This window comes from Schistocerca piceifrons, unplaced genomic scaffold (assembly GCF_021461385.2).
Source record: "Schistocerca piceifrons isolate TAMUIC-IGC-003096 unplaced genomic scaffold, iqSchPice1.1 HiC_scaffold_866, whole genome shotgun sequence".
In the NCBI taxonomy this organism is placed as follows: Eukaryota; Metazoa; Arthropoda; class Insecta; order Orthoptera; family Acrididae; genus Schistocerca; species Schistocerca piceifrons.
Window position 1 is genome coordinate 216,350 of NW_025729131.1, and position 288,358 is coordinate 504,707.

Sequence of the window (288,358 nt, forward strand, 5' to 3'; positions counted from 1 at the left end):
GCAGCGCTGTATTCTGTCTGTTTACATATCTGTGTGTTTGAATACGCATGCCTATAGCAGTTTCTTGGCGCTTCAGCGTATTTAAGGTTTCGCTTATTTCAACGTATTTCCCGAAAAAAAGCACATATCCTAAGTGCCGGTTTCGGCGTACATCAGGCATAGGTTTTCAGACAAATTAAAGTGAAGAATTCAGGTTGTTTTCGTTACACATATATTTAGTAGTCCGTATCTTCTCGGGGAAATACAGATTTTAAGTTTTATCTTCTACTTATTTTCAAAACGCGTTAAGTCCGTGTCATACATGCTCGATTTCAGGCCTAATTTATCGAGTGTACAAGTACTGAGTTTTAACGTAACTATTTTAATACTGAACACATGCATTAATTTTCCATATAACTTTAGTGATTCTTCCGATCTGTAGTTGATAGAATATTACTGTTATTGTCTAGGTAAATTTTGAAAAAAAAATGTAAATAACTATGTGCGAGAAGTGTTTGAACCGCCATATAAAAGTTGGTTCTGGGTTGTATGCAGCTGTTGTGGCGGATGGTTACAATGTGGGCAATGTAATGGCATGGGGATAGGGAAAGCAAATAGGTCTCTTCCATGGTATTGCAAAATATGCTCAAGGGATAGGAAATAGCTGAACAGGAAGGGAAATTAGAGCCCTTAAGGCTGAGCTGGGTAGTGCTAGGGAGGAACCGATGAAGTTGAGGAGGGAGAAGGGTGAAAACAGGTGGGAAGTGATAGCAAGGAACAGGGGTGACAGAAAGAGAACAGTATCTGACAGTTTTATCAATATCACAGACAACAGATTTCTCTTGCTACCTCTGATAACTAAGGAAAACACTCAAGTAGAAGTAAGACTTTTACAAGGAAACCAACTGTTTCAAAAAAGGAGAAATTAGGCATAAGGTTCTGTTGTTAGGTAGTAACAATTGAAGAGGTATGAACCCAATCTTGCAGGAAAAATTAGGTACCAGGTACCAGATCACAAGTTTTTTCAAGTCCAGTGCATGTCTTAGCCAATTGATAGAGGATGTAAGACAACTGTACAATGGGTTTACAAAGCAGAATCATGTTGGGATAGAAAGTGGAGCAGGTAACAGTGCTGATAGGGATCGAGACTACAATATTGAGTGGGACCTGGTAAAAATAGCATCTGCAATGAACCACACAAATGTTGGCTTTGTTCCTACTTTCATGCAGTATGATTGGCCCCAACTGAACAGCTCTGTCAGGAGGGTCAATATGAAGCTAGATCAGCTGCTACAGGCTTTGTCAGGTATGGACTTGTTTCATGTTGATACTATTGGTAGGTGGGACTTCACAAGGTATGGCCTGGATCTCAGTAGGAAAGGGAAAGGTAAGTTGACCGAGATGATAGCAAAATCTTTAAGGAGGAAGGGGCACTGAAACTCATGGAGTACCTCTTTTTTAGGCTAACATCAATATCCGACGGTTCAACATTGAATGAAATTAAGCTTAATGAGAAGCTCAGAGAGGCAGGTACTGGAGATGTTAAAATATCATAAGATTTTCGTATAAGTTCAAATGGTTCAAATGGGTCTGAGCACTATGCGACTTAACTTCTGAGGTCATCAGTCGCCTAGAACTTAGAACTAATTAAACCTAACTAACCTAAGGACATCACACACATCCATGACCGAGGCAGGATTCGAACCTGTGACCGTAGCGGTCACGCGCTGCCAGACTGAAGCGCCTAGAACCGCACGGCCACACCGGCCGGCTTTTCGTATAAGTACAGTGAAAAATACAGTTAATATATTACAAGATTGTCATAAAAGTACAGTGAAAAATAATATTGGTATATTGCATCAGAATATCAAGGGATGGAAAAATAAAGTAGATGAGCTTCTTATTTGCTTAGAAGATTTAGATTTGGAAAGACATACTATGCCTGTTGGAACATCCCATACTCACAGACATGGAAAAGGTAAATGTCGGTGGATATAAGCTTTCAGCACATGTAAATAGAGACACTATGGAGAGAAGAGAAATTGCAATATATGTAAAAATTTATCATTCAATGAAAAGTTTAGAAACTAAAATAATTTGTGTATAGCGACACATAGAAGCATGTGCCTGCAAGCTTAAATTAAGTAACGGTACTTCTATAATTGTGGCTGTGCATAGGTCCCCATTGGGAAATTTTCAGCTGTTTCTGAAAAACTTGTATTCTTTATTGGGATATCGGTCAGACAGAGGGAAGAAAATTATCGTTTGTGGGAGATTTCAATGTAGATTTTCTGAAAGAGTCCTTCAATTTGATGATCATTTATTGATTTTCCTACATGGGTGCTACAGGCAAGCACCAATGTTTATATAGACCAAGATAAATTTAATCAAATAAAACCCTCTCCATATCAAGAACCATATTTCTGATAATGATGCACAGCTAGTTACAGTATAAGACATAGCTCCATATAGTATTGCAAAACAGTCCTCAAAAACACTGAATTAAATTAACAGTTTAACAATTGCAAACTTTAGGGAAAATTTGCAACGTTTAGAGTGGGATGAGGTGTACAGGGAACCTGATACTACTATAAAATTTAACCTATTTTATGATATCTTTCTTGAGAATATTGGGAAACAGTTTCCCTAAGAAAACAGTGAAACATAATTGTAAGAAACCATATAAAAACTGAGTCTTATTAAAGAGATATAAATCTTGCAAACAGAAAAGGGAATCGTATCTTATATTTAAAAGGAGTAAGGATCCATAAACAGTTGAACATTACAAAAACTACTGCAATGTATTAAGAAAAATTATTAAAAAGTCCAGAAGTATGTCCATTCTGTCTGACATTACCACATCTGACATTAAAATTAAAGCAATTTCGAATATTGTTAAAAGGAAACAGGACAACCGAGACCACAGAAAGACTGTTTTTCTATCATATTCAATGAAAAGTTTGTGAACATGAAATCAGAGGTAGAAAATGTATTCTATAATCCTTTTTTAAGTGTTGTGGAGAAAATACGATCCAACTGTTCATTAGAAAACGCAAGGTTGTGTATGGAGGAGGCAATACCTATGCAGTTTGATAAAAATGAAATTAAACCCACCTCTTCTACTAAAATGAGGGAAAAATATATTCATTCAAAAGTAAAAGCCCTCGTGGAATTGATGGTATTTCCAACAGAATACTAAAACCATGTTCTCAAAAGATAAGTATGATTCTCAGCCACATGTGTAGTAGCTAACTGAAACAGGATATTTTTCTGGAAGACTGAAATATACTATTTTTAAACAATTGTATTTGCAGTAGCGAGGAAGAGAGGGACATAGTTGATAGTGGCAGAACAATACTAACAAAAGAGTGAAGGAGACAGTGCCAGTGAGAAGGACTAAGAGAAGGAGAAAGTGGAAGTAGACGAGTGCCAGTGATAATGAGAGACCGAGTCTTTGACAATGGCAACAAGGAAAAGAGAGATAGTGACAGTGACAAGAGACAGCAGCAGTGGGAAGGAAAGAACGAGATAGTAGCAGTGAGAGAGAGCAAGGTGGAGACAGTGACACTGAGGGAGACAGTAGTAGTAGGACACAACGAAGGAGACTGTGGCTGTGAGAAAGGGGACATTGACAACTAGAGAGACACAAAGAGATAATGACAATGAGCTGGAGTGCATGAGTGAATGAGAATGGGCAACTGGGAGTGGATTGGCAGAAGATACTTAACCAGCGATGGACTAGTAGATGTGAGCGGGTTACAACTAGCGTGAATATGTAAGCATGCCAAAATGTTTAGCAAAATTCTTAAAGATTCTGAAGTAGGTAGGATTAGACAGGTGGTACTACAATTTTCAGTCAGAGTCTTTAAGCAGGAGCATATTCACCTTTTTTGTGCTCTGATAGGTGCGTATTTCCCGTGGTACGTTCTTACCTTATCCATCATCGAAATGGAAACGTGGAATTTGAATGAAGTGACAAACTCCACATTTTCACTTCTGCATTTCGAGCCAAATATTACAGTCAGTCGATAGAAGCATAAAAAAACCGAGACTAAACAAATGAAACTTTCACTCTGCAGGGGAGTGTACACTGATATGAAACTTCCTAAGAGATTAAAACTGTGTACCAGACCGAGACTCGGACTTCCGGCACAGTTTTAATCTGCCAGGAAGTTTCGTGATACTAAATAGTGTTCCACTGGGCGATATTGTAACACTTCTAGGCTCTTCAGTCCGGAACCGCGCTGCTGCTACGGTCGCAGGTTCGAATCCTGCCTCGGACATGGATGTGTATGATGTCCTTATGTTAGTTAGGTTTAAGTAGTTCTAAGTCTAGGGCACTGATGACCTCAGATGTTGAGTCCCATAATGCTCAAAGCCATTTGAACCATTTTTTTTTTGGTAATACTTCCCTGTCCAAAAATACCAGTTGTGGCACGGACTATTGGGACTAAATAATTAAAGGACTGCTTATAAACATCTTGCCTATGACGCAACACCACATAGATGCATTAACTTTGCACAAGACATTATGAATAAGACTAAAAATAGAGTTTCTTATGTTATTTAAAACTGGCTAATATGCCAAACTAAAACTAAACTCCTCCCGAACAGGCCATGAAGGCCCAACGGTACCGACCGACCGTTGTGTCATCCTCAGCACATAGCTGTCACTGGAGTATGCCAAACAGAAAGAAGGAAAGAACCCTCTGCATAATGTATGCGAAACAGACTTTCCCTCCAGGACCTCATTCTTTTCACGTTTTCTGTATAAATGACAATAGCACAGAATGACTAAACTGCTCTACAAAACTCCAATGTATTGGCGAACCTCGACAGACAAAATATAGAGCGAGTTCGTGTGATCCGATTGTGAAAGACGATGACGAAACTATAACAACGCGAATTTTTTACTTTCACTGACTTCCTAAGTACTTTCATCGTACAAAATAGACTTCAGAGACAGCATGCCAAATGTTTACTGCAAGATTACGGCGCGTTCGATCAGTGTACCCGAATCTGGCTTCAGGTTGTGAGCCACTGACGTGATGTAATAGAGGCCAGTCATGGTGCAGGCGCCTTTTATTCATGCCCATGTTTTCTCGTCCCCATGTTTTGACCCAGAACTAGTTAATACGAGTAACTGGGAATCGACTCTGTGTAAATCGATTGTTTTAGGAACATCTATAATAAAACCACGACAAAATTTGGATATATCAAGTGTGCCTAAAATTCAAAATGCGCCTGTATAGTGATTCCAATTCAGCACAGTAATTTTCACCTGCTGTAGAAGGAATATTAAGTCTCTGAAGTAGTATGTTAAAAAGTGGAGATATGTAATACATGTATCTGAAATTCCTTTAACGACACGTAGTATGTGACGTTTCGAAATAATACGAGTTTACTACAATGATGACACTGAAAACGTATGTTAAGAGTTACAAAATTAATAGAAGAAATTGCCTTACAAGATACAATTCGTGAGTTAAATATAAAAGTTGAAAAATATTTTTCAAAATATCTTAAATCAAATTCTTTTTATTTAAAGTGAATTTATGCATATGTATTTCTATTCCTATTTTCGTTGATGTTACTAAATGTCTTCTACAATCGCATTTCAAGTAGATGGGTTCGATTTGCTACCAGTTTATCTCTTAAAAACATCAACTGTGCAACTTCAACGTAAGGTATCAGTCTTCATAACGTAGCATCACTGACGTTCCATCTGGATATGTTACATTATTTATGGCACGACTTAACTGAAAGAAGGGACTGGTTGATAGGAAGTACCCTGACGCATCAAGAAATCTCCAGTTTGCTAAAAGAAGTAAGTGTGGGGGTCACAAATTGTACAGAGGGACCAAGACATGGATACTGGACACAACAAAGTTTCAAAAAGTGTTTGAAAACTAAGAAGTCACAAAAGGTTGTGAAGAAGTAGAAAGGTTTATTGTTAGATAGTTAACATGGTAGAGGTGTTAGCCAACTGTTGTAGGATGAACTAGGATCAGCTTACGAGTTCACAAGTTCTTTTAAACCTACTGCAAGTCTGGGTCATTTGACAGAGGACGTATGTTAACTTTGCAGAGACTTCACAAAGGAAGACAGAGTTGTAATAGTTGGTAGGGCAGGCAACAGCATAGACAGGGACCCTAATTATTCAATTGAGGTTGACCTGGTAAAGATAGCTTTAGCAACGAGACATACTGGTGTTGGGCTTGTATCTGTTCTGAGACACCAAGACAGGTCTCATATAAACTCTTCTGTTAGGAGACTCAATTTGAAGGTGGAATGGCTGCTTGGATCAGGTATATGGTCTCATATCAGTGTGGTTCCTGTTAACCCCACAGCAGTTGTCCCTCTGCCACACACCGTCAGGTGGCTTGCGGAGTATGGATGTAGATGTAGACCTTTCTAGGCAGGAAAGGGAAGGGAAAACTGTCGGGGCTAATACCAAATAACTTAAGATGCGAGGGGGGCACTACCACAGGTGGTAAAGTACCAGTAGTTTCATCTGACAGAATAGCAGTTTTATAGCGTAGGAAGGGCAGAAACGAAAGATGTTCAGAGACAGGCTGAAAATGAGATATACATTGATAAAACAGACAGCCAGATAGGACATTTTAATGTACACAATTCTTGGAGACAGTCGCTGTTTTAAACTAGAAATACTGAAAAATTGACAGAAAAACTAGGTTCATCCAAGTGTAATTCAATGAGCGCACAAAATCAGTTATCCTTATCGCATTAGAATATCCAAGGGCTAAAGGATAAGCTTAATGAGTTGCTTATTTGTGTTGAAGAATTAGAATTGAGCAAACCAGATTATATAATCTGCCTTTCTGAACATCATGTGACCACTTGTATAGATATGTTAAATGTTACAGGATTCAAGTAAGCTACTTACTTCTGTAGAGAAAATAGGGATAAAGGAGGAGTTTCCACATTTTTGAGAAACTGTTTTGATTTCAAGAATTTTCATATTAATAAATTTTGCTCAGAGCAGCACTTAGAAGCTTTTGCAACAGAAGTAGCAATACATAATGTCTTTTATAATAGTAAATATATACAGAGCATCTTTAGGAAACTTTAACCTCTTTACAAAAAATCTAGAAGCTCTGTTGTCCACATCTAACAGAAAAAACATGGAAATTGTTGTTGCTACTGACTTTAATGTGAATTTATTGATAAGCTATGTCAATGAGCAATTATTGTAATCAGTAACACTGTCTTTCAGTTTAATTCCTACTGTGAACTTTACAACTAGCATATGTAAATGCTCTGAGACTGTTATTGATAATATTTTTGTAGAAAAATCTAGGAAAAAAGTCATATCACAAAACCAATGTAAATTGGCTATCTGAACATGACGTACATCATCTTGTGTTAAATTTTGAAACTTGTCAAGATTAAAAATCTATTAAAAATGAGTGTAGGAGAGTAATAAATCAGTCAAAAATTGAGAAGTTTAGGAGATTGTTCAAAGACATGAACTGGATACAGGTTTACAATACTACTGATTCAAATGGAAAATACAAAGCATTATTAATAAAGTTACTTTCTCTTTTGAAAATTGTTTTCCCCTAAAGATAATGCAAATCAAACAGAACTCTAAAACTAAACCATGGATTACATAAGGAATAAATACATCATGTGGGATAAAAAGGAGACTGTATCTACTGTTTAGGAACAGCTTTGATGTTAGCAATGTAATGCATTACAAAGAATATTGCAAAATATTGAAGCAAGTAGTCCAGGAAACAAAACAGCTTTTTATGAGAAAAAGAGAATTACATCTGTCAATAAAATAAAAACTCTGAGATATAGTGAAGACAGAGATGTGTGGGGCCAGAAAGGGAAAGGAACAGATAGCTCTGAAAAGAAATGAAACATTGATAACAAGTGCATGTGGTGTTGCAAACCTCTTAAACAAGCACTTTTTTCTGTTGCTAAAAGCTTGCGTTTATCAGTTCTATGAACAGTGCAAGGAAGTATCTGAGATCAGTATTTAAAAATAACTTGTATAAAATAGAAATGACACTCATGTCTCCCAAAGAAGTAGCATTCATCATAAAATCCTTAAAATCTAAGTTTTCTAGAGGGTATGATATCATATCAACGAAGTTAAGCAAAGAGTGCTCATGTGATTTGAGGTCTATCTTAAGTTATTTGTGTAATCAAGTTCTTATCAGGGAAACATTTCCACACTGACTAAAATATGCTGAAGCTAAGCTTATTTACAAGAAGGGGGATAAAGAGATACCATGAAACTATCGTCCAATTTCACTTCGCCAGCTTTTTGAAAAATATTTGAAAAACTTGTGTTCAAGCGTCTCCTAAAGCATCTGATCTCAAGTAATATATTGTGCAAGCCACAGTTTTGGTTTCTTAAGAGTTCTGTTGTAGATAAAGCAATTTACACACACAGTGAAAATGTACTTAATTCATTAGATAATAAACTAGAGGCTACTGACATTTTCTGTGACCTATCAAAAGCCTTTGGCTGACCAAAGTAAATTAGAATATTATGGTGTCACTGGTAGTGCTTCGAAATGGTTTGAGTCTTATTTAAGTAACAGGAAAAAGGCTGTCGTTGCGCAGTCTTCATCTGATCTGAAGTTAATTACATGTGGTGTTTCTCAAGCTTCCATCTTGGACTCATTGTTTTTTCATGTGTACATTAATGACCTCTCGTCTTTTACATTGCAAGGTGCCAGGTTCGTTTTGTTTGCAGATGGTGCAAATATCGCTATACATAGCAAGTCAAGTACAGATTTTGAAATGGCTGGTAACAAAATTTTCACTGACATTACTAATTGGCTTAAAGTTAATTCACTGTCATTAAACTTAATAAATGATAATACAAAATGAAATGTAAAGAATCGATTTAATGTTGCGTTATCAACAGCAAAATCTTTTATGAAATGACCCATTACATGCACTTCAGAACCTGTAATAGATTTTCTTCCAGCATTTCTATAACATGTGAAGTCATGCAGATCGAAAAGATTGAAAGTGCTACATTTCTGGGATTACAACCTGATAATAAATTCAGGTGGGAAGGGCATACCACAGAGTAGCTGAAATGCCTAAGGAAGTCTGTATTTGCAGTGAGAATGATGTCGCATGTAGGAGATATAAATAAAAAACTTGCGTACTTTGCTTACTTTCATTCTATTATCTCATATGGGATATGGGAGAACTCATTAAACCGAGAAAAACTTTTCAGCGTGCAAAAGTATATAATATATATATAATATATAATTTGTGGTGCAAATTCAGGAACATCATGTAGAAACTTGTTCAAGAAACTTTGGGTTCTAACCACTGCTTCTCAATATACTTATTCTATAATAAAATTTGTTGCAAGTGACATATCTCTATTTCCAACCAATTGTCCAGTCACAGAATCAATATTAGGATAAGAACAATCTATATAAAGACCTAAAAGCACTTACCTTAGTCGAAAAAGGGGTCCAGTATTCAGGTACACACATTTTCAATAAATTGCCAGCAACCATTAAAAGAACAGAGTTTGAAAGACTTTTTCATAGGCAAGTCCTTCTATTTTATAGATGAATATCTTAACTGTGACTGTTAGACCAGTTTAAGTAAAAATGTCTGTTAGATTTCAGTTTTGATGTCAGTTGGACAACAGTCAAGATTAGGTATTTTGTTTATGATGAATTTATTAAAAGTGCATAACTATGTTTCATTCTGAGAGTGTATTAATTCTGTAAATATTAGCAGTCCCAGTTTACTGTAGTATATTCACCTATTTCGACATTCTCCTGAAAAATGATCAGGGTCTTGAGTATTATATTCAAATGTTTTATGTTTTCTATGTTATACTTTTTTGACATATTCCGCACCCACGAGAATCATCTTATATGTGGGTCTGTTAAACGCAAACTGAACACAATCTAATCTAATCCAACATAAACAGCTTAAAACATACGTTGGCTTCAGTAATTGTGCAGAGGCGGAGAGGATTGCACAGCAAAGACTAACATAGAGAGCTGCAGTAAACCAGCCTTCGGACTGAAGACTAGAACAACAACAACATTTTATTTTGCAGAAGTGCAACGTTTATAAAAACGAACTCTTTTTAAGCGGTAAAATCATTATCTGAACTACGATACATCGAAGAAATGTAAGGGATAGTTCAATGTCATCATATAAAACATATAATTTTTTAAAAAGTCTGTGAACTGTGATAGATAGAAATACATACTTTCTATTAATGATGAGAACGATTTTATGTATAGCAGTTATCTTTCATGCATTGAGTTTCACCATACATACATATAAGTATATGTTTATATAATTTTGTAAGCACTTCACACACTTATCACAAAAAATGTCCTTACCACCAAACAAATATCCATATCACCACAAAAATGTCTCTGATATCTAGCCTGTGTCAACACAACAGTTGTATTTCCTCACTGCCGTTCATAGCTAAGTAGCTTTCTGCCAATCTACAATCAGAAGGGCACAACCAAAAACACATGGTTTCAACAGTTACTTACCATTGGAGAGAGTATGAATGGAAAGCATAACACTGTGGATGTCCTATAGAATCTATTTATTTAGCTAATTGGTTTTGGCTTAGGAGGCCACCACAGACTAATACTGTAGAAGAACCAAAATTTTTTTCTCTTAATTTATGAATATTGTTCTGTTCAGCAGAAAGAGAATGATCGATTTAACATTGTAAACTCTGATCAGGCTAAACACCAGATTTAAGGCACTGTAAGGAGGCTTGATCAGTTGTTCACACGCTTGTCTGCCGTGTGTTTGTAGCATTACATGCTTGTCATTGTGTCTGACTGACAGTCCAGTCCAATGTGTTTATACACAGTGTGATTGTTATTAACGCTTAAAAACCACAGCAGCGATGTAGATGACGCTAAGACACATGGGGCCACAAACGTCAGGGAACACCCCAAAAGTTGATGACAAGTGTTGAACAAGAGATATCACCAGGTGACGTAGTCCACCCCTGTAGCTGAGTGGTTAACGCAACAGAATTTGAATCCTAAGGGCCAGGGTTCCATTCCCGGCTGGGTCGGAGATTTTCGCCTCTCAGAGACTGGGTGTTGTGTTGCCTTCATCATCATCATTTCATCCCCATCGACGTACAAGTCGCCGAAGCGGCGACAAATCGAGACTTGCACCCGGCAAACGGTCTACCCGACGGGAGGCCCTAGTCACACAACATTTAAATTTACCATGTGACGTATGCCGCCGCACGTGCAGCCGTTGGACTTGTCGATCCTTCCTTCATCGGTAGGGGCTGTGCATTTCATCACTCCGTTAGTCTACTCTGCTTTCGTTCTTGCATTATTAGATGATACGATAGTGCTCGCGGTACAAGACTACGATGAATCGGTTTACATTCACGAAAACAGAGCAGTCTAGCGGAGCGATGTGTAGCACTGCCCCCTGCCAGTGAGAGCAGGATCGATAAGACCAGCTGCTGCGAGGTACGTCACTTGGTGAAGTCACATGTTCAATATTTGTCGTCCACTTTTGTGGTTTTTCCCGAAATTTGCAGCCCCATGTGCCTGTAATTAAATTAGTTCTCTCAGGACCATATACGTCGCTTTGTGTGTATTTAAATGTTAATAAAAATCACCCTCTAGTATGCACTCTTCGTCACTGGCTCCGACCACGTGTTGCAGGCCACCCTTTGGGGCACAGTTGGCGGGAGCCTATGCTACAGGCTCCATGATGAGTCTGGGAGACACAGCTTTGCCGAACGCCTGTTGGAGCTCCCCTGCCGTCGTTACTGGGGTCGCGTCGCCTCCACGACGAGGCTGGCGGACACAGGTGGATGCAGTTGGCGACCACCTGTTGGAGCAGCGTCGTCGCCAGCTGGTGTTATTGCGGCCCCGCCGCCTCCATGACGAGGCTGGGAGACACGGGGGACGCGGCTTCCGCCTGGTAGCGCCGCCAGTGTCCGCTGCCCGTGGCGTCACGCGCAGGCTCGCAGGGCGTGTCCCGCACCACATCGTCTACCGCGCCAGTGAAAACGTGGTAGTTGTACTCCGTCGTGTTGATACGGCCCAGCAGCAGCACCGGGTACACATTCGTCAGGAACCACAGCTCGTTTCGAGAAGCATCCACCTTGCAACAGACACATCAAGACATTGTGTAGTTTATACAACGTATTTCCATGGGGTGTCCGAAAAGTCTTTCTCTGATTACATAATTTTTCTCTGTTTTAGGTTCGCAGTACGTAAGTAGTGGACGAGGCGCAGTGCCCAAGAAGCCATTTTAACCAATCAGGAGGTCAGTGTGTCCTGTGGTACCATGAGACACGATCACCAACCACAGTGCAGAGGCACTTCTAGACAACATTTGGAAGGAATCCACCTGATATCAAGAGCATTAAAGCCTTGAATGAGAAGTTCAAGAGCACAGGATCGGTTGCTGACCTTCTGAGGTCCGGTCGACCAAGAACCTCAGCAGACAGGGTGGAAGCTGTAAGGCAGTCTTTTCTGCGAAGTCCGAAGAAATCGGTGCGCAGGGCCTCACGTGAATATCAGATGCCAAAAAGGTCTCTCCATGACATTTTACACAAACGTGTATTGTTTCGTGCATACAAAGTGCAAATCGTTCAGGCCTTGTTGCCCAATGACAGTACACATCGATATGACTTTGCAGTCGAAATGCTATCACGTATTGAGGACGATGATGGTTATCTCAGATGAATTGCGTTTTCCGACGAAGCGACCATTTTTGTCAGTGGAGTAGTGAATCGTCATAATGTGCGCATTTGGGGTTCACAACCCCCTGGCGAGGTCATGGAGTGCACCAGAGGCAATCCAAAGGTGAACGTTTGGTGTGTGCTATTGCACGATCAAATTATCGGGCCATTGTTCTTCGCTGAGGCTACCATCAAATCTGCAGTGTATCTGGACATGTTTCAACCGTATGCTGTTCCTCAGCTGCTTAGGTATCAACCCGATGTCTTGTTTCAGCGAGACGGTGCATCGCCTCATTGGGGTCTGGACGTCCATGCCTATCTCAATATGGCCTTTCCTGGGCGATGGATTGGTCGTGATGGGCCAACGGTTTGGTCTCCACGCTCTCCTGACATAACCCCATTAGACTTCTTTTTATGGGGTTTCGTCAAGGACGAGGTCTACCGAACACGTTTACCAGATCTTGAAACCCTGCGGCAACGGATAACCACAGTCGTTGAATCGATCCCTCCAGTGATGTTGGCTAATGTGTGGACGGAAATTGAATATCGCGTATATGTGCTACGTGCTACCAAGGGTGCTCATGTGGAAGTTTACTGATGTGTGAAAAGAACTTTGATAGTTTGTGAAAAATTAGACACCAGTTTCATATTTGTATCTTACTTCTAGCCTGAGTTATCAATTTATGTGATCAGGGAAAGACTTTTCGGACACCCTGTATTTCACAAATTACGGAGTGTTTGAGGTACGGTGTCTTTCTCTGTAACTTACAAAATAATAAGTAAAATGAATATTTACTCTTCCTGCAGCGTTATGAACGTAGTTTATTTAGTTACTAGCAGAGAAAGCTGTCGTTGTCCAGGTATTTATTTATAGTTGTGGGTCCTCGCCCGTTCCACACAGCGTCTAGCCATGTGCTTAATGTTTATGGCGTCATATTTCCTGAAATATGCGAGGGTTGTTCGGAAAGTAAGGAACGATCAGTCGCGAAATGGAAACCACAGTGAAAATCAAAACTGTTTTCTTTGTACTTTTAGCTACACCTTCCAAGCACTTCTCTACATAGTCGCCGCTCCGACTTAGACATTTGTCGAAGCCTTATACAAAATTACCAACACCATCGTCATAGAAGGCAGCCGCCTGTGCTTTCCGATGATTCTCTACACTGGTCTATAGCGCGTAGCCTGCTCCCAAGTGTTCTCGATGATGATGATGATGTTTGGTTTGTGGGGCTCTCAACTGCGTGGTTATCAGCGCCCGTACAATTATCCAATCTTTGCTCAGTCCAATTTCGCCACTTTCCTGGACGATGATGAAATGATGAGGACAACACAAACACCCAGTCATCTCGAGGCAGGTGAAAATCCCTGACCCCGCCGGGAATCGAACCCGGGACCCCGTGCTCGGGAAGCGAGAACGCTACCGCGAGACCACGAGCGGCCAAGTGTTCTCTTCGTATCCAGCGTTTCATGTGAACAGAGATGATACTCAGGACGATCAATTAGGGCTGTGTTGTGAGTGATCGAACACATTCCACCGAAAATGCTGCAGGAGCGTCTTCACTGCCCCTGCAGAGTGCGGCTGAGAATTGCCATGAAGAAGGAAGTGTGTGGCAGTTGTGTTAGGTGGGATGCATTCATTAAGGCGAAGCCTCTCAGCGGGCCCTCCCACTTGGCGAGAGACATTGTTGTTCTAGGCACGTTTACTCGCTCACAGTGCGCTCGCAACTGGAAAGAGCGTCTTGATGCGATCAACGGACATGATAGAGACACTGCCCAAAAGGTCTGTGAAAAGCCTCGTCAGATTTTCGCAGTGGTTTTTATTTCGTGACCAATCGTTCCTCACTTTCCGAATAGCCCTCGTATGTCGTACACTGATATAATTTTGTAGGTATATTCAGCGACAGATGTGGATACTGTCTACGAAATTCGTTGCGAGTAGAGTGGGTAACAAAGAAGTAATAAATTTCAACGCCATGCATGATATGGCAGTTTTTTTACTGAAATTACAACTTCATGCACTAACAGAGGCAAAATAGAGAGCGATAAACTTTTTTTCTTTCATCATTTTGTGGCAGTTGTCAGCGAGTAAAAAGTTTGCAAAGGTTTGAAATTATGTGTAAAGTTTGTAGGAAGTAGCTAAGTCCTCTCACTCACAAGCACTCGGTGAATAAAGTCTGCAAATTCAGGCGCCGTGGGCTACGCTTCTTTTACCTCCCCACCCCCACTCCTTTGATAGTTGGGTGTTGCATGACAGTAAAGTAAATGCGTATGACAATGAATATATGTCCCAAGTTTGGTTGCAATCAGTCCACTGGTTTAAGAGGACATGGGGAAGGTACGTACCCAAACACACACACACACACACACACACACACACACACACACACATACACATACACACACACATACACACACCACCCACACACACACACACACACTTTTACTAAATCACACACATCCACTTTTATTGTATGTATCAATTTCCAGAGAGTTACAGCAACAAGCTATAATTTTTGAAATAGAACGTTATTTTTTCTATCGAGTAGCTGACATTTATAAAGCAACTGTGCACAAATCAGTTCTGTCAATCTTAGTCAGGAATCTAGAAATGTTGAAAGTTTTGGGTGTATTCTGTACATAAAGTTGCTGGTATAACGGAACGATTAGTGTGCTCGATGCAAAGTTTGAAGTCACCTGGGTTGGTTGGCTGGGTGACATAAACAGAAGTATTAACACCGAAGCGCCAAAGAAACTGATGTAGGCATGCACATTCAAATACAGATATATGTAAACAGGCAGAATACGGCGCTGTGGTCGGAAGCGCCTATATAAGACAACAAGTGTCTGGAGCAGTTGTCAGATCGGTTACTGCTGCTACAATGGCATGTTATCAAGATTTAAGTCCGTTCGATCGTGATGTTATAGTCGGCGCTTGAGCGATGGGACACAGAATCTCCGAGGTAGCGATAAAGTGGAGATTTCCCCATACGACCATTTCACGAGTGTACCGTGAATATCAGGAATCCGATAAAACATCAAATCTCCGACATCACTGGGCCTGGAAAAAGATCCTGCAACAATGGTACCAATGACAACTGAAGAGAATCGTTCAAGGTGACAGAAGAGCGATCCTTCCGCAAATTGCTGCAGATTTCAATACTGGGCCATCAACAAGTGTCAGCATGCGAACCATTCAACTAAACATCAACGATATGGGTTTTCGGATGCGAAGTCCTACTCGTGTACCATTGACTACTGCACGACACAAAGCTTTACGCCTCGCCTGGGCCCGTCAACACCGACATTGGGCTGTTGATGACTGGAAGCATGGTGTCTGGTCGGACGAGCCTCGTTTCAAATTGTATCGAGGGGATGGATATCTACTGGTATGGAGACAACCTCATGAATCCACGGACCCTGCATGTCAGCAGGGGGATCCTCAAGCTGGTGGAGGTTCTGTCGCTATGGTCGCAGGTTCGAATCCTGCCTCGGGCATGGATGTCCGTGATGTCCTTAGGTTAGTTAGGTTTAAGTAGTTCTAAGTCCTAGGGGACCGATGACCTCAGAAGTTAAGTCCCATAGTGCTCAGAGTCATTTGAACAAGTTTTGGAGGCTCTGTAAAGGTGTGTAAAGGTGTGGGACGTTTGCAATTGGAGTATAAAGGATCCCTGATACGTCTAGTAACGACTCTGATAGGTGACACGTATGCAAGCATCATGTCTGATCACCTGCATCCATTCAAGTCCATTGTGCATTCCGGCGGACTTGGGCAATTTTGCAGGACAATGCAGCACCCCACAGTCCAGAATTGCTGCAGAGTGGCTCCAGGAGCACGATTCTTACTTTAAAAATTTTAACTGGCCACCAAACTCCCAAAACATAAATATTACTGAGAATATCTAGGATGTCTTGCAACATGCTGTTCAGAAGATGTCTCCATCCCCTCGTGCTCTTACGGATATATGGACAGCCCTGCAGGATTCATGGTGTCAATTCCCTCCAGCACTACTGCAGACATTAGTTGAGTCCATGCCACGTCGTGTTGCGGCACTCTGCGTGCTCACGGGGGCCCTACAAGATATTAGGCAGGTGTGCCAGTTTCTTGGGCTCTTCAGGGTAGATATGCCACCAAAAAGAAATGTACTGGTGTCCGTGCAGGCCATTCCTGATATTGGCTGGTGTGTTTGTCCAACTACATACAGACAAGCGTCAGTTTGAAATTAAACCTTTTCCCACTATTCCACGTTGTAAGTAGACTGTCGCAGCTCCGCCAGTCTGGAACGCCCCACCTGCCTGAAGCAAAAGTTCCGTAACCCAACATGATCTTCCAATTAGATAGCAACCGTTTCCATGTTCAAAACATAAATCCTGTGTATAAAACTATACTTATTTCGAAACTAGTAATCGGAGTTTGACAAGTGAAATGTCATTGAGTTCGTCTCTTCTAGAACTACTACACTAGTAGCAGAGATGTGACCGTAGCGATCATGTTCAACGCACCTTTCACACACTGTGCTCGTTGGCAGACAAATGTAGGATTTGCTACACTGGCGAGGTATTCTGTACATTCCAGCCCTCCGGAATCACAGATCGTCCTTCGTCGAACCGAACCGAGGAAAGCACAAGACATCTTCTGACCACCTAAAAAGATTTTTCTCGGTTCGGAAAAAGACAATCTGGGATTGCGGAGGGCTGGAATCTATGGAATACGTCGCCATTGTGACAAAATCTACTTTGGTCAGACATAGAGCACATGCGTCAGAGGTGTGTTCAACATCATCGCCAAACTCGCCTTTCGCAGCCCAGTAAGTCAGCCATTCCCTAGCATTGTATCTCCACAGAATATTCCATGGATTATTCTGTCGCGGAAAGTTTGGCCTCGACTAGGTTCTTTTGGAATTCAGTTATTAAGGAATCGGTGGAAATAAGGTACGCGGAAAATCTTATTAATCATGATGTCGGCTTTCAACTGTATAAGTCTTGGGAGCCGGTGATTTCTTTAAGATCTGCATAAAGGAAAGATCTTATGACTAGACATGTCTCTCGAAAGCTAATTTTATTAACTTGACATCTGAATTTTAACTCCGCAAGCTCGCATTCCGACAGAGAGCTCACATGTAGTGTCACTATTTCGCCTGCTCCTGCGCGTCATAGATGCAGCAATATTGGTACGAAGTCAGCGACGTGATCCAGCGGTCACCAGTGCCAAATACTCCCCTGAAGATGGCTGAATGGTTGTCAGCCGAAATATCGTCGATGTCATACGGCTGGAATCCTGAAACTTCAAGGAAAAAGGAAGTAATCACTGTGTGATTTATCTGGAGAATGCTGGGGTGAGACGAAATTTGATAACTAAGGGAAGCAACGTTCGTGACTGTGTACTACGGAGAACTAGCTGAGGCACTATTGTGGAGCGGAAAGACTCACTTGGACAGCTTCCTGCGATGCTTCGTCTTGACAGTCTTCCGGAATCTCGTCAGGAGATTTCAGTGATATGCTCCTGTACGGAAAGCCTCTCACAAGCATAATCTGTTAGCACCACAGCATGACAGTTCCAAAGAACACTCAGCATCAACTTCTCCGACGATGGTTAGATCTTTGCCATTTTAGGTGGTGATGAATCCACATATTTCCACGGCTGGCATTTCTCCTGTCTCGGAATCATAGTAATACATTCGGCAGAGGTCCATGATGATCATAAATCTAAGGAAGTTATCTGTGCTGGCGTGACATAGCTGCACAACATTGCTGCTTCTGGCTCGGTTCCATGGACTTTGTGAATGGAATTGAGCAGTCAGTGAGGATTACCTAGTCCTGAGCATATGAAATAGAAGGACCACATATATCCACAGGTAATGGAATTGGCACATTTCAGACTATTATTAAGATACTGAGAAAGTACAATTTGTCTACGAAAAAGATAACTTACAAAGCTTCTAAATGACTTGATGAAATATTTTTGAAGTCGATGGGAGTACCTGGGGTCGCAAAATGAATAACCTATTGTGATAGACCAGACGTGTAATTTTCACATGATTTCGTAGAATCGTTCAGATGAATTTCGGGATAGATTTTTTTTTTTTTTTTTTTTTTTTTTTACAAGGATGCGGTCGATTTGCTTCCCCATCTTTGCCTAAATGAGTTACTCTCTTCCAAGGTTGTATACTGGTTTAGGTATGTTGATGTTTTGTGCTTATGGACATACCAGACAACTTCAAAAATTCCTCAAGTAGCTAAATGCTAAACACCACAGCAAAAAATTCGCAATGGATTTTTGAGATAAATGCATAAATCATTTAAAACTAACCATAGACATAGGTGATCATATTCATACTTTCAAGATTTATACGAAACCTGACACCACAGACAGTGTAATGCCTTCAATTCTTAACACATAGTGATCCATAAACATACTATCTTTCCCTCAATATACATCGCCTAACATCAACCCCCGATAATCAAAGACAACTTCCAAGTGGAATTAAATTCAGCCAGACAAATGCCTACCCTCCTACCTTAGTGGAGTCCATAATGCACAAAAAGCAGTAACAACAGGTACACTCTCTTCTTTACCCTGTTCTCGACCCACCACCTCATGGTTGCAATGAATGGTGCACAATCCCATGTTCAGGAAAAGCCTCACTGAATCTAGCCAGAAAGCCTAAATTCAGGAAATTTAAAACATTATTTTATATGAACAAAAGTGCTCTACACTTTTTACTCAATGATGAAGACAGCGCTCCATCCTTGGAAAAGAGTGGACTATACAAAATCACTTGTAATTGTGTCAAATTCTGTACAGGCCAGTCGGGCAGGCAATAAGCACCCTCTTGAAAGAACACCATAGAAGTTGGAAACTTAGAAAAGGAGACTTTATTTTTGCAGACCACCTGCATAAACGAGGCCGTAGTTAGAAGGTGCAGAATGAAGTGTACACCACATTCATAAAGGAAGGAAGATGAACTACCTTGATATAATGGAAATTAATAATCATATGTCCATCTGCTTCATTGTCAGTAGTCAATGACTATACATAGTTCCCTTACTCACCGCCCAACTGCAGATATTACTCATAATCCCATCCAGGCCATGTTGTAAATTACCCCCTTAATCACGTGCCCCATTGTTTCCTTTACCTCAGCACTATAATTTCTCTTATCCTTTAAAAAAGTCACTGTATAATCGCAGCGGCTTCGCTTACGTGCTTCAGCTCATTAGTATATATTATCTGCTTTTAATTTAGGGCTTCGTAAAGAAAAGATTATTTTGTTCAGCCACATCATTGGAACAAGTCACCAAAGATTAATGTTCAATTTATTTTCTCATAATACCAATTGTTATTTGTTATGTAGTTCATTAGTTGAAGTGTCACGTATTTTATCTTAGTTGAATAATCTTACGTCGCATTTGCAATGAAATAATTCCTCTCGTTTTACTCCTAGAGCTAACATTAACAGTTCTCTCGTACTCTGTTGATGCACTTGTTTAAAATCTTTGATCTTACAAAAAATTCACTGCACCACGTATTTATCTTTGTACTTGATGAAGGGGTAACAGTCGAAAACCGGTTTGTTAAATAAGTAGTAAATATTGTAGAATATTACATCGGCGTTGTGTGTGTTTTCATTCATAATCTCTTGCTATGTGTGTTATGATATCGACACTCTCTAAACATTAAATCTGTATTATTTAGGGCAAAACGAGTGCTCAGACGTTTATTTAGCTCATGTAACTACGTCACAAAAACACGGAAGAAATTTCAATAATGACAGCTAATATATCCAAAATGTTGTTAAAAATGTTAATTTTCTCGGAGTGATATCTAGAAACATTCCTACACACTCGTCACATGATTAAATTGAACGTAAAATTATGCTAATTGAAATTCACACAAACGTATTCAAGTTTCGTCCATGAATCAGGCACAAATCCACCACTGTACTTGTCGAACACGTTACTGACTTTACCCCTTCATATGCTTTAAGAGATATACACTAAGCATTCAAATTTTTATCTCTGACATATTTTCTTAGAAACAAATTAAAAAGAGTTCCAGTCTCCCGGTTCCCATGAAAATGTTCGGGAACGTTATTTGGTGCAAGCAAATTCTAGAACTGGAAATCCTCTCCCAAATGCTACGAACTGGAAAACCCTTTGTTCCACTCCGTGCCCTCTGGGTTTTGGATGAAATGAACTGAGCTTAATTACGATCCAAATCTCAAACAGCCCGCCCTCTCAATGAAGGGAAAAGTTTAAAATGTTTTTAACTGCATGGAAAAGAACGGGTCGTAGTAAGTACAACACACAAAAAATTAGTCATCCTCAGGAGACGTACCTCTATTACTGTGTAACACCATCTCTGGCCTTGATAAAGGTCTAAATTCGGCAAGTAAGAAGGACCGCAAGTTTTCTCAGTATGCCATATCCAGCTGAAGTTAAGCACTGACGTTTATATCCCGTAGAGGTACCAAACTGCGTGAATGTCGATCGTTACGAGGGCCGTTCAATAAGTTATGCAACACATTTTTTCGCAGATAACAGATAGCTGTCATAGAGTTTCTTTTGGATTAAAACCAGAGCATCGCAGATATTCATAGACGCTTTCAGGAGGTCTACGGAGACCTTGCAGTGAACAATAGCATGATGAGCCATTGGGCAAGGTGTGTGTCATCATCGCAACAAGGTCGCGCTAACCTGCCAGATCTCCTGCGTGCCGGCTGTGACTTTTCCAATTTTGGAACGTGCGGACAGTCTCACGTGAAGTGCTCGACGGATCATAATCAAACACCTAGTTTTTTAACTGGACGTCTCTGTTTGCGCTTCTGACGCACTCATTTTCCAGTTGTGGTACTGAGAGCTGTACGCCTGCTGGGTTTCTCGCCGCCTAACGGAAAACCATAAAGAGCATCGAAGGACCATCTGCGCAAAATTGATTGAACAATTACAAGGATGATGGTGATTGCTTTTTGTCGAACATCATAAATGATGAAACATGGGTTAATCACTTCAAACCGGAAACAAAACTGGAATCCATGAAGTGGTGTAATGTCACCTCTCCTTCGAAGAAAAAATTCGAAGCTACACCCTCAGCCGGTGAAGCCATGGCGACCGTCCTCTGGGGCTCTTGAGGGGTTATGCTGTTTGATACCATCCTTTATGGTGCAACGATCAAACTTGTAACGTATCGTGCTAGCCTCAGGAAATGGAAGGAACGACTTCAGCATGTTCGTCGCCACAAAAATGCAAATGAAGCTCTCATTCTCCATGACAACGCGAAGTCTCACAGAAGTTTGCGCACCCGAGAGGAGCTCACAGAACTTCATTGGAACGTTATACCTCACCCACCCAACAGCCCAATACTGGTACCTTCCAACTTCCATCTGTATGGACCACTAAAGGATGCACTCCACGGGCAGCAGTACGTGGATGATGGGGAGATTATTGATGAAGCATTGAACAGTAGGATGGTACCATGTGGGCATACGGCCCGTCCCAGTAAGGTGGCTTAAGGCCGTCACACTGAACGGAGGCTATGTTGAAAAATAGGGTTTTCTAGCGAAAAGAGTGGGTAATAATGCCTATTGGAAGCCTGGATAAAACCAACCTGATTTCAGAAAAAATGTGTTGCACTAGTTACTGAACGCTCCTTGTATATTTCACCCACTGAATCCAATCACGATTTCTCTGCGGGAGTAAGATCGGATGATTTAGTGGGCTACTCGAGGTGCAGATAATGACTTAAGTGTTTGCCAAACCTCAAAAGTTTATGTGCAGTCTGTGAACACGGCTGTTGTCATCTTGGAAGTGTCCACAGAGTCTCATCAGGGAGATGTAGAAGAAGAAACAACACTTGGTCACCGAGTATATTTAAATAAACATTGTGGTTCGTGTTCACTATAACCAGAATAAATGGGCAAAAGTCATGGTACGAACTCCTCTGACCGCCCCTCTCCCCACTCTGGAAAGCATCATAGAAACACCTCCAAAGTGAACCATGCCCCCCAGCAGGCTGTAGATTAAACGCTTCATTGGGCCATCTGTGCAGTTTGTTATTTGGATAGAGGCAACAAACTCGTCGGACCACGCGACACGCCTCCAGAAAGCTGCTGTCCAGGCTCTGTATTGTTTAGCCCAATGAAAACGTGCAGATGTGAGCAATTGGCTACTGCAAGTTATTCGACTTTAGATGTCCAATGTAAGCAGTTCTCGTCGCAAAGTTAGCTCGAAGACTGGTGGAGATGGACTTCCAATCACTGATAGCAGCAACACATGGTTGGTTTTGGACAGATTAACAATGAGAAGGAGTGACATTAATTTCCAGTACCTTTAGATTAGGAACTTTTTACAGCCATTGGTCTTACTCCACGTCACATGGCAGTGAGTTGTACACCATTCCTTGCAGATACTTTGGACCTTCCGTGCCAGTGCACTAACAAATCTGAAAATGTTATTAGCGGTGTGGTCATAGGGTTGTCCAAATATCACAAATCCTTGCTTCCATTCCATCGCGTTTTTATATTAACCCATCTCACGTACTAATTCCATACAACCGACTGGAACACGCACAACGCCTCAAGGGCCTGACATATTTTAGCAGTTGAGGTTCTGATGATCGCCTAGTATCATTAACAAAGAGCATTACAGACAAATTTCTAAGAGCTAGTCTCAATAAGTTACAGTATGTATAGTACAGTATAAACCATGTGCATAATAACTGGATAGAGTACAGAGGACATAATTATACAAGACATAACCACAGAACATAATAATACAACAAACTATAAATGCTAATATCCTCCTCAGGCATCTCAAAGAATTCTTTAATATTCATTTACTGGGAGCCCTTTCAATTTAGTTTTCTCCTGCCAGTTTTTTGTAGTAAGGAACTTAGCTTTGTAGAATTTTTTGCTTTTCATATAGGAGCCGTAATGTTTTCTCTCTGCTGTGTCCTTTGGGAACAGCATGAGCGTGTTTTCTCTGATTTCCTCGAGTTCTTCATAAAACCAGCAGCCTGTTACATTTCGGTGCACTTGGATATCTGACATTTGTTACTGGTGAAGAAGAATACCATAAATCTGTATATTTCTTCAAAAAAGTTATCAAAAGCCATTTCCGCTCCCCTTCCCTCAGTTGACAATTATATAAAAAGTCCCAATTTGCTGTCTGTAAACATAAACTCTTATGTACTCTTCCTTTTGCCCTCTTATGAGTAGCACTTTAGGTTCTTCGATTTTAATTGGTTGTCTCTTACAGAGTGTGAGCAGTAAAGGCTCGTCATCTGCCAGACCTCCTCCTGCAAGTCTGACTGTAGTGTCTTCCCTGTGTAAATTCACCATAATATCGTTTATGCAGGCATTCTTACATATAGCACAGTTATTTACTCAACATTGGTCCAATGATCTTAGCATATTCAGAAGTGTCCTTGTGACTTGTACCCCTGTGTTTACCATTTCTACGTTAAAATCACCACAGATAACTATTCTCGACTTAATCACCTAAACTTTTTATAACTATTGACACACATTTTTCAATAAAAAACTTACATATCCATCTATGGACCTATACACACTTTACGTGCCACAGTCATTACCTCCCTTTCCTGTACCAGTCGTGTATGGTTCGCGGGAAGAACGACTGCCGGAAAGCCTCCGTGCGCGCTCGAATCTCTCTAATTTTACATTCCTCCTCGGGAGGTATAAGTAGGGGGAATCAATATATGCGATACCTCATCCAGAAATGCACCCTCTCGATACCTGGACAGCAAGCTACACCGCGATGTGGAGCGCCTCTCTTGCAGAGTCTGCCACTTGAGTTTGCTAAACATCTCCGTAACGCTATCACGTTTACCAAATAACCCTGTGACGAAACGCGCCGCTCTTCTTTGGATCTTCTCTATCTCCTCTGCCAACCCGACTTGGTACGGATCCAACACTGATGAGCAATACTCAAGTATAGGTCGAACGAGTGTTTTGTAAGCCACCTCCTTTGTTGATGGACTACATTTTCTAAGGACTCTCCCAATGAATCTGAACCTGGCACCCGCCTTACCAACAGTTAATTTTATATGATCATTCCACTTCAAATCGATCCGTACGCATCTCCCAGATATTTTACAGAAGTAACTGCTACCAGTGTGTTCCGCTATCATATAATCATACAATAAAGGATCCTTATTTCTATGTATTCGCAATGCATTACATTTCTCTATGTTAAGGGTCAGTTGCCACTCCCTGCACCAAGTGCCTATCCGCTGCAGATCTTCCTGCATTTCGTTGCAATTTTCTAATGCTGCAACTTCTCTGTGTACCATAGCATCATCCGCGAAAAGCCGCATGGAACATCCGACACTATCTACTAGGTCATTTATATATATTGCGAAAAGCAATGGTCCCATAACACTCCCCAGTGGCACGTCAGAGGTTACTTTAACGTCTGTAGACGTCTCTCCATTGAGAACCACATGCTGTGTTCTGTTTGCAACCATTATGAGCAATATGTACATAAATGAATTTTGGAAAATTTTACTCCTTATTTGAAAAAAATTCCAGCCTCATCATTTTTTCTCTGTCTTCTACACATTATGTTTGCACCACAACATATCCTTGGGAACAAATATGTTTACTTGAATTTGGGTTCACCGGTGTTCTGATACACATAGAATATCGACGTGTTGAATGTTAGATAAACGCTGTAATTGTAAAAACATTATTTCTAATGCAACGTATGTTAATTAGTAGAAAAGTGAGTTGTCTGTGTCTATCTACTTTCCTCTGAGCTATTGGTCTCTATATTTGAACTGTTAGGCTCAGTTAATGTCTTTAATCCTGCAGTATTGTGACTATACGTGTTATGATTTCACATACCTGTTCTTCTGTTTGTTGAATCCCTTTGCTAAGCACTTTCTCTTGTGAAACAACCTCTGATCCCACCAACAACCCTGGCCCTTTGGTCGTGGTTTGTTTTTGCAAGTTGACTGCCATATACAGTCAGTTGGTATTCCCACTGCCTGAACTTGTGTTCTTGTTCTTCTTTCTACAACTTGTTCTGTCTCCTTATAAGATGTGTTCTTCTGTCATAACTGTTGCTGGATTACTTTCATTCGGTACTTCTTTTAACTTTTGCGTTGATCCCTTGAGTATGGTTTTTTATTGAGTAATTGTATAAATCACAGATATACTATTTGCTTTTAAAGATTCTGACGTTCTTCTTATGGGAGTTGTGCCTGTCACTGGTTTGACTGACTTTTATCTGCTTCAGTTCCACAGATATTTTGTAAACTTTCCTGTTCGATTTCAATGACTCATGGTCCCCAGTGGCCTTTAGTTCTTTGCCAGTTGCATTCACCCGTAGTCAATGTGCTGTATATAGCTCTTTTTTGTTAGATGTAACAATAAAGCTTGCATTGTGGGAGTCTTTCACAACTTTTCTAGTTTTCTGTTTGTGGAGCGGATTTCTTGATTTACACGACCATTTAGCCAAGTCATGACTATGTGGTACTCCAACAATAATCACATTTGTATTTTGTCATGTTGGCAAACATCATTAGCCCCTGCCCAAATAACTGCAAGGCCTTAGACAGCGATCGAATGTGAGCAGTGCGCGCTTTTGATGAGGTGACATATTTTGTTGTGAGCTTATGCGGAACTGTACCGTAGAGTGATTTCTGGAGGATAAATTCAAGCGTAATTGTAGAAGTACCTTAACGTCACTGGGATAGATGAATGAGGTACCGTCGTCCTCGGCGACGACACCTATGGTTTCTGCGTCCATGGGGAGCCCGGAGCGGGAGTTCCAGCAGGTGACGCGGTGGTTCAGCACCTCCATCATGAAGAGCACGCCTGTTCGCTCGTCCAGGAAGCTGCCTGTGGACTGGCCGTGGTTCCCGCGGCTGCCCACCAGCTGGAACGACCGGAACCATGAGGTGGTGCCAGCGGCAGTGCTGCCAACACAAACGGTGTGCCTCAAGATGTGGAAATTCGCAAAATGGACAGTACAGTAATGGCCAAGTTCTTTAAACGGAGAAAACTTGTGCATTGATCATGATGTTTGGTTTGTGGGGCGCTCAACTGCGCGGTCATCAGCGTCCGTACAAAGCCCCAATTTATTCACAGTCCAATTTGTTTCACAGTCCAATCTAGCCACTGTCACTAATGATGAGGATGATGATGAAATGATGAGGACAACGCAAACGCCCAGTCCCCAGGCAGAGAAAATCTCCAACCCGGCCGGTAATCGAGCCCGGGACCCAGTGATCTAGAGGTAGAACCGCTAGAAACTAGACCAAGAGCTATAGAGCATGTGCATTGAAGGACATTTGACACTTGTTCTTCGTATAAAAAGTAGGTCGACTACGATGGAGTTCCAGGTCACTCTTCACGTGAAAACCTGTGTCGACGTTTCACTTGAAGTTTCTTAGAAGTGGAGATCATGCTCCATGGATGGCTTGTATATGTACTGAGCGAAGTTGTACAGTGCTAAGGCGCTGGACTCATATGTGGGAGGTTGACCGTTCAGTCACCCTGCAATCTACATCTGCTTCCACGTGACCACTCTGAACTCACACGTAAATGCCTGACAAAGAGTTCATTGTGACCACTCTGCAACTCACATGTAAGTGCCTGGCAGAGAGTTCATTGTGACCACTCTGCAGCTCACATGCAAGTGCCTCGCACAGCTTTCATCGTGACCACTCTACAACTCACACGTAAGTGCCTAGCAGAGCTTTCATTCTGACCACTCTACAACTCACACTTGCCTGGCGGACTGTTCATTGTAACCCACTCTGCAACTCACACGTAAATGCCTGACAAAGAGTTCATTGTGACCACTCTGCAACTCACACGTAAGTGCCTCACAGAGCTTTCATTCTGACCACTCTACAACTCACACTTGCCTGGCGGACCATTCTTTGTGACCACTCTGCAACTCACACATAAGTGCCTGGCGGACCATTCATTGTGACCACTCTACAACTCACACTTGCCTGGCAGACCGTTCATTGTGACAACTCTGCAACTCACACATAAATGCCTCGCAGAGCGTTCATTGTGACCACTCTGCAACTCACACGTAAATGCCTGACAAAGAGTTCCTTGTGACCACTCTGCAACTCACACGTGAGTGCCTGGCAGAGCGTTCATTGTGACCACTCTGCAACTCACACGTAAGTGCCTCGCAGAGCTTTCATTCTGAGCACTCTACAACTCACACTAGCCTGGCGGACCGTTCATTGTGACCACTCCGCAACTCACACGTAAGTGCCTCGCAGAGCTTTCATTCTGACCACTCTACAACTCACACTTGCCTGGCAGACCATTCTTTGTGACCACTCTGCAACTCACACATAAGTGCCTGGCGGAACGTTCATTGTGACCACTCTACAACTCACACGTGCCTGGCAGAGCGTTCATTGCGACCACTCTGCAACTCACACATAAGTGCCTGGCAGAGAGTTCGTTGTGACCAGTCTGCAACTCACACATAAGTGCCTGGCATAGCGTTCATTGTGACCACTTTGCAACTCACATGTATGTGCCTCGCAGAGCTTTCATTGCGACCACTCTACAACTCACACATAAGTGCCTGGCAGAGAGTTCATTGTGACCACTCTGCAACTCACACATAAGTACCTGGCAGAGAGTTCATTGTGACCAGTCTGCAACCCTCACATAAGCACCTGGCAGAGAGTTCATTGTGACCACTCTGCAACCCACAATTAAGTGGCCGGCAGAGCGTTCATCGAACCACTTTCACTCTTTTTCTCCACCTTTCCACCCTCGACCAGCGCCTGGGAAAAACGCTCAAATCTTTCCGTGCAAGCTGTGATTTCTCTTATTTTACTAGAATGATCATTTCTCCCTATGTAGACAGATTTCGACAAAATAATTTCACTTTCGAGGAGAACGTAGGAGAGAAAAGTCTTGAAAAGATCTCGTTGCAACGCAGATCGCCTTTGTTTTAATAACTGACAACCTAACTCGCGATCACATCCGTTAAACTCACTTCCCTATTTCGCAATAATAGAAAACGAGCTGACCTTGTTTGAACTTTTCGGACGACCTCCATCAATCCTATCTGGTAAGGAACCTATATCGCGCAGCAGTACTCTAGCAGAGGGCGGACAAGCGTACTGTAGGCAGCCCTTTTAGTAGACTTATTACATCTTCTAAGTGTTCTGTTGCAACATTATCTGTGTGATCGTTCCAATGTAAGTTATTCGTAATTGCAACTCCAAAGTATTTAGCTGAATTGGCAAGTTTTAGATTTTTGTGATTTATAGTGTAACCGAAATTTAGCAGATTTCTTTTAGCACTCACACTTTTCATTATTCAAGGCCAATTGTCACTTTTCGTATCATACACATACATAGCCTAAATGATTTTGCAATTGGTTTTGATCCTCTGGTGACTTTACTAGACGGTAAATGGCAGCATCATCTGACGACCACCTAATATGGCTGCTCATATTGTCTCCTAAATCATTTATATAGATTAGGAACAGCAGAGGGGCCATAACAGTTCCTCAGAGATCGCCAAATATTTCTTGTGTTTTACTCCATGACTTTCCGTCAATTACTACGAACTGTGCCACTTGTGAGGGGCTGTATGAAAAGCTTGTAGGAAATCTAGAAATATGGAACCAATTTGAGATCCTCGGTCAATAGCACTCATCACTTAATAGTCTGCCTGAGCCTGAATATCCGAGACACAGTAGCTATCCGGTTCAGTGAGCAGTGCCTGATCAAGATCTGAAGCCTAGACGTACACTTTGTTGTGATACTGAAGAAAAACGTCAGCAGAATTTACAAAATTCGCGTTCTGTTCCGGTGCGTTACCATAGGGCCTGCAGAAATTTATCCGGGAAGGGGAAATCACTTCTGAAAGTATATGAAGATTCTGTAACGAATAAAAATACTACACATTCCTGGGGATGGTCGGGGGCGTGCCATGTGCCCCTTATTGTCTTCATTTGTGGACACCTATGTGCGTTAAGATCCAACTGCGACCAGAACACGGACTGTAGTGTCAGTAAAAATGAGGCCGGTGCCGCTTACGTAGCTTCCTTCAAGCACTTAGCCCGAATATCTGGATGGTTTATTCGTTCTTAGTTCGTTTCGGAATCTGACTCATCTTAATTTCTACTTGTCGGGTCATACGAAAAGTTACGTGTGCGGAACACCAGGCGAGAAATTGCTACCAGTAATTCGCGACATCCATCGAATATTGCATGATATGTTCAGACGGATACGACAGGATTTTTTGTTACGGCTGCACAGAAGTTGGATGACGCTACTTTGAACAACTGCTTTGTATGTAGCGCATATTACAGAAAATTAAAAGTGTTAGAAAAACGTGAATACTTGGATTTTTATCATCATTAGCCGGTCAAATGTAAATTAAAGATTTTTTCCGCATTTTCGCTAATAACTTTCTGTCCAGAGATTGGGAAATGATTTCCTCATCTCAAATTACACGTTAGTCCTCCTCCGTATTTGCAGTATATTCGTACCATCATACAGTCTGACGGGTATCTCATTAGTTCCACTGCCCTTTCCAGTACTAAGCGACTTCCTTTTTTTTTTTGTAATCTCGCGCTCATTTATTTTTGTACATATCGTTTTCACATGCGTGTTACCGTAAAAACGCTGCTATTTTCTTATGATATTCTGTAGTAGTATTTCACATTGGAGCCTACTTTTTCTTTCATTGGTCGTGTCGGTACCACCATGATAAAGAAGAATCTAGTCAGAGGACTGATTAATTTTGCAACTGTTTGCTTCATAGGGAGCCAGTCCGTTTAAATGAGGGGAGGAGAGGATCTCCACTTTGTGCGCTGTCAGTGGGAAAATTAATTACATAAAATTTCTGGTCTTAATCCTGACCGCATATGACAGCTGAAGACGTCCCTACTTGCAACGGTTTCTAAACTGATTAATTGACAAACTGAGAAGGTTGACATTAATTACAACACAAAAAAGTAGTCATTACAATATTTATGTATAAAAACCATGCGCTTTCACAATGCCGATAACAGCATTCACGAAAGATGGTTGGAGCTAAAACTTCACTGCAGAAAACCAGAAGTAAAATACTGACATTTAAAGGGAAATAAGAATTTGCTAGTAAATTATTAAACAAGTAGTGATTACAGAGTACCGGACAACGTGTCTTTACTCTAGAAGCCAAACTTAATCTCTACACTGCAGATACTGTAGAAGGAACGTTTTCGAGATAAACCAGAGAGATCATTGCATCCTTGAAAGTTCGGTTCAAGCGACAAAGTGGGAGGGTGGGGGCAGGGTGGTTGCGATGTCTTTTTACTATGTGGTGATGTTGAAGATGGCTCGCGGCGTCCTGCAGGCTGTTACAACTCTCCAACCGAAACAGTTGTTTGCGCCTTGTTAAAATGACGGAACTTTACCGGGGGCATCATTGCGCATCACTGTCCAAATTATAAGGAGCCAGATTTGATAACCATTGGCATCTTCCCAACGTGCAACGGCAAATGTCCGCACAAGGGGAATGGGGCAGAACAGGCTACGTAACGGAGTTTTATGACCTCAGAGTGACCGGTACTTAGTAAGCTACCGACGCCAAAAATTAGATATGCCAACTGCTGAAAAAGGTAGTGGCCATGCTCTACCTGCTGGACATAGAACGCTCATAATTCCTTCGTTCTTCGTTCCTCAGAGGTTTCCCATCCTGCCTAGAAGCCAACGGACGCAATCGAGGACATTTCCTGTATCAAAGTGCACCTCTGAAGGAGGAAGAACTCCTCAAATTTCTATCGGATTGTCACCATTTTGCAGAAACTGCTAAGTCTTCTCATGGTCATCATGCCATACATCAGAATCCGGGATACTGCTCTACAGTATGTAACGAATCTTGCTAGTGTTGTCTCTGTTGTTGGGGAAGTATGCGTGTGAAGTTACGAAGACGCCCAGTCAGTGAGGCTCCAGCTCTCGGCTGATACACATCCACAGAGCGGCAAGTTAAGTGTTTATCTTTTCCTGTCTTGTCCTCGTAGTATATTAAATTTCGTTCGAGTTTCCCTTGAAGAGGCGTAAAGCTCGCATTTTGTTAGTGTGAATTCAGGAAGTCTGTAGCGCAGTTTTCATTTCTTCTGAGTAACCAGATACATGGCTCATTAACGCAATAGCGTCCATTTGTAGCACATCAGGAGGTTAGCAAGTTTCATATCAAGGATTGTGTCTGCTTTTACAGTTTACTTTTTCAGTTAGTCTTGCTAGGATGGGTAGAATGTGTGCATACTGTGTGCGGACGCAGGAGGAGCTGGCCACAGTTCGCGAGCAGCTGAATGCCCTTCTGGCTATAATCAGTCACCTTCAGGCTGCTGCCTAGGGTTGTAGGTGTGGCAGAGAATCTGGTGCGTCGCATGGGACACCTCAGGTATCGCTTGTTTCGCCCATGGGTTCCGCTTCGGACACATCTCCTAGTCTACCCGACGCTGTGAAACCGTCCTCACTGCAGAGTAAGTGGCAGGTGGTAACGCGTTCGCGTTGCTCGAAGCGAAGGATCAATGTGGAGACTGGCCGTCTGGCATTGCCCATTCACCCAGTGAGTGGACAGGTGTCCGCTCCTTCAGAAGGGTGCGAGCATGCACACTGGGATGGGGTAGGGAGGTGGGGAGGTTTGCTAATTATCGGTAGCTCCAACGTCAAGTGCGCTATGGAGCCGTTAGGCAGATAGTGTTCAGGACTGAGAAGACAGCTAGCTTGCACTCGGTATGCTCGCCAGGAACCTCGAGATGTGGAGGCGGTCTTGCCTGCTGCTATCGAGCGTGCTGGGTGCAGTCGTCTTAAGTTGTGGCTCTTGTGAACACCAACGACGCTTGTCGCATGGGCTAGAGGCCGTCCACAGTTCATACGAGCGGCTGGTGGAAGTGGTGAAGGCTACTGGCCTCAAGCATGGGGTACAGGAAGAGCTCGCAATTTGCACCGTTGCTGCCACAGTTGATCAGGGTCCTTTGGTTTATAGACGAGTTGAGGGTCTTAATCAAAGGATTTGTGGTCTTGGTTGCAGATTCTAGACCAGCTTTATCGGTTCAGGGTTTGATAGGTCATGGTGCGCTACAAGAAGGAAGCAGCTACTCGGTTAGAAGGGTACTTGTGTTTTTTTTAGGCTAGGCAGTACTCTGAGGCACTCAGATGAACGCTCGCAAGTCAATACTCAGCAAGGGAAGTCACAACGCATTCAGAGTAGTGACACTTCGACTGTCAAAATTGTCGAAGTATTCGTAACGTATCTCCCGAATTCACTGTCCCGCAGGAATGTTGTCACTCTCAAATTATTCTGGGGACCGAGAGCTGGTTGAAACCCAAATGGAAAATTCTGAGACACTTAGCGAGTCATGGAATGTATATTGGAAAGACAGGTTAGAGGCTATATGAGGGGGAGCGTTCATTGCAGTTGAAAAAAAATACTGTCTCTTTTGAGGTAGAAGTCGAGTGTGAAAGTGTAGTTATCTGGTCGCTTATAACAGGTCTAGCTGAAACCAAGCTAAGTGTTGAATGTTTCTGCCGGCCAACCGATTCTGCTGTGGCAGGTCTAGAGTTATTCAAAGAATGTCTATGGTTAGTAGCGCGTAAATACCCAGATCATGCATTACTAGTTGGAAGCGACTTTAACCTGCCGTTTATAGACTGGGATGTCTATGGATTCATTGCACGGGTACAGACAGATCGTCATGCGAAATGCTTTTGAATACGTTTTCTGAAAATTGTCTTGAGCATCTAGTTCGACAGCCCGCACGCAATGGAAATAAACTTCGTAGCTACAAATAGAGTGGACCATATAGACAACGTCAATATAAAAATGGGGATTAGCGATCATGATGTCGTTATAGCAACTACGGTTATGAAAGTTAATAAATCTGTACAGAAGGCTAGGAGAGCGTTTCTACTAGAAAGAGCAGATGAAGAGTTGTTAGCATCTCACGTAGGCAGCGAACTGAGATCACTTGGTTCCAGTAAGATGCACGTAGAAATATTATGGACAAAGATTAAGCACATTGCAGATCGTGGTCTGGAGAATTATATGCGTAGTAAGTGGATGAAGGACGGAAAGGACCCACCATGGTTTAATAACGACAAGCAAACGTTAGTAGAGATGCGTGCGTCTTTGAAAAAATCAATGCGCGAAGCATACAACTGCAACCACCGTCACACCTTAGTAAAAGATCTGGTAGGGAAGCCAAGATAATTTTGGTCCTATGTAAAACCGCTAAGTGGGTCTAAGGCTTCCATCCAGGCACTTCTTGACCAGTCGGGTATGGCAGTTGCAGAAAGGAAAATTAAAGCGGAAGTTTTAAATTTAATGTTTAAGAATGCGTTCATGCACGAAAATCATACATAGACACACCGTCATTTGACCATCGAACAGACGCGTGTATGGACGACATAGCAATAAGCATCCCTGGCGTAGAGAAACAACTGCCGGCCGCTGTGGCCGAGCGGTTCTAGGCGCTTCAGTCCGGAACCACGCGGCTGCTACGGTCGCAGGTTCGAATCCTGTCTCGGGCATGGATGTGTGTGATGTCCTTAGAATAGTTAGGTTTAACTAGTTCTAAGTCTAGGGGACTAATGACCTCAGACATTAAGTCCCATAGTACTTAGATCCATTTGAACCATTTGAAGAGAAACAACAGAAGGAGTTGAAAACAAATAAGTCACCAGTTCCGGATGGAATACCAATTCGGCGTTTCCAAAAATATTCTACGGCACTGGCCCCTTACTTAGCTTGCATTTATAGCGAATCTCTCGCCCAGCTCAAAGTCCCAAGCGACTGGAAAAAAAGCGCAGGTGAATCCTGTGCATAAGGAGGTCAGATGAACGGACCCGTAAAATTACAGACCAACGTCTCTAACATCTGTTTACGGCAGAATCCTTGAATATATTCTCAATTCGTATGTAATAAATTTTCTTAAGGCTGAGAATTTTATGTCCACGAATCAGCATAGTTTTAGAAAGCACCACTTGTGAGAAACTCAGCTTGCCTTACTCTCACCTGATGTATTGCGAACTATGGATGAAGGGCAACAGACGGATTCCATATTTCCGGAAGGCGTTTGATACAGTGCCCAATTGCAAGTTGTTAATGAAGATAAGAGCATACTGAATAGGTTCACAGATGTGTGAGTGGCTCGAAGACTTGTTAAGCTATAGGATCCAGTACGTTGTCTTCGACGGCGAGTATTCATCAGCGACAAGAGTATCGTCAGGAGAGCCCCAGGGATGTGTGATAGGACCGCTATTATTCTCTTTATACAGAGTGGGACAAATAAAGGTGGCCCAGATAACAGTTCCATGGTACAAAGAAACACAACAGAGGAGAGGAAATACAGTATTAACCTGACTATAGACGATGTAGAAAATGACCACCATTATCTCTTAGCAGTTTTGGGGCCTGGTCAGTAAACTACTGAAGGGGTGTCGAAGGTGGACTGTTGGAATTTCTGCAGTCTCATCCAAAATGTTCTGTTGCAGTTCTTGAAGACTGTGAGGCTTGTTGCGATACACCTTAGACTTGAGGGATCCCCACACAGAGTAATCGCACACTGACAGATCAGGTGGCCTGGGTGGCCAGCTACGGCTGCAACCTGACTGATCCCTGCTAAAAACTCTATGAGGTGTGAAAAGTGTATAAATGTCGTCCAAGATCCGGCCGGCTGCATGGGCAGTTACTCCATTCTATTGGAAGTAACTGTAGGTCTTTTCCTCCTCCGTTAATGCTGCCACAAATAGTTTCAAAATGTTGTCAACGTAACGCGCCGAAGCGCTGATGAAAGAAGATGAGACCAATAATGCGGCTTGCAGCCACTGCACACCAAACCCTAAACTTCTGATCACATAGTGGTGTTTCGTGGAAGTTTTGCGGATTCTCCGCTGCACAGAACCTGTGATTCTGTGAGATGACATAACCACTCAGGTGAAACGAGGTTTCATCAGACATAAAGAACAGATCCATGTCCAAGCCATTCATTGTTATCTCAGTGAACAGTCACTAACAAAACTGGAGGCGCAGAGCAGCATCTGCTGGACTTAACGCATGAACACCAGGCACTCAGTAGGCGTCCGTGTGCAGGTCCAGGTGGAGTATTCGACTTTGTGTTCGACTGATCTGCCGGTCTCTTGCGACAGGCGTCGGGTTGATTTGGTAGGACACTGAAGCATGTTCTGATGAACGGCAGCCATAACACTTTTGTATGTCTCATTTTTAATATTCTGTATCTACATCTACATTGATTCTCCGCAAGCCAGCTTATGGCTACTAGTCATTATCTTTCCTTCTCGCAAATAGAACGAGGGAAAAACAACTGTCTATATGTCTCCGCACGAGCCCTAATTTATCGTATCTTATCTTCGTGGTCCCTACGCGAAATATGTTGGACGCAACAGAATAGTTCTGTAGTCAATGCGTTACTTTTGTGCTTGATATCATGTTAGATGGGTAGATCACATAACTAATGAGGAAGTATTGAAGAGGATTGGGGAGAAGAGAAGTTTGTGGCACAACTTGACTAGGAGCAGGACATATTCTGAGGCATCAAGGGCTCACCAATTTAGTATTGGAGGGCAGCGTGGAGGGTAAAAATCGTAGAGGGAGACCAAGAGATGAATAAACTAAGCAGATTCAGAAGGATGTAGGTTGCGGTAGGTACTGGGAGATGAAGAAGCTTGCACAGGATAGAGTAGCATGGAGAGCTGCATCAAACCAGTCTCAGGACTGAAGACCACAACAACAACAACATGTTACATTGCATACCCATCTCGCTGCCGCATTCCTGTCCTGCGCATTCTTCTCCGCAGCGGACAGTGTACACAATTCTTAAGTAGTTGCACTGGTACTTACCTGTTCCTGAGCCATCGAGACGAGACGGCAAATTCTCTGGAAGAGCAGAGAGCGTGGAAGAAGGCGGTGCGGTAGCCGTCGTCCTCGGGGTCGGGCGCGGAAAGCGCCACTGAGAAGATGCCATCGGCGAGCTGGTAGTTGAATCCCGCAATGTCGAAGTCGCCGTACAGCGGGTCCATGCGGAAGAAGTTGTGGCGCAGGCGGCGCGAGCTGCGGTCGGACAGGCTGAAGACGACCAGCGCCGAGGAGCCCAGGTCCGGCAGGTAGGCGAACGCCTCGCCGCAGTGGCCCGCCTCAACATCCACCGCGATACTGGCGAAGAACGACGTCGCGTCGAAGTCGTCTCTCCGCAGGTAGTACCTGTGGGCACAGGCAGCTGTTTTCAAATAGGCTGTCCTCAGTCGACATAGAAAAACTGTTGGCCTTGTTACATAGGAATTGGACATAAGTACGGAAAAACCATGAGAAATAGCCGCCCATTCACATCCCGACTGGTCGGTCGAACACGCCCCCCCCCCCCCCTCCCTCACCACCGACCATTACCCACGGCTGAGCGGGACGCCGACCGTCTGACTTTCTGTGGACTGACGGACTTTGGGATAGCAGGCAGTGATCAGGGCAAGCGGGTAGCGATCTGCCCGCAAACTGACGCACGCAGACTGAAACCTCCCCTTAGAAAAATTTATGAATGACTGAGCTGGTAAACCCCTTACGTTATTTGATTTTCAAACAGCTGAGCAAAACTGAACGTACTCAGACATTTCTCTGTTTACTTATTCTGATCATCACTAAACTGACACACAATATTTTTAGCGCAACGCAATCTGACTTTCAATAATCCCTACAAAAGAATGTCCGTGACTGACAATAACCTATACCTTTCATGAATCACTTACCTCACAAAAATCTTCGTTACTCGAACTACTGCAGTACAGCGAGCGCCAATACTGCCAGCTAAATAAAGGATTCTAACTACTGAAGGCACTAACTACTGATAGGCATAGTTAGCAAACGAAATATTTTGACAGAGAACAAACAATGTATTTACCTTAATAATGTTCAAAAGTCATCATATATACAGCAGTTCATGAAATCCAGTATTACAAATTTACTCTTTCTGATGGACACACGTCCAGATCGTCCGCTCTCAAAATTCCGCCATCTCTCTCCCCACATCCACCACTGCTGGCGGCTCACCTCCAACTGCGCAACGCTACGCGCTGTTCATATCCAACTGCCCAACACTACAATAGCGAATATTCCAACAATGCCAACCAGCCACAGACTGCACACAGCACAGCCAGTGATTTTCATACAGAACGCTACGTGACGTTACCAATATAAAAACCTAAACAGCCTACTTACAAGACCACGGACTCGACCACCGTAAAATCTCCCGTAGAAAGGCGAACGTGTCGGAGCGGTCCTATTCGACAGTAGTCGGCCTGTGTATGTGGACGTAGTGCATACTTGAACATGAATGCAGATGCTAGCCGAACCTCTAAGTTGTGCCTTTGTATTTGACATTGAACGACACCTGGGCAATGTCCTCCACACTTCGCAAGTGTCAGTCGTGTTAAGAACAGTTTTCTGTGTAGTTGTGAGTCCATTGTTTTGGAGCTTAGTGCATCTGAACACGGGAAAATTGTTGGTGCCGGTATGGTGGATGCTTCTATAACCAAAGTAGCTGAGGTGGTTGGTTTTTCGAAGAGGCACCGTACCCAAGATTTGTACCGCACACAGAGAAAGTAGAAAAACATCATCCTCTAAGTCACAAAGAGGACGAAAATATGTGCTGAGTGATCGTGACGGCCACTGAAGAGGATTATGATGAAAAATAAGAGAACGACAACCGCAAAACTCACTGCAGAAGAAGGGGAGCTCCATAATCTATGACCTGCAGGGCGAGCTGCAGTTCCAAAGCAACGCATCAGTGATGTAAATGATCGTAACGGTAAAACGTGGTGCCGAAGCCATAAAACCTGGACTGAGAGAACAATGAAAGAAAGTGATATGGTCGGTTGAAACTTGCTGCACAGTGGTTTCAGCTGTTGATCCAGACTGCATCCCAAGAGTGGACCACGGCAGAGGTTCGGTGATGATTTTGGCAGCCACGTCGTGGCGTTCCACGGGTCCCATGGTTACTCTGCAGCGTGGCATTACTGCCAGGGATTATGTGATAATTTTGCCTGATTAGGTCCATTCAATGGTACAATGTTTGCTACCAGTGGTGAGTCTGTGTTCCAAGATGACGGGGTGCTTGTTCACATGGTTCGCATTGTGCGGGACTCGTTTTGTGAACACGAGGATGAATTTTCGCATCTCCACTGTGCCCCACAGTCACCAGATCTACTTTGGAGAGAATGCTGCATGATAGCTATCTATTTCCGTCATCGACACCTGAACTTGTCACTACTTTTCAGGACAAATGATATAATGTTCCCTTGAAAACCATACAGGGCCCTTATTTGTCCATCCCGAAACGGCTGAAAGCTGTTTTGAATGCCAATGGTTTTCCTACGCCGTACTGGGGATAGTAATGTATCCACTTTCCAATATCCTCGTCGTAGAAAGCAGCTGCCTGTGCTTTTGGCCAGTTATCTTCACTGGTCTGCAGCTCGTTGTCTGTGGAAAAATTTTGTCTTCATAGCCAGCGGTTCTTGTAATCAGAGATGAGACTGAGGGGGAGCCAATTACGGACTGTATTGTGGGAGAACAAACTCTTCTCATCGGGAACGCTGCGGTAGCGTCTTCATTGCCCTGCCGCGTGCGGCCGAGAATTGGCATGAAGAAGGAACTGCTCGACAATTGCGTTATGTGGGTTGCATGGCACAGGCGAAATCTCTAACCAGGCCCTCATACTTGGCGGGAGACGCTATTCCCTACGCTTCTTTACGTGCTCAGTGTTCACTCAAAACTGAAAAGAGCGACCCGACACGATCGACGGGAATGCTAGAGACAGTGCCCAGCACATCTGTGCAAAGCTTTACCCGATTTTCCCTGTGGTTTCCATTTCGTGACCGATCGGAACTTACTTTCTGGACAACTCTGGTATATTGTATGTAAATCCATGTGGTGTTTGTAACATATAGCGTGTTTATGAGTGGCTGTCTAATGTTGTCCGTCCGCAGCTCGTGGTCGTGCGGTAGCGTTCTCGCTCCCCGCACCCGGGTTCGATTCCCGGCGGGGTCAGGGATTTTCTCTGCCTCGTGATGACTGGGTGTTGTGTGATGTCCTTCGGTTAGTTAGGTTTAAATAGTTCTAAGTTCTAGGGGACTGATGACCATAGATGTTAAGTCCCATAGTGTTCAGAGCCATTTTAATGTTGTCCCCTCAAAGGAATTCTCAAGGCTACAAATGATTAAAACGACCCTACAACTAGAGACCTCTATAAAACCAAGTATTATGTTGTGATTTGACTTCAGTATAGCAGATCAAACCAATAGTTCCTGTCGGGATGCTACTAGAACGAATCACAACTTGGATACCGTAAATGACTTATTCTCAAAAAACATAGAGAGTGCACAATGTCCGATTCTTCCCTAAATGTAATTTCGAGATTGGCAGAACATACGTCTGCTTTAGACCGCGTCCCAATTTATTAGACAGAAACAGAGTTGGCTAATATTGATTAGCGGTGACAAACAGAAGACTTACACTCTGACTGCCACTTTCAGAAAAAATTCAGTAGGCACGCAAATGGAACTCAGTACATTTACTGTGAGTGTTTCCCTATCCACCGAAACGAAGTCTGCATCTCACCTACTGAACAACAGACAGCAGTTGACTGCACCGACGGCGTGCTGGTCGGAGCGTTGGCCACTGTGCAGATGACGTATGTAGCTACGTGTAATTCTCTGCCTACACAGTGGACGCAGGATGCTGTTTACAAACTACCAGCGTTGAAATTACCTCAGTACAAGACAGAACGCAAGTCAAGAAACAGAAATTCGACTCAAGTATTGTCCTATAAAGAAGCACTTCATTGTTTGTGATATTCCACAGAGAAGTAAAGAATAGTCAATCGAGTAAACTGAATAATTCCGTTCACAGGAAAACGACTTCACGTGCTCCTTGTGGCGAAAATCAACAGTTACCAAAATCGAACTGCAAGATCCTGCTCTGTGGGTCTCGCCTGCGAAGTCTCTATGTCGATCCCTGGAGGGAAGTATCTTTGACCAATCTCCGCATGAAAGCGTGTCCACGCCATATTCCCGCTCGATCCCGGCCATGCGGCGTCTACTTTAGCGCTCAGGCAACGAATTACAGCAGCTTTTACGAAAACATTACCTCCAACTACATGGGTCACGAATTTGCCAGCTAATCGCCTAAAGTTCACACTCCTTTCAGGAGATTTTCTGGAAGTTTCCGTTTCCCATCCTACATCCTTAGCACTCCGCCACTCAGATACGCGTCTCTATTTTTCAGTGGGAAGTGTGCCCTTGGAAGTCAGCTTGTGACCATCGTTTGTGACGCCACGCATTCCTTTGCTCTAAAAAGGGTGTCTTTTTGCCTTGTTTCGCCCCCATCGCTATTTTGAATTATTTTTTTCAGCCCACTAGAGTGCAAACTTCTGCCATCACTGTCCCTATTATGGCGGTTCTGCGGCCTGTAGTCAGCCGCCTCCTCGGTCTGTTCTCTCTCGGAACAGTAAACGTCCGCCCCTGCAGAACACAGCTCTCCACCTGACCTGTCTTCAGCTGATAGCGGCTTTTGAGGAACGTGTTGTCCACATCGCCGTTTCTGTCAGCATTTAGTACTATGGAAATAGTAAGCAGCTGGTGCTAGCCAGTGTCAGTCAATGATATGATTAATAATCCGATTGTGCATCGTAAACAATGATCTAATATAAATACACTACTGGCCATTAAAATTGCTACACCATGAAGATGACGTTCTACAGACGCCAAATTTAACCGACAGCAAGAAGATGCTGTGATATGCAAATGATTAGCTTTTCAGAGCGTTCACACAAGGTTGGCGCCGGTGGCGACACCTAAAAAGTTTCCAACCGATTTCTGATACACAAACAGCAGTTGACCGGCGTTGCCTGGTGAAACGTTGTTGTGCTGCCACGTGTAAGGAGGACAAATGCGTACCATCACGTTTCCGACTTCGATAAAGGTCGGATTGTAGCCTATCGCGATTGCGGTTTATCGTATCGCGACATTGCTGCTCGCGTTGGTCGAGAACCAATGACTGTTAGCAGAATATGGAATCGATGTTTTCAGGAGGTTAATACGGAACGCCGTGCTGGATCCCAACGGCCTCGTATCACTAGCAGTCGAGATGACAGGCATCTTATCCGCATGGATGTAACGGATCGTGTAGCCACGTCTCGATCCCTGAGTCAACAGATAAGGACTTTCGCAAGAGAACAACCATCTGCACGAACAGTTCGACGACGTTTGCAGCAGCATGGACTATCAGCTCGGAGACCATGGCTGCGGTTACCCTTGACGCTGCATCTCAGACAGGAGCGCGTGCGATGGTGTACTCAACGACGAACCTGGGTGCACGAGTGGCAAAACGTCATTTTTTCTGATGAATCCAGGTTCTGTTTACAGCATCATGATGGTCGCATCAGTGTTTGGCGACATCGCAGTGAACGCACATTGGAAGCGTGTATTCGTCATCGCCATACTGACGTATCACCCGGCGTGATGGTATGGGGTGCCATTGGTTACACGTCTCGGTCACCTCTTGTTCGCATTGACGGCACTTTGAACAGTGGACATTACATTTCAGATGTGTTACGACCCGTGGCTCTACCCCTCATTCGATCCCTGCGAAAACCTACATTTCAGCAGGATAATGCACCACCACATGCTGCAGGTCCTGTACGGGCCTTTCTGGATACGGAAACTGTTCGACTGCTGCCCTGGCCAGCACATTCTCCAGATCTCTCACCAATTGAAAACGTCTGGTCAATGGTGGCCGAGCAACTGGCTCGTCACAATACGCCAGTCACTGCTCTTGATGAACTGTGGTATCGTGTTGAAGCTGCATGGGCAGCTGTTATTGTACACGCCATTCAAGCTCTGTTTGACTCAATGCCCAGGCGTATCAAGGCCGTTATTACGGCGAGAGGTGGTTGTTCTGGATACTGATTTCTCAGGATCTATGCACCCACATTTCTTGAAAATGTAATCACATTTCAGTTCTAGTATAATATATTTGTCCAATGAATACCCGCTTATCATCTGCATTTCTTCTTGGTGTAGCAATTTTAATGGCCAGTAGTGTATAAATTGAAAAGAGTTGACATAATACTATATGAATGGTGTAAAAATGTTACCGCTTTACAATTTTTAAAGCATTGGCTGAAGATGTGAGGGAGATGTTGTACCGTTGACTCCCCATTTCCGACCCATACGGGACGAGGGAAATGTAAGGTATTCCGATTCGAACCACCGGCGGATCGAAGCTTAATCGAAAACATGCATTTATACAAAACATATTTATGCCGTAAAACACCAGGAAATGAAGACAACAGAAGAGATTCTAGTCAATGAGCTGTCTGCATTAGATAATTACTTCAAAATCTGGAGACTCCAAGCCAGTGTGAGTAAAACAGAAGTGTGTTGCTTCCATCTAAATAACCGGTTGGCGAACGTAAAACTGGATGTAAGTTTCAGAGGCAGAATTCTTCGTCATATTGGAACCCAAAATATCTTGGTGTCATCCTGGATCGTACACTATGCTTCAAACAACACCTTCTTAACTTAGCTCAGAAGCTGAGGACTCGAAACAACATCCTCCATAAGCTACGCGGAACTACCTGGGGATCTTCAGCAACCACCCTGCGATTTTCAGCTCTGGGCTTGGTGTACTCAAGTGCTGAGTATTGTGCACCTGTTTGGATGAACAGTCATCATACAAGGCTTGTTGATACCCAGCTAAATACGACAATGCGCATATCATCTGGCGCAATCAGATCTACTCCAGTTTATTGGCTTCCACTGTTAACCAGTATAATGCCTCCCGCTTTACGCAGATGTACTGCCCTTATGAGAGAATTCCACAAGATCTCCAGGAATTCTAACCTACCTGTGCATAGCGACCTGCCACTTTTAAATCGCAAGAGACTGAAATCACGTCATCCAACTCTGTGCGATGCTGCTGCCATGGTTGTTAAGAATTTCAAATCTCTTGAAGAATGGAAAGGTCGGTGGGAAGCAGTGACAGATGTGCACCTGCATAATATCTTCTCTGGTGCTAAACTTCCAACTGGATTCGACCAGCCGGCCGGAGTGGCTGTGCGGTTCTAGGCGCTACAGTCTGGAACCGGGCGGCCGCTACGGTCGTAGGTTCGAATCCTGCCTCGGGCATGGATGTGTGAGATGTCCTTAGGTTAGTTAGGTTTAATTAGTTCTAAGTTCTAGGCGACTGATGACCTGAGAAGTTAAGTCGCATAGTGCTCAGAGCCATTTGAGCCATTTGATTCGACCTACCATGCAAGACCTGGACTACTCTCAACAGAATCCGTACCAGCCATGGGCGATGCAGGGATGCTCTCTTTAAGTGGAAGTAGCTGCCTGATCCAGCTTGTGACTGTGGGGCTCCATACCAGACTGAAACTTCCTGGCAGATTAAAACTGTGTGCTGGACCGAGACTCGAACTCGGGACCTTTGGCTTTCGCGGGCAAGTGCTCAACCAACTGAGCTACCCAAGCACGACTCACGCCTCGTCTTCACAGCTTCACTTCTGCCAGTACCTCTTCTCCTACCTTCGCAGGAGAGCTTCTGTAAAGTTTGGAAGGTAGGAGACGAGATACTGGCAGAAGTAAAGCTGTGAGTACCGGGCGTGAGTCGTGCTTCGGTAGCTCAGATGGTAGAGCACTTTCCCGCGAAAGGCAAAGGTCCCGAGTTCGAGTCTCGGTCCAGCACACAGTTTTAATCTGCCAGGAAGTTTCATATCAGCGCTCACTCCGCTGCAGAGTGAATATTTCATTCTGGATCCATACCAGACTGTTCACCACATTGTCAGTGAATGCAGGATCCGAGCCTATCACGGCGCCAAAGAGGACTTCCTGCTAGCAACTCCAGATGCAGTGCGCTGGATTGAAGGACTGGATATTCAGTTGTAAAGACAAACTTAAGTTTCTTGTGTGTCAATACGTACATATGTATAAGTAATTTAATTTCATGATATGTCTGTATTAGCTAAATAATAATAAATAGTATGCTGTAAATCACGACGAGAAGATATACCAGATACCAGCACGTTTCTGAGCGTGCTCGTACTACGTCGGGAACGTGGTTTTGCGTCTTCACGCTGAGCAATACGTTCCGCGCGACGGCCGCAGACAGGGTACCTGAGGAGGAGGGTGTCGGTGCGCAGGTCGTAGACGAGTAGCTGCGGCCGGGTGAGGCGGACGAGCGCGCCCTGCCCCAGGTCGGCGGTGCCGGCGTCCATCACCCACAGCCGGTCGCACGCGTCCGCCCTGACGCGGTAGGCGGACGTGATGCGCGCTGGCTCGCCCTCGGCGCGCTCGCCACCCTTCAGCCGCTGCGTCTCCCAGTCCGGGTACGGCGACAGCGGCGGCGACCGTGGCGACGCAGGCGCCCTCTCCTCCCCTGCAAAGTGGCCAGCACTCACTCTCTCACCACTTTATACGGAAACATCACGGTTAAACCTCTGAACATAAGGTGGTTACGAGGGTCACTCCAAAAGAAAAGCACACAATTATTTTTTTAAATCCATCTTTTATATATGTTGAGAGCGTATGGGTGCTATTCTGTCATTCTGCGCAACGGATTAATCTGTGATGTACCCTTTACCCTGTGGCTCCTGCAAGATGCAATTTCCACCCCCACACTACTACAGAAGTCAGACAGACGCTCCTAACGTTCTAAAGAGAAATGCCTGAAAAACTTTAAGCAATAAATATCTTCTGGAGTCCTCCACTGTAAGGAAATGACACAAAAAATTCACAAAACTTCTTACGTAACTAGTGGGATACTTGGGTACTGGAGTAGTGCTAGTTAGTGTAAGAAAAACATGAAACTAACGAAAACTATTATTTATTTTGCGAAAATTCTGAGAAATCGCAATGGCACTTTTATTTATGAACTGAACAAATTATTTCCGGGTTCTTTTCGGAATGTGAAGTTACCTTTTAAGGATAGGATTCGCTAATGAAATTTCTATACATAGTTTAAGACTGTTATTGACTTGGCAGAATGGCTGAGAGCCACACCTACTCAACCTGAATAATTATCCGTTAGAATGTTGCTAGGTACGGTCGAGGCTGTCGTGTGTGAAATGCAGTGAAGTGTACTGTTGTGGAGGAAATATGGGGCTGTAGCATACAATACTGTAAGCTGCGTTGACTGCTGTCTGCGCTGCTCGCTGCTGACAAGTAAGATAACTCTCGTTCTATCTAGATTGACCTTCGCCAATCAAACTCTCCCTACGCCTTGTTGAAGTCGAGGACTCCTAATCGCCACTAGTCTAACTATTGGCGTGGTACACCGGTCAGATAACCAGTCCACCGTAATGCCATTCAAAATTCGCTCGCAGGCGTTTAACTATAACTCTGTCCGTTCACACCACACAATAAGTGTGGTGGCCAACACAGTGAACAACGCTTAATCGCAAGGACTCAATAATTCGCTCTCAACAGAGGTGCTTTCCCAGTGAAGTACTGAGGAGAGACTTGTTCCTCGCTCTCTGAGTACACGTACGAGCGCGCACGCTCTCGTTACGTGTTCTAGCTCCAAGAGCGACAACGGAACGGCCCCTCTCCACGCCAGACGTGAAGGGGTATATCTTTCAGTCTCTTCCATTACTCCTTCAGCTCAAGGCGTCAGGAATATCGTCTGCCAATCAGCATTGCTCTTCTAAAACGGGAGAATGACGTTTCGTTTAAGGCGACCAATCCAGAAATCTGTAGCTTTGGTGTTTGCTGTCTCCCTGTGAAAATCCCTGAAACTGTGGTTTATATTTCTAAAGAATGCATAGGCTGGGCGCTTCCACACAATGTAGTGGAATTTGCTTTTAAGCCGAACACGGGGTGTTCTTGCTTTCACTTGGGCAAACGCTGTCTGCTCTATGGGTGGTCACCGGACAACATAGATGGCCTGAGTCGTCCTTTGATGGGACCAGCCCCCCGGCGTGTGGTTTGCGTCTCCCGAAGTAAAAGCCCCTGCGACCGTCGTGTCTTGAATGTGTGTGTACACCAGCTTTGAGTATTTCAATCTCGGAGCGCATTTGCGATTTACTAATTATTTGCATGTCGTTTACATGAATTCATGCAACATTGACTTTATCTTATCGAGTTTGGGTTCGAATGAAGCGTCTTGATGTGCGGAATATGATTTTGAGGGCGGAATATGTAAGCAATGAATGTCAGGATACCACGACGTCTTACAATGTTTGAAAGTTTTACAGTGTGTAGATACATCCTTTAGGAACAATATTTTCATTTCTCAACATAATTTACATTCCTCTCAACTGCCTTATGCCACCTTGGAACCAGCGCCTGTATACCCGACTGGTAAAATTCTGGACCAACCTGTTGTAGCCACTGTTTGGCAGTGTGCACATGGGAGTTATCATCTTCAAATCTTGTTCCACGAAGAGTCTTTCAGTTTCCCAAAAAGGTAATACGTCAGATGGAGCCAGGCCAGGACTGTAAGGCGGGTGTTTAGTGTTGTCCATCTGAGTTTTATGATCGCTTCCATGGTTTTTTGACTGACATGTGGCCGTGCACTGTCGTGCAACAGCAAAACATCCTGCTATTGCCGATGTGGTCGAACACTACTCAGTCGAGCGTGACGTTTCTTCAGTGTCGTCACATATGCATCAGAATTTATGGTGGCTCCACTTGGCATGATGTCCACAAGCAAGAGTCCTTCGGAATCGAAAAACACCGTAGCCATAACTTTTGCAGCAGAAGGTGTGGTTTTGAATTTTTTTTTCTTGGGTGAATTTGCATGATGCCACTCCATTGATTGCCTCTTCGTCTCTAGTGAAAAATGATGGAGCCATGTTTCATCACCTGTCACAATTCTTCCAAGAAATTCCTCTCCCCCATTCTCGTACTGTTCCAAAAGTCCACTGCATACAGTTTTTCTTGTTTCTTTTTGAGCCACTGTCAACATCCTGGGAACCCACCTGGCACAAACTTTTTTTAACGCCAACATTTTCAGTATTCTGCAAACACTTCCTTCCCCTATCCCAACGTAGCGCGACAATTCGTTCACTGTGACGCGTCTGTTAGCAGTCACCAATTCCTTAACTCTCTGCACATTGTCTGGAGTGTGTGCAGTACGAGGCCTGCCGCTGCGAGGACAATCCTGAATATTGCCGTGCCAGTTTTCATCACGTGACCTGGTTGCCCACCGACTAACTGTACTGCAATCGACAGCGGCATCTCCATACACCTCCTTCAACCTCTTGTGGATGTTTCCCACTGTCTCGTTTGTGATGGCGCCACCCACGGGAACAGGTTGAACTAAGCTTGAAAACAAGCGAGAAGGATCTATCTACACACTGTAAAACTTTCGCACATGCAGAATGAAAACTGTATTTTAACAAAATAGTGTGCATTCTTTTGCAGTGACCCTCGTAGTACTACTGCACATTTTCTACATGGACAACTGCAAAACGCAAACAATATTAAAGGGTGAAACATCTAGGCAGATTTAAACTGTTTGCCGGACTGAGACTAGAACTTTGGACCGTTCCCTTTCTCGGCCAAATGCTCTTACCGACTGAGCTATCCAAGCACAGCCTTACTACCACCACTAACTCATCTCCTACACTCCAAACTTCACAGAAGTTCACTGTAAAATAGCAAACAATCCCAGACTGTGGGCAAGCCATATCTCCACAATATCCTTTCTTCTAGAAGTGCTAGTCCCGCCAGGCAAGCGGAAGAGCTTCTCTGAAGTGAGGAAGCTTGAAGATGAGGTACTGGCGAAAGTAACGCTGAGAGGTCGGGTACTGCATGGATAGTTCGGTAGGCAGAGCACTTGCCCACGAAAGTCAAAGACTCAGGTTCAACTCCCGGTCCGGGATGCAGCTTTGATTCTACCAGGTGCAGTATATCGATTCAGCCAAAACACGATGTATTATAACTTTACTGACTCTACAAATACGACAAAGACAATGGCGCCGGCCGCTGTGATCGAGTGGTTCTAGGCGCTTCAGTCCGAAACCACGCTGCTGCTACAGTCGCAGGTTCTAACCCTGCCTCGGGCATGGATGTGTGTAATGTCCGTAGGTTAGTTAAGTTTCAGTAGTTCTAAGTCTAGCGGACTGATGACCTCAGATGTTATGTCCCATAGTGATTAGAGCCATCTGAACCATTTTGATAATGTCTTTCACAGAAAAGAATCCAGTTTGATTCCAAATAATAATAATAAATGATAAAATTTTACAAAAAGTTTCCCACTTCAATTGTCCAGGGTGTGATATAAGTTTTAACTATGAAAAAAGACATTCAGGAGACGGTTGATAAATACCAAGCTATATCTGGAACACTTAGAAGAACTTAGGGGAAGGTAACAAGACAGGAAACACGAATGAAATTTTATGAAGTTATAGTTGTACCTACTCCTGTGCATGGTTCCAAATCACGGCAGTAACAAAAAAGAAAAATCACGAGCCGTGGGATAACTCCTAATATTGCGTCGGACCTCCTTTTTCTCGACGTACTGCAGCATCTCGATGTGGCAGGGTCTCAAAAATTCATTGGATGCCCCCTGCAGAAATATTTACACATACTATAGTCGTCCATAATTGCGAAAGTGTTACCGGTGCAGGATTTTGTGCACGAACTAACCTCTCGATTATCTCTCGCAAATGTTTGATGGGATTTTTGTCGGGCGATCTGGATGGTCATAGCATTTCCTCAGATTGCCCAGAACGATCTTCAAACCAGTTCCGAACAATTGTGGTCCACTTACTTGGCACACTGTCATCTATGGTTCAAATGGCTCTGAGCACTATGCGACTTAACTTCTGAGGTCATCAGTCGCCTAGAACTTAGAGCTAATTAAACCTAACTAACCTAAGGACATCACACACATCCATGCCCGAGACAGGATTCGAACCTGCGACCATAGCTGTCACTCGGTTCCAGACTGTAGCGCCTAGAACCGCACCACCACTCCGGCCGGCTGTCATCTATCAGAAATTCCATAGCTGTTTGGGTCATGAAGTCCATCAATGGCTGCAAATGACCATTGATAAGTTCAGTTGGAGCAGAAGACCTAGACCATTCCACGTAAAACAGTTCCTTCTTGACAACTTGGGTCAATGGCTTGGTGGGGTCTGCACCACACTCCAACCCTACCATCAGTTCTTACCAAATTAAATCGGGACTCATGTGACCAGGCCACCGTTTTCCAGTCGTCTAGGATCTAACCGATATCGTTACGTGCCCAAGAGAGGCGTTGCAGGCGATGTCGTGCTGCTAGAAAAGGCACTTGCGTCGGTTGTATGCTACCATAGCCTATTAACGCCAAATTTCAACGCACTGTCCTCACGGATACATTCTTCGTACGTCCCACATTGATTTCTGCGATTATTTCCCACAGTGTCGCTTGTCTCTTAGCACAGACATCTCTACCCAAATGCCGCTGTTCTCAGTTTTTAATTGAAGGCCGTTGGTCACTGCATTGCCCCTCGTGAGAAGTAATGCCTGAAATTTCGTATTCTCGGCACACACTTTACACTGTAGATCTCGGAATATTGAATTCCCTAACAATTTCCGAGATGGAATGCCCCATGCGTCTTGCTCCGACTACCATTCCGCGTTCAAAGTCTATTAATTCCCGCAGCCACAATCACATAGGAAACCTTTCCACATGAATCACTCGAGTCCGTCAATGCAATGTCCTCTTTACACCCATTGTACGCGATACATCGCCATCTGGATATCTGCATATCGCTATCTCATTACTTTTTTCACCTCAATGCAAAATCAAATAGAAGGACGATGTTCCTAGAATGATAGAAAATGGAATGCGAAAACAGATAGTGAATTATCGGCTGGCTGCAAAGTGAGAACTGGGTAGACAATCGATAGCAGATGGATGGATGGATGACGGAGACCGGAGCAGGTGACTACAGCACCTAATCCTTGAAAGGAGATGATGACGATGAAGTTTCAAATCAGTGCATATCCCATTGCAGAGTGAAAAATTCATTCTGAATACTAAGAGGTATTTATAAAGAGGTATCATATATCCATGCGGGAGGCGCTATTCAAAACTAGAAGAAAGGATCCGGTAATGATATGTTCGGAACACAATACCTATTGTGATACGGAGCAGTTTGCTCTTTTCTGTTGCATAGAAGTAGATATTATAGACAGTGCTGCTTGGGGTTGCCACACATCCTGACAGATCCTTCCGCCCTTTTTTGCACAGAATCACCCATTGTTCCAAGAACACCTGCATCCATTGTACCGTGTCGTGTACAGTGGTTACGCGCTCCTGTAACTGCAGCACATTGTCTATGCGTTGCGCATACACCAATGTCCTCACAGCTAGAAATCCAGCGGATTCAGGTCAGGTAAAAGGGAAACCCATATAGACGATAATCGTCGTCTTTCTGCATGGGTATCGCTGTACAATAGCGCTGGTAATTCATTGCACAGATATCGGCGACAAGGGACCGACATTAGGCCGTGTGGTGAAGTGTGTGGCCCTCTGCTTCTGCCAGCGACGATTCCTGCCCGTGCGTCGCTACTGAACCGATCCAATTGCCTGACCTCCATGATTAGTCGAGGACTTGTATCTGCTCACACTTGCATACTACAGTGTCATAATATGCTACGCATATACCGATTACTAGACACTAATCTTTACAAGTAAAACGGCCCATATCTCAACAGGTATTGGTTTCCGGATAGACACAATGTGATCAAAGACATCCGGACACCCCCAGAAACATACGTTTTTCATATTAGGTGTATTGTGCTGCCACCTATTGCCCTGTACTCCATATCAGTGCCATCAGTAGTCATTAAACATGGCGAGAGAGCAGAACGGGGCGCTCCGCGGAACTCACGGACTTCGAATGTAGTCAGGTTTTTGGGTGTCACTTGTGTTATACGTCTGTACCCGAGATTTCCTCACTCCAAAACATCCCTAGGTCCACTGTTTCCAATGTGGTAGTGAAGTGGAAACGTGAAGGGACACGTACAGCACAAAAGAGTACATTCAGACCTCGTCTGTTGACTGACAGAGACAGGCGACAGTTGAAAAGGGTCGTAATGTGTAATAGACAAACATCTATCCAGACCATCACACAGAAATTCCAAACTGCATCAGGATCCACTGCAAGTACTATGACAGTTAGGCGGGAGGTGAGGAAACTTGGATTTCATAGTCGAGCGGCTGCTCATAAGCCATACATCACGCCGTTAAATGCAAAACGACGCCTCGCTTAGTGTAAGGAGCGTAAACGTTGGACTATTGAACAGTAGAAAAACGTTGTGTGGAGTGAGAAAACACGGTGCACAATGTGGCGATCCGATGGCAAGGTGTGGGTATGGCGAATGCCCGGTGAACGTCATCTGCCAGTGTGTGTAGTGCCAACAGTAAAATTCGGAGGTGGTGGTGTTATGGTGTGGTCGTGTTTTTCATGGCGGGGGCTTGCACCTCTTGTTTTGCGTGGCACTATCATAGCGCAGGCCTACATTGATGTTTAAAGCACCTTCTTGCTTCCCGCTGTTGAAGATCAATTCGGGGATGGCAACTGCATTTTTCAACACAATCGAGCACCTGTTCCTAGTGCACGGTCGTTGGCGGAGTGGCTACAAGACAATAACATTCCTGTAATGGACTGGCCTGCAGAGAGTCCTGACCTGAATCCTAAAGAACGCCTCTGGGATGTTTTGGAACGCCAACTTCGTGCCAGGCCTCACCGACCAACATCAGTATAGCACTCCATGAAGAATGGGCTGCCATATCCCAAGAAAGCATCCAGCACCTGATTGAACGTATGCCTAGGAGAGTGGAAGCTGTCATCAATGGTAAGAGTGGGCCAACACCATATTGAATTCCAGCATTACCGATGGAGGGCGCTACGAACTTGCAAGTCATTTTCAGTCAGTCTTCTAGTTTTGACCCACACTGTCTCCTGTAGGATATGTGAGACTTTTTTTAAAGCCCTGTACGAGATGTGTACGGTATGGCAAGCGGTTGTGGGGAAGAGCAAGTTATGAAAGCTGATAATTAAAAATAAATGACGAATACTAAGAATAATGAAGTGGGTTGTCAAAAAGAAAACGTGCAGGATTTTTTAAAGAATTGTGATTATTTCAGTATACAATGTAAGGCTTATATTCGGTGAAATGTTCAAGATATGGGAATGAGGTTTATATCAAACGATAATAGGCAGAGGGGGTAAGTAGTACTCTTGTATCAATCGATATTTTGAAGCAAGTACCCTTTTGTTTAAAAAAAAAAAAACGCAGCGAATCACGTTTTTAATGAACGCTATTGAAAAGAAGATATAACCCTCTTTAATTTTGAAGATTATAATTTTGGCAAAAGTACCCGAGATATGTGTGAAAACTGAAGGGGAGTGCGACCAGAGTCGGCTATTGTATTTTAAACATTGTAAAATAGCGGTCTCATGCCAGTTTCCATCATACTATCAAATCTTTCGATCGTTTCCTTTTCTCACAAAAGCTATTCACTTAAAAATGTGTTCATTGACACATTTGAAATACTTTTCTAAGCTCCACATACACTATATATTAGTATATACTGTAGTTTCATTTCAAGGAGTGTAGCTGACCGTCTTGTGTAAAATATGCTAAGACGAAACATACTTTGTCTCTGTAGCGTTGGCCTATCTTGTTGGACGACGAAGCAAGGCATGAGAGCTCCACTTGATGATATTTCAACCCCAATAGCAGATTTTGGTCGCCTTGTATTTCATCTTAACCACATTTCGCTGAGCAATTTAGAGAAATCACGGAAAACCGAAATCTAGATGCTGGATGTGGAATCGAACCTCCGTCCTCCCATATGCGAATCCCGTGTGCCACCTCACTCGGTAAGACGCAGATGTCACTGAGGCGATACTGTATGTGATATGCTACGTCACGCGCGTGGCGCAATGCTTATCCTTACGACATTCGGGTTGCCACGGGAGCGATACCAAGCAACAAGACACAGCAGTTGGCGATAGCTTCGTGTGCGGCGCATTGCTACCAGTCTCTTCTTGAACAGTTTCCATGTATTTGACGTATCTATTCGAGCTATGGCTCTCCTTACAGCGTTAAAGCAATTTTATATGCTAGCTACATTTGTTATGCAACATTTTATGGTCCAAATTTGATCAGATGTAAACTGGAGGGTGACTACATTTCTTATTGCAAGGTTTTCAAAATATGTGCTGTGTTTTACTTAATTTAGAATTATCAACAAATATGAGCTGTAGGAAAAGAGAACCAGTTCATTATCAAACTCTGTTATCAGAATTCAGATGCCAAAGAATCTAACTTTTTTTCGAATAATTCCCTCAGAATGGAAATATTGCATCTCGAAGAGCAAATGTGAATCCCAAAACAGTAGTTCCTTAAGTTTTTACGCGAGAAGTAAACTTTTACATAGAAAATAACTACAGAGACGGTTGTACCGTTGCTTCATCCACATAAAACTATTTTGAACCACATCAGATGACTTGAAGTTTCTATCCTCCTGTATCATACGATGCAGTTGCGCGGAGAAACTTACACTCCGTTTCGCTCTGGGCCATACGCTGAGAACTGTATTGATGTTACATCGCTGTCGTCCCAGTGTGAACCAGTTACGGTAACTACGATGTAAATGCTTGGAAAAATACCAATAATTTTCATAAACATTATACAGCTGTTACTAAGAAATGTGAACTCTAAGTAGCATCAAAATTGTGGGAAATTAGGCGTGTTTCTTGCTGAACATCTTGATTTATATTAATCACATTAGTTCTGGCGCTGAGCTTTTTGTATTACAATTTTTTGTGAAGATCAGTTAAATACATTTTTATGTACAGGCCCCACACTTGGAATCTGTGCACTGAAGAACTGACTTACTTAGACGCTTGAAACCGTAGGTACACAAAAACAACATATCTATCTTAAAAGCTGACTACAATCATGTCGTTTCAACCACAAGTTTTTATTATAGAAATATTTACATCTGGTAATCCAAACTAAGGTTACTCTTTGTAATTAATCAGTATGTAGTTTCCTTCATGTTGATAGCACGGTTAATGTTTGTAGTCCACTTTCCTCCAAATAGTGCCTTTAGTTCAAATAGGTATTTTGTGCATAGAATAAACATACCACGAAATTTAACTCTCGAGAAATTCAGTTCAAAGTTATGTTTGACCTATGACTGACCTTTGTTGTCTCTAATATATTCCAGTTGCCCAATTTTCATGGTTTACATGTTCCTCATCTTATCTATTTCTTGTTTCTCCTCGTGATTCTGGCATCTTCATTTGCCTCAAGGACTCACTTCTCAGCTTCGGTCACTCTCAACTGGTAAGAATGATTATCTTATATTAAGCGCAGAATATATTCCTGGCAATTGTAGAACTTCACGCCTCCTAACTGCCCCACATTAAAATGAATTACAGGCATATAACTCTGACAATAGGAACTCGAACTACAGGAAAGTCTGTAAGAGAAACAACGCTCGAAAGCCAAATATATACAAGGCAAACATAAGAACATCGCAAAGCGTATCTTCTAATAGTAGTGTTAGCTTGCAAAAGAACTGTATAGTATACGCTTCTCGAGCAAGAATCTAATGATGACATTGAAGTGTGAAAGCAGCTGAAACAAGGTCTTTAAATTCATTTTTAAAAAACTTCCTCGTGTCCATTTCAATAATTTTAACCACCATTTCGTTCAAAAAGCTCTAAATATCAATTTAAGATGAAAAATAAAATATCGATTTTTTTGAAGTTACCAAGGGGGAAGGAACACAGGGTGACGAATGAAAATATTGCTCAAATTTAGGGCTTTTTTTTTTCCTCCGTAGTGGAATGTAGTTGACAAATGGGGTTTGATGCAATGAGTAAAGCATAAGTTGAACTTTCTATTGGTATTTTTATTGAAAAATATTAATATCTTCACTGTGTAATTAGGAGTTTCCCATCGCAGCTCTGAAATGAGTAGATCGACGGTTGTCGCTATAACGTGAAATTAACATATCACCCTGATACTTACAGATGCAATTTTAATTCATCGTAGGACTTTGCAAACAAAAAAACGAAAAAAACGAAATTATAGAAATTTCAGTATGAGCATAGAAAATCGGCTGCGGTGAACTGAAGAGAATTGTCTGCTTTAATAGAGACCAAAAATGATTAAAATCGGATGAAAACTGTAGCGAGGGCAATGACAAACATTCCGGAAAACGTGATTTTGATAAAAACGCGTTCACAGTTTGACCTGGATTTATCATATAAAATGGGACAAAACTTGAAGCTCATGGGATATTATCGATGCCTGATCCATGATAACTATCGCCCCTACTAGTGAATGGCCGCTTTCTGCTCCTTTGACCTGACAAGCCCTCATTTTCGTCCTCAAGGCGCCTTTCGTCACTGAGATCATCGCCACTGGCGTCTCTATCTTCATAGAATCGGCGCATTTCATTGCCGATTTTGATCTGAAGGGCATTTGCCACGTGAATTAAGGCAGTATGGTCCACACTGAATAGACATTCGGCCAAAATTGAAACAATGTTGACAGTTTTGCTTCGGCTGGATGTTATGTTTGGAGCGTATGTCTAAATGAGACCACTGAAACTTTAGTTCACATTTTGCGTAAAACTGCCAAAACAACGCTCCATCAAATCAGGTTTACTCAGATCGGTATAAATAGGGGTGATAGCATCGACAACGACTTGTAGCAATGGCGTTTTGTGTTTATAACTTACCAGTTCACCGGTTGCTTTAGCGCGCTGCCAGATGCACGAGGATTGCTCGCAAGCAGGACAGAAGGAATGTTGACGAATATAATCCGATAAATTTTTGTGAAGTAGTGTGTCATATTCTCAGCAGAGTCGAAATTATCACGAATATTTTCCATAATACTGAGCGTCTACCAGGGGCCGTGCAATCTCGGCTTCAAACGCTCATAGAATTGTTACTTTTTGAAATCCTCTCATAATATTTTGGGGAATACTTCCTCAATGTATGCATGGTGATCCATTGATCGTGACCAGGCCAAATATCTCACGAAATAAGCGTCAAACGTAAAAACTACAAAGAACGAAACTTGTCTAGCTTGAAGGGGGAAACCAGATGGCGCTGTGGTTGGCCCGCTAGATGGCGCTGCCACAGGCCAAACGTATATCAGCTGCATTTATTTAAATAGGAACCCCCATTTTTTATTACATATTCGTGTAGTACGTAAAGAAATATGAATGTTTTAGTTGGACCACTTTTTTCGCTTTGTGATAGATGGCGCTGTAATAGTCACAATCATATGGCTCACGAATGTCGACGAACAATTGGTAACAGGTAGGGTTTTAAATTAAAATTATTTCGGTTGTTCCAATGTGATGCATGTAACTTTGTCAACTTATCAATTCTGAGAACGCATGCTGTTACAGCGTGATTGCCTGTAAATATCACATTAATGCAATAAATGCTCAAAATGATGTCTATCAGCCTCAGTTGCATTTGGCAATACGTGTAACGACATTCCTCTCAACAGCGAGTAGTTCGCCTTCCGTAATGGTCGCACATGCATTGACAATGCGCTGACGCATGTTGTCAGGCGTTGTCGGTGGATCACGATGGCAAATATCCTTTAACGTTCCCCACAGATCCGGTGAACGTGCGGGCCATGGTATTGTGTTTCGACGACCGATCCACCTGTCATGAAATGGCTATTCAATACCACTTCAACATCACGTGAGCTACATGCCGGACATCCATTATGTTGGAAGTACATCGCTATTCTGTCATGCAGTGAAATATCTTGTAGTAACTTCGGTAGAACATTACGTAGGAAATCAGCATACATTGCACCATTTAGATTGCCATCGATAAAATGGGGTCCAATTATCCTTCCTTCCACAATGCCGCACCATACATTATCCCGCCAAGGTCGCTGATGTTGCACTTGTCGCAGCCATCGTGGATTTTCGGTTGCGCAATAGTGCATATTATGCCTGTTTACGTTACCGCTGTTGGTGAATGACGCTTCGTCGCTAAGTAGAACGCGTGCAAAAAATCTGTCATGGTCCCGTAATTTCTCTTGTGCCCAGTGGCAAAACAATACACGGCGTTCTAAGTCGTCGCCATGCAATTCCTGGTGCATAGAAATATGGTACGGATGCAATCGATGTTGATGTAGCATTCTCAACACCGACGTTTGTGAGATTCGCGATTCTCGCGCAATTTGTCTGCTACTGATGTGCGGATTAGCCGCGACAGCAGCTAAAACACCTACATGGGCATCATCATTTGTTGCAGGTCGTGTTTGACGTTTCGCATGTGGCTGAACACTTCCTGTTTCCTTAAATAACGTAACTATCCGACGAACGGTCCGGACACTCGAATGATGGCGTCCAGGATATCGAGCAGCATACATAGCACACGCCCGTTGGGCATTTTGATCACTACACGATATCGACCTTGCTGCGATTGGTAAACGGTCCATTTTAACACGCGTAATGCATCACGAAGCAACTACCGTCCGAACTGGCGGAATGTTACGTGATACCATGTACTTATACGTTTGTGACTATTACAGCGCCATGTATCACAAAGCGAAAAAAAGTGGTCCAACTAAAACATTCACATTTCTTTACGTACTACACGCATATGTAATAAAAAATGGGGGTCCCTATTTAAAAAAACGCAGTTGATATCCGTTTGACCAATGGCAGCGCCATCTAGCGGGCCAACCATAGCACCATCTGGTTTCCCCCTTCAAGTTAGACGAGTTTCGTTCTTTGTAGTTTTCTCGTTTGATGCTTATTTCGAGAGATATTTGGCCTGGTCACTATCAATGGACCACCCTGTATACATTCGACTTACGTAATAAAACATTTTCGTGAAGTTTCGACCGTCACCACGTCGATCCGCCTTTAATCGTGTCAGTTGTGTTCCTGTGGTCTCTACCAATGCGGGTTGCTTCTGCGTCATATCGCGAGTAGCATCGCATATCGTTTCACCCTTGACCATCGTCTCTCCTGGACTGCCATCTCCAGACAATCCAAGCCAAGGGACGCTCCCGACTCCGTCTCCTCAAGCTCTTTTCTGGCCGCACGTGGGGTCTGGACCCCTCCACCATCCTCCACACCTATAAATCCCTTATCCGCCCTATTCTGTGCTACGCTCATCCCGCCTGGATCTCCGCCCCTCCTACCTCTTTTCAAATCCCTTCAAATCCTAGAACGCCAAGCGCTCCGCCTCACCTATCCCACGCGGATCCTCTATGACCTTATTCCGTTCCCGCACCTCCTTCTTTTCCTCGAACGGATACGGATCCTCTACACCTCCTGCAAACTTAATCCCCATCACCCGCTTGTCTCTCCCATCCTCTCCCAACCCCGTCCGCTGCCGCGCCTTCATTCCCACATCCCACCTGCTCTCCATCTCTCCACTCTCCATACCCTCGCCCAAGGTGGCTTCCAGCAACTCCCCCTCCCTGATGATGCCCTCATCCCCCCCCCCATCTATCCCTCCTCCCAACTTTGATCCTCCTCTTCTCCACCCTGTGTTTTTCTCCTGAGGGCACCCTCTCTCCTTTCTCTCCCTTCCTCCCTCCCTCCTCCCCTGGGCTTCCCCAACCCCCCCTACCTTCTCTCCTCCCCCTCCCTTCTCCACTGCCACTGGCATCTACACACTCCCCTCTCCCTCCTCCCCCCTCCCACCTCCCCCTTCTTTCCCTATTTGGCAGGTCCCCGGACACGTATAGTGAACTTTGGCGCGCCGGAGATCATCGCCTAGTGTTTGTATGTGTGTGTGTGTGTGTGTGTGTGTCGTCGTATTCGTGTTCAAGTGTTCCAGTGTTACTCGTTTGTGCTCCAACGTTCGCGTGTGCCATCTGTCCTCACTGTGCGTGCCCACATGTCTGAACATTTTTATTTTGGACTCTGCGCCCGTAAACGGCTCCGTGTGTTTTACTTTTGTATGTCTACGTTTGTATGTCGACCCTGTCTGTTCCGTGCTTGTCTTCTTTTGTCTCATTAGTTTTCTCTGTGGCCTAAAAGTGGCGTAATGTGCCGCTGCTGGCCTTCCTGTATCAGGTGTGAAATTACCAATAAAGAAAAAAAAACGCGAAACTTCCTGGCAGATTAAAACTGTTTGCCGGACCGAGACTCGAACTCGGGACCTTTGCCTCTCGCGGGCAAGTGCTCTGGCAACTGAGCTACCCAAGCACGACTCACGCCCCGTCCTCACAGCTTTACTTCTGCCAGTACTTCGCCTCCTACGTTCCAAACCTTACAGAAGCTGTGAGGACGGGGCGTGAGTCGTGCTTAGGTAGCTCAGTTGGTATAGCATTTGCCTGCGAAAGGCAAAGGTCCCGAGTTCGAGTCTCGGTCCGGCACACAGTTTTAATCTGCCAGGAAATTTCATATCAGCGAGCACTCCGCTGGTGAGTGAAAATCTCATTCTAAAGAAAAAAAAAAGCGTATCGTATTGCCTCAGTGAGAACCGCACCAAAGAGTTTTCGAAAGACATAAGAAAGTACGAGGGGGGACCCAAAAGAAACCGGATTCCGAGGGCGCTGCCACTCGTAAACGTAGTGCAGAGTTCTCACGCTAGATGGTGTTAGTAGAGACCTTCATGAAACAGCTGTGCAGATGGCGTCAGTGTAGAGCTGAACGTGGAAGTGTGGTATTGTGTTTCTCTGACTGTTGGCGGGTTATCTCTGTGATGTCGTTATGGCAATTTTAAAAGAACAAAGAGTGGGTGTGAAATTTGTTTCCTGCTTAAAAAAACTGCAACGGAGACACACCAAATGCTTCAGGAAGCTTCCAGAAGGACTCAATGAGCCGCACACAGGTTTTCGAGTGGTTTGGGTGCTTTAAACGTGGTGAGATGTGTGTTGAAGACCAAGCTCGTTCTCGACGCCCTTCAACATTGCGAAATGAGGAAAACATTGAAAAGGTCCGCCAAAAGATCGACCAAATTTCAGCAGAGACAGGAATCGGTTGGAGTTCGTGCCAGCGGATTTTGAGTTAGGATTTGCACATGAGACGTGTTGGTGCTAAATTTGTTCCGCGCCTTCTCACACAGGAGCAAAAAACCATCCGCATGAATGTGTGTCAGGACTTGAAAACAGAGATTGCGCGTGATCCAAACTTCTTGAACAAAGTCATTACAGGGGATGAGAGTTGGTGTTACGGGTATGACCCAGAAACCAAGCAAGCGTCAAGCCAGTGGAGGACTCCCAACTCTCCCAGACCAAAAAAAAGCAAGGCAAGTGAGGTCAAATGTGAAGACGATGATCATTGTCTTTTTTGATGTTCGTGGAATTGTGCATCGGGAATTCGTACCCCCTGGCCAGACTGTTAACCAGCACTTTTACTTGGATGTTTTAAGGCGTCGGCGAGAGGATGTGAGGAGGAAACGCCCGGAACTTTGGCGATCAGGTGACTGGTTTCTGCATCACGACAACGCTCCAGCACACACGGCCTTACGAGTGACCCACTATTTGGCATCTCAGAGGTGGTCTGTCGTTCCCCACGCTCCGTATTCGCCGGACCTAGCCGCGTGTGACTTTTTCCTATTTCCACGAATGAAAAAAACGCTAAAAGGGGAGCGTTATGACGATGTGGAGGTGGTAAAAACAGCTTCGCAAAGGGCGCTGGACAATATCAAAGAGTTCCAAACATGCTTCCAACAGTGGGAAAATACTTGACAAGTGCATCGCATGTAATGGAGAGTATTTTGAATGTGATTGAAGTAATTTTGTAAAAAGGTTCATCAATAAATTTCTTATGACAACAATCCGATTTCTTTTGGGTCCCCTCTCGTATAACCGTGCAATAACGTGTTTCAGTTAAGACATCGACAGCAGTAAAACCCTGTAGGTGAGTGGGGGGCAGCGGAGGTGCCACTCACTGTGTACGGTGACGTATCCCAGCGTGGCGGGCACGCCGGCCTTGCGGCGCGGCACGGTCAGGAAGAGGCGGTCGCGCCACACCTCGAGGCCGTGCGGCAGGTTGGTGTGCGGCGTGTAGCCGGCCCGCAAGGCGTCGGCGGCGGCCGGCTGCTCGGGCCACGTCCAGCTGACCGCCTGCCACGAGAACGCCTTGCGCACGCCCTTGGTGGACGAGGCCCGCGCCTGCGGCGTCACCGTCGCCAGCAGCACCGCCGCCGACGTCAGCAGCGTCGCCGCCGTCGTCAGCAGCGCCGACGTCGTCATGGCGCTCCGCGTCTGCGCCCAAACGTCCACGTCAGTACCTTTGTTAAAAGTCCTGGGAACACACTGCATCTCAGGAAGCTGCTACGGATGCGAGGAAAGCTTCACTGCAAATACGAACGTAGCCAAAGCCTCGTGGGCAAACAAAAATTTAACGAAGCCAAACTTAGCGTAACGAGAGTACCACGAAGAGTTATGCTCTACCAAAACTATAGTTCGGTATTGTTGGTAAATTATGAGGTGCATTCAAGTTCTAAGGCCTCCGATTTTTTCTCTAATTTACTACTCACCCGAAATCGATGAAACTGGCGTTACTTCTCGACGTAATCGCCCTGCAGACGTACACATTTTTCACAACGCTGACGCCATGATTCCATGGCAGCAGCGAAGGCTTCTTTAGGAGTCTGTTTTGACCACTGGAAAATCGCTGAGTCAATAGCAGCACGGCTGGTGAATGTGCGGCCACGGAGAGTGTCTTTCATTGTTGGAAAAAGCCAAAAGTCACTAGGAGCCAGGTCAGGTGAGTAGGGAGCATGAGGAATCACTTGAAAGTTGTTATCACGAAGTAACTGTTGCGTAACGTTAGCTCGATGTGCGGGTGCGTTGTCTTGGTGAAACAGCACACGCGCAGTCCTTCCCGGACGATTTTGTTGCAGTGCAGGAAGGAATTTATTCTTCAAAACATTTTCGTAGGATGCACCTGTTACCGTAGTGCCCTTTGGAACGCAATGGGTAAGGATTACGCCCTGGCTGTCCCAGAAAATGGACACCATCATTTTTTCAGCACTGGCGGTTACCCGAAATTTTTTTGGTGGCGGTGAATCTGTGTGCTTCCATTGAGCTGACTGGCGCTTTGTTTCTGGATTGAAAAATGGCATCCACGTCTCATCCATTGTCACAACCGACGAAAAGAAAGTCCCATTCATGCTGTCGTTGCGCGTCAACATTGCTTGGCAACATGCCACACGGGCAGCCATGTGGTCGTCCGTCAGCATTCGTGGCACCCACCTGGATGACACTTTTCGCATTTTCAGGTCGTCTTGCAGGATTGTGTGCACAGAACCCACAGGAATGCCAACTCTGGAGGCGATCTGTTCAACAGTCATTCGGCGATCCCCCAATACAATTCTCTCCACTTTCTCGATCATGTCGTAAGACCGGCTTGTGCGAGTCCGAGGTTGTTTCGGTTTGTTGTCGCACGATGTTCTGCCTTCATTAAACTGCCGCACCCACGAACGCACTTTCGACACATCCATAACTCCATCACCACATGTCTCCTTCAACTGTCGATGAATTTCAATTGGTTTCACACCAGTAAGGTAGTATCGACATATGATACCACAGGATTAGTAGGGATAGAAACATATCACATTCTGAAGGACGACAGTTCAAACCCATATCCGGCCATACTGATTTAGGATTTCTGTGATTTCCCTAAATTGTTTCAGGCAAGCGCCAGGATGGTTCCCTAATACGATGGGACCAATGACCTCGCTCTTTGGTCTCTACACCCAAATTAACCAAGCAACCAAAGAATTATAAATGAATGTGGAAGAGATAAAATGGGAGCCGACGACATCTTTCTTTTCTTTTGTTTGTTTGGCACATAGTTAGAACCACACATCATTCACTGTTAGTCCACTCTGTATTTTATATCCTTACAGAAAGTATGTTGCATTTTATATGAAGTAAAAATTAAGCGATGGCGTAACTCATGAGCTTTTATACAACCAAAGGAGTTACTTTTGATGCAAGGACAGTCTACAAATAAAATCATAAATATATGCCTATATAACTTTTCTTGTCAATTTGTACTCAGAACGTTCTTAATCATTATCAAATGCAAAGGGTTTTCTGTTATTACTGATAAATGCGAAAATTGTTCATGACTAACAGAAAAATGTTTTGTGTAAGTTCGACAAGGTGTTCAAGTTAGATTTGATAAATTTTTGCTTTGCGGTCTTTTTTTAAAATTTTGTTCAGAAAAATTGGTTAGTGCAGTTTTCCCAGGTTCGAGCACGGACTATCTGTTTTAGTGTATGTGGTAACTGGCGTTGGTTTTTTAAAAATATATCCGAACATAAAGTGCTCCCCATATTTTCAGGTTTTTTTGGAGTACAAAGACAGAATTACTTCAATTAAAGATCTTTGCAGCCGGCCGCAGTGGCCGAGCGGTTATAGGCGCTTCAGTCCGGAACTGGGCGACTGCTACGGTCGCAGTTTCGAATCCTGTCTCGGGCATGGATGTGTGTGATGTCCTTAGGGTGGTTAGTTTTAAGTAGTTCTAAGTTCTAGGGGACTGATGACCTCAGATGTTAAGTCGCATAGTGCTCAGAGCCATTTGAACCATTTTGAAAGATCTTGGCCTCCCTGTTAGAAGAAATTGTAGCCTTTTTGTTTGACTCAAAGTTGTCGCCTGGACTTTAGAAGGGACGCGAGCACGCACTGCGTACATTAGTTCTTCTCAAATCTCGCAGAAACCATTTCCCGTACTTAACACGGACGTCTTCAAAAATGGTTGAAATGGCTCTGAGCACTATGGCACTTAACTGCTGAGGTCATCAGTCCCCTAGAACTTAGAACTACTTAAACCTAACCAACCCAAGGACATCACACACATCCATGCCCGAAGCAGGATTCGAGCCTGCGACCGTAGGGGTCGCGCGGTTCCAGACTATAGCGCCTAGAACCGCTCGACCGCACCGGCCGGCAACGGACGGCTTCCTCTGAAGGAACAGATACGAATAAACTCCTGGAAAGGGGAAACGTATTAGCTACAAAGTAAAGTTTGCATCAGCTGTTGCGCTGCAATAGTCGACTTCCGGAATGTTTTATCAGACATCCGTTGGTTGAATCGCACTCTGATTCTGCTTACGTCGCAACCGTATCAGTTTCCTCCTCAGTATCGTTTTGTAACAGCGTACTATTGCGCGTGTGTGTCGGTTTACTGGTCGTGCTGCAACAGCGCAAGACAAGGTCTGTTGATTCGACTACATTAAGTAAGTAAAAACGTGATTTGATACGCTGATCCACCTGAAGACGAGGACATAAGCCGCCTAAAGGCGTCATGTGGATAAATGAAAAGTGAAACAGGTAACAGTTTCAACTTATCTTCTATGTCATAAACAGACGCAGTTCCCAAACTCGATCCACCAAGGACGGCGTAAGTGCATTCGTTACCACTGGGTGAAATTTATTGCAGAACTCATGAAATTTCCCTGCTCTCTCGTACCTGTTTCATGAAATGTCGAGTCTTCAACCGATTTTGTTTGGCTCTACTTTCGTTTGTAGGTGGTCAGTATTTCAGCTGGCTAGTTGTGGTACCTTTTGACGCCTCTCTGGCATCTGTCGATGTCCACCGTTTTCGTCTTGATCGTTGTTTCATCCCTCTCGTTCTACACAGATGCCTAGTTAATTGCCAACCGTACAACTGTTCCCCTATTAGCTCAGTGGATTTAAACTACATAAATTTACACGAAAATTTGGAAAAGATGAAACATATATGTGGGTTTTTAGACACATTTAAAAAGATGGAAAGATGGTCGATTTATAAAAGCGTTCACTTCTTCTCCGTTTTTAAATTTAAAAAGTTATTATAAAAATAAAACGTATAATGCAGTAACGAAGGTCATCTTCAAAGGAAGCACCGTATATTCACGGGAAATTTGAGGACTTGCTATGGAAATGTTTTACGAGAGGGAAAAATGAGCTACAGTTGGGTCGTAGCATGGGAGTATAAGCAGAGGGATTCAGTGAGTTTTAAATGAAGAGACAGCCAGTCTGCTCCCTGCCGCCGTTGGATAAGCAGCTGCCAGCAGCAAGTCGTATACTCTTAGCTCACTTATTTGTTACATAGTTTAATTCTTAATTTATTTGAGTGTTTTTGGTACTTGCATTGTTTAATTCATAAATTTCTGGCGTATTATAGTATTTGAGAGTTGTAGAATCGCGTTTTAGTATCTGAATAGTGTAACATCGCGTAGTCTCCTTCCGCCGCCGAGCAGTGTGTCAGCAGCATTACTGCATTTACTAGGCAATCCTGTATTTTAATAACCGTTTAACTTTTGTGTCGAATTGTTTGTGCTCTCTGTAGATTAGTTCAAATGGTTCAAATGGCTCTGAGCACTATGGGACTTAACTGCTGAGGTCATCAGTCCCCTAGAACTTAGAACTACTTAAACCCAACTAACCTAAGGACATCACACACATCCATGCCCGAGGTGGGATTCGAACCTGCGACCGTAGCGGTCGCGCGGTTCCAGACTGAAGCGCCTAGAACCGCTCGGCCACACTGGCTGGCTGTAGATTAGATCAGACGTTCTTTGCACAACAGTTTTTAGCATGGATAGGGACTGCAACTGCTATGTTCGGATGCAGGCTGAGTTGGTATCCCTTCGCTCCCAGCTTCAGGCAGTGTTGGCTTCGGTCACACAGCTTGAGGCTGTTGCCAATGGGCATCCCCCGATCGGACTATGGCTGTGGCTGCCCGGGATACTGCCCACATTGAGGCTGACCCCCCACCTGTGGTAGAGTGGGAGGTCGTCTCGAAGTGTGGCAGGGGGCGAAAGACATTCCAGAGGGCTGAACGGAAGGCCTCTCGAACCGGTTTCAGGCTCTGTCTCAGGCTCATACTGGTCTTCGGCCGGACAGGGCTGCTAGTCCTGTTCCAGAGGTTGCCCCTCAGTCTGCAAGATCCGGGCGGTCGCAGAGGGTGGGCTTACTGGTAGTTGGGAGCTCCAACGTCAGGCGCGTAATTGGGCCCCTTAGGGATATGGCAGCAAGAGAGGGGAAGAAAACCAATGTGCACTCCGTGTGCATACCGGGGGGAGTCATTCCAGATGTGGAAAGGGTCCTTCCGGATGCCATGAAGGGTACAGGGTGCACCCACCTGCAGCTGGTCGCTCATGTCAGCACCAATGATGTGTGTCGCTATGGATCGGAGGAAATCCTCTCTGGCTTCCGGCGGCTATCTGATTTGGTGAAGACTGACAGTCTCGCTAGCGGGATGAAAGCAGAGCTCACCATCTGCAGCATCGTCGACAGGACTGACTGTAGACCTTTGGTACAGAGCCGAGTGGAGGGTCTGAATCAGAGGCTGAGACGGTTCTGCGACCGTACGGGCTGCAGATTCCTCAACTTGCGCCATAGGGTGGTGGGGTTTCGGGTTGCGCTGGATGGGTCAGGAGTCCACTACACGCAGCAAGCGGCTACACGGGTAGCAGGGGTTGTGTGGCGTGGACTGGGCGGTTTTTTAGGTTAGATGGCCTCGGGCAAGTACAGAAAGGGCAACAGCCTCAAAGGGTGTGGGGCAAAGTCAGGACATGCGGGGACCAAGCAGCAATCGGTATTGTAATTGTAAACTGTCGAAGCTGCATTGGTAAAGTACCGGAACTTCAAGCGCTGATAGAAAATCGTTATAGGTACAGAAAGCTGGCTGAAGCCAGAGATAAATTGTGCCGAAATTTTTACAAAGGCACAGACGGTGTTTAGAAAGGATAGATTGGATGCAACCGGTGGTGGCGTGTTTCTTGCTGTTAGTAGTAGTTTATCGTGTAGTGAAGTAGAAGTGGATACTTCCTGTGAATTATTATGGGTGGAGGTTACACTCAACAACCGAGCTAGGTTAATAATTGGCTCCTTTTACCGACCTCCCGACTCAGCAGCATTAGTGGCAGAACAACTGAGAGAAATTTGGAATACATTTCACATAAATTTTCTCAGCATGTTATAGTATTAGGTGGAGATTTCAATTTACCAGATATAGACTGGGACGGTCAGATGTTTAGGACGGGAAGTAGAGACAGAGCATCGAGTGACATTATACTGAGTGCACTATCCGAAAATTCCCTCGAGAAATTAAACAGAGAACCGACTCGTGGAGATAGCATCTTGGACCTACTGATAACAAACAGACCCGAACTCTTCGACTCTGTAAGTGCAGAACAGGGAATCAGTGATCATAAGGCCGTTGCAGCATCCCTGAATATGGAAGTTAATAGGAATATAAAAAAAGGGAGGGAGGTGTATCTGTTTAGTAAGAGTAATAGAAGGCAGATTTCAGACTACCTAACAGATCAAAACGAAAATTTCTGTTCCGACGCTGACAATGTTGAGTGTTAATGGAAAAAGTTCAAGGCAATCGTAAAATGCGTTTTAGGCAGGTACGTGCCGAGTAAAACCGTGAGGGACGGGAAAAACCCACCGTGGTTCAACAACAAAGTTAGGAAACTACTGCGAAAGCAAAGAGAGCTTCACTGCAAGTTTAAACGGAGCCAAAACCTCTCAGACAAACAGAAGCTAAACGATGTCAAAGTTAACGTAAGGAGGGCTATGCGTGAAGCGTTCAGTGAATTCGAAAGTAAAATTCTATGTACCGACTTGACAGAAAATCCTAGGAAGTTCTGGTCTTACGTTAAATCAGTAAGTGGCTCGAAACAGCATATCCAGACACTCCGGGATGATGATGGCATTGAAACAGAGGATGATACGCGTAAAGCTGAAATACTAAACACCTTTTTCCAAAGCTGTTTCACAGAGGAAGACCGCACTGCAGTTCCTTCTCTAAATCCTCGCACAAACGAAAAAATGGCTGACATCGAAATAAGGGTCCAAGGAATAGAAAAGCAACTGGAATCACTCACCAGAGGAAAGTCCACTGGACCTGACGGGATACCAGTTCGATTCTACACAGAGTCCGTGAAAGAACTTGCCCCCCTTCTAACAGCCGTGTACCGCAAGTCTCTAGAGGAACGGAAGGTTCCAAATGATTGGAAAAGAGCACAGGTAGTCCCAGTCTTCAAGAAGGGTCGTCGAGCAGATGCGCAAAACTATAGACCTATATCTCTGACGCCGATCTGTTGTAGAATTTTAGGACATGTTTTTTGCTCGCGTATCATGTCGTTTCTGGAAACCCAGAATCTACTGTGTAGGAGTCAACTTGAATTCCGGAAACAGCGATCGTGTGAGACCCAACTCGCTTTATTTGTTCATGAGACCCAGAAAATGTTAGATACAGGTTCCCAGGTAGATGCTATTTTCCTTGACTTCCGGAAGGCGTTCGATACAGTTCCGCACTGTCGACTGATAAACAAAGTAAGAGCCTACGGAATATCAGACCAGCTGTGTGGCTGGATTGAAGAGTTTCTAGCAAACAGAACACAGCATGTTGTTATCAATGGAGAGACGTCTACAGACGTTAAAGTAACCTCTGGCGTGCCACAGGGGAGTGTTATGGGACCATTGCTTGTCACAATATATATAAATGACCTAGTAGATAGTGTCGGAAGTTCCATGCGGCTTTTCGCGGATGATGCTGTAGTATACAGAGAAGCTGCAGCATTAGAAGATTGTAGCGAAATGCAGGAAGATCTGCAACTGATAGGCACTTGGTGCAGGGAGTGGCAACTGATCCTTAACATAGACAAATGTAATGTATTGTGAATACATAGAAAGAAGGATTCTTTATTGTATGATTATATGACAGCGGAACAAACATTTATAGCAGTTACTTCTGTAAAATATGTGGCAGTATGCGTACGGAACGATTTGAAATGGAATGATCATATAAAATTAATTGTTGGTAAGGCGGGTGCCAGGTTGAGATTCATTGGGAGAGTCCTTAGAAAATGTAGTCCATCAACAAAGGAGGTGGCTTACAAAACACTCGTTCGACCTATACTTGAGTATTGCTCATCAGTGTGGGATCCGTACCAGCTCGGGTTGACGGAGGAGATAGAGAAGATCCAAAGAAGAGCGTCGCGTTTCGTCAGAGCGTTATTTGGTAACCGTGATAGCGTTACGCAGATGTCTAGCAAACTCAAGTGACAGACTCTGCAAGAGAGGCGCTCTGAATCGCGGTGTAGCTTGATGGCCAGGTTTCGAGAGGGTGCGTTTCTGGATGAGGTATCAAATATATTGCTTCTCCCTACTTATACCTCCCGAGGAGATCACGAATGTAAAATTAGAGAGATTCGAGCGCGCACGGAGGCTTTCCGACAGTCGTTCTTCCCGGAATCCATACGCGACTGGAACAGAAAAGGGAGGTAATGACAGTGGCGCTTAAAGTGCCCTCCGCCACACACCGTTGGGTGGCTTGCGGAGTATAAATGTATATGTAGATGTAGATGTAGGCAAGAGTGGATGGATGGTAAGGGAGCGGAGTGGTAAATCAAATAGGGGACTGGGATGTGATCTGAGTATGAAGAGGAAATAAAATAGAGAAACATGGAAGGAGTTAGACCTGATATGAGGTGGGGTGGGAAAGGGGAAGAGTGAGAACTGATAGGCTTCATTACTTATGAGATTTAGGAGAGGGTCTGCGCTGAAGGAGGTTTGGCCAGTGTAGGGGAAAAGAAGCGAGACGAGTTTGAGCGTGAGGAGGGGTGGGAATTTGATAAGGAAGGTAATGTGGGGGGCAAAGCGAAAAGATTGAAACTGCATGATTTGGAGGGAATACCATACCATGAATCTACGGCTTCAGCACTGTTTCAGATGACCGTCAGTCGGTTCAAGGGTTTTTAGAGGTAGGGGACGGTGAAAGGCTGCAGTCGCCGTACCCAACTAATTAGTGCTTTTAAATTTAGTCTATTGCACGCTTTGTGTTGGATGGTTTATTAAACTGGTTACCATGTTATCTTGTGGTTGATCATCGAGGTATTTTTCAGTGTTATTAGCATGGATAGGACGGTTCTAAACAGTTAACCTTAGGTCTTGTAGGAAAGAACTGCAGGTGGTTCATGCAACACTAATTGCTCGCTGTTTGGAAGAACTAACCTTGAGGAGCTTAGAAGGGTACGTTACGAAGGAACAGAAGGGTCTGCTGAGATAGATGGAGGGTTGGGTAAAGGGCTAGAAAAGCAGTATCATTAGCATACTAAAGAAGGATCCTCCTACCTGGTACTGACTTGTTGGCTGCTGCTAGTGCACTGAGTTCCTGGTGCTGATGTCGGGTCTCAGTACGACTGGGAGCCAATGCAAAACTGATTTCCGTGAGGGTCTTCAGTTTTGCTGTAATCGGCCCATTTGTCGAAAAATTTTACCTAGTCCGTCACGATCTTATGGTAAAAAGTACAGGATTCAGGCTGTTTTGAGTTCAGAATCCCTTTAAACAAGGTTGACTTGTCGGAATATTTATCACCTCTTTCGCAATGCACTTCCAGAGGGACGAACCCAACGATATAAACTTGATGCTCTAGAACATCAAAGGATGTCCTCTTCTAAGACAATTCTCTGCTACTGCACTTTCATCCAGCTGGTCCTGACGTGTATGACGATGGTCTGAAAGCACGCTACACATTTAATCAAAATACGACAGTCTGTATTGATGAGGTACGCCGTATACGATCATATCTTACGACCGAGTTTGCATTTGACCAGACCCAGCAAGTTCCTCAGTATCATTGTTTGTAACCATACCATGCTGATGCGTCCTGTGATCTAGAGGTAGCGCCTTAGACGTCGTCGGTCTTGGATTAGAAGCCAGCCATTGCTTAAATTTTGAATAAATATCGTTAGCAGTGACGAGCGAAGACTTCTGCCATAGGGAGTCGTACTTCTTCTGCCAACGCCCTTGTTAAAGAGGGCAGACGGGTGGATAGAGATTTCGATCACCTTCGTGTCCCTCGGATGGAAAACTACCCATAAAAGGAGGAAGAATCAGCTATCATCGTCGGCAGGAGGATGCAGAAGGTCACGGTAATCACTACGTTAAAGACACACAATCTATATACATAGGTCATGTGGCCTGTAAATGTAAAAGTGTCAAGATGATTGGCAAAAGATTTCGGATTAATCCCCATTCGGAACTTCCGGAGGGGACTACCAAAGAGGAGGTGACCATGAGAAAATGACTGAATGACCCCAGAAAGGGTAATATTCTGCCAGTCGGAGCGTGGAGTGTCAGTAGTCGGAATGTCGTAGCGAAGTCAGAACTAGAGAAAGGGTTATGCTAAGGGTCAGCTTAGATAATAGTGGGCGTTAGCGAAATGAAATGGAAAGAAAACAATGATTTCTGGTCAGACGAACCTAGGGTAGTACCAACAGTAACAATAAAATGATAATATTGGAGTAGGATTTCTCATGAACAGGAAGGAAGGGCAGAAAGGGAGTCACTACGAGCGATTCAGTAAAAGGATTATTTCCTTCATGATCTTCACTGAACCAAAGCCAGCAACAATAGTACAGGTTTCATGCCCACGTTACAAGCAGAGTATGAAGGTATAGAGAAAATGTATGAGGCTACTAAACTATAATTCAATATGGAAATAGAAATGGAATTCTATTAAGCACATGTGGTCGGAAGGCTGTAGTGGGGCAAGGAATAGAAGACAGTTACCGAAGACTATTGTCTCTGTAACAGGAACTAGAGAGGAAAGATATTAATTGAGTTCTGCAATAAATTTCAGATAGTAACAGCGAATAAACTGTTCAAAATTACAAGAAGAGAAGGTACACTTGGAAAAGACCCGGAGACACTGGAAGATTCCAGGCGAATTATATCATGGTCAGAGATTCCGAAGTCAGGTATTGGACAAGGCTTACGTAAGAGGCAGATAGCAATTTAATAATGACGACGAGCACGATGATGCTTAAGGCTGATGAATCAATGCGGGATTCTGTAGCAGTGAAGAATGACCTGCTTTTGAAGTTGTTTAGGGCTGTAGATACTGCTTTAATGAATACCATGTAGGGAGTTCAGTTGAAGAAGAATGGACATCTCTAAAAAGAGCAGTCACTTGAGCTGGACAAACTACTTCGTAGGCAGAAGGAAGGAAACTGTGAAGAAACCTTAGGTAACAAAACAAACAACGAGGAGTAGCAGAGATCGGATAAGTGAGAAGTTTAACAACAAAATTGGGGATAACGAAGTAGGAAAGTGAAGCAATTTTGTACCTTGGAAGCTAAATAACATATGACGAATGAAGCAAGAAAGACACAAAAAGTAGACTGGGACAGACGAGAGGGCAAAAGAAGCCTCTTAGTACCAAACATCGGCCTTAATTTGAGGAAGTAATTTCAGAAAATGTAAGTTTGGAACACAGAATTATATGGTATGAACCACGGACTACACGAAAACAGGAAATAAAAGAATCAATGCTTTCCAGACGTGGTACTGCAGTAGGATGTTGAGAATTAGATGAACTGATGAGTTGATAAATGAATATCTCTGATGAATCTGCGGGGAGAAAAACACGATGAAAGCATTTACAAGAAGAGTGGGCAGGACAATAGGATGTGTGACCTCAGCGAATAACATCCACAGCACTGGAGCTGTAGGGGGTAAAAACTGTAGGGAACATAGAGATTGGAATGTTCTCAACAAATAGTTGAGGATGTAGGATGCAAGCGCTACTCTGGGATGAAGAGGTTGACACAGGAGCGGCATGGGTGGCGGGCTGCATCAAAACAGTCAGAAGACTGTTGAGTAACCATATCTACCGGCCAACATCTTTGTCAGGCAAACGGACGTTCGTTGGGGAATATAGTTTTAATGATGTGGGATTTTCATTTCAATGTGTGTGGCTTTTCATCTGTATTCAGTTTAAGTGAATCAGTTTAAGTGAATCAGAGCTAGATTAGTTGAGTTAACATGGAGCAGTAATCGATGTCAAATTTGATAAAATAGCTGATAATCAAATGATGAATAGAATAAAATTAACTGACACTACATGTGATGATAAGGTGATTAGGAGTTATTAAAGAAGTAGTACTATGATCAATAGTGAGTGAAATATTTATTAGTGTGTGAGTAATAAGAAACGTTAATCTCTCATTATGTTCTCCTAACTTAAATTTTGCGTGCGTAATGGGAGTGATCAAATCGAGACGTTCAAATAATTTACGGGAATGCAGCCGGGTTGCGCCGTCGACAACCGCTCAACAGGAGAACACTCTGTCGTTTTCAATGCAAAACTACAGCAAGTAAGCGCTGCGCAAGCGAATTTAAAACCTCGATTTTCAGAGAAACTCCGGGAAAATAAAACACACACACACACACACACACACACACACACACACACACACTGTAAACACTAGCGCCATCACAAACCATAGATGACCGTCGTCAGAAATATCGACAGTGAAATTAATAATCAGGAGGTGAAATAGTACAACCCCTGTCCCATCCGCCCCCGGTAGCTGAGTGGTCTGCGCGACAGAATATCAATCCTAGGGGACTGGGTTCGGGTAGCTGAGTTGCCTGCGCGACAGAATGTCAATCCTAAGGGACTGGGTTCGATTCCCGGCTGGGTCGGAGATTTTCTCCGTTCAGGGACTGGCTGTTGTGTTGTCCTAACCACCATCATCTCATCCCCACCGGCGCTCAAGTTGCCGAAGTGACGTCCAACTGAAAGACTTGCACCCGGCGAACGGTTAACCCGACGGGAGGCCCTAGTCACACGACCCCTGTTGCACTTTTTTTTCTGACAAGGCGAGAGCAGGATCCCATGTACAATCTGAACAAAAACAATTGTCTCTATTTATAAGGTTACTTGCTAATTAAATTTCAACATCTTACTTAATAATGCTATGCAAGTAGCTGGAAGTGCATCTCAGAATCTCCATGTCATGTTCCTTAGGGTGATTGGTGACAAGACAATGTTACTGGTATAGGCAACGTATTCAAATACAGAGGTATGCAAACAGGCAGAATACGGCTCTGTGGTCGGCAACGCCTATAGAAGACAGCAAGTGTCTGGCGCAGTTGTTAGATCGGTTACTGCTGCTACAATTGCAGGCTATCAAGATTTAAGTCATTTTGAACCTGGTGTTATAGTCGATGCACGAGCGATGGGACACAGCATCTACGAGTTAGCGATTAAATGGGGTTTTTCCCGTACGACTATTTCACGAGTGTACCGTGAATATTATGAATCCGGTAAAACATCAGATCTCTGCGGCCTGAAAAAGATCCTGCAAGAACGGGACCAACGACGAGTGAAGAAAATCGTTCTACGTGACAAAAGTGCTATACGCCATACTCTTCATACTATCCCACAGAAAATAGTCGAGAGATGTCAGATCTAGCGATCGTGCTGGCTGTGGAGCTGGTCCACCTCAACCAACCCATCGATTTGCATATGCAACGTTGAGGTGATGCCGCACATCGATTCAAAGTCTACTGGAACTCCATCTACATCACCATTCAAATATTTAGTGTCGCTACATATAATAGGTTAGGCGAAACGTCTCTAATAAATGTGAGATCAATCGGTCCTGTTAGTCTCTTTGGTAGTAGATATGGGCCACCAGTCATCCAGTTCCAGATGTTAATACCGACTCTGTGTTGCTGATTTTAAATCACCTGAGCATGCGGATTTTCATCCTCTCATAGAAGCATGTTGTGGCAGTTTAATATACCGTCTCTAGTACACATACATTCATCCGTGAATAGCACCAAACTCGCGAGTTGGTGGTTGGAGTATGCACTGTTGTAATTACCACAGTGCAAACTGTACTTGACGTGGGTCTTCCGTAACGCCTGGACATCCTGCTCATGGTATGGATGGAACCGCTGCTCATGGACAATATGCCGCACGGTACTTTTACCTGTGCGTAGCTCCTGTGCCACCGAGTGGTGGTGGCTGGATCCTCTTCGTACATTATCAGCACACCCTACTCCACCTGTAGTGTTCGAGCCGAGCGTGGACGATCTGAATGATGTTTCGGCACTTACCAGACACTATACTGGGGATAGAATTCACAAGTACCAAGTACAAAGTGCTACTGTTCAGTCCCGCGACAGGCCATTCTGATTTAGGTTTTCCGTGATTTCCCCAAATCGCTCCAGGCAAATGCCGGAATGGTTCCTTTGAAAGGGCACGGCCGGCTTCCTTCCCCGTCCTTCCCTAATCCGATGAGAGCGATGACCTCGCAGTTTGGTCTCTTACCCCAAAACAACCGAACCAACAAAGAGCTACTGCTTTAGTGTAAAATGGACACGCTTTACGCAGAAAATACCTACTTGCAACTTTACGGCTCCTCTGAGACGTCTCTCGATGGCCGAGGAAGTGGAATGATGTCGGGTACGCCTGCTTGGAAAACGTTCCGCAGACAATCTTGCAGCAGCTATCCCATTGCAGTCCACTTTGCTGCATGCGAGCACCATATCGGTCATTTCCGCAGCTGTGTACTGGTACAATCTGCACTGCTGTCAAGACTGGTTTGCAGCAGGACGCTGTAACATCCACGCCTACATCTTACTCAGAATCATATTCGCGATAGCGTTGTGCGTGAAGTGCGAATGAACATCATCACGATATTAATTAAACGGACTTCATCGATAGTAAAATAATAAATAATTATTGTCAATGGCGTAATTTAATATTCTGTAAGAAATTATATCTCAGACAATACTTATGGAAAAAGACAATGAAAATCTCACTGTTTTGTTATCTATGGTTCTTCTAAAATAATCCCTCTTGTTGTTCGGACTGTTGTACTGATCGGATACGATTGATGTCGCGTAACACAAAGGTTTGTAAAAAAAAAACAACTCTATTATGTTGTTAATTAATATTTGAAAAATAGAGTTTCTGTGTCATTGAAATGAATCTTCTTTGTTTGGAGTTTTATTTCATTATGATTCTCGCCCTATATAAATGTAAGTTTTTCTGATCAGTACAAAGGAGCGCAACCATTAGCGCTATTGATCTTCAGCGCGGTTTAGTGGTAAATGCTGAATAATAAGCGATTAACATTGACAAAATGCCTTTAAATGTTAATGCATATTGTAAAGGTACAAAAATGATATAATATATATTTTTAGCAGTAAAACAGTGTCTCAAGGAGATTCGATAAGTGATTGTCTTACGTTAGCCGTCATCTTAGTGAAATATTGCAGCGGCAGTTTTAAATTGAATTGTTAAACAGACATAAATGTCATTATTACCATAATAATTGTGTAATGATGGCACAGAACCCACTCTGAGCTAATAAATTCCACTTAGATTGTGAATAATCACTAAATTTAGTGAACTTTGTCAATGCAAACAGCATCTTACGTGGTACCAATTATTATATACTGATGCACTTCGTAACAACTTTTATGAAATATTTTGACAGGAAAAAATACATTAGTGTTATGTGCGCGTGGTATTGTGTGACAAAACTGTTCATTTTGCTTAAAGAAAAGTGTTGCCAACTCGAATACCAGTAGCGTAAATTCTATAGACGATCTGCAATTCTAGGTGTTGTCCTTAGGCTAGTTAGGTTTAAGTAGTTCTATGTTCTAGGGGACTGATGACCATAGATGTTAAGTCCCATAGTGATCAGAGCCATTTGAACCAATTTTTTGATCTGCAACTAGTAATGAGGCTATTACGCAACAGCCCTGAAAATTGCTAAAAATCATTACTATTGTATAGTTCAGGTTACTTATCATACTTTTAGCTTGTTTGCTAGTTATATATGATTTTCTTATGTGAATGAACTTGGTGCCATTTACACCACTTGACAGAAAACATTACTACACGTTCCCAAGTGGAGATTTCTTTAACAAAATAACGATCATTAGCCGGGAAAAGCAGTGATTAAATAAAACCTCATGTTACATTAATAATAAGTAACTGGTTTTGTTGTAGTCTTGCCGAAATTGTACAACACGCAATACTCTACGACACACCAAAATGTGCATAAGCCTAAGTGGAGGAATATACAGCATACACCGGATGTTATTAGGCTCAAGTCTTACATTCGCAATACACAAATGGCTAATGGGTTGCATACCTACCGTATTCAGACACCAATACGAATCTGAGCGAACAAGCATTTCACATCAAATGAATTAGCCATTGCCAATAAGGACTATCATCAGCTGTAGAATGGAATGACGACAGTCAAAATTCCTACCGGACAAGGACTCGAACCCGAATTTCCGGCTAACCGCGAGCGAGAAATCCGGATTCGAATCCTGGAGCGGCACGAATTTTCATTGTCATCATTCAATTATAAAGCTGACAGTAGCCCGTTTTCGCAATTGCTAATTCATTTCATGTGTTTCGTAGCGGCTGTGGTCGCCACAACCCCTTTTGCATTGGACATGCATGCATGTCCTAAGGAACTTTGCATCGTATTCAGAATAACACAGGCGTTGCAATATCGTTACTAGCATTCGTTCTCAGACTTCGACGCTTTCGAGCACCCACCCCGTGCGTTTTTGGATATGGACTTATTCTTGAAAACCAATGAGTATGTCTTCCCACTCAACATAATAAGCGTTGTCAGTGCTTTCATTAATTTTTTTTTTCGGACGCTCTACATATGGATAGAGATTTCACGTGATATGAAATGTAAAATATAAATCATTCTCCTTCAGTTAATGATTTAAATTAATCGAATAATGATCAGGGTGTATCAAATGGAAACGGAAACATGAGAAGACAGCTAGGCGCATGATCGCAGTTTTGTCCTTCCTATGTTTACCTGTATGTGACCTTTACTCTCGAAATAAAAGTTTCTGATTGGCTTCATTAAATTTGTGTTCGATAACTTCCTTAACCCTGCAGTACTGTATCCATGCACACTACCTGTGAACACTGTACAGGAGAACTGTATATACCACTTACACAGAAGGGCCAAAGAAACTGGTATAGGCAGGCGTATTCGATACAGTGGTATGTAAACAGGCAAAACACGGCCCTTTGGTTGGCAATGCCTGTGTAAGACAACAAGTGTCTGGCGCAGTTGTTAGATCGCTTACTGCTGCTACAATGGCAGGTCATCAAGATGTAAGTCAGTTTGAACGTGGCGTTATAGTCGGCGCACGAGCGATGGGATGCAGCACCTCTGTGGTAGTGATGAAGTGGGGATTTTCGCGTACCATTTAACTAGTGTTCCGTGAATATTAGGAATACGGTAAAATATCAAATCTCCGACATCTCTGCAGCCGAAGAAAGATCCTGCAAGAACGGGACCAATGACGAGTGAAGAAAATCTTTCAATGTGATAGAAGTGTAACCCTTCCGCATACTGTTGGAGATTTCAATACTGGGCCATCAACAGCTGTCAGCGTGTGACCCATTCAAGGAAACATCATCGATATGGGCTTTCGGAGCGGAAGGCTTATTCGTGTATCCTCGATGACTGCACGACACAAAGCTTTACGCCTCGCCTGGGTCCGTCTACACCGACACTGGACTCTTGATGACTGGAAACATGTTGCCTGGTCGGACGAGTCTCTTTCCAAATTGTAACGAGCGGATGGACGTGTATGGGTATGGAGACAACCTCATGAATCCATGGACCATGAATATCAACAGGGGATTGTTCAAGCTGGTGGAGGATCTGTAATGGTGTTGAAGTGATATGGGATCCCTGATACATCTAGATACGACTCTGACAGGTGACACGTACCTAAGCATCCTGTCTGATCACCCGCGTCGATTCATGGCCATTCCACATTCCGAAGGACTTGGGAAATTCCAGCAGGGCGATGCACCACACCACACCACACCTCCCTTTGAGTAAACATGGGATGATTTGTGATGTGCTGTGTGCTGTTCAGAAGATATTTCCACCCCCCCCCCCCCCTCCCCGTGCTCTTACAGATTTATGGCCAGCCCTGCAAGATTTCATGGTGTAAGTTCCCTCCAGCACTACTGCAGACATCAGTCGAGTCCATGCCACATCGTGTTGCGGCACCTTTGCGTGCTCTCAGGGGCTCTAAACTGTATTAGGCAGGTGTACAGTTTTCTTTGGCTCTTCAGCGTATTATAAGTAAAATTGTATCTCCAATGGTTGAAATTCACGTTTTATTTGTATGAAATGACTGTTAGTAATCTAATGAGTATTGAAATCAGTTTTTATCTGGTAATTTACGTACAATGAGGACATAAAGATACTTAATGTATGCTCTAAATACAGGGTGTTTAAAAAATGACCGGTATATTTGAAACGGCAATAAAAACTAAACGAGCAGCGATAGAAATACACCGTTTGTTGCACTATGCTTGGGACAACAGTACATTTTCAGGCAGACAAACTTTCGAAATTACAGTAGTTACAATTTTCAACAACAGATGGCGCTGCGGTCTGGGAAACTCTATAGTACGATATTTTCCACATATCCACCATGCGTAACAATAATATGGCGTAGTCTCTGAATGAAATTACCCGAAACCTTTGACAACGTGTCTGGCGGAATCGCTTCACATGCAGATGAGATGTACTGCTTCAGCTGTTCAATTGTTTCTGGATTCTGGCGGTACACCTGGTCTTTCAAGTGTCCCCACAGAAAGAAGTCACAGGGGTTCATGTCTGGCGAATAGGGAGGCCAATCCACGCCGCCTCCTGTATGTTTCGGATAGTCCAAAGCAATCACACGATCATCGAAATATTCATTCAGGAAATTAAAGACGTCGGCCGTGCGATGTGGCCGGGCACCATCTTGCATAAACCACGAGGTGTTCACAGTGTCGTCTAAGGCAGTTTGTACCGCCACAAATTCACGAAGAATGTCCAGATACCGTGATGCAGTAATCGTTTCGGATCTGAAAAATGGGCCAATGATTCCTTTGGAAGAAATGGCGGCCCAGACCAGTACTTTTTGAGGATGCAGGGACGATGGGACTGCAACATGGGGCTTTTCGGTTCCCCATATGCGCCAGTTCTGTTTATTGACGAAGCCGTCCAGGTAAAAATAAGCTTCGTCAGTAAACCAAATGCTGCCCACATGCATATCGCCGTCATCAATCCTGCGCACTATATCGTTAGCGAATGTCTCTCGTGCAGCAATGGTAGCGGCGCTGAGGGGTTGCCGCGTTTGAATTTTGTATGCATAGAGGTGTAAACTCTGGCGCATGAGACGATACGTGGACGTTGGCGTCATTTGGACCGCAGCTGCAACACGGAGAACGAAAACCCGAGGCCGCTGTTGGATCACCTGCTGCACTAGCTGTGCGTTGCCCTCTGCGGTTGCCGTACGCGGTCGCCCTACCTTTCCAGCACGTTCATCCGTCACGTTCCCAGTCCATTGAAATTTTTCATACAGATCCTTTATTGTATCGCTTTTCGGTCCTTTGGTTACATTAAACCTCCGTTGAAAACTTCGTCTTGTTGCAACAACACTGTGTTCTAGGCGGTGGAATTCCAACACCAGAAAAATCCTCTGTTCTAAGGAATAAACCATGTTGTCTACAGCACACTTGCACGTTGTGAACAGCACACGCTTACAGCAGGAAGACGACGTACAGAATGGCGCACCCACAGACTGCGTTGTCTTCTATATCTTTCACATCACTTGCAGCGCCATCTGTTGTTGAAAATTGTAACTACTGTAATTTCGAAAGTTTGTCGGCCTGAAAATGTACTGTTGTCCCAAGCATATTGCAACAAACGGTGTATTTCTATCGCTGCTCGTTTAGTGTTTATTGCCATTTCAAATATACCGGTCATTTTTGAAACACCCTGTAAATCTGTTACATTTCTTACACTTAAACGTAGTTTCTCTTTTTCCTGGACAAAAAATGCAGCGCCTTGCCTAGCAATATTCTCTTTTCGGATAATATGTCGGAGTGTAACTTAAGGTTCTTTTCCGATCATATCGCTTCATCGTCAACTATCGCATCCCATCAACATGATCATCAACACTACACTCATTTTCGTCTATTTCACTGCGTCCATATTCATTTCCTCCTTCAGTCCCCCTTACGTTTTCACAGTAAAGTGTCCCGAGAGTCCCCTCTCCTACATTTCTTTAGCGCCACCTTCAGCAATTTTGATTAATAGGAAAAAGGAATCTGTTAGTCACCTGTATAATTTATAAATATTAGTTCCAAAATTATTATTATTATTAGGACTGTAACAGTTTTATATCGCTTTAAAAACTCCATAAAAACGGAAATATGGAAATAGACGCTTACTGCAACACTAAACTATGGTGCGTAGTGTCCCAACAGTGTCGCTAGTGAAAAATACAACCACTTCAAAGAAGTTTACACCTGCAGGTCTCTGCCTGGATGCTCAAATATCAATGTTCTTGCTATCTGTTAGAAATGTTTAAAAGAAAAATGAGAGGGAACGAGAGGCTGTTCTTACGATTCTTGAAGGATTACCACTTGAGTATGGCAAGAAGGCCTTGATGGTACTTCCATCTCTTCACATGTTTTCTCAGTTGGACTGACGTTATTCCGTTAGAGGTAAGACAGGGAAAGAGCTTTGGAGGAGATGTTCAAATCAGGGTGTGGATATTACGTAGTCTGACCATTAAGGGTTGGCCAGTGGGGCACAAACAAATTGACAGTTTAGGTGATGTAATTGAGACACTGAGAAGCATAATTACCCAAAGCACGGATACGTTTTGAGAAAATAGACATCTTTGAAGATCAGTTTTGTAAGCAAACCACCAATCTCATAATTGTCCTGTTTCCTTTTTTTTTACCGAGACTCAACTTCTTACATTTCCTATAAAAACGGTGTGTCCATTTCATCTAATGAAATTTTAATTAAAATTTAGGATTATTATGATTGATGTTAACCCACAAATATTTCAAAAACAGGCTAGCGGCGCTAGCGTCTTTTTGACTGTTGCGTAGTTTGTAATAAACCTGAAACAAGAATCAGAACATAAAAAACAGATACTACAAGCACCAACCACACAATTATGACCTATCGAAACACTTCATGGCCCTCGTTATCATCATACTCATTAAGCACACTCTCTGGCTTGAAGTTCAGGTAAAACTATCTCTCTACTTTACGCGTGAAATCTACTAGTTTTGTTAACTCTGTATGTTTCTAGTTTGATCTAGTAATTTTGTTAAGTACTTATATTTCAAGTTAGATATTTGTTTTCCACCTACATATTTGGGCATCAGATTTTCCTAGGCGTATACAAAGTATGGGGAAATAACGAATTGTGATCTTCCTCGAAGTTACTTAAAGAGAATGGCGGCCTCCTACGACTCCAGTGAAGAATATGTTACTGAAAACAACAGTTCATGGTAACCTGTTGAAAACTTCATGACTGCGTTATTTCTTAAATCCACATTGTTGCCACGAACATCAACTATTGGTTTGGTAGTGAGATCCGTAATATTCTTAAAGGCTGTGAAATACTCAGCGTCCATTTTATAGAATGGAATGCTGAAACAACAGAAGGTGAGTTCATGGTGGGGCTTTCCTTCAAGAGCTTCAGCTTTTATGACGAAATGGGATTCAGTGTAGCCAGTGAGCGCTCCTACCACAATGTAAAATTTTGGTTTGGTCCCTTATGGAAGTGAATATCGGAGAAATCTGTGAGACAGCTTTTCATAAATATTCAGTGTAGGGGTACAGAACTGATGAAGCTGGTTCACTGTAAGATCAACAAACGTCCGGAGCATGCACATATGTTACAATCTCAAAATCGACTACGGTGTGCTTTAGACCCTTACAGTTCTCGCCGCCTCAGTTCTTTTAGTACGGCCCCACAGGTGTGAGAAGGCACGTGCTGTGTTGGGATGGTCCCGGCTGCGGCGCCACGGCCTTGTGCCGCACTGTCGCCCACTTGCGGGGACGCCAAACGGGCAAAAGCAGCCTCACGGCCAGCTGACAGAGGGGCTATTCTGGGAGACTGCGCCCCATTGTGTTCACGCAGCTCACGCTGCAGAAGACGACATTTTATGGCGCCTCTTGTTATTCTGCCAAGGCGTCATCCCGGCCAGGGGCGGTTTACCTCTTGTGGCACATGCTACGGACCTCGCGTTGCCAGGAGACCCGGAGCCGGACTGTGAACTTCTGTGAAGGAGGATTAACTGTTGTCAGCTTGGAATCGAAAATGGCTACAGCACGGAAGCCGGCACGCAGAATCGCGGTTTCAGGTTTCAGGGGATCGGCAGGGGGGGGGGGGGGATCCTTGATGCTGGGTTCCTATTTGAGCTAGGAACAAGGGGAGAAGATTTTGGTTAGCTCCAGGCAACCGACATTCGAATAACTGTCTTACTCTAGCCATATTACAGTATGTTAAGCAAAGTTTGGACAACGAACTAGAGACAAATTGTGCGAAATTAATTTCTTTTGCAAATATTTTAATTGGGCTGAATTTAATGCTCAGCAAATGACAACATTTGCATGTACGCCATTAGGAGTTAACAAGCAAAAACAGTCACCCTTAAATAAGTCCGGACTGGAGCGAGACTGAGGGTTCATATTTGGCCCACTGGTGTATCGGACCTTCGTCTAACAAATGTTGTAACCATTGGAAAAATCTTTCTTCCTTTAAAATTTACGTGCAAAAATCACGTTTGTCTGCGAGGTTTTAGGAGCTCTCCACTTCTATCCCTTAAACTTGTATAAATCTGTTAGAACTTTGCACGAAGGTAGGTAAATGGATCAAATCAAAACGATTTTTTTCATCCACTAAACTTTATCCGTTGTCGAGATACGATGGAAGCACGTTTTCCTGGAAGGTTTTCGAAGCGCGACACTTCTATACTTTAAATTTGTTCGAATAATAGCACAGAAAAGGCGAATATGTCCTGGGCAGAGCCAGGATATAAAGGAAGGGAACTAGCTTTTCAACTTATCTGGCAGCTTCAAAGACGTGTGAAGCAAAACATCTTGACATAGTCGCGATTTTTTTACAAGTTAACTCTACTTCCCCAGCGCAGTGAGCTCTCTTAGCTGCAAGATGTTAGCACACCTGTATTTGCAATTTATGGGATAAAATCCCTGGTCCTGGGCCCAAAATCCACAAGATTCGCCAGCCATATATAATATAATATGGCTGAAGAGCATACATGCAACAGCTAAAAAAGTTTTTCTAGAGGAGATAAAATTTCTAGTGGATTGAAACCGCGATAATGATAAGACATTTTGATTCAAATGTCTTTGAAGTTGTCAGATAAGATAAGTTGCATCCTTTTACATCTCTAACTCTGGGCAGAACATATTCGCCTTTTTTGTGCTATGGCAGGAGCATCTTTCGTTCTGGAAGTAACACTAGGATAATGTGTGCTGGATGGTGCGGAACTGCAAATAATAGCTCACTGACACCATAGCTTCTTATTTTGGAATGTTTGGAGAATACAGTCGTCGTAGTGCATTTTCTTCCATTCTCTGATGGGCCAGCTAAAAATCATTGCCAATTTTGCTTATCTATTCGTTGTCCTTTTCTTTTCCTCCACTATGTTTTTATCCTGTCTTTTGACCATTCAGAATAGTTCTTTTCACTCTACCTTGGAATCCTTCCATGTTAAATACTGTTTCCCAATTACTTCTCTGTCTTCTCTGTCAGTTGTTCCTTTCAGCTTTCATATTAGTTTTTTTCCTAAATTGTTTTTACCATCCCACCAGAAACACGTGCGTTTTAACATTTGTGGGACCATGCTGCAAGAATTAGATCACCTAATCTGTCAATCTGTTGTTGACTTCCTATTCCACAAACATTTGAAAATCTTTTTGGTTAATCTACCTTGCTTAATTTTTGGTGGATCTAATATTTTCACCATTATTCGCCCTTCTAATATTTACAGTTTATCTAAGTTATAGTTTAATATTAGACATTCGCTTGCGCATAGACATTCTGGCTTCTCTATTGCAGTGTAAGGTAATAGTTTTGCGTTTTTAGACAGACGTCTTTTGTAGTCAAAGTCTTTGGTTATAGTACATGCCTTTTCCATTCTCTGTATCCTTTCCTCTTGTAATGGTACTTGAGTTACGCAACCATTATGGTACCTCACCTGAACCTCTCGATACCAGTAATATTCTACTGTATTTCTGTTAACTACTTAACATATTTCTGAGACAACATTCAGATTTGATTTCACTTTTGATACATCGATATGTTTATGTTGCAATGATATTATTCTTATGTGTATTCTTTCTTTTGTCACTATGATCTTTGACGTACTTGTAACTCTGATTTTTGGGCGCGTAAGCTATTATTAGTTAGTTGTTAACTTGTTAGAGAGTCGGACGTTGAGAAAGTCAAGTCTTGGACGTCATGTTGGAAAGATGTATATTGTAGTTGGCTTATAAAATGTGAGGAAGATGTTTTCAAGTATGTTTTGTATTGTGAAGTGATGTTTTTTGTGTTACGTGATATTGCAATAAAAGCAATTAAAAGGAAGTGTAACTTAATTTCGGAGTGGTGATTATTTTTTTACATCACCATTGTCCTGCAAAAGTGTAATCTCCAAGAATGGTTTGAGAAGAGCATCTACAAAACTTTTGAATAAAGCAGAATAAAACCTAGGCCTCTTTGCATCCGAGCTAGGAATCATAACCACCTAGATTTTCAACGATTGAGCCATGATTTTACGACGAGACCAGTGTGGGAAACACAAAAAGATGAGTGCCTAGTTTTTTCATTATGACATGAAATGACTATTAACTGTGCTCTAATGACACCTGCCACATAATATGACTGTTGTTGCCCGAAAATGCAGTATTTAGCAGCGTGAGCAACACCACAATCTTTATTAAATGCTGACCTTTGTTGTGGTAGGGTTGTTAGACCCTATAGCAGCTTTTTCCAAACCATATTCTTGGATTATCTCCACATGATATTTAAACATTTTAATCTTTTCAATTGGATCCAAATCAGTTTTCCGAAATTTCGGTGCATTTTTAATATTCGTAAAATAATTGGTTTTCTCTGCAGAAATTCTTTAGGTGGTCGAACTGGCTATTTCTTATAAAAAAAATAATTTCTGTTAGAGCAGATATCGTATTTTCAGAAAGTGGAGCAAAGTCATCTGCAAATGTGAGGCAATTTATTTCAGTATTTTTTGTTTCCTCTTCCCAACACTATTGATGAAATCTTATTTTCATTTAGTTTTTCATTTCAAATCCGGTTTTTCAATTAAAATTCTCGCCATTTTCTCTAGAACACAATTACAAAGAATTGGTGATAGGCCATCACCTTGTTGTTCATGTATTTTTATTTCGAAGGGCTGAGTATTTCTCTCATAAATTTCACTTTAGAAACTGTCTCTGTTTCACGAATCAGATTCGTTAATTTAGACTTTTCACCAAGTTCTCAGATAATTTTGTGTGTAGTTTGTCTGTGGAGGAGGTTCTGCGCAGAATCAGCGAAGAAAGGAACATATGGCTCTGAGCACTATGGGACTTAACGTCTGTGGTCATCAGTCCCCAAGGAACATATGGAATATACTAACAAGAAGAACGAGCAGGATGATGAGATATATGTTAAGGCGTCAGCAATTAACCTCCATGGTGCTAGAGGGAACTATAGAGGATAGAAACTGTAGGGGAAGGCAGAGACTGGAATACATCCAGAAAATAATTGGAGACGTAGGTTGCAAGTGCTACTTTAAAATGAAGAGGTTGGCACAGGAGATAAATTCGTGACGGGCCGCATCATACCGGTCAGAAAATCAATACAAATGAGAACAATATCTTTTGAGTTCAGTAATCTGCGGCGAATAATTGACTACAGATTAAATCACATTTTACATATTCCAAATTGGGTCAAGAGTTTTATTTAGATGTTCTACTCCAGTGTCGTCTACATTATATTGTGAACTTGCGCCATAATATTGCCGACAGCGATTATTTGTTTCATATTGTTAGCAAATATCATCCAAAAAGCGTTTGCTGATGGTAGCTCGCACCAAACGATGTAGACCGCTGATCTTAATAGACAAACTATTCCCAAATTTGTTTGTATTGAGGTTAGTGATAACCTGTCTCACTTAGAGCTATTTTCGCGATCACGTTTTATGCTCCTTTTACTAATTTTGATTTCAGATAAAGTGTTGTGGTGACGAATTGACACGTCATTAACCCTAGAACACTAAAGGGGGAAGGATTACATTATTACTAAACCGTAGTAAATTTTACTACTTCATATTTTATTCAAAGAAAATCATAAATTATTGTTTATGTACTAGTTGATTACAATTATAAGATCCCAGTGGTATGTCACACAGAAACTCAGTACAAAATGTTCTGTTTTACACCCTGTACTGACAATACCAGACAGCTGGAACCGTGAATTCGTACCAACTGCAATTGCAAATTTTGCAAAGGTTAAGCAATCAAGGGTATCAGGAGACCAGAGCCTAAGTTTAAAAAATGGCGACAGTGTGTCTATAAAAATCTTTGCCTGCCGTATTTCAATGCTTATTTGTACAGTTTTCACAGGTGCCTTTATACTTAGGCCAATCATATACGCCAATAACAGTACCCAAGTTCACAGCTTCCGAATTTTGCAGCGCTACGTTTCCAGTTTTCCACAGGCGCCATAGCACACGTGTTCTGCTGACGCATTGTGACGTCATTGAGTTGTATCAGGTAACAGAGACTTTGTGTACAAAATGTTCGACATAGATATATTCGGTTAGTTGACAATATGTTGTCACTGAACTCCTTGTTCAATAGGAAACATCTGATGCTGAAACACCTCTGAGATCTCGGCGTGCTTGTAAAAATGCATCCGTGGGCAGGGATATGTGTGAAACACATCGAAGGTGAGAAAACAAGCATCCAAGATGAGCCTCGAATAGTTGGCCTCCAACTGCATCCAATGTACGTTACAAAGAAATGGCTGACGAGTTCACCGGAGCAGACAGGCATGTCACTGAACGAAATGGCGACTGAACTTTCGATAGCATATAGACGTATGCAAAATTTTCAATACGTCCGCTATCGAAAAGTTTGTGCCATTTGGGATCCACCTTTTCAGAGAAAAGCCATCACCCAAAGCCTTCTTTAGAGATAGTGAAATGTCGGAGCTGAATTTTTTCATTAGTGTGTGGTGCGACACAATTTGGATTCTCATCAAAAATGACATCAAGAACAGTATTTTCTGCTGGGAATGGTGGAGGTTATTTGTTAGGTCATTTTACTGGAACTGTAGAGTCGACTGGGACACTGTTTGCACTCTCCTCCTAGTCCCGTCGTGGTTCCCTCTGAGTGCTGTACCTGTATTTCCTGCTCTGTGAAAGATCAGCTGTGGAGCCAACGCTACTAGACGCTGGTGGACATTCAGGAAGCGGTGGGACGTCATTGAGAAACCGAAACGGACTTCCACCACAAGGGAATCTTAAGACTTTCAGAACAATAGGAAAAACCTGTGCAATGAGCAGGTGATTATGTCTAAAAGTAACGAAAAAGTCTTTAGAGTAAGGTGATATAACTGGTTTGTCTAAACAATTAAAATTGATTTTCATGACTGACTACTAACATGCAGCAAAGATCAGAGAAACTCGCAGTGCCAACTATCCCTGACTCTCCTCCGAGTCGTTTATGTCAGCTAGGCAATAATTTCTCGTCTTTTACAGCTCTGTTCCTGCCACCGTGCTATTTCTGTACTGCTACGAGCAACAGCACTGGCAAACAGAAACTTTCCACAGACTTGTAAATTCCTCCCTTTGTGAACTGCCTCATCTACTTCACTTGGCATCGAGAAGTACCAATAATTCGAATGGTTACGAAGCTTTGTGCCTTGTACTGAAATAGTTATTTGTCTTCTGTTGCCAGATGATACTATAAGTTACACAAAAATCGCACATACATCACACCCATTCCATACCAAATAATATAAATACACTTGACGATAGATATGTAAACATCTGAAATGAGCCTTGTAAACTATGATCAACGTCATTGGTCACAGCAATTTTGTCAGTGTACCCTTGCTAACCTTCGAACATGGTAATGTGCGTTTTGCAGAGCTGCATGTGTGCATCAGTGACTTCTGTAGAACATAGCGATAAAGTATTTCTGAATCTTTATTCTTTTTTATGGGACATCAGTCTTCTGAATAGTTCTCTGTGGACAGTCACGAATTTCTCTGCAGTGCCAATCTATTTATCTCAGAGTTACATTTGCAGCTTTCATGGATGATTGATCAACAGAATGTGTGAGTTGGAAAGATGAACATCAACAAAAGTAAAACAAGGTATAACCAAGGGTAGTCGAATTAAGGTGATGGTAAAATAATTAGATTAGGAAATGAGACGAGTTTTGCTATTTCAGCAGCATTATACACTGAAGCGCCAAAGAAACTGGTATAGGCATACGTATCCAAATACAGAGATACGTAAACAGGCAGTCTACGACCCTGTGGTCGGCAACGCCTGTATAAGACAACAAGTGTCTGGCGCAGTTGTTAGATCGGTTACTTTTGCAAAAAACGGCAGGTTATCAAGATTTAAGAGGGTCTGAACGTCGGAGCACGAGCGATGGAACACAGCATCTCCGTGGTAGCGATGAAGTTGGGATTTTCCCGTAGAACCATTTCACGAGTGTTCCGTCAATATTAGGAATCCGGTAAAATATAAAATCTCTGACATCGCTGCGGCCGGAAAAAGATCCTGCAAGAATGGGACCAACGACGAGTGAAGAAAATCGTTCAGTGTGACAGAAGTGTAACCCGTCCGCAATTGCTTCAGATTTCAATACTGGGCCAACAACAAATGTCAGCGTGCGAACCATTCAACGAAACATTATCGATATGGGCTTTTGGAGCCGAAGGCTCACTCTTGTACCCTTGATGAGTGCACGGCACAAAGCTGGGCCCGTCACCACCGACACTGGACTGTTTATGACTGGAAACATGTTGCCTAGTCGGACGTATCGAGCGAATGGGCGTGTATGGGTATGGAGACAACCTCACGAATCTATGGACCATGAATACCAACAGGGTACTGTTCAAGCTGGTGGAGGCCCTGTAATGGTGTTGGAGCGATATGGGACCCCTGATACATCTAGGTACGACTCTGACAGGTGGCACGTATGTAAGCATCCTCTCTGATCAGCTGCATCCATTCGTGTTCATTCTGCATTCCGACATACTTGGGGAATTCAGCAGGACAATGCGACACCCCATATGTCCAGAATTGCTACAGAGTGGCTCCAGGAGCACTCTTCTGAGTTTAAACACTTCCATTGGCTAGCAGGTTCCCCAAGAATGAACATTATTAGGCATATCTGGGATGCCTTGCAACGTGCTGTTCAGAAGAGATCTCCACTCTCTAGTACTCTTACGGATTTATGGACAGCCCGCAGGATTCATGGTGTCAGTTCCCTCCAGCACTACTTCAGACATTAGTCTATCCCATGCCACGTCGTGCTGCGGCACTTCTGCATGCTCGCGGGGGCCCTACACGATGTTAGGCAGTTGTACCAGTTTCTTTGGGTCTTCAGTGTAACTGATGATCATCACAGTAGGTGATAATATAAATTGCACACTGGCAACAGCAAGAAAAACCTTTTCTGAAAAAAAGAAATATCGTAACATTGAATAAAAATTTAAGTGATAGGAGGCTGTTTATGGAAGTATTTGTCTGGAGTGTAGGTTTAATGAGTGTAAAATGTGTACGATAAACAGTACAGACACCGAGCGAGGTGGCGCAGTGGACTCGCATTAGGGAGGGCGACGGTTCAGTCTCACGTCCGGCCATCCTGATTTTGGTTTCCCGTGATTTCCCTAAATTGCTCCAGGCAAATGCCGGAATGGTTCTTTTGAAAGGGCACGGCTGACTTCCTTCCCCGTCCTTCCCTAATCCGATGAGACCGATGACTTCGCTATCTGGTCTCTTCCCCCAAGCAACCCTCAAACAGTACAGACAGACAGATGATAGATGCATTTCTAATGCAATGCTTCAGAAGAATATTGAAAATTAGAATGGCAGATCGGCTAGGCAATGTACAGGCACAGAATCTAATCGGGAAGAAAAGAAGTGCGTAGCACAACGTTACTAAAATAAGGGGTGGATTTAGCCTATAAACATCTTTCGTAAAGTAAAGTCAAATGAGTATTCGTAGTGCACTATTTTAATAAGTGCAGTGAATTGGTGAATTGTTGCCTTTCAATGTAGTAATATTGCTGGCTTGTTAGTTACGACTAAACTGACGTGATACATCTACATTGAAGATTAAGGATAAAACTAACCAACAGTCTCTAGTAATAGAAAGAATTTAGGTCACCTGATTTGTTTCTGTAATATGTCGAAAAAATATTTAAAATGGTAATGCTACTTAGTTTCTGAATAACATTAGCTTGCCAAGTAAATTCACAAACCTTAGCCGCTGTGGCTGATGGGTTAATGCACGCTACCAAATAAAACTATGAAGAGGAAATGCAGCGTCCTTTCCCCCCGCATCCTTAGTACTGAGGTGCACAAAGAAAGAAGGCAATGAAACAGCTGTAATGGAACCTGGATTATCTGCGTCGATTTTCTTTACCCTTATCACTCTTTGTCTGACATCTGACCACCATTGCACAGTTGTTCTTGTTGTTGTGGTCTTCGGTCCTGAGACTAGTTTGATGCAGCTCTCCGTGCTACTCTATACTGTGCAAGCTTCTTCATCTCCGAATAACTACTGCAACCTACATCCTTCTGAATCTGCTTAGTGTATTGATCTCTTGGTCTCCCTCTACGATTTTTATCCTCCACGCTGCCCTCCAATGCTAAATTTATGATCCCTTCATGCCTCAGAACATGCCCTACCAACCGGTCCCTTCTTCTTGTCAAGTTGTGCCACAAACTCCTCTTCTCCCCTATTCTATGCAATACCTCCTCATTAGTTACGTGATCTACCTATCTCATCTTCAGCATTCTTCTGTAGCTCCACATTTCGAAAGCTTCTATTCTCTTCTTGTCCAAACTATTTATCGTCCACGTTTCACTTCCATACATGGCTACACTCCATACAAATACTATCAGAAACGACTGCCTGACACTTAAATCTATACTCGATGTTAACAAATTTCTTTTCTTCAGAAACGCTTTCCTCGCCATTGCCTGTCTACATTTTATATGCTCTCTACTTCGACCATCATCAGTTCTTTTGCTCCCCAAATAGCAAAACTCCTTTACTACTTTAAGTGTCTCATTTCCTAATCTAATTCCCTCAGCATCACCCGATTTAATTTGACTACATTCCATTATCCTCTTTTTGCTTTTGTTGATGTTCATCTTATATCCTCCTTTCAAGACACTGTCCATTCCGTTCAACTGCTCTTCCAAGTCCTTTGCTGTCTCTGACAGAGTTACAATGTCATCGGCGAACCTCAAAGTTTTTACTTCTTCTCCATGGATTTTAATACCTACTCCGAATTTTTATTTTGTTTCCTTTACTGCTTGCTCAATATACAGACTGAATAACATCGGGGAGAGGCTACAACCCTGTCTCACTCCTTTCCCAACCACTGCTTCCCTTTCATGCCCCTCGACTCTTGTAACTGCCATCTGGTTTCTGTACAAATTGTAAATAGCCTTTCGCTCCCTGTATTTTATCCCTGCCACCTTTAGAATTTGAAGAGAGTATTCCAGTCAACATTGTCAAAAGCTTTCTCTAAGTCTACATATGCTAGAAACGTAGGCTTGCCTTTCCTTAATCTTTCTTCTAAGATAAGGCGATAGGTCAGTATTGCCTCACGTGTTCCAACATTTCTACGGAATCCAAACTGATCTTCCCCAAGGTCGGCTTCTACCATAGCGTAGTATCGAAAAAAAAAGAAAATACGACACCCTCTAGGACTGTGTACAATGGCACCAGGGTGTGATATATGCACATTGAGTGTTGGCGATTGTCGCGGTCATCAGCGATCAAATGGCGCTCAGGAGGTCTGTCTGCACCCCCTATGTTTTGACTCTGTAGGCAGCAACTGTGCTGAATTTAGAGGTGAACAGTTTTAGCAACATTCATTCTAGGGAACAATTACTGCCCACCGACTAGTACATATTTCCACTGAACAGCTTCAGTCATTTGAAGGGTATCGCATTGTGGACTTGTGCGAAGCTGCGTGTACGTATTGACAGGTTGCTTCACCTGTTGGGTACAATGTATTGATGGAGTATTTCTGCTTTCAGCAATGATCTGGGGAACATTCCCACACCCGTAGACCAGTTTCTGGATGTACGCATAACACAGACGCACGTCAAGGTCGATGCATCGTGCAAACACCGGTGCCAAACCGACATCATCCAGGGAAGAAATGCGGGAACATGTTGCATCTGACCTCTCACCAAAGACCATTTGGAACTGTCTACTTTCTGGAGGATGAATAATTTCACTTGTGCCTCCGGCGAGGGTATCACTGACAAAGTGACACCGCCAAATACGGTTACTACGATGTCGTGAAGGAGTCGACTGGAGAATAGAATAGTGCTCTGTTGCCTTCAGTGATGAGAGTATGGTTTGTCTGTATGCGAGTGATGGATGTACTCGTCTATGTTGTAGACCTGGGGAGCGGCCTATTCCGGAGTGCGTTCGCCAGTGACACAAGTCTCAACTCAGGCTTCATGGTGTGAGGGAACAACAGTTACAACTCTCGGTCACATTTGGAATTTTTGCAGTGTAAAGTAACCAGTGTCCGCCACATCACACATTTTGTTATTCCTATGCTCCTGCCTTTCCTTTGACATTACGGTGATGTACTTTTTCAGAAGGACAATGCACGTCCACTTACGATTGCTCCAACACAACGTGCTCTTTGTGGCGTACAACAATTTCCATGGCCAGTAAGATCACCAGTCCTGTCGCCAACTGAACGAGTATGGGAGGTAGGGTCTTTGACAAGTAATTAAAAGGTCCTGCGTCCCGGGTTAGAACCTCACCACGGCTTACATTTTGAATAAAAATCATCATCAATGGCATTCGAAGACTTGCGGCATAAGAACTCACCCTCGTTATGCCTACGACTTTCTCAAAGAGGCCATAGGAGTGGACAGAGATTCAGGGGATACTCTTGCCCTTGTCGTTGGGGTGGGGGGGGGGAGGGGGAGAATCAGCAATGATAATAGTCATAAGGTTGAAGAAGGCAATGGAAACAACTGCATTAAAAACACATAGCATGTATCCACAGGAAACATGGTCTGTAACTGAAAAAGCGAAAAAGTGGCATGATAAGGTCTCCATTGGCAAAAGATACCGGACTAGTCGCCCATTCAGATCTCCGGGACTGGTCTGGTAAAGGACTGTGGCCATAAGAAACAGAGTGAATAACCAACGAAAGGGTAGCGTTGTACGAATCAGGGTGTAGTATGTTAGAAGTTTGAACGTGGTAGGGAAGCTAGACAATCTGAAAAGAGAAATACTAAGATTTGACTGAAGTGAAATGGAAAGAAGACAAGGATTTATGGCCAGAGATGTATAGGGTAACATCAACATCAGGAGAAAATGGTATAACTGAAGTAGTAACGTCATGAATGTGACGACATGGTTGTTCTCATCAGAGTCGACAGCAAAAGAACACCACCAATGATAGTTTATGTACACATATCTACGTCGAGAGCAGACGATGAAAGGATAGAAAACGTATATAAGGATATTCAAATGGTAATTCAATACGTAATGGGAGATGAATAATAGCCATGGAAATTGGAGTGAGGTTTTAGGGCAAGGAGTAGAAGACGTTTCGGAAGAATATGGGGTTGGTAGTAGGAATGAAAGAAGAGAAATACTAATTGGGTTCTGCAATAAATTTCGGACAGTAATAGTTAACGCTTTCACAAGACGAGGAGGTATGCTGCAACCATGCCGGAAGGTATGTGAAGATTCCATATAGGTTACATTACGGTCAGTCAAAGCTTTCGAAATTAGATATTGGATTGTAAGGCGTACCCAAGAGCAAATACAGACTCGGATCACAATTTAATAATGATGGAAAGCAGACTGAAGTTTAAGAGACTAGTCCGAGTGATCAATGCGCTAAGAAGTGGGCTACGAAACATATGGAATGAAGTGCGATAGTGGATTTCTCAGTATCACAGTAGCAGTTCAGTTGAGGAGGAAAGGACAACTATAAAAAGGGCAATCACATAAGTTGGAAAGAAAAGCACAGGTACAAGGAGGGTGACTACGGAGAAACAATGGGTAAGAGAAGAAATACTTCAGATGGTCGACGTAAAAAGGAAGTATAACAATGTTCAGGGGACTTCAGTAATACAGAAATACAAGTTACTTAGGGATTAAATAAACAGGAAGTGTTGGGAAGCAAAGGCGAAATAGCTGCATGAAAAATGTGAAAAAAACGAAAAAGAAATGATTGTCGGGTAGACTGACTCAGCATATAGCAAATTCAAAACAACGTTTGGTGAAATTAAAAGCAAGGGCGGTAACATTACTAGCACAAATGCAAAGAGAAGAGCGGACAGGTGGAAAGAGTACATTGAATACATAGGTATGTAGAATGTATTAGACTGGCGATACATCAGGCTTTCAAAAAAACGTCATCCACACAATTCCGCAGACATCTAGAGCCGACACGTGCGAGAATTACTTCATCTTGTTGAAATACTACCCATGCTTAGAATTCTTCTAACTGAGATTTCGGATGACATGCACATGTACTTCCATGAAAATGTAATGACTTAGCCACCATTTCCAAAAAACCGCGTCAGTAATTGGAGGTGTATCCATAGAAATCTTTATGAGTTAAGCTACTGTTTTAAACAAACCGTGTAATTGTATTTATCATAGTTTCTCAGAAATAATATTTTCGTAATCAGGAAAGATTTTATGCTCACCCTTCAAATTAAATTCAAAACAAAATGCCGTGAGTCTTCCCGTGACACAAACATTCATAACTCATAAATATGACACATAGGCAAATACTTCTGATCTTGAATTGCATGTGATGTATTCCAGTTTTCGTTTACTTACACACTTACTGTTACTTTGTTTGCTGCAGGGCGGCATATCATAGACAGCCGCCAGATGTTGAAAGCATCAAGATGTGTTACGCGAAGTTTAAAGAAACAGGGAACGCTTGTGATACGCTTCGAACAGGCAGGCCTGGCTCTAGTGCGCAGACAATCCAGACAATAAGAGACGCCTCCGTGAGAAGTGTCAAGAAGTCAATCCGCAGAGGCAGATTCCGTCGACTTCACTGCACCGCATCCTACATAAACAACTTCTTTTCCGTGCGTACAAAGTTCAGATCGTCCAGTCCCTCCAACCAAAGGGTTACAGCGCTAGTTATGACTGCTGTTGCCATGCTGGTTGAGGCTGAGGAAGATAATGACTGTCTGAAACGTGTCCTTTTCTCAGCCAAGGCCACATTTCATTTGAACCGTGTCGTCAGCCGACACAGTTGCTAGGATCTGGGGGTCCTAGAATCCCGACGCTGTGTTTGAGGCCGTCAGAGGCTGCCCTAAGCTGAACGTGTGTTGCGGTCTTATGCGCAATGAAACGACCTGTTATCTTTAATGAAATGACAATCACAGTTCCAGTCATTCGATTTGCCACAGATTCAGGACATTGCGGACTTGATTTTGCAACAAGATCGTGCGCCACTGCATTGGGAGTTAGATGTTCGTGTGTGTTTGGATACAACATTTCCGGGCAGATGGATCGGGCGAGGTGATCCCATCAACTCGCCTCCGTCGTCACCGGACGTAATATCATTGGATTTATTCCTTTGGGATAATGTTAAGGACCAGGTTTACCAAACATCAGTGACGGACGTCGCAGCATTATGGCGCTGAATTATTGACGATATCCATCCCTCACGAAATGTTGATCAGAACATGGTTGGAACTGGAACGCCGCCCGGGTATCCTTCGGGCAACGAAAGGAGCACACGTAGAATTTATTAATTTCGTGTGTGTACGCAAGACTTATGTTATGTGCACTTCAAGACATGTGATTTCTGCCTGATGCATGTTTGCAATCAGGGAAAGACTTCTGGGACACACTGTACATAGAGTTTTAATTTCGGGGCACGACAGACAATGAGTAACCTGAAGGATACAGCCTCTCCTCAACCTTTCTGTGAACCATGTACAGCAAGAGTAATGTGGAGGATTAAATTAGGAAGAAACGTTTTAGTGAAATCATTTTAATTTGTAGATGAACAGTCGTTACGAAATGAAGTTTATGGGCGTACGTGTGTAGGAAGCAGATTCTGCTAGTCTCTGTCGTGCGAGAAATGTAACTTCATAGCTCTTGTGCAAACTGGTGCATTGCGGCTACTTTACGACGTGAGAAATAAACAGCGCACAGCATAGGCCTTTTCCTCCATCGTCAACTCATTTACCACGGGGAGTCATTTGTCACTGTCGTTCACGTGCAGTTCTGGAGGCGTAAACACTGAATTCGGGTTGTCGTAGGACAGCTCGTAGCGGTGTGATACCGCACGGAAGGCAAAAGCGCGTAAATATCGAGAGAAAAGTGCTGTCGCTGGATCAGTTAGTCTTGAGCAGTAAATCTGTGAACACATTTCAGTTACGAACGAAGCCAGGGCAGCCGTCTGATGCACCGTGCCAGATCCATAAAGTTGGCGCTTCTGGCCACCTTCAGACGCACGGCTTCGGGCAGCGAGACAAAGATACTCCCGGGATCTGGTGGGGGCCGAACCGGTATTAATTAAATGGGATGCCAGCGACGTTGGCAACCACCGGCTGTGTTCAGATTGAACTGGACTCACGCGCTTTCCCGCGTGTATTCTGGCGTTCTGTGACTTGTGAAAGTCGCACATCGACTACTGTCCACTATCTCATTCACGAGAAGCCACACTCCGGAGAAATTAATTTGTGTATGTAGTGCCACACCCCTGGACTAAAAAACAAAATGTCCGACGGGCAAATTCCCGTATGGAGGATACAGAAACAGGCATTCATGGCATTGAGAAGCTGCTGAAAGAGTTGAAAACAAACAAGTCGCCAGGTACATATAGAAAGCCAATTCGGTTTTACATAGAGTGCTCTTTGGCAGTGGCGAATCTCTCGCCCAGCCAAAAGTCTCAAAAGACAGGAAAAAAAGCGTACGTGACCCCCGTATATAAGAAGGGTTAAAGAACAGACTCGGAAAATTAGAGACCAATATCCTTAACGCCGGATTACTGCAGAATTCTTGAGCATAGTCTAAATTCGAATATATGAGGGTTGCCCAGAAAGTAATGCACCGCATTTTTTTCTTCAACAATTCCTTATCGAACATAATGAGAATCACTCACATGAAACAATTATGTTTTATCTGCACATCCAATTTTTTCCACGTAGTCACTATCCCGTTCTGTGGCTTCCTCCAGCGTGAAACAAGGGTGAGTATGCCCTGCTGCTGCTAATCCTTGTCCTGGTGGCGGACCCAGTGCTACACTGTGTGAGTCACCTCCTCATCGTCCTCAAAATGTCTTCCACGAATGCTTCTGTCCTCGTGAGTGACAACATCAGTTTGCTGCAGCATGTCAGGTGTTACAGCCGTGGATAGTCTTCCCGACCTCTGAAAAACTTGGAGCTCCGCTGGACCGCCTTCTGATGACCTCGCCCTCCGAGCTCAGCAGCTAACTGTACTGTCGACAGCAGATGCTGCACAGACCTTGCACAAGGGTTTGTGAATATTCCCCACAGTTTCTTTCTCTGCAGTAAGAAATTCAATGACGGCTCGTCGTTTGTAACGTACATCACCTACAGACGCCAGTTTGAAGCTCCTGCAGCTGCGCCATCTGTCGGAAGCGACGGAAACTTGGCGCGCTCACTCATGAGATTTCAAATAGTACATAGCCTACGTAACGTTTAAAATAAATTTTTGTTATTAGATTGTTTAATCTGATCTTTAGTATTATTAAAAGTCTTTAATGATATTATTGGCAATGTAAATAATTTTTAATGTTAATGATTATTATTACCTTAAACTATGTAATCCTTTAACAAAGAGTTTACCTTGGTGACGCTTTTTAAAAAATATCCAGTTTTAAACTGTTTTATTTTGGCACCTTTACAATTTAATAATTACATGACTTTATGAAATGTTCTCTGGTTACCAATGTGTACCTTATATAAATTTGTTTGTGCTACAATAAAATTGTAAAAATGTTTCTGCTGAGTCTGGGTCCAGTTATTTATCACTCCCAGATCCACGCATTCTGCCAATCTCAGTTTTTATAGTTCAAGTTTCATTGTTCCCTGTATATGACAGATAGAATACTCTGATGGTAAGCAGAAAAGAGATTGAAAGGTTGTGTGGTGATCCTATTACAAAAATTTTTGGGTTATGAGCAAACATTTATGCACTCGATGCTGAGGCTGAGTGTATAAAGTACAGAACAAATTCTAAAAACGAGTCTTCTGCTATTACGTTAACCATTGATGATTCCAGGCAATGTGTGTTCGATTTTGTAGTTCAAACAACTGTGCGCTATGTAATTCGGTCAAACAACTATATAGTTTCTACTGTTAAACAACTCGAACTAGGTTTATCTATACTGGCTGATAAACGTTTTATACTTCTAAATAAGGTAAATACATTGGCTTTGGGTGGCTAACACCTGAAAATGATGTTGATAATTGATTTTATTGTAAATTACGCAAATACCTGAAAATGTAATAAAGTAAATATATGAAAACATATAAAATTTGTGTGTGCAAGATGTAAATTAATGATTGTAAATTGTAACAGTAATTGCACCTTGGGATCACTACGACGTCTATAAATGCTGTGAATTCACGGATTCGTACAAAAGTATTCCCTTCTAGAGGTAGACTAAAGTAAACTAGCAATCGAAAGGAATATGTGTTCTTGATCTGATTTTAAGTGCGATGTACAGTTCTCGATAAATCAGAAATTTATATTATACAATTTGTGATCAAAAAATGACCACATTAATTTCTCAGATGGTGTATCTGCGGAAAATGAAAAAACACTAAATTTCCCCATCATAACAGGCCACACTGAATGGTGTCTGTAAATGTGCAAAATCAACCAAGTGTGGATCAAAGTTGTGCTGAAGTTGTAAGCTGTTTTATAGAAAATTTTATTTGTAAAGCGTTTCTTTGGACTGTTTTTTCCTTCTCATTACTTCTGTAATAAATTATATTGCTTGTGCTTCATGCAAGTAGGCATCACTCTCTCTCTCTCTCTCTCTCTCTCTCTCTCTCTCTCTCTCTGTGTGTGTGTGTGTGTGTGTGTGTGTGTGTGTGTGTATGTATGTGTAGATCATAGTATAATTTCAAGTGAAGCTTATATATTTTTCTCTACATGTAGATGTTAAAAATGTCGCCATTTTATACAATTTATAAAAAATATCTGTGAAATTGGTGTCCTCGTTATGGAATTTAAATGAAACTCACTTAATATGATAGATGCATTGTGACTGGGAACCTCACTTTAATTCCCGCTGAAATAATGCACTGAGATTGTCTGAAGAAGGGGAGGGGAGGAGGATATTTATTTATTTCCTACAGTTAGCCCACTATCTATATAACAGTTTGTGAGCAGTATTGTTACTAACACAATTCTACTAATAAAATTACTATTGTGACAGAGTATTACTAACTGGAATTTCATTTTAGTTCTTTCCTAATACAAACGCAGGTTTTAAAATAAATGCAAAGATTGGAAAGCGTTAATAAATAAACATTAAAGAGAAAACAAATTTTAAAGAAAGGTGTGAGGGACGATAGTGACAGAGGTATTTTGTCCCTGGAACCGTCGCTGTTTCAGTGGCGAGGGTTCGGGAAAATATCGAGCCTGTCGTTACTGACACAGATTTACAAGAATTTGGTTTTGCAACTGATATGCTTTGCTTTGTATAATAGTTTTCATTGATTGTGTTATGAATTAATCCTAATCTAATGTTAATTACAGTTTTTGTACTACTTTACCGGCCGCGGTGACCGTGCGGTTCTAGGCGCGTCAGTCCGGAACCCCGCGACTGCTACGGTCGCAGGTTCGAATCCTGCCTCGGGCATGCATGTGTGTGATGTCCTTAGGTTAGTTAGGTGCAAGTAGTTCTAAGTTCTAGGGGACTGATGACCTTAGATGTTAAGTCCCATAGTGCTCAGAGCCACTTGAACCATTTGTACTACTTTATTTGTACCATTGTTAGGTTTTGTTGGTATCACATTGGTCTTTCGACCTTGTATGGATAATTACATTAATATTTGAATGTCACGTTCACTTTCTATATCTGTTGTTTCATTCGATTCAGTGTCAGTGTCTGTTTCGTGCCACGTGTTTTGTTGTCGTGCTTGTGTTGCGTTTTATAATGTTTTTAAGTACGGTCTAATGTGTCTGTAAGCTTCGTGAAGGATTTGAGATACGTCATCTGCTAGTCTGTTCAGCATGTACCATTTGTTCTGATCTCTTGTTGTATTTACAAGGTACTGTGATTCTACATTCGGTGATAGGTGTGTTAATGTGTTGCAGCGGAGAACTACATGTTCAGCGGTGCCATATTCACACATCACAGGTTTCAATTTCTTTTAAATCTACACCATGGAGATAGACTCCATATGGGCCAGGTTCCATCAGGAAATAGGTCATTCCTCTTGTGGGGTCAATGTAGTTTAGTGTTATGCGTTCTCGTACATTAGGTAAAAAAGAGTAAACACGCCGTCCCTTAACATATGTTTTTAACTGGGGTCCGCCTTTAGCAAGTCAGAATTTTTTTTTTGTACCAGACATGTTTCACTGCATTTGCAGCATCATGAGTGGGTTTATTATAATTATGCCTGTTAAACATTTTTGTGTTTAACAGCCATAATAATAACATTCCTTATGTTTAACAGCCATAATAATAAACATTCCTTATCCACTGATGATGCTGCAACTGCAGTGAAACATGTCTGGGTAAAAAAAAAAAAAAAAAAAAAAAAACACAATTGTGTTTTGCTAAAGGTGGACCCCACTCAAAAACATATGTTATTGTTAAAGCAAACACAGACAAAAGAGCTTCAACGTCAAGATGATTATGTCGTTCCTTGTCTGTCTGGTCCCATTCCTCCTGCTATGTCTCAATCCGTCATATGTTAAGCTGTCTTCGATCTACTGTGTTGTCTCCAGTTACGTCTTGTATTTTGTCTGACCTACCTTTCTTTCACTAGTACGTTGTTGCTCGATGACGAATAGTGATGTCAACGGGGCACACACAAGTGACCACTTACAGTGCCTCTATCGATGTTGTTCTAAAAGCTCTAGATATTCTGATAAGCACGTTCCTTTGTCCGCGTCTTACAATGTTCTAAAATGTGTTCAGACAGAGGGGGTGTGCCCAGGTGCTCGCAGCAAAACACACTGTTGACTCAAAGAGTACCATGTGATAGATCCGCATAGTATGTAGTGGAAGTCTAAATTGGATCGTGTTAAGTCTAGCTAATTTATGCATTACTGTCATCGCTTTGTTAGTAATGAGTCTTGCGTGTTCACAGAAATTTAATTTATTGTCTAGATGTATTGCAAGATATATAGTTACTTCCCTGTTATCAATTGAGATATTGTTAGTTTTATTATAGGCTCCCTTTTAAAGTCCCCTTTGATAACAGGTACACTGTTTTGTTAGCTGCTCTAGACAGGTTATTATTTGTACACCAATTGTTAATACTTTCAAGGAGTTGTGTGGCCTTTGTTTCTAATTCTATTCTTGAATTTGCTGACATTACAACCAGCAGATCGTCAGCGTATCCACCATCCCTTTTGCTCCGTTATCCTCACAGATTTTATTCAATAGAGATTCGATGGCAAATTGACCCCCTTATTGACTTCCTATGGTAATCTTTTTGATTACCTTCCGGTGGCCAGACTTCCATTCAACTACTCTGTACTTGCAGTAATGTACCAGACTATCATACAAAGCCGATGGAGTCCCTACATCTATTTGTCTTCCGAAGAAAGCCGGCCACCAGAGGTTGTCAAAAGCTCCAGCTATCAGTACAGACTCTGTATATTTGTCGTTAGTTGTCTGTATTATTTTTATTACTCTGTTTATTGCGTCGTCTAGAGATCTGTGTTATCTGAAGCCGTACTGATGGGGATTTAGTCCGACTAGCTGTCTGTGCCATTGTAGTCTGTCACATAGTGGTCTTCCCTGCATTTTCACTAGGTTGTTGATAAGGCATATGGGTCTGTAGGTCTTTCTACATCTACATCTACATCTACATTTATACTCCGCAAGCCACCCAACGGTGTGTGGCGGAGGGCACTTTACGTGCCACTGTCATTACCTCCCATTCTTGTTCCAGTCGCGTATGGTTCGCGGGAAGAACGACTGTGCGCTCTAATCTCTCTAATTTTACATTCGTGATCTCCTCGGGAGGTTTAAGTAGGGGGAAGCAATATATTCGATACCTCATCCAGAAACGCACCCTCTCGAAACCTGGCGAGCAAGCTACACCACGATGTGGAGCGCCTCTCTTGCAGAGTCTGCCATTGGAGTTTGCTAAACATCTCCGTAACGCTATCACCGTTACCAAATAACCGTGTGACGAAACGCGCCGCTCTTCTTTGGATCTTCTCCATCTCCTCCGTCAAACCGATCTGGCACTGATCCCACACTGATGAGCAATACTCAAGTATAGGTTGAACGAGTGTTTTGTAAGCCACCTCCTTTGTTGATGGACTACATTTTCGAAGCACTCTCCCAATGAATCTCAACCTGGTACCCGCCTTACCAACAATTAATTTTATATGATCATTCCACTTCAAATCGTTCCGCACGCATACTCCTAGATATTTTACAGAAGTAACTGCTACCAGTGTTTGTTCCGCTATCATATAATCATACAATAAAGGATCCTTCTTTCTGTGTATTCGCAATACATTACATTAATCAATGTTAAGGGTCAGTTGCCACTCCCTGCACCAAGTGCCTATCCGTTGCAGATCTTCCTGCATTTCGCTACAATTTTCTAATGCTGCAACTTCTCTGTATACTACAGCATCATCTCCATTGATAACAACATGCTGTGTTCTGTTTGCTAAAACCTCTTCAATCCAGCCACACAGCTGGTCTGATATTACGTAGGCTCTTACTTTGTTTATCAGGCGACAGTGCGGAACTGTATCGAACGCCTTCCGGAAGTCAAGAAAAATAGCATCTACCTGGGTCTCATGAACAAATAAAGCGAGTTGGGTCTCACACGATCGCTGTTTCCGGAATCCATGTTGATTCCTACATAGTAGATTCTGAGTTTCCAAAAACGACATGATACTCGAGCAAAAAACATGTTCTAAAATTCTACAACAGATCGACGTCAGAGATATAGGTCTATAGTTTTGCGCATCTGCTCGACGACCCTTCTTGAAGGCTGGGACTACCTGTGCTCTTTTCCAATCATTTGGAACCCTCCGTTCCTCTAGAGACTTGCGGTACACGGCTGTTAGAAGGGGGGCAAGTTCTTTCGCGTACTCTGTGTAGAATCGAATTGGTATCCCGTCAGGTCCAGTGGACTTTCCTCTATTGAGTGATTCGAATTGCTTTTCTATTCCTTGGACACTTATTTCGATGACAGCCATTTTTTCGTTTGTGCGAGGATTTAGAGAAGGAACTGCAGTGCGGTCTTCCTCTGTGAAACAGCTTTGGAAAAAGGTGTTTAGTATTTCAGCTTTACGTGTGTCATCCTCTGTTTCAATGCCATCATCATCCCGGAGTGTCTGGATATGCTGTTTCGAGCCACTTACTGATTTAAGGTAAGACCAGAACTTCCTAGGATTTTCTGTCATGTCGGTACATAGAATTTTACTTTCGAATTCACTGAACGCTTCACGCATAGCCCTCCTTACGTTAACTTTGACATCGTTTAGCTTCTGTTTGTCTGAGAGGTTTTGGCTGCGTTTAAACTTGGAGTGAAGCTCTCTTTGCTTTAGCAGTAGTTTCCTAACTTTGTTGTTATACCACGGTGGGTTTTTTCCGTCCCTCACAGTTTTACTTGGCACGTACCTGTCTAAAACGCATTTTACGATTGCCTTAAACTTTTTCCATAAACACTCAACATTGTCAGTGTCGGAACAGAAATTTTCGTTTTGATCTGTTAAGTAGTCTGAAATCTGCCTTCTATTACTCTTGCTAAACAGATAAACCTTCCTCCCTTTTTTTATATTCCTATTAACTTCCATATTCAGGGATGCTGCAACGGCCTTATGATCACTGATTCCCTGTTCTGCACTTACAGAGTCGAAAAGTTCGGGTCTGTTTGTTATCAGTAGGTCCAAGATGTTATCTCCACGAGTCGGTTCTCTGTTTAATTGCTCGAGGTAATGTTCGGATAGTGCACTCAGTATAATGTCACTCGATGCTCTGTCCATACCACCCGTCCTAAACATCTTAGTGTCCCAGTCTATATCTGGTAAATTGAAATCTCCACCTAAGACTATAACATGCTGAGAAAATTTAAGTGAAATGTATTCCAAATTTTCTCTCAGTTGTTCTGCCACTAATGCTGCTGAGTCGGGAGGTCGGTAAAAGGAGCCAATTATTAACCTAGCTCGGTTGTTGAGTGTAACCTCCACCCATAGTAATTCACAGGAACTACCCACTTCTACTTCACTACAGGATAAACTACTACTAACAGCGACGAACACTCCACCACCGGTTGCATGCAATCTATCCTTTCTAAACACCGTCTGTACCTTTGTAAAAATTTCGGCAAAATTTATGTCTGGCTTAAGCCAGCTTTCTGTACCTATAACGATTTCAGCTTCGGTGCTTTCTATCAGCGCTTGAAGTTCTGGTACTTTACCAACGCAGCTTCGACAGTTGACAAATACAATACCGATTGCTGCTTGGTCCCCGCATGTCCTGACTTTGCCCCGCACCCGTTGAGGCTGTTGCCCTTTCTGTACTTGCCCAAGGCCATCTAACCTAAAAAACCGCCCAGCCCACGCCACACAACCCCTGCTACCCGTGTAGCCGCTTGTTGCGTGTAGTGGACTCCTGACCTATCCAGTGGAACCCGAAACCCCACCACCCTATGGCGCAAGTCGAGGAATCTGCAGCCCACACGGTCGCAGAACCGTCTCAGCCTCTGATTCAGACCCTCCACTCGGCTCTGTACCAAAGGTCCGCAGTCAGTCCTGTCGACGATGCTGCAGATGGTGAGCTCTGCTTTCATCCCGCTAGCGAGACTGTCAGTCTTCACCAAATCATATAGCCGCCGGAAGCCAGAGAGGATTTCCTCCGATCCATAGCAACACACATCATTGGTGCCAACATGAGCGACCACCTGCAGATGGGTGCACCCTGTACCCTTCATGGCATCCGGAAGGACCATTTCCACATCTGGAATGACTCCCCCCGGTATGCACACGGAGTGCACATTGGTTTTCTTCCCCTCTCTTGCTGCCATTTCCCTAAGGGGCCCCATTACGCGCCTGACGTTGGAGCTCCCAACTACCAGTAAGCCCACCCTCTGCGACGGCCCGGATCTTGCAGACTGAGGGGCAACCTCCGGAACAGGACATGCAGCCATGTCAGGCCGAAGATCAGTATGAGCCTGAGACAGAGCCTGAAACCGGTTCGTCAGACAAACTGGAGAGGCCTTCCGTTCAGCCCTCCGGAATGTCTTTCGCCCCTTGCCACACCTTGAGACGACCTCCCACTCTACCACAGGTGAGGGATCAGCCTCAATGCGGGCAGTATCCCGGGCAACCAAAGTTGTAGTCCGATCGGGGGATGCGTGGGACGAGCTGGCCGTCCCCGACAAACCCCCATCCGGACCCCCACAGTGATGCCCATTGGCAACAGCCTCAAGCTGTGTGACCGAAGCCAACACTGCCTGAAGCTGGGAGCGAAGGGATGCCAACTCAGCCTGCATCCGAACACAGCAGTTGCAGTCCCTATCCATGCTAAAAACTGTTTTGCAAAGAACGTCTGAACTAATCTACAGAGAGCGCAAACAAATCGACAAAATTTAAACGGTTATTAAAATACAAGATTGCCTAGTAAATGCAGTAATGCTGCTACTTGCGCACTGCTGACACTGCTCGGCGGCGGAAGGAGACTACGTGAATTTACACTATTCAGGTACTAAAACGCGATGCTACACTCTCAAATACAATAATACGCCCGAAATTTATGAATTAAACAATGCAAGTACCAAAAACACGCAAAGAAATTAAGAATTAAACTATGTAACAAATGAGTGAGCTAGGAGTATACGACTTGCTGCTGCAGCTGCTTATCCAACGGCGGCAGGGTCTCGATCGCCTGACTTTTTAATTATTACTGCGTTCGCAGATTTCCATAATGTTGGTATTCTTCCCTCTAGCAACGCGTCGTTTAGTAACTCTGTCAGGTGACGTATAAATTGTGGAGCAGCGTTTTTGATCGTTTCCGAGTGAATGCCATCTGTAACAACGCAACCTCTTCAAGTAGAAAAGGGGTGTTGACTCCGTTATTTGCATATTGTTCAGTTAGTTGTCTGCGTAAGTGTGTATGTTGTCGGTTGTCTTGTGTATAGTCGTTATCAGAAAGGATTTTACTCAAAGCGTATTGAGTGGAATATCTCCAACCTTTCGTGAACATGCCATCCGGTCTTCAAAGTGTTGACAGAACTGTTGGGGTCTTTAAATGCTCTGTTTGTATCTTAAAAGATGCCGCCCCTCCCCCCTCGCAGATGTTGTTTTGAGTGTTGGTCTTTACAAATTTGTTCCAGTGGTTTTGTCTGATCTTTTGGTGTTCCTTTTTGTTTCGTTTTTTTGCATGTAAATGATGTTGTAGTCTAATGGTTCTTTCCTAAGCGGTCTAAGATTTTTGGTAGTAGCGTCGTTTGTCTCACGTTTCTTTTCTCAATCTCATTAATGTAGTCGACCATGGCACTACTTGTTTTTGTGTGGTTTGTGTTGTTAGAATTGCTTGCTTTTGTGCTTGAGCTAGAATATTCGCTGTACTTTCTGCTCGGTAATTGATACTGCCTTGAATTATATGTAGAGGTGAGTTCTCAGTTATCTCTTTAAGTTTATTCTAGTCAGCTTTGTTTAAGATTAAGCGTTCCTGTAGTGTGTTGTGTATGTTTGTGTTACTAGTTCCCGTGTGCATTAGTGTTGGTTTGTGATCGCTTTGTGTTACATTGTCCAAAACCTTCCAGCAATTGATTTAGTATTTACAAGTGAGATGTCTATGTTACTTTTATGTACCATGTTAATGTAGTAGGTCGGGGGTTGACCACGTTTATTTAGAACAAATAGGACATTTATTACGTACACCATTATATGTCCTTTTTCGTCTGTTCTAACTGCTTGACAAAGAGCTGAGCGTGCACTGATGTCTGCTAGAATCATTAGTCGTTTTCCAGTGGCAAATTGTGCTATATCTTATTCCGTCTGCGAAGGGCTCTACGTCAAATAAGTATTGTGCATGTATTGATGAGATAATCCATTTATAGTTCGCTAGTGTTATCTTAGCTGTTGCAATATCTTCCAAACATAATTGTGTCATTAGTGTAGCTGTGATTTTTATTTTATATACTATGATTATTGCCTTTCCGTCCGGTCTTTCGTTTATCATCATACAGTCTCTTGGAAGGTCTGGTATTCCGCCATTACGTAAGTATGACTCTTCAAGGCACTCTACATCAGCATTTATTTGTTCCACAAGCATCAGAAGCTCTTTAACTAGAATGGTACTTCTCATACAATTTAATTGCAAGAAAATCACTATGGCAGTCTAGTTAATACAAAACATCTAGGACCGGTCTGCGTGTGGTCAAAGTGTACTCGTTCATGTGCCCTTACAAGATCTTTGTATACCTTGTCGAAGTTAATTGCTTCATTCCTCCTAGCACATACCGGTCCCTATGCCTGTAAGAGTCCTTTGCTGTCTGACGGTATATTTTCAGATCATAGGATCATTCGGTCAGTTTGCTCTGTCGCCAGGTAACATGTATTGTCTCCATCTTCATGATTGAATCTTATTATTAGTCTAAGTGCTGCTTCGAATATATATCTGCTCTAGTCTACTTAGTTGCACGTTATTATCTATTTTACTGTAATCTGCTGTTTGTTCCTTTGGGTTGTCCGTTACATTTTTGTCCGGTTCTTACAATTCCGTGTGTTTTTTGTCTTGTGGTGTCCTATTCTGTATTGTGATTTGTTCTGATGCGACGTGTTGTGAATTTTCTCCTGTATTGTCCTTCTTTTGTTTTGTATGATAGTATTTGTGTCTTCAAGCCCTTGTTCTTGATCATTCAGATGATCGTTGTCTTTTTCGTCCGTACCTTCCACTGCCGTTTTTGTTTTATTTCTCTGTCAACAATGCTATGTGTTTTTCCTTCATACGTGAAGCGTATAGGTTTCATATAATTTTCACGTTTTGTTGTGATGCATTCTTGTTTAGTTGTAGGCGTTATTTCGTCACCATTGGCTTTCTTTTCTTCAATTGATCGATTTTGTTTATGCTGTTCTGAGTTCTTTGAGTACTGTACCGTTTATAGTGTATTTATTGATACTTGTATAACTATGTTTGTGATCAGGTTTCTCTGTGGTGATTTGTGTGTTTTCCATTTCTTGCTCGTTTCTGATTACTTACTCTTCTAGTTCTTCTAACCTCACAAAATCAGCTGTTTGGAATGCTGTCATTGAAAAATTTCATATTCTAGGCATCTTGTTATGATATAGTCCATGACACCTAGCATTCATGCATCATCTATGAAATCAGCAATAGATAAATATTTACTCTTAATAAATTCCCACATAAGAAGATGTCGTGATTCCGTGTCATTTTCTAGTAGCCCTAGCTGTTTCCTCCACGCCATTCTTCGCCACCAGGCTCTTGTTTGCGTGGATGGAGATTTGTATTTGCGATTTGTACTGTAGATAGTTACTGTTGGTATTTGTAGGGGATGAATGTAGTTGCCTATCGTTGATGTACTGCTAAGCAAACATTACTGGATAGTTCTTATTCAGTACGTTCTGTCTGCCTTTTATGAGTATACAGTTCTTTATAGGTCGGACACTCTGGACCCCGACCTTATCGCAAATACCGTTTTTGGTTTTGCAAGAGATGCTGCCCACAACTTTTTCCTCGCTACATTCCGGTTTTTTGTGGCCTGGTTTAGCACATCTGCGTCTTCATCACAACATTTGGTCGGGTGACCAAATCGCCAACATTTAAAATATTTTTGGACTGACACAAAGTGTGTGATACGTAACGACTCATATTGTACGTACACTATCGCCTTGTGAAAGCAGAAATCTGACCCTCGGTGTAACCTCAAGTACATTGTTGACAGTTCTTTTGCCTCTAGATCCTGTCTTGAATCTTGTTTTGACTTTTTCCTGAAATTCTGCTCTTGTGAAATGCTCACTGAGGTTTATTTCATAAAGATCGCAAGTCAATTTTTCATCATTTAGTGATGTAGGAACATGATTTACTGTTATTAGTGGCCTTAGTTTTCGTGGCTCTTCGCATCGAAAGGATTTTAATGGATCCCCATGGAGGAAAGAGACGGAGAAGGTACAAAACACAGCTGGGCTCGTCCCGACATCTTGCATTTTAAATTTTGCACCACCGCCATCTCGTTTCTGTTTAATATCCCACCAATACCATCTTGCATTTTTTTTAATTTCTAACCATTATCATCTTGGATTTTTCGACTACTGCTGCGCCGACTAGTGACAGATAGTACCTAAGTGAGGACAGTCCATCCATTCACCTTAAGCGTTTAATGGAAACGACAAAGAGTGAAGATCCGGATTATTGGGTAGGAATTTGAACACGCATCCCATCGAATTTGACTCCAGTGTCTTCCATGGCGCACAAACTTGCACACCAGTGCAAAATAACTGTTGACAGAAGGACCTATAAACTCCACGTTCTGCGGTCGTTGGTAGCACACCGCGCCTCGTACACGTCCACCGTGGCGCTCGGGGGTCACAGCACCAAGTTACGACACCTGAAGATGGGTGTATAAGAGCCCGAAACCCGTCATGTGAAAATAAAACAATTTCACAACTGTAGTGGTATTTTCAACCTCTGGTAAAAAATAAAATTTTGACAAAAGCATTTGCGATGGAGAATTGTCTTCCATTAACGGACAATTCAGAGACTTAGCAAATGTGTGAGCCAAGAGCTCAGCGTCTGCAACTGTTATTGGGCTCGAAATGTATGCAAAATGAATAATGAGTAAGAATGTGAGATAATTTCCGTGATGGTAGATCTGAAATGTGGGACTATAATCCTAATCGGATGTTTTGCACACATCTACAGTAGTATCCAAGCGGTGAAACTATTCATAGTAACTCTTTATCCACTGCCGGCTGTTTAGATTACATCACCATAAAGACATGTAGCATACACTTTAGAAAGAAATTGAAAAAAGAAAAAAAAGCGACGCACGATGAATGAATTATCCGAATGGGTTGAAAATCGGTAGAGGTAGAGACATGTACAGATAAACAAATGATTACAAAAAGCAGAAAATTATTTATTGAAGAGACACTACTTCACTAATTGAGCAAGTGAATATCGCACTGGTCCGCCTCTGGTCTCCAGACACACCTGCGGCCTGGAATCTCACTGACTGCAGTAGAATTGTTTCGGTGACGGGACCCGCTTCGAACTGAACCCTGATGACCAACGAAGACATGTCTGGAGACGTCCCAGAGAGCGATGGGAAACGAAACTGACTGTCGCCCGCCTTACGGCCCGACAGCCAAGAGTGACGGTCTGGGGTTTTATTTTTCTTCGTAGTATGAACAGTTTGGCTGTCGCCAGAGGCAACCTTACAGCACAGGGGCCCCCTTACAGCACGATGGTAAGACGATGATATCCTGCATCCCTTTTTGTTTCCCTTCCTGGCACGCCATACTGGGATTACATTTCAGCAAGAAAATGCCCGTCCGCACACGCGATAGTTTCTACTGGTTGTCTTCATGCTTGCTATACCCTACCTCAGCCAGCAAGGTGGCCATTTGAGAACGTTTGGAGCATTATGGGCAGGGTCCTCCAACTGGTAGCGATTCTGACGATCTAACTTGTCAATTGGACTGAATTTGGCACGATATCCCTCATGGTGACTTCCAACAACTCTATCAGTAATTGCCAAATCGAATAAGGGCCAGAGATGGACCAACGCGCTATTGACTTGCTCAATTTATTAAGCTCTTTCTCTTGAATAAATCGAGTTATTTTAATCAATTTTTGTCTGTACATGTACATCATATCCAGCGATTTCTATTCCATTCGGAAAATTTCTTCGTGGTGCGTGACTTTTTTCTTATTTTTTGTCTCAGAATGTACATAAAACAGACTGAGGTGTAATAGATGTTTGGATCTAGAAAAGAATAGCATTTCAGTGCAACCACACATAGTAGGTAAGAGTGAAGCCATCTACAATCTGTGTGTAGGGAGATGTTATGCAGTGGGTATATAATTATGTTCGTTGTGGAAAGACCGTGTAAGGAGGAGAAAAGTGTACCAGGCCCTGTCAAAGTTCGACAGTATCAGGGTCTCGGTCCGGTCTATTAAGACTGTGGTTTGTGACTCCATAATATTGAACACAATTTAAACAGTAAAAAATGTCGAATGTAGGTCCAACAAAAGAATACAAATGAAGATAGAAAAGCGTGAGGACTGGACATTTGTTGCCAACGTGACTGCTGCCAACAAGTTCTCGGATTGATCACTAAAGGGAGGCTTTAGTAGTTACAAAATTATTGACGATTCTTAGATGGAGGAGGAAACAACTAGAAAGAATCATAACTCAAGAAAGACATCCAACTTGGATAAAGCCCAGTACCCACTGCCGAAATTGCTCACCTCGACTGCCGCCCAAATTAAAAATTCTTGGCACATCAGTACTTGGTTTTTATAGAGATGCATGTGTCACGTGGCACCTTCCTGGCTTCAAAATAGAACCTCATTTGTCACTCGACGAAACTCCGTTCTGAGTCTCATGGTGTCACAGAATTGCTTAGCTGTAATAGCACTGATTTGAATAACATAAATTAAATATTTCTTACTCGTTTACATTAACACTTTTATTAACAATATTGTGTTTAAAGACTTTTCTATACATTCTTCATTTCTATCGCGTTTCTAATTCGTTGCTTTCACAATAGTATCAGCGGTAAGGGGGAAGCAGGCGAATCATTTGGGAAAATCTCAAGACTATCTGTAATGTAGCAGGCCAGGAAACAGTATACTGAAGTTATCGATGCTGGGAACGACGCACATTACAATACACGTGTCGCATATAGAATTCATATTCTATATATGACTGACAATACCAATTTTCCTGTTTCCATTTGGATATAAGTTTATTATTATCTTTATGCTCAGGTATTCTTGTTTCTGATTTTCAAATTATAATTATTTTAAGTAAATCTGCTTTATGCAAATTTTCAAAAATCGCTTTGGCATCAGTTCCTGCAGTCGAATTCCCTAACTATTTATTCCTAAAACATAAAATGTTTAATTTTGGAACGTGAACCAAATTTAAGAATAAATTTTGGTAAGGAATGATACTTCTTAATTAAAAACAAACTAATATTCTCTGACATTAGTAGCTATTCCCATACGCCATAAGAAGTTCATATTTAAAAACCGCATTTACCAACGATTCAATATATAGCATCTGCAGAACATGTTCCTCTATATGAATCTACCTAAAAGCAAAAATTTTAATTCTAAATTAATTTTACACATGTTGTAACAATTGTATTTTCGTATTTGTTGCTGAAAACTTATTCATAATCCGGCGGTGGAGTCCGCCATAGGAGTCAGTTTTTCAGCAGCAATTTTATATCGCAGTGTATGTTTGGTTCGATCATCGTTTGTCTTCAGCTCAGTCTGCTTTTCAATGCGCTCTCAAGATCGAGATACTTTATGAGATTTGTTAATAAACTGAAGTTGTAAGCAGAATTAAGTGTACATAACTAGAAGAACTGTCTGCTTTCTCAGGTGTTCGTTGGTTAGCACGAGAGTGTTCAATATATTTCGGTGGCAGCCTCTAAAAGAAAGGTATAATGCAAAAATGGAGGGTTTTCCCCACAATTCCGGGAGCCCACATTCCCATACAAGCTAAGACATATATTAATTTTCGAAAATACAGAAAATACAGTAACAGAAAGTATTCCACTAAGAAGGACTGGTGTGAAAATACAGAAAATACAGAAAATACAGTAACAGAAAGTATTCCACTAAGAAGGACTGGTGTGAACTGCAGTGTGGAGTCTTGCATTATCCTGCTGGAATACAGCACTTGGTACCCCCCTACCCCACTCATGGAGGGGATGCCACAAACAGATGAGATTAGAGCCTTAGCTGAGCACATAGCAGTTCAGTCCTGTTGGCAGATCCAATATGTTTCGCATCGTAACTGGAGGTATTGCAGGTGCATGACTCTCAACGAGGGCGTCTGCAGTGTGTTGCTGCCACTATTTTTTGGGCATTACTCACAGGAGCGAGATCCAGTACCGGACGCTGCCTTCCCCTGAAAGTATTCCGGCAGCCTTCCACGCAGATGGTCGCGTGTAACTGAGGCGCACGCAGCGGGGGGAGCACTTGGCGTCAGGGAGATTCCTTGGTGTAGACATCATGGCCTACTGGCCATCAGCTAGCCATCACAGTTGCACTACGCACCGTACTCATAATGTGCTGAAAGGGGGCGTGGCCGAATCACTACGACGCAATTAGTGTCATCGCATGACTTCCAGCGAAATATTTGACTTTTGGTGTCATATATCTGAGCTTCCATCGCCCTTCCTCTTCCTCACGACTCACTGTCGCAACCAAACCCTGCATAGAAGTGGCCCTTCACCTGGGTTGACTTCAGGAAACAGATTGCCTTCAATCTGACCACCACAAACAGAAGCGAGGCTCGGGCATGGACGTAACAAAATTAGACCCAGTGTCTCAGTTGACTCTGGTTCACCACCATGCAAGTCTCTGCTGTCTGGGTATAGTGTCAGTGGGAAACGAAGCTAACAAGTCTAGATCTCAATCCAGTTTCAGTACTCTGTTCCTGCCAGTCCATGGTGGCACCCTTGCCTGTAACTTCTGTCCAGATTCCTCCTGTTGTCATCCCTCTACTCGTCACAGCCAGTCGAACAGTTTTCCAATCTTCTTGTGGAGTGGATCTTCTTCTCTCCACACTGTTGTCTTGAGGCCATCTTGTCACCTCTCATTAAGCAGTTACTGCACAACTGCCAACTGTCTGCGCAATGTGTCAGTACAATGCTCCCATGCCATTCATGCCGATGATTCGATCTGTCTCAGAGACTCAAAGATAGCGGTAAGATGCACGTGCACATCCTCTGGCCACGCTGTGTTTCGCTGTTTTTATCTGAGAAGGTCCACACACTCAAACTACTCTTAATTTGTAGTAATGGATATTTTCTTTAGTGGAAATACTGCAGATAAGTTTGTGCAAGGATGAAAGTTTAATAACCGTGTAAGGTGGCAGCTTGAATAAATATCAATTTCGCACCTTACATGAGAGATTTTATAAGTCGTAACAAGTAGATGAATATGTCACCTGACATACTTTGGTGATAATGAGCGGATATGTGTGTCAAAATGCACAGTATGTAATACAAAGGAATGACACTCAATTCGATGGTATTAACACACCGAACACAAATTCTGCATTTCAATGAGCCAGAGGTAAAAAAAGCTGCTGGAGGAAACGTTTTAGTTTGGGGGCAGACATGAGTTGTGCTGTCACAGCCCGAGTACAACGAAATGCTTCTCAAAAGGGGTTGTTTACCCACGGCAAGAGGGACAACGAACATGCCGAGCGAAACATCGAGGAAAGCAGGTAGTAGGCCAGCGCTGCTGGCGATGGAGAAATTCTTTAGAAAACTGCGTTGGGAATTTCCAGATGGATACAAGCAGACCAGCGATGCGGTTGATCACGTGAAATGCTCGTGGTATGCTCATGATGAATGTGTGTAACTTTGGGCGTCAGGAGTGGGTACAAAATGTCCGACTGGCTGAAATGAACCCAACAGGAGTAGAAAGGGGCGATATTTCGATGCAGTTTAAAGGTAGGCCCTTTGCGATTGGCAGAGGTAGTTTCCACGATATGCAAGGAATGCTCCCGTTGGTCTGAAAAAGCTGTGATGTGATGCATGGAAGGACACAGGTGGGGCTGACATTCAGCTACAAATTAGCTGCAGAGTCGTTGAGCTCCGATAGCAGAGAAACGAAACAGCCACGTACGAGTTAACTGTTCTTGAGAGAACATCTATGCACTTGTATATCGCCATATTTTTCAGATTAGGCATGAGTGCATGTTTTCTCGCCTAACGAGAAAAATAGGACAGTTTCAACTGAAAAATTCAGTAAAGATTTTGATTAGTTTTTCTATAGGATTTTCAGAGGGCGAGAGCAGCCATGCAGCCGACAGCACATCGCAACTAAAAGGTAATTGCCGCTGGCAGAGGCGTAAACTTGATGGTTCACCAGCTTGCATCCACTGTGAACTTGAGTAACCTTCAGTAATCTTTTGCGCATCTTCTCACAAGAACTTGATTGTCCTCCTAAATAGTACCGAACTTAGAACCGGAATCGGATGATTTGTCGTAATATTGGCCACCTTTACGATGTAGTAGTAAAAATAATTTTGTAGAGAACCTTCTGTCTGAATTTGATATTGTTGTGTTCAGGGTTATTTCTACTAAGCACGACGTAATATGTTATATTAACAACTGTCCTGTATGTGTCAGGTCTCAACCTATGTAAATTGGTGTACTTCTTTGAAAATAATTCTGAAATTAAACAAATAGTGTACAGCTAAATACCGTTGTGCTCTGTCATAGAATAAGGGTCCACTCCTAAGCCCAGTCATTTATTCTGTAGACGCTAACGCACTCACAGGGCGTTTTTGCTGATGTCTGACGAATGTGAAAAGGAGTGGAGTGTCAGAACCGTATCCCACTGAAATGGAAATACTGCAGCAACAGTTTGGCAGCTTTTGGTGTTCATGGTTTAAAATTTTCCATTCCCGTCAGGGTCCATATCGCATAGTGACAGCAGTGGAAAAATCATATACAATCAGGCTATACAAAGGGGTGACGACAGTATTTTTCTTCCTGCATTCCATCCGGTAAAGAAACCGGTCTGAGGAACTGGGGAGGGGGATTGGGGGGAAGGAAGGAAATCAGGATTTAACGGCCCGTCTGAAATGAGGCCATTAGAGACTGAGCAAAAGCTAACATTGGAGACTAATGGGGAAGGAATCGATCTTATCCTTTCAAAGAGATCATCGCGGCATTCAGGGAAATCGCGAAATTCCCAAGTATGGATCGTCGGCGAAGATTTCAGTCGTCACACTCTCGAAGTGTAGCCAGCATGGGAACAAGTTGCAGAGCGGGCATTGTCCTTGGTGATCACCCGCCCTATTCTGAAACACGTTCCGCCTTCTGTAATACCACTGTACCGTCATAAATCGCGGAGACTTGACTGTGATTATTTTCTGTGAATAAAAGTCTCGTTGATGTTGATCTCATTGCGTATTTCTTTCAGTTATCTTCTTTATTGTACTGTACTGTACTATAATATAGCAGTTTCATCTATATATGGCCCAAGTTGCATCTAGCTAGGTCACTTTACAGTGACAACACGCGAAAGTTGCTTTCGTCCTTAAGTTTTGCACATCATTGTAGATATTCGACTATGACATAACTTCATGATCTGACAGTCATTAAGTGCTCTCGTTAAAAAAATTTAAGGATCGCTCTAATAGTCTATCATCACTTATGCCATCACTCTTCCCAACATGGTATGAAGATATCCTTTGGAACGATCCCTATCTTTTCAGAGCAGTAGGGCAGAGAGTATTGCTGAATGGTAGGACGATCTGCTCTCTCTGCAGCGTTTCTCATCCCCTGAATAACTGCCATAAACAAGCGCATAAAAAAAAGAGCTGTCGCTAAATCAAAACGGGTTCGCAATACAATGTCATCTACTCTTCACTGTGGACTCCCCTTTTACAACAGGGGAAACTGTGCAATGAGCCGAAGATTTCATAACAGAACAGTATTACGCGTTGTATAAAATTTTAATTGCAGATGTACTTACATTTAATTTCTTTGCAGCATCTTTTATATTGTATTTCATGTTCCAGTTATAAGATCAAATAGGTATTTTATTACCACTCTTTATTTTTCTTCTTACATTTTGGCTTAAGGAGAATGTAATATTAGAAAAACAACATATTTACAGTCTGCAAAATGCTGAATAGGTCGCTAAGGAAAAAGTCACTGACTCAGTGCAAGCTGACAATATTATTCCAGTATTACGCGTTTCGGAAATTGCTGTCGTCAGATATGTTGGAACATCATGTTGCACGTAGATGCAAAAGTTACATCTTGCATTGGTAACGATTATAAGAATATTTCAGGAACACCAAGAACTGATGGGGGAATAAGCCTTCATCAGTTTCGATCAATCAGTCTTCACCACGGACCATAAAAATATTTATATCGGTCTTCATGGAAACGTTCCGAATAAATCTCGAGAGACTACGTTCCAAGAAGAGTCACGTAGCAAATTAGTTTCCCCCCATATACGACTCGTGAAATGATATTGACGAGAAAATTAGAGAAATTAGGAGTTATTTGCCAACAGTCATTCCTGCCACGCTCCAGTCACGAACAGATCAGGAAAACGAGGAAAAGATACACTATCTGTTCGAAAGTATACAGACATTGTTAGCGGATGTTAGTATGGGGTATACAAGGGTTGTCCAGAAAGTAAGTTCCGATCAGTGGCGAAATGGACACAAGAGTGAAAGCCCGATGAAGCTTTAACAGATGTATTGGGTAGTGTCTCTAGTATGACCGTCGATCGTATCAAGACGCTCATTTCAGTTGTGAGCGCAGTGCGAGCGAGTAAAGGTACCTAGAACAACAATGTCTCCCGCCAAGTAGGAGGGCCCGCTGAGAGGCTTCGCCTTAATGAATGCAACCCACCTAACACAACTGCCACGCACTTCGTTCTTCGTGGTAATTCTCAACCGCACTCTGCAGGGCCAGTGAAGACGATGGGAAGTGTTCGATCACCCACAACACAGCCCTAATTGGCTCGTCCTGAGTGTCGTCTCTGTTCACATGAAAAGCTGATTACGAGGACAACACTTGGACGCAGGCTACGGGCTGTAGACCAGCGTAGAGAATTATCGGAAAGCACAGGCGGCTTCCTTCTACGACGATGGTGTTGGAAATTTGGTATAACGCCCCGACAAATGTCGGAGCGGCGGCTATGTAGAAAAGTATCTGAAGTGTAGCTAATTCTTGCAAATAAAATGTTTCTGATTTTCACTGTGGTTTCCATTTAGCGACCGGTCGGAACCTACTTTCAGGACAACCCTCGTATTTTCCTTTCTTTAAGGTGAACTGTGTTGGGGGATACCTTCAATGAGGTGTCTGCATGGCTGTGGAGAAATGGCAACCTATTCTTCCTTAATAGACGAAACGAGCTCAGTAGACGGTCCAACTCATCCCACAAATGAACCACTGGCTTCAGGTAGGGATTCATGGCCAGTCATTTCAGGAATGTTATTCTCGAAATTCATTGCTGCCTTACGACAGGTTGCAGCGTCATGATGATACAATCATCATGTCCGAACTGTTCCTCTAATGTATGTAAAATTGCTCATATTCTTCTGCATTTACTGTTTTCTTAAGTGCAATAGGGGGACCATACCCCAACGACGAACAACACCCCCATACCGTAATACCACCTCCTTCGTACTTCACTGTTGACAGTACGCATGATGACAGGTCATCTTCTCCAGGTACCCGCCAAATCCGAACCCTTCCACCGGGCTACGACAGGGTACAGCGTGGTTCGTAACTCCAACTCATTAGTTTGTAGTCATCCTATGTCTAGTTGCGTCGCTACCCGCATCACATCAAGCGTCGCTTAGGGTTGACTAGAAAAATGTGTGGCTTACTTTGCGGTGGAGATAGTATGAAACAAAACAAGAAGGAAAAAAGATCCAGTAAACGCTGGATCTAAAATGAACATTTCTTCAGTAGGAGAGACGTTGAAAGGCTCGTGTAAGGAGAAAGCCACATACTTTGCATGATTTAGGAACATTTTATAGCCCGATTTGAGTTGTATTATAGAACAATTTAGAGGAATACCTTGTCTGCCACTTATATCATGACAATTTTTATTTATAAAAATAGTTTGTCGACTGTATTTGTAGTGTATCGATTTATTGAGACATAATCTTCCATAGCACGAGTTTATTAATCGTTTTCGCAACACATCAGTTTCAGATACTTTAACTTCCTTAGATACATTTGTAAAGCTTGGACACATGGAAGGATACATAGTCCTTGAGCATTAGGAAAAGCATTGTTGAGTAAAGTAGTGCGCCGTGGGCAGAACAGCAGTAGCGGGGAGAGTCAGTCATAGTCGAGTCTTGGGCGAGATGTGACGGTGATTGGTTGGCTTAACTAAGGAGTTCCTTATCAGAGCAAGTGGCTCCCTTTTGAAGATGAGAAACTGGAAATGGAGAATAGCTAAGAATTGAATATAATTGGAGAAAAGGATTTTGGAATTTAATTTTGAAGCAGAAATGACTCAGAAGGTATTTGTCGTATTGCTTTGCTTGCATTTAGCGATTATGGTAGTTTATTAATTTTCGTTGTTCAATGATTTCAAGTTTTTCGTAAAGGATACGATTTATCAGTCCTATGTCCAAGATGTTAGCATCCACTTCTGTTAGTTTAAAGGCTATTTTGATTAATAATTTAAAAGTAAAAGTGATAGCAGTTTTATACTTCATTAATGCTTAATGTCTGTGATAGGCTTAAAAAGAATCAGTAATTTCATTAAAAGGAGTTTAAATGTTATATCTGCAATTTTGCGAAAATTAAACAACTTTGGATGTCATTTTACTTTTCATTTAGTCATCCTCCCCCTTATCATAAATGACATGCAATTTGAACACATTTTGAATGAAATGAGTACTAAGAGCATTGTTAACAAATAAAAAGATCGAATGGAATCGAATGGATAGGGTGTTGTCTTTCATGACAAATAAGTGATAGCATGTAGCGCAGAGCTTACCCTTTCATCTTGCAAAATAAAATAATTTTCATTTTAGCTGATACTTCCCGCAATTTCCCATCATTAAATATTTTTCATAAGATACTTTCAAGATGTTACACAGTATCGAAGATGAACATAAGCTCATAGCTCTTAAGGTAAGCATTTTATAGGCCATGTTTATTGGACCTCTTTTTCTTGTCGTGACTTGGTCCATAATACAACGTCTGAAATTTTGTCGGTGAAGTTATGGTTCATTCTATGTAAGGAGACGGACTACCAGACATACGACGAAAGGAAAGTAAATGCTTTACTAAACGTCGCAAACGCATGCAAGCAGGCGTGCTAAGAAACATAAAGAGATTTTGTTGGACTATAAGAATCTGTGACAGGAAAAGTCATTTAAGCAAGTAGAAAACGTTAAACGCGATACAAGAGAAATTTATCTTTTAAACGCTGTACTCAACGAAAGCACAGTCACTTCGAATCCGTCTACTAAGACATGTACAATCTTCATGTGTACTGAAAGCAGTCCTGTAGTCCGTTTTGGACCTACTGACCTCGAGGTCAATGCAACGCGCATAATTTTGCTTGATAGAGCAAAATCGCACAAATACTTGTTTATTGGACTGATAGCGTAATTTCATGTCAAAATGTTTCATACGTGGCTATGGAATATACGAAAAACCCTACATAAAATTAAAAGTAATTGTATCAATATTAAGAGTGAAAGATAAAATCCACTATTAACCACAAAGGAGAAAGCGGATGGGCGGAAAAAACACACTGCAGGCCTCAACAACGGGGAAGAACTGTCAGATAGACAGAAGAAAATCCAGGCTCCACGTGGAAGACAGAGGATCCAGTATTAGAGTCAGAGTTTAACAGAGCTTTGGAAAACTTGCGACCAAATATGGCAGAAGGCACAAATAACATTTCTTCGGAAATTCTAAAATCATTGGCTAGAAGTGACAATCAAACGACTATTCAAGTTTGTCTGCACAATGCATAAGCCTAGAGACGTAGATAGCATTTCTTCGGAATTTCTAAAACCATTTGGGACGAAGTGGTAACCATACAAGCATTCATATTCGTCTGCAGAATCTATAAGTCTAGAGACGTATCACCGGACTTTCGCAAGAATATCATCCACACAATCCTGAAGATAAGAAGGGCATATAACTGCGAGATCTATCGCACAATCAGCGCAAAGGGGCCTTGCACCCAAGTTCCCGACAGTATTATTACACATAATAATGAAAATAAAATTGCAGATATATTAATTTCACTATGAGAAAGCTAATGGCACCAGAGAGGCGTTTCTGACATTTCGATTAATGATGGAATCAAGACGTATCAAAAATCAAGACGTATTCATAGACTTTGTCGACCGGTAAAAAGCCATAGACACTGCAGTATAGTCCAAATTGTTCGATATTCTCAGAAAAGTAGATGAAAACTATAGAGAAAGCATTGCAGAAGTGCCAAGAGGGAAAAATAAGAGTGGCTGCCCAAGAAGTGTATTAAATAGGTGTAGTCTTTCGCCCCTCCTGTTCAATCAGTACATTCAAGAAGAACTGACGTAAATAATAGAAAAGATTAGGAGTGAGGTTGTAATTCCAGCTAAAAGGATCCCAGTAATAAGATTCCTCAGTGAAAGAGAGCAAGAATTAGAGGATCTTTTGAATTGAATGAACAGTCTAATGAGAACAGAATATGGATTGAAATTAAAGAAAGAAACATGAATTTAATGAGGAATAGCAGAAGTGAGACTAGCGATAAATGTAACACCATAATTGGGGACGACGGAGTAGACGAATTCTGCTACCTTGGAAGTAAAGTTTTGACACACGTAGGGAGGACGAATATAAGTTGAAGATTAGCAGAGCCAAAGAGATCATTTTATGCTAAGATGAATTTACTGGTACCAAACATTAGTATTAACGCAATGAAGGCATTTCTGAAAATGTACCTTTGGAGCACAGCATTGTTTGGTGGTGAAACATGGACTGTGGGAAATCCGGAACAAAAAAGAATCGAAGCGTTTGAAATGTGGCGCTATAGAAGGATGTTGAAAATTAGATGGACTGATAAGATAATGAATGAACAGGTTCTCTGCAGAATCGGCGAGGAAACATGGACAAGAAAAAAAGACAGAGTGGTAGGTCATGTGTTAAGACATCAAGGAATAACTTCAGTGGTTCTGGAGGGATGCGTAGATGGTAAAAATTGTAGGGGAAGACGAAGACTGGAATACATACAACAAATAATTGACCACGTTGGGTGCAGTAGAGGAATTCATAGTGAGACTTGTAAAACTGGTCAGATGACTGATGACACAAAAGACTACCTCTCGAGAGCAACTTACAACACGTGGACTAGTCTAGTGACCAGCTAAATAGTTGGAAAAACTCCATCAGTGGAGCAGCACATCAGTACATCTTCTTCGAATTATAGGTGATACAAAAATAACATCACTTGCCCTTGAGAGCAGCAAGAACGGGAGCGACCACAAAACGGGCAAGCGAATGACACATGAGCTCATTTCAGATAGTGCTGCTTGTGTCTATAACAACTGCCTCTTCAACTATCACCAGTGCATATTCTGACGTAGAGCAGACTGTAGACATGTTTTACAGGGGGTAGGGAAAAACATGAAAACACCAAGAACACAACACATTTCCATGCCTAATACGGCGTGGGAAAAACCGTTGTCATTCAAAAAGTCGTATCAGAATGGATAAAAACAGGCTCTGCACGGTTTCCAGAGCACTCTTATACCACTCTTCCTGAGAATAGTGGTAATTTCAAGTAACAATGATGGAGGTAGGTAGTATGGAGAACCCTTCTCTCCAAAGTAGACCACAACGACTGAATAATATTGAGATGTGATGATTGTCGTGGCCAGGGGAGATGAGTCAGTTCATGGTCGTGCTCGCAAAAACAGTCCTTGTCGTCTTGGAACGCAGCATCACTACCGCTGAACAAGCATTGTACCGTGAGGTGGACTTGATCAGCCAAAATGGTGACATAATACTTGGCTGTAATGCGACCTTGCAAAGTACCGAGGGTAAACAGAATACCGCATCAGCTACCTTGGTTACGGGAGCACCCATTTTACAAGCACCAGCCATTTGCCCACATTCGAATGCACAGAGCTCCGACATAACGCATTCACACCTACAAAGAACAATGTTTTGACCACGGCGGACATTAGTAATGTGTTTAGGACGTTGTACAGGTGTCATTCGAGGTCAAATACAACAGCGCAAACTTCCGGCTTGGTTAGCACCTGTATTTATGTTCAAGTATGCATTTCTCGCAGTGTTTCCATATTTCCGTCCAACACCTGTAGGCAGCAATAATGTGCACAAAGAATACGAAATTAAAATGACCCGAGGTTGGTTGCAGATGGTTTAGTAATGCTCGCAACGTTTGAAGATCAACTGAATATTGTAGCTAAGTCAAAAATGTTCTCCGGGACGTACTTCTGCACATTCATTTTCTATGTCTGTTGGTGTTTATCCTGTCATATAAGATCCACTGTCTTCGTGATTTGGTATATTTATTTTATTGTTTGCTCCGTGGCCGTACGCCCTTCCTGTCGCCACGGTCATTAGTCAACCAAAGGAGAGAAGTCGTTTGAACCTCCTGTCTGTGAATCTCGTAAACTTAGTTTTGCACGTTACCTTGTTTTCTGAGGCGCAGGTTGGGGACCAGCCCAGCATTTGCGTAAATGAGCGTGAAAAACCGCCTACAAACTACATTACTCATCCTAGCCGCTGTAATGGCCCACGGTCGTTAGGCTCACGTCCCTGTCTTGCAAGTTAGTTCACTGCTCATTAAGTTTACGAGCAGAACTGTTCTACGAACTTAGTGTTTTGTAATATTTACGAATCACGGAGAGGTGTTACTCTGTTCTCATCCGTCGGAAGGACACCAAACAATGTTCTATGAACTTATAACACTAGTATTCGGGGAAATCGAGTTACCTATTCTTCTGCCTTAGTTACCTGACACAGGGACCTTGATAATAAAAGGGATTCGGGTGCATTCCGAGGCATATAGATTTTCTCATCGCACTGTAAGGAATTCGAATAGGATAGCATGACTAACAAACAGACCACAGGGCCATCTGATTTTTTGTAATTTTTTTATATTTATTGCAAGTGAAGTTCAGAACTTAAATAACAATAAATTAAAGCATTCGGTTCAGTTCTCAAAAATTCTCGCCAATGACGGGCCAACCCGCGACAGAGATGGAGCAAGTCCTTAGCAATCCGTCATGAGCCAAAAATGAGTTTAGTATTCTGCCCTTGAGATGCAAGACGTATCAGATATTAAGCTGATAAGAACAGATACTACACTTCGAGCGTATTCGCCTGTCCCTCAAGTAAGGATAATTTTTTTTTTTTTTGGACAAACAGCGCGGCTCTGTGATGGAATGCTCGCCTGAGTTCTGGACTCGATTCCTGGCCAGAGCAAATTTTTAAAGAAAGTAGGAAGCTCTACCAGCATTTCTGTGAAGTGTAAAATCCATAAAGACGGGAAAAGATCAGTAGCGCTCCAGACTGCTAATCGCTCAGTCGCAGGTTCGAGTCCCGTTGTGATCATCATTTTTTCCTTTTCTTGTTCAGCTCGAATACTGGCGTCTCTGAAATTCATCAAGTTAACACATATGTAATTGGGATTTTTATGAAAATGTACCTCTTCTTATTTCTAATTACATATTGAACACAAAAACCCAATTACCGATGGAAATTGAAAATTCTTAATTAGTGGTCTTTTACAAAAGATTGTCAATAAAATTTGTTAAAATTAAAAAATACAAACTAGCTCTTTTCGTTCTTATCTATTTCTACGTTTCACGGTAATGTTTGTAGAACAAGCATATTTGTTTAAAAATTCGCACCGACTGGGGATCGAAGCTAAGACGCCTGCATGGCGGACTAGCACTCCACCACAGAGGGGCGCTGCCTGTCGAAACAAATCGACCATCGAAACTGGTAACAGAGACAGGGAATAGTGTGGCATGTTCTGGATGCCTTGTCCGAAAATGACCTTGAGCAGATAGAGAACCAACTCGTGAGGGTAAAATCTTACACCTCCTGGCAACAACCAGACCTGAACTTTACGAATCAATTAACGTAGAGGAAGGTAACAGTAATCATAAGGTTGTGACAGCATCTATGACGATGGGTCCTACAAGGAATGTTAAGAAAAGTTGGAAGATATATTTGGTCAGCAAGGGTGACGGGATACAAATTTCAGAAATCTCAGCAGTAAGCATCAAATATTCGGTGATAAGGACGAAGATGTGGAGAACAGATGTAAAGGTAATATCCGGAGTACCACAGGGAAGTGTGATAGGACCGTTGGTGTTCACAATATATGTAAATGATCTAGCAGAAGGCGTCGGGCGCCCTTTAAGGCTATTCGTGGATGGTGCAGGTTATACCAAAGTAGCAACGCCCGAAAATAGTAAGGCTTTGCAGAAAGACCTGCAGAGAATTGATGAATGGTGCAGACTCTGGCAGTTGATCCTGAACGTAAATAAATGTTGCATCTTGGGCATACATAAGGAAAGAAATACACTACTTTACAGCTACACTACTGATGAAAAACATCTGGAGACAGCGTCTGCCGTAAAATATCTAGGTGGAGTTATGCAGAGCGACCTTAACTGGAATGACCATATAAAACAGATAGTGGGAAAAGCAGACACAAGACTTAGATTCATCGGAAGACTCTTGAGGAAATGTAACTCATCCATGAAAGAAGTGGCTTATAAGGCGCTTGTTTCTCCAGTTCTTGAGTATTGTTCCTCAATCTGGGATCCCTACCGGGTAGGACTGATAGAGGAGATAGAGAAGATCCAACGAAGAGCGACGCGTTTCGTCACGGGATATTTTAGCTGGCGAGAGAGCGTTACGGAGATTCTAAACAAACTCCGCTGGCAGACGTTACAAGAGAGACGTTGTGTATCACGGAGAGATTTACTACAGAAATTTCGGGACATCACTTTTCAGGAGGAGTCAGACAACATATTACGTTCCCCCACATACATCTCGCGTATTGACCACGAGGAGAAAATTCGAGAAATTAGAGGCAATACAGAGGCTTACCGACAGTAATTCTTCCCACGCACTATTCGCGAGTGGGTTGAAGCGATCAGATAGTGGTACCGAAAGTACCCTCCGCCACACACCATTAGGTGGCTTGCGGAGTATGACGTAGATGTAGATGTAAGGTAGTAAAAACGTTCAGAAAACTTCAAAGTCGATTTTCTAGAGAATTTTTGGAAGTTTCATTGAGCTACTGTTGGTAACTGACACCTGGGTTCTGAACTTCACGTTTTATAAATATAAATAAGTACAAAAATCCGATTGCTGCGTGGTCTCCTAGTAAGATCGGTATGACGTATCCGCCACCGTGTACTTTGGAGTGTACAAAGCTAACTCCTCGCCAGGCCTAAGGGTTGTCTACCGGCCGCCGTGTCATCCTCTGCCTTGCGGTGCCATGCGGATGCATTATGGAGTTGCATGTTGTCAGCACACCTCTCTCTCGATCGTTTTGCAGACTTTCCCAACCGTGGAGCCGCCACTACACGGTCGAATAGCTCCTCAGATGGCATCACGAGGTTCAGTGCATCCCGCACTAGACCTCCCACCAAGCAAAACTCCTGGGCAATACCGGCAATCTAACCAGGGTCCTCCACATGGCAGACATCGACGCTTACCACACAGTTCCAGAAGATGAATCGAAGGGTGTATCATAATCAACAACGAAAAACAAGGATGAAAGTAAAGAACGACAGAAGCTAAAACGTTGCAGCAAGCCGGCCGAAGTGGCCGTGCGGTTAAAGGCGCTGCAGTCTGGAACCGCAAGACCGCTACGGTCGCAGGTTCGAATCCTGCCTCGGGCATGGATGTTTGTGATGTCCTTAGGTTAGTTAGGTTTACCTAGTTCTAAGTTCTAGGGGCTAATGACCTCAGCAGTTGAGTCCCATAGTGCTCAGAGCCATTTGAACCATTTTTGAGCCGTTGCAGCAAACATGGGTGTTCATAGAGCCGTTTGTGGGATAAGTGCGAATGTGTAGTTTCGACCTGCTAGTGTCATTACAGATGTCTTTTGAACGTAAGCTTTTAGATTAAGTTCCAGTCTAATGTTCAAATTTTAACAGCTTACCATAACAAGAAATACCACTTTAGCGCCGGCCGAAGTGGCCGAGAAGTTCTAGGCGCTTCAGTCTGGAACCGCGCAACCGCTACGGTCGCAGGTTCGAATCCTGCCTCGGGCATGGATGTCTGTGATGTCCTTAAGTTAGTTAGGTTTAAGTAGTTCTAAGTTCTAGGGGACTGACGACCTCCGATGTTAAGTCCCATAGTGCTCAAAGCCATTTGAGTCATTTCAACCACTTTAGCAAATTAACTGTTACAATTTACGTTATTTACGTTACACTCTTTCAGTTAAAGTAGGTGTTCCGCGTATCGTGTTTGGATTTGGATGCAATACTGCGCTCGTCTCTACAGTGCCATACGAATTCTTTCAAAAACACCCTCCCGCCAAGTCAACTCGTGAAGTCTGGCAAGACTATACAATTTGTTGTTTCTGTTCTTCAATGATGTGAGTGGGAGTACTGTGCACTTCACTTCCGAAAGTACCCCGAACAGAAAAGTCCAGACGAGGGTGGTCAGGTGCTCTCGCAGACCAATTTACAGGCTTTCCTTGACCTATTCTCCTCGAAACGTATTGGTGCGTAAGATGTCGTTATGGAAGAGCTTGCGGGAAATTTGAGCCCAATTAGATAGGGTCTTAATCTAAAAGTCTGTATTTTAATCCAAGTTTTACTAACTAGAACGTTATTTCATACTTGAAATCAGTGGCTGCTTATAATCACAGATTCGCGATTATCTCGCAGTCGACTCTTTTGCGGATCCAAATTTACTGGAACGTGTTTTTTCTTCTATCACTGTATACTTCCAATGATGTCAGTTTTCGGTATTAATATTTTATACCCAGTATCTGTACATATACAGACGTATATACAGTTACAGAGAGAGAGAGAGAGAGAGAGGGAGAGAGAGAGAGATTGTTTATCTACATTACAAAACCTCTAAAATGGTCGGCTTTACAATTATTGATATATTTAAAACGTTATCACAATCTACTGATTAAGACGTATAATCTTATGTTAAAAGTTTACCAAAATAAGACAATCATTAAAGCTAGAAACTGTGCCTCGATCTTGAGGCAGTGTAATTTACAGCGTGCAAATTACCCACACTGTTTTATCCAGTATTTTAGAATGGGATCGCTTAGCGACTTCCAACAAAATTTACACATAATTTCAAACCATTTTCGAAACTTTTTTTCACTGATACCTGTCACAAAACCAACATATAAAGGGATTATGACTTCTTTGGTTTACCGGTTTTTGTTTTGACTTTTTCATTAGTCTATGAGTGAATAATCCAGGAATAATAAAACCAATGTAATTAGCGTTTTATATCTTCCTCCATAAGGATTTTACTTGCTTTATGTCATATATTTGACATTAACATATGATACTAACTCATTCATAAAGTAAGAAGACGTTTGAAACTGTTTTAAACGTGGGAATTCATTTCTTTAAAGAGTCATGGGGGAGGGAGGCGGAAGGAAGGGGTTATAGGTCTTTGTATATTTTGTGTTCGTAGAACCGTACTGATGCTAATATCGATATAACTTCAAAGAAAAAGTGATCTAATGCTTATTGTCAGTGAAACTTGTTTGTTCATTACAATATTAGTCGTTTGTGATAATAAACAAACGACGTTAGTTGTATATGAAGTATCCGCTTACGATACGATCACATAAGTATGTAATCATCTCAATAAATACGCCTGCGTGATGTGTCTACGATGTATGAATTGGTGAGTCATTAGTACTTTATCTTCACCATATCTTATTAATTTCGCGTATTTCAATGTGTCAGACAATGTAGATGCAGCCCTGTCGTTCACCACATAATTCAATGTACCTTTTCTTTTTAATTGCTGTTAGAAAAGGTAAGATGCGCGTCCGTTCCAGACATTGTCTTCACGCTGAGTCATTCTGATCACATCCACGCTTGCTGACAGCGGCATTTATAAGTTATTCTCTACTAATAGGTAACAGTAGTGGGCGAAAACCTATCAGATAAGAAATATTAATCTGAAGTTACGGAGACGCAGTCTTTCGGCTGCCGCTGTCATTGTCCGACAATAGTAAATCGATGAAGTGAGGTAGAACCCCAAAAATTAATTCGTGTAATAAGGAGGAAACGACGCAAAAGGAAACTCACATTTCGAAAGGGTCGTGTCACATGTTTTAAAAGGGTCTAGCATTACTGACATTTTTGGCAATTCGGTGCACATTTTTTTTTTCTTTCCAGGCTGTCTTCTGGATAGTCGCCGATTAACTACATATGCAGAGGCAAGAATATTTCCCAATCGAAATAATTAATTGTAATAGACCTGTAGACTTGTATACGTAAAAGTTTTGACTAGCGTCGCCTTCAGGCATTTTTCTCAATTATCATTGTTATCCATGCGGCACCTGGCGTCAAACTGTATCGTACAAGCTCTCAGGAGTTCCAAGGCCACGTCACTAAGTGAAAAAATTTTCGGATACGAGCTTTACCACATGGCAAAGTGCAACGGAAGCTACAGTTTACGAAACGACTGTATGGGCTAAGTTATTTGCTACTCGCGCGTTATCACAAACTATCACAACCGCAACATAACAGCAACCGCAACTGAGTCGTGTCCAGCAGTTCACCGAGATACTGCCTCTGACACTCATTGTTTCAGCAATCAGTTGTGCACTTATTGACAGAGCCAAAATAATAGATACGTTGTGGATATTCGGAGAAACAAACAGATGTCTAAAGAACCAGGATGAATATTATGACGGTGGAAAATAAGATTGGCAGTCTTCTTCTCAAATTAGAGCTTTGCTAACACAGGGCTGAAGTGTAGGCTGTTTCATTGTTCCCAGAACTGAAAAATTTGTTCTACGGAAGCAACTGAAAACGTTCATTGAGAGATAAAATATGTCACGACGTCGCCAGAAATACATTAATTAGCGACAAATTTCCTGATTGGATCGAAGACTATTTTCATTGAATAAAATAGTATTTTCACATAGTAAAATGAGAGCCATAGAAAAATTTCTTGGACTTGAAAATCACAATAAAGTGAAAACATGTTTTGCTGAAACAGAACATATTATACAGTGCTGTTGTAAAAAGCCTTAAGAATAGTGTGTCAAAACTAACGGATGATTAAGTGGACATTTGGCTATGGTAGCAACGAAAAGAAATGCCACAAGCGATTGAATCTGGAGCAAAGCCTATGACGTGCATAGGCTGAAACCGAACAGAACACACAGAGTGATTCAAAGTCTTTGCGTCTAACGTCTAGTGGCGGTAGACCACATCATGGGGAACAGCTTATGTTAGAGACGAAATGTTCACAGTCGCTTCCCACGGACACTAGGCGTCACGTATTTGTTATTTTATTTTATTTTTATTTACACGTCAAGTTCAGAAGGGCCAAATTGAGGAGCAGATCTCCAAGGTCATGGAACGTGTCAGAACATGAAATTACAACGTAAAAGTAATAAAAGATAAAAATAAATGTTCATGAACCAGAAAAAATTCAGTCCATAAGTTAAGTAAACGCAATCAACAATACAATAAGAATCAGCTTAATTTTTCAAGGAACTCCTCGACAGAATAGAAGGAGTAACCCATGAGGAAACTCTTCAGTTTCGATTTGAAAACGCGTGGATTACAGCTAAGATTTTTGAATTCTAGTGGTAGCTTATTGAAAATGGATGCAGCAGTATTCTGAACATCGTTTTGCACCAGAGTTAAGGAAGACCGATCCAAATGCAAGTTTGATTTGTGCCGAATATTAACCGAGTGAAAGCTGCTTATTCTTGGGAATAAGTTAATATTGGTAACAAGAAATGACAATAAGGAATATATATATTGAGAGGCCAATGTCAAAATACGCAGACTCGTGAACAGAGGTCGACAAGAGGTACGTGATCTTACACTACTTATTGCCCGAATCGCCCGTTTCTGACCCAAAAATATCCTTTTAGAATGGGAAGAGTTACCCCAAAATATAATACCATACGACATAAGCGAATGAAAATAAGCAAAGTAGACTAATTTTCGTGTCGAACAATCACTCACTTCTGATACCGTTCGAATAGTAAAAATGTCAGTATTAAGTTTTTGAATAAGATCCTGAACATGAGCTTTCCACGACAGCTTACTATCTATCTGAACACCTAGAAATTTGAACTGTTCAGTTTCACTAATCATATGCCCGTTAAGGGATGAGCAGCTTTTTCAGAACTATCAGGGTCTACTAATTAGGTGTGCTCCATACTTCCCATCCCTGTGAACTGACAGTGATTTTCAACAGGAAAACCTTGAGAGTGAATGCCTCAAAGAGTAGGAAGATGTTTTAGAAGCGAACCAAGAACTTTAATTGGCTCGGCCTACCGCCTTTCATGTGAAAAAAATTACTAAATTACAGGCAAATCACACTGCAGGCATACGCCGCAGAGTGCCTACCCTGCTGCCTCTCAGGGGCATAACTAATCCCAAAGGATGCCTGGCGTCGCCGGGAAGTACCAGCGAACATTTTGTCTCCAAAAAAGCTACTTCCTGTGACGTGTTCTGCACCCCTAAAGGTTTGATGAAAGGATTTTGAAACACTCTGTATAGAAGACCGCTAGAAATATCAGGACCATTTCTTAACTTTCTACAACAACAATGAAAGAAAAATGTTTCTGATACAAACCCTTGTATAATTTCTCAAAATGTTTGTCTTTAAAAAACTGCACAGTCTTACATAGTTTTAAACAAATTCTGGAAACACCAGTTAACTCCCACCCCGATTGTTTATAGATTCAAAATCCCCTGTATAAAACGTCATATCTCCAAAACTATGTGTCGTACAGTGACATATGTGGATACTGTCTGCAAAATGTTTTGTGAATAGAGTTAGCACTAAAAATTTATAATTTGAAACGTCCTGCTTAGTGCTGCATTTTTACTGCATGAAGAACGAAAATGTGCCTAAGAGGTAAATATGTTCGGTGTCATCATTTTGTGGGGTGGTGTCAAGCATAAAAGCTTCTTAAATATTTTAAATTATGAGTAAAGTTTGCTGGGTGTCGCTAGGATCTCTCATTCTCAAATATTGGTTGGATGTACTCTGGGTAATTTGCATGCTGTGAGTTAATCTGCCTCAAGACACACTGTCTGTAAGTGCAGTACCCATACCTGACTTATTGTTAAGCCTCTGAGATCGCAGTGAGCTGTTACGATAGCATTTTCAGTTTTTTAAATCCGGAGGATAACTGTATGACCTACTGAAAATCAAATTTTCGTTGCCCAAAGAAGCCGTCAGATAGGCATCCTGCAACTGGGACAGAGCCCCGGGTTGGCCGTTTAGTAATATACGAGGGTTGTCCAGAAAGTAAGTTCCGACTGGTCGCGAAATGGAAACCATAGTGAAAACCAGGAACGTTTTATTTGCAACAGTTAGGCACACCTTCCACCTATTTCTCTACATAGTCGCCGCTCCAACATCGAGTGTTGTGATAGTGTTGTATCAACTTTCCAATATCCTCGTCATAGAAAGCAGCCGCCTGTGCTTTCGGCCAGTTATCTGCACTGGTCTGCAGCTCGTTGTCTGTGGAAAAATTTTGTCTTCATAGCCAGCGGTTCTTGTGAGCGGAGATGAGACTCAAGGGGAGCCAATTGCGGACTGTGTTGTGAGTGATCAAACACTTCTCATCGGAAACGCTGCAGGAGCGTCTTCATTTCCCCTGCAGTGTCCGGCCGAAAATTGGAGCGAAGGATCTGCTTGATAGTTGTGTTATGTGGGCTGCATGATACAGGCGAAATCTCTAACCAAGCCCTCATACTTGGCGGGAGACGCAATTCCCTACTCATCTTTACGTGCTCACTGTTCACTCAGAACTGAAAAGAGCGACGCGACACGATCGACGGGCATACTAGAGACACTGCCCGACACATCCGTGCAATGCTTTACTGGATTTTCCCAGTGGTTTCCATTTCACGACCGATCGGAAATTACTTTCTGGACAACCATCGCATAACAGGTTTTTTCCACTCTGATGCTGATACCTCAAAAACATGGCCTTAAAAACATTCGACAGCTTCATGAAGTGATTAAAATTGTTGTCCACGCGCATTTTGTTTGATATACTGGAGCAAACAGATGTCATTAGTCGACAAATCGGGGGAATGCAGAAATAAGACGTTAACCAGCTAATTTTTCTCTGCGAAGTAACCCATCGTTTGACTTGCTGTGTGACAGCTGGCCTTGTTATGATAATAAGTGATGCGACGTTTTCTGTTGTTTTTCGGGCCGGCAAGTGTGGCCGAACGGTTCTAGGCGCTTCATTCTGGAACTGCGCAACCGCTACGGTCGCAGGTTCGAATCCTGCCTCGGGCATAGATGTGTGTGATGTCCTTAGGTTAGTTAGGTTTACGTAGTTCTGAGTTCTAGGGGACTGATGACCTCAGATTTTAAGTCCCACAGTGCTCAGAGCCATTTGAACCATTTGTTGTTTTTCGTGATTTCATCGATGACTCGTTGCAAGGAAATTGTTGTCGAGCAGAAGCTTTTCTTAGTTACATGCACATGCAAAATTGAATGTACTGTAGTCTCTAATATAGCTAAGGATAGCTCTTTCTCACAGGAGGTCACATGCAAAACCTGTTGAATCACGTTGGGCACAGCTATGGTGTCTTTCGGGAATAACAACCGATTTTGGTCGACACTCACGAAATTCGACGCTAACGTGAAGCTCGACTAAAATGAAATTCTGAACACCATTTGTAAACTGGCTTTTCTAAAGCTGGTCGGTTGCCAAATGGTGAATTAGACGATTCTAGGCCATTCTAGGCATTTTCGAAAATCATAAAAGGTCATGGTAAAAATTTTCACATGCAATTTCCATTTTTTCACATCCGTTTCTTCTGTATGGACATTACACTCTCAATAAATTTGGGGAAAAACATAATTCCATCGAGCTGTATTTTAAATGTGGTGCTTGATTCGGCAACGTTAATTTCGGACGACCCATTTTCAGCTGCATCTATTAACAAACACTTCATAATGAAACGAATTTCTGAAAAGCTCGCTGTAAACACGCTGCTCTGCCAATTTCTGAGCTACTGTTCGTTTAAGAATAAGAAACGACAAGGTCTAAAATGATGGTCATATTTCAATGCAATTACTTGCTTGGCAGATTGTCCATAGAACAACCATCAGGCTATTTGTCTACCGTTCCACTCTCGAACAGGGTGCCGGAAAAATTAATGCTTAAATTTTTCCATGTGAGCTATGTTTTGTCTTCTTTTATGACGATGATAATTTCTGCCTATGTAGGTGGGCGCCTACAAAATATTTTAGCATTCGGAGGAAAAAGTGGGAGATTGAAATTGCCTGAAACGATCTCACAACTACGGAAAACGCCTTTCTTTTAATGATTACCGTCCCAAGTTGCGTTTGATATCCATGACACTCTTTCCCTTAATTAGTTATGATACGAAACGAGCTGTCCTCCTTTGAACTTTTTCTATATCCTGCGTCAGTCCTATATGATACGGATCGCATGCCGCGCAGCAATTGGGACAAGTGTAATCTAGGCAGTCTCTTTACTAGACCCGCTACCGTAGCACAGCTGTCGGTTTTTTTCCCCACAATCTATGTGGTCGTTCCACCTTAAGTTGCTCGAACTGTATTCCCTAGGTATTTAGTTGAACTGACAGCCTTTAGATTGGTGCGAATCGTCGTGTAACCGAAATTTAACTGTTTTCTTTTAATAGTCATGTTGATGACCTGACACTTCTCATTATTTAGAGTAGATTTCCCTTTTGGCACTATACAAATATCCCGTTTATATCATTTTGCAATTGGTTTTTTTCTTCTGATAACTTTGCTAGACGGCAAATGGCAGCATCATCCGCAAACAATCTAAGAGGAATGCTCAGGTTGTGTCCTAAATCGTTTATATACAGGGTGTTTGAAAACGAACATTTATTACGTTCAACGTACAATTGTAAATAATACCCCAAATGAAAGATGAACTCAAACAGTTTTGTTTGTATAACTGTGCGCAATGGGAAGAGTATTGACTGACAAAGAGTGACCGAAAAACGTGATGAACGAGTGCGAATCTTTCACGCTTAGCCCCAAGAAATATCCCTGCGGAAAGTTTATGGGCCTTTCTTTCTCGGTGAATGGGCTGTAACTGACTTTCTTACCGTGATGTGCTACAGCTCTGTTCCGTGCCTCAATGGGAAGAAGCTGAACAACACATCTTTATTTGGGAGTAAGATGGTGGGCCACCTCACTGGTATAACTCAGTACGCGACTGTTCAAACCATGTTGTATCCGACCGGTGAGTTGGGCGCAAGACACCGGTTGACACAGCATTTTATGCATGACCTCGACGTTCACACACGATCTGACGCGATCATGTGTACGTGCCTCCGATACCAGCTGATCTACCCGACTTAAGAAACAGTGTTACTGCCACAGTTACTCCTGCCACATTGACTAAGGTTTCGGAACAACTCGCCTTTTGACTCGATGTGTGATCGGTGTTCACACTCAATAACTGTAAGAAAGCCGGCCGGAGTGGCCGTGCGTTTCTGGGCGCTACAGTCTGGAGCCGAGCGACCGCTACGGTCGCAGGTTCGAATCCTGGCTTGGGCATGGATGTGTGTGATGTCCTTAGGTTAGTTAGGTTTAATTAGTTCCAAGTTCTAGGCGACTGATGACTATAGAAGTTAAGTCGCATAGTGCTCAGAGCCATTTGAACTGTAAGAAAAACTGTTTGTGTTCCTCTTTCATTTGGTGTATTATTTATAATTGTAAGGTGAATGCAATATGTCCTTCAAAGCCTTAAAACCCGTATATTCATTTTGAAACAGCAGAGGGCCTATAACATTTCCTTGGAGGACGCCAAATATCACTTCCATTTAGCTCAATGTCTTCCCGTCAGTTACTACGAATGGTGACCTTTGTGACAGGAAACCATGAATCCAATTGCATAACTGAGACGATGCTCTATAGACACGCAATTTGATTACAATTCGCTTGTGAAGAATGGCGCCGAAAGCCTTCTAAAAATTTAGGAATACGGAATAAATCTGAGATTGTCTGCTTGAGATCGCCTGTTGATAGAACTCATTATTTCATTTGAATAAAGAGACAGTTGCGTTTCATAAGAACGATATTTTCGCAATGCGTACTGACCACTTGGCAGTAAATCTTCGGACACAATAAATGTCCCAAAATCCTACCACAAATCGCCGTCACTGATATGGGTCTGTAATTAAAACTTAAAAGCCAGTCCCTGTAAGCAGAACAGAATGCCTGACTCTCTAATTTTCAGCTACCATAAAAAATCTATAAAAACATCGTAGCTTTATTTCCTCGAATATTAACAAAACATTATGCATCATTCCAGAATGACATTTTCACTCTGCAGCGGAGTGTGCGCTCATATGAAACTTCCTGGCAGATAAAAACTGTGTGCCGGACCGAGACTCGAACTCAGGAGCTGTGCCTTTCGTGGACAAGTGCTCTACCATCTGAGCTACCGAAGCACGACTCACACCCCGTCCTCACAGCTTTACTTCTGCCAGTACCTCGTCTCCTACCTTCCAAACCTTACAGAAGCTCTCCTGCGAACCTTGCAGAACTAGCACTCCTGAAAGAAAGGATATTGCGGAGCCACAGCCTGGGGGATGTTTCCAGAATGAAATTTTCACTCTGCAGCGGAGTGTGCGCTGATATGAAACTGCCTAGCAGATTAAAACTGTGTGCCTGTCAGACACTCGAACTCGGTACCTTCGCCTTTCGCGGTAGTTATTAAGCATCGTAAGTCATTTTCAAAATATGAGTGTCAACTTTTGTTGCTATTTATCTAAAGTTTAGGTAGGTGCTGAACTTTGTTTGGGGTATTAGCCGCCATCTGTTTTCGTTGAAGGGTAACGGTCGTACAAAGATTGAGAATCACTACAGTGGATATTAAAACTCAAATTGGAGGTCGGTTAACTATCGGAAAGAGATACACGCCGTGGTGTGTGGAACAGCAGGAGCCATCGGCGTGTGTGCTGGAACAGTGGACTTACCGATCTGCCGGGGACCTCGGCCCTGTTGTAGTCGTGGACGGAGGACATGCCTGCTGCTGTTGCTGCTGCCGCTGATGCTGCTACTGCTGCTGTCGGCGCCTCTACACCGCAGCAGCTACTGCTGGGTCGCCGACCCGTCCGGCTCCCTCATTGGCGGAAATCCCGGCTGGCGGTGGCATCTCTGCTCAGTCTCGGAGACTACCGTGGTGCCGCGCAGTCAAGGTGGTAGCGGCGCGCCTGCGGCGTCTACAGCGTCAAAACAGTACGGCGCTTGTTTTGTTTATTTACTTCTTTTATTGGGGCTTCGGATGATAACTCACTTCAAGCCAAGGTTGTAAGAATCAAAACATTTTGCATTTAACTGCGATAATGCTTAACCATCTTAACTGAATCTTCAGTCGCTTCTCGGTAGAACAGTTTCGCTCAAGAAACTCTGTGCACGTCTTATATAACAATTTCATTGGATCGCTAAAATCAGCTGATCGCAGTCAAGTACGAATTACGTCACACAGTCTTCATTTTTTATAGCCTTAACTAGTACAGACGAATGGAAAATGTGGTAGAAGTCGACCTTGGGGAAGATCGGTTCGAATTTAGTAGTAATGTTGGAACACGTGAGGCAATACTGAATCTACGAATTATCTTACAAGACAGTTAAGGAAAGGCAAACCTACGTTTCTAGCGTTTGTAGACTTAGAGAAAGCTTTTTACAATGTTGACTGGAATACTCTCTTTCAAATCAAATTCTAAGCCGGCCGATGTGTCTGTGCGGTTCTAGGCGTTTCAATCCGGAATCGCGCTGCTGCTACGGTCGCAGGTTCGAATCAGCCTGGGGCATGGATGTGTGTGATGTTCTTAGGTTTGTTAGATTTAAATAGTACTAAGACTAGGGGACTCATGACCTCAGATGTTAAGTCCTATAGTGCTCAGAGCCATATTTTTCAGATTCTGAAGGTGGGACGGGTGAAATACAGGGAGCGAAAGGCTATTTACAATTCGTACACAAACCAGATAGCAGTTATAAGAGGCGAGGGACATGAAAGGGAAAGCAGTGGTTGGGAGGGGAGTGAGACAGTCCTGTTGCCTACCTCCGATGTTATTCAATCTGTATGTTGAGTAACCAGTAAAGGATACAAAAGAAAAATTTGGAGTAGGAATTAAAATCCACGCAGAAAAAATAAAAACTTTGAGTTTCGCCGACGACATTGTAATTGTGTCACAGACAACCAAGGACCTGGAGGAGCAGTTGAACGGAAGGGACAGTGTCTTGAAAGGAGGCTATAAGATGAACATCAACAAAAACACAAATAGGATAATGAAATGTAGTCGAATTAAATCAGGTGATGCCAAGGGAATTAGATTTGGATACGAGACACTTAAAGTAATAGATGAGTTTTGCTACTTGGGGAGCAAAATAACTGATGATGGACGAAGTAGAGAGGATATAAAATGTAGACTGGCAATGGCAAGGAAAGCGTTTCTGAAGAAGAGAAATTTGTTAACATCGAGTATAGATTTAAGTGTCAGGAGGTCATTTCCGAAAGTATTTGTATGGAGTGTAGCCATGTATGGAAGTGAAACATGGACGATAGATAGTTTAGACAAGAAGAGAATAGAAGCTTTCGCAATGTAATGCTATAGAAGAATGCTGAAGATTAGATGAGTATATCACGTAACTAATGAGGAGGTACTGCATAGAATTGGGGAGAAGAGGATTTTTTGGCACAACCTGACTATAAGAAGGGATCGGTTGGTAGGACACGTTCTTAGGCATCAAGGGATCATCAGTTTAGCATTGGAGCAAAGCACGGAGGGTAAAAATCGTAGAGGGAGATGAAAGCATGAATACACTAAACAGATTCAGAAGGATGTAGGTTGCAGTAGTTATTCAGAGATGAAGAAGCTTGCACAGGATAGAGTAGTATGGAGAGCTTCATCAAACCAGTTTCTGGACTGAACCACAACAAGAAGCCAGTACCTTCACGGAGCATGTTATTTTTTGTATTCGGCAATGACAGTGATAGATGGTGGCCGGATGCCCTTCCTGTAGCCACTCCTTCTCTCTTGGTTCGGAATTTGTGTATCGCATCTGTCTGCGTCCACTATGACAAATTTTATAGAAGCCATTGATTTTCATAAATTATTTAATTTTACAATTATTCTTGAGACCTTACGGTTATATCAGCTATCATCAACCGGAAGAAAAATTATAACAACTGTTGGATAAAAAGACATATTTCTCATAGAAGACACATTTGTAACTAGATGTAACAATGACAAAACATGGAGTGCAAAATGACCATATTTTGGCAACTCCTTGAAAAAAAAAACAAAAACAAAAAAAACGGGTAATTGGCATATAGACTACTGACAGTTCAGTCAGTGTTGATATGACAAAGGCGGTTAAGGCAACGTTCTAGACAGGTGGAGCACCCGGGTTTGGGTCCCCGTCTGGTACAGACTTTCAACTCTCATCATTCATTAACTTCAATGCCCTAATGCGAACCCCGCAGCAAAAATTTCGCTGACTATTAACTTCATAACTATAAATGAACATAATATACAGCAGTTTTTAACATCGTGAGTAACAGCTCGAAATATTTAAAAAACATCATAGTTCGCTGCTAAGAGCTATTAATAAATACTTCACTGTTTCACTGCTTATAATAATTTTGTTTGTTTGTTACATTTCATAACATTTAATTTTTATATTTTACTACTTGACAACAATGACTCATGTGTTTTACGTTTATTGACACCACATGCTTAATACCGCCAGTTAGCTGTTTTAAATATCTTGTGACACTTGACGATGATCTGTAGACTGGAACTGGTCGTAATAGGGAGGTGTGTACTATAAATGCTTGGCGGCGAACTACGATGCAAAAAATGTGAGTATTCTGTAGTATTATTTCACTTCATTAATCGATTTTCAGCTTACAAGGCCACAATTAGACTTTAACTGACTGTATTTAGCATTGAAATTCGCCAAAAGGCGTGCATTCGTGATGTTATTTTATTTTATTTTTACTAGCAGTTTCGGCATTCCATTATACCATCTTCAGGCTGCACATTCATTTGTCAAAAATAAACCAAACTGACACACTGAGCCATACGTTCCTGGATATCGTGAATTCTAAATCGTATCCCAAGCGCTTCCTTCGACTTCCTTCGAAGACCTGATTGCATGTCCACAATGGAGCAACAGTGACTTAACTATCATCGTCAAAGAGGATTCGACCCGTGTTCGATTCCCGGTGTTACCAGGGATTTTTCCTCGGCGGGAGGATTCGACAGGGATGCACTCAGCCCCGTGATGCCAACTGAGGAGCTACCTGATTGAAAGGTAGCGGTTCCAAGGTCGGAGCGGTGACAACGGCCGGGAGTTCGTTGTGTTGACGTCAAACCCCTCCATACCGCATCCGATGATGAATGGCTGAGGACGACAGGGTGACCGGTCGACTAACGCACAGTCTTCGGGGCCTGACGCCGGGGTTTCCGTTTTCACCATTGAATTTGCAAATTAAAAAACTGTGCAAGCGCACAGTTTTGTTGCAAAATATTGAAACTAGGCTTATTGCTAATATAGACTGCCGTGCACCAAGAAACGGTTGTGGTTGCGCTTTCTCCGCGCATCCTTCGCTGGAATTCTTTCCTTCTAGTGAATTAACTTCTTTCCAGACATCCGTCTTCAATATCCACACTTTATCTCACTGTTCAACTTTCATGAAACAGAAGAAATCCAAATAGATTAATAAAAGTAAATAACAATCACAATGGTAGACGCTATTTAATGAAATACTTTTGCAAAATATTACAATTTTGAACACGGCCGATAATGCAGCAACCGTAGACGAAATTTTTACGATCGTAACACAGTACAATTATTTCGAATTCAATGGACAGCTGTACCAACAACCTGATGGTCTTGCTATGGGCAATCCTAGCAGACATTTTTATCAACTCTCTAGAAGAGACATTTTTCAAAAAATTTTCCATTACCACCTTAGGAATTGTTTCATATTCTAGGTACGTCTATAACGGAACCAACGATGGCATTAACCACCTGTTCGAGATCTTTAACAAACTACATGAAAAAATCACCTTCACATGTGAACTTGAAAACAGCTCCCGTCAGTTATTTAGACTTAACTTTGAAAATAGTGAATGACAAAATCTCTTTCAATATTTTTCGTAAAGATTCTTTTTCTGACCAAATTGTGCCAGCCTGTTCCACACACCCACGATCTCACAAAAAAGCATTTTTTCACTCTGCTGTTCACAGAGCAATCTCTACCCCTTTGTCCTCTGAAAATTTAAAAACCGAATTGAATCTAATTAAAACCATTGCAGTTAATGATGGTTACGAACCAAATATAGTAGATGATGTCTTCAGACAGAAAACCAATTACAGAATTACCACGCTTGGGACCACTATTGACGAGCCTAGCAATTTGAAGAAATACTTCTCTTTACCGTATGTAGGGCCAATAACCTACAGATTGCAACGTCTCCTTAAAAATAAATATGGCTGCAACATAGTTTTCTCTACCAACAACTCTCTCAAAAATAATCTTATCCATAATTTAAAACCAAGACGGTCGCCTCTGCAAAACTCGGGCGTTTATAAAATCACCTGTGACACTTGCCCCAGCTTATTATATAGGACAGACTGGACGACCTTTTTCGATTAGATATAGAGAGCATCTATTAGGGAAAAAAGGTACGAACGTGCATAATTCGTCATTCGCGTGACCACCTTCCTATCACGGGACACAAACCTAAAGATGTTCATGATATTAGTATCTTACATACGGAAAAGAAAGGCTTCAGTCTTGATATTCTTGAACAGTCGGAAATTTTCAAACGTTTTTCCCGTAACGACCATTTAATCCTCAATGAACAATTACAATTACGTGATAAAAATTTCTTTGATGGTGTAAAGCCCTTGCTTAAAATCACTTATCGCGGAATATTGCTATTATGCTTCCCATACTGTAGCCTTAAATATTGTTCTCTTTCTCCCTGTTTTACAGTATAATATTTTGTTCAACTTTCGTTCTGTTACATACTATATGACATAATGTCATCAGCACATTACGTGCACTCCTGTTCCAATGCTTCTGACAGCTGTTGTCACTGTAAATTACAAACATTCAATACTAGATGGCGCGACACAAGGTGGCGACTTGCTAACATCGACGGCGCGCGCGCCTCTCAGTCTGATGCTGCTTACAGTGCCGGCCGCACACGCGAACCTTAGCGGCGCGTCTTAATCAAGTTGTGCATTCCTAGGAAAATTTTATAATGTACAAATATATTTTTATCTTTAACGTGAGCACTGTTGCTCTAAACCATTTCATAACTATTTACTCTATGTAAGTATGCTTTCCTTGTCTACTGTACCGTAGCAGTGAGCTATGATGTAATTTTATTACATATGTTTAATTTAATAATTTTTATATTATTCCAAAACTCTGTTATAGCTAATGAAAAATTTTTTACTTCTGATGAAGGTTGCCTTAGAGCATTTGAAACCTAGGTAAAGTTGAAAATTTTTTACTTGTGCAACCGAAGAGCTGTATTTTGAGTAATATTATAAATTTGCAAAATATGAATAATTAGAATATCACAAGTAACCCGGCATTTGTCAGCAGCTGTGCGTCCTCGCTCATACCTCGCAGTGTCTGTCCTCGTGCTTCATGTTTATGACGTCATATCTCCTGAACGATCTGTCACACAATGATATAATATTGTAGGTACATTCAGCGACATATATGGATAATGTCTACGAAATTTATCGAGAACAGAGTTAGTAGTAAAGAAGTAATAAATTTAAACGTCATGCTTGATGCGGCAGTTTATGACTTCATGTTTCCTGACCTACGTGTCGTACAGTGATATAATTTGCATCTACATTCAGTACTGTATGTGTATACTGTCTTCAAAATATGTCGCGAATATAGATAGTAGAAAAAAAATAACAAATTATAACCTCAAATGCCTCATGCGGTATTTTACTGCAGGAAAAGAGGAAAAGTAATAAGCGATAAAGTTTTTCCTTTCTTCATTTTTCATTAGCTCCTCAGCATACCTGAGGAGTTATGACCATTGGTTCATCTTCGCTAATGTGAAACACATATCCTCTACTGAGCAAGTGTTCGGGCTATTAAGGTACGCACTTTAGATCCCACGTTTATTGAACACGTTTTCTTGTTTTTGTACATACTACCACCGCTGAAAGTTACCAGCCCGACACTCTTCGCAACACGAGAAGCGGTACATGTATTCAACTGTCAGAGGTATCAGAACGGCTGTCGTTTATGACTTTCGACTCGTTCGTTTCCGGTACAGGGATCCTTACTTCAGATTAATACATTTATCGTTCTCCATCATCCTAGGAAGTCTGCAACATCATCACGGAATCACCCCTTGTATACGTACACTTACAGACGTCCACGCCTATAACTTTGACGCTCTGTAGTCTCGTGGGTGACGTTTCCGGACATGGATTCCTATTCAAAATACGACGTACTCACTCCCCTCTACAAGTCCTAGAAGTCTGTAACGGTAATTTCCGACCACCCTGTATAATGTAATTGCATTCATTATTAGCTTAAATAAATGACACGAGACGCACTGCTACATGCACAGAAATCACCTTTAATTTCTTTGCCTTTTACGGAACAGTGGACAATAAGGAATATCAGCACCACAGCAGAACAATTTAGCGCTATGTCTTCTCTTCAAGAACACTCTAAAGAAATGGAGTAATTTTCAGATTTTAGGTTTTCGTATCTTAGTGAAAATCATTATATACACACACACACACACACACACACACACACACACACACACACACACACACACAAAGAGAGAGAGAGAGAGAATCCTTGACCGGAAAATGTTCGCATTATGGAGAGATTATATTACTCACGTATATAAAGTGAAAGATTACCGTCACCGTTGTGGTCGATGTACATTGTTGCTGTTTTGGTCTTCAGTTCGAAGACCCTCTGCACTGCTGTACCTGAGCAAACCTCGTCATCTCTGAATAACTACCGCAACTTGCATCCATTTGTACTTTCTTCAGCTGTACATTCCTTGCCGCTAAGGGCCTCACGTTCTCTTAGTTCAAATGGTTCAAATGGCTCTGAGCACTATGAGACTTAACTTCTGAGGTCATCAGTCCCCTAGAACTTAGAACTAATTAAACCTAACTAACCTAAGGACAGCACACACATCCATGCCCGAGGCAGGATTCGAACCTGCAACCGTAGCGGTCGCGCGGTTCCGGACTGTAGCGCCTAGAACCGCTCGGCCACTCCGGCCGGCTCACGCTCTCTTAGTCGACGAGACACAGAGTTTAGTGGATACCAGGGTACAGACTGATGCTGTGTTACCCGAATTTCAGAAGGCGTTCGTTACAGTTCCGCCAAATGAACAAAATACGAGCGTATGCGATAGCAGACCAGGTCTGTGCTTCAATAGGAAAGTTCCTAGCAAGAAGAATACAGAATGTCGTTCTTAACGGAGAAATCTTCAGATGTAAAACGAGCTTCGGGTGCACCGCAATTGAGTGTTATGGGATCATTACAGTTCAGAATATGAAGGGTGAACTAGAACTCCACCGACAAACTTTCAAAGGATGTCCACAGATACCTTCCGTTGGCTCTATACATTGCAATTCCATTTCGTTTGGACAACAATACGATGATCCCATACCATGTCTAGCTCGGAAATCAATGCATTTTTCTTTTGGGGGCACGTAGAGATCCTAGTTTACGAGACTCCGGTTGATAACCATACGAACTTGCTTGGAAAATCGCAACCACGAAGGTTGCGTGCCAAACTCCTGGAATTCTTGAGCGTGTAAAGCAGCCTATGGTGCGTCGCTGTACTCTCTATCTTCATTACGGTGATCGAAATTTTGAAGAATACCTTTAACGGACCAGTTCTGCGTTTGTTACTTGCTGTACTGTAGATTCACAGAACACACTGAAAACACTGAAATAAAAGTGTTCGTGTTTCATCTGAGGATTATTGCATTACTCTGTCTTGTGAGATGTACGTTTTGTTTATTGCGTATTACAGGTATTTTTAATGTTGTGAAGGTATTGTGTTGATGCATAAATTCGTTGCGTTTCTCCATAAATTCGATAACATACACGTAACAGAGCCTTTAGTCATCACCGATAAATTATCCTTCACTATTTACACAGTCTCCCAACTCTAGGGTGACTTTTCGATTCCGCGGCTGTGGAAATCACGTGGTTTCGAGGCAAACTACTCGTACGGCCATTTTCATCCGGAGAGGAAGTCTTTTAAAAGTTGTTCGACACAGAGCGGAAAAGGTGAAAATCTGAGGGTGTAAGATCAGGAGAAAAAGATGGGTGCGGAACGACTTCCCAACCCATCTCCTGTACAGTGTTTTTGTTCAGCCAATCAGGAGGGGTTATCGTGGAGAAGCAATACCTCACGCAGTTTTCTTGGTCGTTTTTGTTGGACTGCGTTTTACAGACGTCTATGATGTTGACAACAAATTTCAGCAGTGATGGTTATACGTCTGGGAAAAAAGTCGTAGTACAACACGCCGTCGCTGTTCCATCAGATGCATAACATTATCTTTTGCGGATGCACGAACGCCTTTGTACGAACCGTTGCTGCTTTGTTTGGGCTCAACCACTCCTTTGATTTCCTCTTGTTAGCATAAAGAGACAATTTCTCGTCACCAGTAATGACACAATATAGGATTCTCCGTGTTGTTTACGAGCCAATTGATGACGAGCAATCAGAGATGCCTAGATGTGATTTTGCCATAGAGCCTGGAGTACTAATACACCCGATTTTTTAACTTTCCCCATTGAATACAAATGACGCACGATGGTTTAATGATTAGAGTTCATCACATCTGTCAGTTTTCGAGTATACTGATGTGGATCGTTGTGGGTTAATGTGTCTAAACGATTTTCATCAAACTTCGAAGGTCATCCTGAACGCGGACACTCACTAATATCAAAACAACCCTTCTTAAAACGAGAAAACGATTTTCATGCGGTGTTCTATGTGACCAGTGGAATTATCCCCATACACGGCACAAATGTTTCTTGCTGCCATCGCTGCTGTCACCCTCTTAATGAACTCAAAAGAGGAATTTATTGGAGGTGTTCCACTTCGCACTCCATTTCGTAGCGTCCATTGCTCCAATTAATATCTCCAAGTAACACAATGGTAATATGTCAATTCAAACAGCAAATAAAAAAGACGATCGATAAATAAACCCATACCAATCGGAATACCAATACACAAAAAAAACGCTACAAATTTAAGCACTAATCTAATACGAACAGCAGCAGCTGTCTTAGTCGTTTCGCATTCCAGAACACTTGAAACCGCTTGGTTCATTGCAGTATCGGCCCAGTCCCCAAAACAAAAACGAAATTTTTTATACTTCCCATACCACCCGACTTTCGTCCAGCCCATACTACTGGACTGACTTTGCAAATCAAAAGATGGTGGAAACCGAAACTGGCTTGAATGAATGGAATACATTTTCATGAAAAAATCTACATTATGTTACCTAAATATTAATGCTAGTATAATGATATTACTTGTTATCTAAACCAGTATAAATCGATACGGAAAATTACACCGATCACCAACTGCGACATACAAGAACTAATGAAACTTAAATGTGACAAGAAACTCAACAGCTACAAAGCCTGAGCTGTAGCAACTGACGAGTTTATGTTGCATTTTATTTCAAGCATTGAGTACTTCCGTTGTTTTGCGGCAAATTCGAGAAACATCAAGTGATCCATACTGTCCCTTGACCCATACTGTCCATTGACCCATACTAACAGCCGTCCAACTAAACATTGGAAAGTTCGAGCAGGGACCAAAGCTTCTGTTACAGGAAGGAGGAACTGAACAGTTACAATTTCTACATTCTGCTTTAGAGACCGGCTGGTTGAAAGTTCTACACACATCAAAAAAGTTTTCCATTACCGGGGGTTCCGAGGGTTCAGGAACCTGTACAGAAAATTGGAATAGAGATCAACATAAACATTAATTCCGCCCCTCTTATTCCTCATGAAAACCAAACATTGCATGTTGTACCTCTAATACCCAGTAGCACGTCCTCTTGCATTGATGCATGCCTTTATTCGTTGTGGTATACTATCCACAAATTCATCAACGCACTATTGGTCCAGATTCTCCCACTCCTCAACGGCGATTCGGCGTAGATCCCTCAGAGTGGTTGGTGGGTCACGTCGTCCATAAACAGACCTTTTCAATCTATCCCAGGCATTTTCGATAGGGTTCACGTCTGGAGAACAGGCTGGCCACTCTAGTCGAGCGACTCGTTATAATGAAAGAAGTGATTCACAAGATGTGCACGATGGGGGCGCTAATTGTCGTCCATGAAGACGAATGCCTCGCCAATATGCTATCGATATGGTTGCACTGTTGGTCGGACGATGGCATTCACGTATCGTACAACCCTTACAGCAGCTTCCATGACAACCACCGGCGTGCGTCGGCCCCACATAATGCCACCCCAAAATAGCAGGGAACCTCCACTTTGCTGCACTCGCTGGACAGTGTGTCTAAGGCTTTCAGCCTGACTGGGTGTCCTCCAAACAATTCTCCGACGATTGTCTTGTTGAAGGCATATACGATTATCATCGGTGAAGAGAACGTGATGGCCCCAATCCTGAGCGGTCCATTTGGCATGTTGTTGGGCCCATATGTACCACTCTGCATGGTGTCGTGGTTGCAAAGATGAACCTCGCCATAGACGGCGGGAGTGAAGTCGCGCATCATGCAGCCTATTGCCCACAGTTTGAGTCGTAACACGACGTTCTGTGGCTGCACGAAAAGAATTATTCAACATGGTATAGTTTCTGTTAGGGTTCCTCCGAACCATAATCCGTAGGTAGCGGTCATCCACTGCAGTTAGGTTAGGTTAGTGGTGTTTAACGTCCCAGCGACAACGAGGTCATTAGAGACGGAGCGCAAGCTCGGGTTAGGGAAGGATGGAGAAGGAAATCGGCCGTGCCCTTTCAAAGGAACCATCCTGGCATTTGCCTGAAACGATTTAGGGAAATCACGGAAAACCTAAATCAGGATGGGTGGAGACGGGATTGAACCGTCGTCCTCCCGAATGCGAGTCCAGTGTACTAACCACTGCGCCACCTCGCTCGGTCATCCACTGCAGTAGTATCCTTTTGGCGGCCTGAGCGAGGCATGTCATCGACAATTCCTGTCTCTCTGTATATCCTCCATGTCCAAACATTGATCTGGTCAGACGCCTGGACACTTCCCTTGTTGAGAGCCCATCCTGGAACAAAGTAACAGTACAGATGAGATCGAACCGTGGTATTCACCGTCTAGGCAGGCACTACAGACAACACGAGCCGTGTCCCTCCTTCCTGGTCTAATGACTGGAACTGCTCGGCTGTTGGACCCCCTCTGTCTAATAGGTGGTGCTCATGCATGGATTACATCTTTGTTGCGGGTTTAGTGACATTTGTGAACAGTCAAAGGGACTGTGTCTGTGATACAATATCCACAATCAACGTCTATCTTCAGTAGTGGGAACCGGAATGATGCAAAACTTTTTTTGACGTGTGTACTTAAATCCTTTCGTGGGACAGTTTTGGAGTTCGCTAACTCAAGCAGTTGATCGGCAGCTCTCGAGGCTGTAGAGAGAGAGTCGTGGAACCTGTGGGGTAGACGGATTGTTTCAAGATATTCGAGTTCATAAAGTCGTTGCTGCGAGATCCTCATGACCAACTAAATACACTCCTGGAAATTGAAATAAGAACACCGTGAATTCATTGTCCCAGGAAGGGGAAACTTTATTGACACATTCCTGGGGTCAGATACATCACATGATCACACTGACAGAACCACAGGCACATAGACACAGGCAACAGAGCATCCACAATGTCGGCACTAGTACAGTGTATATCCACCTTTCGCAGCAATGCAGGCTGCTATTCTCCCATGGAGTCGATCGTAGAGATGCTGGATGTAGTCCTGTGGAACGGCTTGCCATGCCATTTCCACCTGGCGCCTCAGTTGGACCAGCGTTCGTGCTGGACGTGCAGACCGCGTGAGACGACGCTTCATCCAGTCCCAAACATGCTCAATGGGGGACAGATCCGGAGATCTTGCTGGCCAGGGAAGTTGACTTCTAGAGCACGTTGGGTGGCACGGGATACATGCGGACGTGCATTGTCCTGTTGGAACAGCAAGTTCCCTTGCCGGTCTAGGAATGGTAGAACGATGGGTTCGATGACGGTTTGGATGTACCGTGCACTATTCAGTGTCCCCTCGACGATCACCAGTGGTGTACGGCCAGTGTAGGAGATCGCTCCCCACACCATGATGCCCGGTGTTGGCCCTGTGTGCCTCGGTCGTATGCAGTCCTGATTGTGGCGCTCACCTGCACGGCGCCAAACACGCATACGACCATCATTGGCACCAAGGCAGAAGCGACTCTCATCGCTTAAGACGACACGTCTCCATTCGTCCCTCCATTCACGCCTGTCGCGACACCACTGGAGGCGGGCTGCACGATGTTGGGGCGTGAGCGGAAGACGGCCTAACGGTGTGCGGGACCGTAGCCCAGCTTCATGGAGACGGTTGCGAATGGTCCTCGCCGATACCCCAGGAGCAACAGTGTCCCTAATTTGCTGGGAAGTGGCGGTGCTGTCCCCTACGGCACTGCGTAGGATCATACGGTCGTGGCGTGCATCCGTGCGTCGCTGCGGTCCGGTCCCAGGTCGACGGGCACGTGCACCTTCCGCCGACCACTGGCGACAACATCGATGTACTGTGGAGACCTCACGCCCCACGTGTTGAGCAATTCGGCGGTACGTCCACCCGGCCTCCCGCATGCCCACTATACGCCCTCGCTCAAAGTCCGTCAACTGCACATACGGTTCACGTCCACGCTGTCGCGGCATGCTACCAGTGTTAAAGACTGCGATGGAGCTCCGTATGCCACGGCAAACTGGCTGACACTGACGGCGGCGGTGCACAAATGCTGCGCAGCTAGCGCCATTCGACGGCCAACACCGCGGTTCCTGGTGTGTCCGCTGTGCCGTGCGTGTGATCATTGCTTGTACAGCCCTCTCGCAGTGTCCGGAGCAAGTACGGTGGGTCTGACACACCGGTGTCAATGTGTTCTTTTTTCCATTTCCAGGAGTGTAGCTCTGGTAGTCTGAAAAAAGTGGGAAAAGTTCGCATGGGTGATCGTGCGCGGAGCTGGGGCAATTTCCTTAAGGTTTGATTCCAACGTGGAGGCTATGCCGTGCTGTGCGCCTGTCCTGTAAGAGGTTGACTGTCGCGCGACCGCCGGCGACCACGGCGGAGCCTCATGCCTAGAGCCCCCTTTACACCATAGGCTTTTTTGTCTCATCTGGCTGCTCGAAGCAAGTGGGTCTCCTGTGGAGCCCATGGCGTTTTATTTCTGTACTGAGCCTCGTCTGTTACGAGCGGCCATTTTTGTTTACACGTCAGCGCAAAATTATACGTGTTGTGAGAGCAATTTTCTGTGCAGTTTGGTATCCGAAAGGTGAAAGTGAGGTTATGAGGGACTACCCTTTTTACGAAAAGTTCTGAATAATGTACAAAATGTGGGAACAAGCAATGATAATAGAGTTTATTAGTGACCAAAACAGAATTCATAGTGGCGGGTCTTGTCAAAAGTCACCTGATAAATTCTGTACACCCCTTGGAATTGAAAGAATACGAAATCTGTCACCCAAAAATTTCTGAACGTAAACATTAATTTGTTCGAGAAAATACATATCTGCAAACACAGCAAACAATATCTAGAACGCAATAAATAGCGTCTTTTTGCTATTCTTTTGCATCTTGAAACTTCCTGGCAGATTAAAACTGTGTGCCCGACCGAGACTCGAACTCGGGACTTTGCCTTTCGCTGGCAAGTGCTCTACCATCTTTTTTTTTAACTTATTTTTGTTCGTTTTCGTTCGTTGTATCTGCTCTGGGCGGCCGTCGAAAGACACCCGTTTCAGTTCGTTGTTGATCCATTAACTCAGTTTTTTTATTACAGAGGGCAGCAATCCCTCTGACCGAACACGCTGAGCTACCGTGCCGGCTAAACCATTTGAGCTACCGAAGCACGACTCACGCCCGGTCCTCACAGCTTTACTTCTGCCAGTATCTCGTCTCTTACCTTCCAAACTTTACAGGAGCTCTCCTGCGAACCTTGCAGAACGAGCACTCCTGAAAGAAAGGATATTGCGGAGACATGGCTTAGCCACAGCCTGGGGGATGTTTCCCGAATGAGATTACTCTGCAGCGGAGTGTGCGCTGATATGAAACTTCCTGGCAGATTACAACTGTGTGCCGGACAAAGACTCGAACTCGGGACCTTTGCCTTTCGCGGGCAAGTGCTCTACTATCTGAGCTACCGAAGCATGACTCACGCTCGGTCCTCACAGCTTTACTTCTGCCAGTATCTCGTCTCCTAACTTCCAAACTTTACAGAAGCTCTCCTGCGAACCTTGCAGAACTAGCACTCCTGAAAGAAAGGATACTGCGGAGACATGGCTTAGCCATCTTTGCATCTTGTTTCCTTCCTAAGCGCCAAATAGCACCGAAAATTATTTTTCTCGTAAAATAATTCTGACCTCTTCGCTGTTCACATACTTTTCATTATAACATGTCTATCTATTCTTATTTACGAATAGTGTAACTTTTTCTCTTTCTAAAAACGCAAATACAATTTTGTTTTCAGATATTTCGTCTCTCTTGTAAGAGAACACTAGCAGGGACAAACACCAGAGCGTTGTATAATCTTTAGTCCGTCATGAAAACAGAGCAGAAACACAACAAAGAGTAATGAGACCCGAAAACACAACATCCATTCCTGTAGTAGGAGTGAGCTCGGCCAGAGTAGGTTAACTTCCCATATTAGCAGACACCCTCACAGTCCCCTATTTCTGCGCATGCTCAGTGTGCAGCATACTCGGAAATTTAGATCTCCACGCTCGACACAATCGCGGCATCGTTGCTTGCTGATTTACACGCAGGCACACAAGACTACCACTTCGAGTCGTCAATTTCGACCAGAAAGTCACTCGTCTGAATCGGTTTTAATGCCGTGAGTCTGGCTTAGATTCGCGGTGAAACATTCATCACTTCGTATGCGACTGTCAATGTGTTAATGTAATTAAATGTAACCCTTTCCACTGGTGCGACTGCAGACACACCAAAGCTACGCGCGACTTGACTTCTCTGTCCTCACGTGACTAAAGACGCGCATAAGGTAGAAGGATGAATCTAGTCACATTAAGAGGAACTTGCAAGCACAAAATTGGAAACTTATGGTACTATTAAAAACTAGTTATACAATGTTGTTATGTTTTCCCTGAGTAAAATGATATATAATTTGTCCCTATATGAATCTCAGTAGAATTTTTTAAAATTGGTTTCTTTTTCCATTTTTTTTCATGACGAGCATATCTGTGAAGCTACCTAATGAATAAAAAAATAGGAATGCGGGTACGCTACTGCAAACAGCATAGTGAACGCATTATGGTGGCCAAGATAGACACAAAGCCAATGCCTACTACAGTAGTACAAGTTTATATGCCAACTAGCTCTGCAGGTGATGAAGAAATTGATGAAATGTATGATGATATAAAAGAAATTATTCAGGTAGTGAAGGGAGACGAAAATTTAAGTCATTGGTGACTGGAATTCGAGAGTAGGAAAAGGGAGAGAAGGAAACATAGTAGGTGAATATGGATTGGGGGTAATAAATGAAGCCCTCTGGTAGAATTTTGTACAGAACATAACTTAATCATAGCTAACACTTGGTTTTGAAGGTTGTATACATGGAAGAATTCTGGAGATACTAAAAGGTATCAGATAGATTATATAATGGTAAGACAGAGATTTAGGAACCATTTTTTAAATTGTAAGACATTTCCAGGGGCAGATGTGGACTCTGACCACAATCTATTGGTTATGAACTGTAGATTAAAACAGAAGAAACTGCAAAAAGGTGGGAATTGAAGGAGATGGGACCTGGATAAACTGACTAAACTAGAGGTTGTACAGAGTTTCAGGGAGAGCATAAGGGAACAATTGACAGGACAGGGGGGAAATAAATACATTAGAAGAAGAATGGGTAGCTCTGAGGGATGAAGTACTGAAGCCAGCAGAGGATCAAGTAGGTAAAAAGACGACGGCTAGTAGAAACCCTTGGGTAACAGAAGAAATATTGAATTAAATTGATAAAAGGAGAAAACATAAAAATTCAGTAAATGAAGCGGGCAAAAAGGAATACAAACGTCTCAAAAATGAGATCGACAGGAAGTGCAAAATGGCTAAGCAGGGATGGCAGGACAAATGTAAGGATGTAGAGGCTTATCTCACTGGGGGTAAGATGGATAATGCCTGCAGGAAAATTAAAGAGACCTTCGGAGAAAAGAGAACCACTGGTACGAATATCAAGAGCTCAGAGGGAAACCCATTTCTAAGCAAAGAAGGGAAAGCAGAAAGGTGGAAGGAGTATATAGAGGGTCTATACAAGGGCGATGTACTTGACGACAATATTATGGAAATGGAAGAGGATGTAGATGGAGATGAAATGGGAGATATGATACTGCGTGAAGAGTTTGACAAGCACTGAAAGACCTGAGTCGAAACAAGGCCCCCGGAGTAGACAACATTCCATTAGAACTACTGACAGCCTTGGGAGAGCCAGTACTGACAAAACTCTACCATTTGGTGAGCAAGATGTACGAGACAGGCGAAATTCCCTCAGACTTCAAGAAGAATATAATAATTCCAATCCCAAAGAAAGCAGGTGTTGACAGATGTGAAAATTACCGAACTATCAGTTTAATAAGTCACAGCTGCAAAATACTAACGCGAATTCGTTACAGATGAATCGAAGAACTTGTAGAAGCCGACCACGGGGAAGATCAGTTTGGATTCCGAAGAAATATTGGAACACGTGAGGCAATACTGACCTTACGACTTATTTTAGACGAAATATTAAGGAAAGGCAAACCTACGTTTCTAGCATTTGTAGACTTACAGAAAGCTTTTGACAATGTTAACTGGAATACCCTTTTTCAAATTCTAAAGGTGGCAGGGGTAAAATACAGGGAGCGAAAGGCTATTTACAATTTGTACGGAAACGAGATGGCAGTTATAAGAGTCGAGGGTCATGAAAGGGAAGCAGTGGTTGGGAAGGGAGTGAGATAGGTTTGTAGCCTCTCGCCGATATTATTCAATCTGTATAACGCGCAAGCAGTAAAGGAAACAAAAGAAAAATTCGGAGTAGGTATTAAAATCCATGGAGAAAAAATAAAAACTTTAAGGATCGCCGATGACATTGTAATTCTGTCAGGGACAGCGAAGGACTTGGAAGAGCAGTTGAACGGAATGGACAGTGTCTTGAAAGGAGGGTATAAGATGAACATCAACAAAAACAAAACGAGGATACTGGAATGTAGTCGAATTAAATCGGATGATGCTGAGGGAATTAGATTAGGAAATGAGACGCTTAAAGTAGTAGATGAGTTTTGCTATTTGTGGGGCAAAATAACTGATGGTGGTCGAAGCAGAGACGATATAAAATGTAGAGTGGCAATGGCAAGGAAAGCGTTTCTGAAGAAGAGAAATTTGTTTACATCGAGTATAGATTTAAGTGTCAGGAAGACGTTTCTGAAAGTATTTGTATGGAAGTGAAACATGGACGATAAATAGTTTGGACAAGAAGAGAATAGAAGCTTTCGAAATGCGGTACTACAGAAGAAAGCTGAAGATTAGATGGGTAGAACACATAAATAATGAGGAGGTGGTGGATAGAATTGGGGAGAAGAGGAGTTCGTGGCACAACTTGACAAGAAGAAGGGACCGGTTGGTAGGACATGTTCTGAGGCATCAAGGGATCACAAATTTGGCATTTGAGGGCAGTGTGGAAGGTTAAAATCGTAGAGCGAGACCGGAGATGAATATACTAAGCAGATTCAGAAGGATGTAGGTTGCAGTAAGTACTGGGAGATGAAGAAGATTGGACAGGATAGAGTAGCATGGAGAGCTGCATCAAACCAGTCTCAGGACTGAAGACCACAACAACAACAACAAAAACCTAATTTTGGACATGAATCTCTTTATATATGGATGTCTGTGAAACTACTCCGCATAGAAAGCTGTGGTTTTTGCTTATCGCTACTTGATACGCAGTGCTCAATGTTGGCTACTCCGCTGTTTATGTCTGCCGCTTGGCTTCATAATAAAACAGGTGACTTTCGTGGAATCGTGTGCTCTGGTGCAGTTTGACAAAATATAAACACGTCTATAAGTGACACACTCCTTACGAAACGTAAGTACAGCAGTAATCATCATTCTAGAAAGGCAAAATCATATGGTACTCACAACGAAGAACCCATCAGCGTTGAGAAGCAGATGATCACAATGCAACGCCAGCCAACAAGAGAGACACGCCCAATACCAGGAGCTATTTCAAAAGAAAGAACTGCATTCCTGAAGCTGTTGTTGATCAAGCCAATTTATAGTGATATGCCTCAGCCAGACGTCTTCCGAAAGTGTCTACGTGTGCGCATTTAGAATCCCAATGAGTAATGACACAAGTACCAAAGAATAGGAGTGTTAGAGGTGATAAAATCTCAGAAATGGGCAGTCAATGATGCTGTGTTATCAGTTGATGATGAAAACATGGGGAGAATAAGAGTGCTACTGTATTTCTACATCAGCTCTGGCTGTCATACTCTAAAGGGACTGCAAGCTAGAGATGAATTAAAATTGGCCGTCACAAGCTGCAGCCGAGTTCAACACCAAATAAGCGAATTCATCATGAAGACAGATGCTTTCAGAGAAAGAGGGACAAGGGAGAAGATCCTGACGAACCTGCAGGGTGCTTCTGAGCCTTCGTTTAAAAATATGAGAAAGTTTTTATCATTTGCAGCTTCGAACTCTAATTTCACAAAATGATTTTTTACAGTCAATGTTTCTACACTCACCAAGGGTCGGTGCTGGGGCCACTGCTGTTTCTTATTTATATAAATGATACGCCTTCTAGTATTACAGGTGTTTCAAAAATATTTCTGTTCGCTGATGACACCACCTTGGTAGTGAAGGATCTTCTGTGTAATATTGAAACAGTATCAAATAATGTAGTTCGTGAAATAAGTTCGTGGCTTGTGGAAAATAATTTGATGCTAAATCACAGTAAGACTCAGTTTTTACAGTTTCTAACTCACAATTAAACAAGAACCGATATTTTGATCAGACAGAATGGGCATATTATAAGCGAGACGGAACAGTTCAAGTTCCTAGGCGTTCGGATAGATAGTAAGCTGTTGTGGAAAGCCCACGTCCAGGATCTTGTTCAGAAACTAAATGCTGCTTTATTTATCATTAGAACAGTATCTGAAATAAGTAACAGTTCAACACGAAAAGTAGTCTACTTCGCATATTTTCATACACTTATGTCGTATGGTATTATTTTTTGGGGTAATTCTTCTGATTCAAAAATGGTATTTTTGGCTCAAAAACGGGCTGTTCGAGCTACATGTGGTGTAAGTTCGAGAACCTCTTGTCGACCCCTATTCAATAGTCTGGGAATTCTGACATTGCCCTTATAGTATATATTTTCTTTAATGTCGTTTGCTGTTAGCAATATTAACCTATTCCCAAGAGTTAGCAGCTTTCACTCAGTTAATACTAGGCAGAAATCAAATCTGCATGTGGAATGCACTTCCTTGACTCTTGTGCAGAAAGGAGTGCAGTATTCAGCTGCATCCTTTTTCAATAAGCTACCACAAGAACTCAAAAATCTTAGTAGTAGCCCAAACTCTTTTAAGTCTAAACTGAAGAGTTTCCTCGTCGCTCACTCCTTCTATTCTGTCGAGGAGCACCTGGAAGAGCTAAAAATTAAGCGAATTCCAGTGCTACATTGTTGATTTTCTTTATTTAAACTTAAGACTTATCACGTGAACATGTTTTTTTTATATTTCATTTTATCTGTTTCTACTGTCGTGTTATAATTCTATGTATTGACTCGTTCCATGACCATGGAGACTTCTCCTTAATCTGGTCCTACGGAACAATAAATAAATAAAAAAAAGAATTAAGGATAATTGCAGAATGTAGTGCCGCACAACGTTGCACTACACAAAACTGGCGATAATAGCATAGGCAGATAGGGAACACATACACCACAGTCTGGAGAACAGGCAGGCCACTCCATTCGCCTGATATCTTCGGTTTCAAGGTACTCCTCCACGATGGCAGCTCGGTGGGGCCGTGCGTTATCATCCATCAGGAGGAAGGTGGGACTCACTGCACCCCTGAAAAGGTGGACATACTGGTGCAAAATGAAATCCCGATATACCTGACCTGTTACAGTTCCTCTGTCAAAGACATGCAGGGGTTTACGTGCTCAAATCATAATCCCACCCCACACCATCAAACCACGACCTCCATACAGATCCCTTTCAAGGACATTAAGGGGCTGGTATCTGGTTCCTGGATCAAACCAGATGAAAACCCGGCGAGAATCACTGTTCAGCCTATAACTGAACTCGTCCGTGAACATAACCTGGGACCACTGTTCCAACGACCATGTACCGTATTCTTTGCATCTGGCTTTACGAGCTCTCCTGTGACCAGGGGTCATACGAATACAACTTGCAGGTCTCCGGGCGAATAAACCATGTCTGTTCAGTCATCTGTAGACTGTGTGTCAGGAGACAACTGTTCCAGTGGCTGCGGTAAGGTCCCGAGCAAAGCTATCTGCAGTACTCCGTGGCCGTCTGCGGGCACTAACGGTGAGATATCGGTCTTCTTGTGGTGTTGTACACTAAGGACGTCCCGCACTGTAGCGCCTGGACACGTTTCCTGTCTGCTGGAATCGTTGGCATAATCTTGAGATCACACTTTGTGGCACACGGAGGGCCCGTGCTACGACCTGCTGTGTTTGACCAGCCCCCAGTGGCCCTAGTATTCGATCCCTCATAACGTCATCAGTATGTGTTATTTGAGCCATTTTCAACACACAGTCACCATTAGCACGTCTGAAAACGTCTGCGCACTTACTCGCTGCACCGTACTCTGACATGCACCAAAACACCTCTTGCGGATGTGGACTGCTACCAACGCCACCGTGCGACGACCACAGGTCAAATTCACTGCATGGTCATACCCCGAGATGATTTAAACCCACAAACCGCCCACCAGGGCATTGTTTCACCACGTATCAGCATTATCCTTACTTTATGAGCATGAGTGTATATCTCAAAAGCTAAACGCGAAACTTTGTAAACTGCTTTATTGTAACCTACTTCACCTACAGAAGCACATTTTTGGCATTCTTCTGAATGGGTATTAAGTCAGGTGTTTGCATGTATAAACATTTAATGTAAGGAAAAATTTTCCATTCCATCGTGGCAGACTGTTACAACAAACACTGTGAAAACATGTGGCGGAAAAATTTGTCACGGTTATCGTATGTCACCTTGAGCACACCAGCCGGTTCCACGGTGGCAGTACAAGATAGGGCCATGCTTGCAAAACCACGGTACAGCTTACATGCGACACTGTCTGTGTTGGCGCGCCCTCAAACATTACTGTGACAAATTGATATACAGCTGCCGCGTATAGTGCGACAAGAACTGCCCAGACGGCGCGCATGACCGGCTTAAGACATATTTTCGAAAACCAACGGTACGTACAAATAGTAATTAAAATGCATATAATTAAACCAAATCAAACAAATAAAACCCCAAAAAATATAACTACCCCCATATAAAGAACAGATAAAGTGATTATATAAAAAATATGTGATTAAAACACCATCACAGGGAGTAAAACAGCCACGTTTTGGAGTACATTCATAGCGTATGCATTCTGAATCGATAAAACTTCAAGATACCAGGATCGGGGCAGTCTTAAGCATCACAAACAAGAGACAAAAACATTCTTAATCACTAGAATAAAGAAACAAGACTCATCAAATCTAAAGACGTAAAGCCATGTACGGCTAAAAGTCATTAAAAATTCCTATTTAAAATATGATTCCCCCAACTTCCCACACAAGAAAACAAGTGGTGCTGGCGACATAAAATAATATTGCAGCAAAATTCGGAACACTGTTAACATTGTATCATAATATATTTTATTACTGCTAACAAGTTGATCGTTCAGTAAAATGTGTAACAATTTCCAGCTCCTCTAGTAGACTCAACTTCTTCCCCTTCTAAGCAAGGTGTAGTATCCTCAGGTTTTCTACTGTGGAGGAGAGGTGTCCACTGGACTTTAGATCCACAGCTAATACGGAATTTTGTTTATCTGACCTTTCTTATTTAACAGGTTCTCCCCGAACCTGGTCTTGAACCTTCTGTCAGTCTGGCCTATAAATGGCTCTTCTCGATCTCTACACTTCAATCTATATACGGCTGATCCTACATACTTATCTATCGGAGGGGTTCATTGTGAATACAATTATACTGAAAATTAGTACGATACACAATACGCAAATCCAGGTTTTTAGGCAGCGAGAGCTGCTAAAAACAATTATCTCTTAGAAATGAGTTCCGTCGCACCAACACATAAATATACTAGTTGAATAGCATTATCATTCTGACGAGGTAATGCAGGTTGTAAGTGGTTACAGCATCGAAATAAAAAAAAAGGTATTCACACAACGACAGTGGTACAGGTAGCGCCTTATGGTTTTAAGAGAACAATATGTCGCAAGTAAATGAAGTAACTTCCGACTGACTTCGAAGCTCATCGTCAGTTTAGCAGATACTTTTGCTGAAAGCTGTGTTTATCGTTCTCTGCTCTCTCAAATTTCGTCGTTTCTTCTGTGACGCTAGCCAGAACGGTTGAAACAAAGCGCTCTATTGGTGTCTACGAAAATAGAAACCATTCTTGAGTGCCAAAATAGCTGCCTACCATTCGCCTCGCTAGCTTAAATCTCCTAAGCACTCGCACATACAACTATTACGGTGCCGTCTAGCAGCTGCAGTCTAAAGTTTAGATGTAGCTCACAACGCTGTTTCACTGAAAAATTGTGTCAATTCGGAGAAACAGGGATAACACTGCAATAAGTAAGTATTTACTATCAAAAATTGTTCTGAGCAGTATGGGACTTAACATCTAAGGTCATCAGTCCCCTAGAACTGAGAACTACTTAAACCTAACTAATCTAAGGACATTACACACATCTATGCCCGAGGCAGGATTCGAACCTGCGACCGTAGCGGTCGCGCGGTTCCACACTGAAGCTCCAAGAACCGCTCGGCCACAACGGCCGGATATTTACTATCAAGTCTAGCGTTTCCTGAGCAGATTTTTGGTACCACCGAAACATAGCACCAGTATTAAACAGCACATTTTGCAGATGGCACTATGTCTGACACGTATTAATTACACCAGCTTCTACTTGCTTCCGTACGCGCACCAAAAAAAGTTTTGCATCACCTCAGTTCCCAGAACTCCTGAAGATAGACGTTTACTGTGGATATTGTATCAAAGACACACGTCCTTTGACTGCTCACAGATGTCATTAAACACGCCCAAAGATATAAACAACCATGCATGAGCAGCGCCTATTAGACGGAGGGGGTCCGACAACCGATGAGTTCCATTCATTCCACCAGGAAGGAGGTACATGGCTCGTGTTGTCTGTAGTTCAACCATGCCTAGACGGTCAATACCGCGGTTCGATCGTGTGCGCATTGTTATTTTGTGTCAGGAAGGGCTCTCAACAAGGGAAGTGCCCAGGCGTCTCGGAGTGAACCAAAGCGATGTTCTTCGGACATTGAGGAGATACAGAGAGACAGGAACTGTCGATGACATGCCGTGCTCAGGCCGCCCAAGGGCTACTACTGCAGTGGATAACCGCCACCTACGGATTATGGCAAGGAGGAAACCTCACAGCAACGCCACCATGTTGAATAATGCTTTCCGTGTAGCCACAGGACGTCGTGTTAAGACTCAAACTGTGCGCAACAGACTGCATGATGTGCAACTTCACTCCCGACGTCCATGGCGAGGTCCACCTTTCCAACCACAATACCATGCAGCGCGGTAGAAATGGGCCCAACATACCGAATGGACCGCTCAGGATTGGCATCACGTTCTCTTCAGTTATGAGTTTTGCATATGCCTTCAACCAGAAAATCGTCGGAGAAGTGTTTGGAGGCAACCCGGTCAAGCTGAATGCCTTAGACACACTCTCCAGCGAGTATGGGAAGGTGGAGGTTCCCTGCTGTTTCGGGGTGGCATTATGTGGGGCCGACGTACGGAAATCGTCTTAATGGCTGTACGATACATGAATGCCGTCCTCCGACCGATAGCTCAACCATATCGCGGGATATTGGCGAGGCCTTCGTCTGCATGGACGACAATTCGTGTCTCAATGTGCATACCTTGTGAATGACTTTCTTCAGGATAACGACATCCGCTCGACTAGAATGGCCAGCATGTTCTCCAGACATGAACCCTATCGAACATGTCTGGGATAGATTGAAAAGGGCATTTTATGGACGACGTGACCCACCAACCACTCTGAGGGATCTACGCCGAGTCGCCGTTGAGGAGTGGGACAATCTAGACCAATAGTGCCTTGATGAACTTGTGGATAGTATGCCACGACGAACACAGGTATGCATCAATGCAAGAGGACGTGCTACTGGGTATTAGAGGTACCAGTGTGAACAGCAATTTGGACCACCACCTCTGAAGGTCTCGCTGTATGGTGGTGCAACATACAATGTGCGGTTTCTGTGAGCAATAAAACGGGCGTAAATGATGTGCCTGGAGGATAGCGTACCTGGTCGGTGTTTCTGTCTAGTGACCTAATCAGACGAAGGAACTCGCAATAGAGACCACCGTTACCAGCTTCCGGCATTTTCTATTGGTTCAAATGGCTCTGAGCACTATGGGACTTAACATCTATGGTCATCAGTCCCCTAGAACTTAGAACTACTTAAACCTGACTAACCTAAGGACATCACACACATCCATGCCCGAGGCAGGATTCGAACCTGCGACTGTAGCAGTCGCGCGGCTCCGCACTGAGCGCCTAGAACCGCTAGACCACCGCGGCCGGCATTGTCTATTGTTGTTGTTGTTGTACACATGAGGCTGTGTTTTGTGCTGCGTTTGTAGTTACTAAGAGTTTTGCATATTTAAGTACTGTAAAATACAGTGAAGGAAAAAATCAGAAACGCAAAAAACAATATCGTACAAAAATGTAATTTCGGGAAAACCTTTGTCGAGGTAACAAGTGTAAGTGATTAACATTGCAAAATAACAGGTTACAATAAGTACGAGATGAGCCATTCAAACTGTAAGATGCTGGTACTTTAGTAACGGGTGTAAAGGTTGTTGAATGCAAGCATGCAAACGTGCTTACGTAGTATTGTACAGGTGGTAGCCTGTGGAATGGAGTTCCATGCCTGTTGCGCTTAGACGGTCAACTCAGGGACGGTTAATATTGTTTATGAATGACGCTGCAGTTGTCGTTCTGTGATGCCCCATACGTGCTGAATTAGACACAAATCTGGTGAGCGAGCATCCAGCGCCACATGTCGACACTCTGCAAAGCATGTTGGGTTTGCAGCAGTGCTATGTGGGCGAGTATTATCCAGTTGGAAATCAGCCCCAGGAATGCTGTCCTTGAATGGCAGCACCACATATCGATCCACCAGACTGGCGTACAGATTTGCAATCGGGATGTTTGGGATAATCACGAGAGTGCTTCTGCTGTCATACGAAATCGCACCCCAGACCATAACTGCAGTTGTAGGTACAGTGCGTCTAGGACGCAGACACGTTGGTAGCAGGCCCTCAGCTAACTTCCTCCAAACGAGCACATAGCCATCACAGGCACCGAAACAGCTTTCATCAGAGAACACAAGAGACCTCTACCCTGCCCTCGAATGAGCTCTTACTTGACACTACTCGAGTCGCAAATGGCGCTGGTTTGGGGTCATTCGAATGCACGCTAGAGGGCGTCCTGTTCGGAGCTATCCTTGAAGTAACCGATTTGTAACAGTTCGCTGTGTCACTGTGGTGCCAACTGTTTCTCAAATTGCTGCTGCAGCTGCAGCACGATGCGCCCGAGCCATGCGCTGAACACAATAGTCTTCCCGACAGGAAGCGCTATGTGGCCATATGGAGCCTGGTATTCTTGGGACTCTGCTTTCCCGTGACCACTTCTGCCAGCTATCATGTACAGTGGCTATATTCCTCGCAAGTCTTTCTTCAATTTCACAGAAGGAACATTCACTTTCTTTTCGTATCCTTATTACACGACCTCGTTCGAACTCAGTGAGGTGTTGATAATGGCGTCTTTGTCGCCTTAAAGGCATTATTGACTATAATCAACTCACCATGTTCAGTTTTAAAAGTACAACTCGAAACTGTATATTTAAGGTATTTTGAACATATGGTTTATTTTTCAGTTACAGGGTTTTATGGTGTGTAATATTCTCTATACATTTAAAACAAGTTATATAACATGTGGTCGGTTAAGGAATGTTTCATCTTCATGAACCATCTTGTATCTTGGAATGGAACTTGTCTGACCACAGAACACGTGATGTTTGGTAATGAACTGAATTGCTTTAATGTCTTAACAGCTTTCCTGTCTTAAAAATGGAAATTTGTGTTATTTGCGGACAGTTTCCATTTCAAAATGTTTTTAACGTCTAAGTTGTTTTTGATTTCACTTACTGATTCGGGGCCTGCTGTAGAGTAATAATGAAACACACAGGCCATGAAATACATTACTGATATGACTGTCCCACTTGCAACTCTTCCGAATTTGAATAGAATATTTGTTCCTAGGTACATGACAATGTTGTATCTTCAACTGTACAGGGCAAGTCAAAATGGACTTTACAACTTTTTAATGTTATGGAAACATTGAGATAACTTAACAGAGCTGGTAGATGTGTCACTTTGTAGCAAACAACCTCAAGCTTGATTCACGTAGTGCATCAGTACGCCATTCCGCCACCAGGAGCGCCAGCATAGTGCGCAATGAAAATGGTTACTTTCGTTGGTGCGGGGCGGGCTCGCTATGTGATTTGGTTTCATGAAATGAACTCTTCAACAACTTACCGGCGTATTTCACAACGAATGCACCAAACAACCTCCAAGCAAGCCTACAATTTACTCTTGCCACAAGAACTCACACTCGTAATTTTAACAGTAAACCACAAGTGATGCATAGCACGTCTCTTGTACCGTCCGCGTCTGGAGCTGGACATGCTTCTCCGTAACACTTTCACGCTTACTGTGAGTACCAGTGACGAAACAAGCTGCTCTTCGTCATCTCTCCTGTTAATCTTACCTGGTAAGTGTTCCAAAGTGGGGAGCAATATTCAAGTGTCGGTCGAAAGAGGATCTTGTAAGGTACCTCCTCCGATGAGGCTCAGTTTAGCATTTACCACTGCTACCGTTCCACTTTAAACCTCTCCGTATGCCTGCCTCCATGTATTGAATAGACGTGACTGCTTCCAGTGATGCTCCTTCCTTACGCGCAAGACGTTACATTTATTTATGTTGAGGAGACACTGGTAGTCGCTGCACAGAACGACGATCCGGTGAAGCTCTTCCTGTATTTCCCTATACGGGGAGTCTATTGTAAGTGCAAAAAGATGACTCGAGTAAACAATGAAACAAGAAAATATTCCTGACAGACATAGGTTCAGAAACCAATGGTTCCAGGTAGAATGTTTGGTGGATATTATATGAGGGACACATCACGTACAGTGTTTGTAAGCCCCGACCTCACCTAACTTTCCAGTGTGAGTTGCCTTCTGCCAATGGATCGTTACAAAATGTTGGAATGATGCATGGTCCAGTACATATAATACTGAAAGCAATGGCTAAGCTGAAAATTTGTGACGGTCTGGGATTAGAACACAGGTCTCCTTCTTAATAGGCAGATGCTCCGATAACTTTTTCTTTGTTTTTTAATTTCTGTAATGTTTTTATTTTTTGCTTTTAGTAACTATTTTTTCCCTTCGTATTTCCCCAAAAGAAATCATTTGGCGATTTGAAAAAAACGGTTTGTTTACTTGGTGGCAAAAAACATCACTGCATTTGTTTATCTCCTGCATACGGAAACGGAACAGTAAATTAAAAACAAATGCATCGTCAGGGAATCGAACCCGGGCCCTCTACAAAGTTTAATTTGTTTATTTAATTTTTTCTACATAATTAATGAGCACAGTCAGCGGCATGCTGAGGAGGAAAGGCGGGCATAGGTCGAATTCCGAGGCATGGCCATGATGTCTCTCTCCTCCTACCACACAGTCACATTTTTTTCTTTTTTTTATATAATAATCAACAAATACATGGGAGCCATACGCCAAAAATTATGACGATAATGTGAACGAAAAAGGGGCAGCTTACCCGTTGGGAGCACCGTAAAGAAGCGGGCAGCCAGTAAGAGGCAGCCGTCATCGCTGAGCAACCCTAACACAATGGTCATTGCAACTGCACGGACTATACTTATGGGCACCTGCCTATTATCCTCATTACTTGCCGCATTTCGCCGATTACTGTAAGAGTTCGAGTCTGGTGTACATCTGCACTGGAGATATCATTGTCAGTCTCGGCTTAATTATCTGAATATGTATATGGTGTCTGTTCTTTCGGACATATCCGAACTGGCAAATGTGATGAACTGTCATAATTCCACCATCGTACGACATCTGCATGCAATAGTGAAGGTTCAAAAATCGGGTGTATGGGTTCCGCAAGCTCTAAGCCAAAATCACAAAAATCAGCAGGTGGTTATCTGTGCATCTTTGCTTGCTCGTCATCTGTTGGATCGTAAACAAGGAGAATTCGTGTCCTGTATCGTTACTGGTGACGAGAAATGGTGTACTTGTCCCAACATAAGGAAAAGCAAGGAATCGTTGAGCCGAAACAAAGCACCAACTCCCCGCATGAAGACCTGCGCGCGTGCACAAAAGATAATGTTACGCATCTGGTGAAACCGCAACATTGAGGTGTACCACGTATTGCTACCCCGACGTGTAACTTCGCATCTAACATTTATTGTCAACAACTGAACGCAATCCAGCAACAATGACCAGGAAGGATGCGTGAAGTGATGCTATTCCTCGATAACGCAAACCCGCGTTCTGCTAGACTGACAAAAACAGACTACACAGGAATCGTGTTGGGAAGTCATTCCGCAAGCACCTTATTCACCAGATATTACACCATCAGATTTTCACCTTTTCCGCTCTGTACCGAAAAGCCTTCAACAAACTTTCTTTCTGGATAAAAATACGCTCCGAACATGGCTCTACGAGTTGCTCGACCCAAAAGCACGTGATTTCTACAATCGGGGAATCTAAAAGTTACCCCGGGTTGGTTGGTTGGTATGTTTGTGGGATTGAAGGGACCAGACTACTAGGGCCATCGGTCCCTTTTTCCACGAACTTGAAACAACCACAAGGAATAAAAACAATGGAGATGGCAAGAGACGACACAAGACAAGAAAGACACAGACAGAGACAAGAAAGAAAGGATTAAAATCACACCGAGTATGACAGTGGTTGGCCGACCACAGAAACGAAAAAGGAAAAGCCAACCACCAAGAAACGCACTAAAAACCCCAGTCCAAAATCGTACACACAATCAACACAAAAAAGGACAAACACTTAGATCAAGCGATAAAAACACCCTGCACGAATAAAACTCAAAACTAAATCTGCCATCGCAACGTCATCTGATAAAAGTGCATGAAGCGTATCAGGCAGTACAAACGTCTGCCTGAGCGGAGTTAAAAGCGGGCAGTACAACAAGATGTGGACCACTGTCGAAGCTGACCCGCAGCGACATAAAGGTGGTTCCTTGCGGCGCAATATATAGCTGTGCGTCATCCAGGTGTGGCCAATGCGCAGCCGGCAGAGGACAACAGAGTCCTTGCGAGAGACCAGCAAGGAGGAGCGCAATGCACCGGTAGCCTCCTTGATGGCCCGAAGTTTGTTGGATGAAGGAAACAGTAAAAGAAAACATGTTATTGATAACTAAAGACTTTGTTATCTGTATCTGTTGTGTTTATTAAACTTATGGAAAAAAACATTAAGAACTTATGGACCAACCTAACTGACACACCCTACAAAGAAGATTGAAATCCGAGGAGATTGAAATCAGTTGTAAGGAATCTGTGACACTTCAAATGGAGATTCTCAAGCGAATATTAGAAGAAAATTGCGAATAAATGCTTTTGTTTATTTACTTATTGCTTATTTAGCCTGGCCAGATTTGGGACATAAGGCCCTCTCTTCGTATGACCAGCATACGTGAGAAATTTAGAGTCCAGTTTAAGGCAGCTGGCTAAGACTGGGTTTCAAAAGTTGGTTTAAGATTTGGCAGAAAATTTTAAACTCTCTGAAAGACTGAACAGAGGAAAGAAATTGACAGTACAGATTTGTGTCAAAGCTTAATGAAGAAGCATTCATAACTCTCAGAGAACCTCTGTCCACTAGTTTAAAGTCGTGTGTCATTTCCAGTCGACCACAAGTTGAAACTGACTGTTGTAAGCGAACCATAAAACCTACATTTTTTGCATAGCCCATGATACGCGGTATTTTTCTTAACAACTCGAATTGCAAGTCTCAGAACATCTTTTCTTGATCCGTTTCATTTTGGTTATAAATCTTATTTTTTTCGCTATTTACACCAAAGAAATGTTCAAGTAAAGGTTTTATGCAATTGTACCTCTTTAAAAACACCAGCAAAAGCTTTATAGCAATTTTTCCCTAAGTGGTTGACAGTACCCGCCGTTCCCCTAAATCTTAAAGGCGCTGGGAATACTTGCCATGACGGAAACTCACTCGCCCTAAAGCCAGCATGACAGGCTCTGAAAAAATCACTTCTCAAAGAGGTACAGAAAGCCCGAACCATTATACGAGTATATATCTAAATCTACATCTACACCTACACGTGTCGTGTCGGAGAGTACGTTTAAGCACAGCTAGCCACGGCTCCCACAAGTTGTCAATAGAGTAGCATTTATTTCGCACAAGTTGAGTAAACTATATTTGTTTAAAGTGCCCTCGTGTCAGCTAATCGTTTGCTCGCCTGTCCATTTCCTATGGCGACAGATCCTTTGGCCACTTTCCATCCATTTATCATTTGCAGCAGGGATATAACATTTGGCTCCTCAGAACATAGTGCTTAGCGATTCACATACGTAACACAGGCTATGTATGCATTGCCTTGTTTTGTTGGTGCAGTTGGTCAGGGAATGTGATGTCAACTGTGTATGGAAGCAACTGCCATTTGTCTGATGGTCGGTGGGAGAGAGAAGACCTATTCCCGGAGCTTTAGATCTACCGTACTGTGAGCTGTCGGGTTAGTAGAAAAATCTTCTTTATTAATTGTGCATATTGTGAAGGATCTTCAGTCAGTTCATATCCAAAAGGAGAAAGTAAGTAATGCATTTTCCTCAAAATAGTGCGTTTTCTCACAGAGGAATGTACAGTCTCATTCTAATTGCTTTATGATGGTTCTGTTGAATGAAATGAAACACAAATTAGGCTGTGTCGTGCAGATGACTGGGGTTTGTGAATGTGCAGAGATAATTCAGCTATCACAACATTTATTATCCAAACTAGTTTTTAACACAATCACTAAATTTGTAACAAAAATTCTCCTAGCACAGATACGATAATATGAGCAAAATCTTACTGTTTCAAAATGAATAACAATAACTCCAGAAATAATACTACAAAAATGTTCAGTGAGAGAAATAGCATTACAAATAATTTACTAAAAGTGGAAATAAGTCACTCTGTATGTATATTACAGGATTCATAATTCATTAGGAATTCCGATTCAGTAACACTCGAAACTGTCCATCAGAGAATAATCAAAAAGTTAACAGAAAACACTAATCTCAGAGACGTAAAATAGTATTACAATTAAGACTTGAATTACACAGATTAAATACAACATAATCAACCAGGGACACAGTAAAGCTTGACTGAGCCAAAATTTTATAGAAATTGGAAACCTTACGTGAATACACACATGCTATCTGGTAATATGAATGACATCAGGTCGTAAGAGTATAAACACTTCACATCGCTAAGCCTTTATTCTGAAAGATATCATGAAAATGCTGTGTCTGGACACAGTCCACCAACATAGCACGCAAGTCCAGCGGGTTGCAGATGCGCCAGTCTGCAGGCGGCACGTCTTGGGTATCCACACACAAACTTTCCCAGATGACAACAGCAGCAGCAGGTTGTTTCCATGAATAACTCTGGAAGCCACCACCATGACAAGCAGTACTCAAATTGCCTATAGTCGGCACCATATCGCCGCTAGGAGGTATGGCGAATACGGCACCATTTGCTTGAACTGCCTCACGTGCCACCAAATAGGCTTAGCGATATACGTCCACTTGAGCAGTATTTAGTTAGCCGCACGGCCTCGGAAAGCCAGTCTGAGCCGCCGCCTCGACCTGGAATTACACCTTCACAGCCACAACAGGGAGCTAGCTATCAACAACGAGCTTCAGCCTCAATGATATATGCCTCTGTGGACTCTGGGACCAGGACTTTGTGTCACTGTGACTACGGACAGCCACAATCTTGTGGTCCATCTGGACTTAGACTGGTTCTATTTATGCTTATCAGTGACTATGGACTGCACTTGACATATAACTTCCACACTTGACTTTCGTCATAAAGTCAAGATGCAATTATTCAGCATTCAGGATGGATCAAAAAGATCTTATTGTTCAATTAGCAGACAATTAACTGCTACGGTGCGTTTTATGTGAATCAATACTCTTATTTTTGTTAAAATAAAGTGGTTCTTGTTTTAAGTATACCTATGAGATTTGTCTTGCTTGTGGAGCGCGTGTGACGTCGTAGCAGATGCCAAACTCAAAATCTGAGAATTTAAGAACAATATTTTATCAGTACAAAAGCGAATCTGCCTTAATGGCTTCCTTCAACAGTTACAATGCGACTGAAAAAGATACATAAGATCACCATGCTAATGATATTGATCTGTAATCGTCTGTAGTAGATAGCGAGCAATCAGCTGCACAGTTTGAAAAAACAGCACGCACACAACTAAACAAGTCGCCATGATAAACTACAAAATCCACAAGTGTCGAAGTATGCAAATCCCATATTACAACGCTTGAAAGCTTCCTTGGGCGATCTTGTGTACAGAGCACACAGCACTAATAACAGCCACATGGCAAGCACACCAAGCATATTCTTTCCGCCAACCAGCGCAACACAGGCTGGCCAAGTCGTCCTGTGTCTGACGTAGCTTTCCCGGTGTGGACAGCCACCAGCTGTTGTTCAGTAGAGATCAGAAACGCAGCGAGTAGAGTCTAACGTTTCGGATTGCATACTTCACAAGTCAAGACGCCACTGTTAACATCATTGCTAACAGACTTTTCAGTTCTGCTGTAGTTCGTGAGTATGAGGAGTCCGCGAACTGTGGCGCTGCGGTCGCTTCATACTCTTCGACGCGTTCCTCTTACTGCAGCATGGAACAGTGTAAGGCTAACAGATCTATTAGTAGGAAAGATGAGTACATTATCTTTCAGCAGTAAAGAGCGCTGACAAGGTGAAATTATCTATTGTTGGGATCAGATGGCCTTTAACAAAACGATGTGTTGTAAGTCTGTGGAGGGTATAGGACGAAAATTAATTGGCGCAAAGTACAGAATTACAAATGTGTTACTTTAGAGGAGGACTGATAAGTGTTCCTCGGCTGTTGTCAGATGGTAACTGACTTTCACGTTTTTGGTGTTCTCCTCCTTACAAAGCCGTGGTGTGACATTGGTGCTCAGTCTACGAGATCGATATTACTTTGCGGATATAGCCACGAAAATGTTCCTGCAAAGGTGATTTGTTCTTACAGGCTTGACGTCTGTCCATGTGGACGTGAAGCTTTAAGATTTCGTGCAAAACCTCATTATTTTCTATGATCACACCAAGTTCACGATGGAAATCAAAAGGACGGTGTCACGCTCTTCCTTTGCGTTCTCGTCAGTCTAAAACCCAATGAGTATGTCAGATACAGCGTACACCGGATATGCAGTCACACGGTACGGTATCTAAAACCCTTGAGGCCTCGCCACCCGGCTGAAAGAGTAATGTTCTAAGGACAGTTCACCAATAGGATTCCAGACTTGTCAGAACAACTGAGACACATACGAGAATTTTACCAGGATAATGGTTAAAATAAGCGAAAAATGTCGCAAGAAATTTCAGAAGGTATCTGTGAGCAGAACATAGCCGAAGAGAAGAGCAAAAGAGCTTGCGTTTTTTTTTACTTTCTGTGCTTCACTGGAAGTGAAGATTAACCGGCACGTAAAGAGACATAATATCACGTCAGTCTTCAGGCCTCCAGCTAAAATACAACTGATGAAGCCTGTAAAAGACGTTTGATAAACTGCATGTGACTGCGGACACTGTTACGTTGGGCAGACCGTGTGCATAACAAGACAACGCCGGACTGAACATGCGAGGTGGTTGAGACCCAAATAGATCGGCGTATCAGCGGTAACTGAGCATGCAATGAAAAATGTACGTAAAATTGCTTACGACGACAACTCTATCGTCACAACTGCCAACACTGCGCATTTGTAAGGCACTGGATCCATATTCGGGAGGAAAGCGATACAAATGTCCACTCGGCCATCCAGAGTTAGATGTTGCATGATTTCCCTAAATCGCTTAAGGCGAACGCCGAGAGTTTCCTTCGAAAGGGCAACGCCTGTTTCCTTCCCGAAGATTACTCAGCCCGAGCTTGTGCTTCGTCGCTAATGACGTCGATGGAATGTAAAACTTCATTCGTCCTTTACTCTCCATAAAGATGACGGCTTGCAGCTCACTGGCGAATGGAACTAGGCCTCCGCAAAATTAAAGTTGGCGCGGCAGGCGCGGGGCGAAAACTCTGCCTTATATGGGGATGCACTGAGGACCAATGACGTCACAATCAGAGCTCTACAAGGGCGAGACTAGATACCATACTACGGCCCATGGCTAGAAAACAGAACATTCCATTTCAGGACATAGGATGGCAGTCCTCGAACCGTTGGATACTAGAAAGAGTGCCGCAAAAGTTCGGTGTGTTCGATCCCCTGTTGCACACGCTGCATACAGTGGACTTGCCAACACGTTCACTTGTGCAGATCGCTCTGTACGCCGAAAGCACGGTCTTATTTACGCGTAGCATGAGCGGTCAGGGTATGCAGACAGCCTGTGACGATGTGTAGTCAAGAACTGCAAAATGGATGAGTTATGCAACTTGGCGAATAGCCAAGACCTCGTCGCAGCGAGACACCCAGTTCTAACAGACTTGAGTCAGGCGTATTGGGTCTGTGCAGCCAGAGAGCATCTACATGTCATTCTCGAGAGGTATCTAACAGTTCCAACAGGTTGAAGAACTAAGGTTAAAAGGCGTAAAAGCGCTGCGCCATCTTCACCCGCTGCTCTACTGGACGTCAACACTCTCCCAGAATGCTGCTGTCGGTCTGTGCAAGTCGCGACTGGGCGCAGTTTTTGAGAACGCATCTGTAGTCAGGGGAAAAGCGACTCCTGCCATATCGATCGCATACAGAGGTTGCAAAATAGAGCTATCTCGTGATCTTCGCACAGTGGAACTCCATCAAGTAGCAGCAATACCAAATCTCCGGGAGATCAGTTGACCACATTTGGCGGAATAGTATGTTCTTTTAACATAGAAATGTAATTTTGTTTTTGGGTGTTTCAGACCTGTACCGGAAAGGAAATCCAAGACGACAAGAAACGAGCAACGGACGTACAGACGTCTGAAGGAAAAAAAAGCCTGAGGGGCTCCACCGAAGATCGACAGTAAGTTCGAGGCTCGACGGCGGTCCGTTAGCACTTAACAATGACCGGAGAACATTCAAGTGAAAGCTCTTCGATCTGTAACCGCCGCTGGCAGCTGGAAGCTGGAGAAGAACTTATTCAGTCGTATTGTGCTGAAAGCATGCGTTCTCAATTAACGTGTTTGGTTTACATCAAACCAATATCCTCAGAGGGAAATATAGCTTTTATCATTAAATTTCGTACACATCTGGAATCAAGCATAAAAGTCATCCGTAACAGTGATCATAATCAGTGGAATACACCAACTAAGCGATCACTGCGGCTGAGTTCCTGTGGAAATTAGTGATTCAGTGAATGTATCTGCGTTTAACTGAAACAATGGTCTTAATCGTCAAGCTAAGTATTCGTCAAACACCGTGTAATTATGTTGCAAACTGACACATAGGTTTCTCCAGAAAGTAACTTCCGATCGGTCGCTCAATAGAAACAACAGTGAAAATCAGAAACATTTTATTTGCAAGAGTTAGCTACACTTTCCAGATACTTCCCTATATAGTCACCGCTCCGACTTAGACATTTGTCGGAGCGTTACACCAAATGTCCAACACCATCGTCATAGAAGGAAGCCGCCTGTGCTTTCAGATAATTCTCTACGCTGGTCTATAGTGCGTAGCCTGCGCCCAAGTTTTGTCTTCGTATCCAGAGTTTCATGTGAACAGAGATGGTACTCAGGACGAGCCAATTAGGGCTGTGTTGTGGGTTATCGAACACTTCCCATCGAAAAGGCTGCAGGAGCGCCTTCACTGCCCCTGCGGAGTGCGGCCATGAAGAAGGAAGTGCGTGGCAGTTGTGTTAGGTGGGCTGCATTCATTAAGGCGAAGCACCTCAGCGGACCGTCCTACTTGGCGGGAGACATTGTTGTTCTAGGCACCTTTACTCGCCCACAGTGCGCTCACAACTGAAGAGAGCGTCTTGATGCTATCGGCGGTCATATTAGAGACACTATCCAACACATCTGTGCAAAGCTTCATCGGGTTTTCAGTGTGGTGTCCATTTCGCAACCGACCGGAACTTATTTTCTGGACGACCCTCGTAATAAAAAGAGCTCCTGAGCATTAGAAAATGCAGAAACAGACAGTGAGAGGTTAAGTACGTTTGTATTAGAACCATATATATTGTCATAAGGTTACATATGTATTCATTAGCAGTCAAGTGGCCAAACAATAATTCTGGATCGTTGCCATGCCGCCTACAACTAGGTCCAAAGCCGGTGTTGGAACTGCAGGCAGGTGGATACTTCACGGAGTGACTCTCATTGAGGAGCCACTGGTGTGTACAGAGTGCACTCCCGATGTGAACTGCAGTTCCGTAGTTGTGCGCCGGCACAAATACTGCCACGGAGCACAGATACAGCGCGACCGGCTTACAGGAACGTGAGATCGCGGTGGTAAGATAGAGCCCGTGATTGCAGCGCCGCAGTTATGAATGCGCGATCTGCTTACGAGCCAGGCACATCTCGTGGCGGCTGCCGTGGATTCTGCGGACAAGAAGTCAGCCTGTGTGATCGTTGTCCAGAAAGTTTAGTAAAATGCGAGGCGAGCGCGGGTTAGTGCTCGGCTCGCAGGCGCGAGTGCTGGTTGCGGCGGTCAACGCCTAAAGCACGGACTCTCAGTAGATGTGGGTCTGAGTTTTGTAGCTGACTGATAGGCGAGTAGCCGATACACAGCACTGGGAAAGATCAGTTTGATTTCTGGAGGAATATAGGAACATGGAAGCAATAATGGAAAAAAATTGGAGGTTTGTGGTAAGCTCTTATGGGACCTAACTGCTGAGGTCATCGGTCCCTAAGCTTACACACTACTTAATCTAACTAACTTACGCTAAGGACAACACACATTTTTTCATCTGTACATAAAACGTGACGATCTGTATTTTGCTTTTTATTGCTACTTTTAGCTATGAACATTGTATGAAAGTAAGAAAAGGCAGGCTTACTGCACCAAATAGACTCGCTTATCGATAACGTACCTGTTTCGAAAGAGATTAAAATGAAGCGAATAGTTTGGGAAAATTTGCACCTTAGATGTTTGCTGGTCAATGAAGTGGGTTGCATCGTAGCAGGAGAGTGAAGCAACTAACAGTTCAGAGGACCGAACACTCACCGTTTAATGGTCGTCTTCCCATCTGTAGGCCACACTCTCTAACAAAGAGATCAGTGTCTGCTCGGGGAAGGTATGGTCGATGGAGCAGAATGCTTCCTCCATCGGAGCGGCAAGCACCTCTGCCGAGTTGGGCCTACTTGGCAAGACTGTGAACAAAGGGATTGAGCTTCGTCAAGTGGTGTCCGTTGTGATCAATGCAGAGAATGTAAACATAATACGAGTCTAATAATTATGTAGAGTAATTAAATCAATGATGTTTAACACTTCATTAACCTCTTCGTTCTCTCTGTCCACAAAAGTGGACCTTCGTTCATAAGGTTTTTTTCCCCAAATACGCTGATTATTCCCTTTATAGAACGATACTCCGCAAATGTGGACCTTTCAGTTCTTAGTTTTACCACCAGAATGCAATGCCTGGCAAAGAACGATTCGTGGATAGTTTAAAGTTTGTCATATGCCGAAAATGTCTGCTTCTACAAACTAGAAAGATTTATAAGTAATTATTATGCCTAAATATTAGACTGAAAATTTGTACTTTTTATCTAAAGCTCTCTACCTATTGTAGACGGTGATAATTCAAATTTGCAAAAATTTTGCTCATAACTATGAAATAACACACTTTCTGAGCTTCCAGTACGTGGATTCCAGGTCATAAATCAGATCATATAAAAAGTAGTTAGATGTTCCACGACCAGTCATAATGAAACTCTGTGATGAAAACATGGGAGACGTTGATCTTTGTGACAAATTTTTCTCACATTACAGATGTTACATTTGCACAGGACAATGGCCGGTATTGATTTGTAATCATTTTATAGAATATATGATTGCCAGTTGTTGGGTGACATACAATAGGTGGTGTTCAACCAATCAAAGGCCTAAAGAAAAAATACTGTCAGTGATTGACTACAAACTACGTTTTGACGAAGTTATAATTAATTACAAGTATGTCACGGTAGATGCTAGGAGAACAAGACATTCTTGTAAGTGAATTCTCTGACGGTGAAGATGTAGATGTCGTACGAAATCTTAATAGATAGCCATGAAGAGCTCTTTTGCAAACAACAGCAGAAGTAAGGTCTTGACCGAAAGGTTCTTTCAAAATGCAGGAAACACAGCTGTAGTTACTAGACAAGTCATGTGCATCAAATGTGAAATGTATTTATGTGTTGTGGAAAAAAATTGTTTTCGAGCTTAAACTAAAAAGCGAACATTTCTTACTGGCAGTAGCATATTATTACTTCCCAAAAATTATTATATAATTTTTATTTTCTTGCATTTACGAAGCTATTTCAGAGCATCAACAAAAACATGTCTTGGAAATCATGTATTTGGAAAATGCTAACGTTAATAAACCTATTTTCTGTGTACATTAGCATATACAGTTAACTGTTTCAAATAAAATAAATATTTTACAGTGACAGGAAGAGAGAGTACAAAGCAAAGGCTAGTACGTTTCCGCGATAAGTGAGGCTGGAGGCTCACATTCGTGGGCTTTCATTTATACTTTAATGAATCAACAGAAACCAATTTTTTCTGCATTTGTATCAGTCTTGTGAATTGGTTTGTTGGAAAATGTGAAAAAAAATCCTATGATTTTTTACACAGGAGTGAAGACACGAGGTGTTACGTCCGTCACTTATTTCATGTCCTTGTAGGAATAGTTCAGTTCTGTCACAGCTCAGTCGTCAGTAGTAGATATATAAATTAGGCATATTTATAAGAAAACAGTTTACTTTTTATGTTCGTACATTGTGTCCGCCATATTAACAACCTTTTTATGTGTCATATTAAGAAGCTTTGCATAATGATTGTCTCCAACTATGTTTTTTACACTGGAAAATTCGTTAATTGTGTGGCTATATGTTACCATTTTGTCAGAAAAGATAAAAATATCTACTTAAAAAGTTATTGGAAGAATTATAAAATCTTAGTTTCACAGCTGTAATAAGAGGAAACGTAATAAATAATATGAATATAGAAAAATTAAAAAAACTTGTAATATTCAGTAAATGAATTGCTATATTAACTTTTATTAGACTCGATTCCACTAGGAAATTTTTGCACCACAACCATACAACAAATATTGCAAACAAGAGAAACTCTAGCATTAGTAGTATAAATTTGAAGCCGTTTTTAATAATTGCTTATCGATTTCAATCATAGAATGATCATATTCAGTGCAAGACAAAGTCCAGTGGACCCACATAATCAGGCACGAAATATAACTTCAAACATTGGTGTTCACAGCGAAGAACATGCCAACTGCCAGGTAAGATTCATTGCCTGATAGTTGGTACGTTCTTCACTAAGAACACCGATGTTTAAAGGTATATTTTGTGCCTGATTATGTGAGTCCACTGGACTTTGTCTTGCACTGAAGGTGATCGATCACTCTGTGATTCAAATAGATATGCAATAGTAACCAACGGTTTAAAATTTATACGGTCAGTATTGCAATTTCCCTTGTTTTCAAGGCCAGCCACATGTTTGTCAAGTAGTAGTGTTTAGTGAGACCTAAATGAGAGTTGTTTAGTTGAGCTAATCAGGAGATAATGTAAGAGGCAGTTTAATGAAAACAAGACAGATAAAAAAAATATGTAAACTCTTTATTATTTCAAAAGTAATTTCTATAACAACACATTTATCCCAATGTGAGACAAGAAGGTCAATGCCTTCATGGAAAAATGTTTGCGCTAGCTTACAGAATCATGACTGTTCTTAGGCGTGCATCTCTTCGTTCGAAGCAAATCGACTCCCGCGAAAGCTTTCTTTCTGGGCTCCATAAATATGTAAATCGCTCTAGGAGTGATAGGTAGTGAAGGGAGGATGTGTGAGGGCTTCCCAGCGAAACCTCTGAAGCGTACTCGAAAAAACCTTGGCAACATGTGTGTCCGCCTACACTGAAGTACTAGGGGGCAGCCGCTTGACTGCTGTTACAGAACTCATTCCAACGTGGACGTGTGCCGTATGGTGCACCTCAGAGAGAGGATGGTCGGGTATACCAACCAGAAGTAGGTCAACGTAGTCTGTACATTTGGACAGGCAATGGGCATTGATGAGTAGGCGGCGGTACTGTAACGGGAAAAGTGGGAAAAGTATCCGCGCCGACAGCAACGGCACCATAAACAGTTTGCAACAGTGTTTCGTCGTTTGTGTGAGACAGGATCGTTTACAGGGAATGGTTGACCATGAAAGGCAGCTGCGCCCGATACGTACACAGGCATTGGAGGAACAAGAATCACTTACAGTATGCGCAGGACTTGTTGCTAATGACAGTGATAGTCTTGTCGCTGGTTCGTCACACACATCACCACAGTACTCAGATTTTTATCATCTATACTATATACAGATGAAGGAACGGAACCGTTATCACTCAAAACATCCACATGTGACCGACAGAAATTTTCCATGGTATTGTGGCAGTGAATCATAAATACTATTTGAGCCTTAGTCTGTGGGTGGGGTTATGGGCGACTGCCCCATGGGACCAGTCACCCCACCACAACCCATCATAAGCGAGGCATATCTCCACATCCTGATGGAAGACGGGCCTCTGGTGGTGGGACGGGTCATGTGGCTATTACATGATGATACTCCAGTTCACTTCCGTATTTCTGTGCGGAGGCTTCTCGGCAATAACTACCCCCAGCTGATGGTTTGGATGAGGTGGTCCAGTAGAATGGCGCGCCCAGTCGGCCGACCCCAACCCAAGTATCTACCTGTGGCGGTGCCTGAAGAAGTCATGTATGTGGAGCCCATCCCAGACGCGTAGGAACTGGAATAACGCGTTCATGCTGTCTGTGACGCTGTCGGTTGCAGGATGACACATTTGAACGTCACTGTTGCGTAGTGTTTGCGCATACACAGAGGCCCGTGAGGGTCACTTCAAGTACCTCGTCTAATGATGATCTCATCACAGCTCTTCATGCACTATATTGTACCGTACAGGTACCATGAACTAATAAATACCCTATAGCATAGACACCATGGATTTCCGGGTGTATTTCTATATGAGCTTTTTTGCTCCTAATTTCGTATAATGGAGGCCACGGGGGTCGGTTTAATAAATGATAGGTGCACACAATCTGGACTTCCGAAGTGAGAACTTGCCTTCATTCACCAGGAAACTTTAGTACACGTAGCCTACAGAGGGCATATTGTAGAGTATTTGGTGAGAACAGGGGTGACAAGGTGCAAGGCTAATTTGAAGGAATGAGATATCAGTGATGATGAATGTTGTGAATGTGGACAAGGCTGGACTCTTGGACACTTGCTGGTCTGTAGTAACCTGAGCGAGCCCAGTGACGTCGAAGAGTTGCTTGCAGCGAATAACGGTGCTATTCTGGCTGCTCAACATTGGACTCATAAAGTGTGAAATTCTCTGTTATTTATATAATATTAGCTTGTATTTCTTACCATATTGGATTTTAATGTTCTTTGGACTCGGATAAATAAATAGAAATAATGTATGACCAGTTTGTAGATGGACGATATTCAATTCATAATTCACTTAATGTTACTGTGCCGGGGCTCTGACTTTCAACTGGTAAGTATTTTTCCAATGTTATCAATTTTTTTTTAATTTGGCCTTGATTTGATAATAATATAGCCATCTTGCATTATACACAATTGTCAGTATTGTTTTATAGTATTGTTGATGTTGTTGTGGTCCCCTGTCCGAAGACTGATATGATACAGCTCACCACCCTACAACATCCTGTGCAAATCTGTTCATCTCTGCGTAACTGCTGCAACCTGCATCGCCTTGAACCGGTTTACTATTGTCAGGTCATCACCTTCGTCTATAATTTTTACTCCCCACATTTTCCTCTATTTCATAATTCGGTTGACTGATCTCTGGGATTATGTCCGATCAACTGATCCCTTCTTTTAATCAAATTCTGCCTTAAGTTTCTTTTCTTCCAAATTCAATTCTATACCTCCTCATTAATTATTTGATCTACCCATATAATCTTCAGAATTCTTACTTGGCTCCACATTTCAATACCTTTTGTTTTCTTTTTTCTGAACTTCTTCTTGTCACTTACATGTAAGACTACACTGCAGACAACTCCAGAAATGATTTCCTAACTCTTTAATTAATTGTCTTTCTCAGAAGTGATTTCCATTGCATTGTCAGTCTGCAATTTAAATCCGCTCTGCTTCAGCCATTGTCATTGACTGTGCAGCCCAAGTAGCAAATCTCATATAGCATTTGTGGAGTCTCATTTCCTAATGTCATTCCATCATGATAAGCTGATTTAATTTCACTACACATTATTTCCATCGTTTTTCTTAGGGCGATGTTCGTCTTACAACTGGTTGTCCAAGTACTCTTGTCATCTCAGGCAGAATTACAATCTAGCAGGAAATATCTTTTTTTATTTCTTCCCCCTAAACTTTAATTCTGTTTCCAAATTTCTCCTTGGTTTACTTTACTCCTTGCTCAACATCCAGACTGAATGACATCAGAGATGTGCTACATCTCTGTCTCACCCTCTTCTCAGTTAATGCTTCCTTTTCCTTTTTATATATGCAATATGGTTTCTATACGAACTGCGAATATCTTTTTGCTCCCTGTACTGTATCCCTGTTATCTTCAGAAATTCAAAGAGTGTAGTCCCATCAACATCGTCAAAAGGTTCCTCCAAATCTACGAATGCTATGGTCGTAAGTTTGCTCTGCTTGCGTATATATTCTAAGATAAGTCGTCTCTGGAATCCAAGCGGATCTTCCCCGCCGGCCGCTGTGGCCGAGTGGTTCTAGGTGCATCAGTCTCAAACCACGCTGCTGGATGGATGTGTGTGGTGTCCTTAGGTTAGTTATCTTTAAGTAATTCTAATTCTAGGGGACTGATTACCTCAGATGTTAAGTCCCATAGTGCTTAGAGCCATTTGATCTTTCCCAATGCCAGTATCTACCAGTCTTTTCAGTCTTCTGCAAATAATTCATATCAGTATTTTCTAACACGACATAATGAAACAGACTGTTCGGCGTTATGCATACTTATCGACACATGTCGTCTTAAAAATTGTAATTATTACATTCTTCTTTGCGTCTGGGGCTATTTCGTCTTGCAGTACCAGATGAAATAGTTTTGTCACTGTTTGTTCTCCTGATAATCTGCTGTGGTTTAATTGATACTTATACTTACGTGTGAAGCACGTGCAAGTGCGGACGCCATCTCGTCAGGTATTCTGAATGCTGGCGATTTCCTCAAATAGTTCGGTTGCTGTTAGCAGCAGTGCATCGGACCCGCCACTCGGTCACGGCCTGGCGTGCTAATCGTTTTTCTTCACCTGGCACTAATGCGAGGAGCTGTAAGAAACGCTGTCTCCAACTAACGTCACCAGATCAACAAATACTCGGGCGTCCATTTAACTTATATATTCTTCTACAGTGTTCCCTATGTGACGTGTCGTCACTCTACGTCCAAACGAACACCGTTTCAGGTGTCCGCACAGAGAGGAAACCGGTCACGCGTTATCGTCCGAGGCGCTATTGCAAGGGCCGAGTTCATCTCTGACGCGACACCAGCACGGAATAAGCGGTCGCTATGGTTTAACACCCGTACCGCTCGCCAGGCATACGACTTCCATGGATTACTCCGGCACAGAATTTCCCACGTTTCCAATATAGTGTAATGGTCTGTGCGGCCTTTTTGCCTAACTTACACATTAAGAAATCTTCCGACATATTTCGTAGGCTAAGTTAAATCTTGATTGTGACATGCTATTTCCTATAAAATAGCCTGTGCCACTTCAGATCTCAGTACTTCGTCTAGACGTGTAGAATCTAATTTACTCCAGGGTCATTAGAGCTATCGTCCCAATGCACTTTCAAATTCTTCTCGCAGTATCACATCTCCCATCTCATCTTTATCTGCTACCTTCAAGTTTGTTTTCTTTTTACAGACTTCCTGTATATTCGTTCCACCATTCAGTTTTCTCTTCTTTGCTTAGAATGGGCTTGCCATCTGAGCTCTCAGTTTTCATGCAGGCGCTTCTCTTTTCTTCAAGAGCCGGCCGAAGTGGCCGTGCGGTTAAAGGCGCTGCAGTCTGGAACCGCAAGACCGCTGCGGTCGCAGGTTCGTATCCTGCCTCGGGCATGGATGTTTGTGATGTCCTTAGGTTAGTTAGGTTTAGCTAGTTCTAAGTTCTAGGGGACGAATGACCTCAGCAGTTGAGTCCCATAGTGCTCAGAGCCATTTCTCTTTTCTTCAAACGTTTCATTAATTTTCGTGTAGGCGACATCACTCTTTCTCGTAGTCATGCATGCTTCTACTGCTTTCTGTTTCTCCTCTGCCCGCACCGATAGCTGAGTGGTCAGCGTGTCGGATTGCCGTCTTACGGGGCCGGGTTCGATTCCCGGCTGGTCGGGGATTTCCTCCGCTCAGGGACTAGGTGTTGCGCTGTCTTCATCATCATGTCATCCCCATCCGGCGCGCAGGTCGTCCCATGCGGCGTCGAATGTAATAAGACCTGCACCAAGGCGGCCGGACCTGCCCCGCAAGAGGCCACCCGGCCAATGACGCCAAACGCTCATTTCAATTTCTCCTCTAGCCGTTGCTATTTAGCCATTTTTCACTTCTTGTCATTCTCATTTCCATTTCCCTGTTTCGATGGTGCAGCTTTATATTCTCTGTTTTCGTCAATTAAATTCACATCTCGTCCGTTGTCTCTCAAAGCTACCCATTCCTCTTGTGTTGCATTCCTTTCGCGTTTTTAGGCCATCGTTTTCTAATGCTTCCTTTGAAACTCTCAACAACCAGCGATTCTTTTAATTTACGTAGGTTCTATCTCCTTAATTTCCTTCCGTTCCACAAGTTCTCCAGTTTTTATCTGGAAACTTTTAAATTTACAATATATAGTTTTTAACCTCTGTCTTACCGTTAAATAATCTAGCCATGTCAAGTCGTTTGAAACTGACGAGCTTTCAGCCAAGTGCTTCTCAGCCATTGTCAAGTGATGACTGTTGTGCGATTGCTGCTACCTTCTGTGACGTCAGTGGTGCTCACTCGAACGCCTTGTATGGTATCGTTTCCGTTATTCACCCGCCGCGCTTGCTTCTACTTTCCAATGTACGCGTCCTAAACTAATGCTACATATTTATTACCTTCCAAAGGTTCACAAGGATAACGCACCCCTACAGCTCATCGTGAACACCACTGCATCACTGACTTACAGATTCGCAAAACATCTGACCAGCCATCTCGGTCCGTACGTTCGTCAAGAATACGACTGACGTCATCAGCGGAATTAAACGTGTGCGTCTTGTCACCTTCGAGGTGGTCTCATTATTTCTTCCCATCAAAGACTATACAGGGCGTTTATAAATGAATATCTGGGGTTTAACGCTTTAGAATATTTATTACATTCCACTTGCAGTTATAAATGATACGTCAAATGAAAGAGCAACTCAAACTGTTTTGTTTGGCACCAGTGCGCATGCGCAGCGCGCAGTGTTTCCACCGCAGTCCGCTTTTTTGGTGAACCTGCTGTAACTGGCACTTCTTACTTTGATACACCAGAGCAATGGATCTTCCCTCAGTTGGAAGAAGATGAGTCAGAGAACTTAATTTTCCAGCAAGATGGTGAGCCACCTCACTGGCATAGCGAAGTACGCGACTGGTTGAACTCCACTTTACCCAAGCGCTGGCTAGGCCGCAAGGGGTCCCCACGTTCACCCGACCGAACGCCATGCGATTTTTTCCTTTGGGGCTTCATCAAGGATCGTGTGTACGTGCCTCCGTTACCAGCAGACCTCCCTGAATTAAGAAACCGGATTGAAGCAGCTGTTGCTACAATCACTGAAGACAGAGTTATCAACGTTTGGGAAGAACTCGGCTGTAGACTTGATGTGTGCCGTGTGACGAATGGTGCTCACACTGAACATTTGTAAGATTCTTGGTAAAACTGTTTGAGTTGCTCTTTCATTTGACATGTCATTTACAACTTAAGTTTAATATAATAAATATTATAAAGCGTTAAAACCCCGATATTCATTTACAAACACCCTGTATATACCTGCTCTCTGTTATTTGAAGAAACTGGCGTTGATATATTTAACCACACTGTATTTTTTTAATGGTAGAGAATATTTGACCAGACGAACGGCGTCGTGATGGGAAGCCCGTTATCTCCAGTTATAGCCATCCTGTTTATGGAGTTCTTTGAGAATAACGCCCTGGACAGAGCTCCTTCAAACCCAGTCGCTTTTGTCGTAACGTTGACGATACATTCGCTGTCTGGCCCGTGGAAGTGAAAATCTGGAAGAATTCTTGGATCACAGCAGCAACATCCATGACAACATCACTTCCACGATGGAGATGGAGACGGATGGTGCCTTGCTGTTCCCTGAAGTCCTAGTCCGCCGAAGAGCAATCGGCCACGCATACGGAAACCCACGCATACGATGCGGTATCTGTACGTTACCAGCTACAACCACCCATTGCAGAAACGTTCTCTTCTGAGGCCCTAGGTGTATAGAGCGGAAGTAGCCGGCCTGTGTGGCCGAGAGGTTCTAGGCGCTTCAGTCTGGAACCGCGCGACAGCTACGGTCGCAGGTTCGAATCCTGACTCAAGCATGGATGTGTGTGATGTCCTTAGGTTAGTTAGGTTTAAGTAGTTCTAAGTTCTAGGGGACTGATGACCTCAGTTGTGATGTCCCATAGTGCTCAGAGCTATTTGAACCATTTTAGAGCGGAAGCCGCTTCAAGCGCAAAAAACTGGGCAACTGACGGAAATTATTCAAGGAAAACGGCTTGAACAGCCGACAGACTTCGCAAACCAACTCTGCGGAGACACGCAAGCAGATGGCCTCCAAGGAAGACATGAAGAAGCTTGCGTTCTTGCCGTGCTCAGTAGGATAAAATCGATTCGGTGTTAAGGCCTTCATCAGAAATACGACAACTCACGACACCTGTGAAAGACGAGATGTAAAAGTAGTTTGTGGGCGTGGAAGTTAGTGAACAATGCCGTGTAGAACGTGAGAGATGTAACCACCTACGACATCCTGAGAAATCAGTAGTAGCAGAGCATGTTCTGGTAAGCGGACACCGAATTTCATTCAACGAGACATCTGTTACTAAACGGAGCACTGGTTGCTGGGTTAGCATCATACAAAAAGGAATAGAGATAAAAAATTATGACAAAATGCTCAATAAAGAAGGTGTCCTGCAACTAATCACAGCCTGGAACCCAATAATAGGAAGACTTCAACGGGCTACTCGGGTGCACAACGAAAACATTACCTATTATACACTGAAGGTCAAAGTACTAGGTGAAGGCATGCGTATTAAAATACAGAGATATGTAAAGAGGCAGAAGACGGCGCTGCGGTCTTCAACGCCTATATGAGAGAAGAAGTGTCTGGCGCAGTTGTTAGATCGAACGTGGTGTTATAGTCGGCGCACGAGTGATGGGACATAGCATCTCCGAGGTAGCGATGAAGCGGGGATTTTCCCGTACGACCATTTCACGAGTGTGCTGTGAATGTCAGGAATCCGGTAAAACACCAAATCTCTGACATCACTGCGGACGGAAAAAGATCGTGCAAGAACGGGACCAACGATGACTCAACAGAATCATTCAACGTGATAGAAGTGCAACCGTTCCGCAAATTGTTGCAGGTTTCAATGATGGGTGGGCCATCAACAAGTGTCAGCGTGCGAACCATTCAACGAAACATCACCGGCATGGGTTTTCGTAGCCGAAAGTCCACTCGTGTGCCCATGATGACTGCACGACACAAAGCTTTACGCCTCAACTGGCCCATCAACACTGACATTGGACTGTTGATGACTCGAAACATATTGCCTGCTCGGACAAGTCTCGTTTCAAATTGTACCGAGCGGATGGACGTGTACAGGTGTGAAGACAACCTAATGAATCCATGGACCCTACATGTCAGCAGGGCACTGTTCAAGCTGGTGGAGGCTCTGTAATGGTGTGGGTCTTGAGCAGTTTGAATGATATGGGACCCCTGATACGTCTAGATACGGCTCTGACAGGCGACGCGTACATAATCATCCTGTCGGATCATCTGCGTCCATTCTTGTCCATTGTGTATTCCACTGAACTTAGGTAATTCCAGCAGGACAATGCGACTCTCCAGACGTCCACATTCGCTACAGAGTGGCTCCAGGAACACTCTTCTTAGTTTAAATACTTCCACTGGCCACCAAACTCTCAAGATATGACCATTATTGAGCACATTTGGGATGCCTTGTGACGTACTGTTCAGAAGAGATCTCCAATCCCTCGTACTATTACGAATTTATGGACAGCCTGCAGGATTCATGATGTTATTTCCCTCCAGCACCACTACACACACTAGTGGATTCCATGCCAGGTCGCCTTGCGGCACTTCTGCGTGCTCGCTGGAGCCCTATACTATATTAGACAGGTGTACTAGTTCCTTCGGCTCTTCAGTGTATAAATGCCTGGTGGTTGTTCCTTCTACATGTCCGGAAGAACAGACACCGCGCAGAACCGCAACTGTAACACGTATTTTGTAATGTCATAGGCCCTCTGCTGTTTCTGATTTACATAAATGATCTAGGTGATAATCTGAGCAGCCCCCTTAGATTGTTTGCAGATGATGCTGTAACTTTCCGTCTAGTAAAATCATCAGACGATCAATTCCAATTACAAAATGATCTAGAGAGAATTTCTGTATGGTGCGAAAAGTGGCAATTGGCACTAAACAAAGAAAAGTGCGAGGTCGTCCACGTGGGTACTAAAATAAATCCGATAAATTATGGGTATACGATAAATCGCACAAATCTAAGGGCTGACAATTCGACTACATACCTAGGAATTACAATTACTAGCAACTTAAATTGGAAAGACCACATAGATAATATTGTGGGGAAGGCAAAACAAAGACTGCGCTTTGTTGGCAGAACACTTACAAGATGCGACAAACCCACTAAAGAAACAGCCTACGTTACACTTGACCGTCCTCTGCTGGAATATTGCTGCGCGGTGTGGCATCCTTACCAGGTAGGATTGACGGAGGACATCGAAAAAGTGCAAAGAAGGGCACCCCGTTTCTTGTTATCGCGCAATAGGGGTGAGAGTGTCACTGATATGATACACGATTTGGGGCGGTAGTCACTGAAACAAAGGCGGTTTTCTTTGCGGCGAGATCTATTTACGAAATTTCAATCACCAGCTTTCTCTTCCGAACGTGAAAATATTTTGTTGACACCCACCTACGTAGGGAGAAATGATGATCATAATAAAATAAGAGAAATCAGAAGTCGAACGGAAAAATTTAGGTGTTCCTTTTTCCCACGCTCCATTCGAGAGTGGAATGGTAGAGAAGTAGTATGAAAAGGAACCCTGTTCCAGGCACTTAAGTGTGAATTACAGAGTGATCTTGTAGATGTAGATGTAGAATTGAAAGAGAAGCAGGGAGAAATGGAGGAAAGGTTAGACCCTATTTATATCGGCTGCATCAGGACTTTGTGCATCATCAGTGGCGACGAGTGAAAATGTATGCAGGACTGAGATTCGAACCCGGGATCTATCGCTTTCAAGACAGTTGCACCACTGCACCTCCCAGAAACACTATAATCGCAATTGGGCAGCTAAGGACCTCCTGCTTACTAGGCAGTTGCGTTAACCACGCCACCATCCAGACACAGTGTAATGGCAGCTGCGAGGACTATTTCGGCACGCAGCTCGGCCGATCCATATTCCCACCTAGAGCTAACTATCCCCAGTCCTCGACCATGTGTCCATGCTCGCTACTCTGAGATTCCCACAGGAAGTAGGACATAATTGTGCATCTGCGCTGAATGTAGTGGATTCGTTGCCCATCTAGGTGAATGAACTATATGAATGCCTGGTGTCTGTTTTTTCGGACATGTCCCAAAAATCAGTTATTTGAATGCATCGTGTCCGTACAGTGGGAACCTCAAAGTTGTGAGCATGGAGGACATCGACAGGATCTGAGGACATGTGGCGCTAAGTGGGAATGTGGGTCGGCTGAGAGGCGAGCGGAGATAATCCGCTCAGGTGCGATAGACACTGTCTCCGGGTGGGGCCATAGTTAAGCAGGAGGTCCCAGTTAGAATCCGGGTCTGGCATACATTTTCACTTGTTGCCGCTGATGCCGCACAAAGTCCTGATGCAGCTGATATCAACAGTTCCTTTTCTTTCCTTTCGCCCCCCCCCCTCCTCCTTCAATTTACAGAAAAAAATTACCATGTGTTATGGGGCTGGAGTGAGCATCAGAGAAGTCATAAAAGCAGCGTGGCTGTAAATGAGGTTGACAGCAGCAATCACGTGGCAGTCGCCACTTGACAATGGCTGACGAGAGGTCGCGGATGTAAACCACTTGACTCACAAATTGCCGCGAAGCAATGCCTTGTGATTAATTTAGCTGGAGGGTAGAGCTCACATTCAAAAAGAAACACGCGAAAGTTTAGAGCAGCGACAGCGTGCCTGGTAGACATCCCACGTCGCTGGTTCAACTTAAACGTGGTTTTTTTGTCACTCTTTCGATTTTGAACAGTCAGTGTTATGAGAATGGTCAATATTTAGTAATTCAGAATGAGCAGAATACTTAAATACAGTCACTGGTTATTTGAGAAGTATTGCAACAGTAACTATCCTAGCCTGTACTCGCTCTCCCACTCGTCACTATCGCTCCAATTCCACCTTCACTATGATTAGTGTTATTCTGCACTGTTTCCCACAAAATTTAGTTGAAACATTATACATTTCGATGACACTTCCTATTATTCGTAAACAATTGTTGGCTCTAAGTGCAGGAGCCACTCTTAACCAAAACACCATTTGTATAACAAATCCCTACCACAAATCTCTTCACAGTTACTATGAAATATTTTTCCTTTCACGAGGCGTGTTTTTTAAGTAAGTACCGTTTTGAAATTAAAAGAAAAAGACGTGCCAAGCTATCTCAATAATTTTATTTTTACATGAAAGCCTGTACCTTAATCTACGCACTGACGCCATTACAGTCTGATTCTTCCTTGATGCCGGCCGTGGTGGCCGATCGGTTCTAGGCGCTACAGTCTGGAACCACGCAACCGCTACGGTCGCAGGTTCGAATCCTGCCTCGGGCATGGGTGTGTGTGTGATGTCTTTAGGTTAGTTAGGGTTAAGTAGTTCCAAGTTCTAGGGGACTGATGACCTCAGAAGTTAAGTCCCATAGTGCTCAGAGCCATTTGAACCATTTTTTTCTTCTTTGATTACGTTGTGTACTAAGTGTTTAAGATGCCTCCGATAATCGTGAGTCCCGCCGACTGTGAAGTACGGGCTGTTATAAGATTTCTTAGTGCTAAAGGTCTAAAAGCGATCGATATTCATCTTGAGATCTGTCCAGTCTACGGAGAAAACATTATGACTGATGGAATGGTAACAAGGTGGGTGAGAGCATTTAGAGATGGCCGCACAAATGTGCATCATGAACAACGGAGTGGGCGTCCTTCTGTCGTTAATGAAAGTTTGGTGCAGGAATTGGACAATAAGGTGAGAGAAAACAGACGCTTTACGATTCCCTCCTTGCGAGATGACTTTCCTAATGTTTCTCGTAGTGTTTTGTATGCCATTGTGACCGAGAACTTGTATTACCGAATAAAAGACGTGGCAAGTTGAGCAAGGGCATCGTTTTGCTGCAAGACAATGCCCGGTCGCATGTGGCAAATGAGACCAAAGATCTCATCACATCTTTTCGATGGCAATCTCTAGATCATCCTCCGTACAGCCCCGATATTGCGCCCAGTGACTACCATCTGTTCCTGCACTTGAAGAAACACGTGGGCGGTCAGCTTCTTCAAGACGATGACGAAGTCAAAACAGTGGTGATGCAGTGGTTAACAAGTAAGGCGGCAGACTTCTATGAGGAGGGTATTCAAAAACTGGTACAACGTTACGACAAACAGGCTTTCATGTAAAAATAAAATTATTGAGATATCTTAGCAACTCTCCTTTTAATTTCAAAACGGTACTTACTGAAAAAACACGCCTCGTATCACGTTTCACAGCTTTACCTATCGTCAACACTCATCTCCTCTTTCATATCGATTCACTGCCTTCATCCGACTCACTGACTACACGGGATCTTTCTGTTTCTACACTTTTCTTGGCGAGATTAAGACCATCAAGTCCTCTGTTGTTTACAGCTATATCTATATAGAGTGTCCCAGGAGGAATGGTCTGTATTCAGAGTTATGGCAGGAACGATCATTTGAAGCAAAAAACTTCATATGGCATACGCTCTATTCCGAACGGTTTCCGAGATGGGCTACATTTTATGTACATTGCTACTTATTTTCTGTTTTATTCCGTTCACTGTCAGGTTTACACGTATACACATGTACAACAGTCAGTAACCATTACAACATGAGCTTTACAAAGTATCAACTGATAAATACGTATTTTTATCAAGTTCCACTTTAAGCATTTTAGCACACGTCACATTAACACCTGCTGTACAGTTCACAATGAATGTTCGAATATCCCAGCGTCAACTTCAGTGCGTTTGTACTGCGAGGGTTCTCTCCTTCTTCTCGTGATCTCATTCGTTACGGAGGGACCCGCCTTCAACCAGGCCTTTCGGGGTGTGCAAAACTTAGTAACAGATCCTGGTAGGTTCACAAACAAGGGTTTATTATTCCAATTACAAATGGCATTAACTTCCGATCGACAATAACTTCTTACAACCAATAACGAGAACAGTCTACCATTATGTTTCTGAGTCAAATTCGGATCTGTGTTAACCACAGGTCTCCCTAGTGACCAAGTCTCAGGATCACAGAACTTCGCCTTGGTTAGAGCTCCATGGCGCGTCGCACTGCTCTGCAGACTCTGAGCGCACGGCTGCTCTAACGTCACGAGCAGCCGTCTGGCGCCCCGGAACGTCCCCCAACATAGACCACCACACCAATCCAAACAGAACCTAATTTCTTTTTACCTATTATCACATAAACCTAGTCGTTTGCAATATACGAGGTGTTCAGAACGTCTCTCCGCAGTGCCGTATGATTGTTATCCGCGCGTGGGTTCAGGAATTTTCTCTGCCTCGTGATGACTGGGTGTTGTGTGCTGTCCTTAGGTTAGTTAGGTTTAAGTAGTTCTAAGTTCTAGGGGACTGATGACCATAGATGTTAAGTCCCATAGTGCTCAGAGCCATTTTTTTTGTTATCCGCGCGTGCCATATGCTGCAATGAATATACCGACATGAAATTCAGTGAAATACAATTTATTATTTTATTGAATATTCATTTTTACCTACAAATTTTCACATTAAATGTTGAAAGTGTCCCCCCTGTTGTTGAATACACAATTCAATTCGTCTAATTATGTTTCCAAGCACAAGCTGTAACATTTGTTCGGTAACAGAAGCAGTGAAAGTGGATAATATGGTTTCCAATTCATCGATGGATTTTGGACTGTTTTTATAGACAGTTTCTTTCGCTGCACCCCAGAGGAAAAAGTCAGGTGGTGTTAGGTCAGGTGATCGCGGAGGTCAAAGTCCCTGTGAAATTACGCATTCGCCAAAAACATCAACAAACAGTGACATTGAAACGCGAGCTGTATGCGCGGTTGCACCATCTTGTTGGAAAAGACCGTTCAGTATTTCACTTAACACAAGTTCTCCTATGAATGGGTACAGAGTATCACTACAGTATCGTTGTGCGTTTATTGTTTCGTTGAAATATGTGGGACCCACCATCCGACGTCTAGAAATTGCAATCCAAACTCCTATTTTCACAGAATGAAGTGATTTCTCATGCATAAACAATGGATTTGCAGTACTCCACATATGAGAATTTTGCGAGTTCATGTACCCGGATAAATGAAACCATGACTGATCAGTGAAAAATGTTTCATTAAGAATATCCCTTCCATTTTGTTGAACGGAATTTTTGAACCATGGACAATAATGCATTCTCTTACCATGATCAGTATTTTTCAGTTCTTGCGCGACTGCCACTTTGTATGGGAAAAGTTCTATTTTTTTTCCTTACAGCTGTGTGGGCGGTTCCGACACTAGCAAGTCTTACTGACTTGTTCGGACTCATGGACATGTTAACGGAAATATCGAGTAGTATACTCTCAGACAAAACGCTAGGACGACCACTTCTCGGTGCATCTGTCACTGAAGCCGTACTTCGAAATATGTTAATATAATCTCGCACAGTATCGCGATGTGGGAGTGTTGTCTCCCGGAAAACTGAATTAAATGTTTGACGAACTGAAACTGTGTATTTACCATCAGCTTTGAACACTTGTTCGACTAAAAACACTCTTCTTCAATGGTTAACATTTGAACAGCGACAAAACCAAACGAACGAACAAAGGAACTAAACTTAAACGTTCACGTCAACAGGTAACGACACACACCAACGATACTAATGACGCTGGAAGGCAGGCGAACAATCAGCTGTAGCGGAACATGCTCTTCAACCAGGCAGCCACCAAGTGAAGTTTTCGGATACCGAAGTTTTATCTACAACGTTAAATTACTATCCACGGCTATATAGAGAAGCTATAGAAATTTATAAACTTCACGATAATTTTAATAGGAAAGAGGAGGCTATGAAACTTAGCGATATATGGACAGTGGCTCTACAAAATTGCTAACAATTTTTATCTTTGACAAGGTGGTAATCGATAGTCAACCTTATCTTTGCTATGGATTATCACTGCTCATCACGTGTCACCTGAACCACGCCCCCTTTCTCACAATATATAAGTCGCTCTCAGACACCCGACCAGTCAGTCGGCAAGACTCAGCGGAGCAGCGCCTCTGAGGAAGTCCAGCGCAGTCCTGGACGAAACGTAAGGAGCAGAAAAGTTCTTGGACCACGACCTCACATCCCGGAAAGTATATCAACAGCCATGTCACACGGTCGTGAAAGCCTTCATTCTACACTCAGAAGACTCTACGGGGAGGATTTCTCAAAATCAGTTAGACGCGTGGAATTTTTACGTAAGAAGAGAGCACATTTAATTTGTACTTTAACTTTTTTGTTACGTTGTAGAGACTCGTCTTCTATACCGAACTTTTTAAAGCTGAAGAGGATGTTCCGGACAGCTCGTGTACATCGGATTTATGATTATACAGAAAGAGCATTACTTCGAGAAAGGATACATTACACAAGACGAGAAATGGATTCTGTTGACTGTGAGTTACTGAAGCTTCATTTATTCTTAGCTTGTAAGATACAGATAGACCTGTGGAATAAAATTGATTATCTTACGTTTACAACTATGGAAGCTACGATAGAAATGACTACTACTAGACATAAGAAAAAGTTCGGAAAGTTACAAGCTAATGTAACAACTACAAGTAGTACGATGATGACCGATACTGTTATAAACAAGTCAAAGAAAGTGTTATCTCAAGACGAGATTTCCGTCCTTGCAGAAGGAGGAAATTACGCTATAACACCTGTGAAAGTACCACTTGAAGATATTATCGCGAATATAGAAGCAGGTATACGAAATATCCCTAAGGCAACCGCGGATGCAATTCGAATTGAAACCACTAGAGTTTTAAGCCACAGCAGACCTCTAGAAAGTAATTTAACAAAAGGCGAGAGGAAGGCACTTATGGATTTGAATGCAGATGACGAAATAGTGGTTCTTCCTGCAGATAAAGGGAACGCTACTGTTGTTATGAATACAGAAGATTACCGAAGGAAAATTTTGTATCTTTTAACGTCAGGCCAGTATAAAAAACTTGCGAGGGATCCTACAGCCAGTGTACTTAGGAAAACAAATAATTTGATTAAGTCATCTACCTCTATCCTGAAAGAAGATAAAAGAACTTTGTTGAAAAGTGAAGCTGTGTGTCCTCGATTGTATGGTGTACCTAGAATTCATAAAACAGATTTTCCTCTAAGACCCATAGTCAGTGCCATCAATTCTCCCACTTATGAAACAGCAAGATATTTAACAACTTGTTTACAACCATTTATTGGAAAAACTGACTCATATATAAAAGACTCGCGTCATTTTATTGAAAAACTAGAGGGACTAACTCTGGCCCCTGAAGATATTCTTGTAAGTTTTGACATTGTGTCATTCACAATGATTCCTGTTAACGAAGTTATGATTTTCATAGCGGATATTTTTCCAGAAGATTTGACTGTTCTTTTCAGACATTGTCTTACATCAAGTCAGTTCCAGTGGGATAATGAATTTTATGAACAACTTGATGGCGTAGCAATTGGTAATCCATTAGGCCCTGCGATTGCCAATCTTTACATGGAGAAATTTGAGCAATCAGCCCTAGACAAACCTAATAACAAACCATCTCGTTGGTATCGATATGTAGATGACACATTTGTGGTTTGGTCATATGGCAGAAAGACCTTGGACGATTTCTTGATTATCTAAATAAAATTCACCCAAAACTACAGTTTACCATGGAAATAGAAAAGGATAACAGAATATCTTTCTTGGATGTCTTAGTTATGAGACGGTCCGATAGAAGCTTGGAATATAAAGTTTTTCGGAAGGCAACACATACGGACAGATATTTACATAAAGATTCTAATCATCATCCACAACAAAAAAGGGGTGTCATAAAAAGTCTTGTCGATCGAGCGGAACGGATATGTACACCTGAACATTTGGATGCTGAAGTGAAACATCTGAAGCAGGCTTTTGAAAAAAACGGCTACTCAAGAAAGTATATAAATAAAATTTTACGTCCAAGGAATAGAAGACCAAAAGATAAGAATGAACCACAACGACAGAAAAATACAGTAGTTCTCCCTTTTATTAAAAAAGTAACAGATCGGATCGGTAAGATTTTACGAAAACACGACATAAAAACGGTCTTTAAACCAACAAAGAAAATAAGTCAGGTACTACGATCTGTGAAGGATAAACGTCCTCCCCTGTCGACATGTGGTGTGTATAAAATTCCATGTACCTGTGGTAAAGTGTATATTGGTACTACCAAAAGAAGCGTAAACACGCAACTGAAAGAGCATAAAAGTCTTTGTCGACTTGGAAAAGTAGAAAAATCAGCTGTAGCGGAACATGCTCTTCAAACAGGCAACCACCAAGTGAAGTTTTCGGATACCGAAGTTTTATCTACAACGTTAAATTACTATCCACGGCTATATAGAGAAGCTATAGAAATTTATAAACATCACCATAATTTTAATAGGAAAGAGGAGGCTATGAAACGTACCGATGTATGGACAGTGGCTCTACAAAATTGCTAACAATTTTTATCTTTGACAAGGTGGTAATCGATAGTCAACCTTATCTTTGCTATGGATTATCACTGCTCATCACGTGTCACCTGAACCACGCCCCCTTTCTCACAATATATAAGTCGCTCTCAGACACCCGACCAGTCAGTCGGCAAGACTCAGCGGAGCAGCGCCTCTGAGGAAGTCCAGCGCAGTCCTGGACGAAACGTAAGGAGCAGAAAAGTTCTTGGACCACGACCTCACATCCCGGAACGTATATCAACAGCCATGTCACCCGGTCGTGAAAGCCTTCATTCTACAATCATACGGAACTCGCAACTAACAATTATACGGCACTGCGGAGAGACTTTTTGAACACCCCGTAGCTCTCAGCCTTATACATATTTCTACAAACACAAATACGCACGATCTGGCAATCTCAAATCAGCAGTAAGGTGCATATCAACAACTCCCGATGGCCACCATGCGTATTAGCAACCTTAGAGCACTCTTGGGAGAACACGTATTATTGCGTGTCTGAGTGCCTCTCCACACTCCCTAGTGAGGGCAGCAGCGTCCATGTTGATACCAAGGCGTTCATGTTTCGTGTTCACCTTTGGTCTGTACACCTCAGACTTTACCCAACCCCATAAGGAAAACTTTAATAGCGTAAGGTCAGGCGATCTTTGAGGCTGAAATTTTCGTCACACGTCTGGTAAACAATGGAGAGACTCTGTCATGCTGAGATTACATTGCAGTCGGCGTTCCAAAAGCAAGCCCTCAAGGTACTTAACGAGTGTTCCAAACAATGGAAGTGATTCTCTCCCGTCATTCGCTCTTCTGAAATGACTGAAGGAATCAGCATTTTATCGATCATGTCACACCAGAACCAAATCGGAAAATGGTTTCACTGTAGCCTGAGGATATTCTTGCGACCATGGATTATTATTAAGTGTGATGTTCATTCCATTCCGTACAAAACGTGCTTTCATTAGTGAACAGCGTTAATGGAAGCGAATGACGATTGTCATTCAACAAGTGACAAAATTAAAGTCACGTGCATTTGTCGCCGATGTGAAAATTGTGCAAACACGCTGTATGTCAAACGGGCACAAGTTTTTTCGCATGTAATTTTCGCCATACATGTGATAGTGGGACACTAATATGTGCAGAAAGTCGCCGTGTGCTGATAACAGAATTATACTACACCATCTCAACAATTCGTTGCTGCTCCTGCACAGGTCGTATAACGCACCCACGTCTGCACCACTAGCCGAAAAACAAATATACATTGAATGTTTCCTATCTCGTAAACCGTTCGTTGTAGGGCATAAGTCCATGTGAAGACTTCTTCTTCAAATGAGCTCTTCTGTAGTATCCCTTAATATTGATAATTTCCTCGTGGGACACCCTGTATATTCGTTTAGAATATTTCAGTCAGTTGTTGTTGTTGCGTTCTTCAGTCCTGAGTCTGGTTTGATGCAGCTCTCCATGCAACTCTATCCTGTGCAATCTGCTTCATCTCCCAGTACCTACTGCAACCTACATCCTTTTGAATCTGGTTAGTGTATTCATCTCTTGGTCTCCCTCTACGATTTTTACCCTCCACGCTGCCTTCCAGTACTAAACTGGTGATCCCTTGATGCCTCAGAACATGTCCTACCAACCGATCCCTTCTTCTAGTCAAGTTGTGCCACAAACTTCTCTTCTCCCCAATCCTATTCAATACTTCCTCATTAGTTATATGATCTACCCATCTAATCTTCAGCATTCTTCTGTAGCTGCACATTTCGAAAGCTTCTATTCTCTTCTTGTTACCGGCGGGGTCAGGGATTTTCTCTGCCTCGTGATGACTGGGTGTTGTGTGATGTCCTTAGGTTGGTTAGGTTTAAGTAGTTCTAAGTTCTCGGGGACTGATGACCATAGATGTTAAGTCCCATAGTACTCAGAGCCATTTTTTTCGTCTTGTTCAAACTATTTATCGTCCATGTTTCACTTCCATACATGGCTACACACCATACGAACACTTTCAGAAATGACTTCCTGACATCTAAATCTATACTTGATGTTAACAAATTTCTCTTCTTCAGAAACGCTTTCCTTGCCATTGCCACTCTACATTTTATATCCTCTCTACTTCGACCAGCATCAGTTATTTTGCTTCCCAAATAGCAAAACTCCTTTACTACTTTAAGTCTCTCATTTCCTAATCTAATTCCCTCAGCATCACCCGATTTAATTCAACTACATTCCATTATCCTTGTTTTGCTTTTGTTGATGTTCATCTTATATCCTTCTTTCAAGACACTATCCATTCCGTTCAACTGCTCTTCCAAGTCCTTTGCTGTCTCTGACATAATTACAATGTCATCGGCGAACCTCAAAGTTTTTGTTTCTTCTCCATGGATTTTAATACCTACTCCAAATTTTTCTTTTGTTTCCTTCACTGCTTGCTCAATATAGAGATTGAATAGCATCGGGGAGAGGCTACAACCCTGTTTCACCCCCTTCCCAACCACTGCTTCCCTTTCATGTCGCTCGACTCTTATAGCCGTCATCTGGCTTCTGTACAAATTGTAAATAGCTTTTCGCTCCCTGTACTTTTACCCCTGCCACCTTCAGAATTAGAAAGAGAGTATTCCAGTCAACATTGTCAAAAGCTTTCTCTAAGTCTACAAATGATAGGAACGTAGGTTTGCCATTTCAGTCAGACAGATTTAAATTATGAGTACTAGCAACTGTGGACATGAGAGAAGACGTGTTCGAATCAAAATTCTTATGTTGTCGACACTACAATGCCCCAACAACTGTCTGCCAGATTACCAACGAACTTTGCATTGATGAATATGGTACACTCAAAAGACTTTCTCGATTTACACTTTCGGGTCGTACGTTGCCAGCGATGGCGCGTGGAACGGGTGACAGTCCTCTAAAGGGCTGCTGGCTCGTCTTCAAAGATAGCTTTTTTCTGTATGGTAGAACTCACTCACATCTCAAGTACTACGTGTACTCGTCATGGAACGAGTACCCCAGTATAACGCTTTCATTGAAGATTCCATCTTTTTTCGTGCACGCTTGATTTCCTGTAAAAGCTTTTCTCTCGAATGCTTTAACACAAGTTTCTGTGTCGTATGCCTATAATAATGCAAACAATTATTTCATCCTTGAGACTGTCCAGAGAAAATGAAATTTTATGTGTCTACCAAGTCCTTATAAGACGTGATGACTTCAGTGGATGTCTGAGATCAGTTGCAGACCAAATCCACAGTTGCTAAACTACAGCAGTTGCATCCTGAGTGACTAGTGGAACGGCTGGTGAAGGAACGCAGTAATATTTTCTTTGAAAAATCTTACTTCAAACTCCCCGACCAGTTCAGAGATAGCTCTCTCAAAAATATTGTAATTCAAAAGCTACAGACCATAAGTATTGCCGATTAACTTGTAACAGGGTAGTTGACGAGAAAGTTGAAACACGAAACAATTGAAAGAGGAATACGTAAATTTGTTGATGAGACCATTTTTCGCAGCAACTGTATAAATTTCTGTTTTATAGACTCAGATTTTGTTGTTGTTCCAGTATAAAAGCTAGACATTACATTACGAAAAGAAAAAAAAGACATTTAAATTTACAAGTTTACAAAGCGAGTTCCTGACCTGCAATTTCAGATTTGTTGGCTTGTTACCACCATCTGTTGATTTACGTAGAGTTATCTGATACAAAAGATTTATTATTCTTTCTACTGTTTTCCATCTATAATCAAAAATGTTACATAATATGAAGGAAAATCGGTACTATTGTCCAGTTCTGTTAACGCATCTGTATAACCAACAACAACAAAACTAGCTTAAAGAATGCAGTGTGGAATGTGATCGGTCACCAAGTAGGAATTCATGTGGTTTCTGGTGCTTTTGATCGGATGCAGAATACGAACAGTTGGTCATGTAGTACCATCTTCGATCTTCTTCATGCTCTATAAGGAGAGGCAACTGTGGTACACAACGGGCCATAGATGACATGGGTGAACGACGACTGCAGAGATGTGTACACGCCAATAGACGTGCAGTTATTGAGCAACTGGCCGCCCAGGTGAACCAATGGACTACCAACAGTGTCTCCTCAACGACCGTTAAGCGAACGTGGTTGCATATGGGCCGTCGCAACATGCGCCTCGTTAATGCACCCATGCTGACTCCAGTTCATCGGCGACCAGGGCCGGATTTTGCGTCAGTATCGCAACTGGACGTCCACTGCGTGGCGACAGGTGGCTTTTTCAGATGAACCACGTTTTATGCTCCATCGACGTGAAACGTTTGAAAACAAACAGCCTGTAACAATCTTTGTAAGGATCCAGGCAAGAGGAGGGAGCATTATGGCATGGATAATGCTTTTGTGGCATTCCCTGGGTGATACGTCATTCAGGATGGCACAATGAATCAACACAGGTGTGCATCTGTCCTAGGGGACCATGTCCACTTCATCTTCGTTTTCAAGAAGGGACGTTGAACAGATGTGCAGAACTAGGGACCTATATCTCTAACGTCTGTCAGTTGTAGCATTTTGGAACACGTATTATGATCGAGTATGATGACTTTTCTGGAGACTAGAAATCTACTCTGTAGGAATCAGCAAGGGTTTCGAAAAAGACGATCGTGTGAAACCCAGCTCGCGCTATTCGTCCACGAGACTCAGAGGGCCATAGACACGGGTTCCCAGGTAGATGCCGTGTTTCTTGACTTCCACAAGGCGTTCGATATAGTTCCCCACAGTCGTTTAATGAACAAAGTAAGAGCATATAGACTATCAGACCAATTGTGTGATTGGATTGAAGAGTTCCTAGATAACAGAACACAGCATGTCATTCTCAATGGAGAGAAGTCTTCCGAAGTAAGAGTGATTTCAGGTGTGCCGCAGGCGAGTGTCGTTGGACCGTTGCTATTCACAATATACATAAATGACCTTGTGGATGACGTCGGAAGTTCACTGAGGCTTTTTGCGGATGATTCTGTGGTATATCGACAGGTTGTAACAATGGAAAATTGTGCTGAAGTGCAGGAGGATCTGCAGCGAATTGACGCATGGTGTAGGGAATGGCAATTGAATCTCGTAATGTGCTGCGAATACATAGAAAGAAAGATCCCTTATCATTTAGCTACAATATAGCAGGTCAGCAACTGGAAGCAGTCAATTCCATAAATTATCTGGGAGTACGCATTAGGAGTGATTTAAAATGGAATAATCATATAAAGTTGATCGTCGGTAAGGGGGATGCCAGTCTGAGATTCATTGGAAGAATCCTAAGGAAATGCAATCCGAAAACAAAGGAAGTAGGTTACAGTACACTTGTTCGCCCACTGCTTCAATACTGCTCAGCAGTGTGGGATCCCTACCACAGAGGGTTGATAGAAGAGATAGAGAAGATCCAACGGAGAGCAGCCCGCTTCGTTACAGGATAATTCAGTAATCGCGAAAGCGTTGCGGAGATGATAGATAAACTCCAGTGGAAGACTCTGCAGGAGAGACGCTCAGTAGCTCGGTACGGGCTTTTGTTGAAGTTTCGAGAACATACCTTCTCCGAGGAGTCAAGCAGTATATTGCTCTCTCATACGTATATCTCGCGAAGAGACCATGAGGATAAAATCAGAGAGATTAGAGCCCACACAGAGGCATACCGACAACCCTTCTTGCCACGAACAATACGAGACTGGAATAGAAGGGAGAACCGATAGAGGTACTCAAGGTACCCTCCGCAACACACCGTCAGGTGACTTGCAGAGTATGGATGTAGATGTAGATGTAGATGTACATGCAGTTGGTTTTTCCTCGACACCATGACATCTACCAGCAGGATAATGTAATGTGTTACACAGCTTACAATGTACGTGCGTAATGCAAAGAGCACCAATCTGAGTTTACCGCCATGTACAGGCCGTCAAACTTTCCCGGATTTAAACCCAGTCGAGAATCTGTGGATCCAACTCGATTGCGCTAGTCACTCCTCAACCAAGGAATCTAACCCAGTTGGCCACAGTACTGGAGGTGGAGTCTTCTAGAACCCCACTGAGCCTCTTCCTGCACGTCGCGCAGTGGTCTGCGCTGCAAAAGGCGGTTGTTCAGGATTATGTCAGGGGTCACGTTAATGTGACTGGATGGACAGTGTATTTGTTTTTCACCCTGTACGGAGGACACGTAACGAGTTATTGGTCGATAGCGTGCATGGAATTTGCGACAGATGATGGTCGCATTAAGATTCGTTAGTTTACTGGAATAGTAGGCATCTCATGTAAATCATCTTCCGCATCTGAAGAAGCGTAGTTCGTGATGGACGTTGTGTTTGTTGCCTGCAGAACAAAAGCGTTCTTCATTCTTCTCTGAAGAACTGAAAGCATCACAAAACAGTCCAAACCAATCGAAACAAAAAATTATATTCCTTTTCCTGATGGATACACTGAAGGAGACTGTATTTTGAAATTTCTTGGAAAAAGGAAAAAGATGGACAAGTTAGATGGAATCAATGTAAAAGCGTATTTCATGGCACTTACGCGTTCCCATTCCATTAATCGTTGTATGGGCTGACACAATGCCCTGATGCAAGAAATGAGTTTCTGATTTAACTCGTCGTGCACGTGCCTCAAAAACGAATTTCAATGAAGACGTACCAGAGTGCTGGTTTCTCAGGATGGGGCAGGATAAGGTTACGATTGTGGACGGGGCCACGATCAGTTACTCTCGGTTGCACAACAAGTACGTAAACGTTATTTAAAGAAATTAAAATTTTAAAACAATCTCTTAGAAAAACACAATTGACTGTATGGCGGCTGAAGGCCTTATCACAGGAAAAAAATTCCGCAATTTTGGGGCCGAAGGCCACCAACAATAACCTCAAACAACAAACGGTTGAAGGTCTGAATTAGAAGTCAGAAGAACAATTCCAAACAGCACAAATTAGGATAAATACTTCGTTTTAAAACAAACTGTAACACGGCTGAAGGCCTCATTATAACAGAAGGGAAATTATTACTTGACTGAAGGTCACAAACAATTTCAAATAACAAACGGCTGAAGGCCTGAATTAGAAGTCAGGAAAGCGATTCCAAATAGTACACATCTCAACAAATACCTTGCTTTTAAAACAAACTCTAACACCGCTGAAGGCCTTATTATAAAAGAAGTGAAATTATTGCTCGGCTGAAGGCAACAAACAATTTCAAATAACAAACGACTGAAGGCCTGAATTAGAAGTCTGGAAAGCGATTCCATATACTACACATCTCAACAAATACCTTGCTTTTAAAACAAATTTGCTTGAAAAAAATTTCTGTAACACGGCTGAAGGCGTTATCACGAATGAAGTGAAATTATTGCTCGGCTGTAGGCCACACCAACAATAATTAGAAAATTACAAATACCCTTAAAACAACATCACAATCTAAGGAATCAGGCCAAGCGGTTCTCAGCGAAGTGTTCCACGGGTCGGCCTGGGAACGTAACTCAAACATAAGGTAAGGTGAGACATACAGCCAAGAGTTGTACTCACGTAACAGGATGGCAAATAAACTAGGAGCAGCTTCAGCGCCGACCTACCGACTATCCAATCCGCCTAACATCCGATCACCGGTACAACGATGGAATATTTTTAGGCAAGGGCGAAGTGACAGACAACACTACGTCTTCAAAAAGCACCCAAGGACGAAGGAAACACTAGAACCAAGGTAGACCTCCCAAAAAAAATGTGCAGATTACAACACAAGAGGCTGTCGAACTACACGCCGTGTCGGACAGCATCAACACGACGAGGAAAGGTGCACTGCCGGGAAAGTACGCTATTCTCCAGGGCAGGTAACTGGGGGTTTAGCGGCTACAAGGCAGAAAATACCGCTGGTTGCACTTCACTAATAAGAATAATACTAAATTCAGTGATGAATAACAAATAGAGAAAGACGGCTGCAATATTTCACCGCCTCGAAACACTTCACTCGTTGCTGCCAGGCTCAGCGGCCTTGGGAGCAACAACCCGCCGACAAAAGGCGAGATCTCAGGACAGTCGAGGTTGCATTAACAGTTAACTCTTCACTCAGCTTAAACGTTCAGGGTTCGGTGTGCAACGAAGTCGTCGCTCTCGCAGCTACCCCTCCTCGATCCGGCAGCGGCAGCACGCCGCCAGTGGCCCCGGTTTGCCCTCGCGCTGCCTGGACCTGCTCGCTGCTGCGCCCCAACCGAACTGATGTCCATTCGCCACTCTCCTCACCAAATCCAGTACGCAGACAGCATTAAGTTAACTGCTCATCCAAAACCACAAGATTCACACGGATCCGGGAAAACATTTCCACCAGCAATTCACAATACTAAAACCACACACTGTGAAACAACACGGACGAATTATAAGTCGGCACAAACACAGAGAAGTCAAAAGGTGTCGGAAGACCAAATGCACGTCGTCCGCAGCGACGACCGACCGAACGACCAACCAACGGTCGTCCCGACTCAGGTCAGGCACGGGAAAGATCCCAGTATAAATCGTCATCTGACAACTTATTGCCATGAGGTCACTTCGACCGGCGGACACACACACACACACAAACACACACACACACACACACATTCAACTAAAACTCGCTGAATCCAGTCCTTGACGTGGACGTGCACTCTCGCGACCACATCTTTCCGTCGGACAGTGCCTGTGTGTCGCCAGCGGTCGGGCGAGTACTGGCTGTCCGGGCCTCACTGCTGCTCCGTTCCAACTCCCCTATCTCCACACACGACGACCCAGTGAACACACTAAGAAAACGGGACGCCCCTATCGCTATTACAAGATGGCTCAAATGGTTCAAATGGCTCTGAGCACTATGGGACTTAACTTCTGAGGTCATCAGTCCCCTAGAACTTAGAACTACTTAAACCTAACTAACCTAAGGAAATCACACACATCCACGCCCGAGGCAGGAATCGAACCTGCGACCGTAGCAGTCACGCGGTTCCAGACTGTAGCGCCTAGAACCGCTCGGCCACCCCGGCCAGCTATTACAAGATGCCAAGCTATCAACGCCATGAACGCGAGCCGCACACGGCTCAGTACCATTACTCCAACACTTAACAAATAGTTCCACAGTCACGGAAGAGTCGACAAAGAAATTTCTTCGAATAATTGAAGATGTGCTACTCAAAATAGAATTGTGGATGTGGTTGAAATCAGAAGTTTTGCATTTCAGTGGAATTTCATTAAACCGCGTTGATTCCTGGGGGCAGTGAGATTCCGGGAATGTATGGCCGATGATGCACGTATCACGTAGGCTGCAGAATGGAACTTTCGGAATGAACAGTGGCTACAGAATTAGGCCCTGTTCAGGTCGGACTACCTCCAGATTTTTCGTTCCCTAGTAACGACCTGCTTAATGAAGCAAAGGCGAATGCTTGGTTCTGAGTTCAAGCACTACATTCAGTCTTCGTCTGACGTGAACGTTATCCCACAGTCTAGCGTATGGGAACATGCGTGCAGGAAGTACCAGCGCCTTCCAGAGTGCACACAAGAAACTTCGGTACTTACCAGATATCAGGCCTATGCTGTCTGTCGAACCCGCTTCTGATGCTCCTGGTTCTGCTGCTGCTGGTTCCGCTGCTGCCGCTGCTACTGCTGCTTCTGACCAATCTTCGTTCTTCGTTATCTTCTCGTCGGACTTGCTGCAAAGACGAGATGCTTCGTATAATACTGTTTTCGATACTATAAGGAATTAGAATTGTTGCAGGAAACGGTGGATAGCATATTGAACATGTTTTGCGCCAGTCACAAGGAAATTAATAATCCGATTTGATTTTGATTCATGCTTTTTATGCAGTTTTTGGCCTCAGGACAATTAAAAACAACTGATCGAAGTTTTTCCGGGGTCACGTTCAGAATGTGTTGCACAATGCGTGCTTTCAATACAGCTAAGTTTGCAATCGGAACACTCAACACAACATCTTTTTAATAGCCCACAGCCAGAAGTCACACGGTTTACGATAAGGTGATCGGGACGGCCAGGCTGTAGGGAAATGAACTCCGTCTTCAGGCCACAAGTGGCCCATGGGGAACATCCGACCGCCGTGTCATCCTCAACTCAGGATGCGGATAGGAGGGGCGTGTCGTCAGCACACCGCTTTCCCAGTCGTTATGATGGCTTTCTTTGACCGGAGCCGCTACTAATCGGTCAAGTAGCTCCTCAATTGGCATCACGAGGCTGAGTGCACACCGAAAAATGGCAACAGCACACGACGGCACGGATGGGCACCCATCCAAGTGTCGGCCACGCCCGACAGCGCTTAACTTCGGTGATGTGACGGGAACCGGTGTATCCACTGCGACAATGTCGTTGCCCTGTAGGGAAATAGCGGCTGGTAATTCTAGCGTTTCCGAAATGGCGCTTCAGCAGCTGCTGAACTGGATTTGCAATGAAGGTTCGCCATCTTGCATAAATCCACGCTGTTGATGAGCTGGAATGACGTGGTTGTGCAATGACACTCATGGTATTGACCAGTGACGGTGCAGGTAACAGGACCAGAACCACCTGTCTCTTCGAAAAAATATGGCCCTATGACAACTGATGCCATAAACCCACACCACACAGTGACCTTTTCAGGGTGAAGTGGTACTGGTTGATTTGCGTGTCGATTTTCCGTTGCCTATATTCGACAATTCTGTGTATTGACGTATCCTGTCAGATGGAAGTGGGCTTCGTCTGTCCACAAAATCTTCCACGGCCAGTCATTGTCCACTTCCATGCGAGCAAGAAATTCTAAAGCAAAGGTCTCTCTTGCTGGCAGGTCAACAGGAAGCAACTCGTGCTCATGAGCAATTTTGAATGGTTAGCAAAGAAGGATGTTTCGTAGGATTTTACACACCGTGCTCACGGGTATGTCCAATGATCGGGCAACTGTCCGTGCACTACACGTTTGCACACCACCACTCGTCTCCTCCTGCATTGCTGTGGCCACTGCTTTCACTGACATCGAATCCATTCGTTTTCTCCCTCTACCAGGTTGCACACCAAAAGAACCCGTCTTTTCGAATTTCCGAATCATTTTCTCCAGACCCACGGCATTCACCAAAGCCTTCTTTCAAACCCTTGAATGTCTGGAACTAATGCAGAGCGACGCGTGCACAGTCATCATTCTTGTAATACAGCTTTACAAGCAGAGCGCAATCCTGCATTGAAACAATCATGGCGAACGTCGCAGACGCGAAAGGAGGAAAAGCCGTGTACCCGGCGTGTTTATACCAACTTCAATGTATCGTGCGCATGACAGGTGTTTTCAAACATGGCTCTAAGCATTATGGGACTTAACACCTGAGGTCACCAGTCCCATAAACTTACAACTACTCAAACCTAACTAACCTACGGACATCACACACATCCATGCCCGAGGCAGGATTCGAACCTGCGACAGTAGCATCCGCGTGCTTCCGAACTGAAGCGCCTAGAACCGCTCGGCCTCCGCGGCCGGCCAGGTGTTTTCATTTACGTATTCTGAAACATGCAGCGCCATCTGTTGATCAATTTTCATACCTTTTTTTCCTTCTGCCATACGTTTTCCCCCTTCTCTGATAATATTCAGTTGCAGCTTGACGTCGTTCTGACCAATGGCGTTATTTCTAGCGCGTTTTCAAAGTTTAACTTTGATTATATCACCCTGTACTTGGGGAACACCATTACTGTGCAACCGAGGTGCTCTTGCATGTGAAAGGGGAGCTCCTTTCCAAACTACAGATTGCCGAACAACGGTTCTCTGTGCCCGTCCTGTCCGCCCCAGCCCCACCCTCACCTATCTTGGCCTCACCATTGACCGTCACCTCATCTGGATCCCTCATCTCCGCTCCGTCAAACTTCTCTGTGGCCGGACATGGGGGTTGCACCCCTCTACCATCATCCACACCTACAAATCCTTAATCCGTCCCATCCTCTGTTATTCCAGTCCTGCCTGGATATCTGCCCCCCCCCCCCCCCAAATTCTATAAGTCCCTCCAGATCCTCGAGCGTCATGCACTCCGCCTTGCCTTCCGTATACGCCTCCCATCCCCCACGTGGATCCTCTATGATCTCATTCCTTTGCTCCTATTCCTCGAACATATCCGCATCCTCTACACCTCCCGCCGCCTTGATCCCCCTCACCCCCTGGTTGCTCCACTCCTCTCCCATCCCTGCCCCCTGCCACATCTTCACTGTTGTGTCCCCCCTACCCTCCATCTCTACACCCTTCATCTCCTTTCCCAAGGTGGCTTCCATCAACTCCCCCTCCCAGATGATGCCCTCTCTCCCTCCATTTATCCCTCCTATCAACTCTGATCCTCACTCCCCCTGGTTTCCTCTGTCCTTTTCCTGGGCTCCCTCTCCCCCCCTTCCATCCTCTTTTTTCCCCACCTCCCCTCTCTCTGACCCCTTCTCTCCCCTGAGTCCTTTTGCATTTCCCTCCTCTACCTCTTCTCATTCCCTCTCGCGTCTGCCCTGCCCCTCTCCCCCTTTATGAGCCCTCTCCCTCCTTGGTTCCCTCCCCCTTTTCGTTTCTTCCTTCCTACCTCCTTGTTCTTCCCCCTCCTCCAGGTCCCCCTCCCCCCCCATCTCCCTTTGGCTCGGGAGTGTCATCTTTGTGCCGCCATTTTCGTGCAGTGTTTTACAGTCAGTGTTTTACAGTGAGTGTTCCGTGTTGTGTTTTTTGCGAAGAGTTGCGAACGGCAATCACACTATCGCTGGGTGTGCTTTTTATCTCTTGCGAACAGAAACCAGACTGTCGCCATGTTTTTTAATTGTGTGTGTACTATGTTACTTGTCTGATTCCTGTGTCTTTGCCAACCCCTTTTACCATTTTACACTTTAAGTCACCGTTTTATCGGTTTTTCTTCTTTCTTTTCTTCTTCCGTTTTTTTTTTAAAGTCTGTAGGCTGTAGAGCAGCGTACTAAGCTGCTGCCAGCCCGCCCCCTTCGGGGGGAATTGAAAATCAATAAAGAAAAAAAAAAACGGTTCTCGACAACAACCAGCCCTCGCTACCATCCCAGGTACGGCCAAGTCGTTTTCCGGCACATACCCGGACCGCTCCCAGCACAGGGCCCCGCTCGCCAGCTTCCTCGTGCCGCTGCCAACTCACAGACACCCGCGCTGACTGTCAAACGCCGCCTAGCGGACCACATTCGCACCACAAGCCTGTCCGGCAAAGAGACACTACAGAATCAGTGATTCCACCAGAGAGGCACGAAGTGGAAAAATACCAAAACTTTGTGGAAGGTTTCGACGCAAAGTACCGAGATGTTCACGTCCCGGTCTCTCCACAGCCAATCTCCTCGAGTCCTTCAGTTGTGTCCTTTATAGATGAACATCTCAGCAACTTTCTGTTGAGCGTCACATTACGTTTTCGTTTAACATCACAACAGTTTTCTACGAACATCTCAGTACCTTTCTGTTGAACACCACAGTGCGTTATTATAGAATATCACAGTACATTTCTTCTGAACATCGTAAAGCTTTCTTTTCTTGACATAACAGTACCTTACTGTCGAGCATCATAGTACCTAGAATAAAATATTCACTATGCAGCGGAGTGTGCGCTCTTATGAAACTTCCTGGCAGATTAAAACTGTATTCCGGTCAGAGACTCGAAATCGGGAATTTTCCCTTTCACTGGTCGTGAGCCGTGCGTGGGTAGCACAGTCGGTAGAAAACATGCCGGCGAGAAGCAAAGATCCCTACTACGACTCTCGGTCCGGCACACAATTTTAATCTGCCAGGAAGTATCGAAACAGCGCGCAATCGGCTGCAGAGTGAAAATCTCATTCTGGAAACAACCCCCAGGCTGTGACAGAGCCATATCTCAGCAAAATCTTCTCTTCCAGGAGTGCTAGTTCTTCAAGTTTCGCGGGAGAACTTCTGTGAAGTTTGGAAGGTAGGAAACCAGGTACTGGCGAAATTAAATCTGTGGGGACGGGTCGTAAGTCGTGGTTGGGTAGCTCAGTCGGTAGAATACTTGACTGCGAAAGGCAAAGTTCACGACTTCGAGTCTCGATCCGCCACGCAGTTTTAATCTGCCAGAAAATTTCATCATAGTACCTCTTTCTTCAGCATCACAGTACCCTTCTGCTGAACGTCACAATACCTTTCTTTTGAACATAACAGTACCTTTCCGTTGAACATCAAAGTACTTTCTGTTGAACAGCGCAGTACGTTTTCTGCTGAAGGTCGCAATACCTTGTTTTTGGACGTAACAGTACCTTTCTGTAACACATCACAGTACCTTTTTGAAAAGAGCAGTATCTTCCTGTAGAAGATCAAAGTATCTCTCTTTTAAACATCATAAAATCTTTCTGATAAACATCACAGTATCTTTCTGTTGAACATCACAGTACTTTTCTCTTTAATATCACAATATCTTTCCGACGAACGTGGTTTTCTTTAGAACATCGCGGGAAGTTCAGAGTCACACTGACACACGAACCAGCAGTGGTTGGCAGGCAGGGCCACAGGAGCCGATCTCCACAGCTCGTTCTCACTCACCAGTCTATTAACACCAATAAAATTTCATGATAAAAGTTACCTGTAAATCTCAGGAAACTGCGCCATACACAATAACGAAACAAGGTTGATAATTTAGTAATTATTGCCGCACATAACCATTATCACTACATACAGGAAGATCCTGAACATTTGGGTCAGCTTTTGGAACCAGTTTCCACAACAGGTGCTACCAAAAGCCTGCAGGTATTCAGTTCGAATCCTGGTGATACAATGTGATACTGCACACTGCATTGATACGAGACTACAGGGTGGTCCATTGATCTTGACTGGGCCAAATATCTCACGAAATAAGCGTCAAACGAAATACTACAAAGAACGAAACTTGTCTAGCTTAAGAGGGAAACCTGATGGCGTTATGGGTTTTTTTGTGGTTTTAGGGCGCACAACTACAGTGGTCATTAGCGCCCAGACTAAGTTATGAATGCACTGCGAGGTACAAGTATAAAACAGCAACTAAAAAGGACAACACTATAAAACGCACGTTAACAGGCAAGGCATTAAAAGAAAACAGCATAATCAAATGTCCTTAGACAGGTTTGTCAAGTGGATAAAACGAGGAACGCAAGCAGCTGCTCCTGGGTCATCCGCTAAAGTGGCATCCAGAGTACATGGCAGGCCAAGATCAATGCGCAGTGTATTAAAATTCGGACAGGACGTTAAAATGTGGCGTACCGTCAGCAATTGCCCACATGGGCAGAACGGCGCCGGCGCAGCCGTCGGCAGATGGCGATGGCCGAACCGGCAGTGTCCAATTCGTAACCGGGCCAAAACGACCTCCTCCCGCCGAGAAGGGCGTGAAGAGGTCGACCAAGTCGTGGGAAGAGGTTTCAAGGCCCGAAGCTTGTTGTCAGTAAGTGCAGCCCAATCGGCATGCAACAGCGATAAAATGCGCTGACAAATGACCCTGCTAAAATCAGATGAAGGCACACAACAAGAAGCTGTCCGAGGTTGGAGGACCGCACCCTTGGCTGCGGCGTCTGCAGTTTCGTTCCCAGGGATACCGACATAAAGGAATCCACATAAAAGTAACCGGAGAACCGTCGTCCGCCAGCTGCTGAAGAGAGCATAGGATCCGGTGCACGAAAGGGTGAACCGGATACGGATTACTGAGGCTCTGGATGGCGCTCAGAGAATCAGAGCAGATGTCATAAGCAGAAATTCGGTGGCGGCGGATGTAAAGAACAGCCTGGTAGAGGGCAAATAGCTCAGCTGTGAAGACCGAACAATGGCCATGGAGCCGGTATTTGAAACTGTGTGCCCCGACAATAAAAGAACACCCGACACCGTCATTGGTCTTAGAGCCATCTGTATAAATGAAGAACGTATTAATGAACTTCGAACGAAGTTCGACAAACCGGGAGCGGTATACCGAAGCTGGGGTAACCTCCTTCGGGAGCGAACTGAGGTCAAGGTGAACTCGAACCTGAGCCTGGAGCCAAGGTGGCGTTTGGCTCTCGCCCACTCGAAAGGTTGCAGGGAGTGAAAAATCAAGGTGCTGAAGGAGGCGACGAAAGCGAACTCCAGCGGGTAGCAGTGCAGATACATACAACCCGTATTGACGGTCGAGACAGTCGTCAAAAAAGGAGCGGTCGAGCATTGATAATAGCCGACAGGCATACCGACAAAGCAGTATATCGCGCCGGTAGGTTAGTGGCAATTCACCGGCTTCAGCATGAAGACACTCGACGGGACTAGTATAGAACGCTCCGAGCGCAAGACGTAACCCGGATGTTGTATAGAGTTGAGGCGGCGTAAGATGGACGGTCGTGCAGAGGAGTATACAAAGCTCCCATAACCCAGCTTAGAGAGGACGATCAACCGATATGGACGAAGTAGCACGGTTCGATCCGCTCCCCACGACGTACCGCTTAGAACACGGAGGACATTTAGAGAACGGGTACAACGGGCAGCCAAATATAACACATGTGGAGACCAGCTAAGTTTCTTGTCAAATGTAAGACCTAAAAATTTTGTTGTCTCCACGAATGGGAGAGCAACGGGACCGAGACGTAAGGACGGTGGAAGAAACTCTTTAATCGTGACCATACCAAATATCTCACGAAATAACGGTCAGACGAAAAAACTACAAAGACGAAACTTGTCTAGCTTGAAGAGGGAAACCAGATGGCGCTATTGTTAGCCTGCTAGATGGCGCTGCCATAGGTCAAACGGATATCAACTGCGTTTATTTAAATAGGAGCCCCCAATTTTTAATTACATATTCGTGTAGTGCGTAAAGAAATATGAATGTTTTAGTTGGACAACTTTTTTCGCTTTGTGATAGATGGCGCTGTAATAGTCACAAGCATATGGCTCACAATTTTAGACGAGCAGTTGGTAACAGGTAGGTTTTTTAAATTAAAATACAGAACGTAGGTACGTTTGAACATTTTATTTCGGATCTTCCAATGTGATAGATGTACCTTTGTGAACTTATCATTTCTGAGAACGCATGCTGTTACAGCGTGATTGCCTGCAAATACCACATTAATCCAATAAATGCTCAAAATGATCTCCGTCAACCTCAACGCATTTGGCAATACGTGTAACGACATTCCTCTCAACAGCGAGTAGTTTGCCTTCCGTAATGTTCGCACATGCATTGACAATGCGCTGACGCATGTTGTCAGGCGTTGTCAGAGGATCACGATAGCAAATATCCTTCAACTTTAGCCACAGAAAGAAATCCGGGGATGTCAGATCCGGTGAACGTGCGGGCCATGGTATGGTGCTTCGACAACCAATCCCCCTGTCATGAAATATGCTATTCAATACCGCTTCAACCGCACGCGAGCTATGTGCCGGACATCCATCACGTTGGAAGTACATCGCCATTCTGTCATGCAGTGAAACATCTTGTAGTAACATCGGTAGAACATTACGCAGGAAATCGGCATACGTTGCACCATTTAGATTGGCACCGCACCGATAAAATGGGGTCCAATTATCCTTCCTCCCATAATGCCGCACATTAACCCGCCAAGGCCACTGATGTTCCAATTGTCGCAGCCATCGTGGATTTTCCTTTGCGCAACAGTGCTTATTATGCCGGTTTACGTTACCGCTGTTGGTGAATGACGCTTCGTCGCTAAATAGAACGCATGCAAAAAATCTGTCATCGTCCCGTAATTTCTCTTGTGCCCAGTGGCAGAACTGCACACGACGCTCAAAGTCGTCGCCATGCAATTCCTGGTGCATAGAAATACGGTACGGGTGCAATCGATGTTGATGTAGCATTCACAACACCGACGTTTTTGAGATTCCCGATTCTCGCGCAATTTGTCTGCTACTGATGTGCGGATTAGCCGAGACAGCAGCTAAAACACCTGCTTGGGAATCATCATTTATTGCAGGTCGTGGTTGACGTTTCACATGTGGCTGATCACTTCCTGTTTCCTTAAATAACGTAACTATCCGCGCGAACGGTCTGGACACCCAGATGGTGTCGTCCAGGATACCGAGCAGCATACATAGCACACGCCCGTTTGGCATTTTGATCACAATAGCCATACACCAACACGATACCGACCTTTTCCGCAATTGGTAAATGGTCCATTTTAACACGGGTAATGTATCACTAAGCTAATACCGTCCACACTGGTGGAATGTTACGTGATACCACGTATTTATACGTTTGTGACTATTACAGCGCCATCTATTACTAAGCGAAAAATTTGGTCCAACTAAAACTTTCCGATTTCCTTGCGTACTACACGAATACGTAATAAAATGGGGGTTCCTATTTTTAAAACACGCAGTTGATATGCGTTTGACCTATGTCAGCGCCATCTAGCGGGCCATCCATAGCGCCATCTGGTTTCCCCCTTCAAGCTAGACGAGTTTCGTTCTATGTAGTTTTTTCGTTTGTTGCTTATTTCGTGAGATATTTGGCCCGGACACTATCAATGGACCACCCTGTATATGACTGTGTCACGGCTGTAGTCCACAATCTCAATACAGAGACTTATGGAACCACAGGATACAACAGCAACAATAGTGATTCGTTCGTCGGATGGTGAAGTTATGTTTGCCGCTCTCCCGTTTCGGTACTGGAAAGCAACAAATTAAAACTGATAATTGCTGTCACCTCTCCTTTTGTCGTCAAAAAACAGAAAGTTCTCACTACACTCTACATGTCTACATTACACTCCTCTGCACTAGACAGATTCGTGAAATACAACGCTCACACATAGACAAGAACTGACGGTGATGTATGTGAAGCAGATATTCCCTCCAACTAATCTCCTAAACCACATTTTGGGGTCTGGCAGAAAACATTGTCCTACGACATTTCCTCGCTGCTTTCACATTCGTCATTGGCTTGCACTCCCCTTCGCTAAAGACTCTTGCAGCCTAATATTAAGTTCATGTAATTTAGTTTTGCTGATTAAAGGATGTCACTTTATTAAACAACTAGTTTCTGTCTGAAACCGGCCATCCTCAAGTATAATGACACGTCATTAATCAAATGCCACATTATACCTGAGGAAGGTTCGTTTCCGACGGAAAGTGGTTGTTTAATAATGTGCAAAACCATTTTTCCAAACATTTCTAGAAGCTGTAAATCACCGCCTCCTAAAAATAATGATAACAATTTGAAGTACATATCAATATTTAGGGATAACGTAAAGTAAATGTAAGTAATATGCTGTAATTCTTACCTGTCCTGATAGACCCACCACCACCATATGCACCTGGAACGTAAAGGATTGAGAAATAAGACTCAAGTAACACAATCCATTGCGTACTCTAATATTGTAGGAAAGACTAGAAATTCTTTGTTGGTACGCATAAAAATTAAAATGTACGATGTGATATCCTTGTAATATATATAATATGTGGACTTATATAGGTCTAGTACCTAAACCATCATGTCATGTATATCTGGTAAAAATTTGGTCTCCTTCAGATGTATGATATTGGATTAAATGGTACCTCAATTTGAGGGAAGCATTTTGGAAAAAAATTGCATCAATTTCTTTGTAATATTTTTAATAACCCTAAGCACGTTCAAAAACATTCAAAACATTCTAATTTGTGTAGAAAGTGTGCAACATTACCTGATATCAACAAAAAAATCTGTAAAACACATAAATTATAAACAGTGCCTGAAAGAAACAGGTGTTCATCTTTACATAATATTAAGCCGGAATAGTACCCTGTATCCTTAAAACTGTTCGACCCATTGCTACATGAAAATATTTCAAAAGTATTCATTCTAACACTCAAGAAGATCTTACTTCAGAACGCTACGACTGTCATTCCCAGGACCCGTTCGAGAACATTTTCCGACACAAGCTTTTTATCAGTTTTGCCCCCTCCCCCCCACCACTCGCCACTTTTCCCTCGTACACTTTCCGTAGTGTCGGTTTCCGCCAATGCTTGTGATGCGCACTGTATACGAATGTCACATTTAGCCGCCCCTCTTATCTTGTACCATAAACCGGACCTGGTCACGGTCTTCTCATAGCCCACGTTTGTACAGCTGTCCGTCAGTCCACACCACTGCGTTCTTATGTCTTACACCCGATTCAGAATGTCCATAGATTTAAAACTTTTTACAAATAATTTCATCCCCGTCAACGAGAAATCAAGTCAGTGACCGTCATTCACATTCGACAAAACAGTATTTTTTTTTTTTTTAGTACATTGCATCCCCAAGCGGAACCTGATAACTGCCGAGTCATAATTTTGTAGGCCAAGAGCCGAAGATTTTTATACAGGTCGGTCAGAAACATTCTGAAAGGCTTGTAAGCGTGTTGCAGGATAGGTTCTGCTGCGACATAATTGTTAAGATAAAAATTCGATACGTTGCACAATTTCCGAGTTAATTAGCATTGAAGTAAATTATTCAGGCCGAGCAGTCTCGTGCACTATCATCTACGCTACGTGCGCTAAACGTGTTCTTCATTTTTCTTCCTCAAACCGAAAAAGAGAGCGATTCACTAAAAATGGGCATTGGATGGCTGTGAGGATCGAACGCGACCAAAGGCTGAGCTGTCTTGTGCGCTATCATCTACGCTACGAGAACAGCTGACACTAATCGTATGTGGTGGGCCTCTTGGGATTTCACGTGCAGCGGGCTGACTGGCTAGTTCCAATGTTAATTAACTCGGATAGGGCGCAACGTGTTGAATTTTTTTGTTAACAGTTATTTCTCAGTAAAACCTACCCTCCATCACCGTTGCAAGCTTTGTTTCTGAAGACCCTTTATGCATACCTCAGTCTTGTCCCAACCGCGTGAGTGAGTGTTTCTCACCACATGGTATATCTTCGTGGCATTCTGTAGCCAGTGTTTAACTGACGACTGCGCAGTTCATTAAAAGCTGTTGATCAGCAGCACTGTATGACATGACAATAATAATTTCCACTTAAATAGAAGAAAGTCTGTATACTAAATATTCGGCTTGTCTTTAGTGTGTGTTGGATATAGCACTCTATTTTCTCTCTCGAATTTTTCGAAACTCAATTCGTTCTGCAGGAAACGGAAATATAAAATTGGTATAAAATGTTTTAGTCATAGTTTTATAGCGAACGCGCCAAAGATTTTTATATACATTCTTATCAGCGTTGTCCTAAACGCATGAGTGCGTGTCTCTCACCAATAGTATATCTCCGTGGCATACTGTTGTCGATGTTTCATTGACGAGGGCACAATGCATTTAAAGTTGTTGATCCACAGTGTGACATGACAAGACAATCAAAATTACCATTGAAATAGCAGAAAGTATTGCAATTGTAAATATTTGGTTCCTTCAGAAAATGTATTTGACATAGCACTGTACTTTCTCACATGAATTAAAAAAAAAAAAATTCGATTCGTTCCTCGCGAAACTGAAATATAAAACTGGAAGAAAATGTTGTTGACATACTTTCCATATCTGAACCGACGATCTTCATACGAGGGTCACCTCAAAAGAAATGTACACTGTTTTTGTAAAAATAAAGTTTTCATTCTGCATGTGTGAAAGTTTTACAGCGTGTAGATACATCCTTCCCGCTTGTTTTCAAACTTAGTTCAACCTGTTACAGTGAGTGGCACCGTCACAGCACGTCTTCAATATGGCTGCTACGCTTGACGTTCGTCAGAAGCAACGTGCTGTCACAGAATTCCTGTGCTGTGAAAACGAGACAGTGGGAAACATCCACAAGAGGTTGAAAAAGATCTATGGAGATGCTGCTATCGTTCGCAGTACAGTTAGTCGGTAGGCAAGCAGGTTACGTGATGAAAGCGGGCACGGCAATATTGAGGATTCTCTTCGCAGCGGCAGGCCTCGTACTGCACACACTCCAACAATGTGCAGAGAGTTAACGAACTGGTGACTGCTGACAGACGAAATCACAGTGAACGAATTGTCACGCTACGTTGGGATCGCGGAAAGAAGTGTTTGCAGAATACTGAAAGTGTTGGCGCTAAAAAGGTTTGTGCCAGGTGGGTTCCCAGGATGTTGACAGTATCTCACAAAGAAACAAGAAAAACGGTATGCAGCGAACTTTTGGAACAGTACGAGAATGGTGGAGATGAATTTCTTGGAAGAATTGTGACAGGTGATGAAACCTGGCTCTATCATGTTTCACCAGAGACGAAGTGGCAATCAATGGAGTGGCAACATGCAAATTCACCCAAGAAAAAAAATTCAAAACCACACATTCTGCTGGAAAAGTTATGGCTATAGTGTTTTTCGATTCCGAAGGACTCTTTCTTGTGGAGATCATGCCAAGTGGAACCACCATAAATTCTGATGCATATTTGACGACAATGAAGAAACGTCAAGCTCGACTGAGTAGTATTCGACCACATCGGCAAAAGCAGGATGTTTTGCTGTTGCACGACAATGCACGGCCACATGTCAGTCAAAAAACCATGGAAGCGATCACAAAACTCGAATGGTCAACACTGAAACACCCGCCTTACAGTCCTGACCTGGCACCATGTGACTATCATCTCTTTGGGAAAGTGAAAGACTCTTCGTGGAACAAGGTTTGTAGATGATGACTCCCTTGTGCACGCTGCCAAACAGTGGCTCCAACAGGTTGGTCCAGAATGTTATCGCGCTAGTATGCAGCCGCTGGTTCCAAGGTGGCGTAAGGCAGTTAGGAGGGATGGAAATTATGTGGAGAAATGAAAATATTGTTCCTAAAGGATATATCTACACACTGTAAAACTTTCGCACATGTGGAATAAAAGATGGATTTTTAGAAAAATAGTGTGCATTTCTTTTGGAGTGACCCTCGTACATTGTGAAGTTGTCACGCTACTGCGATTGTAAACAGAATCGAAAAATATATTACACTATCTCCACTAGAAATAGCATTAAATATGGAGCTGTCTGGATAGTAACTGCACCGAGCGAGGTGGCGCAGTGGTTAGCACACTGGACTCGCATTCGGGAGGACGACGGTTCAATCCCGTCTCCGGCCATCCTGATTTAGGTTTTCCGTGATTTCCCTAAATCGTTTCAGGCAAATGCTGGGATGGTTCCTTTGAAAGGGCACGGCCGATTTCCTTCCCAATAGTTCCCTAACCCGAGCTTGCGCTCCGTCTCTAATGACCTCGTTGTCGACGGGACGTTAAACACTAACCACCACCACCACCACCAGTAACTGCATAGCTACACTTCTAAGCATTTCCATTTCTTGTTAATTATGACTCGAACACAAGTGAAAGTTCTTTCTTACATATTTAGTTTATTACTAGTTCCATCTGTCTAGTAACTAAGGACATATTTATAACTAAAAATCGTTAACGAACCTACTCCAAAATGGGGAAGATGCTTACAATTGGTGGAGCCCGCTTCTATTGTTCCTGTGTCTATAAGGCCAAAACTTTCAAGCAAAGTTTAAGAACCGAGCTACAGTAAGCACATGCACAGCGCTAGCGCAACTTACCACATTAGTGCGTAAAAGATCAAGACTATCCCCACAGCGAATCCGTCGGTAACAGCCATGTTCAGTTCTTAGCCAGCTTTGACGTTTCCCCGGTTATGCCTCCACAAAGTAGTTATTGTTGGCGCTGAATAAAAGCCTCACCCCCCCCCCCCCACCCCATTCCCATCGTGGTGTGCCAGAGCAATAGTGTTAGTCATGATACTTTAGCAAGACACAGTGACCACTAGGTAACTTCTTCGAGCGCAGTGTGGTTCCACTTAGAAATGCAGAAAAGGATTGAAAGGAAATGGCGTAAAATTGTGGCGACGTCTTCGCTATTGTCCCTCTTGCAACGATATAAATAAACGATAACAGCCTTTTATTCTGAACGAATAAAAATTATTAAAATCATAAATTACGTTCATGAAGTTAATTACCGTCCTTGGTTAATATTCTGACACACACTTCTTTTTAAACTCTTAGAAAATGCTCTCAACGCCTATTACAAGAAATTATGTATAGTTCATCTGCTGTGATGTGCTCACAATTCCGGACTTACAAGAACAAATCAGTAAGTTCGTTCGCGTCGACTGTCTTGAATAGATGATCATACGGAATTCCCTCGAATAGGATCAGTTAAGATCTTGCACTTGGATTCGTGAGTAGCAGGTTTCAAACGCTAAACTGCCTACTCTGAATTAAGTTTTTCCTGATGATTTCTGTAAAACATGCGTCTACATTTGACCATAACACAAGCCGACGAAAATTATGGCCGGATTAAATTTTGGCATTATCCACATTTGAGCGTCAAAATAAATCAATGATAACTGGTGACAATTTGTACTGGACTCGGACTCGTAGCCGGCCGGGGTGGCCGAGCGGTTCTAGGCGCTACAGTCTGGACACGCGCTACCGCTACGGTCGCAGGTTCGAATCCTGACTAGGGCATGGATGTGTGTGATGTCCTTAGGTTAGTTAGGTTTAAGTAGTTCTAAGTTCTAGGGGACTGATGACCTCAGAAGTTAAGTCCCATAGTGCTCAGATCCATTTGAACCATTTTTTTCGGATTCGAATCCGAATTTCACGCGCCTATTTTTTTAAAACCTGCGTGTCAGTGTTGTATTCTATTAGTAAATAACATAAAAAAGAACACAACCAAAGTGAGGAGACCCTTCCGGTTGCAAAACATAAGAACGACGACCACTCTAACACATCGGAAAATGAACACTGGCCGGTCCTAATTCTCCACAAACGTGGCCTGGGAATGTGTTCTCGGAATACAGTCTGGTTCAGTGGTCCATTTCCGGATTCAGATCAGTGCCCACGTGAATCAACTACTCATACCTGATACTGCCGAGGTGCGGGGGAATCTCTGAGTACACAATTTAAGTAATTTTCAAAAGTCTGACGATATCTGGAATAGCGCTGCAATTGACAGTTTCGTTCCTGTAAGAAAGTCCGTAAGTCAAGCACATTTTTTAGACCGTCCGGAAAAGGCAGTACACAGAAATTCCTGTGATCCTATTCGTCGTACGTGTCTTAGATTGGGGAAAGTAGATGTTAACTGGACCAAGGATCATTCCGGGCTCGATCGTATAGGGCGACGCTCGGAGACAGAAGATAAACATCTTCTGAAGCCACACGTACACGGAAAGTCCATAGTCCAGGCGGTGTTCATCGGTGTCTATTGCACGACACCGCACTCACATCGAGGGTAGTTCGTCGTAAGCAGGCAATGCACATCATGCGCCGTGGGTGCCCTGGCACAGGGGAGATGTGTGTGCACAAAGCTATTATCGTGGAAGAATGTTTTGATGTGGGAGAGCGGATACGCGATTTAAGCGAGTGCAGTAGCGCATACAGGATGGAGGCACCAGTGCAATGATGAGGAGACCGTTGAAACTGTCGCGACGATGAGTTCACATCTTCATCGTGGCGCTGATGTAAAAGGGCTCTGCTACGAGGGCGGAAGCTGATGGCATGGTGTCGTACTCTGAAAAGAAGTCCATTACTATCGAAATAATCAAAGTCCGCCTGGATCCGCTGCGGCATCACTGGAGATACTGTTAGGGACTGAGCCAAATGGGGTATCCAGGACGCCGTATGGGTTTTAATGAAGGTGACCGTTTGGACCATATCTAAAGCTCGGACTGCCTCGGACATTCGAGACACCTCCCATCCGACACTGACTCACAGCCGGTTACACAATATTAGCTTACCGTCTCCTACAATGACCCCTTACTCACCATTTCGATTTCGGTTCCCGGACTGAAATTGGATTTTTGGTCATAGTGGCTCTACAGTATATACAGGGTGTTTCAAAAACTTTCAGGAAACATTCCTCACACACAAAGAAAGAAAATATGTTATGTGGACATGTGCCCGGAAACGCTTACTTTCCATGATAGAGCTCATTTTATTACTTTTCTTCAAATCACATTAATCATGCAATGGAAACACACAGCAACAGAACGTACCAGCGTGACTTCAAACACTTTGTTACAGGAAATGTTCAAAATGTCCTCTGTTAGCGAGGATACATGCATCGACCCTCCGTCGCATGGAATCCCTGATGCGCTGATGCAGCCCTGGAGAATGGCGTATTGTATCACAGCCGTCCACAATTCGAGCACGAAGAGTCTCTACATTTGGTACCGGGGTTGCGTAGACAAGGGCTTTCAAATGCCCCCATAAATGAAAGTCGCGAGGGTTGAGGTCAGGAGAGCGTGGAGCCCATGGAATTGGTCCGCCTCTACCAATCCATCGGTCACCGAATCTGTTGTTGAGAAGCGTACGAACACTTCGACTGAAACGTGCAGGAGCTCCATCGTGCATGAACCACATGTTGTGTCGTACTTGTAAAGGCACATGTTCTAGCAGCACAGGTAGAGTATCCCGTATGAAATCATGATAACGTGCTCCATTGAGCGTAGGTGGAAGAACATGGGGCCCAATTAAGACATCACCAACAATGTCTGCCCAAACGTTCACAGAATATCTGTGTTGATGACGTGATTGCACAATTGCGTGCGGATTCTCGTCAGCCCACACATGTTGATCGTGAAAATTTACAATTTGATCACGTTGGAATGAAGCCTCATCCGTAAAGAGAACATTTGCACTGAAATGAGGATTGACACATGGTTGGATGAACCATTCGCAGAAGTGTACCCGTGGAGGTCAATCAGCTGCTGATGGTGCCTGCACGCGATGTACATGGTACGGAAACAACTGGTTCTCCCGTAGCACTCTCCATACAGTGACGTTGTCAACGTTACCTTGTACAGCAGAAACTTCTCTGACGCTGACATTAGGGTTATCGTCAACTGCACGAAGAATTGCCTCGTCCATTGCAGGTGTCTTCGTCGTTCTAGGTCTTCCCCAGTCGCGAATCATAGGCTGGAATGTTCCGTGCTCCCTAAGACGCCGATCAGTTGCTTCGAACGTCTTCATGTCGGGACACCTTCGTTCTGGAAATGTGTCTCGATACAAACGTACAGCGCCACGGCTATTGTCCCGTGCTAATCCATACATCAAACGGGCATCAGCCAACTCCGCATTTGTAAACATTGCACTGACTGCAGAACCACGTTCGTGATGAACACTAACCTGTTGATGCTACGTACTGATGTGCTTGATGCTAGTACTGCAGAGCAATGAGTCACATGTCAACACAAGCACCGAAGTCAACATCACCTTCCTTCAATTGGGCCAACTGGCGGTGAATCGAGGAAGCACAGTACATACTGACGAAACTAAAATGAGCTCTAACATGGAAATTATGCGTTTCCGGACACATGCCCACATAACATCTTTTCTTTATTTGTTTCCTGAAAGTTTGGTCGTACCATCTTTGTAACGCCCTGTACATATACTAAAAAGTCAAAGAAACTTGTACACCTGCCTAATATGGTATAGGGCCCCAGAGAGCACGCAGAAGTACCGCAACACGACGTGGCATGGACTCGACTAAAGTCTGAAGTAGTGCTGGAGGGAGCTGACACCATGAATCCTGCAGGGCTGTCCAAAAAAGGGGAGGGGACGGGAACTCTCCTGAATAACACGTTGCAGGGCATCCCTAATATAATCAATAATGTTCATGTCTGGGGAGTCTGGTGGCCAGAGAAAGTGTTTAAACTCAGAAGAGTGTTCCTGGAGTCACTCTGTAGCAATTCTGGACATCGTCCTGGCGAAATTGCCCAAGTCCGTCGTAATGCACAATGGACATGAATGGATGCAGATGATCAGACAGGACGCTCACGTACGTGTCACCTGTCAGAGTCGTATCTATAAGTATCAGTGGTCCCATATCACTCCAGCTGCACATGCCCCACATCATTACAGAGCCTCCACCAACTTGACATTCAGGGTCCATGGATTCTTGAGGTTGTCTCCATATTCGTTCAAGTCCTTACGCTCGATACAATTTGAAATGCGGCTCGTCCGAGCAGGCACTATATTTCGAGTCATCAACAGTCCAGTGTCGCTGTTTATGTGTCCAGGCGAGGCTTGAAGCTTTGTGTCGCGCAACCATCAAGGGTACACGAGTGGGCCTTCGGCTCGGAAAGCCCATATCGATGATGTTTCGTTGAATGGTTCACACGCTGACACTTGTTGATGGCCCAGCATTGAAATCCGCAGAATTTGCTGAAAGGTTGCACTTCCGTCACGTTGAACTAGTCTTTTCGGCCGTCGTTGGTCCCGTTCTTGCAGGATCTTTTTCCGACGCAGCGATGTCGAAGATGTGATACTCACGGTACACTCGTGAAATGGTCGTACGGGAAAATCCTCACTTCATCGCTACCTCGGAGATGCTGTGTCCCATCGCTTGTGCGCTGACTATATCACCACGTTGAGGCTGACTTAAATCTTCTACCATTGTACCTGCAGTAAACGATCTAACAACTGCGCCAGAAATATGTTGTCTTATACAGGCAGTGCCGTATTGTGCCTGTTTACATATCTCTGTATCTGAATACGCGTGCCTATTTCAGTTTCTTTGGCGCTTCAGTGTGTGTGTGATGTATGTACTTTCGGACATGTCAGAGGGAGTAGATACCACATAGGTGTATGTCCATATCACTTAGGGCTGGAGTTAAAATGCTGTTAAAATGCTGAGAAACTCAACATATTAGTGTTTCAGTCGATCTGAAGAGAAAATAGTAATGATTGACATATTACGAGAATACTGTCCTCTAAGTGTTCTATAGCTGCAGCAAGGTACCTCATAATGTTTCTGCAAATAGAATTCGCATTCATCGGAAGATACATTTAGAGGGCGTGCTGTGTGGCGCTGTAACTTTGTAGCCTCGTCCACCGCGACTGGAGAGTACTGTGCCCTAAAAAGTAAAATAATCAATGGTGCGAATATTGCTGCAGCGTCCACTAGCTCAATTAGGAGGGGCAGAACAGCCATATTCGTCTTCGATGGACCTTTGTTAAGTGCTCATAACTGTGTTTTGTTTCTGTGATGAAGTATTAGTAAACAGAAGGCAATTACGTTCTGTCTGATACAACAGAATAGCAGTTCATGAATGGCTGACTGAGACAGTCAAAATGAAAGGTACCGTTCAAACTAGAAAGACATGGCGCACAGTGAAAAACACCTACAAGAGTCCAGTGACGAGTAGACGAAAGTTTACGAATTCAGTATGTCTCACTTTAGAACTTCGTATTTGTTAAGATGTATAACCAAGAACAATGGGACCAGCATTAGGGAGGACGATGGCCATCCAGATTTAGGTCTTCCGTGATTTCCCTTAATCGCTCCAGATAAAAGTCGGGATGGTTCGTTTGAAAGAGCACGGCCGATTTCCTTCCATATTCTGGACACAATCTGAGCTTGTGCTCCACCTCTAATGACCTCGATCTCGATGGGACTTTAAACCCAAAACTCCCTTCCTTCTTATTTCTTACAACAACATTGTAATAAAATGACAGAAAATTAGTTAAGTCCATAACTATTCAAGAACGGGAGTATCACCGATGTAACGGCGAAAACTGTAGGTCAGGGCTTTGGACACAGCTTTTGAAATGTACGGGGTGTGATGGGTACAAGTACATATATTTCTCTTGGTCATTGGTGACGTTGTAGTGAACAATATTACATCAGTATTTACGTAATTTGCGGACTAATCATTATAGCTATTAGGAGAATTATATTTTTGGGTTGGTTAGTATGTCCAAGTACATGTGGCAGTAGCAAGCCATTAATTCTTAATTCCCATTGGGAAAAACATACCTATTACACGCTGTACAGTGAATCGAGGAATTATCATTGAAACCATTTAGACACTTCATTGATATCTCTAATGATAAATAGAAAGCAGACTATCGATACAAATAGAAAAACTGATTGTCAGGATCGTCAAAATACAAATTCGTGGCCGTATTCCCACCTACATGAACCTTGATGTGCACTAGCCCCTCATGAACTTCTGCGTCGTGTAACTTAGCTCAGTATATGAGGGTGGAATGTCACCGTAGCGCTGTCATTTAATTACAGGAGCCGTAATGAAGGCTCGGTGAGTACCGGAACCACCAGTCGAGTTGTAGACGAAGAATACTCAGCTCCAACCAGACCAACTCATGAACATCCACCAGCAGCGATAATAGCTGGAAATACAAAAGGACGACGAGCACGATTCAGAAGAAAACAGCAATGTAAACAACACTGAAACTGGAACTATGTCATCTTATTAATTACAGAATTGTTCTACAGAAGCTGCTTCGTGGTAGTATTTTATTTCTGTGGACTAGTTTTCAGGCGTTGCCTATCACCAGCGGTATCTATATTATTTATTATAATAAATTACTTAAAATGTATGTTGTAATGTGTTATGTGTCTGTGACTTTTCACTTCACTGTAGTTCTACTTTCCTAATACAAGGCGGAAATGGTATAAGTGCAGATATTTTTATTGGTCACTCAGGAAGGTAACTGAAAAGCATTATATCAGTATTTACGTTGTATTTAGATTAATAATTATGGCTGTCAGGAGTAGGTTGGTAAGCAAATGTGGTTAGAACAAAGCAGTAATTCTCATTGTTCCCTGGGCAGCAGGTCAGGTGCTTCATTATCGACGCATGAATGTCTATACTGACATAGTTCACTTATTGGCGCAGTTACGATTGTGTAGAAAACATCAGATCGTAAATTTTGTGCCGTGTTTGTGGGAACTGCGCTGGACACATTCAGAGGCATTGCTGCTCCGCCGAGTCTTGCAGACGCATTTGGAGGAGGGAGTTTGGGACTGAACATTCCGTGAAAAAATCTCGCCGCAACGAAAAACGCTTTCTTTTAAAAATGATTGCCACCCTAGCTCACGTATCACGTGCTTAACACTCTCTGCCCTATTTCGAAAAATACAAAACGAGCTGCCCTTCTCTGAACTTTTCCTATAGCGTCCGCCAATCCTGTCCGATAAAAGATTCCATGCCGCGCAGCAATACTCCATATGACGACGAGAAAGCCTAGTGTAGGCGGATTCTTTAGTAGATCTGGTACATGTTCTAGTCTTCTGCCAATGGAACGCAATAGTTGTCTTTCTTCCCTGCAACATCATCTATGTGATCTTTTCAATTAAACTTATTTATGACTGTAGTCCCTAGATACTTATTTGAAATGAAAGTCTTTAGATTTGTGTGGTTTATCGTGTAACCGAAATTTAAAAGATTTCTTTCAGTACTTCACACTCCGTGTTCAATATCAACTCCCATCTCCCGCACCACATATATATCCCGTCTAAATCATTTTACAATTGGTTTTGATGTTTTGATGATTTAGGTGGTAAATTACAGCATCATCTGTAAACAATTAACACGGATGCTCTAGTTGTCTTCTATGTCATTGCATAGATTAAAAACAGCAGAGGCCGTTTAACACGTTCTTGGGGTACGCCAGATATCACTTCCGTTTTATTCAATGACCTTCCGTCAGTTGTCATGAACTGTGAGGTTTCTGACAGGGAATTGTGAGTCTAGTTGAACAACTGAGGCGATACTCCATAGGCACGCAATGTGAATAGAAGCCGATTCTCAGAACTGTGTCAGTAGCCTTTCGAAAATCGAAAAGTATGAAATCAATTTGAGGTGTCCTGTTAATAGCTTTTATTAATTCATGAGAATAAAGACTTAATTTCGTTCCACAGGAGCGATATTTATTGATCTGTGCTGACCGTGTGTCAATAGATAGTTTTTCTGCAGGTAATTTATATTGTTCGAACGCAGTGTTTATTCAAAAATCCTACAGCATATCGACCTTTTGGAATTTTTCCTGGAATCACTTCGGTTTACCTTCCCTGTACTTCATACTGATTTCATTTCTAAGTGAATTATGTTACTGTGTACAACTATCTTCCAGATTTTTTTATTTCCTTCATTTGTCGAGCAATTGATTTCTTCTACACTGACGGAAAAGAAATCCCAGTACCAAGAAGGAGTTGTGCAACATAAACGAAAGTTGGTAGGCATGTTTCTATTTCTGGAAAACGATGTCTGTTCAACGTTCACACCAGTATCATAAGAGTAACGCTAGTAGCGCCATCAAGAGGATGCAAACCAGGTTTACTTTAAATACACATCGTTACCGTCGTGAGCGTTAGTTATCTTTCAAATTGGAAGTGGTGAGTTGGTTTTAGTCAACAATGTCTTTAAGGCAACAAAGACGCCATTATCATCATCTGACCGAGTTTGAACGGGGTCGTGTAATAGGGATAGGGCAAGTTGGATGTCCCTTCTGCGATATTGTCAAAGACTTGGCACGAATGTAGCCACTGTACATGATTGCTGGCAGCGGCAGTGACGAGAATATATGATCGCGGGAAGACCTGGTCCCTGGCGGACACGTGGCGCTACCGAGACGCAAGACCTTTGTGTTCGGCGTATGGCTCTGGCGCATTGTACTGCATCTGCAACGGCAATTTGAACAGCAGTTGGCACCGAAGTGGCAACAAACTGTTAGAAATCGGTTGCTTCAGGGACAGCGCTGAGCCAGACGCCATGTAGCGTGCATTCCACCGACCCTAAAGCACCACCATTTGCGACTTCAGTGGTGTCAAGCGGGATCCCATTGCAGTGGAGGGTGGAGGCCTGTTGTGTGTTCTGATGAAACATGGTTCTGCCTTGGTACCTGTCATCACTCCTGCGTCATCCACAACCAGCACTGACCGTTCCTGTAAAATGGCTCTGAGCACTGTGGGGCTTAACTTCTGAGGTCATCAGTCCCCTAGAACATAGAACTAATTAAACCTAACTAACCTAAGCACATCACACACGTCCATGCCCGAGGCAGGATTCGAACCTGCGACCGTAGCGCTTGCGCGGTCCAAGACTGTAGCGCCTAGAACCGCACGGCCACTCCGGCCAGCTTTGTGTCTACATCTGCCCTGTATTTTGTCGTCAGGACTGCTACGGATCACCGCCTATCCTACTTTGTCAGCGGGCAAGCCTCTAACGACCAGCCTGTATGATACACGAATACATGGATATCCGACACCTTATTGCCTACTCGTGTTTTTACTACCCTTCAACCACTCTACATAGGTGGTCACGACAATAGCATGCGAAGAGCCGATCAACATTGCCTTTCCGAGGTGCTCGTTCCCAGGCATCGGGTCATAACAATCTGTCATTTGTCAAAGACAGTTATGTCAGCGGATTTCCCCCTTTACGATCCATATCATCGCGAGAATGCTTCCTCAAGATGCAGTGCGGCGGATCTTCACAAAGTTGTGCATAATGCTCCAGCTCTTTCTAGAGTTCGCGACGTATGTATTTTTTTTGTGCTATTCTTTATTGACTTTTTGTCTATTGCCGTCTATAGAATTTGTACTGAGTAGCAATTGTTTATGCAGCTAGCTCTCGTCGCCATATTGTGTGGATGCCACGCTGAGATTTCCGGCCTGCCCCCGGGTTTTCGAGTTGTGCGGCCGCAGCGTCCTACATCTATATACATGTTTATCTTCACGGTTATTCTGCAATTCACATTTAGATACCTGGCAGAGGGTTCATCGAACCATTTTCATACTACTTCCCTACCATTCCACTCTAGAACGGCGCGTGGGAAAAAGGAAAACCTAAATCTTTCCGTTCGAGCTCTGATTTCTCGTCTTTTATTATGATGATCATTTCTCCCTACGCAGGTGGGCGCCAACAAAATATTTTCGCATTCGGAAGAGAATGTTCGTAATTGAAAATTCGTAAATAGATCTCGCCGCAAAGAAAACCGCCTTTTTTCAGTGACTGCCACCTCAACTCCTGTATCATATCAGTGACACTCTCACCACTATTGCACGATAACACGAAACGGGCTGTCCCTCTTTGCACCCTTTCGATGTCCTCCGTCTATCCTACCTGGTAAGGATCCCACACTGCGCAGCAATATTCCAGCAGAGGACGGATAAGTGTAATGTAGGCTGTCTTTTTAGTGGGTTTGTCGCATCTTCTAAGTGTTCTGCCAACAAAACCGCAGTCTTTGTTTTGCCTTACCCACAATCTAAGGGGGGTGCTCAGATTATCACCTAGATCATTTATGTAAATCAGGAACAGCAGAGGGCCTATGGCACAACCTTGCGGAACGCCAGATATCACTTCTGTTCTACTCGATGATTTACCGTCTATCACTACGAACTGTGACCTTTCTGAGAGGAAATCACGAATCCAGTCACACAACTGAGACGATACTCCATATGCACGCAATTTGATTAATAGTTGCTTGCGAGGAACGGTATCGAAAGCCTTCTGGAAATCCAGAAATATGAAATCGATCTAAGATCCCTTGTCGACAGCACTTCATGAGAATAAAGAGCTAGCTGTGTTGCACAAGAACGATATTTTCTGAATCCGTGTTGGTTACGTATCAATAAGTCATTTTCTTCAAGGTGATTCATAAAGTTCGAGTACAGTATATGCTCCAAAATCCTACTGCAAATTGAGGTCAGTGATATGGCTCTGTAATTCAATGGGTTACTCCTATTTCTCTTCTTGAATACTGGTGTGACCTGTGCTACTTTCGCATTTGGGAGGACGACGGTTCAAATCCGCGTCAGGCCATTCTGATTTAGGTTTGCTGTGATTTCCCTAAATCGCTTCAGGCAAATACTGGGATGGTTCCATTCAAAGAACAAGGCCGATTTCCTTCCCCATCCTTCCCCCATCCGATGGGACCTATGACCTCGCTGTTTGGTCCCCTCCCCCAAATCAACGAACCAACCAACGTTGCAAGTGTCAGTTCGTGGTCAGAACAGTGTGTTCTATGTAGTTGTGAGTACATTATGTCGGATCTAAGTTACTGCTGTCGGCCTCGGTGGCCGAGCGGTTCTAGGCGCTACAGTCTGAAACCGCGCGACCGCTACGGTCGCAGGTTCGAATCCTGCCTCGGGCATGGATGTGTGTGATGTCCTTAGGTTAGTTAGGTTTAAGTAGTTCTCAGTTCTAGGTGACTGATGACCTCAGAAGTTGAGTCCCATAGTGCTCAGAGCCATTTGAGCCATTTGTGCTACTGTCCAGTCTTTAGGAACAGACCTTCCGTCAAGCGAGCGGTTGAATACGATTGCTAAGAAAGGCGCTATTGTGTCTACATACTCTGAAAGGAACCTGATTGGTATACCATCTGGACCGGAAGACTTTCCTTTCTTAAGTGATTTGAGTTGTTTCGCAACACCTAAGATATCTACTTTTATGTCACTCATGCTAACAGCTGTTCAGGTTTTGAATTCTGGAATATTTACTTCATCTTCTTTCGTGAAGGAATTACGGAAAACTGTATTTAGTCACTCCGCTTTAGTGGCACCATCATCGGTAACATTTCCATAGCTATCGCGAAGTGGCGGTATTGACTTTTTTTTCTGCCACTGATGTACTTTACATACGACCAGAATCTCTTTGGGTTTTCTACCATATTTTGAGCCAATGTTTCGTTGCGGAAATTATTAACAGCATCACGAATTGACGTCCGCACTAAATTTCGAGCTTCCGTGAAACTTAGATAGTCTTGGGGATTTAGCGTTCTTCTGAATTTAGCATTCTTTTTTCGTTACTGCTGCGACAGTGTTCTGACGTCTTTTGTGTACCATGGTGAATCAGTCCCGTTTCTTATTAACTTATGCTGTATGAATCTATCTATTGCTGTCGATACTGTGTCTTTGAATTTGAGCCATATCTGGTCCTGTGCAATGTGCGAGCACCTGTCCAAAAACTGTCCCTCAGACGTGGAAGCAGAGTCATTGCGGCTGAGCTGTCGGAAAGGTCATTGCTAAGTGCAGAGCCAATCACAGTGAGCGGTTCTGCATATGTTGTAGCACCTGTCATGTGTTTCGGCTGTACTGGCACTACGTTACACGTCGATCCAGCGTGACACCAAGATACCGCACCGTATCACTCCTTGGAACAGAGCTACCTGCGAACCTGGTAGGTGGCAGCGACGCAGTAATGATACAGCGAGAAACTACTGAGATTCGTCCTGGTAATATTGAATTTATAGCACCACTTGAGGGCCCACGTGTTCAGGTTGGCGGAGGCGAGCTGCAGTCGACGTTGTAGAGTGCTGCCACTCAAGCTGCGGCTGAAGATCGCAGTGCAGCGTTACATTTTTGTTTGCTCCCATTAGACAGCCGTCAGCAAAGTTGCTACGTGCGGTAACAGGAGTGTGTCGTACGTCAAGACATGTGCATGTTTTATGAAGGTTGGGCACCGAATCTCGTCGTCTCAATTTACTCATCCCCCCGCCCAGGATTTAATACCCGTTTTCTTTATGAGTTTTTGTTTTGTATTTCCTTTTTTCTTCGTTTTGTCACTGTACTTTAGTAGAAAACTGACCGGCGGGATTCTTTTTGTAGAGAAAATAAATGTCGCCAACTGCTACTGATAGGCTTCCAGTTGATATAATCATTATCATTGACAGTGAAATGTGGTCCTTTTAGTTCGGTATCTGTTGATTCTGTTTTTCTCTTTTGATATGAGGCTTAGTAACCTGGGTGATTTGGTCTCCTTTCCCATGTTGGTAGTCGTATTTGTATTTTCTCCATAGTCATTTGGGTTGTTTTCTTGCAAGATTCTTTTAATAGTTTCCACAAGGAAACTCTATTTCTAAACTTGGCGTAAAATCCAAAGAGATTTTGGTCGTATGTAAAATACATCAGCGGCAGGACACATGCCAATGCCTTCAATGCAGGATGGGAATGGTAATGTTACCGATAACAGTACCACTAAAGCGCAATTACTCAATACGCATTCCGAATTTTCTTCACCAAAGAAGACGAAGAGCATATTCCAGAACTGAAATAGAGAACTGCCGCCAACACGAGCGAGCCGTTGCGGCTTTAATGTTGGCCGCATGGCACACCGACTGCGTTGACGATATCAATCTGATCGTATGTCGCCAGCTAGGATCTTCGGTCGAGGCGTGTGGTTGGTTTGGCGGGGCTTGGGAGAGTCAGCTGGCTAGAGGGTACGTGGCTGGCAAGTGGTTGCATCTGGAGGACTCCGGGCTGTCCAGTACGGGCCTCGAGAAGCCGAGAATGGTTAAACCAGTCGGAGGTAAGCCTTGCCGTCTCACTCCAAGGGTTGGTAGCGGCGAGTTGCGGGAAGAGCAGCGGACGCCGCGTGCAACCTGGTCGGTAAGTTCCCGGCCTACTCGGCGAGCTTAAATTTTACGCCAACTCGAATACCGCCTGTACGGTTTGGAGGCAATAACATTCCGGCTTGGAATCCTGGAAGTCACGGCTCCTTCACATCTGAGTGGAGTTAAGTGTTGTTTTCTAATTTTATGGGTACCTGATATTGCAAGCCCCCGTCTGTGTTAAGTATACTTGAAACTGTTATATTAACGTGCCTACGAGTGATTGTGTTTGTGATCATTGGTCAGCGTAACTGAACGCAATTTGTGTTCCAGGCCATATTCTGTGGAAGGGTACGAGTATTCTCTGCTATAAATTCAACGGACGGAATTAAATTTGTAACGTAATCTGTGTCGGAGTCAAAGCACCCTTCGTAGGTGAGCATGCCTGAATCATGGCATCATCAGGCGCTGATATTTCCACTTGTAAATAGCAAGTAATTTTAAGGAGTGTTAAGCTTGTAACTTCTATGTGTAGTGGCTTGCACTATTACTTGAGATTTTCTACGAGGGTTGCCCAGAAAGTAATGCACCGATTTTTTTTTCCTTCAACAATTGTTTACTGAACACAATGAGAATTTCACACACGAAAGAAAGATGTTTTATCTCCACACCCTATTTTTCTATGTAATCTCCATCCCGTTCTATGGCCTTCCTCTAGCGCGAAACGAGGGCATGTGTGCCCTGACGGTACCAACCTTGTCCAAGAGTGTGGATCACTGCATCCACACTTCCTTTGTTGATTGACAGATGCCGCGCCAACTGCCGAGTCGCAGTGCGTCTGTCCTGGCAAATGATAACTCAGCTAGCTGCAACATGTCAGGTGTGACAGCCGTGGATGGTCTGCCCGACCACTGCAAATCGAGGAGCTCCGCCGTACCGTCTTCTGATGATCTCATCCTTCGTGCCCAGCAACTATCTGAACCGCACTTATGCAGACAGCAAATGCTCCACAGACTTTGCACAAGCGTTTGTGAATATTCCCCACAGTTTCGCCGACCGGTGTGGCCGAGCGGTTCTAGGCGCTTCAGTCTGGAACCGCGCGACCGCTCCGGTCGCGGGTTCGAATCCTGCCTCGGGCATGGATGTGTGTGATGTCCTTAGGTTAGTTAGGTTTAAGTAGTTCTAAGTTCTAGGGGACTGATGACCTCAGATGTTAAGTCCCATAGTGTTCAGAGCCATTTGAACCATTTGAACCCACTGTTTCTCTCTCTGCTGTAGGAAATTCAATTACGGCACGTGCTTGTAAGGTACATCACCTGCAATCGCCCTGCAGCTACGCTATCTGTCGGGAGTAAAGGAAACTTGGTGCTCTCACTCAGGATGCTTCAAATAATAAAAACGCGGTGCATTACTTTCTCGGGAACCCTCGTACATCTCAGGCATCCTCGTCTGTAGTTTTATTTGCGCAGATTAGTGTTATCTTTTGATGCGTGTTGTCAGAGTAGCTTTGGCAGCGGACGAAGCTTTCTTGTTCCTTGGGCGTCGTCGCACGACGCCTGGGATGGCCGGCAGTCTGGTGCCTCTACCAGCTGCGTCGTGGTGGCTAAAGTTAAGTTGATCGTTTGATGTGTGTCGCGGCGGAGTGTCTCCTATTAGTCAGGAGTCGGTATTCTGTCCTATTTAGTGTATTTAGTAAGCTCATGAGGTTTAAACCGTGTTTTGCAAGCCCGAAGCTCCTGCTCAGTATACCTGCTCTTTAACTATTCATTTAAACCTTGCACCCTTATTACTACATCTGAGCGAGTTGCGTTTAAGGGCGGTTACTTATCAATGTAAAATGTTGAGCCTTTCCGTTGCTCCACAGTCTAAAGCAAACTCCACTCATTGTGAAACTTGCCTGCTTATTCCTTGTTGGCTGTGATAGACGTGTGATGTAGTTCTCAGCTTACGTTGAATTTTGGGCAATTGTATTTGTTATTAATGGTCATTCTCAACGTTTCTGCTTGTATGTACCAGTTGGGGGTCACATTGAAATTGCATGTCCTCCTAGCTTATCTTATATTTTGGGCGATTGCATATTTATTTAAAGAAGAGTCATTGTCATTGGGAGATTCTGTATTTTATTGTCTGAGGGATTTTTATTAAGGGTTATACACTGAAAATCCAAAGAAAGTGGTACACCTGTCTAATATCGTGCAGGGCCCCAGCGAGCACGCAGAAGTGCCGCAAAAAGACGGGGCATGCACTCCACTAATGTGTGAAGTAGTGCTGGAGAGAACTGACACCATGAAACCTGCAAGGCTGTCCATAAATCCGTAAGAGTACGAGAGGGTGGGAGATTTCTTCTGAACAACACGTTAGGAGGCATCCCAGATATGCTCAATAATGTTCACGTTGGGGGAGTTTGGCAGCCAGCGAAGGTGTTTAAACTCACAAGAGAGTTTCTGGAGCCACTTCTGGACGTGTGAGGTGTCGCTTTCTCCTGCTGGAACTACCCAAGTCCATCGGAATCCACAATGGAAATGAATGGATGCAGGTGATCAGACAGGATGCTTACGTTCGAGTCACCTGTCAGAGTCGTATCTAGACGTATCAGGGGTCCCATACCGCTCCAACTGCACAGCTCCACACCATTTCGGAGCCTCCACCAGCTTGAAAAGTCCCCTGCTTATGTGCAGGGTCCCGGTATTCATTAGTTTCTCTATATCCGTACACGTCCATCCGCTGGATACAATTTGAAACTAGGCTCGTCAGACCAGGCAACAAGTTTCCAGTCATCAATAGCCCAGTGTCGGTGATGACGGGCCCAGGCGAGGCGTAAAGCTTTGTGTCGTGCAGTCATCAAGGCTCCGAAAATCCACGTCGATGATGTTTCGTTGAATGGTTCGCGCGCTGACACTCGTTGACAGCCGAGCATTGAAATCTGCAGCAGTTTGCGGGAGGGTTGCACTTCTGTCACGTTGAACGATTCTCTTCAGTCGTCGTTGCTTCCGTTCTTGCAGGATCTTTTTCTGGCAGCAGAGATGACGGAGATTTGATGTTTTACCGAACTCCTGATATTCACAGTACACTCATGAAATGGTCGTACGGAAAAATCCCCACTTCATCGCTACCTCGGAGATGCTGTGTCCCATCTCTACTGCATCGATTATAACAACACGTTCAAACTCATTTAAATCTTGTTAACGTGCCATTGTAACAGCAGCAACCGATCTAACAACAGGGTCAGACACTTATCTTATATAGGCGTTGCCGACCGCAGTGCCGTATTCTACCTGTTTCAGGTCTCTGTATTTGAATATGCAGGCCTATACCAATTTCTTTGGCGCTTCAGTGTACATTGTTAAGGGCTTTCCAACAGTCACCCACCATCAGTGGCGTAATTTTTTATCGTTTCTGTATTTTGGATGGGTGTTATCCGCTTACGAAACGGCTACCCAATCTTGGAAATTGTTAGTAAATTTAGTGGCTGTCATTGTAATTCATACTGATAAAATTGTTTGGTGAACTTGCTTCCTGTCACGCCTATTTGGAGTGACTCCTTTCTTGTTTTTGGGAACTGTATACTCTCTGTTTCAAGACCTGCCTGTAACGGTATAAAGTGTTAAAATTTATTTTTAATGAATTGACCAAGTTTTTTTAAAGATTGTGAGTGTTGTGATTCATTTAGTAAGGTTTTTTAAGCTGTACTCGTCATATTGTTGTTAAGCAACAAAGTGTATTCCATGACACAACAAGTGACGAAATATGTGAGTCCACCTTCCATGCGTTTTTCTTAAAGTTATCCCAACCCTAGTTGTAAGGTATCAATGAGTAGCCTGTAAGTAGATATCCTCGGTGTAATGAAGCAACTTAAATCACATAATATAGGCAAGTCTTCCGATGCACGCGATATACCAATTAGAATAATGAGGTAATATCCTCGTGCTTAACAATCATATACAACAGGACACTTTTCATTTAATCAGTACTGTGCAGGAATTTGCAGGTGTTGGTTGATTTTCGCCCCTCTCCCCCCCCCCCCCTCAAATAAATTATTCTTTTGTTTTATGCAGTTAAGCATTAGATGCACTACAGTGTGACAGTTCGATGATATCTGCGATATTCTGATTGTTTTGGTTTACCGTACCCGTGGTCTCCAGTGGGTCGTTACAGAGTAATAATACACTGATTGTGAGGGAGAAAACTCATGGGATAAGTCATAACAGCATGTCGAACTTCCTTTTGTCCGACGTGGTGCAGCACATCGATGTGGCACTGACTCAACAAGTCGAAGGTTCCCTGGATAAATATTGAGCCATGTTGTCCCTGCAGCCGTCCATAATTGCCAAAGTGTTGCCGGTGCAGGATTTTGTACACTTACTGAGCTCTCGGTTATGTCCCATAAATATGTGATTTGATTCATGTCGGACGATCTGGATGGCCAAATCATTCGCTAGAATTGTCCACAATGTTCTTCAAACCAGTCAGGGACAATTGTGGCTCGGTAACATTGCACGCTGTCATCCTTAAAAATGAAGTTCATGAATACCTGCAAATAGTCTCCAAGCAGCCAAACATAACTATTTCCAGTTAATAATCAGTTCAGTTGGACCAGACGACCCAGTCCATCCCATGCAAACACGAACCACACCATTTTGAAGCCACTACCAGCATGCCCGGTGTCTTGCTGAGCCGGCCGCTGTGGCCGAGCGATTCTAGGCGCTTCAGTCCGGAACCGCGCTGCTGCTACGGTCGCAGGTTCGAATCCTGCCTCGGGCATGGATGTGTGTGATGTCCTTAGGTTAGTTAGTTTTAAGTAGTCCTAAGCCTAGGGGACTGATAACCTCAGATGTTAAGCCCCATAGTGCTTAGAGCCATTTGAACCATTTTTTGTCTTGCCGATGATCTGTGTCCATGTCTTGTTGTGGTCTAAGCAACATTCGAACCCTATCATCAGTTCTTCTCAACTGAAATCGCGACTCATCTCATCAGATGAAGGGCTTCCAGTTGGTAAGGTCCAACCGATATCGTCACGAAGTGTTTCAGGCGGTGTCGTGCTGTTAGCAAAGGCACTCGCGTCGGTCGTCTCCTGACATAACTCCAAATTTCGCTGCACTGTACTAAGGGATACATTCGTTCCATATTTATTCGTGTGGTCACAGTGTTCCTTGTCCGTGATTACAACTCTACCCAAAAGCCACTGCTGTCGGTCGTCAAGTGAAGGATGTCGGCCTCTGTGTTGTCCGTGGTGAGACGTAATGCCTGAAATATGGTATTCCTGCCTTACTCTTGACACTGTGTAGCTCGGAATATTGAATTCCCTAAGGAGTTTCGAAATGGCATGCCCCATGTCTAGCTCCAACTACTATTCCGCGTTCAAAGTCTTTAATCCCCGTCGTGCTACAGTAATCACGTTATGAACCTTTCTCAAGAATCACCTGAGTACAAATGACAGCTTCGCCAATGCACTGCCCTTTCATACCACCTGAACGCGATACAACCGTCATCTGCAAATGTGAATATCGCTATCCCATGACTTTTGGCACCACGGTGTATATTAACTATTTGTTCGGTTTGTTTACCATTATTTCCTTTGTTTCTGCGGAACTACCTCCACAAAAGTGGAAAAGCGAGTAATACGCAATTATCAAAATATAAAACATAAAACACAGAGTAATGAAACAATCCTCAGACGGAACAAATACACTTTTATCACTGTGTGTTCAGTCTGCTTTGTCATCGGGCAGTACAGTGCGTAACAAGTGTTAAAAATGTCGACCACCATGTTCTGGTTTCTCGCAGCCGCATTTGTCTTCTCGTTGCCGATATCGGAAATATGCCGTCAAGTCACGGTAAACAACCGCAGTGGTAACTAAGGAAAGCACATCGCACTGTGAATGATTTTAAGACAGTTGTGCATATACTATAAAGCGGTTCAATGTGTCCTCGCGAAATATCACGATAAAAATTCACGGTAAGCCGACCGAAGCGCCTTCACTCTCAGGTACAATAATATTGTGGTGGACTAACATCTACAGTTGTGAAAGTACTCTGACGTTGCCATCGTTGTGGGAACAGCTCAGCGTAGTATCTTTTATGGTTTTGCCGCTCTTCCATCGCATTCAGTGCACCGATACAGATGGTGCATACAGGCTAACTCTTCGTCAATAGACCTATCCATAGTACTGCTGTATATCACTGTGTAGATGCAATTAACACTGTAGTAAAACCAAACGCGAGAGAGAACCGGTCAGTACTGAATGCAAACTCGACGGCGGAGAGTAAAGTGGGCATAAACCACTAAATATCGTGAGCAAATGGATAATTTTCTTTCCAAACAAGATAAACAGTGCATACCGTCCATATTTGCACTGTTGTGCAGATATTTCCAAAGCAGAGAAACTAAGATAATTGGGTAGGAAATCAAACGAAATGCAATCGCTCTGTAACAAGTAAACTGAAACCTCAAGTACTGTGTACCAAAGTACTCAGAAAATACTGGGTGGATATGATTAAAGTGGAGCTACCCACGGAGGTAGACTGTGGTCTATAATTCTTGTATGGCAGTCAAGATCGATAGAAAAGCTAGTGAGTTAATGCAGAACCGATTTACGCTGGAAAAAAAAATTAGTTCAAATTTCTGCCGACAGGTACAAATGTGTGGCGCTTAACAACATCTCGTCGACGTCTCCGGTGCTTGTATTTAACAAGTTGTGTAAGTGGCGGTTAATAATAAAAATCAACATTATGCCTTTCCCACTTGTTTGATCTTGTCTGCCCAGACCCCGTTCCTAATTCATTACATATGAAAACACTTCTATGCGTCTTTCGTGCATTCACAACGCCAGATCCACATCTGGTACGCAAAATTGGAACCAATTTTGTTTCCAGCGTAAATCGCTTCCCCGTTCTGACATGTACCAATTTTCACAGCCGTAATTATAACCACCCGGTACGTCTGAACAACTCCAATAACTTGTCGGTTGTATTCGGGTTCACGCTGCATAAGCATGACAGCTGCTTAGTTTGCGGTCAGTTTTAACAGACCGCCAGTAGATTTTTAAACTACTTTCGCTTTCCCTATCGATATGTTAATTTAATTACGATGTAGACAAAGCCATACGATGATACATATATTTCCTCATTCCTGTTAACAAAGCTTACGTTAGAATTAAAATTCATATAACGTAACAATCGCATAAAGTATATCAACTATACATAGGCAACTGATGATAATTCCTGAATACGTGAGCTGTATTGAGACCGAGTAAGCTGTATGGAGACAGAGTGCAAACTGGTACAAGGAACGCATTCTCGCTAGATGGCGGAGGCATAACGTCCAAAAATAGTATCATGATGACTTTCAGTCATCAGTAACTAAACTGGATGTCGAACTCTAACTGTCTAGCTGGCCAACTACAAGAGGGCAGCAAAGTAGTACTATTAGAAAGCAAATGAAAATGATTTCCGTTTCTGCTCCCACGGAAGGTTATTACGTCGTATATTCGAGATTTGTGGATAAGAACAATATAAATTGCTTCAAGGCTAGTGCAAAAAAAGCGATAATTATGTTGTAAAAGTTCAAAATGTTTTGTGTCACTTCGATATGACGTTCTATGCAGAGGACACGAATCTGCCGGCGCACTGCAGTTCTGTACCCAGAGACCAGAGTTCTGCATTCCTGTGTTATAAGAGATCACTGCGACTTGTACACATGCCATGTAATGACAAAATAAAACTCAGTCTATGAAATAATAAATTATTACATTGGGCTGATTGTTGTCGTGGTCAAAAATTCACTAAGCATTAACGAATGCCCAACAAGCAACTATTTTGCTGAGCTCGACAAATGGTATTTTTTGAAAAACTTAGATAACTTATTTTACTTAGATAACTTACAGAAATTTACGAGAAGCTCTACTGAACCAAACGGATACTACACTAAGATATAATTTCCAAAGGCGAAGACTTTTTCCATTTAATAGTGACTGTCAACGTTTTCCGGTTCACTCTTGGCGAAAATTGGATACAAAGGAAGACGTCGTTTCTCAAGTCTCCCGCTATTCCATTGCCGGTAGTCAAGAGAAGAGCGTAATTCATTTTTCAGCGAACCAATTTGTGGTCGAGGACAGAGTCAATTGTGGCAGAATCATGGTCGCCTCCTTTTACGAGCGGCAGTTCTTCCCCGTTCGCTGACTACACGAGTTTCGTAAGACTGAGCATTAATTTGCGTTCCGTGGTTGACTGTTATTCCAGGGAAGAAAAGCTGTCTGTTGCAATGAAGAAAGAGTTTAAAGTTGGTGCCTCGAATTCGACAATTCAGCATTGTACAAGACAGATAATGTTACAGATCTTGCACCACAATTAATATCTTGTGGGCTAATATGTTGACAAAAAGAAAAAAGTAGATACGATTGTGTACCGGCTAGGTGACAGCTGCCCTTGCGTGGCAGTCATGCCAGCTCCAAACGTTATAACGCTATTGTAGTGGCGTGGCAAGACAGCCAAGCCACTCGGAGGTAGCCGAAAGGCACGCGTTGAGCTCACGCAGATTGGCGTGAGGTCTGGAACAAGGTAAAGTAATTATCCTATAAAGAAAAGAACGTAGTTCTTGGAATACTTAACTTTAATCCACAATTGGTGAACATCTCTCTGGACTGTACATCATTTCCATATTAATATAAACTGGTAATGGCGCCTTGCTAGGTCGTAGCAAATGACGTAGCTGAAGGCTATGCTAACTATCGTCTCGGCTAATGAGAGCGTATTTGTCAGTGAACCATTCCTAGCAACGTCGGCTGTACAACTGGGGCGAGTGCTAGGACGTCTCTTTAGACCTGCCGTGTGGTGGCGCTCGGTCTGCAATCACTGACAGTGGCGACACGCGGGTCCGACGTATACTAACGGACCGCGGCCGATTTAAAGGCTACCACCTAGCAAGTGTGGTGTCTGGCGGTGACACCACAGCAATGATTGCATATTTCCTCTTCAAATTCTATCTGGTGAGTAAAGAAACTACGTACTCGTACGCTCCATAAGAATTTGTCTACCACGTAGTCCGCTAGTGTTTCTGTCGTCCATTGTTCTTTAAGCTGTTTTTCGCAAAATGTCTTGAACTGAAGCACGGTTGGCCAACTGGCGGTCCGCGAACAGGTTCTGTCCCGCGATTGGTTTCAGTCCGGCTCGCGATAGAAATTCGTGGGAGGGAGAGAACGAGGCGCTGGTGCTACACTCCGCCCATGACGCATTTTCGGATCTTCAGCATTCTGTTGTCCGCATTTTTCCAATTGCCTTCTGTATAATACAATCGATATACGTTAAGTTCAATCGATTTAGACTTACAAATTTTTAAAAATTAACAAAGAAATCATGGTTCAATTGATTTAGTGTTACAAAAACAATCCAGGCCTACGAGATCAGTCACGAAAAGTATTTTTGGACAAATATGTGAAAAATGTGCTTGCTAATAGTCTCCGTGTCTATTAACACATGAAATTTCAAACACTCTAATGACCTGCCTGTGGCCAAAAATCGCGTAGTTACTCCTAACTGCTTTATCGACTGGGATTGTCTACCTCATTGCCGTATTTTGTTTCCGTATTATTTCTCTTAGTAACAATAGTAAATAATTCGTAACCACTGTGGACGTATCAGAACACTTCAACTGTTGAAACTGAAGGTAATATGTAACGAATTAGTTGCAACCAGTTGCTTTTATAGACGCTTATTCTCCCATGACGGCATTTCAAAACGCTTGGTATCCCGTCTTTCGATGTTTAAGTTTATTTATGCGTCGTGAACGTTGTTTCTGTGGTGTCACCGCCAGACACCACACTTGCTCAGAGGTAGCCTTTAAATCGGCCGCGGTCCGTTAGTATACGTCGGACCCACCTGTCGCCACTATCAGTGATTGCAGACCGAGCGCCGCCACACGGCAGGTCTAGTCTAGAGAGACTCCCTAGCACTCGCCCCAGCTGTACAGCCGACTTTGCTAGCGATGGTTCACTGTCTACATCCGTTCTCATTAGCCGAGATGACAGTTTAGCTTAGTCTTCAGCTACGTCATTTGCTACGACCTAGCAAGGCGCCATATTCAGTTACTATAATCTGAACAGACAATATTGTGAATCATGTACCGTCAAGAGCGATGCTCATCATTAATGGATTAAAGTTAAGTATCAAACAATTAGGTCCGCTTTCTGAATTCTCATTCCTTGTCATGTTCCGGATCTCACGTCGGTATAGTATTTCCCTCCTCACGCCAGCCTGCGTGAGCTAAAACGTGTGCATTTAGTCCTCCACTAGTAACACGGTGTTGGCTCTTCTGCCAACACAACAGTTTCTTTCCTAACGGCCTTACAGAATTTAGCAACGGAAGTTTTTAAGACTGTAAAATTTCGTAAGTAAAGAAACGATTTTCACGACACGTAAATAAGAGTGAACATAATCAGACGCGTGAACAGAAAATGAATGTACTCTGAGAAACACGAGTTTTGAGACATAATTTGTTGGTGTGGCGTGTCGGGTAAAATATACCATATATTTCGGTACGTTATCCCATAAACAGTAATGTCACGGGAACTATAGCTTTGGCTTTATGAGCTGGGAGTGCTGCTGTCGTTCACGTGACTGAGACGTAACAGTCTAATTGAAACTAATTTTGTTGTGGACTGCCAATCCACAGTGACGGGTAGCCGAAAGGCACGCGTTTAAGCTCACGCAAACTGGAGTGAGGTCTGGAACAGTTAAGGGAATTAATAGTAGCAAATAAAGTACGTAGTAGATGTAATACTTAACTTTAATCCATAATTGGTGTACATCGCTCTTATTTATACATGTTTTATAATCTCAATATAAACTGGTAATGGCGCCTTGCCAGGTCGTAGCAAATGACGTAGCTGAAGGCTATGCTAACTATCGTCTCGGCTAATGAGAGCGTATTTGTCAGTGAACCATTCCTAGCAACGTCGGCTGTACAACTGGGGCGAGTGCTAGGACGTCTCTTTAGACCTGCCGTGTGGTGGCGCTCGGTCTGCAATCACTGACAGTGGCGACACGCGGGTCCGACTTATACTAATGGACCGCGGCCGATTTAAAGGCTACCACCTAGCAAGTTTGGTGTCTGGCGGTGACAACACAAATTTAAACACGTAAATTTTAACCATAAACAGTAATTTCTGACATAGAGATGTATGGAAATATGTACTTGTGAAAAAGTTACGAAGAAAATAATTACGGAATCATAATTACACTAATGTGTAGAAGTTCGTTAATTGGTAGGAACATTTTATATGATATGAATCTTCTGTAATTAGTAAATATAACAAGTGTATTGTTAATATTTGATACCTAAGCGTTTATACACGCTACAACTTATATAGAGACTAGAATTCACTCATGTGTTTAATATATAACAATCTAGATAATCATTGAAATGTGTAATTTGTTTTAGGATAAGAGTTTTAATTGTTAATTAATCAAAAATGATTCTAAATAATGCCGAGGATTGTTCGGGATTGTTAAGAAAGTATAAAGAGTTACACCCATGTTGACAAAGTATTTTGTGTGATTTTGGACAGAAATCATGTAGCTTGTTGTGATAATTTATTTCATTATTGTAAGTATGTTACAACTTATTTCAGATTTGTAAAGATGCCTTTATTTTGAAACTGTAATAAATATCAAATGAAACACTGTACTTGATTAATTTTTTTTTTACTTTATAGTAAAAACCTACAGTTATTGTTCTAGGACTTCTGCTGCGACGGATTACCAGCTATGATGAGTAAAAAAATAGCCCCTAAGAAAGTTATATGAGGGCCCGTCCCCGAAGTATGGGAATCAGGCCCATGAATCAGGCCCACGGGTCACCATTAGGCCTGATGTTACGTCTAGTCTGAAATTTTACAATCGACCATTAACGCAACGTTATCATCTCGCCAACGTCACATTTGTAATAGTTTAACTACCATTTCTCGCTGGAAGTCTATTAATTCCCGTAGTGCGGCCATAATCACGTCAGAAATCTTTTCACATGAATCACCTGAGTAAAAATGACGACTCCGCCAATGCACTGCTCTTTTACACCTTGTATACGCGATACTACCACCATCTTTAAGCCAGTTTTATATAAACCTACCACGTGGTGACCCTCGTCAAATTTCTACGGAACGCCAGACTCGATTTCCTACTAGTCACATGAGTGTTTTTAGTTTTCCCATGAGGCACAATACGTGTCCGCGGTATCCAGATGGTAGACACTGGCTCTGCGGAGACCAGGTCGATACCCTGTGGGGCGGCGGATGAGTTTGTAACAATAATTTAATTAATTGCTGGATATATGCTTGCGTGTTGAATCAGTTTCTGGCTTTTAGAATGTTGTTAATGCTGTCTTTCGCCGTTCTCAACACTGGCTCTCTATTTACTTCTTGGCACCCAGAAAGTGATTTAATAAAACATGGAGCCAGTATTTAGAGATCCTAGTGCCCACTTCAATTGAGATACCATTATAGCTGCAGCTTATAGCTCTGAGGAATTAGGAGATTGTCCGGGATTTCTAATCAAAAACGGTTTTCCTAAATAGTTGAGTATATTCTGAAATTCACTGATAAAAAACACAAGTATCCCTACAACCTAACTAACAGAGCAGTTCAGAGTCTAATGCGCTGATGCAATTATAAATGTCCGAATTAAATGTTAAAAAGAATGCTCGCCATAATTTGATGAAAATATTTCATCAAACGCCACGCAAAATTTTTGGTAGAATGTCTGTCCCGCGACGGCACGTGAAAATACGACAATACGCAAACTGAAGTTAGATAATGAAAATCATTCCAGAATTAACACTTCACATGAAATGTTTTCATGGTTCCGCGTATCTCTAGTAACTTAATACGGCACCCGAGGCTGTTTGTACAGATACACTGATGCGACGCGACTACCGACACAGATGGCGTGTCATTCAGCGTCTGGAGAGAACTGGGGCCTTGCTTCCTCGCGTAGCGTCCTTATATATAAAGCCGCGGTGCGGACGGCGAAGGGAACGCCTGATCTTCTCGGCTCTCTCGACTAGCCGCTGGGCTAGTAACGCACCACTTCAAGTTACATAATAATTTATAGCTTCTTTTGCTTATGGCCGATGAAGCTCTTAATTTAAACGTGCATTCAGCACGCAGGTAAGTATTGATAATAAAATTTTGAAGTGGCTAAGTTAAATATTTTGGGCGAGAGAATTAATTAAATTACACTGCACGCAGTAGATGAGCTCTGAACTGGCCCTTTTGAGATCCGCTATCGCTATAATTTTATAGGTATTCAAAAGAAACTTTTCACATCTTCATAGTCATAGCGGACCTCCAACCTATTTAAATCTAAACATCCTAGCCTTATTTATTAACCTACTTAATCTATCTTGCTTCCTTCAGTTTTGAGACGAAAACCAGAAAATCATGAATTTCCACTAAAATCTTAATTTGTGAAATCCAAAGTACTGTTTTTATTAAATCATTATGAAAGATGAATCTAAATATAAATTTTGAAGTCTCTACCTCTTTTCTGTTGCGCCAATGATTTTTTTCAGAAAAACGTCCAAATCTCGGAAACGGCTAAAGTTATCGAACTGATATTTAACACACATTAATTTAGTATTATTTCTGACATGCTAGAAAAGTTTTAGGTCATTTGCTTGATTTTTAAGGTATTGCGCAACATTTATGACGTCAGAGCTAGTTACAGCAGACTGGCTGGCACACAATGGAAACTGATGTGAATTTACTACAGCGTGAGTAGGCTGCTTCCCTACATCACCCTCTACTTAAATTTTTTTTTTGTTTATGAATGTTAATGAATGAGAAAAAAATTTAATTACAAAAAGGGAAGCAAGAGTACAGTTTAACTCCCTATGAAAAATCAAAATTGAAATATAAGCCTGTAGAAACATTAAAGAAAACTGATTACCTACATTAATTATTTAAATTGTAGGCATGTTGACTGTCTTTTAAACAATGTCATTACTCAAATTTTTAAAGCAAAGTCATGAAATATTTTGGCATACATATTGCCTTAGACAAACAAACACATACAAATTGAAAAATAATGAAAATCTTAGATCCATTAAATACATTAAATACATTTTTACATACACAAATTCAAAGAACATAACATGATACATAAACAGATGATTATCTCTTAGCAGTCTTTTCTAAACCTGAAAGAAAAGTTCACAAATAATTTTTTACACACGTGTTTGTAGCCGCTTTGGCTGGCGTCCTACACTTCCATTCACAAGGGTAGAGGAGGGGAAGTTGCTATGGTGTGCGTTCTTCTCGATCACTCTAAATTACATGGGGGAAAGGGGAGGGGTCACTGTGAGTTGTGTCCAAGTCGCTCCACGCTTTCACGCAGCTACCAGGCTGCCATTATCTGGTTTGTCCTGTAGAACAAACAAAAGAGTGCCTCAGACTCTGTTCACTTAATATCTACGGGTGGGTCACAATGAAATGGGGATATATACATTTTATCCTTCAATATTTTGCTGGAACAAAGTTAACAGAATCTTCTTAATTTTACTCTCACGGTTACTTGACTGTCGTAAAATTGGTAAACAAATGGCTCCAAACGCCGTTAGTCACGTACTGGAGACAATTTATGCTCCTAAGGCATACAATCATAAATCATATTTAATCTGAATTTCTTATTTCTGGGCCGGAACACTGAACCAATGCTCGGTACATTCCTGATACATTTGTATTTTAAGCACTTAACTGACTCATCTTTGATTACCTTATTCTTAGAGATAGTATGAGTATGATTAGTGGTTGTTTTCTCAGCTTCTTTGTACATGTGAGTAACTTTTGGTAATAGTACAGTTGTGAGTGTTCAAAACACACTACGTTAGTTGACTACAAAATCCACTTATTGGTCCTCTGCTGTTGTCAGTTCCACATCTGCAATTAGGTACTTACTTACTTTGAAGTGTATTTATGCTGAGCTAAACTAATATTTCACGTCTGTCAGTATGTTATTTATTTACGTTGCTAGTGTATGTACTTATTTAAAACTCACTCTATTAATATTTAAAGCATAGGATAGCACATTTCTTTCATATTCATAGTGTATTGCAGCTGATTAGTTTGCTCACGTGGCAATCCATTTCCACTCGATCGGATGCTGAAACCTCAGGTAGTCTCTCTCAGACCTACCACTAAAGTGCATCAAGTAATTATGGACGAGCGTAATGCTAAATTCCTTAAACCTATAGGACACCATGAGCTGCTCTGTCTCATCTAACATAAGGGTACCTATGGTCGCATTCACGCCTCCAACTCATAACCTCAATACGTGTAGGTGTATCCTGTCACACACTACACTAAAATAATGGCCAGCTCCAACCTTATAAATACTTCAGGGACGTGTCCTTCACGTCTCAACCACAAACACTGCTCAATCCTATTACACTGCCTTTCCTTGCTACACCAGGTGAGTTTAATCTTACAACTTATCTGCATATTTTTCCTAACACTAAGCAATCTCTTTTACTATTTCTTAGTTAGCTCTAATGCATACACTAGGTTTCACTACCACTTCAGATTCTGCTTGTACATGAATTTGTATATCTTCTTAAATTACTGTTGGTGGACCATTTCCAATAAAACAACACTTTATACTTGCTATATTACCAGGGTACTATACATAATTGTTACTCAAATACATTTGTATCTTAATTACGTCATACTTCTCTATTGTTTGTCACTATTAGGTTTGTCACATTAGATATTTTTCTTCACTAATCGGTAGATAGAATGGTTACATAACTCATGGCTTGATAGCCATGACAGAAAATTTTCATGTCTGGAAAGAAGAGGTCGAAATTTTTAAGGACAGGAAAGAGGAAGAATGAGTGAGACCTGAAAGGGAAAGAAGATCTCACACAGCTGGGACTGCACAGCTGCCACACTGTGTAGAGGTTACAGAACAACCTCCTCCATACAGCATTCATTGGTTTAATGCTGTAAAGAAGAGTTAGAAATTTTAGGTGGATAGAAAAGATGAAGAGTGAGTGAGACCTGAAAAGGAAAGAAGATCTCACACAGCTGGGACTGCACAGCTGCCACACTGTGTAGAGGTTACAGAACAACCTCCTCCCTACAGCATTCATTGGTTTGATGCTGTAAAGAAGAGTTAGAAATTTTTAGGTGGATAGAAAAGATGAAGAATGAGTGAGACCTGAAAAGGAAAGAAGATCTCACACAGCTGGGACTGCACAGCTGCCACACTGTGTAGAGGTTACAGAACAACCTCCTCCCTACAGCATTCATTGGTTTAATGCTGGCTTGATAGTCATAACGGAAAATTTTAGTATTTGGATTGATAAAGTCGAAATTTTTGAGGACAGGAAAGAGGAAGAATGAGTGAGATCTGAAAGGGAAAGAAGATCTCACACAGCTGGGACTGCACAGCTGCCACACTGCGTAGAGGTTACAGAACAACCTCCTCCCTACAGCATTCATTAGCTTAATGCTGTAAAGAAGAGTTAGAAATTTTAGGTGGATAGGAAAGATGAAGAGTGAGTGAGACCTGAAAAGGAAAGAAGATCTCACACAGCTGGGACTGCACAGCTGCCACACTGTGTAGAGGTTACAGAACAACCTCCTCCCTACAGCATTCATTCACTACCTATGAATTTCTTTAGGTCGATCACGTTCCTGAGACCTAATAGCTTCTTACCTTTTGGGTACTCCAGCCTATATGCATTGGCATGTGGTTTTCCTATTATCCTGAAAGGTCCTTGGTATACGAACATGAATTTCTTTGTTTCTGCATTTACTTTCTTTGATTTTTCTTTGGTTTTGACAAGGACTAATTGACCTATTTCAAAGCTAGTAGGTACAGCTTTTGCGTCATGACGCTTCTTCCTTTCCAACGCTCTTTTTCTCATATTTGCCCTAGCCTTTAGTTTCTTCTCGTCTGTGGATATTTGCGTTAGAATAGGGAATTCTACCATATCTGCAATCACATTGTGCGGTTCTTGGCCAAACATCAATTCGCAAGGTGCAAAACCAGTTGCATCATGTCTTAAGTTGTTAATTACTTTCTCAAAATACTTAATGTGCTCTGCCCAACTTGAGTGTTTCCGAGCACAATAAGTTCTGCAAAGCCTATTCAATTCCCTCATAATACGTTCACTTATATTTCCTTGGGGGAAATATGCAGATATTTTCAGATGTTTCACGCCGGCCTTATCTAGACATTCCTTAAATCTATCAGAAGTAAATTGAGGTCCATTGTCTCACAGCAAATTCTTCGGAACGCCAACGTTCACGAAGAAATCTTTTTCCAACTTTTCAACCAATGTTTTTGCATTTGCTCTTTTAATTGGGTATAGCTTAACATATTTACTGAATCCATCCACCACAACAAAAACATGGGTACAACCACCTCTCGAAACAGGAAGAGGGCCAAACAAATCACAAGCCAGTAATTCTAGGGTTTCATTTGGCTCTACTGAATGCATATCCCCTTGTATTCTGGTGTTGGCAGCACGGACTTTCTGGCACACTACACACGATGCTAGACGCTTGGCCACACAACCTTCTCTTGTAATTTTGCAATGCACTTCTTTGCACCGTAGTGCCCATACCTCAGGTGTACATAGTCGATTAGTAAGTCTACATGTTGTGAGGGAAAGCACAGCTTCCAATCAGAAACACCTACCTTTTTCCTCCTAAACAGAATACCTATATGCAGACAATAGTATTGTGAAACCTTAGGATAGTTCGCATTTCCTAAATAGCTCTTCACTAATTTCAGTTGGTCATCTGCATTCTGCTCACGTCTCAAGTTCTTAATCACCCTCTTTAATGCACTTTCTTCCTTTACTTCGTGCAATGCAAACATACGAACTTCTTTTAGGTCTGTTGCTGTAATTCCCGCGTCATCACAGAGCTCCGCACTTCTAGATAACCCATCAGCTACCAGATTGTCTTTCCCTTGAATATATCTAACCTCAAGGTCAAACTGCTGGAGATACAATGACCATCTTACCAAACGAGCATTCCTCAATTTGCAGGTCTTTAAAAAGGTCAATGCCTTATGGTCACTGTAAACTATTATCTTGTGACCTAATAGATACTGCTCAAACTTCTGTACCCCAAATACAATTGCTAATGCTTCCAGTTCTGAGATGCCGTAATTTCTCTCTGCTGCCTGTAAAGATCGACTGGCGAAAGCTATAGTCTTGTGCACTTCTTGTTCGTTCTCTATTTCTACCTGGAATATCTCCACCGCTATACCATAGCCACTAGCATCAACAGACATACAGAATGGTTTTTCAAAGTCAGGATGATGCAAAATTGGACTATTAATTAAAGATTGTTTAAGCACCTCAAACGCCTGTTGACATTCTGCTGTCCAAACCCAAGGGGTATTCTTTTTCAGCAGGAGGTGAAGACAGGGAGCATTAAAAGCCTGACCACTAACAAAACGCCTATAGAAGCCGAAAAGACCGAACATTGATCTCAACTGCTTCTTGTTTCTGGGAGCCTCAAATTTTTCAATGACTGCTAGCTTGCCTGGGTCAGGCAGAATACCTTTTCCACTTATCCTATATCCCAAGAAACCTATTTCCTCTTTAACGCACTCTGTCTTTTCAATCTTTAGTTTCATGCCACCTTTCTCAATAGCCTCTAACACTTCCTCTAATAAATCTATGTGTTCTTGCCAGGTAGGAGTTGCTATTAACAGATCATCTACGTAGACTGTTATTTTATTACTTAAAGCTGGTCCTAAAACATGGCACATCACACGTACGAAGGCACAAACAGAGATATTAAGTCCGAAAGGTACCACACGGTATTGGTAACAAACTCCTTCGTACAAGAAAGCTGTGTACTTCCTTGAACTTTCCGCCAGTGGCAAATTCCAATATCCACACGTGATGTCCATAGAAGTTAAGAATTTCACTCCCCGGAATTTTTGCAATAACTCGTCTATGTTCTGCGGTCTATCACTTTCCCTAACCACTATTTCATTCAACCAACGAGCGTCCAAGACCAAACTGACACTCCCGTCTCTTTTTGGTACAACAACAAGAGGATTATTGTACTCACTGACCGCATTTTCAATCACACCCCATTCTAGCATTCTCTGTATTTCCTTTCGAACTGCCTCCTTCCTAGCTACATGTATTTGGTATGGCTTCCTTGGCCAGGTTTCACCTTTAATTGACATTCATAACCTTTGACTATGCCAGGTCGATCTGAAAATACCTTATGATGCCTTTTTAGAACCTGTCTCAGTTCTTCCTTCTGATTGGCTGAAATCTTACCGATTTCCTGCAATTTAGCTTCTATTTTGTCCAAAATAATTGCTTCTTCTTCTTCTGTGTTTAGCTTACTTGTACTAAGATTAACACCATCGTCCCAATATCTCCTATTTTTCAGAACTCGTATAGGCAGCTCCCAAGTTTCATCATCAGTTACTACATGTTTATCACTAAAAGGGACTGTAATTACTTCGGTTATTGGCAAGACCATTTTTAACTGGCTTCTTTCAAAGTCAACAACACTCTGATATTTTGACAAGAAATCTATGCCAATTAAAACCTCAATACTGAGATTGTTTACAATTAAACATGGATGATCAACTAAATTACCATTAATGCTAAAGGGCAGCAAAGCTTCTTGCTTTACCGTTTTTGACACCTTGCCAGTAGCACCAATTATTCTTAGTCCTGATACCCTCATGACTGTAAGCTTGTCTTTACCAGGTAATGCATCAAAGAAGGACTGAGATATTGCACTCACCTCACTTCCACTGTCTAAGAGGCAACGTACATTGATACCCAATATATTCACTATTATTATAGGGTGGCTTATACTAGGTTGTACAGGTGGTTCCTCAAATTCATCTAGTAGTTCCTTTTGGATTTGTCTCCAACTAAAGTGATCGACATCTGTCTTCATTACATTTAGGTCACAGTGTGTAGGGGTTTCCTGAATTACATTTTCAGCTGCCTTTTCCAGTCGGTCTATTAATTTTAAATCGAAACACCACACGACTTCATTACATTTAGTTTGCTGAACATGACCCAAATTACTGTAGTCTGAGCTATTCTGCGCCTCCAGACCGGGCATAACATTAGTTACAGCTAAACCACTTTCACCATTATCGTCGGTTTCCTTCTCAAGTGACAACTGGTCACAGCTACTGGGTTCATCGACCCCAAACAACCTACCCTCTACATTCCCACTTATCTCCTGTCCTAAATCTATTAGTACATTATCAACATCCTGCACAGGCACTTTAGATAAGAGCACATCATCTTCATCGTAAATATAAGCATGAATTTCTTCTGCTTCTTCACCTGACAATTCAATATCTTGTTGCTCCTCCCTATCGTTACACTGCTGAGCCTTCTCTTTCTCTTCCCACTTAGAAAGCGTCTCTAACACGGTATCTATCAAATACTGTGAGTGATCTAATATTTCTGTTGTATCCTTAGGTGCTACCGACTCTTCATCCACATGTTCAGTTTGAGTATTCTGATCTGTCTTACCAATTCCCTTAACTACTGGCATAGGAAAAGTAACCGCCTGGTGAGCGCCAGTGTCCTCATAGACGGGAACTAGTTTTCCTGCCTCGGCATACTACTGTTTCCTTTAGTTTCATTATAGTTAGCTGGCATAGCCTTACTTTCCGTACTGTTGTTTACATGCATATTTCTGTTTGGAACAAAATTATTATCCCTTGGACGCCATTGTTGGTTCTGATAATTATTTCCCCAATTCCTACCTCTCTTAGGATGGGGAACACCTACTGTTCTGATGTTTACATTGCCATTTTGCTCGTTCCTAAAATTACTATTATTGTTATTGGCATTTCTGTTATTACGTGCTTGCTCCTCATTGGCAGCAACACGTTCTACACTTTCCAAATACTCAATGAAACGATCCAGATTGTCTCTAGGGGCAGATATAATTCTAGTTTGCCAATACCATGGCAGTTTGGCTTCAAGACCTAGTATAATCATTTCAGGTTTCAGCTTTTCCGCCAAATGTGACAAACGTGAAATCCATGACCTAGCAAATTCTTTAATTGATTCCTTGCCTGCATTGAAGCGTTTCCCACTCCAAAATTCTCTCAACACTTCATTTTGCTTATTGCTAGACCAATACTCATTAATGAAAGCTGCTTTAAACTCCGCTAATGTTTTACACTTCAACATAACATCAGCTGACCAACGCATGGCGTCACCTGCTAAATGGCTTCTAATAAACGAGATTTTCTCTCGTTCAGACCAAGTTGGTGGAATCACGTCTTCAAAATCGTTCCAGAAATCTAGCGGGTGGATATTTTTATCTGGATCAAACCGCAAGAACTGCCGACACCCGATAAAAGCGGCGTTTGCAGCTACAACTTGTTGTACATTACCACTACCAGAAGTTACTGAAGCTACTTTACTCTCAATGTTAGCAATGTTAGTACTGATATTTTCTACTTTCATTTCAACATTATCTACTCTTTGCACAATATGAGTAGTGTCAGTTTTGATTGCTTCTACTTCTGCTTGACATATGTTTACTTTAATATTAACATCTTTAAATCTATCTGAGCACAGTTCAGATTCCGCCTCGATCTTTTCTGTTAACTTGTGCTCCAGCTTCGCATCTTCCATTTGGAAGTCCTTGCGAACCTCAGCAACTTCGGATTTAACTGTTTTATACATTTCAGAAAACTGTTGAGCAACCTTTTTCTTAATATCCTCATGGTTGTAATCAATTTTATAATTCAAACTGTCTAGATCCTCTTTCAACTTATTGCAACCAGCCTTGAAGGTATCGTCCATTACCTCCAATCGTTTATTAAAATTTGTTTGGCTGGCCAAAATTTCAGACTTTAATTCAGCGTTCATTCTAGCATTACTGGCTGACATTTCAGCATTACTGCTTTTGACCTGTTCACTTATTTCAGCCTTTAATTCAGCATTATTGGATTCTAACTTATTGTCCATTGCCTCAAACCGCATATTAAAATTTGTTTGACTGGCAGCTATTGCTTGTAATATAACATTTAGATCAACAGCCCCAGCATCTTTGGGTTGCTCACGAGCTGGCTTTTTATCACACTCAGGTGACGAAAAACTAGCTCCAATACCAGAATCATCACAAATACATGAAACTTCTGATTGATTAGTCATATCTAACTGCTCCTTCTTAAACTCTACCATCTCTGATGATTGTTTCATTTTTAATTCATCAGAGAAACTATCATCCAATAAATTTACCATTTCTACTTTCCGCTTTACTACAGGAGTCTCTATTATTGAATCATTGCCCCTTCCCACACTACTGTCAGGAGACAATACTTCATATTTCACTTTAACATTACTACTTTCATGCATATTTACACTCGAACCGTTGTCTGGATTTACAGTTCCCTCAACAGACATAGGTTCTGATTTAAGTTTAACCTCAGTTTCTTTTGGCGGTTCCATCGCCGACAGTCTTTTAGTGCAGGTTAGTAAAATTTTTAACAGCTTTTCACTTAACTTAGTTCCTTCTGCACGACGTATGGCGTTGCCGGCGCGGCGTACCAGGATTCCTGATGCGACGTGGCACGTTGAACTGCAGACGGCTCTCCGACGGCTGTTGTGTGTTTGCGTGGCCCGCAATTGCAGGCGCTGCGCCGGCTGCTCCAGCGAACGACTGCGGTGCGGCGAGACTGGCTTCTCGCGATGCCGGCAGCACCGCTAGACTCAGTGCCAGCTCCGTCAATCCAGATGTGTTGTTAATCCAATTGCGTCGTCCACATGCACACGTAACACATTCACTGTTCTATTACTCAGCTGCGTGTCGCATTCCACTCGCGAATCCGAATAGTTAAAAATCACTTTCACTTAATTGATTTCCCGGCCGATGCACCATATGTGGGGCGGCGGATGAGTTTGTAACAATAATTTAATTAATTGCTGGATATATGCTTGCGTGTTGAATCAGTTTCTGGCTTTTAGAATGTTGTTAATGCTGTCTTTCGCCGTTCTCAACACTGGCTCTCTATTTACTTCTTGGCACCCAGAAAGTGATTTAATAAAACATGGAGCCAGTATTTAGAGATCCTAGTGCCCACTTCAATTGAGATACCATTATAGCTGCAGCTTATAGCTCTGAGGAATTAGGAGATTGTCCGGGATTTCTAATCAAAAACGGTTTTCCAAAATAGTTGAGTATATTCTGAAATTCACTGATAAAAAACACAAGTATCCCTACAACCTAACTAACAGAGCAGTTCAGAGTCTAATGCGCTGATGCAATTATAAATGTCCGAATTAAATGTTAAAAAGAATGCTCGCCATAATTTGATGAAAATATTTCATCAAACGCCACGCAAAATTTTTGGTAGAATGTCTGTCCCGCGACGGCACGTGAAAATACGACAATACGCAAACTGAAGTTAGATAATGAAAATCATTCCAGAATTAACACTTCACATGAAATGTTTTCATGGTTCCGCGTATCTCTAGTAACTTAATACGGCACCCGAGGCTGTTTGTACAGATACACTGATGCGACGCGACTACCGACACAGATGGCGTGTCATTCAGCGTCTGGAGAGAACTGGGGCCTTGCTTCCTCGCGTAGCGTCCTTATATATAAAGCCGCGGTGCGGACGGCGAAGGGAACGCCTGATCTTTTCGGCTCTCTCGACTAGCCGCTGGGCTAGTAACGCACCACTTCAAGTTACATAATAATTTATAGCTTCTTTTGCTTATGGCCGATGAAGCTCTTAATTTAAACGTGCATTCAGCACGCAGGTAAGTATTGATAATAAAATTTTGACGTGGCTAAGTTAAATATTTTGGGCGAGAGAATTAATTAAATTACACTGCACGCAGTAGATGAGCTCTGAACTGGCCCTTTTGAGATCCGCTATCGCTATAATTTTATAGGTATTCAAAAGAAACTTTTCACATCTTCATAGTCATAGCGGACCTCCAACCTATTTAAATCTAAACATCCTAGCCTTATTTATTAACCTACTTAATCTATCTTGCTTCCTTCAGTTTTGAGACGAAAACCAGAAAATCATGAATTTCCACTAAAATCTTAATTTGTGAAATCCAAAGTACTGTTTTTATTAAATCATTATAAAAGATGAATCTAAATATAAATTTTGAAGTCTCTAGCTCTTTTCAGAAAAACGTCCAAATCTCGGAAACGGCTAAAGTTATCGAACTGATATTTAATACACATTAATTTAGTATTATTTCTGACATGCTAGAAAAGTTTTAGGTCATTTGCTTGATTTTTAAGGTATTGCGCAACATTTATGACGTCAGAGCTAGTTACAGCAGACTGGCTGGCACACAATGGAAACTGATGTGAATTTACTACAGCGTGAGTAGGCTGCTTCCCTACAACCCGACACTACACGACTCACAGGACCAAAGTTCAAGGTCTCTGCGCGGTCTCGCGGGGAAGCACTGGGAATATAAACTAATCATAGACGCTGACCTGGTTAACCGGCTGCGGTGCCTCACGTTACTTAATGGAGGCCGCGCTGGCTCGTTACCAAGGGACGCGCTCTCAGGGCGTGTTAGCGGCAAGTCGCTCACCGCGGTTGGCAGCACACCTGTGGCATCCCTCTCCTCGAAATGTCCCTGTCCTAACTACAGGCAGCGCATATAAATCTGGCTGTTTAGTAGGGGAGTGGGCAGGGGCTTTATCTTTAGAATGAAGTTGTAAGGTAACAGGGGATAATTTGGAGCTCTTCCAAGTAGTTCATAATGTCAATTTAAAGCACAGCAGCAGAAATAATATGTTCAGCTGGTGTACTTCACTCAAAACGTTTCATAGTTGAATCAAGTTATAAAGATGTTTAGAACAACTGCAAAGTAAGCTGTTATTTTTATTAAGAAGACACCATTCAGTTTAGATCTTTGTAGTGTCAAAACATGGAGTTATTCCTAATAATGTAAATCTGATAGCATGTCATAAATTAGTTCTGATTTTAGCTTTCTGTGCTTAAGAATAAAATTATGTATTAAATGCAGAGTGAAAAACAGTGTAATGCAAAATGGACATGAAAATACTTGTTTTATATATTGATGACCGTCATAGTTCCGTTGCATAGTGTTTTGTTTTTTAATTGCAACGAATTATAAAATTATATGGTGAGTGCAAAATTATATAATGTACTTAGGTTTAAGTATTTAAATTTTATAAAAAATTGTAAACGAATTGTGGCCATGTTTAGGAATTATTTTGATTAATATAGTGTCACGTGACTCGACTCAGGACTGGGGATATGAGCTGGAAAAGGAGGACGTGTGAGCGGCAAGTTGCTCACCCCGGTTGTCCTTTGCTGTGGTAAGTCCGTGGCGGCAAAGTGCCGCGAGTGTAAGCATGGACGCCAGTGTATGCGAATAAACTGTGAAGGAACAGCGTGAGAAAGTGTAGGTGCGAGACAATAAACCATGTATACGAATTGCATCGATTATTAATCATGCAGATCGGATTTATTGTGAACATTAATATGCATGGCCACACAGTTAGAAGTGTTTTGTTTCAAATAAATAAGTTTCAATCTGAACTTGCATAGTGTACTTCTTGTTGCGCAAGGTTGTGGTATAGACAATTGTGTATCCAATTCATTGCTGTTCAAAGGCTAGCCAAAGTGTGATTCAGTATTAGGGGCGCAAATGCAACAGTTCACTACCAACCCCCTTTGCAGATGAGCCACGTGAAAAATAGGTAGTGAACGAGCCCGAGTACAGTTGCAAAGTCCGTCCTTACCGATGCGTGCAGGAACACTTCTGCAGATGCAGACTCAGCTCAAACGTAACGAGGTACCGACTAATCAAAGAACGGAGTCCAGTGTGGGCTGTAATTATCGTATGGCACCGAAACTTGGTAGATATTCTAATACGATAATGCGGAATCGATTTAGTTCCACCAGGTGCAAAACTGGCTGTGTACACTATTTGTACGATCAAATGACACCCACGCTGTCATTTGACAAGCAATTAAGTGGTGAACAGTACGGCTATCGAGAAGAGAGACCGTGCGCTGTTAGCAAAACTGTTTTATGTGAACGAGACTAGTTTCGTTGCCGCATTGAGCGATTGTCGGCGAATGAAAGGTGTGAGGAGAGGCACTGTGTCATTAGATTCTTTAAAGAAGAGAGCAACGAAATTCGAAAACCCATGTGAGCTTGTTGTGGCCCCTGGAAGAGGAAGGCCTCATATTCCAGTGGAAGTCATTGACGAGGTTGCTGTTGCTACAACTGACCGTGCAACATGTGACCCGGATAGTGGTAGCACTCGTTCAGTGTCACGAGAATTTTCCAACCCACAATCAACATTAGGGAAAGTTTTGCGGTCTATTTTATGCTGGTACTCGTACAACATCCAGATGGTGCAACAACTGCATCCTCATGATCTGAACCAAAGCTGTGATCGAAGTTTATGACATGTGGCTGGGCAATATGCCCCCTCTGCAATAACACCACACCAAAAATCAACTGGTGTACTATTCCATACCTAGGTAAGCTGTCAGAGAAACTAGCCAAAACACTGCAATGCCAAAACTATAAAACATCATTTTATGTAAGAGGCACTACAGCTAATCTCCTGTTCAACAGCAAGGACAAAACAGATAAACTAAGCAACAGTGGGGTCTACGAAATAATCTGCACTGACAACAATAAACTGTACATTGGTCAAACGGTCCGGGCCATACCCACAAGGCTGATTGAACATGAACACAGCTGGAGATTCTATAAATCAGACTCCACCTTTGCTGAACATGTGCTCAAAGAAGGACACAAATGTCTAATACACACAGAAGTGCTACATACAGCCAACAAAGGCAGAAAACTCAGCCTACTAGAAGCACTTGAAATTAACAAACGTTTAGCCCGAAATCCCCAACTGGTACTAAATTACCAATTGCAACTGAGCACATCATCACTCTTAAACTTTACACTATACAGTAAACCTGCAACTAATCACAAAGTGTCCCAATAGTAAACAAATGTAATGTAATATCCCTTATGCGTTTACATTCCTAACTGTAACTCAACTGTATCAATGTAATATTTGGTATATATTAATGCACAATTTTTCTAATAACAAAATGTAGCCCCCAAAGAAAACATCGCTGTTGTACAACCAAAAATTAGTGTCCAGTGCAACTGTTCACAACAAATACAAAAAAATTATAATTTTGTAATAATCTGTGTTCTAAATAATTCTAATTGTTGCCATACATGGTACTAATAAACCATAAAATGTGACTTATTAAGTTAAAGAACAGTTTTATAGAACAAAAAGTCAAAAGGCCCGTCTGACAATTCCAAAGATAATACCACAACTAAAGATCATATGTAAGTGCGTTCTATCTTAGTCCAGAATGTTTGGTTCGTAAGAACACAAGCTCCTTGTAATCAGTAGCCAGTAGTTATCTGAAGATAGCCTAATAAGCCGAAAACTAGTTCATACAAATAAAAATCAGTAGAACAAAAAAACCGCCTAAGTGTTATTCAACCCTCAATATTCTGTGGAGCGACAAGGCACATTTTACATTACAGGGTGCTGTGAATACACAGAACTGTCGAATTTGGTGTACTACTAAACTGAATGCAGTAGACGAAGTTTCGATGCATTCGCAGTATGCGATTATGTGGTGTGGATTCACAAGCGCGTTTATACTCGGTTCATTCTTCTTTGAAGAGAATACATCCAGAGGGTCTGTCAGGTGTTCCGTGACGTCTGTACGTTATAAACGTCATATTGTACAACATGTGATTCCTGCTTTGGAAGAGCGCAACTGTGTGGAGACCACTGTCCCCATGCAAGACGAGGCAACGCCTCATGTCGCTCGCCCAGTGAATGATCTGCTTTATGCAACTGTCCACGTAATTGTTATCTCCAGAGATTTTCCAGATTCATGGTTTGCAAGATCACGTGATCTGCATCCATGTGACTTTTGAAGATATCTGAAAGAGCGCATTTACCAGGGACACGTTCGGTCTTTGCCACACTGTTCACATTCCACTGCAGCTGCTGCGAGTAACTGTTGATCACATTGCTTTACGGATGCAGCATCTCATCGAAGTCACCAGTGCTTATACTGAACAAACTTCTTTGACCTTACCAGCCTACGTTCCATTCCTTATCCATAACATATGTTAATATGTCTGTACGACTTTCTTGCATTCACAGCGCCAGATTTGAACCTGACCCTGAAAATCAGAATTAACTCTTTTCCAGCGCCGGCCGTTGTGGCCGAGCGGTTCTAGGCGCTTCAGTCCAGAACCGCGCTGCCGCTACGGTCGCAGGTTCGAATCCTGCCTCGGGGATGAACGTGTGTGATGTCCTTAGGTTAGTTACGTTTAAGTAGTTCTAAGTTCTAGGGGACTGATGACCTCAGATGTTAAGCCCCGTAGTGCTCACAGCCATTTGAACCATTTTCTAAGTCTAGGGGGCTGATGACCTCAAATGTTAAGTCCCATAGTGTTCAGAGCCATTTGAATTTCTTTTCCATCGTAAATCTGTTCTGCATAAACGGATTAGAATTTGTACCAAGTTTCGCTGCCATACGATAATTATAGCCCACACTGGACCTCTGCCGGTAACTGCACTTTATCAGTAGCATACCAATGTGGGGTCGGCAAATGACCTCAACGTAGTTTTTCGGTTACAACTCCCGTTGTGTTCACTGTTTTATTTAATACATACATGACATTTATCGCAATTATTATTGAAACAATTCATAATAAGAAGGGCTTTTTGTTTACATTCATTGTTGAGTTATAGCTATTGTTGTGACTGAAGGGTGTAGCAGCTCAAAAATCACCACCCAAAGTCAACCGGTAGACAGAGCCGTGAGTGGAAGCTAGTATCCCTGTGACATATTGATGTAAGTACAAAAAGATGAAACTGACAGATGACGAAATAAGAAAGTTGCTTGAGAATTCAGACAAATTATTTAGTGGGGAAGTATCCGAAAGTTCAAGCAGTGAAATTCAAAATGTGGTCGTGTAAATTCCAGATCAAGTAGTTTCCCAGAGCAGCGAGTTGGATGAAAATGAACTTGGTAAGTATTGATTTTCATTACCTTTTTCAGATATTTTGGAGTATATTGGGACGCCTGTCTCGGTAGGTGAGTGAAGTATCTGCGCTAGCACAATAGAAATGCGGAAAACACAAGTTCGAAAACAATTTATTGGACCCACTAAAACGAACCAATAATACAATCTCCAAAAGAACAACAGACTCGATCCCAGCTGCGGATCGTCACACATGTAATATAACAAATAATGAAAGAAAAGTCCCGACTCTTCACGAGGAGAGGCCACAGTAAAACAATTCTACAGTGTCAAGATGATCGTATGCATTACCAAGTCCATCTGCAAGAAGTCGGACAGTTAGAAGAGACGTCTGCCCGTATCTGCCGGGGTGGCAGCTCTGCATATTTCCAAGCGGTGCGTCGAACTGCCCTTTTCCGGCAGTGCGCCGCCCTATAAAGCCCGTTTGGCAGATGCAGCTGGCAGAACTACACTACTGGCCATTAAAATTACTACACCAAGAACAAGTGCAGATGATAAAATGGTATTCATTGGACAAATATATTATACTAGAACTGACATGTGATTACATTTTCACGCATTTTGGGTGCATAGATCCTAAGAAATCAGTACCCAGAACAGCCATCTCTGGCAGTAATAACGGCCTTGATACGCCTGGGCATTGAGTCAAACAGAGCTTGGATCGCGTGTACAGGTACAGCTGGCTATGCAGCTTCAACACGATGCCACAGTTCATCAAGAGTAGTGACTGGTGTATTGTGACGAGCCAGTTGCTCGGCCACCATTGACCAGACGTTTTCAATTGGTGAGAGATCTGGAGAATGTGCTGGCGAGGACAGCAGTCGAACTTTTTCGGTATCCAGAAAGGCCCGTACAGGAGCTGCAACATGCGGTCCTGCATTATCCTGCTGAAATGTAGGGTTTCGCAGGGATCGAATAAAGGCTAGAGCCACGGTCGTAACACATCTAAAATGTAACGTCCACTGTTCAAAGTGCCCTCAATGCGAACAAGAGATGACCGAGACGTGTAACCAATGTCACACCATACCATCACGCCGGGTGATACGCCAGTATGGCGATGACGAATACACGCTTCCAATGTGCGTTCACCGCGATGACGCCAAACACGGAAGCGATCATCATGATGCTGTAAACAGAACCTGGATTCATCCGAAAAAATGACATTTCTCCATTCGTCCACCCAGGTTCGTCGTTGAGTACACCATCGCATGCGCTCCTGTCTATGATGCAGCGTCAAGGGTAACCGCAGCCACGCTCTCCGAGCTGATTGTCCATGCTGCTGCAAACGTCGTCGAACTATTAGTGCAGATGGTTGTTGTCTTGAAAACGTCTTCATTTGTTGACTCAGGGATCGAGACGGAACTGCACGATTCGTTACAGCCATGCGGATAAAATGCCTGTCATCTCGACTGCCAGTGATACGAGGCAGTTGGGATCCAGCACGGCGTTTGTATTACCGTTCTGAATGTACCGATTCCATATTCTGCTAATAGTCATTGGATCTCGACCAACTCCAGCAGCAATGTCGCGACACGATAAACCGCAATCGCGATAGGCTACAATCCGACCTTTATCAAAGTCGGAAACGGGATGGTACTCATTTCTCCTCCTTACACGAGGCATCACAACAACGTTTCACCAGGCAACGCCGGTCAACTGCTGTTTGTGTATGAGAAATCGGTTGGAAACTTTCCTCATGTCAGCACGTTGTAGGTGTCGCCACCGGCGCCAACCTTGTGTGAATGCTCTGAAAAGCTAATCATTTGCATATCACAGCATCTTCTTCCTGTCGGTTAAATTTCGCGTCTGTAGCACATCATTTTCGTCGTGTAGCAATTTTAATGGCCAGTAGTGTATTTGCGATCACGTGCCTGGTGTAACAAAGTGGTTCCTGGGCTAGCTGCGAACTCTGGTGAAGCTTTTTTGCAGGCTCCGCGAACGGGTAGCAGTCCCTGGCGCCCGTTGGTGGAGACCTGGTGTTGTGTTGTGTTGAGGCTGCCGGTAAATATTTGAGTTGACAACACAGACGACTTAGGTTTTCCTGGTGTATATATGCCCAGTGACGCCGGGATCCCGTGTTGGTTAGACGTGAAGTGGGATACCGATGCAATAGGCGCTACGATGTGTGAAGTGGCGGCCACAGCAATGAACGTTTCGTGTGCTAGTGTTCGGTTCTGCTTTCACATTTTTATAGGTCTTCAAGCAGCAAGAATGGCACACAGGCCGAAGACTCAAATTGACCACCTCGTAAAAGACATGGTGGCCACATCAGGTACACCATATGATCAAAAGTATCCGGACACCAGGCTGAAAATGACTTCCAAGTTCGTGGTACCCTCCATCGGTAATGCTGGAATTCAATATGGTGTTGGCCTTGATGACAGCTTCCACTCTCGCAGGCATACGTTCAGTCATGTGCTGGAAAGTTTCTTGAAGAATGGCAGACCATTCTTCACGGAGTGCTGCACTGAGGAGCGGTATCGATATTGGTCGGTGAGGCCAGGAACGAAGTCGGCGTTCCAAAACATCAAAACTTCTCAAAGGTGTTCTGCAGGGTTCAGGTCAGCACTCTGTACAGGCCAGTCCATTACACGAATGTTATTGTCTTGTAGTCACTCCGCCAACGACCGTGCACTAGGAACAGGTGCTCGATTGTGTTGAAAGATACAATCACCGTCCCTGAATTGCTCTTCACCAGTGGGAAGCAAGAAGGTGCTAAAACATCAATGTAAGCCTCTACTGTGATAGTGCCACGCAAAACAACAAGAGGTGTTAGCCCTCTCCATGAAAAAGACGACCACACCATAAAACCACCGTCTTCGAATTTTACTGTTGACACTACACACGCTGGCAGATGATGTTCACCGGGCATTCGCCATACCCACACCGTGCCATCGGATCGCCACATTGTGTACCATGATTCATCACTCCACACAACGTTTTTCTACTGTTCAATCGTCCGATGTTTTCGCTCCTTACACTAAGTGAGACATCGTTTGGCAGTTACCGGCCTGATGTGTGTCTTTCGAGCGGTCGCTCGATCATGAAATCCAAGTTTTCTCACCTCCCGCCTAACTGTCATAGTACTTGCAGTGGGTCCTGATGCAGTTTGGAATTCCTGTGTGATGGTCTGGATAGATGTCTGCCTGTTACACATTCCGACCATCTTCAACTATCGGCGGTGTGTGTCAGTCAACAGACGAGGTCAGCATGTACTCTTTTGTGCTGTACGTGTCCCTTCACGTTTCCACTTCACTATCATATCGATAACAGTGGACCTAGGGATGTTTAGGATTGTGGAAATCTCGCGTACAGACGTGTGACTCAAGTGACACCCAATCACCTGACCAGGTTCGAAGTCCGTGAGTTCGGCGGGGCGCCCCATTCTCCTCTCTCGCGATGTCTAATGAGGTCGCTCATATGGAGTACCTGGGAGCACAATGCACCTAATATGAAAAACGTATGTTTTTCGGGGTGTCTGGATTCTTTTGATCACATAGTGCAGACATGGAAGAGAGAGCCTTGCTTAAATAAAAGGATGAGGTCTGCTGCTAACGTATGAGGACCCCAAAAGGAACTACGGCAGGGATAAAACCTGATATACTAGGTAAAGCTTTTCTCCTGTAACTTGATGATAACATCTTGAATAACATTTTGAGGTATACCAACCAAAAACTAAGCAATCTTAGAGAATCATCTGAAATATTTTCGTGAAAAATTCGAAAGTATTTGAAAGGAAAGAAATTGCGTCAGCAGTTGGAATTCTTTTGAACTGTGGAGTCTATACAAGGGAAAGGACAGTTTACGTGATATATATAGTAAACAAAACATTCTGATGTACCGAGATTAATTTTCGGAGCGCATAGTGAGGCTCTTACTAATGTGCCTGCGCTTTGATGATGCTCTAAGTCGAGCAGCTAGAACACAGACCGACAAATTTGCGACTAACTGGATGGAACATGGTACTAAATTACCTGCGTTTTGTAATCCTAGTGAGTCATTTAGGGTGGATGAAGTACTTGTGACCTTCCACGGGCGATGCCCACTCAAGCTACATATTCCAACACAGCCAGAAAAATATGGAATAGAAGTGAACCTGTTATGTGACTCAAATGCGGAATACTGCTTCGCTGCTGATAGCTATGCGTGACGATGAGGAGAACCATAACAGTGGCCCTGAAATAGAATTTTGATGGAAATGTCTAACTTGAAACAAGCAGGAAAAAATGTTACCATGGACAGAAAGTCTACTACTGTTCCACTAGCGCCCGATCTTTTGAAAATAACTATATTTAGTACCATTCGAAGTGACAAACGCGATGTTCCTACAGAATTCCGTCCTGTTCTCTAAACAAAAGTTACAACGGGAACAGTCCGGTTTCCCTTTAATGATGATTACACTTTAGTCAGTTATCTGCCTAAGAAAAGATAGGTTGTTACAGTATTGTCAACTCAACATCACGACATGAATGTGACGCGAGAGAACCCAGACATCATCCTGTTCTACAACTGTACAAAGTCTGGAGTGCATACATTCGATAAGAGTGTAAGAATGTACAGCTGCCGTCGAGCAACGTGTCGATGGCCAATTTCAGTGTTTGTCAGCTTGATTGACATTGTAGCACATAATTCGTATGTTGTACGTCAAGCTACACACAAGTAATGGGCAAAGAATCAACCGACAAAGAGTTCTGAAAGGAAGCAATACCTGAGAGATCTTGCTCGGGAACTTTGCGATCTCAACATGAAAAGACGCGCTCAAAATGCTGTAGGCCTACACTCAAAATCCACTACAGCGTTATCAAATTTTGGGTTTGAGTGTAATCAAAAACAAGGTACTGTAAGCAGAGGAAACATCATTACAGAGCCGCAACGGAAAATACCAAGTGCAGCTGTGTCTGCCAAAGACAGGACGCCGTAAGTGCACGAAGGCTTGCACTTCTTGCAAGGCGCATATCAGCCTCCACACACCATGAAAGAAGAAGCACTTCATATTGTAAAGTGTTCTGAATGTGAATCTGAGTAACCCTTGTAACTGTGAAATTAATATAAATAAATGTAAAATCATTTCTTTATAATTTATTTAAACACTTTTCTAAGGAATTCTTTTGTAAAAACAAGTCCCAGAAACATTTTCCCAGTAATAATAATCAACATTTTTAACTTCTAATGTACCAAAAATATGGATGGTAGTGGTGTCAGTCACCGACCTCTCCCACTGGCGATGGCCAGTGCAACATAGAGCATTGCTGTGCAACTGTTAATTATAGCCACCCACTATATCGAACAGAACGACCTGCTACATGCCTGTCGGCATGGATCCCAGAAGCATCAGCAATGTGAAAACCTACTCGTGCTCTTTTCACATCCTGAAATTGCTATCTTTAAAACAGCGCACAAATACCTAGTCATGTCTTGAGATTTTAATGTTGTGCAAAGACTGTTAACATGCTATAAATCTTCATCAATCTAAAATTTAAATATTTTTTACTACAGTATCAATGAATACCAACCGGAATCATACAATTATCTGGATGTAACAATTTGTGGGGATGTTATTGTAGTTCTGGTCTTCACTCCAAAGACTGGTTTGATGCAGCTCTCCATGCTACTCTAATCTGTGCAAGGCTCTTCATCTCCGTGTAACTACTGCAACCTATATCTCTCTGAATCTGCTTATTCTATTCAGCTTCCGGTCTCTCTCTACGATTTTTACCCCACACGCTTCTCTCCAGTACTAAACTGGTGATCCCTTTATGACACAGAATGTGTCCTACCAACCGACCCCTTCTTTTGGTCAGGTTGTACCACAAATTTCTCTTCTCCCCAATTCTATTCAGTACCTCCTGTTAAGTTACGTGATTTATCCATCTAATCTTCAGCATTCTTTTGTGGCACCACATTTCAAAATCATCTATTCTCTTCTTGTCTAAACTGTCTATCGTCCATGTCTCACTTCCATAGACTACACAGCTACACTCCATACAAATACTTTCAGAAGGGAGTTCCTAACATTTAAATCCATAGTCGATGTTAACAAATTTCTCTTCTTCAGAAACGTTTTTCTTGCCATTGCCAGTCTATATTTTATATCCCCCTTGCTTCGACCATCATCACTTACTTTGCTTCCCAAATAACAAACTCATCTACTACTTTAAATGTCTCGTCTCCTAATCTAATTCTCGCAGCATCACCTAATCTAATTCGACTACATTCTATTATCCTCGTTTTGCTTTTGTTGATTTTCATCTTATATCCTCCTTTCAAGACACTGTTCATTCCGTTCAACTGATCTTCCAAGTCCTTTGCCGTCTCTGACAGAATCACAATGTCATCAGCAAACCTCAAAGTTTTTATTTCTTCTCCATGGACTTTAATTCCTACTCCAAATTTTTCTTTCGTTTCCTTTACTGCTTACTCAGTATAAGATTCCAGAGCATCAAGGATAGACCTCAACTCTGTCTCATCCCCGTCTCATTCACTGGTTCCCTTTCGTGCCTCTCGACTCTTACAACTGCCATCAGCTTTCTATACTAGTCTTTTGCTCCCTGTATTTTACGCTGCCACCTTTAGAATTTGAAAGAGAATACTCCAATCAACTTTGTCAATAGATTTCTCTAAGTCTACAAGTGCTATAGACGTAGGTTTGCCTTTCTTTAACCTATCTTCTATGAGGAGTCGTAGGGTCAGTATTGCCTCGCGTGTTCTTACATTTCTTCGGAACCCAAACTGATCTTCCCCGAGGTCGGCTTCTACGAGTTTTTCCACTCTTCCGTAAAGAATTCGTGTTAGTATCTTGCAGCCCTGACTTGTTAAACTGATAGTTCGATAATTTTCACTCCAGTCAGCAATTGCTTTCTGTGGGATTATTATACTGTTTTTGAAGTGTGAAGGCATTTCGCCTGTCTCATACTTCTTGCTCACAAGATAGAAGAATATTGTCATTACTGGCTTGGAGAGCCAATAGTTCTAACGGAATGTTGTCTACTTCCGGACTCTTGTTTCGACTTAGGACTTTTAGTGACTTGTCAAATTCTTCATGAAGCATCGTATCTCCCTTCTCTTCTTCCTCTACTCTTCTTCCATTTCCATAACATCGCCCTGAAGTGCATCTTCCTTGTATAGAACCCCTATATACTCCTTCCTTCTTTCTGCTTTGCCTTCCTTTCTGAGGACTGGTTTTCCATCTGAGCTCTTGATGTTCATAAAGGTGGCGCTGTTTTCTCCAAAGGGCCCATAAATTTTCCTGTAGGCAGTATCTATCTTAATCATAGTGATACACGCTTCTACGTCTTTTGTGGAGATATGAAATGGAATGGCCATATAAAATCAATAATCGGTAACGCTGGTACCATAAAATACTGTTCATTAGTACACTATTGGAAAAATGGAATCGTCAACTATCACGCAAAAGTGCGCTAACTTTGGTTTGAGAACCAGCATTAAATGAACATCGAGGAAAATACTACAGTCCCCTACGTTTTGTTCTCTTCAGGACAGCGAAAACAAATTAGACTGATATAGCGCACAGGGAGATAATTAACCAGCCAAGCTCCCTATGCGCCACAAGCGTACAGAAGAGGGCGAAACCCAAATACGTGGTAAATTGGAAGTTTTCTCTGCAAGGCACGGTACTGAATTTATCAGAAAATAGATGTAAATGTAACTTTAGAAGTAGAAGCTCTGTCTTATATTATTAGGATTATGCTCCTTAGGTTTGGTAATCATAATGAAGTGATCGCAATACCGAATACAGAGCGGAAACTCAGAAAAAAGTGCCGGTGTTATTAAGGCAAAGGCTTAATTCAAATAATGAGTTACGTGGTTTCGTAATGCGGGAGGATGGAGATACAGGTACAACAGAACGTGTTGTATATGCGTTCTTCCCCCTCCTTGCAGGACATACATGAGCAGAATCGGCGACGATGTCTCGGTAACTATGACTGAAGAGAAAATGGAACTCCAGTCAACTTTCTCTGTCATTGTAAACGTTTTAGAGATGTTTCGGAATGCAAAGGAGCTGAAATAAGGGATATAACTCTATGCAACATGGTTCCAAAGTTCATAAAAGGTATCCGAAAGTCAGCTGAATACTTACATTCAAATAAAAAAGAGGAGAATGAAGAAACCTGTAATATAAGTAAAGATGGCAGCGTAGAGATATGTTGAAGTCCGTGTTGTGGAGCCAGAGGTATTACAGAGTTTCAGAAGTTACAGCCTCTGTTCTGGATGATCACCGTGGTGCAGCGTAATGTTGTTATTGGGGCCACTGGGAGGACATCACAACTGGAGGCTGCACGTCACTATGAGAACGTATTGCAGATCAGTGGAAACTTCTAAGCAAATGTAAATATTAGGATAGTTTATCTCTTTAGCCACGTCAAGGCCCCTCGGATCCAGAAACACTATGGTAGTGTCAGAGGTTGTGAACTTAGTTCTACCTGTTTAGACGTACAATGCAACTAAGACAGTATTTAGATCATTATCCATGCATATTGTTGTTGTTGTGGTCTTCAGTCCTGAGACTGGTTTGATGCAGCTTTCAATGCTACTCTATCCTGTGCAAGCTTCTTCATCTCCCAGTACCTACTGCAGCCTACATCCTTCTGAATCTGCTTAGTGTATTCATCTCTTGGTCTCCCTCTACGATTTTTACCCTCCACGCTGCCCTCCAATACTAAATTGGTGATCCCTCGATGTCGCAGAACATGTCCTACCAACCGATCCCTTCTTCTAGTCAAATTGTGCCACAAGCTCCTCTTCTCCCCAATTGTATTCAATACCTCCTCATTAGTTATGTGATCTATCCATCTAACCTTCAGCATTCTTCTGTAGCACCACATTTCGAAAGTTTCTATTCTCTTCTTGTCTAAACAATTTATCGTCCACGTTTCACTTACGTACATGGCTACACTCCATACAAATACTTTCAGGAACGACTTCCTGACATTTAAATCTACACTCGATGTTAACAAATTTTTCTTCTTCAGAAACGCTTTTCTTGCCATTGCCAGTCTACATTTTATATCTTCTCTACTTTGACCATCATCAGTTATTTTGCTCGCCAAATAGCAAAACTCCTATACTTCTTTAAGTGTCTCATTTCCTAATCTAATACCCGCAGCATCACCCGACTTAATTCGACTACATTCCATTATCCTCCTTTTGCTTTTGTTGATGTTCATCTTATACCCTCCTTTCAGGACACTGTACATTCCGTTCAACCGCTCATCCAAGTCCTTTGCTGTCTCTGACAGAATTACAATGTCATTGGCGAACCTCAAAGTTTTTATTTCTTCTCCATGGATTTTAATACCTACTCCGAATTTTTCTTTTGTTTCCTTTATTGCTTGCTCAATATACAAATTGAATAACATTGGGGATAGGCTACAACCCTGTCACACTCCCTTCCCAACCACTGCTTCCCTTTCATACCCCTCGACTCTTATAGCTGCCATCTGGTTTCTGGTTCAAATGGCTCTGAGCACTATGGGACTCAACTGCTGAGGTCATTAGTCCCCTAGAACTTAGAACTAGTTAAACCTAACTAACCTAAGGACATCACAAACATCCATGCCCGAGGGAGGATTCGAACCTGCGCCCGTAGCGGTCTTGCGGTTCCAGGCTGCAGCGCCTTTAACCGCACGGCCACTTCGGCCGGCCATCTGGTTTCTGTACAAATTGTAAATAGCTTTTCGCTCCCTGTATTTTACCCCTGCCACCTTCAGAATTTGAAAGAGATTATTCCAGTCAACAATGTCAAAAGCTTCCTCCAAGTCTACAAATGCTAGAAACGTAGGTTTGCCTTTCCTTAATGTATTTTCTAAGATAAGTCGTAGGGTCAGTATTGCCTCACGTGTTCCCATATTTCTACGGAATCCAAACTGATCTTCCCCGAGGTTGGCTTCTACCAGTTTTTCCATTCGTCTGTAAAGAATTTGCGTTAGTATTTTGCAGCCGTGACTTATTAAACTGACAGTTCGGTAATTTTCACATTTGTCAACGCCTGCTTTCTTTGGGATTGGAATTATTATATTGTTCTTGAAGTCTGAAGGTATTTCGCCTGTCTCATACATTTTGCTCACCAGATGGTAGAGTTTTGTCAGGACTGGCTCTCCCAAGGCTGTCAGTAGTTCTAATGGAATGTTGTCTACTCCCGGTGCCTTGTTTCGACTTAGGTCTTTCAGTGCTCTATCAAATTCTTCACGCAGTATCATATCTCCCATTTCATTTTCATCTACATCCTCTTCCGTTTCCATAATATTGTCCTAAACTACATCGCCCTTGTATAGACCCTCTATATAATCCTTCCACCTTTCTGCTTTCCCTTCTTTGCTTAGAACTGGGTTTCCATCAAAGCTCTTGATATTCATGCAAGTGGTTCTCCTTTCTCCAAAGGTCTCTTTAATTTTCCTGTAGGCAGTATCTTACCCCTAGTGAGATAAGCCGCTACATCCGTGCATTTGTCCTCTAGCCATCCCTCCTTAGCCATTTTGCACTTCCTGTCGATCTCATTTTTGGGACGTTTGTATTCCTTTTTGCCTACTTCATTTACTGCATTTTTATATTTTCTCCTTTCATCAATTAAATTCAATATTTCTTCCGTTACCCAAGGGTTTCTACTAGCCTATTTGATCCTCTGCTGCCTTCACTATTTTATCCCTCAAAGCTACCCATTCTTCTTCTACTGTATTTCTTTCCCCATTCCTGTCAATTGTTCCCTTATGCTCGCCCTGAAACTCTGTACAGCATCAGGTTCTTTCAGTTCATCCAAGTCCCGTCTCCTTAAATTCCTACCTTTTTGCAGATTCTTCAGTTTTAATCTACAGTTCATAACCAATAGATTGTGGTCAGAGTCCACATTTGCCCCTGGAAATGTCTTACAATTTAAAACCTGATTCCTAAATCTTTATCTTACTATTATATAATCTATCTAATACCTTTTAGTATCTCCAGGGTTCTTCCATGTATACAACCTTCTTTCATGATTCTTAAACCAAGTGTTAGCTATGCATATTATAAAACGGATAAACGCATTTACGTATGTTCCACATCTCCTCCTAAAGCGCTCGACCGATTTCAAGAAGACTTTGTATACATATCTCTTACTGTCAGATAACAATCTCTGTGGGGTAAAAACCATCGACCTATTATAGTTCAGAAGATATGACGCCATAAACAATGAGATGTGTAAGAAACTGCCGCATCATACATGGCGTTTAAATTTATTACGTCTGTGCTACTAACTCTATTCGTAATAAATTTCACAGACGGTATCCACGTATGCCGCTAAATGCACCTACAAAATTATATGATTGTACCAAACATAGTTCAGATATATGACGTCATAAACATAGAGATACATGAAAAATTGCCACATCATTCATGACGTTTAAATATAGTACAACTTTGATACTAACATTATTTGCAACATATTTCGCAGACACTATCCACGCACGCTGCTTTATGTACCTACACAGATACATCATTCTACGACATATAGTTCAGGAGATATGATGTCATAAACGCTGAAATGCGAGAAAAATGCATTTTCATGCATCAAGTTTTAATACATATAATCTTTACTATTAAGACACTCCTACATTCTAGTCAGCTTAAGGAAATCCGTGACATCTGGCAGCACTTTTCACAGCTTTCACTGCGAAAACAACAGACTTCGTGTTTCGAGAGAACAAGCTCCCATCTTCAGGTTCAGTCCAATGGAATATATCCAGCATTATGTCTTTCTCGACTGTCCACGAATCATCAAAAATTCTCAACTCACCACATTACATTACAGCACAGGGCAACGAAACTGAATTAGCAGTCTTCATTCACTGAAATGTTTCGAACTGTCTGGAAATCATTAAAAGTCATCCTGTCAGTGACATGCAGGCACAGTTCTTCCTACAACCACCGTTGGCGATGATCACCCAGCATAAAGCATCTTCCGGATTTCACTCTGTGGAATCCACACACCACAGATAATACTACACCAGGTAATTAAGATTTTTGCCCATCTTCCTGACCCAAATATTACGGAGTATTAACCAAAGAACCCAGCTGAAATACAATGGCGACTTTGTATACAAAATGACCTTGAAACTTCAGTTTGCTTACCTACTGGCGAGAAAAGGCATATCATCTTGCCCCATCCCTGTCTTCATTCCCGCTCCACTCCCGTATCCTCCCTTTTTCTCTCTTACTTTCGTGAAAAAAAGCCAATCAGGGAGATTCTAAGCCAACAGACACACATTTAGATCTTACAGTCACAGCCAAGTATTTTGCTGACCATTAAAACGAAACAGTCAGAATGAACACCAGAGCTGGCCACTTTGTTCATTGCAACTCACTTGACGCCCAAACATGATTGTTGATTGGTTCTTGTATGCATCTATTGTACTTACAGTAAGTACAAATCAACCTATTCTTAACGATGTAAATAACTTAATTACAGACCACTGATGGTGCTTTACCTCAATAAAACGAAACGCGTCTGGTGAAAAAGTCACGCATTTTGTAGTTGCAACGAAAGACCAAAAATAACCTCAAGAATTATCAAGCAACTACGGACTCTGTGTCCACACAAATGAAGAACTGAATGTTCTTATTCTTATGAGAACCAAAAATAAAAATGCTGGTACACTTTGCTTAATTTCATTCCATGGTACTATACCGTATTGTATTCTGGGATAATATGCCAAGCGAAACTGCTTTCCAAGTCCCAGAGTGTTTATTACTGATTATTTATGATGTGAATTCCATAAAAATCTAGCAGAACTTCTCCAAAGAACTCGGTCGACTATATTGCTACTCAGTATACATACTGCTCAGTCAAAATTGTAATAAGTAATGTATTTCTTTCTATCAAACCAAATACTACGAATGACAACAAGCTATGTAAAGACTTAAAAGGCGCTGTCTGTAGCCCATAAATGTGTTCGTTGTTAAGGAACACTTATACCCTATATAAAACCATTAAAAAACTTAGCTACAACAAAGTACTTGTTTTAGCCATTTTGGTTGAAGAACACCGCAGCTGTTTTCGTAAATTACGCTGTAAGGAATACTGCAACCAGCTTGTAGTGTAAGCAAATTACTGTTTAAGACGAGCCTAGAGGAGGTTTCGGTTACCATCTCCTTGTATTTAGTTGACAAGTTTCTTAGAAGAAGTAACTGACTTACATATTATTGCTAATATCACATAATGTGATTGCAATATAATATGCGACGTATGTGTACCTCGTCTGTATCTGTGTTTTACCTGTTTAAAAAATCATTGTAAATTTTTTTACCACCATCCTCCGCTTCAATAGCCTTGCAGCTATCTAACGCACTAGTGTGTATACAGTTTTAAATTCGTGGGGCTTTTTGTATTGGCGTATGAAGGAAAGAATGTGGACTAAGCTAAACCATTTGAACTTCTTACATATTCCACATTCTTGTGGATAGTTTGACTTACTAAGTGTGAAAGAAACATTAGCATATAAGTTATTCTGTAAGTACACTATCTGACAAAAAAATGAAGCATGCAAAAGAAATTGTCGGATGTCAATGTAACTTTGTATATGTACACACCATCGGAGGTTACATAAATTACACTCCAGGAAATTGAATTAAGAACACCGTGAATTCATCGTCCCAGGAAGGGGAAACTTTATTGACACATTCCTGGGGTCAGATACATCACATGATCACACTGACAGAACCACAGGCACATAGACACAGGCAACAGAGCATGCACAATGTCGGCACTAGTACAGTGTATATCCACCTTTCGCAGCAATGCAGGCTGCTATTCCCCCATGGAGACGATCGTAGAGATGCTGGATGTAGTCCTGTGGAACGGCTTGCCATGCCATTTCCACCTGGCGCCTCAGTTGGACCAGCGTTCGTGCTGGACGTGCAGACCGCGTGAGACGACGCTTCATCCAGTCCCAAACATGCTCAATGGGGGGACAGATCCGGAGATCTTGCTGGCCAGGGTAGTTGACTTACACCTTCTAGAGCACGTTGGGTGGCACAGGATACATGCGGACGTGCATTGTCCTGTTGGAACAGCAAGTTACCTTGCCGGTCTAGGAATGGTAGAACGATGGGTTCGATGACGGTTTGGATGTACCGTGCACTATTCAGTGTCCCCTCGACGATCACCAGTGGTGTACGGCCAGTGTAGGAGATCGCTCCCCACACCATGATGCCGGGTGTTGGCCCTGTGTGCCTCGGTCGTATGCAGTCCTGATTGTGGCGCTCACCTGCACGGCGCCAAACACGCATACGACCATCATTGGCACCAAGGCAGAAGCGACTCTCATCGCTGAAGACGACACGTCTCCATTCGTCCCTCCATTCACGCCTGTCGCGACACCACTGGAGGCGGGCTGCACGATGTTGGGGCGTGAGCGGAAGACGGCCTAACGGTGTGCGGGACCGTAGCCCAGCTTCATGGAGACGGTTGCGAATGGTCCTCGCCGATACCCCAGGAGCAACAGTGTCCCTAATTTGCTGGGAAGTGGCGGTGCGGTCCCCTACGGCACTGCGTAGGATCCTACGGTCTTGGCGTGCATCCGTGCGTCGCTGCGGTCCGGTCCCAGGTCGACGGGCACGTGCACCTTCCGCCGACCACTGGCGACAACATCGATGTACTGTGGAGACCTCACGCCCCACGTGTTGAGCAATTCGGCGGTACGCCCACCCGGCCTCCCGCATGCCCACTATACGCCCTCGCTCAAAGTCCGTCAACTGCACATACGGTTCACGTCCACGCTGTCACGGCATGCTACCAGTGTTAAAGACTGCGATGGAGCTCCGTATGCCACGGCAAACTGGCTGACACTGACGGCGGCGGTGCACAAATGCTGCGTAGCTAGCGCCATTCGACGGCCAACTCCGCGGTTCCTGGTGTGTCCGCTGTGCCGTGCGTGTGATCATTGCTTGTACAGCCCTCTCGCAGTGTCCGGGGCAAGTATGGTGGGTCTGACACACCGGTGTCAATGTGTTCTTTTTTCCATTTCCAGGAGTGTATATATATATATATATATATAGCGATCATATCAACCTGTACCGCATTAACAACAGCATGAAGATGGCACACTGAAGCGCTGAAACTGGTTGCAACAAAATAAAGTAAAATCATAAAGACGGCTGTACGTGCTTTATTTTGTCACAGTAGTAAAAGGGCGTCGTCCCAAACACCTCCTGCCAAAAGGATGGGCATACAGAATCTTTAAATATAGTTTTGTACCCTTTGCTGAGGTGAGGTTTTATCCGCTGCTGCCCGCCGCCATTGTGGGGAACTGAAGTAAGAAAAAACGGAAAAAAAAACACTTCGTCACAGTCAGATTTAGTCCATGACGAAGAAATCTTGGAATTTTATCCGAATTTAACGCAGCAAGTGACCGGAGAAATGTTTATACAAGAACTCCGTCGCGAAGAACTGTGTAGCCAAAATTAAAGACCATTGGCAGACAAAACAGCTTTTGGTTTCTCTATTTCCCCAAAATAATCTTCAATGAATTGATTGAAACCAGCATTTGGAGATGATCAATAGGCATTGATTTACAAATTTTGAATATGTTTAAAATAGAACCTAAATAAACATAAAAGGCCCAGGTGTTTTCGGCATCGCCAATGCAAAGCTGATTACACTATTTTCAATATATCTTTTACTTTTGCAGTCTGCAAGCGATTTTTATTAGCAGCATTAGTTATTTTCATCAAACATGGAGTCGAAGCCATAAAATCTGGAATAAGAAGCAATGGCAGAATATCATTTGGATGGATGAGTGATGTTTCACACTATTTGCAATTGCTGCCGAGTTACAAGAGTGGAAAAAGGGGGGGGAGGGGCGAGGTGGTATTCCATGGGGCCCGTGGGTATTCTACAAGGTCCTTTTACTTCCAAGGCTTTTGACCAGTTTTGCTGATCAGATCCATCCAATTTGCTATTCTCCTAGCAAAAGTATTACAATTGGTAACTGCCCAAAATTTTATCGACACATCTCCTCGTTACTCAGTAAGCTATGTGAAAGTGATCGACTAACTCAACAACATATTCGACAAGTTCCTGAATCTTCATTTTATGTAAATACAGGATGTCACTATGGATGTTGTGAAATTTTATTGCATTGCCAGATTAATCAAATTTGAATTTTATTATTCTCTTTCCTTCTACTATCGAACGTTTTCTTCGGCAACTGAGTGGTCAGCATATATGGCTGCCATGTGGTAGACTCGAGTTCGATTCCTAGTACTGCCAAGAATTTCTTCTTAGTGGGAGGACTGGAACGCGGTGAATTAAACCTCGTAATGCCATTTGAGGAGCTACTTGACCGGGTAGTAGCTGTTCCATGGTCTGAGAAGTCGACTAAACGGGCGGGAGTTAAGTGTGCTGACGACACATGACCCTGCATTCCACAAGGCAGAGTATGACACGGTGGTTAGTAGACATTCATGGCCTAGACAAGGAACCCGTTTTCCTACTGCTCGAGAGTAATTTGTATGGAAAGTGTCTATTTTCGTCTTTGCTTACTTGGTTTTCTGTTTCCTTCGGGTATTCTGGACAAGGCATCCTCAACTCAATTATCTGTTGCAATGACAACGCCCGCCTTGTTAATCGTCTGTTAAGGAATCAGCGGTCTTTCTGAAATGTTGGACTGTGTTGGTCAGTAGGTATTGTAGTCTCGTACCCCCACTAATAATTTCTAAGCATTTAGAATCCCCATCATAAAAGCTTATTTTCCTGAAATTGTGTAATTTTCTCCTTTGATAAACATACTAGGATAAGCTGCTCTACCTTTTGATTTTCTTGCACCACTAAAACCTTAACAACTATTGCCTGTGCCCATATGAAACGGTTTGTCTAAATGCAGATCATTTAATTTTTTTTCCAACAGACTTATGTTCCAGCACTCTTTGTAGATGGAGTTTAGCTACAGAAAAGTATGCAGAATCAGGGGCAAATTGTGAAAAGGTTTCACAATATGCTTGTCCCACTTCAACTACATTTGTACATCAAAGGTATCAGATTTCTCTGTTTTATGATAGCATTAACAAAAAATGTTCAAATGTGTGTGAAATCGTATGGGACTTAATTACTGAGGTCATCAGTCCATAAGCTTCCACACTACTTAACCTAAATTATCCGAAGGACAAACACATACACACACCCATGCCCGAGGGAGGACTCGAACCTCCGCCGGTAGCATTAACAACATTACAGTATGTCATCAGCAGATGTCTTATTGTGGGTAACGTGAGGAGAGGTTCTGTACTGTCATTTCATCCAGACACTGCTCGCATGTCCTTACACCAGTCTTCTTCATGATTTGATTCAAACTAAAACCAGTTTTAGGCTAAGGCTTGTGTGTCCGTATTTCCATGTCGACGATGCCGTACATAACCTTTAATTTGGTTTCCTTCATGTGGAAGGATACTGTTCCTACATATTATAGCAGATCATGCACTGTAAAACTATAAAAAACGTTAAGTTCTGTTTCCCAGTTGTAAGTAGCTGACAAATATTTTACGATAACAGAAGCCAACAAATGTGATACCTACTCCCGACCTTGGTTAATGTAATATAGCGTGCTTCGACAACGATCACTGTGAACATTCAAGCTTTATGAGCCGCTAAAACCTGCAAGGCATACGTAATCACTCAGCCAACAGTTGTTAATAACCTGGGAATTTAAAACGCATGTGACGTTATCCAACTCTTTGCAGTGTAAATCGAGTGGCCTTCATCTCTGGTAGATGAACAGTTATGTAATACAGGAAAGTGAGTCCTTGTGATCAAAAGTAATTTTATTGAGTTCAGTACTAACCGATTTAGTTGACCGCAATGTGTTAAATCTGTAGAAATTGGTTCATATACTACTTCCGCAAGATTTGATCTGAAGGTAGTATGCGTGTTCCCACGAAATTGGTAATCAAAAAATGGTCATCCAGATGAAACTGATTTTATTGAAGTTATATAACAAATCAGCTTGGGCATCTACTCGTGTTAGGAGCAGTGATCGCAGTGAGACGGTATTCTCGAAACTACCAAAGTCTGTTAGTCTGTTTACTTTCGAAGGAGTCAATGTACAGAGGGTGGACAAAAATATGGAAACATAATAAACCCAGAACATTGCCATTCCTCTTGGCATTCAAAACAGCTTCTAGTCGTCTCGGAATGAATCAATACAGGTCCTGTATGGTTTTATGGATAATCGTATACCATTCTTCTTGCGAAATGGTGTCGAGTTCAGGTAACGGTGAAGGAAGAGTATACACTCCTGGAAATGGAAAAAAGAACACATTGACACCGGTGTGTCAGACCCACCATACTTGCTCCGGACACTGCGAGAAGGGCTGTACAAGCAATGATCACTCGCGCGGCACAGTGGACACACCAGGAACCGCGGTGTTGGCCGTCGAATGGCGCTAGCTGCGCAGCATTTGTGCACCGCCGCCGTCAGTGTCAGCCAGTTTGCCGTGGCATACGGAGCTCCATCGCAGTCTTTAACACTGGTAGCATGCCGCGACAGCGTGGACGTGAACCGTGTGTGCAGTTGACGGACTTTGAGCGAGGGCGTATAGTGGGCATGCGGGAGGCCGTGTGGACGTACCGCCGAATTGCTCAACACGTGGGGCGTGAGGTCTCCACAGTACATCGATGTTGTCGCCAGTGGTCGGCGGAAGGTGCACGTGCCCGTCGACCTGGGACCGGACCGCAGCGACGCACGGATGCACGCCAAGACCGTAGGATCCTACGCAGTGCCGTAGGGGACCGCACCGCTACTTCCCAGCAAATTAGGGACACTGTTGCTCCTGGGGTATCGGCGAGGACCATTCGCAACCGTCTCCATGAAGCTGGGCTACGGTCCCGCACACCGTTAGGCCGTCCTCCGCTCACGCCCCATCATCGTGCAGCCCGCCTCCAGTGGTGTCGCGACAGGCGTGAATGGAGGGACGAATGGAGACGTGTCGTCTTCAGCGATGAGAGTCGCTTCTGCCTTGGTGCCAATGATGGTCGTATGCGTGTTTGGCGCCGTGCAGGTGAGCGCCACAATCAGGACTGCATACGACCGAGGCACACAGGGCCAACACCCGGCATCATGGTGTGGGGAGCGATCTGCTACACTGGCCGTACACCACTGGTGATCGTCGAGGGGACACTGAATAGTGCACGGTACATCCAAACCGTCATCGAACCCATCGTTCTACCATTCCTAGACCGGCAAGGGAACTTGCTGTTCCAACAGGACAATGCACGTCCGCATGTATCCCGTGCCACCCAACGTACTCTAGAAGGTGTAAGTCAACTACCCTGGCCAGCAAGATCTCCGGATCTGTCCCCCACTGAGCATGTTTGGGACTGGATGAAGCGTCGTCTCACGCGGTCTGCACGTCCAGCACGAACGCTGGTCCAACTGAGGCGCCAGGTGGAAATGGCATGGCAAGCCGTTCCACAGGACTACATCCAGCATCTCTACGATCGTCTCCATGGGAGAATAGCAGCCTGCATTGCTGCGAAAGGTGGATATACACTGTACTAGTGCCGACATTGTGCATGCTCTGTTGCCTGTGTCTATGTGCCTGTGGTTCTGTCAGTGTGATCATGTGATGTATCTGACCCCAGCAATGTGTCAATAAAGTTTCCCCTTCCTGGGACAATGAATTCACGGTGTTCTTATTTCAATTTCCAGGAGTGTAGTTATTTCGTACCCTTCCCACCAATGAAGCCACAAAGATTCAACAAAATTGAGATCCGGTGATTTTGTTGGACAAGGACGATGCGAAAAGTCATCATCGTGCTCACAAAACCAGTCCTGAACGATGCGAGCTGCGTGAACAGGGGCCTTCTCGTCGTGGAACACAGCGTCATCATTGGGGAATAGACATCGTGCCGTGGGATGGACCTGATCAGCAAAACTGGTCGTAAACCTTGGAAGTAACAGGAACTTGCAGAATACCCACGGGGCCCATGGAATACCACCCCGCGCTCCTCCTTTCCCCTCTCCTGAAGTAACTCAGCAGTAATTGCAAACAGTGTGGAACACGATTCATCCGTCCAAATGATATTCTTCCATCGCTCCTTATTCCAGATTTTATGGCATCGACACCGTGTTTTTCTGTTATGGGCATTTGTATCATTGATGAATGGTTTTGAAATTCCAACTCGCCTGCCAATTCCCTGCTTATGGAGCTCACTTTTGGGGTCGGCAGGGTTCGCGAGTTCGACATTTAGTTATACAATGACTTTCGTAACTGTTACCTTCCTAATTTTCATCATAATTCTCTACAACAACGGTTCGCAACCTGGCGGTGATTACGCCCGTATAGCTAAAATGGAGTGTTCTGAGGTGCAAAGACTAAAGCAGTTACGAAATTAAATTACTTTCAAAATATCATTATTACTATCACAATTTTGTGAACCTCTAATATTGACTATATGAATAAACAATGACTTTTTCTCATTTGCGATGAAGTTGATAGATTCGTAGCATAGTTACCCATTACACGTAAGTTAGATATACACGTAACAAATGCTAAATATCTCAAGAAATAGTCTTCTCCGAGTTATAGATAGTAACCGCAGTAGTCCAGAAATTCTTTCATTACTCGCTTCGAGACGCACAAATGAAATAACTGACAGCACGTCACAGCAACAATTACGTAAGGGCTACTATAGTGCTGTGCACATTATTATTATTGTTATTATTTCTTTCCTTTCCCAGACGTTATGTCCGGTTAAAAACAGAAAGTGACGCGGACCTTGATCAAGCGTGACTTCCTTTTAACTGTGCGGTATATGTTACATTGCATTTAGGAACTTTCAGGTAATTGAACATGTATCAATAATTACATATTTCTGTAATTGTATATATATGTTTGGATGTAGCTGTATTGCGTTGATGTACTGGTGGATACTGTGTGGTATGACTCCTGTAGTTGATAGTATAATTGGTATAATGTCAACTTTATCCTGATGCCACATGTCCTTGACTTCCTCAGCCAGTTGGATGTATTTTTCAATGTTTTCTCCTGTTTTCTTTTGTATATTTATTGTATTGGGTATGGATATTTCGATTAGTTGTGTTCATTTCTTCTTTTTGTCGGTGAGTATGATGTCAGGTTTGTTATGTGGTGTTGTTTTATCTGTTATAATGGTTCTGTGCCAGTATAATTTGTATTCATCATTCTCTAGTACATTTTGTGGTGCATACTTGTATGTGGGAACGTGTAGTTTTATTAGTTTATTTTGTACGGCAAGCTGTTGATGTATTATTTTCGCTACATTGTCATGTCTTCTGGGGTATTCTGTATTCGCTAGTATTGTACATCCACTTGTGATGTGGTCTGCTGTTTCTATTTGTTGTTTGCAAAGTCTGCATTTATCTGTTGTGGTATTGGGATCTTTAATAATATGCTTGCTGTAATATCTGGTGTTTATTGTTTGATCCCGTATTGCAATGTATATTTTGTATATGTACACACCATCGGAGGCTACATAAATTATTATAGAGTTGCAGTTCTCTGTGACATGTAGAACTGCCACCAAGATGCGTTAGTGTTTCTCGTGTTTAGTGTTATTAGATGGCTTGCTACAGTATTTGGGGGGGGGGGGGGCGGTTAACAGTGATAAATATTGAATGATCGCTATGAAGGACAGAGAGATACCGTGTACCTGTGTGACGCAGCGTTATCTACACTTGATTGAAAGGGGCCTCACTGTCGACGTCCATTTGGCTAACAGGTCGGATCGTGCGATGTCCAGACTTCAGCATTCACGGCCCGATGTTGGACTGCATGGGAACGTGAGGGGAGGGTACTCGTCATGGTGGTTCCGGTCGACCACATCTGTCCATACAAGTATCGTTACATTGTGCATCGAGCACATGTAATCCCTTCACATCCGTCCCTGCTATCCCACAATAAGTAACAGACTCCCTGCTACATTTTGTATCTACCCACCTAATTAAACGTAGACTAGATACGGCCGGGCTACGAAATTATCGTCCTATACTTAGGCTGCGATTCGAATGGTGCCCTGACAGTGAAGCTCTGGCTGCTGGAGAAAGGCGTCGCGTTGTGTTCAGCGATGAATTGCAGCTCTGTGCTACCCCGTAGCATTCATCTCACGCTAGGTGAGGAGAATCTCATGTCATAGTGACGTAACGCTACGTCATCGTGACGTAAATAACCTGAAGCGACTACACGAATACGTATATCGATCTTTGTAGTTGTACCGATAACGTCAAAGCTAAATGTAAATACACGCGAACAAACGACGTGACAGGAGTTATGTGGTATGCTCATTCCAGTTGAATTAATTATTAAGCTGTAATCCCCACAATTTGGATGTTATTGTATGTTTCATGAATATAATGAATGTCTGAACGAAGGAACCATAACTAAAGTAAAAAAAATCTTGCAGTCATTTTTTAAAATCTGATGAATTGTGCATGAATCTTGTGGACATAAACGTGAAGTGTGTTTCATGTACATAACGAATATCTGAATGAAGGAATCATAACCATAACTAAAGTTAATAAAAGTGTCTAATCATTCTTTTAATCCGATTAATCGTGCATAAATCATGTGGATAAAAACGTGAAATAGGGAGAAATTAAAATGTTTTGTATTTTTACAAAAGCCAATGAGTTGTACATAATTCATGTGGGTATAAACGTTAAACTGAGAAATTGAAGTGGTTCCGAAAATAATTCCGAATGTTTCTGGAAATATTAAACAATCTGGTTACATTTAATTTTGCTTTCATGTTGTAAATCAACTAACAACTATGAACAAGATTCAATACGCACACATCAGTCGATATATACAGAATGCACACAACAGTCGATAGGTCAACTCGTGAAACTCACTATGACGTAGGACTCTCCTCACCTAGCGTGATATGAATGCTACCCTATGGCTCAAATGGCTCTGAACACTATGGGACTTAACATCGGAGGTCATCAGTCCCCTAGAACGTAGAACTACTTAAAACTAACTAACCTAAGGACATCACACACATCCATGCCCGAGGCAGGATTCGAACCTGCGACCGCAGCGGCACTCGGGTACAGATTGAAGCGCCTAGAACCGCTCGGCCACTCCGGCCGGCTGCTACCCTATAACCACCGTCAGTGAGTATTGTGGAGACCTGGAAAGAGGTCCCGTTCTTCCTGTTTTGGCGAGGCACAGCGGTGTTACGTCATGGACCTCCTGTGACCTTATGTGTCACCCCTCATGCGACTGTCGTGGGGACATCTTGCGACAGGACAATGGTATCAAAACAAAATACATGAAACGAAGAGATTGCAGTGGACCCACACAACATAAAACCGTAAATATATTTCGTGTCAGTGAAAGAGATGTGTACAAAGATGTAACGCGTATGTTTAGAAGAACTTTAGAATGAAGTAACACCCAAACCTCCAGATGTCAGACGCTCAGATCGGTGCCAAACGTTGTATGTCGATAGAGCATCAACCAAAACACCGGTTTAGTTCGTACTATGTGGTATCGTCCAGTAGAACATTAATAAACGGTAATTAAAAGTAATACCATAAATAGGGATCACAGAAAAACGTATCTGTCAGCGAATGTTGTGTAAAACTCGCGTGGCTGTCGGCTGAGCTCATGCCGGCACGGTACCTCAGCGTCTTGTTCGTAATCACAAGTGACTGAGTAAAGGGATCAACAATGAATTTCAACAGGTGTCATGTAGCGTCCGCCACGACCAACTGCAACGGACAATAAACAACAAAATGAGGGAAAAAAAAAGTTCGTAGAGAGTACGCTCGTCGCTCCGTTAGTTGACCGTTATGTACTTGTTATTGATCGTATTATTTTGTTTATTACTACTATTATTATTATAACTATTATTATTTCAGCACGTGTGAGACTGATGTTTCTTTTTTTTCTATTCTGGTTGTATATTCTGTAAAATTACTGCTTCCAGAGAAACAAAGCTAAAGCAGACTGTCAAGAGAACATTGCTGTAGACTCCAAACAAACCTTTTACATGTCCTAAACACGTTGTCGCATATAAAACTTTCACGCATAATACGGAAAAAAGAAAAATGAGACGTCATCAAAAAAATGGCTCCAAGTGCCATGGAACGTAACATCTGAGGTCATCAGTCCCCTAGACCTTACAACTACTTAAACCTAACTAACCTAACGACATCACACACATCCATGCCCGAGGCAGGATTCGAACCTGCGACCGTAGCAGCCGCGTGGTTCCGGACTGAAGCGCCTAGAACCTTTCGACCCCAGCGGCCGGCTGAGACGTCATAATTGGGGTTTGAACCCAGGACTCTTTGTGCGTTGATCCAACGTGTTATCAACTTCTGCAAGGGATGTACACCTACCTGTACCTCACGGTTATGCTTTTCTGTGTCCCGTAAATCTGGTTTACTGTTAATTTACGTTTACGCTAGTTCCGCTAGACGACAGCGTATAGTAACCAGTAGATAGGAGTATTGATTGATACTCTAACGACGCACAACGTTTGGCACCGATCTGAGTGTCTGACATGTGGAGGTTTGGGTCTAACAAACAAAAAACCTGATGACCGAAGATTAAAATAGAGTGAAACGCGTATGGTCTCCAATAATACTTTTATTACAATCGCAAAATAATACAGGGTGATTCAAAAAGAATACCACAACTTTAAAAATGTGTATTTAATGAAAGAAACATAATATAACCTTCTGTTATACATCATTACAAATAGTATTTAAAAAAGTTTTTTTTTCACTCAAAAACAAGTTCAGAGATGTTCAATATGGCCCCCTCCAGACACACGAGCAATATCAACCCGATACTCCAACTCGTTCCACACTCTCTGTAGCATATCAGGCGTAACAGTTTGGATAGCTGCTGTTATTTCTCGTTTCAAATCATCAATGGTGGCTGGGAGAGATGGCCGAAACACCATATCCTTAACATACCCACATAAGAAAAAATCACAGGGGGTAAGATCAGGGCTTCTTGGAGGCCAGTGATGAAGTGCTCTGTCACGGGCTGCCTGGTTTCATAGCTAACCTTTTTCGTAGGACTCTCCATACAGTTGATTGTGGAATTTGCAGCTCTCTGCTAGCTCTGCGAGTCGATTTTCCTGGGCTGCGAACAAATGCTTGCTGGATGCGTGCTACATTTTCATCACTCGTTCTCGGCCGTCCAGAACTTTTCCCTTTGCACAAACACCCATTCTCTGTAAACTGTTTATACCAACGTTTAATACACCACCTATCAGGAGGTTTAACACCATACTTCGTTCGAAATGCACGCTGAACAACTGTCGTCGATTCA

At 43.0% G+C, this 288,358-nt stretch overlaps 1 protein-coding gene and 1 pseudogene across 1 annotated transcript; both read right to left on the reverse strand.

The window, feature by feature from the left end:
• Window positions 1-9,998: 9,998 nt before the first annotated feature.
• Window positions 9,999-138,873, reverse strand: LOC124771027 (L-dopachrome tautomerase yellow-f2-like). The gene is made up of 6 exons (XM_047249268.1): window positions 138,752-138,873; window positions 61,619-61,934; window positions 44,883-45,144; window positions 36,565-36,924; window positions 26,393-26,633; window positions 9,999-12,111 (listed from the first exon to the last, which is right to left on the reverse strand). Exons 1-6 carry the CDS (start codon window positions 138,797-138,799, stop codon window positions 11,866-11,868), a joined length of 1,473 nt encoding a protein of 490 aa, XP_047105224.1. The 5' UTR covers window positions 138,800-138,873; the 3' UTR covers window positions 9,999-11,865.
• LOC124771036 lies at window positions 125,761-125,913 on the reverse strand (annotated as a pseudogene).
• Window positions 138,874-288,358: the final 149,485 nt, after the last annotated feature.

Bases quoted from the DNA above. Each gene is read 5' to 3' on its own strand.
- LOC124771027 (XM_047249268.1), bottom strand. From the start codon at position 138,799: ATGTCCTCCGTCCACGACTACAACAGGGCCGAGGTCCCCGGCAGATCG. The intron at 61,935-138,751 runs GTAAGTCCACTG...GTTTGGGCGCAG, and splicing joins CCGAGGTCCCCGGCAGATCG to ACGCGGAGCGCCATGACGAC. The intron at 36,925-44,882 runs GTACCCTGTCTG...CTGTGCCCACAG, and splicing joins ACCGACACCCTCCTCCTCAG to GTACTACCTGCGGAGAGACG.